This window comes from Triturus cristatus, chromosome 5_2 (assembly GCF_964204655.1).
Source record: "Triturus cristatus chromosome 5_2, aTriCri1.1, whole genome shotgun sequence".
Taxonomy (NCBI): domain Eukaryota; kingdom Metazoa; phylum Chordata; class Amphibia; order Caudata; family Salamandridae; genus Triturus; species Triturus cristatus.
The window spans coordinates 201,578,243-201,866,600 of NC_140588.1; the positions used below are offsets into that span (position 1 = coordinate 201,578,243).

The 288,358-nt window shown below is 45.0% G+C and overlaps 1 long non-coding RNA gene across 1 annotated transcript; it reads left to right on the top strand.

Moving 5' to 3' along the window:
* Positions 1 to 8,688: 8,688 nt before the first annotated feature.
* LOC146822799 (uncharacterized) lies at positions 8,689 to 130,428 on the top strand. The gene is made up of 3 exons (XR_014962078.1): positions 8,689 to 8,801; positions 113,913 to 113,966; positions 129,513 to 130,428. It is a non-coding gene; the product is annotated as an uncharacterized LOC146822799 (long non-coding RNA).
* Positions 130,429 to 288,358: the final 157,930 nt, after the last annotated feature.

Genomic DNA, 288,358 nt, shown 5'->3' on the forward strand with positions numbered 1-288,358 from the left:
AAAATGCTGCCACTGTACCAATACACCAAAGTTTCTCATCTGTGCAACCACTGCACACTTCACGTTCTTATATATTTATGATGAAAGATCCTAAATTGTCTTTTTCTTCTTTCTGTGGCTGGAACACCAAATGTGGCTATAGTTTAACTACTCCTCCAACTCACTGTAATCCTTTTGTGGCTAACATTGTGGCTGGAACACCAGATGCGGCTGTAGCTTAGCTACTCCTCCAACTCACTGTAGTTCTTTAGGTGTTAGTAGTATTCCCAGGCTGTAGTGTCCTTTTGATGACACTTCTCTGTGGGCTGTCCAATGGAAAGGACACTGGTGGGGCTGGCGCTGGCTTTCCTGGGAATTCTTTCTTTGTAGATGTAGTTGCTAGTAGGATCTCTTAGTTTCTCCTTATTTTCCTTTGTAGTTCCTTTGTTTCAGTGGTTCACCAAGAGTCTCTAGGGTCCAAATCCCATCCTCGTCGCCAAAATAAATGTTGTGAACTCTGTAGATAGACACCTGGAGCCAGGAGGTATTCTTAAGCCATCTTTATTCAGTCTCCAGATCAGGTTACATCTGTCTCTACTCCAACCAGCCTAGTGTGGTACCAGCCCCACCAGGAGCAGCCTCCCTAGCTGCTCAGCCCATCTTCAACTGCCAACACTCATCCACTCAGACACCCAGGCATTCCATGCATCACAGGCACACCAACATTCTATGACCATCTCACGCTCTGGCTGAGCAGCTAGTGGCAGCAGGGCTGGACTAAAATGATAATCAATTAAGTAGGATATAACACCCACGCTTTAGGACAATGTAAACATAGGGCCGTATAAGCGCCCACTCTTCAGCTGTCTTTTCTGCGACACCTCTCGGAGCTGAAGTGACAGATGAACCACTTGCATCCAGCCCGTGCCTGCGCCCTGCGGGTCCGTGGTTTCAGCCACAGGATCCGGGGGTCAAGAATAGCAGTCCGGAGTCCGCGCGGCACATTTAAAGCAGCCACAGATGACTTCAAGTGGGACAGATGGGTTTCTGGAGATAATAATAATATTATTAATATTCATTAATAAGGTTGGTGGTAACAAACAATCTGTTTCCACAGCTCTTACTACGACTCGAGTGGAGCTTCGAAGTGCTGTGAGCAGCAGGTGCTCTTGGGGCTGTATTCCCCGGCTCCACACATTTGAGCTCCCCGCCTTCTCTGACTTTTGGCTGTCTTGCGGACGGCGCGCGCTCCCTGTTATTCTGCGCCGTTTTCCCCTCAGGGAGGGGTCGTCTGCGCCGAAGTGCGCAGCTCCGAACCGCGGCATTGACCGGGAAACAGGGTCCGCTCTCCGGGCCCCGGAGGTGACACTCCGGTTCCTACAGCGAGTGACGCAAAACTGGAGTGAGCGAGGCTGGGGGAACCAAGGGAAGCGCAGGCCTCGAGAGGAAGGTGAGAAACGCCGTCTGCGCGGCATGTGTAAGGAAGGAAGGGACACGGGCATTACTGGAGGGGCAGAGAAGCGAAGCAACAGTATTCATAACACGACACCGATAACAAACTCAAAAATAATAATAATAATAATAAGATTTTTCACAAACAGTCATTAGCACATGTACGTAGCAAATAATAATATACGTAAGCAGCCTGACGGTACATTACACGTCCACACAGGCGGACTCTGCCTTGGTTCCTGGTTGCCGCGGGCATCGCAGCGACTCAGCTAATCCCAGGTGTTCTTGGCGTCAGCCTCACGCAGGGGGGCACGAACCAGCGGGGTGGGCACCACGCGAGTCTACAGCGTGTCTTGCTTATGCTGCCTGCACAAGGGGCCAGTAGGCTCTCTGATTGGTTGACAAGGTCCACCAATCACAGTGCTTATTTGGTAGTTGCCAACCAATCAGAGAGCCGACTGGCGCGTGTAGGCAGTGTGAGCAAGACATGCCGTAGACTCGCTGTCTTATGGGCGTGTTTTAAAAAAGAGAAATAATCGAAAAAACACGCCCCGAATCCGAAAAGGACGGGGCTTGTTTGGAGAGACAAACCTCTTCTCCAATGGCTGACCAGTATTCAAGAGGCCAGCCAATGGAGAAGAGGAGAGAAGAGAGGTGGGTTCAAGCCCCTCTCCTCCAAGTCAATAAATCTCGCGAGCGAGACTGCGCAAGCGCAGCCTTCGCTAGCCGAGACCTAAAAATGAGCACTGAAAGATGCCAGGCACAGTCTTCCCTCTGGCTCTACGAAAGGCACAGTAATAACGTACGTCTATTTATAGCAAGAAAAACACGTAAATCAGATAACTTCCTAACTTCACCCTCTGGCTCAGAATTCCATTTTGCACACAAGCTTCCTCAGCTTTAGAATGTCCTTTAGCGAGACTAGACAGACAGAAAGAAAACTGAAAGGGAGAAGGAACGCAGATATCTCACAACCTTACCCGAACGTTGTTCTCTGTGGTTCAGCCAGAAAGGAGTCACGAGTGTTTCGTCTGCGTCCTCTCGGTCCCAGCTGTCTCCCATCTGCTGGTACTGCCAATCCGAGTCACAGCGCCAAATGTTAGAGGGAGATTTATTAAGGGACAAGAGGGCAGGGGGCTGAGCACTGGGGTCAGGGAACCTTCACCGTATGATCGGGGGAGTGAGTTAGGGACAAAAGGGACACCTTAATTTGAGCCCGGGTGTCTGGGAACGCTCGCTCTAAAAATTAAGGAAACAGACATGTGAGCCATGGAAACTGATACTGAGAGTTTTAACAGTTTTATTAAGAAGGTGCAACTTCAAAAAACTGCAAGACAAAGGCATCAAAATACAAGATACAAATATAGTGACCTCGCATGAATCAGAAGGCATTGAACTCGTTTGGAGAGAGACACTTCAGAAAACCTCAAAGACACATTTATAAATGCATTATGAAAAACATAAGTTAAATTAAGGAAAATGTTCTCAGAATGCAAAATACACTTGATCTAAAATACTGAGAATACTCACGTACCTACCTAAAACCTAAAAGAAAGCAGCCTTGCAAACGTAATATAAATATGAAATGCTCAATACGAAAACACCAATTTAGGGACAAAATAGCATAGCAAAATAGCATACATAGCATATACAGCAAATACATTGGCAAGTTAAATTGTATCTTAAAAACAAAAAACAAGAGCTCTTGGGGAGCACCCACACCCGCCTGCCATCTACTTACAGACGGGTGGGGTAGTCCACCGAGGACTGTGTGAGCTCTCTTTTTATACATTTTAAGGCTATGAGAAGCGCCTACAGTAACGTCATCTCACGCCACTTCTACCCACGTCACCTAGTGCATGGTTTGCAAATTTTATCAGACGTGTCGTGTCTATCCTACTAAATGCGGAACGTAGACTAGGTGAAAGGTTATATTCTCAGGCCAAGCGCTTGTTGTAAATTGCATAGGGCAAGCAGAAAATATGTAATGCAATGGAATAAAATATACATATATGGATATGTGTATTGGTTATTCATCACCCCAGCTTGATGCGGCTGCAGTGGGAACTTCTGTATTTCTCATGTACAGACCCAGGATGTGATGTGCCATATGTTGACAGAATAGAGAAACGGTGAACTCTGCGCTAGTGAACTTCGCACACGGGTAGGGTGGGGGCTCTTTAGTTTGGAGCAGGAGGCCTCGCTGAGAGAGGCTGGCAGGGATTTTGGTCAGACAAGCCTAGGGCCTGCTGTTCAGTAAAAATGGGTGCAGAACTCTGGTCAACTTAACAAAAGGCCTACAGATCAGGCTGGCAGGGCGTACGTAGGGGTTCATGCTTTGCTGAGTGACAAGGATGGCTCAGGGTATTTGTTATATAGTAACACAAGACCCTCCGGTCAATTTAACACGGCCTACAAATTAGGCTGGCAGGGCAAGGACAAGGGTCTCATACCTCAGGTGTGGACAGAACGGGCCTGGGGTACCCTCTGATCAAAAATAGACCCTCTCTCAGTCAGTCGATATCTTCCAGGTTATTGAGGGGCTCAAAATAGTTGTTGATCGGGACAGCGTAGCTGTACCGTGATGGCCCTGATATAAAGCCCTGCTCTAAGGGAAATCGCAGGGTTATAGGGGATTGGTAGAAAATGCCTAATGGGACAACACCTACCCCTTTACTCCTAACTGGCCAATTGCCCACCCTATCTAAAATTATTTGAGTTAAGGCTGGAAACCTAAAAGATAGCACAACACAGCCAACGGGCATGGTTTTATTCGATAATCCAACCCACCCAATTCGTCGAACCATCTTGAATTCCGTAAAAAGTTTTGAATTCAGCCCTACTTTTCTCGCTTTAAAAAATGCAAGGCTTTATTTCGCAGGGTAGACCAGTGTTCAGCCTCTCCTTCTGGAAATGGAGGAACATTTACCAATATTACGGAATACGGTGTGGCATCTGGCGGGAGATGCAAGTTTCCTAAACCCTGTGGACTTCCTTGGACGGGCAGTTGGATACCCAGCCTGGCTCGATTGTGAGCCCTTTCTCCTGGCAATGAACCTTCCCTACCTACTGACACCCATTCAGAATCAGATGTACCTTTAACATGCCCTTGGGGTCTGCCCTGAACAGGATTGGGAGCCTTCTGTTGTGTTACCTTCGTTGGCACTGATTTTGAGCCCCAGGGTGCAGATTGTACAGGGTTGCTTGATGTAACATGGTGGATCGACTCATGATGTGATGGTGGGTCGCTAAGTAAGATATTGCCCTGGGGGTGTTCAGTCCCATGATCACCTCTATTAACAGGAGGAGGGGCTATAGAGCTACCTGATTTTTTTTTAAACAGACTTTTATTGAACTTTTCAGAGTAATACAAGCAAACCTCCCGCTCGCTGTCGGGCTACCCCGATGAACCAGGATGTAGGAAATCAGCCAACCCGCCAGTCAGAGCACAACAGCATATCTCTCTTCCCACAAGGCATCTGTGCCATAAGGCAGTCCGTCCATAAGAGTGGTCCATTATCACAATGCAGTACAAGCAACAGACCCCCCTTCCGCTCCCTGGTAAATCTCCCTCAGCAACGCCCCCCACCCCAGCCACCCCCCCAAGCATGCCGCCAGTAGCCAACGTAGTCAAGTGAACCCTGAGGCCTCCCGCCCCGCCTGATGGGTTCCCCTCCCACCGGGCACAGCGAGTAAACCAAGAGATCAGGGGGAAGCGTCCTTTCCCGGGTCCAGAGTCCTCCCCTCGCCCTACACTCCCATGATCATGGAGAAATTCTCACGGGCTATAGAGCTACCTGATGGACCATCACCCCTTACTTCTGGGAAGGAATTAATATGACTTGCCATACTAGCCAGCCTACCCTCTAAGTTTTCTAACAGGGTATATAGAGGCTTTAAGAGGGACAAGAATGTTTACTCCAATTTCTCCCAGAACGCCCCTTGGTCGTAAACCATGGGTCTACTAATTGCACTACTCGAATTAGGGGAACAAGCATGCTCCTGATTTAACTGGATCACATCCACCATGGCTTCATGTCCACAGGTTTTTTGCCTATTGGGACCCTGTCCCTTTCGCTTCTTCGCAGGAGGCGCGACACCCCTGGTTTCGCTATTTCTCTTTTTTTGGCCCTTGGTGTTAACAATAGGTCTAAATGGACCCACATGAGGCAGCTGAGTGTCAGGGGGGTTAAGGTTTTCTCTAATAATTTCTGAAGAGTGGGACGGAGTAGTTGCTTCGGGGTTGGATATTTTGAAATTGTTAACATCCTGTGTGAGTGATAATGAATAAGGCGAGGCTATTAATGGGTCTAAAGAGAGTCTGTGTTCTGTCAGGACAATTTCATGCATTAGGGCGGACTCAGCTCTTGTCAGGAATGCACCCAGCGTGCCCACGACTCCCTTCCTTGCTGGCATCTTGCATTTACTCATGACGTACCCAGAAAATGTCAGAATAAGTTGAAAACTGACCCGTAGACAAACCTAAACCAGATATCAGTAAGATTACAAAAGAACTCAAATGGCAAAAAGGTTTCAATAACCTTGTCCGTGCCCAGTTTTTTCTGACTCTGACGTGCTCAGACGGGCCCGTGTTGGCCCAGTCTTCGCCCCGCTCTGCATCCACGTGCGCGTCCCGCGCAGCGGGTTCCCCCGCGTTAGTTATAGCGCTCCTGCACCCGTGACTCCTTCTCGCTATGACCGGCAGGCAGGGACCAGGTGCAAATCACGAAGGTCTCAAAAACGGGCTCTCGCTTCGCCGGTTCCCCCGCGCTAGTTATAGCGCTCCTGCGCCCGTGACTCCTCCTTGCTGGGAACAGCAGGCAGGGACCAGGTGCAAATCACAAAGTTCTCAAAAAAGGGCTCCCGCTTCGCCAACTCCCCGCGTTAGTTATAGCCCCCCCGCGCTCGTGACTCCTTCTCGCTGGGACTGGCAGGCAGGGACCATGTGCAGATCACAAAGTTCTCAAAAAGGGCTCCCGCTTCGCCGGTTCCCCTGCGTTAGTTATAGCGTTCCTGTGCCCGTGACACCTCCTCGCTGGGACCGGCAGGCAGGGACCAGGTGCAAATCACAAAGTTCTCATGTCTGATGAAGATTCCCTTGTCCAGGTTGCATGGTTTAATTGGAATTGACTAGCAAAAGTTCAAAGTCTCTTTTATCCTAATTACAAGTCAGTGCAGAAATAATAGTCATGTTGTGGAAGAATACGGGTCCAGTTCCATGTAGAGTAGTCAAGTAGTTTTGTTAGATACGATGTTAACAAGAGCCCCACCAAGAGCAGCTTTCCTGATGCTCAGCCCATCTTCCAACTGACTCTCTCACTCTCCAACATTCCACCGCCACCTCACTCACCAACATTCCAGTACAACAGTCACACTGGCTGAGCAGCAGGTATAACACATCTCCTTTCTTTATACAAAACATAATGGAACTCTATAAAGAATGTCATACAAACTAATGCATACAAAAAAATGACATCAGAACTAATGCATGCAAAAGAATAGCATTTAAACAATTGCAAGCACATAAGCAATGTAGCAAAGGACTAATGTGAATGCATGAAACTACAGATGGAAACATTTCACGTACAGGAAAAAATAAAATTAAACAAGCAAATGAAACACAGTGAAAGGTAAAGAGGACACACATATGCCATCTCCCTTTCTAAACAGATGAAATACGCACACTATCACACCACAGAACCACAACCAAACCCAGATACCAAAAACAAGCTGGCTGGCAAGGCCAACAAGAAAGTAGTACATAGGGTACCGACTATGAGGCGCGGTAGGAAACCATTCATTCAACAGCAAGAAATACAAAGAAAAACCCCACACCAACCAAAAAGCATCAACACTGCCCTCCACCCTTCCCCGTAGTAAGGGTGGTAAGTGTGGAATACCACTCCACACCAAACATATGGCATTGAAACTGCCCTACACCCAAACCCGAAGTTAGGGTGGTAAGTGTGTTAAAACGCTCCTCACCAAATATGTAGAACTACAGAAATTCACACCCAATCACGTAGAAAGGTAGAACAGCAAACACTATTGGTAAAAACACTCACTCTTCAAAAATATGGCATGCTCTCTGCCCTTCACCATATCCAGAAGTAAGGATGGAAAGTGTGGAAAAAAACAGTCCACACAAACCAAGAAAGAACTACACAGCTCTACATCCAGTCTCATAGTAAAATTAAAACAGCAATCACCATTGATAAAACACTCACACCACAAAAACCTGGCTCACTCTTTGCCCTTCACCCTAACCCCATAGGCTGGGTGGAAAAACATGGAAATCCTGTGTACTGTGGCTTCACACTACCACACAACACCAACAAAATTTGGCAACTCCATTGCGCTTCACCCTTACCCGTAGGTAGTGTGGAACTATGCGTCAAACACTTAATCTGGCTAAACTGTGCCCATCACCCACACCCCATAGGTGGGATGGAACCCTAAAGAAAGAAATTGCCTCTCCGAACAGTACAACATGGCACTCTCCCAACGCGAACACAGGTGTGCCAGTGAAGAAACCAAAAAGAAATAAGTACCACACCAACCAAATCAATCAGAACACACTATCCATAAACACAAAACAGTGAAAGAGAAAGACTTAAATTAACATTTCCTCGTCAAAAGAGAAAGGTTTGCATGTGACATAATCACACCAGGAAAAATAATAATAACATTTAAAAAAACTTATTTTGCATAGTCATAGTCTTATAGTGTACTAGGACACTATCCCCGTACTGCACTGTTCACCAAATTGCTTTAATTGAAGGTGGAAGACAGTAAACAATAAGAACAGTATCTTTATGGTTCAAAATATCCCCATAGGAATCTATGCTTGTGCCAGGGAGTGAAGCATTGGAGGAATGAATGAACAATTTTCCACTCTGAAAGATCTGCATGTAGTTATAAAGTCCCGCAGTAGCATTTCTGTATATATAGCTTCAAGAAAGAAGAGTTGTCATGCCACCTAACGTGCTCGTAGTAGTAATCAGCGCCAAACCCTTGAAGAAATTGATAACACCCCGTTCTTAAAACAAAATTTACCTTCTCTGATCGTCTTTACGTTTGTACAGTACTTGGCACAAAGCGTGTCTTTGCCCCAAATAGTGTGACAACCGCTACTGAGCTGCACACGTCGTCACCAAAAAAGAACCTTTAGCAGGTCCACACTGCTTCAAAGCTAACGCCACTACTTGCGTGCTGTCACCAAACACAAGATGGTGGCACGCTATTACGATTGCGCCGGGTGGCTTGCAGTGCGTTTGTGCAGCAGGACGTCCCTCAGCAGCCATAGGGTGCGCAACAAGAACAACGTCAGAAAGGATCCCCCGAAGGCACAGCAGGAGTCCAAGATGCAGGTAAGACTGCGTGTGCATAGAATGACACGCACTCTTTTTTCAAATCCATTAAGCTGTGGTTAAACTGCCGCATGTAAAGGGGGCCTGCCGGGGAAAAAACTTTATAAAAACAAAGCATGGCTCTCCTCCAAAAATCCATTATAGTACTTACATATACATCACACATCAAATTGGTCCAATAGTGAACTATGTATTCCTCGTAATCCCAAGACATGCAGGGATTGTTGAAACAAAGCTACCGTTTAGGCACATTGCCAGATTTCCAAAGCTACGAAAATTGTTTCATGTTTGTTCCAGCGTAACAGCAAGTTGGAATAAATTGCTGAGCTTTTAACTTCCTTGTAGGCACTCCTGTAATTACACACCTTAGGTTTGGGGGTGGTTAAGAAGTGGGGGAAAGCGGAGGAAACGTTACTTCGAACGGAGGAAGCCCGGGGACATCGCAAACACCCGATTTCCCTGCCCTGGGCGATGCTAATGGATTCCTTCGCACAAGAAACACTACCGGCGGCAGGCCCGCGAATGGTTGGCTCTCAGGAGACTTCCGCGACTCAGGAGCCCGCTCAGGGCGGTGAACAAGAGGCCCGGACACCCGGTGGGTCCTGAACGTAGACTGTAACTGGTACCCTACTAGGCCCATGCACGGAAAGGGATCCATACTCCCGCCTTCGTCCCCGCCCCCCCCTCCCCCGAACCTTCCCTGTGTCTGCGAACACCTAGCAATGCGACAGGCATGGACACTGCTCTCCGACGTTAGACTCACAATGTTTATAATTCCAGATATGGTGCACTCCCCAGTTTACATATCCCCAGTTCGTTAATAGTAATTACATGGCTGCACTTCAACGACCTATGGGACAACCCACTCAGGGGATATGGATACACATAACAGCCCCCACGTAGTGCGGCATCCACAGCGCGCTTCAGAGGGATGGGCCCAGACACAGGCTTCGATAGCCGGTTTCTAACTCAAAGATAAGGCAAGGACCATGACACTCTAAGCCGGTGAGCTCGGCTGACTATAATAGCAGCATCTGTATACGTTGATTCAAGGGCGCATGTTTACTGTAATTCCGAATGTGAATTTATATGCAATGTGTTTACTACAAATGCCAATAAAAAGAGTTTTCAAAATCAACACACCTTAGGTTCCACACAACAGCACTACAAGTTGTTCCTAGTGTGCAAACAGCATTCCCAGCACACGCAAACAAGCCAGCAGCCCAAATCCTCAAACACACCTGGTAGGAAGGCAGATAGATGAATCCGGGAATGGCACTGTTGCAAAGCACTTGTGAGGGTGGAAAATGCTCCAGCATGCCCTGGCTGTTAGGCTGTCTGGTGTTTTACGACACTGGTGGGGCTAGAGGGCATACTGTAATTCTCAGCACTTAATGTTTCAAGGATCCTTAAAATGTCTCCATTCAGTAGATACTTCAGCTTTGTTTCAAGTCGGTTCAGTTCTGATACTTTCCTGTCTCTGTCCACTTGCACGCGTAAGTCTTTTCAAAATCATCGCCAAAATATGTTGTGGAAGAAAGCCGGTCCAGTTCCATGTAGATTAGTCAAGTAGGTTTATTAGATAAGATGTTAGCAAGAGCCCCAATAGGAACAGCCTTCTTGCTGCTCAGACCATCTTCCAACTAACTCTCTCACTCACCAACATTCCACAGCCAACTCACTCAGCAACATTCCACCACCACAGTCACACTGGCTGAGCAGCAGGTATAACAAGTCACTTACTTGGAGATAAGTTCGATAGTACTCTTCAAATAGCGGCTGAGAAACACTAATCACTGAGAAGACTAGCCACTAAGACTGATGAGAAAACACACTACTCACGGACTCCTACTCATGCGCTAAGTCGAAACAAGATATCATGAGCAACCACTAAAGAGAATTTTCTTTCTTCGATGCGCAACATGAGACACTATCGTCTCTGACTGGAATTACAGTTTCAGTGCGCGGCACTCAGAGAGAGCACACGCGATGATGGCACAGCCAAACAGAAGTCAAAACAACCAGACCGCAGAGATTAGCACCTCAGAATCTCTGCGGCCATATTGCAATTCTTTATTTACATAAGTTCTGCAGTCTTTTCAACACGATGCTTGCTTGAGACTTCCAGAAGGGGCATTGTTTTCTCCATTGAGGATACTAAACAGTTCTCAAATAATTTCTGTGTTTAAGCAGGTTCATGGGCTTGACCAAGGTACAAATCTGCGTTTTCATGACATGCGCTATCTCAAACCAAGACATGCTGTATCTGTTTCTGGGCTTACAGTCGGCCGATAGGCTTCCCATTTGCTGGCACCATCATCTCTCCATTTTATGTTTTACCCGTTTGACAAGGGCATGCATACGTCATGCCTCTTCCGGTGTTTTGCCCTCCCCGAGCGCACGGACAAACTACTGTTAAATATGCACAGCGGACATTGCAAGGCATTGTTTCGGGACATCTTTTGATTTTTAAAACGGGTGACCAGTCCCGCCTCACGTTAGAGGCACTGGGGTTTTCATTACCCACAAACACTGTTTTAAACTAATTTTTAATAATGCCAGGACTACGGCGAGCTGGCATATCTCATTTGCCAGGACTCACTGGGGCATGGTTGGCACAGCTTCCTGCCCCTATAGGATGCCCTGGTTTTTAGGGCTCGCGCCTGCGTTGCAGTGTGCAGCACTGTTCACGCAGCGAGAGCCCTTTTGTATGGGGTTTTGAAAGCTGACCACACGCTCATGCGTGTGATCAGCTCTCGCCGTCAGGCATTGGCTTTTGTGTGTTTTTTTTTTACAAAAAGAGGCACGCGATTGGGCAAAGGGGGGCGCCTGTCCCGCCTTTACTATGCCCATTCCCGACAGTGGCTAGCACGCGCAGCAGCGTGCGTTCGCCTCGCTGTCGCTGCTGCGCTCCCTCCCCCCCTTCTCTGTGGTGCGAGCGCACCACCAGTTGTTGACAAGAGCGATCGCGACGCGATCGCTTTCAATGCCACTTGTTTTCTTTACTTTTGCTATAATCGCGGCACCCGCGCTTTACTTTTAACATTAAAAGTAAAGCGCGGGTGCCGCGATTATACCAAAAGTAAAGAAATAGATTTTTTGTTCTATGTCTTTACTTTTGGTATAATCGCGGCACCCGCGCTTTACTTTTAATGTTATAAGTAAAGCGCAGGTGCCGCGATTATACCAAAAGTAAAGAAATAGAAAAAAATATCTATTTCTTTACTTTTGGTATAATCGCGGCACCCGCGCTTTACTTTTAACATTAAAAGTAAAGCGTCGGTGCCGCGATGCTTGTTGAGTTTGAGGTGAAGACGAGCACTTGACTCCAAATGTGCCTCTGGTTTTCACATAGGCAAAGCACCCTTAGATTTCAGGTCATGGTCGGGTCTGAGGCTTTCCTGCAAAAAACATGTTTCAAGCTGTCAGACAAGAAAATGAAGATTTTTGCCAGGGATATTTTTTTCAGAAGAAAGTTCAGGGAATGTTTTGACTTATGAAAAGTATCAAAACCAGCTGTTTTTTTTAGTTGTGGTGCATTGTCGACACTCTGAGCTGAACTGTGAGGAGGGGCACTGTATAGTGCTGGAGTATATATTGGTCTTAGCAAATTCACACAGTATTACAAAAAAAAAACGAAGAGCTATTTACTTGCATTCTTGACACGTTATCAGTGTTTCAGGAAAAAGTCAAACTGCGCGCCTGTTGGTTTCTCAAACCTTCAAAGTGTATCATTGATTACGCAATCACCTGTACTTTTCACCCCCACTATGTTAAACCACCATCTCCACCCTAAGTACACTCAAAATCTTGCCCCACCGAAACTACACATCAGCTAAACCACCACCCTGCTTCAACATCATCACCTACATCCCACGATGCATATAGACTGCATCACCCCTATGCAACCTGCCCCCTACGCCTGAAAAACTCAACCACTTACACTGTCAAACTTACTATCTACTATACCTTACTCCGTCCACGACATAATGTTATGATAAAACACGAGTCAGGAGGCCTAAAAGCCTAACATGCGTTTAATGCAATAGTATATGACAGAGCAAAAATAACAGGTGACAATTGTAATTTCGACTGACCAGAGCCTTCTTTAAAAAAAAAAAAAAAAACAGATGGAGCATATAATGTTAAAATGCATGCCACTTTTGAGGGTTACTATACATTGTTTTCCCAATACATGTCAATGGAACATAAGCACATGAGAGAAACTGTAACTTCAAAGAAACAAGCTAATGAGAAGGAGGCAAGATCTTCAGATTCCTACAGTGACTCTGTTATGTAACATGTCAGTGTAAATTGTCCTATACATGTGCAAGGAAGCCTTAGTATTAAGGTAACGTGTGTACACAGCTATGTTTTCTCGATAACCACCACATAAACTGCCACATGCACCTTAAACCACCCACACCTACAGCAGGGATGAATCACCCGTCTGTAATAAGCTCTAATCTACAGTCTGCGCGTGTTGCTTTCCTCATTTCACACTCCAGCCGTCACCTAAACTTACACCCACACTAAGACCAATATCTTCACTACATATATTTTACACCATTATTTAGATTCTAGGGGGCAGATTTACAACCGCTTGCGCCACTTTTGCGTCACTTTTGCCATGTTAAAAGTGACGCAAAAGTGGCGCGTAGGCCTTGTAAATATGCCTCTAAACCTTTAACTATGCCCCTAAACACCACATGCAGCTGCATCATCACCTATACCTACGCATTTCCGTACACCTGCTCTTTATTAAAGAGACACGTTTTCATATTTTTTATTAACTGGAGGATGGTTAGAACCATTCTAATGTTGGTAGAGTTACAGATATCAGGTAAATAGAAGGAGAAGGCATGCTTCTGGCCATTTGTTGTTTACGCTTCCTCGTTCTGGAAATGTGATTGCTTCTGCTGTTGCAAGAGGGTGGTCGTTTCTGATGGTCCTAGTACGTGATGTGTCTAATATTGACGATAATGCCACCTTGGAAACATACCCAATGTAGTTTCTTCACTGTTGGAGTGGTGTAGCCGAGCTCTTTAAGCTCTTGATGTGACATGCTACAGCATGTAGGATACTTATCAGGAGGTGACTGGGTGGTGTCGGAGCTGCTGCTGAACAGGACATTTCCCCATCCAGATGGGAGAGGACCACGATTACGCTGCTGCTCTGGTCGGAAAGGTTACAATTTTGTCTGAGGAGTGAGTTGGTACCATGCTGTCTTGCTTTTCTTTGGTGAAGTACTCTTCACATTAAAGGGCTTTATTGTGGATGAATCAGAGTGATTTCACATTGCCTGCCATTTGCCAAATGAAACCTTCTATGTTCATGGTAAAGCCTTCTAGGTTCCTGTTGGAAAGCCAAGCTTGAATCTGTGTTTTTATTGGATCTATAAGAAGATGATTGACCATTAATTGTTTAGTTTGAGGAAGCTTTTTAGTCACTCAGGGTCGAGAGCTCTGGAGATGTTGAGGTAGAGTTGTGTGGCTGTTATATGCATAGTGATGTATCTTGTATCGGTCACACAGGGGTCAAGCCCCTGACATAGCTTGTGGCAGGTGGTGCGTCAACCCGATCAGCGATATTTCTGTCTGAGAGGAGAGGTCCACACAGGTTATGAGAGGGCCTTTGGAACAGGGTCTGCTTTAAAAACACAGCTTCCACACCTAGCATGCGCAGAATACACTATTTAAACAGTGATGTCATCCAAAAATCAAATGACAAAAGACAACCATCTTTTTCTTTTTCTGGGCTTTCCATCTAAGCCCGTTATTCATCTAATGCCAAGGAAGGTTCTTAGCGTTTCTCATCTATATGGCCTCATAGGAATAGTCTGGATGGCTCTTATTTTAAGCAGTGCCGCCGATTGAAATTCAATTTATCTCAATTTGGAAGGGTAAGAAATAGAGCGGCACATATCTATGATGAAAAACAACACAGTAGCACCATGTTTCCTTTCATCCAGCTATAGAAAATTCAATATGGAGTTGACCAGGGTGCAAAATTGACAAATATCCGATGAGAAACAGCACAGTGGCACCATGTTCAAAGGGGGTCTTTAATCACAATAGCTAAATATAATATACTGTTAGTAAACAGGAATGTAATTGGTCTGCAAAGATCAAATTGTCACTATAGTGGGGATGCCTTTTTTGGACAGTCCAGCGGCTGACTCTTTAGGGTTTTATTTGGTCAAAACTACAATGACTTTCTTTTGGTTTTTGACTCATTGTTTTGAAGTGTATTCATATTTTTATGTTCTTTAAAAGCAGTTTTTGTCCTTTATCTTAAAACTTGTTTGATTTGGATGTGGATTATTTAAATACAGACATATAGCTTCCGTGTGCACTGACATCAGTCTTCCAGGGTGTTGTCACAGATTGAGGGCATATCCAGGTAGCGTTCACAATCAAGGCCTGATCTCGGGGAGGGAGAGGCGGGGATGGAAAAGACCCCCACAGGATCAAGGGGAATTCTTGACCAGGAGGAGAACGTATAGACTTTAACTCACCCAGCGTCTACTGCGGCTGAACCTATCCCAATATACACGCTCTCATCTGACATACTTACAGCAATTCAGAAACTTCTTAATAAAGGTCCATCATTTGTACCATGGAGTTTACAAGATCCCGTAGAGACAAACACTGAAGTACTACAATTCTTGTGCAAAATAAGGTCGAAAGCATTTTTCTCCGAAGAAACTGAGAATATGGAAATTAACAGGAGTGGGCTGAAGAATGCATCTTCTTTTTGCCCTGAGACTAGTATTATGCCCCCAGAGTTTATGGTTTTTGAGGAAACACTAATCAGAGAGTTAGACCATCTTAATACGCGTGAGACATTCTTTAGACAAAATTGTAGGGAGAGAAATGGAAGCCATGCATAGTCTGTCTATAAACGAGCCAATAGTCATTAAACTGGCAGACACAGGGAGTGGAATAGTTGTTTGGGACAAGGCAACATATGTTATGTTATACATTTTTAAAGCGCATAGTTGCTCCCAAAGGAGTGTACCCATGCTAGGTTTGCCCCAGTCACCATATGGGTGATTGGAGGAGAAAGGAGAACCAGAGCTTGACCAGCAAGGTAAGGTTAAAAAAGAAACCGATGAGGTTAGTGCCGAAACATCCAAGTTTTTAAGTTTCTTCTTTAGCGTTTTCTCAATGCGTTCTTGTCTCAGGTAGAGAGGTAGAGTGTTCCACTGTTTAGATGCCCAAAAGTCAAAGTAAGAGCCACCCAGACTGGTTTTATTTATGAGGGGCACTGTTGCCAGCGTGGAGTCTGATGATTTGAGTTGTCTACTGGGTTGGTAGGGTTTGAGGAGTGGGGAAAGATAAGGACCTTTGCCATTAAGGATCCTGTGTATAGTAACAATGGGGTGACCCTGTGTCCCGCAGAACCTGGGTATGATACAAGAAAGCTACAATTGGTTCTTTCGGGTACTGAAATTGCTTACGTCATCAAGTATGAATCATAAACATTGTTTAAAGAAGTAACAGCGTTACCAGAGAGGATGCGCTGCAACAAGAGAAGCACACTTTATGCAGGGTTGTAAATGTTTACTATTTCTCTGAATCTTTTCTTTTTTTCATGCGGTTGTCATCATTTCAATAAGAACAAAGTGATAATAATGAAGTGAAGGAAGTGCTCAAGTGACATGGGTGGATAGGTGTCATTTACATATTGGTGTTACACGGACATATACTCTATATACAGTTTATACAAGGAAATGATTTTGCAATGCGGCCAGTATGAAGATGAGTCAGGTGTCTCTGACAAATTGTGAAATTGCTGTGTAGTTAAGAACCAGAGGACCCGGTTAGACTGGACCGATATAGAACGTCGACGTTTCGACCCTGACTCATGCGTAACTTAAAGTTGCGTCATGGCGGGTCTTCTTCAGGACAGGTGAGAAACAAGACAGCCGATTCAATCTAGAATGGATCAATCAAATAGGAGGTGAAACGGTGCAACAAATGTTTGCTGGGACCCTACTGGGCATCTAATTCTCAAGGTGGGTTGGCCGACTCGTGGAGACAACAGATGGGATCCTGTGGCAAAAGCACATAGCCCTAAAGAAGATTCTTTTCTTCAAAGGTAACCAGTGAAGATTGTCCATGGCGGGGCCGACTGGTGCCCACCTCGAGAGTTTCAGCAGAAAGCGTGCTGCTGCATTCTGCACTCTCTGAAGTCTATCCAATCTGCCTGGGTGGCTCCAATGTAAAGTATTTTAAGGACCAAACTGAAGATTGTTTCCTGACCATGAGTGCCTCCATTTAATTAACATTTAACTTAAGGCAGCTCATGTTCATCCATTCTGTGAGGTTCCTCAAACTGGATCTGAAAATGGGTGCAGCCCCCTCCTCCTCCTGGGTGAGAGTGACAATAAACTGTGTGCCATCAGCATAGCAAACCATGGTGACATTATGTTGCTTGATGACATTTGCCAGGGGGCGCATATAGAGATTGAATAATGTAGGGCTCATAATCGAGCCCTGAGGCCCTGAGGTAGAGAAAGAACTTCTGAGGTGAAGTGAGGCTGCAATACTTGAAAGGTGCGATCACGAAGAAAGGAGGCTCGCTACTTTAAAGCTAGGCCCCTGATACCGTAGCTTCCAAGGCGCTCTAGCAGGAGGCCGTAGGATATGGTACCAAATACTGCACTAAGGTCCAGTATGATCAGGGCAGCCCTTGGGCCTCAATCAGTACAGATTTTGAGAGACTCAGAAGCCAACAGTAAGGCTGAGTCTGTGCTATACTGAGCATAAATCCTGCTTGAGAATCGTGAAGTATATTATTTGAATCCACAAAACTAATCAGTTGAGCATTGATATGTTTCTCCGCTACAAATGATGAAAAAAGGTAGGAGCAAAATGAACCTGAGATTTTCAGGTAAAGACGGGTAATTAAGTTTTTTAAGAATCACATGCTTACACTTCGAGGGGGCTTTGCCAGATGTAAAGGAGATATTGAAACATCTCAAAACGCAACATATGCATATCATATCTTTCCACTCACAGCTGACCTTTTTTGCAAGATAGGTAGCAGTGGATTTTGGGCCCTAGCTAAACCGACACCAACGGAAATGCAGCAGACTTGCACATATTTTAAAACTAGATACCTGAGGGAGTCCAAGGTGGGGTGACCTGCATGGCTCTCACCAGGTCTTTTTTTCCCCTGCATTCCTGGCAAACCTCACAGATTGATTAAAAAACACATGTTTTCACATTTCTGTGATGGAAAGTTCTGGAATCTGTGGGGAGCCATAAACTTCCTTCGACCCAGCATTACCCTAAGTCTTCCAATAAAAATGGTACCTCATTTTTGTGGGTAGGACTAGTGCCCACAGCCATGAATGGCCCAAACGCAACATCAATGTATCACATTTTTCCACTCAAAACTGACCCTTTTTTTGCAAATTTGGTTGCTATGGGTTTTGGGCCCTAGCTCAGCCAGCACCTAGGGAAACCTAGCAAACTTGCACATTTTTGAAAACTATACACCTGGGGGAATCCAGGGTGGGGTGTGTTGCATGGCTCTCACCAGGATTTTGTTACCCAGAATCCCTTGCAAACCTCAAACCTTTTCCAAAGATAAATTTTCCTTAAATTTCTGTGATGAAAAGTTCTAGAATGTTTGGGGAGCCACAAACTTCTTTCCACCCAGCGTTCCCCTAAGTCTCCCGATCAAAATGGTCCCACACTTGTGTGGGTAGGCCGAGTGCCTGTGACAGGAAACAACCCAACATGCAACCTAGCTACATCACATTTTTCCACTCAAAACTAACACTTTATTGGCAAAGTGGGTAGCTGTGAATTTTGGGCCCTAGCTCAGGCGCACATAGGGAAACCTAGCAAACCTGCACATTTTTAAAACCTAGACAACTAGGCGAATCCAGGGGTGCAGAACTTGCGTGGCTCTTACTAGGAAACTTTACCTAGAGGCCTTTGCAAACAACAAACTTTAGTAAAAAACACACTTTTCCTCACATTTTTGCATGGGGAGCCACACCTTTCCTACCACTCTGAGTTCCCACATGTCTCCTGATAAGAACAGTACCATATTTGTGTGTGTGGGTCAAGAGACATGGCACAAAAGACCCTAAAGTGATACGTTGATAGATAAGCAATAGGGGTAGCGGTATTATTTGGGGCCGTTCTGTGGCGCCACCTATGCAAATCTATTAACCACAGACATTTTTGAAAACTATATAACCAGGGGATTCCAGGGTGGTATTCCTTGTGTGTATCCCATAAGATTTTCTTACTCAGTGCCCTGCAAACGTCAAACGATGTCTGAAATCCCACATTTTCCCAATATTTCTGTGAAGGAAACTTTCAGAATCCACAGGAATCCACAATACTCCTACCACCCAGTGTTACCCCACTTGGACTGATAAAAATGCTGTGCCACTTGTGTGGCTGGGCCTAGTGATCATGACAGGAACAGATCAAACCAAGGGCAATGGAAGTCCTCTCGCAAGGGCTTACGTTGACCTTGGTTTGATCTGTTCCTGTCGCACGCCATTTTCTTTTGATCCCAAATGCCAAATTCCTGGTGTTAAGTGGACTTTCTACCCTCCCTGGGGCACATATTTAGGGGAACCTCCCCAATTGGTACAAACCTACCTGCTTTCATGCGGGCAGAAATACACTATTGCCCCTTCTAGGGTGGGGTATGACTTAATGCCAGGGAAGGCAGCTCATCCTTTTGTTTATTTTGGCTCCATTTGGAAATCCCTGGTGTTTGGTGGGCTTTCTGCCCCCCTGGGGGAGCAAGTTGGGGGTAAATACATCTATTCAACCCCCGGGGAATGCATAAAGTCTATTGGGCCTTGGAGTAGGGGAGAGCATGGGCCCATACCTATGAGGGGTGTTCCCCCCAAAAAGCACTCTCTGCTCCTGGGTGATGGCAAATTGGGGGTAATTGCCCCCATCCGGGCCCCAGGTAGTAAAAAGACTGTCTGTGCACTTTTATGATGGGGCATACCCATGGTGGGCAGCTCCAGCTCTTTAAATTTTAGTTTACACAATTTCCCTGGTGTCTAGTGGGCCTTTTGCCCCCAGGATGGGACAGTTAGGGGCAGTCACCCCTATTCACCCCCCGGGTCAGGCAGAAAGACTGATGCTGCATTGTTGGGGGTGTGAGCATGGCCATGCCCATGGTTTGCAAACCATATCCCTATGTTTTGTTTTTTTAACTTTTCCCTGGTGTCCAGTGTGCTTGCTGCCTTCCCCAGGGGCAGATTGGGATAATTACCCCAGCCTCTCCCCAGAGGGGGCAGAAAGACTCTTGATGCTATTTTGTGGTGGGGCATGGTGGGCAGCCCCCACCCCTGAATTTTCTTTTTTTTAATTCCATGGTGTTTAGTGAGCTTTTTGCCCCCCGGGGGCGGGGGGAGGGATTTATCACCATCTGCCTCCGGGAGGTAGCAAGACTGTTGCCACCTATTTTGGAATTGGGGCACCAACCCAGTAATTTTTTTTGCAAATTTTCCCTGGTGTCTAGTGAACTTTCTTCCACCCTGGGGTGCAGATTGGGATAATCACCCCCATTAGCCCCCCCAGAGGGGTAGAAAGACAGCTGGCACAGTTTTTTGGGGTGGGAGCATGGCCATGGCCGTGATGGGCAGCCGCACCCAACATTTGTATTTGGTTTTCTCTGGTGTCTAGTGGATTTTCTACCCCCCACAGGGATGGGGCGCAGATTGGGGGTAATCTCCCTTCATGCCCCCAGGGAGGGGACATAAAGACTGAAATATTTGGGGCATGGTGGGAGAAAACACGTCCTTTCCCAAGGAGCTGCTCCTCGATACTTTCCAATGATACTTCTTTTGAAGTAATCAGTGCTCGGGTCAAGATATGCCCTTGAGTTCTGATGCAGTGGAAGAAAAACATTACAGCAAACAAATGATGGACGGAATGCTGACAATGCAAACATTATCCCCCAGTCAAAAGACCTGGGTTAAATCCATCGTTCTTTTGCCCACTACGCCACCCCAGTTTGGACCCAGCCATATGCATATCAGTCTTGACCCTGTGACTCATGGGAACATTCCAGACCGATCTGCCAGGCCAGGTCCTCCCTGGATCGGAAACAAGCATCCTGGGACCGGTTTCGAAAGAAAAACAAGCCCATCGTCTCGTTTTACTTTACTGTACTGAGGTCAGCAAGCCCTGTGTGCTGATCATCATTACAGTAAATAAAATAAGCATTGAAGATGGAATAGGTCTCACATTTGCTATTGGCATTGTAAATACAATGTCTTTTACCCATGTCTTATGGAGTGTATGTATGTGGTGTGTAGTGGAATTATGTGATGGAATTTAATTGTTAGTTGGCCAAATTGTGTGGCGTGGAATTGTGTGGTGTGGATTTGTGTAGTGGAATTATGTGACATGGTGTGGAATTATGTGGGTAGTAATTTTGTGGTATTGAGTGTACTGGAATTATGTGGAGTAGGATTGTGTGTTATGGAGTGTCATTAATTGGAATGTTAGGGAAATGATAAATGGAAGATTATGTTGGAGGAAGTTACTGCCTCATCTCGGACCGAACAACACCCCTTGCATGCACTGCTTTAGAAGCCCGCCTGGGGTGTATTCTCATTGTATACCTCTGAACCAAGGATCTGTCTTGTGAAGAAAGACCAAGATTTTGCTATTTTTCTCCCTGGTGAACTTTGAAAAATTTACTTCGCAGAACCCACTGCCATATACGTCTTTCAAAGTATTTTCTTTTTAGTTTAGTTCTAGTTTTTTCCACATGCACCCACCTTTTATGTGGAATTTACTTTCTAACCAGCTTGTTTCTCCTATTGTAGGAAAATAAATGCCAGGAGTGGCTTGGCTGAAATTGTAGCTTTAGTTGCTGAATGTGTTCTCCCAAATACATCCTCCTACACACCTGGCATTCATGCTTCAAGTGTGAAAATCATAGCGCTCCTCTACACATTTTTACAATTCTGTTGGTTAAAATGTAGTAACTTTTCCTTATTTTTCTTCCCCTGGCTTGTACGTCTTCTCATTACGAGAGTTACTTTTGAACATGTCTAGGAAGGGAAATTGGACAGGGCACAATACCGGAGCTGGATAGAGACAGAGCGAAGTGGATTGGATTGGCATGGAGAGCAAGGAGAAAAGATGCACGAGGTAGGGAAAGCAGTAAATTAATTGGATAAAGGTGAGGTAGTCAGAAGGAATGATATGGAGAGATAGGAAGATATAGGTAGCGAAACAGATATTAATTTAGAGTGTGGTATAGAGATAATGAGAGATAGGGAGAAGGAAATGTAGAGAAGCCAAGGACTACAGTACTGCAAGAGATGAGGTAGGTTTCAGAAAAAGGTGAATTAGAGAGGTAAGAGTAGTGAGGTAGACATAAACAGGCTTGAGGAAAAATAGATGCAAGGTGGAAAACAAAAGGGAGGTATAGAAAACGTAAAGCAAGTAGTGGGAAAGAAAGGGAGGGGTGAAGGGTAGAAAGATTTGTGGTGTGCAAAGAGGAAACATGAAATACAGGAAGGTGATGTTCATAGAGTTTATATAGACATAGAAATATGATAAGGTAGAGAAATCTGAAATCTTTAAAGAAAGAAGTTAAGAAAGATATTTGAGGTGAAAGGGGAGAGTTGAAATCGAGATCTCGAAAGAGAGAAGTGTCTGTGTGAGCGAGGCAGAGGAGTTGATCGAGAAAAAGGGTAGTGGGAGAGAGACGGTGGTTACTAGAAGGGACTAAGATGTTTAGAGAGGTGAAGAAAAGGGGACAGAGATAGAACAAGAGAAATGTCAGGTGAAGAGGAAAGGCAGTGAACTAATGTTTAGGTGAATTGACAGGTTGGGTAGTGAGAGAGGGTGTTGGGGGTATAGTGAGGGAGATACAAGGTAGCGAGGAGATGCAGGTAGAGAGAAATATGATACAGCAGTGAAGGGGAGCGGTGAGAGAAATGGTTTAAAGATGTAGAGAGAAGTAAGAGAGTAGAGACATGGAGATAGGTGAGATAAAAATAGTACTGAGGTTATATGAGAAGTGAAGTAGATGGAGGAAAGTTACAAGAAGATCAGATGGAAAAAGTGCAGTGAGGTACAGAGAGGGTTAGAGTTGAGGTAGAGTGGGTGATTGAGAATGCTAGACACTGTAGCCACTAGAAATGCAAGGTCATGAGAGAGCTGGAGACAAAGTCAAGTGAGGTATAATTGGTATATTGAGAAAGGTGAAGACAGACGGCGTAGAGAGCTGGGAAAGGGTATGGGGGTATACGGAGAAGTATAGATAGATAATATAACAAAATGGCAACTTCACAAGCACCACAATTGTAAGACAAATTAAAAATAAGGATAGCCATGAAAAAGTTTCCAAATAGACACAAAGGGCCGGATGCATCAACAATCCATTTTGCGATTTCCTAATTGCTTATTCTTGCGATTCGCAATTAGAAAATCGTAAAATGGAATGCATGAAAGTGTGTTTAACACTTTCTGTGATTCCTAGGGCATCACAAATGAATTACCTCATGAATATTAATGAGGTAGGTCGCAATTTGCGACCCCCTAGGAATCGCAACAATCCCGGGGATGGTGGCCTGCTGGGGTCAGCAGACAACTATGTCCGTGATTGTTTTTAAATAAAGCAATATTTTTTTTTGTAAAGCAGCCCGTTTTTCGTAAAGGAAAACGGGCTGTTTTACAAAAGAGAAAATGAAAAGTTTTCCTTTAATTTTCTAAGAGCAGGCAGTGGTCTGTGGCACCACTGCCTGCTCTCAGAAAATGCATTTACAGGCATTTACAAAGGGGAAGCGGTCCCTTTGAAATCCCTTCCCATTTGCGAATTGGATACCACCTACTTGAAGTAGGTGGTAAAATGCGAATGTTTTGTGACGTGCATTTCGGTCGCAAAACATTCATGCATACCGATGTGATTCGGTATTAGCAAGGGACGCCCTAAACACGCCCCTTCCAAATAGCGAATCGCAAACCCATTTTGCGATTCGGTAACAGGTTACATAATTGCAAAATAGGGTTTGCTGCATCAGAATGGCATTTTTTTGCGTTCGCAAACGGCCGATTCTGTGAATCGCACATTTCCGAAGGTAAAAGATGCTTGATGCATATGGCCCAAAAGGTGTTAGAAGGTGAGAGAGAATGCAGACTGACAAGTGGAAGACATGCATTGGTAAAGCCAAAGACTGGCATTGGATACTTGCCTTTTTACTCTGACTTTTGTTAACCATTAAGGATTTCATTAAAAATAAAACAGTTATGTTGTTTTGGGTTGGGCTGAGGGCAGGGCCGGACTTGGAACCAAAACCGGCCCTGGCAACCTGCTCAGCAGCCCCCCCCCCCCCCCCCCACCCGGGGGGGGGTGAAGGGGTGTGGCCCAGCTGTTTGCAAAGGCCGGTTTCGGACGATTTTGTTACCGGGGGCTATATTGCAGGACCCTGGTAACAGAAATGGCCCCCCAGGGGCCCAAAACCGGCCCCCACCCTGGCGGCCCACCGGAGAAACGCCCGGTGCCCACTACGGCTAGTCTGGCCCTGGCTGGGAGAGAATCAGCCAGGCAGCCCTCTATTTAAAAATAACATTGGCTAAAAGGAAAAGTATTTCTTCGTTAAATTAGCGCACATTACCATTCTAGTCCCTGGCACTGAAGGAACTACTTTGCATGTGAATGTGCTTCATGTGAAAGGCCAGAATGCCATCTCTGACTGTGAGGATAACCAATGGCTGAAGTGGGCTGGCCCACTGTCCCATACAGCAGTACTAGACGGAAGACTTATGCGAATGGCAGAACAAGCCAAAGGATGAAGAGTGCTGATTCAAAGTCCATAAGTATATCACATAATTTTAATAAAATCTAAAGGTATTGGCTAACGCCAGGCCTAAAGAAACTGTTGTGAAACAAGACAAACAAATTGAGATGTACCTAAACTAAAGAGTAATGAGGGTTATGTTGAGTGAGAATAAATTAGTGACATCGAAACAAAGCTAGAGTACAGAGTAGATGAATGAGGGTAAAAATAAGTGACTGAGCAGACACATGGCAATGAAATGAAAGAGTGGGAGTGACAATGACAGGTGGACAGGCAGGAGTGTCACAGTAAAAGTGCAAGCAGAAGAGGGGCAGAGACAAAAAGAGGAACAGATTGAAATAGACAGCATTGGGCTGACCATGAAATAGCACAGCGGAAAGATACGGAGGAAGTGGGTGGAGTGGCTTAGCGAGCAAGTTGGTGCAATGAAATCGAGCAGACGAAAGACATGGAGAGCAAAGGACTGAATTGAAGAGCACAGAAGTGATGATGAGTGAGATCACTGTGGAAATCCATGAAAGAGCAGAGAGAGGACATTTTCAGCTGAGGGAGTTGAGACTGACAGAGCCGAGAAGTTATAATAAATGAAAGGTTTGGAGGAAGAGAATACAAATGAAAAGGTTTTCTGAAGGGACACGTTTATTGTACGACGTTGGATGCAATGGTCAATATGTCGAGTATACTGCACCGTCCTTCTCAAAAAGGTTGGTGGGATTGCAAACAAGTATATCCCAATATTTTCTCTCAAATGAGGCAGTTCTAATGGCAGGTTATGATAGGACTCTCAAATGGTTTCTATTTAAAGTGTCATTGGCAACAGAAGTTTTAATATTAGGGAAGGGGGTAAGAACTCATGTAAGGAGCAATTGAGTAAAACATGAGGCACGTGCAAAGGAGGATGATGTTAGTGGATGAGGGAGCTCAAAGACAAGTGGGGTTGAAAAAGAGAAAATGGAAGGAAGGTGCATCAAAATACATGATGCACCGAGGCCCTTACCCTTTGGGTTAGTACCCTACTTATGCTTACAATGGCCCAAGATTCATAGCATGTCAGCACCTTCATACAGCACTCAAGGCCCAGTCAGCCGCAAGCATCCTACACTCAACCTCATTTGGAAAATTGATTTTTCTGCGACGATCTGTGCAATCTTTAGGTGCTAGGGTGTCTAGATAATGAAACAAGCAGCTGCAAGGCTCATACAGCCGAGCACACAAGCTGTACTTGCTCCAAAAAGAACCAGAAGCAAGCTCAGCCTAAACAATGCCATAGACGGCCCAATCAAGCAAATATTAGCCTTTCAAACATCACGTCACAACTATTTACAGCAGTTGTGTAACATCTCAGTAAAAAGGCTATTGTGGACAATTTTCATGTTAAACCCAAATAAAACGAGCAGCTGGGAGCAGCGCCGTAAAGCAGTGAGGAGCAGGAGGTGGGGCGATCACAGATAAATGACAACACTGCAAATAAACAACGACGGGCAGGAGGTGGTGTTGAGGGAACAGCACAGTGAGATTAAGCGGCCTGGGAGCAGCGTCGTGGGCCGAATGAACGGTCACCGAAGAGTTGAGCAGCTGGAAGCAGTGCAGTGCGCTAGAGAATTAAAAAAATAGTGGGCCGAAATTCGGCTAAATATACAGGAGGGAACGAGTACATGTGAAAGGGACAGTAGCCATGGGAGGAAACCAAGCACCAAAAGGAGGGACAAATGCAACCAATGCACCAGTGAAAAGCCAGCATTTCTAAATGGCAAACAAAAGAACAAATGAAAATCGATGGGTGGGGGTACGACTCGTACGTACACGGGTGTACATACACGGGTGGGGGTTCGACTCGTACGTAAACGGGTGTACATACACGGGTGGGGGTACGACTCGTACGTACACGGGTGTACATACACGGGTAGGGGTTCGACTCGTACGTACACGGGTGTACATACACGGGTGGGGGTACGACTCGTACGTACATGGGTGTACATACTCGGGTGGGGGTTTGACTCGTACGTACACGGGTGTACATACACGGGTGGGGGTTCGACTCGTACGTACACGGGGGCTGGGGGGGTTCGACTCGTACGTACACGGGGCTGGGGGAGTTCGGCGCGTACTCATGGGGGCGGGGGGTACGGCGCGTACCGGGCCCCCTAATCTGGTCGTTTCGTGGCGTACTTCGCTTTTCCGGCACTTTTTGGGTGCCGTAAAAATATTGCCGTCCGGACTGCTGTCGGTTCGAATCGTACTTCCTGGTTCGTGAAACGCTGCCTGAAAGCGTCCCGACGTCACGTCGGCGCTTTCCCGGATCACATTTGTATGTATATTTTCGTCGGTCGGTGTTTTGTACGACTCGTACGGAAATGGTGTTTCCGTGCGAATCGTACTTGTATGTTTGTAAAGTTTTACAACCGGGTACGAGTCGGACGGAGAAAACGCTCCGACCGACGGTTCGTACCCGGTTTTTCCAGGATCGGAATCGGCACCCAAATTAATAATTAATTAACAATAAATTAGTTATGAATACAAATAAATTAAAATGAATAATTACTTTAATAATATTAAATTACTTCCCACCCTATTCCTCTATAAACTCACACCCGGCTCCTAAAATAAATTAACTCAATTAATATAATAAACAATTAATCAATTAATAAAAAATAATTACCAATTATTAATTAATTAGCAATAAATTAATTATCAATACCAATAAATAAAAATAATAATTACTTAATAATAATAAATTACTTCACACCCTTTTCCCCTATAAACACACAACCCGCTCCTAAACTAAATTAACACAATTAATATATTTATCAATTAATAAGAATTAATTGCCAATTAATAATTAATAAACAATAAATGATCAATACCAAAAATAAAAATAAAAATTAATTTCTTATAATTAATTTACTTCCCACCCTATTCCCCTATAAACCCACAACCTGCTCTGAAATAAATTAGCACAATTAATGTCATTAACAATTAATCAATTAATAACAAATTAATTATCAATTGACAATTAATTAACAATAAATTAATTATCATTATAAAAAAAAATTTAAATTACTTTATTATAATTAAATTACTTCCGACCTTATTCCCCTATAAACCCACAACCCACTACCGAACTAAAATGCAAAATGTAATTCAAAATAATTAATAATTTCTAAAAATTAATTTTTCATTTACTATAATTAAATTACTTCCCACCCTATTCCCCTATAAACCCACAACACGCTACGGTACTAAAACGCAAAAATTACTTTAAAAAAAAAAAAAAAAAGGCTAACTTCTACAAATTTAATACATATACTTAAAAAAAATACAAAACATAACAAAAAATGTGGAGCACATACATATAAAATACATACTAAAATACATAACACTAATATAAACATCGATATTATTAATGATATTTTTGCAAATTATATTACTAACTTCGATATTAACAAAAACAATATTTCTTACCTTCAGGTCGATATTCTGGTCACCGATATTCCTGATGTCGATATTCTGTCCCTCCGATATTTACAACTCGATATTTATGTAGGTCGGAAAAAAAAACCTCAATATTATGTCTGTGCACCCATTGAATTGTATCTGATCTCCAATACCAGGGCTACTGAGCTGCTCACCTTGGCACAGCTTTATAACACTCTTATAGTCTTTTGGGCTGACATCCAGTGCCTAATTGCGTCCATTTAACATAGGACCTCAAAGTTTCAAAGTGATTTGTGAGTATTATCAGTTTGAATTTGTGAAATAGATGAATTTTGTAGCAGACAGTCTTTTTTTGTATGTATATGTGACTTTTAACTTAAGGGTAAGTGGCAATAAGCATGAAATCCTAACAAACTGGCCAAGATGACCAGGTTTGGAGGCGTACATTTGGGCCTATTAGGATGGTGGGCGGAAAACCACACCGACCGCCATGGATCCGAAAAGTCAACCGCCCGCCGGCACTGTGTAAAATCCGGCATCCAAATTAGGAACAACCGCCAAAAAACACCGAACGCGGTGGAACATGGCCAAGAAAAACCACCCGTAGCGGGCGGAGATGGCCAAAACCCGTCCGCGGCGGTTGCATTTGTGGCGGTAAACAATCAAACCGCCTCCAGGACAGCGGAGACACCGCACGTCAAATTAAAATGACCACGATGCCCCCACGGTACGTTCTGCAGTTTCCGACCGCGGCGGTCGCAAACAGTGATGAATGGGAGAGCCGGCGGAAGAGCTGCAGCACAGCCACCGCTGCAGACGCTCCGTGACAAATATGGCGGACGAAAGAAAAACCCCACAACAAGGCCACAAAGTGCACACAGCAAACTAGCCATGCCCCCAAAAACACAGAATACACCCCAATGACACAACCACATGGCAAACACAAAAATACAAATCCAAGGACAACCCACACAACACACCTGACAGAAATAACCCATTTGGACACACCCACATAGCTGAGTATAAAACCAGCCCCTTCCCTGACCACAATCCTTTGCAACATTCCAAGACTGAAGGCCACTAACCCTGACAACAAAGGATAGGCAAAGCAACACACCAGCACTACTCACACCACCACCACCACTTCCACACCTGCACCTCTGACCCCCTGCACATGCCACACCATACACATCACCCCTACCACTCACACCCCTGTACCCATAACCCCTTTGCACATCACACAGCATGGCAACACATAAAATGCCAAAAATCACAGAGAGTGAGTTGAAGGTTATGGTAGATGAGATAGTCAGAGTGGAACCACAACTGTTTGGTAGCCTGGTCCAACAGATACCATTAGCCACAAGAGCACAAATGTGGGCACGGACAGTCGATAAGGTCAATGCAGTAGGGACCACCCCGCGCTCAAAAAATGAAATCATGAAGCGGTGGCATGACCTGAAGAGGGTTGTCAAACAGAAGAGGAGCAAGAACCGTGAGCTGGCTGACAGGACTGGCGGTGGCCCTCCCATCCCACCAAAACCATTCACTGCATGGGAGGAGAAGGTGCTCTCCGTAGTGCATCCAGAGAGTCTCACAGGAGTAGCAGGGGGTGTGGTAAGTACAAACAAATGACTACCACCACACTGCTATGTACTGTCTTGCACAACTACAAAGCTACACCTCCTAGGCACAAGTACATTCATATGCACCACACACTCCCCAACATATGTCTCACAGATCTAACATTCACTCACTCACATCCACCCGAAACGTAGCTAGCAACATCACCATGGGGGCATGTGCACAGGCACAGGCAGCGAGCACAACAACTTCCACCAGGCCCCCTTGTCCCACACCTGAGCAAGATGTAGCACTCCACACCACCCTGAAGCATTTGGAAGCCATTGTCCCACTGCAAACAAACTAACAGGTAGGTAGTCATCTTGCCATAGAGGCTGTGTGGGGGTGGGAGGCCTGCACCACAACTCCCACCATGATCCCTGTCCCACCCCTGAGCAGGATGTAGCTCTCCATACCACCCAGAAGCATTTGGAAGCCATTGTCCCACTACAAACAAACTAACAGGTAGGTAGCCATCTTAACAGTGAGGGGTGTTTGTGGGTTTGAAGACTGTACTACAACTCCCACCATGCCCCCTGTCCCACACCTGAGCAGGACGGAGCACTGCCCCCCACCCAGAGGCATTTGCCAGCCATTGAATGGTGCACACTCACCTAACAGGTAGGTAGCCATCTTGCCTGGGAGGGCTGTTTGGGGGTTGAGGCCTGCACTGCAACTCCCACCATGCCCCCTGTCTCACCCCTGAGAAGGCTGTAGCACTACACAACACCCAGAAGCATTTGGAAGCCATTGTCCCACTACAAACAAACTAACAGGTAGGTAGCCATCTTAACAGTGAGGCGTGTTTGTGGGTGTAAAGACTGTACTACAACTCCCACCATGCCCCCTGTCCCACACCTGAGCAGGACGGAGCACTGCCCCCCACCCAGAGGCATTTGCCAGCCATTGAATGGTGCACACTCACCTAATATGTAGGTAGCCATCTTGCCTGGGAGGGCTGTTTGGGGGGTGGGAGGCCTGCACTATAACTCCCACCATGCCCCCTATCCCACCCCTGAGAAGGGTGTAGCACTACACACCACCCAGAAGCATGTTGCAGACATTGCATTGTTGACCGTCACCCAACAGGTAGGTAGCCATCCTCACAGGGCGGTGGGGGGGCCTGCACTACAACTCCCACCAGGCAGCCCTGTCCCAACACAAGCAGGATGGAGCACTCCACACCCAGAAGTAGTTCCAAACCATTGGCTCGCTAAAAACAAACTAACAGGTAGGCAGACATCTTCCCTGGGAGGGTTGTTTGGGGGAGGGAGGCCTGAACAACAACTCACTCCAGGCCGACTCGTCCCCCAGACCATCACCATGGAGCCTCCCCTCCAACCCAGATACATGTGTCAGCCATTGTATCACTACAAACGAACTAACAGGTAGATAGACCTATCATGCGTGCTTGTCACACCCCTGAGCAGGATGCAAGCCTCCACCACACACACCCACACAGATGTGTCAAGTCAAAGCCAAATGGGAAAACATTACAGGTAAGTAGCCAGTATGTGCACACAACCATTCTCCTCAAAAAGCATGGTGCCGCATGACAACATCAGCCCTCCCATTGAATATATATACACACAGATCCTAGTGCCACTCACAGTGTGCACACAGCTAAGTAAATGAAACTGTCACAGTAACCAAAGTGTGACACACCAATGCACATGTAGAAGAAAGTCTGGGCACAATCATGCACAGCACTGAATTCTATGTTAGCCTACCCAACAACAGGAACGCTGAGGGTTCCACTAACTACGCAGGAAATAGCGTGCTTCCCCAGCTCACCTCCTTTAAAGCAGTAACAAGAGACGAGGTAGAATCCACTTTAACCAAAATGAAAAGCGGATCCCCGTTAGACCCTGCCCCGATCAGATTCCTCAAAACTGTAGCCGCAGTCGTAGTGCCCACAATTACGGAGCTCATAAACACATCACTCTCCCAAGGCTCGGTTCCCCCCAGCTGGAAAAGTGCAATTGTTAAGGCACTCCTAAAGAAACCCCAGCTTGACCCAGCCGACATGGCGAACTACAGACCTATTTCTCTCCTCCCTGGTATCAGCAAGATGGCCGAGAAATTGGTCAATGGCCAATTGTCACGATACTTAGAAGCCAACAACATCTTACGGCAGTCCCAGACGGGTTTCCGTCCAGGTCATGGCACGGACTCCGCCCTCCTCGCCGTCATCGAGGAGGCGAGATGCATCCTGGATTCAGGAGGATCAGTGGCAGTGATCCTCCTGGACTTAAGCGCAGCCTTCGACACAGTCAACCATCGTGTCCTTCTTCATCGGCTAGCTGCTGCAGGGATTGCAAGTTCAGCGCTCAAGTGGATAGAGTCTTTCCTCTCAGGGTGCTCGTTCCAGGTGTGGGATGGCAAATTCCACTCTGCCACCCTCCCCCTCACGAGCGGGGTCCCCCAGGGGTCCTCATTAAGCCCAACTTTAATTAATGCCTACATGGCCCCCCTTGAAGATGTGGTCACCCCCTTCGGGATTAAAATAGTAAGCTACGCCGACGACACCCAACTAGTCGTCTCACTTTCCCAATTGGACAAACACCCGGACAATCTCCAAAACTGCCTTAAAAATATCCACACTTGGATGTGTGAGTCAGCACTCAAATTAAACGGGTCAAAGACCGAGGTCATGTTTCTGGGCAAGCAGTGGTCCACCATCCCTCCTTCGGTCTGGCCAGCCGTTTTCGGGGAAATCCCCACCCCGAAACAGGAAATTAAAACCCTAGGAGTATGGCTAGAGCCCGAGCTGTCAATGAAGACTCAAGCTACCAAGACAGCAGGGACCTGCTTTGGCCTAATGCGCTCCATCAGGAAGATCCTCCCACTTCTCCCGCCCCTATCCAGGAAGCTCCTAGTACAGGGCCTGGTGCTCGCAAGGCTGGACTATTGTAACATGATATACCTCGGAGCACCAGAATCTACCCTGTCCAAACTCCAGCGAACGCAGAACGCAGCCGCCTGGCTACTCTGGAATCTCCCCTCCAGAGCATCAGCCAGGCCAGCAATCCAGGATCTTCACTGGCTTCCAATCCGCCAAAGGGTCGATTTCAAGACCCTCTGCACTGCACATAAGCTGCTTAACGGTTCCGGCCCAAACATCTTAAGAGACCTGGTTACTCCTTACAAAGTCTCCAGGTCCCTCCGCTCGGAGAATGAGAATCTGGCCAATGTCCCTAGACATAAGAAGACACGTTCGGGTGGCCGCCGCTTCTCGATTAATGCATCCACGAGATGGAACGCTCTCCCCCGTACCCTCCGACTGGAATCCAATCACCTGCTGTTCAGGAAGAAATTGAAAACGATATTGTTTCCTAAATAAAAAACCCCCCTTTTTGCCCTCAGGTTCGCCTTCAAGATTATAGCGCGGGGATGCCCTCGGGTCACCAGGCGCTTTACAAATCGCTAAAATAAATAAATAAAATAAATGTGTAAGTGCCATGGGGCCAGAGCAGCAAGGAACTAATGAGAAACAAGAAAGCATGGTTGGTGGTACAAATCCAGATATGCACATGACAAGACCAAGGTATGCAGGAGATGACAATGGCCAGTTCATGCCCAGATGTAACGTCTGACAGGGCATAGTAAGCCTAAAATAGTCATCACCAAGATTTTCAGTTGCGCTAGTCCCTAGATGGCAACATGTCCCCATACTCACAAATTATGCACGTTACACGTGGTAGGTATTGACAACTCACACCACGGACAAGTAATGCATGTACCACAGCATCATGTCAGGAGCACAGTAGTGCACATAGAATAAAATGTGATGATTAGTCAACTGTGTGGTGTACAAACAGTGAATGATATACAGCTAACACAAAGCTTTTCGGGTGCACTATAATGACAATCTCCCATCTGACCCACAGGTGGCCAAGAACTCACTGCAGAGGACAACACCAGCAACCTGCAGAGCCAGTCTCCCCCGGCGGTACATGGACTCTCGGATGTTGACTCCAGGGATTCTCTGGACAATGAGCTCGAAGCCGGCCCATCTGGTGTGCCAGGTCGCAAAAGGTCCCAGGACCCCATCGTCCCCCCACCACATCTGCTGCAATACAAACGTCTCTGCAGACCCCTGCTGTCACGGCCTGTGCGTCCTGCACCACCACCATCACCACCACCAACATCACCACCACCAGTGCTGCCTGCAACACTCCCCCTGTTCCAGAGGATGACCACCTCACCCCACCGACTGAGGAGGGCAGGGAGAGGATGCGGGTGCCTACAGTGGTGAGGCAACAGGTCCGTGGCAGCAGGGAAGGTGGGAGGGGCAGGGTCACTCACAGACACCAAGAGGCTGGGACCCAATCCATGGACCACATTAACAGAGTCCTTGGGGCATATGAATGTGCCCAGGGACGAACGGGCCGTTCGGAAGAAGTGTTCCGCGAGCTCATCCTGCTGATAAGGTCCATCGACACCCGCATGGGACAAATTGTGAACCTCTTGGCCAGCAAGTGGTCGTACTGAGGGACAGGCCTGCGCCACAACCAACACCTCCACCTACCTCTGGTGGGCTGCAGGGTGACAGTTCACCATCCTCCCCTGCGGCCACAGATAGGGGTGAGTCCTCAGACCCCACTGGCCCTACAGCAGGGCCCCCCCCGCCAAGCGATAAAGGGGCCGTCCGAAGAAAACCCTGGGAGTAACTGGAGGCAAAGCACCTGCCAAACGCCAGTCACGGAGCCAGCCATGATGGCAACCCTCTTCACCACTGCATTGACTTTTTGGACTGTCCTTACCCACACTGCCTTGTGAATCGCTTCTGTCTGTTGTACTGGGTCACCACATCAATGTTGTGACTACTTCATTATCTCATTTACCACAACTGTCAACTCACTGCTCCACTAATCATCTCGATGTAAATGTTCACCCCTTCACATGTCACCATTGTAAATAATAAATCCTTACACACATGTTGTTGTGTCTGCTCCGTCTTTATTCCAGGATGTACAGTCTTCAACATGATTACAATGTACCAGGAGTATGGAATGTATGTAGGCAAGGAGAGGTTGAAGGCACCTAGGAAAACACAACAGGACAACATTCACTAGTCTGGGTGTGGCATCACAGACATCACACAACACCTACCATAAAGATAATCCAACATGCACACATCACAATGGCCAACAAGTGCCAACATACACATTCTGTCGATGTACAAAACTGCCCTGCTCCAGAAAGATTGTCAGCCACCACTGAGTCAACAACTGGCTGCAGTCACAAAGCCCACATACACCTTCACAACAACAGCAACATCATCATACAATGGATCCGTTGTACATTGTCACTCACCTTCAAGTGAAGTAGTGGGTGATGAGCTGTTGACGCAGGTCAACACCTTCCTCCTCTCCACTGTCCTCATCACTGGACACGGGTTGGTTTGCAGGCGAGGGCCTTTGCTGCTCATCATCTTCCTGGATCAGGGAGATCTCCTTGCGAATGGCTAGGTTGTGGCGCATGCAGCATGCCACTACAATCTGTACACCTTCCCCGGGCGAGTACATCAGTGCACCTCCGGTCTTGTCCAGGCAGCGGAAACGTGACTTCAGCAGAACAAAGGTACGCTCCACCATACGACGTGTCCTCCCATGGGCATCATTGTAGCGGGCATCAGCTGGTGTCCTGGGATTCCCCAGTGGGTTCAGCAACCAAGGACGGTTGGGATATGCAGGGTCACCTAGGTGTGACAAACACAGATACACATTGCAATGTTGCTGGATCAGAGGACAGCATGTCACACACAGCGCTCTATGTGACTAGGCATACTCACCCACAATCCATGCACGCTCGGGAAGCAGATTAGCCATCAGCTGTGGTACAATGCTGTTCCGCAGGATGTAGGAGTCATGGGCCGAGCCTGGAAATTTGGCACACGTGTGCGAGATGATCATATATGCCTGGCACACCACCTGCACATTTATGGAGTGGAAATGTTTCCGATTCCTGTAGATGTGCTCATGTGCCTGTGGTGGTACAAGCCCAACATGGGTGCAATCAATGGCACCAACAACTTTGGGGATATGTCCAAGGGGATAAAAATATCCCTTCACAGCAGCCAATTCCTGCCCCCTGGGGAAATGGATGCATGTGTCCCTGTAGATCATCATGGCGGACAGGCCATCCCGTAGCACCATGCTGAACATCGGTTGCGACATCCCACCTGTGCTGGACACCGTGTGCTGGAATGATCCAGTGGCAAAAAAATGCAGGGCCGCCATCACCTTAGACGTGGGGGTGAAAGCTGTTGGATATGTTCTGCGAGGCTGCAGGTGGGGCTCCAACTGAGCACAAAGGGTCTGTAGGGTGGCTCTATCCAGATGGAATTTCTGTATGATCTACTCATTCTCCATGTCTGCCAGCACTGTGAAGGGTCGATGCAGATTTGGTCTCCTCCTAGTTGAGATGAAAGTGGACACATGTCAATGCAATACATCATGAGATGGGCAACTCACGTTTTGGCGGGCACAACACCAACAATGACTGTCATCAAAATTGTGTTACAGACCAGCTGACATGTAGGGACTCCTTCAACTCCACTGATCGTACACTTGTCAACTGACACACAGCAAGTGCCTCCAAATAATACTCGCCATATGAGAATGCACATATGGATATGGCCACGTACACCATGGGCACGCCTGGGAGTATATCATCCAGCAATAGTGTGAAAATGCAACACCACTGTCTCACAACTAGCTGCTGCACGTGACACACCTTCAGGCATTAGTCGAACCTCACACACATCAACAACACAATGACTACAGGCTGAGCGTACATGACGAGTGTGTGCATGGTCAAACATGAGCGAACAGGCACATATGGACAATCTTCATCTTGAAAAACATCGCAGTGATTTTCCCTGCACTTTTACACCTTGACATGTGTAAACATTGGGGAGTCCATAACAACACTGTCCTGTGTACAGGCCCATAAATATCACAAATGACATGTGGGGGAGTACATGCCAATCTAAGAAATCACATACACAAACATGGCATGTGTACTCCACAGAGTGGTATATGGCACATTGGCATTGTGTGCACTATGACGTGCCATTAACCATGTGGCCACTGTGCACTGTGGATGACTGGCAGATGGCCATTGACACAGCATTATGTGTCCATTGGTGCTGTCACAGTCACCCGCCACCCATTTCCTGGTCACCCATGTCTCTGTATGCCACCCAACTCGCAGTAGCTATCCCCTGGCCCCTGCGGTGTGTCACCGCCAATGCCTGGGACACAATCGCAGTAGTGATAGGCATATGCAGATGGTGAAATGGCGGTTGACATGCTCCGCCACCCAAATCCCGGTCACCCATGTCTCTGTATGGCACCCAACTCGTGGTAGCTACCGCCTGGCCCCTGCGGTGTGTCACCGCCAATGCCCGGGACACAATTGCGGTAGTGATAGGCATATGCAGATGGTGAAATGGTGGTTGACATGCTCCGCCACCCAAATCCCGCTCACCCATGTCTCTGTATGACACCCAACTCGCGGTAGCTATCGCCTGGCCCCTGCGATGTGTCACTGCTGATGCCCGGGACACAATCGCGGTAGTGATAGGCATATGCAGATGGTGAAATGGCGGTTGACATGTTCTGCCACCCAAATCCCGATCACCCATTTCTCTGTATGGAACCCAACTCGCGATAGCTACCGCCTGGCCCCTGCGGTGTGTCACCACCAATGCCCAGGACACAATCGCGGTAGTGATAGGCATATGCTGAAATGGCGGTTGACATGCTCCGCCAACTAAAAAATCCCGGTCACCCATGTCTCTGTATGGCACCCAACTCGCTGTAGCTACCGCCTGGCCCCTGCCGTGTGTCACCACCATGGACCATGCCCTTACAGCCAATGGGATCCGCTCTCATGGTAGCATGATGCAAGTTTGAAAATCACGCTGGGCGTGCTCCGCCACCGCGGAGCCAGTCATTGGATGCAATTGAAAGATGCACCACCGTGGTAGCGCCCGCCTGGCCACTGCGGTGTGTCACTGCCATGGACCATGCCCTTACAGCCAATGGGATCCGCAATCGCAATAGCATGATTCAAGTTTGAAAACCGCGGTAGGTGTGCTCCGCCACCGCGGAGCCGGTCATTAGATGCATTTGAAAAAGGCTGACCTGGAACACCAATTGCAGCAGCTTAGGACCACTGAAATGACACCAGGGGGCTATATATGTGTGGAAGAGAGCACCACATTTCCACTGCTCACATAGCCTGCTGCCTGAGACCCTCAACTGCTGCTGTCTCCAGGGACTGCTGCCTGAGACCCCTTACCTGCTGCTGCCTCCAGGGACTGCTGCCTGAGACCCCTCACCTGCTACTGCCTCCAGGGACTGCTGCCTGAGACCCCTCACCACCCACTGCTGCCGCTGCGGTCTCATGTCCACAGTGATGGCAAGGACTGAGAATATCCGTGCCAGTCCCTTCACAAGCGAGGAGCTGGAGGTCCTGGTGGACGAGGTGCTCACACAGTATCCAAGGCTATATGGTGCCCCAAATGTCGTGGTAAGTCTTCAACAGTGGGGGTGAGAGTGCAGGGGGGCACACATGTAGTCGGTCTGATGCTGTATGTGCCTGAGTATGGAGCTGTGTCATGCACTGCCTAACATGCTGTTTCCTAGGGTGAAAGGGGGTGTTCCCTACTCCACATGTTTCCCTGCCTGCACATCAAGATTGGAGGGACATGTCTTGTCTTGTCAGCCATACAGTGACGCAGCAAGTTGGTAATGCATGAGTCAGGACAGTGATTGCTAATGTGATTGGCAGTGTGGGTCCCTGTTGTCCATCTCAGTGTGAGCCCACCTGGCCTGCACAGTCACCAACCAATCTGACAAGGACCCATCACTGAATGTACAGAGTGTCACATGTGTTTTTTTGCAGGACTCTCCATCAATGAGCCATGTCAGCCCTGTAGATTGCACATGACTGGCCCTGTGAGAAGGGTGTGGGTTTGTGAGATCATGTCCCTCAATGTGACATACATGACACAGTGAGCCATTCACAGGGCAAGGTCGTTGAGGCCTGCGCAGTGTTGAACACTGTGAGTCTCCCCCAAACACATGTTGATATGTGACATATGTCTTGCTCTACCTGCAAATGGACAGTATATGTGGGCAGAGTACACATGGCTTTCTGTCATGGCATCCTGCTTGTACATGAGATGTGCAGGTACTGTGTCCCCCCTCACACCTGCATGCATTTACGTGTGCTTCTCACATGCAGATGTACCATGTGAGATGCATTCATGTCTCTGCAAGACAAATCTTTGTAATGAATCAGTTTCATGCTACTGTCCTGAGTGATTTTGTTACATGACACTGTGTCACTGATGTTTGCCCCCTCTTGTCTCCCATGCCTGCAGCTCAAAGTACACCAGTGTAAGGCTGTGTGGAGGGTCATTGTGAGCAAGGTGCGGGCTCTGGGCATCTCAAACCGATGGCACACACACTGCCACAAGAGGTGGGACGACATCTCACAGCTGGGAAAGAACATTGCGGAGATGACACTGGGGCTGCTCCCTCGCACTGGCAGGTTGGCATGGCGCAGCATGACACCACTAATGTGCCGCATCTTGGCCGTGACACACCCTGATCTGGATGCACGATTGAAGGAGTATCAGCAGCAAATTAGGTTGAGTATTCTGGGAAGGGTGACTTTGGCTGTGTGTGGCTGCATGTGTACACAGCCTGTGCCAGCGCTGGGCTATGTGATGTTGGTAGTGTGATGCAGTGGCTTGTAAGTGGCCTCTGTGCTGGGTGCAGCTGTCATGCATTTGTCCTACCTGTACTTCCCAAGGGGATTCGAGTTCTGGGCATTTCAATAGCATTCTGGGTGGTGGGCTTCAGGTCTGAGCTATTTGTGCCTCTGTTTGAACAGAGCCACATGCAGGATGTTGTGCTGTGTGGTCATCACATGGCTAACTTAGGCCTGTTTTTCTTGTTTACACGCACAGTTTGAGTAACAAAAGTGTTTGCACAATGTTATTGCAAAGGGTGGTTTGCAACATGTAGATTTAGTCATCTTCATGGTTGCTTTGCTTGCATATGTTTGTTCTGTTGCTGCCACTGAACTGACCCTACATCTCTCTCTCTCATGCAGCATCTCCCGTGGTCATGGAGGGACAGGGGACGGACACCAGTGGTGGGGAAACAAGCACAACAGCTGTACATTGGTGGGCACAGGAAACGGGGACTCTGCATCATCCTCCACCACACAGCGTACAGTGCCCACCCTCCCAGTCACTTCCTCTGGTGCTGCCCGTGTTTGCACCAGTAAGAGGGGAAGAGTGTCCTTCACCCCAGGCACTGCAGCCCCTGCCCCGTCCCCCCTGCTGCCATCAGTGCTGAGTCTGTGGGCCCTTTGCATCAGCTGTGTGCAGGCCAGACAGCTCTCCTCAATGCATTCATAGACCACGACAAAAAATAGGCTCAAGTGGTTGCTTTCATGGAGGGCATACATTCAGACGTGGGTGGGCTGCACAGGACTGTCTAGACTTTGTCCTCCGCAGTGACGGCAGCCCTTCAACTGGCACAATCTCGGAGTCCAACTCCAGTCCCTTTGTCCACCCCTAAGCCAGTGGCCACATCTGACAATAGTGACCACACTCCACAGACCTCAAGGTCACAATACAGCACATGTAGCACACAGCAGCAGCCCAAGCGGTCCAGGCCGCAGACACCATCCCCACAGAAAACCAAAGCCACCTCAGAGTGAAAAGACAAAAGCCCGTCAGGCGACACCAGGGGCCAAAAAGCAAAGAAGCAGACCTCAAGGTCACATGCCTCAGAGCCATCCCCAGCCAAGGACTCTCCTGTCCCAAAAGCATCTCGCAAAGACAAGCAGACAATTTCCGTGCACACTGAGAAGGTGGTGACTGCCAAGGGTACACATAAGAAGGGCTCCAAGGCAGATTCACCCACTACCTTGACTCCTATTCCAAGCCCAGTGAAGCAGGGAAAGGAGAGCACTGTAGGGGGAACACCTGGTAGACAGGGGATGGAGGGGCAAAGGCAAGGCCATGCGAAGCATACCGCTGGATCCAGCATGTCCCCAGAGGGAGGGCCAGATCTACACCTGCTGCAGGCTTGGTGTTGAGTGTGCCTGTTGTGTCCGCCCCACTTCCCATTGATCCAAAGTCAGGCAGGCCATTTAGAATCCCCAAGAAGTGGAAAGGCACCCCTCCACAATTTCCCACCCACACAGTGTCTCACGTCTGCATGACTCCACCTCCACGTGCCACTACACCACCTGGTCCAAGCAGCCCTCCGGTTTGCCAAGCTCTTCCTCAGATGGGCCTCTCTCTCCCCAGTCAAGTGCTCCAACTGTGCCCGACACACAGCCAGCTCCCAGTCTGACTGACAGCCACGTCTGAATCTTGGTCACCCTCACACACCTGTCTCTCCCACAGCGGGGCCTGTGCTGCCCATCGTGACACCCCAGACTGTGTTGCTGACCATGGCAGGGTACAGTTGCACACATTCCCTGTGCAGCTTCTCATGTACCTCATCTGCACCTTGGACTGGCCACTGGCCTTGCTGTTTGCCCCCTGCCTGTGCAGCTTATCATGGACATGCTCGGCACTTCATTTTGACCACTGGCCTTGTTGCTCCTTGCTGTGTTGAACTATTCCCTGTGCAGCTTCTCATGTACCTCATCTGCACCTTGGACTGGCTACTGGCCTTGCTGTGTGCCCCCTGCCTGTGCAGCTTCTCATGGACTCACTCTGCACTTCGTTTTGACCACTGACCTTGTTGCTCCATGCTGTGTTGAACTATTCCCTGTGCAGCTTCTCATGTACCCCATCTGCATCTTGGACTGGCCACTGGCCTTGCTGTTTGCCCCCTGCCTGTGCAGCTTCTCATGGACACGCTCTGCACTTCATTTTGACCACTGGCCTTGTTACTCCTTGCTATGTTGAACTATTCCCTGTGCAGCTTCTCATGTACCTCATCTGCACCTTGGACTGGCCACTGGCCTTGCTGTGTGCCCCCTGCCTGTGCTGCTTGACATGGACTCACTCTGCACTTCGTTTTGACCACTGGACTTGTTGCTCCTTGCTGTGTTGAACTATTCCCTGTGCAGCTTCTCATGTACCCCATCTGCAGCTTGGACTGTCCACTGGCTTTGCTGTTTGCCCCCTGCCTGTGCAGCTTCTCATGGACACGCTCTGCACTTCATTTTGACCACTGGCCTTGTTACTCCTTGCTATGTTGAACTATTCCCTGTGCAGCTTCTCATGTACCTCACCTGCACCTTGGACTGGCCACTGGCCTTGCTGTTTTCCCCCTGCCTATGCAGCTTCTCATGAACTCCCTCTGCACTTCGTTTTGACCACTGGCCTTGTTGCTTCTTGCTGTGTTGAACTATTTCCTGTGCAGCTTCTCATGTACCTCATCTGCACCTTGGACTGGCCACTGGCCTTGCTGTTAGCCCCCTGCCTGTGCAGCTTCTCATGGACAAGCTCTGCATTTTGTGCCTTGCTCTTATCTAATGGTGCCTATCTGTGCAATTTGTGATTAAAGACAGTTTCTCCTGTTGTCTGTTTTGTCAGTGTCCTTACTGAATAAAGTTTTCCCTGTGTATATATGGTTTACTGTGCCACATGCCCTGTGTGCTACTTCAACATTGCCAATGGCTTGTATGACTTGTTCAATTTTGTACTGGGGTGACAAGGACTTCAGTTCGTCCTAACTGTGATACTTGTGGGTGCAATAATGTTGTTTTTAGATGGTACGCCGTTGACATTTTCATTCTTTGTTCATGTTGGCTATGTTGTACATATGTCAGGTTTGGGGGCACTGCCAGCACTGTGTGGGATTCTTTCCACAGGATTGCATGCAGGCTGGCCAGGGTCATCATGTATGTGTGATCTTACTTTCTGTGTGCCCAGCAGTGTAAGTGTATGGTCATGTTGTGATGGGCAGTCATCCTAGTCACATGGGTTACTTTCAATGTGTGCACTTGGGTGGTCAAGAAGTGAGCAGTGTGAAGGGTGTGAGTTTTTCGTGGGTGTTGATGTGTGTGTGCCCATGCAGTGTCAACTACACATGTGTCACCCAGGATTAGAGTGCCTGTTTGTGTGATTGTTCAGGCCTGTGATTGTGTGCACATGTGTGAGTTGTATGTTGTACACTGTGCAGTGTGTTGGTGTGTCCTTGCAGTTCTGGCTGACTCCCTGACTCCTACTTGTTGGTTTTGCCAATTGTGAGTATGCAGAGTGTGTGACTGGCAAGTCAGGGTTTTGTTTTGTTGAACAGCCGTGTGTCTTGATACTGTTTGTACTCACTGTGCATACCTGCTCAACCACACTGACATTGTGGGTGTGATGTTCTCATGCATTGCTGTCACATGGTGCTTTATTGCCTCCAGTGTGGCATGTGGTGTGCGGTGTCATACCATCCCCTATCTGTGCTTCAGATGCCTTGACATTGGGAGTCAGCACTCCCTCTATACGTGTATGGTACACTCCTGCCATGTCCACTATTGAAGTGCACACCACTTCACTTTGATGTCAGCTGTCCCCTTGTGTTGCCTGTGTGTGTGTGCCTCCCTCATTTGTGACACTGTGCTTAGTGGTGCAGATATTTGGCCAGGAGCACTGTGCCACTCATGACATTTCCCCAATTAGTTATCTGTGTTGTTCTTGTACTGTTCAGCAGTCATGGTTGCTCATGTGCAGCCCTTTCCTCTAGTCAAGTGGTTTCCATTTTTGTGTCCCAGACTTGTGCATCTGTGGGTGTTGTGTTAGGTGTATGTGTGTATGCTGGGGTACTGTTTGACTTCCTGAGTGTGATGTTGTCAGTGTGCTGTTTTGATTGTTGTTGTGGGTGTTCATGGTGTGTGACTCATGGCTGTGTGGGACTGTTATGTTTTGTGTGCACACGCTGATTGTTGTGCATGTAGTGCTGTGGGTGTATGTTGCCTTATCCTGGTCTGGTGTGCATCCCCTGATGTCCAGCTGTGTTTGCTATGTGATTTATTATCATGTGCATCTGTTGTGTGTTTGATGTGGCTGTGTTGTTCTGTGATGGTGCACTTCTTGTCTGTGCATTGTTCTTGACTGATGAGGTTGTGCACTCCTGGTGTGGCTGTGCTCCTATTATCTTCCCACAGTTTTGCTGCACAGGTCATGTGTGGTCTTGTTGTGGTTCTGTGCGTGTTTCTGTTAAGTTATGTGTTTGGCAGTTGTTTTTGTGCAGACATTGGTTCTGGCATCCCTTTGTGTGTGATGTTTGTGGATACCCCCAGGGAGTGTGATTGTTTGTCTGTGTATTGACTGGACATTATTGACACCCTTCTGTGTGTCTGACACTGGGGCTGTGTGCTGCAGCCGTGAGGCGGGTATGTGTGAAGAATCCTACTTGTGTTTGACAGTCATGGAGTGTGTCAATGTGCCCTGTGTGCTGTGCTGCTGTCATACTCCTGTGTAGTTGTTGTGTACATATGTGTGGCTGTTTACAGTTTGACTTCAGGGCCTTCCTTTCATCCCTGTGCCTATACATGGGTTGCCTTGCTGTCTCCCTGAGTTGTTGCACTGAGGAGACTGTGGTTTGGGTTCACTCACTGTGCCAGCCATGTGTCCTTTGATGGGGTGAGGGTGTTGTTCTCTGTTCCTTGTCTTGCATGTGATGTACACATGCCTGTTGGTTTTCTCCTTGGCCTCCCATTTGTGTGCACCTCACTTTGGCTTTCCTATATGTTGTCCTCCATTGCTGGTGGCATGTGGTCTGTGTATGTGGCTGTGTGTCAGTGTGTGGCATGTCTGTGTGACTTGGCAGGCTGTGTGTCCAGTAGGATGTTTGTTCATTGTATGTGTGTGTGTTCATTTTGTGCTTGTACTCAGCTTCCTTGCCATGTATGTGGTGTTGTTGTGGTGTGTGGGTTGCCCTGGTCCTGTGCTTCTGTGCTGTGTGTTCCTCTGAAGCCACTCCTGCTGTGGCTGTCTCCCTAGTTGTTTGTTGTGTGGCGAGGGTGCGGATTCACCTAGCTTGGTGTTGGGCATGGGGGTGCACAGGGGGGTGCACATGACTGTCCATTCATGTTGGGGGGACAGTGTGGAGTGGAGAGGTGTGGCCCTGTGTGCTTTATGCCCTGCCCATGCCTGGCGCTGGCCCTGCCTTCTGCATTGTGTGCATGTTTTCCCTTGTCTTCACCGCTGTGGTGACGTGACCGGGACATTGCTTGGAGATCGCAAATATGTGTGACTTGGCTGCAGAGGGGTGACTTGTTGGCAGGTAGGACATGTGTGGGTACACTTGTGGATGTGTTCCTGTCCCCACCAGGGTGTCTGGTGTGGCCAGGGACCCTGTATCAGCTCATGAGTTGTGTGTTGTGGTTGTGTGAGGGATTGTGCAGTTGCGTACCTGCGGCGGCATCCGCAACGGTCCATGAGTTTGCTGGTGATGTATCAGGTACAGCACCGGAAAGACGTGAAGAGCTTGATCCATTGCGGTCTGGACCGGGAATCAGGGTTCGCGCTCTGCTGTCGAGCTTCCGCCGTCTCTGGTTAGGTGGTTTTTCCACTGTGTTGCGACTTGCTTTTTGAGGCATCCTATTTTGTACAGCGGACGGGACGTCATTCCACACGGCGGTGAGTCTCCATTGGCTCCCACCGCCACGGTGGCGGGTTCACTTTGATGGCAGTGTGCGTCGCACCGGGGCGGACGGTAAATTGTCTGTGTTTGGCCGTACTAATATGGCAGGCGTGAGGCCCACTGCTGGCGTGCGGAAAAAGGCATTTAACGCCACCGCAGGCACAGTGGTGGGTCCACTGCCGGCCATCCTAATAGACCCCATAGAGTAGTAAGCTGGATGTAAAAGGAGGAACCTTTAAAAAAGATATGAAATATTTCAACTTTAAGGCAATTCAGTTTTAAGGAGAAAGATGCCATCAATGTTTCCATGTTAGCAGAGATTAGCTTGATGTGATGATTGTTGCCCAGGGAAGACACCTTCAAGAAGACTCAAGTGTCACATTTCTGTTTGTTAATGACCTATCACTGTCTGACAACTCGGACCCAAAAGGATCTGAGGCGATGAGGATCCAAGCTGCTATGAATACTGCCATGATAATTATAAAGAATAAATAAGTGCACCACAAAATACATGTAACATAACCTCCCATCAAGGTTTACTCTGTAGTCTCACATGCTTGATTCTAGAACGTGAAGAACCAGGATTCAATGTCAAACAAAGTCCTAGTAGAGCTACACAAAATATCCTGTGGGACATCCTGAGATTTCTGCTTGTTTTCAACAAGATTAATGATTTTCATGGCTCTGGTTTAAGGTACCATTTGATCAACAGATGCTATGAATCATTGTGCTCTATCACACCATGTGCATGCATTTTTCAAGTCTGTGGGCCCAATCCTGGTATTGGTCTGCTCATATGGAATTTGTGTGTAATGGGGAGTAGTGTTTGGTACTCCTTGGTTGTGCAGGAGGTTTTATTTTGTGATATCCCCAGCGGGGTTTTGCTAATCACCACTCCACTCGGACATCGCCGGCAAACTGTTGAATTGACAGATAGCATTGCATGAAACTCCTGTGACATGCACTATCACTGAGCTTCCAGCTTCAATTTGTCACAATTTACCATAGAATGGTGTACCTTTTGCATGAATTTCACAAAAACTCTCTGATTTATATTACAAATTAAGTGATCAATAATTCCCCTTCTCTCTTTTTTCTTGTTTCTATTTTACTCTTCTCCCTTCTTCCTACCTCTACCCCAAAATTTTTCAACATGTCGTATTTTGAATTTACTTGTTTCTTTATTGGTTTATTGTATTCAGGCAAATATTGTATTGTCATGATGAGGATCCCATATGTATAGCAGATCGAAATGTTGTCGGCTTGACCACTCAGACTCATATGATTATGAAAAATTGAGTATTGAGTGCAGTACTGCTGTTTTTGACAGAAGTGTGACTTTGATCATATGATAAATTTTGTTGTCACAAAACTGTCTTTGCCTGTGCGTTCTTGTGATGCCTGTTTAGGTGTACCCCATAGGAGTACCTACCACTACTACTCAATTTTACTCTTATACAATAATACACTATTTGTATTGATCTGATATTTCCTGGGTATCATTGGTTTTGCACCCAGGTTATTATATAGCCCTATTTAACATCTAGGGACCCTTGTTCCTTACAGCCAGTGGTGTATGCATCACAGGTACTGCAGAAATACTCTGAGTATGTGTCAAGTTTTCCATCGCAAGCACAGTCAGTTCTGCTTCTAATGTGCTTTGTGTTCATTGTTGCACTATCCATCCACTTTAATCGGTGTTCTTTTTTGCATTTGTACCACTTTTTTCAGTGCAATGGAAAAGAGAACGGTCTTAGTCATAATAAAGTGTTTACAATTCATTATAGTAAAATCAGGAAAATAGTATCTTTACATATTCTACAAAAAAGGCTTTGGTAGACCTAGATACCGCATAGACATAGGAATCACAAACCCTAGAGGCGGGGTATATATAGCTGATCCTAACAAAGTCCGTCCAATTACTAATATCATGACTCTGGCCACATTGCTTGAGAAATGCGTTCACACACGGCTCTACAACCACATTGAGAGGTTTCAGCTCCTTGACCTATACCAGCCAGGGTTCAGAGCAGGGCACAGTACTGAAACAGCCCTAACACATATCATTGATGATGCCTTGAGATCTCTTGACCAGAATGTACCCTATCTACTGATCCTTCTTGATCTGTCCCCAGCATTTGACACTCTCAAACATAAAAACCTGATTGTTCTTCTTCAAAAAAGGATGGAGCTATCAGGTTCTGTCTTAAATTGGTTTGCTTCGTTCCTACAAAACAGAACACAAAGAATGAAAGTTAACCACTCCGTTGCAACCAGTACCCCAGTCTCAATTGGAGTGCCTCAAGGCTCCACATTCTTGCCAATGCTTTTTAACCTCTTCATGGAACCACTCGCCGAAATTCTGAACCACTCTAACATTCAATACTATATGTATGCCGATGACACTCAATTGTATTTGAAAATCTCTTCACCAGATGACATACAAACTCGAAATTGTGCGCTGCAAAAAAACAATGATTAACTTATAATCATCTTTTGCTAAATAATCTCAAGACAGAATTCCTCCTGTTTGCCCCCTCAATCACTCTGCACCCACTCAAGACTGGCTCAAACAACTTACAGCTCTCAACTGCACCCCTCATGTTGTTGACTCTGCTAGATCTCTAGGCATAACTCTGGAACAACACCTGAATATGCAAGATCACATCAGTGCAACTACAAGGAGAACAAATCATCAGCTCAACACATTAAGCCATTATTGCCTTCAGAGGACATCTAGTCTGCAGTCCAATCCCTAGTTATCACACGCTTGGAGTATGGACTGGTGACCCTAGCTGGGTTACCCAAAGCTAGATTGCCACCTCTATGAGCCACTCTGAACTCTGCGGCTAGGCTCATCACTGGCTCCAGAAAACATGATCACATCACACAAGACCTTATTCAACTAAACTGGTTGTCTATCGAAGCTAGGATCTGTTTCAAGATAGCCTGCTATTTACTACAACACCCCCGTTTACCTGGCAAAAGAACTTCAACTTCGAATCGGACCCTAAGAAGCTCTAACACCCTACTGTTGAAACCTCCCAAATTCAAAAAGAAAAGAACCTACAATGATGCTTTGTCTGGTCTTGCACCAAGAATATGGAACGCTCTTCCTCCTGAGATCAGATCAAACCCATCTACCACCTCATTCAAAAAACAAGTCAAATGGTTACTTCTGAATGACCATCTACAGCAATAGTCACGAAGCCACCTTAACTAACTTTTATTTCCTGTTGACATTCTTTGATACTTCTGTTTAAAAGTTGTAATTTTGTCTCTCCACGTGCCCCATAAGATTTGTTGCCTTTCTGGTACTTTACATGTCCATCAAGATGGGTTATTACCTCTGTTCAATTTTATAATTTTGTCTTTCCACGTGCTCAAAAGATTTGTTGCTTTTCTGGTACGTCACATGTCCCACAAGATGGGTTGTTGCTCTTTTTTTTTTTATATCTGTGCTTATTAAGGTTCGGTGTGGTGTTGTATTCATGTTTTTACCTCTTTTAGCTTCCGCTCATTTGTGCAGCGCTCTGATATCCCGCGCGGGTCATGTTTCGCGCTTTATAAAACTTTTCAAATAAAATAAAAATATATACTAGGCCTGGGAGGTGAACTCCGCTCCGTTTGTGGAGTTTGTGGAGTTTTTCCCACTCCACACTCCACTGAGCTTGCGGAGTTCGGAAAACGTGGCATGTAGTTTTTTCCCCGCTCGCACTCATCAACTGTTTGTTGGGGAGCGAGGAAAATCCAACGCAAGACCGCTATCCCAGCGAGATTTCTCAAAGCAGGCGGTCATGGATGGTCTCTACCGCTCGCGTTGAGAAACATTCTGTTTGCGTTGAGGAAACTGCCCCTCGAGTAGAAATTCTCCTCAAGCGACAGAAAGCAGTGCCCTATTGCGCTGTGCGTGATGCCATTTGTGTTGATTATACAGCACGGGACAAGCACGCCGTGATAAAAATCAGTGTCAACGTCACGAGATAAGGCATCGCTGCTCGCTGACCTCCGCGTAGTTTGGCGGAGTTTTTTTTGTCACTTACTCCGCGAACTCCGCCTGGGCCTAATATATACTAAAAAGATATTGAAACCTAAAGCCCAGGGCCACATACCAAAAGGTTCTGCCCCGTTCAGTCATTGACAAGGGCATTGTTATCTGGAAGTGCTGTGACAGACAACGAAGTCCATGGTTGGGTTAAGTTCAAGAATCTTCCATCTTCTCTGTTACATGGGCAGTTTTCTGCGAATTTTCAGTCCATTCACGTTGTTTTACTTTTTTATCTAATGCTGGTTTGATGTTCTGAGGGAGCTGTGGGTTTGAGGTTACTGCATCCGGTAAACTGCTCCAAGAGAGTTGCATCACCTGCCTCAAAAGCTTATGAATGCACTATTTTATAATACTAATTTTCATATATGTAATGTAATGTAATGTAAAATCCACTTCTATAGCGCTGCTATCACTCCAGGGAGTATCTTGGCGCTCACCCAACTCAGGTGTACGAGATGGGGGGGGAAGAGGTAGACAACATTTCACACAGGACACTGCATCTTTAAACCATTGCTATGCAAGCTGAATCGGACATAGAGTATACCCAAGTTTTTAGTGCTTTCCTATATTGGGTTTCATCCGACATGGAACGTAAGAAAAGGGGGAGCTTGTTCCAGGCCTTGGCACCCAACACAAAAAGAGATTTACCACCCTTTGTTGTCAGTCTGAATTTAGGGATAACCAACAGATTCTGACCCACAGACCTTAGACAGCGTACTGGATTATATCGTCTAAAGCCCTGGCTTAGATATTTAGGGCCTTGATGGTGAAAAGCCCTAAAGGTAATCAAGAGGACCTTAAAAAGGATCCTCTTTGCAATTGGAAGCCAGTGAAGAGCATCCATTGCCGCGGAAGCTGATGATCTGCGTGGCCAGCCTAATACTAGGCGGGCTGCTGCATGTTGGACCATTTGTAGTCTGTGGAGTACTGATCTATTGGTTCCAGCATATAGACTATTACAGTAGTCTAGCCTGGAAGTAATCAAGGCTACAGCAACAGTTTTCCTGGCTGACAATGGCAGAAGATCGAAAAACTTTCTCATGGTTTTAGTGATATGAAAACATGTGCCAGCTACTGCAACAGCTTGTTGTTTAAAGGACAACTGATTGTCAAATGTAATGCCTAAGTTCCGGACTGATGTGATGGTATTAGGGGGAGTTTCCTCCTCATCAGGCCAACATCCTTTCGGGGAAAACAGATTTTCTTTCCCAACTGGTGAAATTTCCGTCTTACCCGCATTACATTTAAGGTGGTTATTTGTCATCCATTTAAATGTTGCAGCTAGGCACCCTTTGAGATTTTCTTCGGCGCCAGCCTGCTCCCTGTCTAATACTAGAATAAGCTGGGTGTCATCAGCATACGAGATGGTACTGATCTGAAAGGAAGCAATCAAGTCTATCAGGGGAGCCAAATACAGATTGAAAAGTATGGGACTTAAGCTCGAACCCTGGGGAACTCCAGAGCTAAGGGCCTTTGCTTCAGATTGGTACTGGCCCAATACTGTAATTTGGTGTCTGTCCCTAAGAAAGTTTCTCAGCCAGGTCAGGGCTGACCCATCTACCCCTGCGGCAGCTAGACGGTCCACTAGGATGTTATGTGAGACCGTATCAAAGGCTGCCGACAGGTCAAGTAGAATTAGGACAGCCTTTTTTCCTTGGTCGATGGCCATACGGAGAGTCTCAGTTGTAAACAGTAGGGCAGACTCGGTAGAGTGTTTTGACCGAAAACCTGACTGATTATGATGTAAAATGTCGTTTGCTTCCAAAAAACTCGTGAGTTGAATGTTCACGAATTTTTCAGTCAGTTTAGCCATCACCGGGAGCAGGGAGATCGGGCGTAGGTTGGAAAGGGTGGTTGGGTCGGCGAGAGTCTTTTTCTGAAGCGGCTTGGCAGCAGCAAGCTTCCAATCACTAGGGACGTCTGCCGTCGTTAGTGATGAATTTATGATGCTGTTTATAATAGGATTGATAGTTTCTGCTAAGGTTTGTAAAGCCGAAGGAGGGCACTGATCAAAGGGAGATCCGGATTTGCTTGCGAGAATGGCTTTAAGGGAGTCTTCAACAAAGACAGGAGCAAAAGTATCCAACCTAACTGGAGGTTTCACCCTCTCCACTCTTTCATCTGCTTCTGGGATGGAAGAAGCTGGTGGAAAAGTTCTTACAATGTTAGCAATTTTGTTGTCAAAATAATCTGAGATATCATCACATAGGCTTTGAGATGGCGGAATGTCCTGCAGCAAGGCAGAAGGATTCATAAAGTCCTTGACTATTTTGAAGATTTCTCTTTGCTCTTGAGCAGCCGTGTCGATGGCCTGGAGATAGTAAGCTTTTTTGGCTGATTTAATATCAGCATGATACTGTCTTCTTGCCTGTTTATAAGTGTCGCGGGCAATGATGTCATAATGCCTGCGCCACCGGCGTTCTAGTGTTCTTAGTTTTCCCATTTCTATTCTCAAAGATGGTGTAAACCAAGGGGCCTTCTTTTTCTTTTTAATAGAGTTTATAGTGTTGGAAGGACCTAATTGATGGCCTATTTTTGTTAGCCAATCCCGTAAATTTTGGTTATCTACGAAGGTGTTGCCTGTTAGCACCGGGGTACAAATTCCAGGAGCATCCAACACATCCAATCTGCTGGGTAATTGTTTCCAGTTAGGTTTACAACTCAAATTGGAGGCAGTGATGTTATTTATGGTGCTATTCAGCATTTTATGCGTTAATGAGATTTGAAACGGGATAAAGAAATGGTCGGACCAAATCTGAGGACAGGAAGATTGAACTGTCAGCCTGGTGGAATTGGAGCAAATACAGTCTATTGAGTGACCTCCCAAATGTGTCTGTTGATGAGTCAGAAGACTGAGTCCTAAAATGTTGATAATGTCCATGAAACAATCAACTCCAGGGGCTGTTGAAGAGTCAAGGTGCAAATTTAGGTCACCCAGTATGGTGAAGTTCGAAAATCTGAGTACCAGATTACTGAGTGTTTCTCCTACCGTTTCCAGGAATTCCTTAGGGGGGCCTGGAGGACGATAGATGAGTACCCCTGAAAATGTAAATGAGTCATGTATTCCCAAGGAAAATGATAACGCTTCTGCTCCTTTTATATCAACAAGTTCATGGGAGGAGCATTTTAGAGAGCTACGGTGTATAATAGCAAGGCCTCCACCCCGTGTTTCCTTTCTGTCCAAGCGCTGAATAGAAAACTCTTCTGGGAGAGCTATAGCCAGATCAGGATTACACCAGGGCTTAAGCCATGTCTCAGTAGTCAAAAGCCAATCAAGCTTATTTTCAGTGATAAGCTCATGTATATTTTGAGCATTTTTACATAATGAACGGGCATTGATAAGACCGCCTCGCAGTGTTGGACCGATAGGCCGTATTTCCATAATTGCCTTAAACCCTGGCCTCACCCTCTCTTGATTGCATATGATAGGAGCAGAGTGTGCGACCGTATGATAGTCGTGGATTGGACCGGTACGTGCTGGCGCGATAATGGCAGCCATACCTGTAAGGACTGAGGGATGCAGCCTGGGGGGGGGGGGGGACTCCCGCCTCCGATGCGCTGACGGGCGCAGACGGGCAAGACTCTGGCCCGACTCAGGCACGAGTCAGGCACTACCGCTGCGCGTCACCGCTGCGCGGTCCTATGGGAGCTTTAAGTAGTGGCTGCCCTCCCCTCCGCCTGAGCACTGGAGCGCTCAGCGCAATGGCGCCACGAAGGAACTCCAAGATGGCGTCAAGCACCGGGTGAAACAACTGATTTAACCCGCTAAAGAAGCGGTGAGTTTACAATTTTAAGTGCAGGTATGTGGGCGATGGTTGTAAGTTAAAAACAAGGGAACAAATAAACAATTTGCAACCAAAATACAAAATGAGGATCTAACGATTTTTAAAATGCACAGTTCAAGTCCTAATTGCGCTTGTTTAAGCGCTGGCTGAAATAAACAGCGCCGCGGTCAATATGTCCAGCTTTCCCTCCTTTTAATCCATTTAATCATATCCACATTCCCTCATGCTTTCTGCAAAGCCCCACACAGAATAGGACATTTTATGGTTTAAATGTTTTTCTTAAGTTTACAGAGCAAAAGACAAACCTATATACCTACAACTGTCTTCCTATGGAGCACTAATGATACCACTAAGTCCCGAGCCTTTAAAGCACAGCTCCCGCTGTATGCGCCCTATTTTAGGGAGATTTACAAATTTATAGCGTAACACAGCTCACTAAACAAAGCTGCACTGCGCTGTGGTAGGACAGAGGAAGGCAGCACCATATTCACTGAGCTATGGAGCTGCTGCTCTCCTCCCCAGGAATGCCACTCTTTCAGGCTGCCTAGTGCCACACACACAACTTTTGCACCATGGGGGACTCCTACCTCTGCCTTTGACCAGCCAGGACACTTTGCAGTTGCGGGATGAATCGCCGAAGAGGCACAGCAAACGGGACTGCGAGGCCCAGGGTGCACGTCTCCAACCTTCGTGAGCACACCTGGAACCTCTTCCCTGCCCCGCCTTCGCTAAGCCCACGCCTCGCGGCCCCCGCTTCGCGGGAGCCGCTCGGAAGCTTTGACTATTTATTGACTGCTCTTGGAAGAACGTGTGGGGACTCCTACCTCTGCCTTTGACCAGCCAGGACACTTTGCAGTTGCGGGAAGAACCGCCGAAGAGGCACAGCAAACGGGACTGCGAGGCCCAGGGTGCACGTCTCCAACCTTCGTGAGCACACCTGGAACCTCTTCCCTGCCCCGCCTTCGCTAAGCCCACGCCTCGCGGCCCCCGCTTCGCAGGAGCCGCTCGGAGGCTTTGACTATTTATTGACTGCTCTTGGAAGAACGTGTGGGGACTCCTACCTCTGCCTTTGACCAGCCAGGACACTTTGCAGTTGCGGGAAGAATCGCCGAAGAGGCACAGCAAACGGGACTGCGAGGCCCAGGGTGCACGTCTCCAACCTTCGTGAGCACACCTGGAACCTCTTCCCTGCCCCGCCTTCGCTAAGCCCACGCCCCGCGGCCCCCGCTTCGCGGGTGCCGCTCGGAGGCTTTGACTATTTATTGACTGCTCTTGGAAGAACGTGTGGGGACTCCTACCTCTGCCTTTGACCGGCCAGGACACTTTGCAGTTGCGGGAAGAATCGCCGAAGGGGCACAGCAAACGGGACTGCGAGGCCCAGGGTGCACGTCTCCAACCTTCGTGAGCACACCTGGAACCTCTTCCCTGCCCTGCCTTCGCTAAGCCCACGCCTCGCAGCCCCCGCTTCGCGGGAGCCGCTCGGAGGCTTTGACTATTTATTGACTGCTCTTGGAAGAACGTGTGGGGACTCCTACCTCTGCCTTTGACCAGCCAGGACACTTTGCAGTTGCGGGAAGAATCGCCGAAGAGGCACAGCAAACGGGACTGCGAGGCCCAGGGTGCACGTCTCCAACCTTCGTGAGCACACCTGGAACCTCTTCCCTGCCCCGCCTTCGCTAAGCCCACGCCTCGCGGCCCCCGCTTCGCGGGCGCCGCTCGGAGGCTTTGACTATTTATTGACTGCTCTTGGAAGAACGTGTGGGGACTCCTACCTCTGCCTTTGACCAGCCAGGACACTTTGCAGTTGCGGGAAGAATCGCCGAAGAGGCACAGCAAACGGGACTGCGAGGCCCAGGGTGCACGTCTCCAACCTTCGTGAGCACACCTGGAACCTCCTCCCTGCCCCGCCTTCGCTAAGCCCACGCCTCGCGGCCCCCGCTTCGCGGGAGCCGCTCGGAGGCTTTGACTATTTATTGACTGCTCTTGGAAGAACGTGTGGGGACTCCTACCTCTGCCTTTGACCGGCCAGGACACTTTGCAGTTGCGGGAAGAATTGCCGAAGAGGCACAGCAAACGGGACTGCGAGGCCCAGGGTGCACGTCTCCAACCTTCGTGAGCACACCTGGAACCTCTTCCCTGCCCCGCCTTCGCTAAGCCCACGCCTCGCGGCCCCCGCTTCGCGGGAGCCGCTCGGAGGCTTTGACTATTTATTGACTGCTCTTGGAAGAACGTGTGGGGACTCCTACCTCTGCCTTTGACCAGCCAGGACACTTTGCAGTTGCGGGAAGAATCGCCAAAGAGGCACAGCAAACGGGACTGCGAGGCCCAGGGTGCACGTCTCCAACCTTCGTGAGCACACCTGGAACCTCTTCCCTGCCCCGCCTTCGCTAAGCCCACGCCCCGCGGCCCCCGCTTCGTGGGTGCCGCTCGGAGGCTTTGACTATTTATTGACTGCTCTTGGAAGAACGTGTGGGGACTCCTACCTCTGCCTTTGACCAGCCAGGACACTTTGCAGTTGCGGGAAGAATCGCCGAAGAGGCACAGCAAACGGGACTGCGAGGCCCAGGGTGCACGTCTCCAACCTTCGTGAGCACACCTGGAACCTCTTCCCTGCCCCGCCTTCGCTAAGCCCACGCCTCGCGGCCCCCGCTTCGCGGGAGCCGCTCGGAGGCTTTGACTATTTATTGACTGCACTTGGAAGAACGTGTGGGGACTCCTACCTCTGCCTTTGACCAGCCAGGACACTTTGCAGTTGCGGGAAGAATCGCCGAAGAGGCACAGCAAACGGGACTGCGAGGCCCAGGGTGCACGTCTCCAACCTTCGTGAGCACACCTGGAACCTCTTCCCTGCCCCGCCTCCCACACGCCCCCTCTCCTATAGTAAGGACCCAGCCCACACGCGCTAGCGGTACGCGCGCGGTCGCAGCTCGGACGAAGACCGGACAAAGAGCGGGCCGTTTGAGGCCGTTAGAGGACGGGAGAGGTCGGGCCTGGGCCATTCTCCCTGGACCCCCCAGCCTATCATTGGACGTAGAGGATCGCTACTGGCACGTCCCTGCAGGGATGTCGCCAATTGAAACCAGAAGCAAAAGCGCCACGGCCGTCGCACCTACTGCTAAGGGTACACTGGATAAATACTTTGTGAAAGCCGGGTCACTGCTAATAGAGGACATCACGCTCCTGGAAAGACGAATATCCCAAGAGCTGGACTGGGTGCGGAGATCGTCCATGGGCCCCTTGGCCCAGGCAAAATCTCCTGTGGTAAGCTCTGAACTTATTGTGTTGGACACAGGGGTGGATGGTATGAACAATCTCACTGGGTCCCCGGACATATCAAATTGTACTTCACAGTCAAGCAGAAAGGATCCTAGTGATTGTGCTGATTTTAGCATGTTAACTCTCCCGCCTGCTCAACCCCACCCTAAATCCATTAATTTAAGTCCCACGACAGATACGGATAATATCAACTCCAGAGTCGCTAAAGCGAATAAGCGAAAGGGGATTAGGGAAGGAGCTATCCCTAAAAAGAGCGGAGGACCCAAGACCAAGGGTGTGCGCAAATTAACTACCAAAAAACATTGCACAAACCCGTTAACAAGAAGCTCCGATCTGAACGATAGGGAAAAGTTCCAAATGGGTAGAGCTGGGGCTATCTGCTCCAATCTACCAGGGGAAACAAGCAACCAACCTGACCTAAATTTATGTGAGCCTGCTGAGGAGGATATTACCCTTGCTGATATAGGTACCCTCATAAGAAAACTCCTTAGTCCACTGGAGGAAAGGCTAATAAAAATGGAAGCTAGGTTAGTGGTCATTGAAAAATCTACAGTCCAACTAGCTGATAGTCTGAAATCAGCCAGTAAGGGTGGAACAAAGGGTCCCGACAGGGTTACAAAAACAGGTCCCTCACAGCCTAACAATCGGGCTAAAAGCCCCGCACACATAATGCAGCAGGCATTACCCACCTTGCCAATAAATATCAATACAAAACCGAGGGTAGATGCGCAAAAAAACCACACGGACCAGTTTAATCATTTATCTTCCCCTCCAACTAGGGCAGACCAAATTGGGCAAAGTATCCCCGTCCCTACTGACTTATTGAATAATGTGGAGCCAATGGCAGAGGGAGTAAAAGAGAGGCCAAACCCTGGACCAATAAACCTCCTTCCAGAGGCAGCCCCATATACTGTTGTTCTGGTAGGAGTGCCAGAATTGAATGCTTCCTCCAAAGAATCCACTGCCTCCCTTAAAAATAAGGTGATCAATTGGTTATGCACCTATAGACCACTTCCTGAAGGCATATCAAGCCCCGTTCTTATGGTACGAAGGGTCCCGTGGCTGGGCAGTCTAACCAAATCTATTAACGGTGACTGCGTTATAGTTAATTTCAAAGACCCAAGGACAGTCCGTTATATTAGTGGATGGGCTGCAAACGAAGAGGGAACTACCATTCAATCCCCACCCCTCTCCTTCTTCTATCCCCCACGAACACACGACAGGGAAGGTGAGACTTGGGGGACCCAGATGCAAAGATCGGTTGGGTGGGGAGCCCAAAATAAAAGGGGAGTCTTCCATCACCCTAGTAGACAACACCAAGGGCATCCCGACCTCAACACAGTGCACTCATACCCAGAGAGATTGGGCGGGGGTCCACCTAGAGGTTGGAGAGTATCACCCAACCCTCGAAGAGAGGAGTCAGCCCATCATACCCCCAACATGGCTGAAGAGGGCTGGGAAATTTACCATGGGAAAGGAGGCAACTGGGGTGTAGGCGAGTATAATTATCCTTCCTGGAGGCCCCACCAGCAATTCCATCTCCCAACCTGGAATAGCTATAGTATTTTAGACATGGTCGATTGACTGCCCACAGACCTCAGTGGGAAGTCTAAATCTGTAGCACAGGAGATCGAGGATTAAACAAATCAAGAAACAGAGTACCCCACCGACCTAGAACATTGTGTGCCCCTGAGCAATGCCACCAGCAATACATCTCAGAATGCAAAGGGGCAAACAAGTATCCCCCTGTCGCACATAGAGACCACGATTAGCAACAAAGGGAATGCTTGCACCCTCAACACCTCCTGGAGTGATAGGTCCCTGCCACTAAAAATATTATCGTGGAATGTGGCGGGTTTGGGAAATAAGTCCGATTGTAATGAATGGACTGAATACATTGATTCCAAAGACCTTTGTATGTTCCAGGAAACCTGGGAGAGAGAGGAGCATGCGAGGCAGGGCTTCGCAGTATTCTCTATCCCCGCCAAATGGGGGGGAAGGGGGCGCCCATCGGGTGGTCTTGAAACATGGGTCGCAGCCCACTTGGGATGCAAAGCAACACGCTTCCCAGTGGCTTCAGAAGATATATTAGTGGTTTTATTGGAATGGTCCTATCGCTGCAGATTAGCGGTGGTGAATGTCTATTCGAGACCGGTTGCCACCTCGCAGGAATCCCCTACCATCGACAAACTCACAGATCTTTTAGCTGAACTGCCCTCGGGGTTCCCATTTGTAGTGGGTGGAGATTTGAATTCACACTATGAACCCCTACCTGGTCTTTTAGACGGGGCAAGTCTAGAGGAAGAGGCAAGATGGCAAGTACCACCGATTGAATCCATTTCGCCAAAAGCCTGGAGCCCGCTGGCCGTACAGATTACTGCCCTAACCTTGAGACATGGAGTTAGGGCTTGTAATGGGCGAGCCAAGTCTGATATCCCGAGCAAACCTACATTTAATCGGAAGGGCAGGGAATCAAGACTTGATTACATCTTAGTGCAACTCTCTTCATGGTCACATGTCGTTGATTTTAAGGTCACCGACAGAGAAGACAGCGACCATAACGCCCTAGAATTGGACTTTCTCCTCCCCGGTCGGGGTTGTGGGGAAGCAGAACATCACAAGACATACCCTGACCTGGTTGTAGAAAATAACAGGAGAAGAATTAAGTGGGAAAAATTAGTAACATGCGCAGATAAACTGCCCCGGCTTTATAATAGCCTCATTCCCACTTTGGAAAAAATGGCGTTTTTGAGTATTGAACCTAGCACAGGGGCCAACAACAATCAAATATGGCTGCTCCACGAAGAACTTGTAAAGACCCTATCTCCGGAGCTATTCAATAATGGTCCCAAGAGGGGTAGAGGAAGGAATCAGTCCACTTGGTACAATGTGGCGTGCCGTAGGGCAAGGAGAGATCTCTTGTTGAGTATCAAGAACCGCAATAGCAGGTCGGAGATCCAAAACAAGAGACGTGAATACAAGAAACTAATTACTAACGCTAAGATCGACTGGGATCAGAACAAATGGGAAGAACTTGCCAGTGCTCTAGCCTCCATGGACTCGCGGAAGTTCTGGAGAATTGTCAACTCAGGTTCCGAGGAACTTGTCTCGGCAATAGAGCCAAATATTTCTTCTAAGGCCTGGCAGGAGCACTTCCAGTCTCTGTATTCAGAGGTGCCAGGCCACGGTAGCAGCAATACTATCCCGCTGGTCCACAATTGCAAGGAAGGGGATCCATTCACTATAAGGGAACTCCGGCTTGCTATAACAGGGTTGTCAGCGGGAAAGGCACCCGGTTTGGACGGTCTCCCAGGTGACCTTTTCAAGCAGGAGCCAGATATATGGGCCCCCTATTTTATGGTGCTGTTTAATGCGATTCTTAAGGGCATGGAAGTACCTTGTACTTGGTTGGGCGCAGAGGTGGTCCCGATCTTTAAGAAAGGCTCGCCTCTGCTCCCATCCAACTACAGACCCATTAGCTTGATAGATGTGTCGCAAAAACTCTTCGGGAGGGTTATTCTAGACCGTCTGCAGAATTGGATAGAGGAGACCGCTACTATGAGCCCTTATCAGGCTGGGTTTAGAAAGGGGGTATCCACTATCGATCAAATTTTCCGCCTTAGTCTTATTTATTGGAGGATGGCGCTTTTGGAAGGGGGCAGCCTGTACACGGTATTCGTGGATTTACGGGCTGCCTTCGACCTGGTGCCTAGATCAAAACTCTGGAACGTCCTGGGCGATATGGGAGTCCCGCCAGACATCCTAGCAATACTGATTAAACTACACCAGGACAATTTTGCGCAGGTCAGGTGTGGCCGGATGGGGGGCTTAACAGAAAGATTCCCCGTTGATAGGGGGGTGAGGCAGGGATGTGTATTAGCACCTACCCTGTTCTGCTTCTTTGTCAACGGGGTAATCGCCCACTTGTCCAGGTTAAAAGACATCGACGCTCCCAAATTGAGCGGCAGCAGGGTGCCTGCTGTAATGTTTGCAGACGACACCCTGCTGCTCTCCAAATCCCCCATGGGAATCCAAAGGATAGTGGACGGGTTTCTGGAATTTTGTACTGAGAGGGGTTTAGAAATTAATGCCTCTAAGACAAAGTTCATGATTTTGAACCCAACACCTTCAATACGTCCAAACCCTCTCTTAGGCAAGGTGAGATTGGAGAGGGTCTCAACATTTGAATATTTGGGGGTTACCCTGAATGAGAAAATGACATGGGGGACCCATTTGACTAGGGCAAATTTGAAACTATCGCAGAAGACGGGGGGAATCCTAAGAATGGCGGGCAAATCTATATATCGCCCATTGGGCCCTATGATACAGATCTACAAATCTCAAGCTCGGGGCTCAGTCGTATATGGGGCGGAGCTCTGGGGCCATGTATCTGCAGATAATCTAACAACAACTGAGAACAGGTTCCTCAGGCAGTTAGTGGCCCTTCCTTCGAGTACCCCATTGCTTCCCCTGAGATTGGATCTAGGTCTAAGGCCAATCGCCGAGGAGCTAGGGCTGAAGCCCCTGGCCCTTTGGCGAAGAATATGGAGTAGCCAGGATCTTGAAGATTACAGAAGAGAGCTCCAAGAGTTCATGGCTCTACCAAATATTTCTAACATTCCTTGGTTAAAATATATAAGGAGTACATGTGAAAGCCTAGGTCTTTCCGAACTATGGATCGACCCTGTTAACTCATGCAAGAGGACCTCTCGAAAGGCACTTTCACAATCCTATTATCAGTTGAAGCTGACAAATAGTATAGTTAACACACGGATGGGATCTTTAACCCACATATTTATACAATTGAAAGATTCCTACCAAATGGAAAGTGTACTGGATGGAATGGGTCCTGTGCCGGCAAGAAAATTATATTTACAATGGAGATACGGATCTCTCCCCTTGAGGGCCTTTACGAGTTCTTGGTCCAAGCCCTCGGGGGTAGAGCTGTGTCCCGCCTGCACATACCCTCATGAGAATGATTTACATGTGGTTCTCTTTTGCAAAGCTTACCAAAGAGCGAGGAGATACTGGCTTTTACCTATTCTTAAAAAATGGGCTTTAGGAACTATCTGCCGGCGTTCAGAATCCTCAAAACTGATCTGTCACCCCCGATCGTTTTTGCACTATCAAAGTATCTAATGGCTATGTGGTATGTTCGAGCTCGCATTTTAAAAACAGGGGCCTCTGTTTAAAGTTTTAACTCATTGGTGTATTTTTTATGATTCTCTTAATGTTTTTTAAATGCTTTGAATCATGAAATTTTTGAAGGTTATTGAGTGATTGAACTTGCTTAAAACATTGTCAACTTTCAAAGTTTTCTTTTTAAATAATATATTAAATGTAATGTATTTTTATCTTTGATGGTCCACGTGACCGAGAATAAAGATTGAAATTGAATTGAAAATACAAAATGAGGATCTAACGATTTTTAAAATGCACAGTTCAAGTCCTAATTGCGCTTGTTTAAGCGCTGGCTGAAATAAACAGCGCCGCGGTCAATATGTCCAGCTTTCCCTCGGCTAAGCTGTCAAATGCTCGCCTTAAGTAGTGGCTGCCCTCCCCTCTGCCTGAGCACTGGAGCGCTCAGCGCAATGGCGCCACGAAGGAACTCCAAGATGGCGTCAAGCACCGGGTGAAACAACTGATTTAACCCGCTAAAGAAGCGGTGAGTTTACAATTTTAAGTGCAGGTATGTGGGCGATGGTTGTAAGTTAAAAACAAGGGAACAAATAAACAATTTGCAACCAAAATACAAAATGAGGATCTAACGATATTTAAAATGCACAGTTCAAGTCCTAATTGCGCTTGTTTAAGCGCTGGCTGAAATAAACAGCGCCGCGGTCAATATGTCCAGCTTTCCCTCGGCTAAGCTGTCAAATGCTCGCCTTAAGTAGTGGCTGCCCTCCCCTCCGCCTGAGCACTGGAGCGCTCAGCGCAATGGCGCCACGAAGGAACTCCAAGATGGCGTCAAGCACCGGGTGAAACAACTGATTTAACCCGCTAAAGAAGCGGTGAGTTTACAATTTTAAGTGCAGGTATGTGGGCGATGGTTGTAAGTTAAAAACAAGGGAACAAATAAACAATTTGCAACCAAAATACAAAATGAGGATCTAACGATTTTTAAAATGCACAGTTCAAGTCCTAATTGCGCTTGTTTAAGCGCTGGCTGAAATAAACAGCGCCGCGGTCAATATGTCCAGCTTTCCCTCCTTTTAATCCATTTAATCATATCCACATTCCCTCATGCTTTCTGCAAAGCCCCACACAGAATAGGACATTTTATGGTTTAAATGTTTTTCTTAAGTTTACAGAGCAAAAGACAAACCTATATACCTACAACTGTCTTCCTATGGAGCACTAATGATACCACTAAGTCCCGAGCCTTTAAAGCACAGCTCCCGCTGTATGCGCCCTATTTTAGGGAGATTTACAAATTTATAGCGTAACACAGCTCACTAAACAAAGCTGCACTGCGCTGTGGTAGGACAGAGGAAGGCAGCACCGTATTCACTGAGCTATGGAGCTGCTGCTCTCCTCCCCAGGAATGCCACTCTTTCAGGCTGCCTAGTGCCACACACACAACTTTTGCACCATGGTGCAAAAGTGTGTGCGTGGTGCAATGCCAAGCATACTTTTTAGGCTGGAAAGTACTCTTTCAGTACTCAATACTATGATTACTATGATTAGACATACTTTTAAAAATGTTCCCCACATTGTATGAGTGCTGTACAGTGCAGCACACAATATATTAAAAATTAGGAGAAATAAAAATTTTTTTTCCTTGTTAGCATCTGCCTCGAGGTAGCATAGTTTTTCGGCCCAAAGTCCTCTCTATCTTAGATAGGGCAGAAATCATTAGCGGTAACGTGGCAACACCCATGTACCATCCATGGGCTGACCCCTTGACGCAAATTAATGCAAAGTAGTGCCAAGCCCTATTTGTGTTACTTAGGGTCTACTTTAAACAGCGAAAAGGGGTTTTGCGTTGAAAAGTAAATGCTTTGTAAACACTTTGCTCTAGTTTGCGTGACTTTTGTGGCTATGGTGTTGAACAATCTTCCCCTTGATCTTTTTCTGCAAGGTACTCAAAGGAGGTTTCCGAACATTGAAAGTCAAATGTATCTGTTCTTACTTAAGGCTGCAACATCTGTTCTTGAATTACTCCGCGCCATGGACTTTTGAAATTTCCTGAACTGGGCAGGACAGTGAAGTTCATGTTCTGAAACCATTATCCTTCTGAAGATGCGCTTTACACTCTGGTACAGAAGCGTCAGATCAGGTTCCAAAATCCTGAAGGCAAGACATTCCAGCTCCAATCCCTTCCTATGAGACCCGGCATGCTGCCTGCAGCTGTAAAGGGCACATGGGAATGATCTGTACAAATCCCTACTCTAATCCATGTTTTTGTTACAATCACTTATTGCAAGATGCCGAACCTAGCAGTCACATTCTAAAGCATCCACATAGAATTCATTAAAGCAGTGCTTGATTTGTAAAAGAATGAGCGCAATTAAATGTTGTTACGCCGAGAACCAAGGCTGTGCGGTCCTAAATGTACCTCATGACTCTTTATCTCACTACTAGACACTCCCTTCACCTTTATCTCACTCTTGCAGTTCCTGCTTTTCCCCCAAATCACGTCTTTTTCCTTCTTTGTCATCCTAAGTTTTTGCGCTTTGTGTGTTTCCTGTCTCATGCTCTCTGTAAGGGAAACATTCTTTACAACGCAGTTAAAACCACAAAGTGCCTTTACCACGCAGCATGTACCACACACGCTTTTTTTTGGTACTGTTACAACACATACCTTTACCACGCAGTGTAAGTCTAGTTAAGGTAAATATATGTGTGTGTGTGTGTATATTGTAGGGTATTTTTAGCATTTAGGGCTGGATAAGGATATTGGGTGGAAAGGGTATTTTTAGGGTTTAGGGGTGGCTAAGGGTATTGGGTAGAAAGGGTATTTTTAGGGTTTAGGGGCAGGGTATAGCGTGGTACAGTTATTTTTAGGTTTTAGGGCAAGATATAGGTATTGGGTAGTAAGGGTATTGTTTGGGTTTAGGGGTGGATAAAGCTATTGGGGTGTAAGGGTAATTTTAAGATTTAGAGGTGGGTTAGAGCATTGGAAGGTGAGGGTATTTTAGTATTTAAGTGTGGGTAGGGGCACAGGGTGGTAAGGGTATTTCAGGGTTTAGGGGTGAATATGGCATTTGTAGGGTTTATGGCAATGTGAGTGTATTGGGTTTTAATGGTTTGCTTAGCGTTTAGGAGTGACTAAGGGTATTGGGTGGAAAATGGTCTTTCCAAGGTTTAGAGGTGGGTACGTGTATTGAGTTGTAATGGTACTTTACGGTTTAGGGGTGGCTAAGGGCTTTGGGTGGAAAGGGTATTTTTAAGGTTTAGGGGTGGGTAGGGGTATAAGGTGATATGGGTGTTTTTAGGGTTTAGGGCAATGTAAGGGTATTGGTGGTATGGGATTTTTACGATTTGGGTTGGATAAGGGTATTGGGTTGTAAGGGTATTTTTAGGGTGTAGGGGTGGGTAAGGGTATTGGATTGTAATGGTATGTTTAGAGTTTAGGTGGTGACTAAGTGTATTTTTATGGTTTAAGGGAGTTAAGGGTATTGGGTGGAAAAGGTATATTTAAGGTTTAGGGCCGTGGCTAAGGATATTGGGTGACAAGGGTATTTTTGTGTGTTTGGGTGGGTAGGGACATAAGGTGGTAAAGGTAAACAGTAAAGGGGAATTGGAGTTTCCGCCAATAAAAACAAGCATTGACATAGCCAATAGGTCTCGCCTTTGGGACCTTATAAGTGTTTAGCCATGCAACACTTGATGTTGTTGCACCAAGGATATTGTGCTGAATAACTAAACACTTATAAGTACCCAAAGGCGAGACCTATTGGCTATACCAATGCTTGTTGATACATACCACCATCCAGTTTTAAAGTCTTCTTAGAGTTTCTCATTGCTCAAACGGGTTCAATTACTGTTATATATAGATGTTTCCCTCATATTCATTGCTTGAGTTTTGCTCGCAAAAAAGTGTCACTCATAGTTGTTGAAATGTCACTCATAATTACACTTTAAATATGAAAATGTCACACATAGCAATCTGAAACCTTGGCAGCTATGGGTATCACAAACAAACGCTCACAGCACGTACATGAGTCTGGGGTACAAAGGCATGCAGCAAGGTTACAAAGGCATACAGCAGGAGTACACAGCATGTACTAAGCGGCTCTGTTGCGTCTGTGTTGCAAGTCCCTCCAGAACAGCTCATGATAGCACTGGTTCTTCCTAAGCAGTAAGAAGCTGAGCAGTGAGGAACTCAGTGGCTGCAGATCGGGACCCATTGTGCTGCTCTGTCCAGGCCTAGCTCTAAAGAAGACTGGCGTCCATTGTCCGGAGGCGGGCGCTCACTCTTGCATCGGCCGGTAGAAGATTAGTGCCGGTGACGTCACTGAGAGGGCCGTGTATCACAGTGCGGACTGAGCCTGCCCCCCCCCCCCCGGAAGTGGGAGGAGCGAATGAAGTCTAGAAACCGCACGTTGAGAACTGAGGAGCCTCCTCCGATTGAGTTGCTAGTAGAATGGCCTGGTGCGACAGGTGAGAGCGCCAGGGGTTGATAACTGCCTAAAATGGGCGAACATGAGATTCCGCTCATTAACAAAAACCCAGCAGGAGGGATGGATTTGTGTCAACAGAAGAGGCAGCAGCGCATCCAGTGGCAAACTGCTGCGCATACAGAGGGAGGGAGGGTGCACGCAGAGAAATCCGTGGTCGGGTATCAGAGTGGAAAAGGTTAGGGGGAAATGAGGGTGGCGCAGCGGGAGATGAGCGGAAGAGAAGCCGAGCGTAGCCTGGACAGTGAGAGGCAGCATAGAGGTGAGGCGAGTGTAGAGGTTAGGAGGAAAGGCAGGTTTGAAGAGGCACGGGCAATGAGACAGTGCGATGAAACAAAAAACAGACATAATTAAAGAGTGAAAGATGGGAATGAAAGAGCTCAGATGAGGAAAGAGCTCACAGCTAAAAGTGTAATAGCAGCTGGTTTCAGGAGAGAGAGCTGTGCACGAGGGAATGACTAATGCAGCTGTTTTCAAGCACACTCATGCTTGTGGCACCATCCGCCTTGCAGGAGCGAGCAACAGCCAATTAGTATGCGCGCTGCTGGTCGCTCCCGCATGGTGGATGCCGCTACAAGCACGAGTGTGTGCTTGAAAATGAGCAGAGCAACGGCTAAAGGCCCTCCTATGCATCACATGCGCGCTGCGCAGGCGAGACCTAAAAATTAAATAATTTAATTTTTTTAAATATAGGGGGTTTGGGCAGGTCTCCCCAACAAATAAGAACATTTAAAACAGTATATATATATTTTCACTTAACTCATATACTTACCTGCATGGTAAAGGCATGCTGGATAAAAGCATATGCTGTAATATCGTACAACCCTCAGTAAATGTATGATGTGAAAAAATAAGTGCCGGTCCCCAAACAAGAGTGCCAGTAGGCTTCAATGGCAACCACTGGCTCAAATTAAGCAGTGCCTTTGCATGAACTTGAGAGTGACGTGCAAAATTAAAAACAAAATCTGTTTTGGGAAGCTGCCTTCTTTTAACTTTAACCCCTTTAAATACTGAGAGTTCACCACCTCCAAAGATCTGTGCCTTTTTTTCACATTTGATGCAGTTCGCACTCAATCCTTCATAGTTTTTCCCACAAATGAAAGGCCAAACATGCATTCTGATTCTGTCACTTATTGGGGATTGTAAATGCACATACATTTGTGATTCACCCTAGAACAGCCCAACAAACTAGCGGAAACATGGCAATGTTTGTCATTTATTTAGAACGGTGCTGTACAAGAAAGCTATAAAAAGCTGCCAAATCAAAAATTTTAAAAGAAGTGTTTTTATTCTCCTGAAGTAAATGGGTATCTGGCCTGGATGACATTCCAGGAGTCACTGCCATTGTGGTCAACATGTTATGTTGGTGACAGAAGGTACTGCACAAGAAAGCAAAGAGAACCTTCAGACACACACCAACATAAGAAAAGTATAAAACGTTGTAAGTGGAAAGTGATAAGAGGAAGAGCAAACAAAGTAAAAGTAAACAACTAATTATTACCAGTGCTGAATTTTTAAATGAATAAGGGGAGGTGCTAAAATGTTGCCCATAAGCACACGTTGAATAACAGATGACAGGGGTGTCGAATGCCAAGGCTGGGTAGTTCTGACTCCCCCCAGACTCTTTTATCCACCACCAGACATTCCTTGCCTCTTTAACTCACTCTTTCACACTCTTTTTCATCCCAGCTTTCTTTCTTTGTTCCTGTTCTTCCGTCTATCTCTTAATTTTTCCTTCACCTTTTTGTAAATTTCTCTCTCCTTTCTGGGTCAAAGTCTGATGAGGAAATATAAGTGCCGATCCCCAAAAATAGGTGCCTGTGGGCCCCACATGCAGCCACAGACTAAAATTAAGCCTTGATTTTAATACAAAAGTATTTCTTCCAATAATGAAATCAATGAAAGTTCGCTGCACTAAAATCCCTTTGGTTAGCTTTCAGAGCTAAATTGAAAAGAGATGGGAAAAAAAAGAATTTCACTACTGCTACTTAATTTTTTTTTTTTCTATGTATAATTTAAGTGACAATTTGTGCGGATTAATAGTTCTATGGTGAATATAGTCATAACCAATGAATCAATGATGTTACACTTGAAATGAATTGACTTTAGTGTTTAGGATTATGTTTAATAATGTAGTTAGTTATGCTCCATTCTTCGTGCGAGACACCATTTTAATAATATGGATGCATTTTCTGGTGTTCTGTTCCTCTTGCTAATGCTCATTTCCCATTCCAATCAATGTCCCACCTGCAAGCCTTCTCTCCTCTCAGTTTTTGAGGAGCACAGTGCATTGTGACATAGATAGTATTCTCCTTTGAGCATATGTATTGTGAATGAAGCTTTCCATCGTGTTCCCAATATATCATTTTCTGAAGGACACTTCTGCTGGATGTTTCGAAGCAGGCTTACAAACACATTAATGTATCATCCTTGGTTTGAGAATGTTTCATATTCTATTTTACACCTCTGAACTACTGGTGTTGCTGAGGAAGCTAATGGGATCATTTTTCTACTTTAAAATAGGTTAGTGCCAAGTGGTCTTAAGACCACGATCCTGCTTCTGATTTGTCCAATGCGATCTATTGAGGATCATGTCATGTTGAATCTGTAGTTTCGCTAACTGTTTATTCATAAAATATGTCGAAAAACTCCTGTTATTTAGATTTGGGGGTGAATCTCATTTTACTCCAGGGACTGTCCTATTTCCTTGAGACTTTTCTTCTCGTTTAGACTGCTGTTGATACGCTTCATGCGTCTGACATTTAGGTTTATTGAGGGCTCTCCTGTTTAATTAGGGTTTAATAGAATTCTGAATTCTGATTTCGTACTTTGTATCTGGGCCTTTATGGCACTTACTGCATTTGTCTGTATGGCTTATACTAAGATTCTTGTAATTAATTTTTAAACTCATTTTGATCTAGAACTCCATTATTGAGTGGTCTTTGTTCTTATTTGATTTTACTCTGCTAAATTGTTGGGTTTAATGTAATCAAGACAATTCAGAGCTGAATCTTTGATGGTAAATTTCAGGGTGTCCAGATTATTAGGGTTCAGTAAATTATTGGAGTTTGGCTCCCATAATAGTTGATAGCAGAGGATGGTTGTAGAAGAGCACCTCCTTTTTGGTAGGGGTCTCCAAATGATTTCTTGTGATTGTTGAGTTTTAAATCCAAGTCTGAGGGAGAAATTAGTTTTTTTTAACTTAGCCAAGCCTTCTGGCATTGGATTTTCCCATAAAGTGTGCTGGCTGTGCATTCCAGAATGATTTGGAGTGTAAGTATGAATAAGGAGAAATTGATTTTGTGAGTGTGCATTGAAGTATGTTATAAATGTATACAGCGCATAAATACCAACAGCGTCTTGGTGCCAAGCAGTCAAGAAGCGAGCAGCAGCACTATTCAACAAACAACCCAGGGGCATATGTATCAAACGATTTTGTATTCGCAAACGCTGCGATTCGCAAAAAAACAGCGTTTGCAAATAAAAAATCGCAAAACACGATGTATCAGCCATTTTCGCATCGCATTAGTAAGAAATCGCTAATTTTGCGATTCCTTAATTTTGCGTAAGCATTTAAGGAATCGCAAATTGCTATTCCTTAAATGCTATGTAACAAGCACCCAAGTTGTGCGATTTCACCTTAAGAAATCGCAAATTACCACCAACTTCAAGTTGGTGGTAATTTGCGATTTCTTTGAAAAATGCACTTTTTGGCATTTTTTAAAGTGCCATGTGGCGCACATACATGCCCTTATGGCATGTATGTGCGCCATATGCGAACACATGCTCATTTCAGGGGTGCATCAGGGTGTCATCATGACACCCTTGCACCTTTGAAATTATTCTCAATTTGCGATTATCAAATTGCGAATCTCAATTGGAGAATGACTTCCCATTCATTCCAATGGGCCTCCTGGCCCATAGGAATGAATGGGAAGGTATTCCTTAATTTCGATTTCGCAATTTGCTAATTGCAATTAAGGAATATTAAGAATTCGCAAAATATGTGCGACTTTTTAAATACATCCCGTTTTGCAATTCTCAAATAGCGATTCTCAAAAAATCGCTAATTGAGAATCGCAAATACGGTTTTTGATACATATGCCCCCTGGTCTTAATGGCTTTCCTGAAGGATGTCAAGGAGGGAAGGTTTCTGATTGTAATAGAGATGGTATTCCAGAGCTTTGTAGCCCCCACCACAAAACTTCTACCCCCCTAATTGGATTTGAAAAATCTCTGAGAGAGTATCAATTTTGCCCCTTGAGATCGAAGGCAACTATTTGGAGAGTACCAGTGCAGTGATCTCTTCTAGAACTGAGGACCAGAACCGTGTAGTGCCTTATATGTAATGCACAGGGTCTTGAACTTGATACGAATTTTAACTGTCAGCCAATGCAGAGTCTGTAGGTGTTTTCCCACTGACTGAAATTTGGGAATCCCTAGGAGGAGCCTTGCCTATCTAATGAGATTGTGAGATGGATTTCAGTTTCTGTGCTGAGTTGCTTGGGTATGAAGTGATGATTGTGTGTTCAATTGGTAAATGTATTTCTGTTGAGTTGATGCATTATTCATATTTGTAAACACATTTGAGATTTTATTGACTTGTTGAATTGAGTTCATTATTGGATTAATTGAAAATCCAAGATTTGGAGGTATTGATTACTTTTCTGTCATTGTGGTGTGTAGAGCGAGGCACCGCTTACACATTGTTAGGCATTCTGAATGAATGAATTTCCTTTCTAGGTTGGGTTTTTAATTTTGGTTGATGTAACTTACTCTTAAGTGCATGGGAGCAATCACACTGACTAAAGTGGATTGCCACTGGGCGGGAATCTACTTGGTGTGAATAGCAGTTTAAAATGTGGGTTGTCATTGTTTCTTCTTTTAGTCTGAGTTTAATGTTTTGAATATCCCATTTGATGTACTTTACTTTTCCTTCCTTTCTAGGGTAAACAGACAAGAGTTTATTTTAGTTATTTGGTTTGAAAGAGGTTTTGGGATTGTTTCCGATATACGGTTAAGGCATGCTGTGGTTGGTTACACAGCAAGGGATCCACACTTTGATTGGTGATAAGTCACCACAAAGCAGTGCTCTGATTGGTTGGTTGCTGCGGAAGCCGTGCTGGGGTAGTTTGACCTTTGACAGAGCTGCACTGCAATTGGTTGTTGTTTGTCAATTCATTTGTTGTGGTTTTTGGGTTGTTTAAGGTCTTATATGAATTTGTTTTGAGTGTAAACAATGGATAATTTGTTAGCAAAGCCTAAAGTTTTTGAGAAACCTAGAAAGGGCTATAAAATGCCAGCAGAAAGAATTCCACAATATGAATAATGAAAGAGGTCTGGCACTATAGGTGTACCTGGATTTCAGAATGGAACAAATGTACTGCACATGACGAAGCACTACAATTTCCTTTAGAGAATACCTTTAATGTGAGAAAGTCTATTTTTTAACAAACAGTGTACAACATGAGACCAATGTCTCAACCTACACAGTTTGCGGCGCTTAACAAATATGATCTCATTGCTGCAGAGATATAGAGAAAGAGGCTACTAAGTAAGTGATGGGTTCATTTTGACATTGGCATAGAGTAAATTAGGTTGACCGGAGAAAAGCTGAAAGGAAGAAATTATTGAATATGTAAAAACATTTCCTTCTGGGAGCAGGACACAGAAAAACTAAAAGGAATGATGAACAAGTTGATAAGATTGATGAGGACGATAAATTCATAAGTGAGCTTTTGTATTACAGACTTCTTCAATATACTAACAGAGCAGCAGATACAATCCCTACTACTGCAGGGGTTGACACAGGTACCGGGGGGGGGGGGGATAGTGCAGTAGTACTAGCTTCTACTAAAGTGGGATAGAATGCTTCCACAGAGTTGGTCATGATGGCAGCAGTGCTTAGGACGAGTAGAGAGGTACTGCCAAAAGCTCAGACACAGAATGTTCCATCTGTGAGAGTTCCTCTTAACCTATAGAGATTAGTATTGGATCTTCAAAATTTTAATTTTGCAAAATACTACAGGACAATGTGGATTTAAATAGCCTATTGACTTATAATGCTGATGAGGTACCTAACAATGGAAGAGGCTAGGTGTGGGAACGAAGCACATGATCAATTAGAGGAACTAGCTTATGAATTATAAAATGGATTTGACAAGTGATGAAATCAAGGAAATAGGTTTAATTTCTCTAAGAGCTCATATTAAAGACCTAATTGAGAAGAATAGAGATTTGAGTGATAAGAAGAAATATCAAGAAAGGTAGGAGAAAGGACAGCAAATAAAATGCGAATGAAAGGGGTTGAGGTTAAGGCGAGAGCTGTCATAAGTGATTCTGAAGTAGGAACAAGTTTGGTCTTAGGGTTTCCCATGAGAAAGGTTCATGGAGGGTATCTTGGGCATGTTCCATGGACACAGGCAGATTTGTATGCATTTACACAGAATTTCGCACAGTTGTAAGAGGATCTAGTGAACTGGTTCACAAGTTGATGCCAATTTCCCTGATGTTATTGACACATTTGAATTTGCTGTTTGAAATTATGGTTCCTGAAGATTCATGATTGGAATGTAAGGCTGGGGTTGGATTACATTCACAAGAACCAGATAGGATTGGTCCTAATAATGCATCAGCTATATGAAATGGCAGACAAATATAAGGCTGTGATAGAATATTTGAAAAAACAGGTTCCTGTAAAGGATATAAATTGGCATAACAGTTTGAGAACTACACAAGAGCTAAAACAGTCAGTGCATTCCTTTAACGAAAGGCTGATGTATATTTATTAGAAACATAGCAAAGCCAAAAATCCTGGAAAAGGTGGAGTCCTTGCTTTTGTGTCTCCTTTCATTAATGTTTTGACACCAGAGATTAGTAAGCATATTGTTAGACCTGGCACCATTGGCGTGGGTCTCCCTTCCATTTTTTGCTGTTGCTTCTTGTGTTTTTGCTGGTTATAGATGCTTTGGGCACTGTGCCACTGCTGTTCAGTGCCACAGTGCAAGTGCTCCCTATGGTACATTGATGTATGGATTAGTGACTCCATGATTGGCTTGATTGGTTTACTTGTCAGACCCTAGTACAGTGCACTGTGAGTGCCCAGGGCTTGTAGCCAATGCTGCTGGTGGGCTTGCAGCACTGATTGTGCCACCCACTGGAGCAGCTTGTAAAGTGTGTCTCAGGTCTGCCATAGCAGAGCCTGCATGCAGTCTGGTACTGTCATGCTGACTGTGCAAGTGCACCCACTTGCCAGTCCCTAAACCTTCCCTTTTATACATATTAGTCACCCCTATGGTAGGCCCAAGGGAAGGGTGCATTGTAGGTAAAAGGTAGGGTATGCCCTGATGTGTGTGACATGTCCTGATAGTGAATTACAGCCATTTTCGTTTTTCACTATTGCAAGGCTACCTGTTCTCCATAGGCCAGAATGGGCAGTTTGATTATTACATCCAATAATCCTAAATGACTCAGGGAACATGGTAGAAATTCAAATTTAGTATGTCTGAACTCAGAATGATAAAATACATATTTTAGTAAAGTTGGTTTTAAACATTCTGTGTTTGAAAATACCACTTTTAGAAAGTAGGTATTTTCTTGTCTAACCATCCAAACCTGCCTCTGCTATGTTGTGTATTCCTTGTCTGGAGTTTGAGTGACATGGGCTGGGGAATTTCAGGAGTAAGGGTTAGTCAGCACAAGGCTGAATAGAGATATCTGCATCTAGATGGGTGGGGGGAGTTGCACCTGGGACCTGAATAGGGCTGGGCCTTCCCTCCACAATGCTGGCTCCACCTTCTGTGGTGTGTCTGATGTCCCTGCCCTGCACTGTGAAAGGAAAGCAGGAGACATGTCAACAAAGTGCTCCAAGACAGACCAGAACTGGTTTGGACTAGGCAAAGGCCTCTCTGCCTTCAGAGAACAAAGAAAAAAGTAGTATAAATATTGGGACCCAGACCCAAGAACTTTAGATCACTTCTGGGAATCAAGATGAACCTTTGCTGAGGAGAAGAACCAGGAAGCAGACTACCCCTGTGCTGTGTGTTTGAGGGTTGGCCTGCAGTGGTTGCTTCATTACCAAAGAGAGGAGAAAAGGACTGAATGTGCTTTCTATCAACTTAAAGAAGAATCTCCAAGGGCTTGAACTAGAGCTTGCCTCCTGCCTGAAGTCTCAGGGATACAAGACTTCACCAACCAGCTCCCCCCTGAATTCCCTTGCTGGGTATTGAAGTGCCTGCTGTTGTGCTTGGCCTTCTAAGAGGCTGTGTGTCGCTGAGAGCTGGAAGCACGACGCAACAACGAGAAGCGTGTCGCCGCCGCAGCCGCTATCATCGCATCGCTGAGAAAGTGAGTCGCCACTGCTGCTGTCATCGCCGCATTGCCGAAGCGCTGCGCATCGCCAGAGAAGCGGGACGCTGCCACAGAGGTCTTTATCGCATCACCGGAGAAGCGCGTCGCAGGGCCTGTCGCGGCTCCAAAGGTCACCGAGTCGCCGCACGGCTATCGGGCATGCACGCATCACACCAACGTTGTCACATCGCAACCAGGACGCCATTTTGTCACATCGCACCGGAGAAGAGAATCGCATTGAGGTGCCAGCATGTCGCATCACACCAGAAAGCAGTAAGAAACCGACGCATCAACTCCCCACACAGTAAGGAAGCGAGCATCAACTCCCCTGCGCAGCAGTAAGGAACCAATGCATCCACTCCGTTGGGTGCAAGGAACCGACGCATCACCTTTCCTGCGACCCTTTTGTTTTCTTTGCATTATAGCATCTAAGGTACATTGAGAGTAAAGTGTCACATTTACAACTTGAGAGAACTGTGCTATTTTATAACATTTGAGAGACTATTTTTGAGTACAGTATTGTGGATTTTTGTTTGTTTGGTCTTGTGTTAAGTCTATATAAAAATACTTATGTTTATAATACAACATGTGTGGTGTCCATTTGTAGTGTTGTCACTGTATTACTGTATGTGTTCACAAATGCTTTACACACTGCCTCTGAGATAAGCCTGCCTGCTCGTGCCAAGCTACCAAGGGGGTGAGCATGGGTTATTTTAGGAGGGTAGCCCCTTACCCTGACTAGAAGCAAGGGTCCCTATTTTTCACAGGTACCTACCTATTCCAACTAGAGACCCCCAAATCTAACACATATCCAGCAGAGTGAATTGTGTTGGCTGACAAAGGGCATAGATGAGATTCTGATGTTGGTGATAGTACTGACTATTTTGAACGAAAACAGGAAAGGCTTAGGGCATAGCTAATTACTACTCAGCTAAAGCAGTTTAAGAAAGGGTCTGAAAATCAAATGAGTTTGACTATGAATTTTGTGCAAAATGTAATGAGTGGAAGGAACCAAGGACAGATGCAAAACAGTGGAGGTGAGAGTATGAATGTGAATGTTGAAACAGTGAAAAATAATACAGCATGCAACTTTTGTGGGAAAGTTAAACATTGGAAGGAGTGTTGACAGAATCCTAACAGGATTCTATGTGATTTAAGTCCTGTAAATTTACTAGGGATAGATTTACTCTGTAAAATGAATTGCATTATATTTATTGTTCCCCGGATGGCGTTGCAATTGAAAATCACGATTCCATTTTTAAAATGAGTACAGAATATTAAAGAGTTGAGTTGCTCCTCGTATTAACAAAAGAAGATATATCTCTGTATTTAAGATACACTATCAAAAATTATATATGGGATTATACTTGTAAGGAGATTGGACTGATTAAAAGGGCAAAACCAGTTAAGATAAAGATTAAACAAGATGCTGAATTACCTAGGACAAAAAGACAATACATTCTTTCAAAAGAGGCAGAAGAGGGAATGAAGCCAGTGATTGAATAAATGAGTGACCAATGAATTCTCCGTGAAGGGCTTGATAGTACTGCAATTTTCCTATGTTGGAAACTAAAAAGTAGTATGGCAAATGGAGAATCCTACAAGATCTTCAGAAGATTAATAACATTGCTGTTCCATGTTGTCCTTTGGTACTGAATCCAGCAGTGATTTTGTTTTAAATTCTATCAGAGGCAGAATGGTATACAGCATTTCAATTTTGGAAAAAAAATGCTTTGTACGGTGTAGAATCCCACGAGGGTATACTGAAAGTCCTTCAATTCTCCTCGCAAAAGTTAAAAAAAGATTTAGAAAGTCTAAAATTGCCACGTAACTCAGTCTTGGTGCAGTACATTGATGACCTACTGGTCATATTCATGACAAAAGAGGACAGTAAACTTGATGCAAGTGCTTTGTTGAACCATTTAAGTGAGAATAGGCGTAAGGTTTCCCCAACTAAAACACAGTATTGAAAAAAAAGAAGTCATCTATCTCGGACATGATATTGAAAAGTGTGTGAGAAATGTTTATGAAGCATGCGTTTCTGCAGTTCTGAAATTGAGTCAGCCAACCACCTAGAGGAATGTTTGAATGTTTCTCTGAATTGTTGGATACTGTTGCCTGTGGATTCCAAAGTGTGCCTTGTTTGTAAAGCCTTTAGTAAGGTTGGCATGCAGTGATGCCCAAGATCCCATACCTGTTAATGACAAGTGCATTGCTACATTCAAGACATTGAAATGGAGTTCATGCCATGCACCCACACTCGGGATGCCTGATTACAAATATGATAGTTCTCTTATTCTGTCTTATACTGTCATGAGAGAGATGGATGAGCTCTTTCTATTCTCACACAAAAACATGGAGGATTAATGTGCCCGGTAGCATATCTTTCTGCTTGTTCGATCCAGTACCTATAAGTCTTCCATGTTGTTTGAAATCGGTCACAGCTGTTTGTCTGGCAATTGAGAAACTTGAAGGAACTGTGATGGGCTGTACTTTAATTGTTTACATCTCTCATTCAGTTGAGATCCTTTTTGACAAGGACTAGAACCCAGCATATAATAAATAATAGACTGACTTTATATGAGCAGAATGTACTTGCAGTAGGGAATATTTCTATTCCATTCCATTTGTGGTGAATTATAAAACACATGGGCCTGCAAAAGTCTTTTAGATAGACTTTGTGATTAGCCGGACGTATGGATCACAAACTATTGCTCTTTGGATTTTTACAATTTAGAATTTTCTTATTAAAAACGTCATCAATAAATTTTCTAAGGCAAGCAAATGGTTGAGCTAAGCACCCTGTGGAGTTAGAATTGCAATCTTGTTCATGCCACTAACCAAAAGACACACAAATGATGGACAGAATTCAGAACAAATCAAAACATTTACCCTCAGTCAACAAATCTGGGTTCAATCCATTGTTCTTTTGCTTACCATGCCACCCGAGTTTAGACCCAGCCATATGCAAATCAGTCTTGACCCTGTGCCTCATGGGAACAGTCCAGCCCAAACTGCCAAGCCAGGTACTCCCTAGACCGGAAACAAGCATCCTAGGACCGGCTTCAGGGTTTCACCCCTCATCAGCCAGGCTAGCTTGAATCCTGCGGAGTTAGAATAGTTATTTTGGCCCCCAACAGTGACCAGCACCTTCCCTGAGGCAAGCATCCTGCATAGGTCGAATAGGTATTTTGCCCCCCACCACTAACCAGCACCTTCCCTGAGGTAAGCACTCAGTGGAGTAGAATAGTAATTTTGTCCCACAACAGTGACCAGCACCTTCCCTGAGGCAAGCATCCTGCAGAATTACATTAGTTATTTTGCCCCCCACCACTAACCAGCACCTTCCCTGGCTTAAGCATCTTGCGGAGCTAGAATAGTATTTTGGCACTCCACCCATAAAAAGCAAGTTTTCTGTGGCAAGACTGTTTTAAGTTTTCTTTGGGGGGGAGGGGGTCTGTACTACTGACTAGTACGTTTATTGAAGTGAGCAAGTTGCATAGTTTGTATTTTAATTTTAAATATTGAACAGTAAAAATTTGTTTTAAAATTCAATTAAAAAAATTAAATTGTCCTTATAATAACAATTTTCTGTGAAATTTCAAACAATGTTGATTGTTGTTTGAATATGCTCAAAATCTGTTAATGATTTGTAAAAGAAAATTTGACTTGTTATTTTTTAAGTTTACATTCATGGCCATTTGAATTTTCTTTTAAATATAGACTTACTTTTCTTAGAATATATGTTTTGTATTGTTGGATGTATTTTTCGAAATCTGCAAATAAACGAAAAATGTATAAAGATTTTTAGCATTTAAAAAAAATACTTTTTTATCTACATGTGCTTCGTTTAAAAGTTGGACTTATTTTTGTCAATAGATGACAGTGTCTGTAGCCGCAGCTGTCAGTGTTGCCTTACTACTGTAAATGCGTGTGTTTTTTTTTTTTCCAGAGTTTTATATAGCGTGAACTTGACCCGAATCCAATCAGGTATCAGAGCGCTTTACATAGCACCAGTTACGTTACATTAGGACACACATTCATTCTTTGTTAGGCACGGGGAGATTAAGTGATTTGCCCAGAATCACAGGATGTTTAGCGTCACTACTGAGACTCGAACCCAGTTCCCCAGGTCCGAGGTCGAGCGTCCTAGCCGTTAGGCCAACTCCTCTCCTCATGTTAGTGCACCACTGAGCACAAAATGGTGGACGGCTTAACCTATACGCTTGCTTGAGGCAAACGAAAATTAAAACAAAATTGTTTTGAAATGTATTGTTCAGCGTGATTCATAAGCTGACAGAATGTGTAATTTTTACTTTGGGTATAAAATGTTGTTTTTAATGTTTATGTTGAGTTTGGCAGCCATTTTAGGTAGATGGTGTTCGGGGTGGTGTAGTGGAAATGGTGGAGGGACACCATTTTGCTCAATTGTCAATAATGACTAGGATGTTTTGTTGCAATAGTAGAAAGACCTTAAATGTTGTTGTTTTGCAAGTATATGCATGTTTGAGTTATCAATGGACTCCGCTTTTTTATTGTTGTATGTTTTTATTAGCTTTAAAAATATTTTTAAAAGTGTTATTTAAAATGTTGTTGTATATGCATGTTTGAGTAGTTAATGAACACTGTTTTCTTTATTGTTGTAGGTTTTTTTTCGAGCTCCAAAAATGTTAAAAAATGTAGTCAAGTGTTATTGTCGCTTTGTTTAGCTCAATTTTGTATCAATAATGATATGTGTATGTTTTAGACTGGATCATTATTAATTTTTGTATTGATATACAATGTATTGTTGTAATGGTTGGCGTTGTAATGGTTATTTTAATATATTTCAATCAATGTGCATTGTAATGGCTTGCATTGTAAAAATATGCGTTGTAATGGTAGTGTTGTTGTAAAAACTGGATTGTAAAAGCATGCCTTGAAATGGTACGCGTTGTAACGTCATATATTCACTTACAAGGGGCCTTGCCAATGGTAATGTCTGGGGCATTTGAATGGCAGAAATTCCACATGCTGCTCTGTCTCTGATTAAAAGGTCTGGTTACAGAAGATCACGTCTCGGCAGCCAGGCATGTGGCCGGCAGTCACAGAATTGTGGCAAGCATGGGAAATAATTAAATTGTGATCTTTATTAGTCACATTACAGGTTGATTCTACAAATATGGTACTTTTGTGATTGGTGTGTACCCTTTCCTGTGAGTTTACGAGCTTGTAAATGCTGGTTTTGTTATTACATTTTCTTGTGAAAAGTGTTGTATTTTCTAATTGTACGTTCTCATGTAGTCCCTTCTAAAGTTAAATATATGGGCAGTCTTAGCTAATGATAATAATTGTGCTACTGTGTTGTTGTTTGATTTCTTCCTTGCTATTTGTTCCAGCACTTCCTTTCCAGACTCTGTTTTATTCAGAAGTTTCTGCTTTGCAGTAAAAGAAACAACTTTTAATTTGCTCATGCACATATTCAAAGTAACTTAACGGTTTAAAATACAGTATTGACAGTGTTTCTCCATTTTGTGTATTTTAAATAGGGCTTTGAGGCATTTTATTTGTTGATTTTTTTAAGAACTTAATTAATGTGATTGTTTAGTTTTTAATGCTGTAGGATTTGGGGTATTTAATGTAATGGTTTGATGTGCCTCTTAGGGGCTCATTAGGATGGCGTAACGATCGCCACCGCCAGGCCGGCAGTGGCGATTGTTACGCCATCCTATTGTGAAATACCCCCCACCACATTATGATGGAGGTGGGTATCGCGGCGGACGCAAAGTCCGTCCCCCGCTTTTCCGCCGGTTGGCAATTGTTCCGATTGCCGGCCGGACAGAGCTGGGCCAGTAATATAGTGGCGGTGCCTAGCAGGCACCGCAAGCCATATTAGGATGTGGGTGATTTACAGGCCTTTCCATGGCAGCATCGAAAGGCTGGCGGGGATTGGCTTTGGGACCCGCGGTGCACTTGGGGGGGTACCCATGGTACCCCCCTGCAGTTCTCGGCACCAAGTGGCAGGCACCGCGTGGTGCCTGCCTTATGGTGCAGGGAAATGCTGTGCATGCCCTTTTACCATTGCAGGTGGTGCTGCAGCCAGCAGCACCGTCCGCAATGGTAAAAGGCCAGGATGCGCCCGCCAGTATGGTATTCACAGAAAGCATTTAGTAGTAGTAAAGTTAGGAGTCTTAACTTCACTACTACTAAATGCCTTCTGTGAATACCAAAAGTAGTATGTTTAGGACTTTTTCTCAGATTAGTTCTGTGAATCGGCCCCAAAGTTTCTTTGTTAAAGAAATGCACTTTTTTGAATTTTGAAGAGACTTTATAATTTTTTCATTAAATAGCACATAAGCCCATCCTTGGGTGTGGGTGGCCATTCACTAGTGGCACGTGAAGTAACAGTAAATGTTGTAGCACCCAGGATAATGTGCTGCATAGCTAAATACTTAAACGGTACAAAAGGCGAGACCTATTGGCTATGCTATTATATTTTATATGTAGTTACCTGAATGCTAAAGACCCACAAAATAATTACAGAATGTTTTTTCTTTTTAGCCATGCCTTTGTCTCCGACCCCACCTCACTGACCACTGACCACACCCCACAGCACTCAGGATCACAGTTCCAATATAAAACATTTTTGGGCACCTCGACCACTGCTTGTGGATCTTAAGTGTTATGATACAAGAAGACTTTTTTGAGCCTCTACTAACTTCTTTTTTTTTTTTAATAGTTTTTAATATAGCTCAAGCTTGACCCAAAAGTATTAGAGTGCTGTACATGAGCACTAGTTACATTACACAAGGACACATTCATTTTTGTAGGCAAAGGGGGATTAGGGACCTTATTACGAGTAGGCGGTCCATAGGACCGCCATACTCACAGTGGCAGTTCGACCACAGCCACACTGAGGGACCACCTGCAGTATTACGAGTGGGGCGGTCGGACTGCCACAGGACCGCTGCGTCTGCTGTAATATGATGGCGGAGCCGCTGTGGCACCGGGGGGCATATTATGAGTTGGCTATCAACCACCCCTTTTAAGGCGGCGAGCCTGCCATGAAAAGGGAAAAGGGTGACGGAGAGGCAACCTCCTGGGCCTGGGAGTGCCTGCAGGGGTGCACCTGTTGTGCCCCTCTGGATTTGCTCCCTTAGTTCCTGCATGGTGGGGCATACATGCCACACCATGCAAGAATGTGCAGTCCGTGCTCTCATGGCAGCGCTCTGCATGTTAGGCTTTCCCATGAGCCTAACAGTCCACCGCCGCTTTGCATCCGCTGCACCACCCACCCGCCATGGATTACAATCGTAATCCGGCAGGCGCACCGAGGTCTTGGTGGTCCTCCAGCAGATGGCGCAGTGGTGGCACCAACAGAGGACTGCCAAAGTCGTATTAGGGCCCTAAGTGATTTGCCCAGAATCACAGGATGTTGAGCCAGCGCCGAGACTCGAACCTGGTTCCCCTTTTCCAAAGTTGGGAGCTCTGGCGTTTTTGTTGAGTGTAACGGATTTCAATGTAAAACTTTGCAAAACCTGAGTAAAATAATACTCGAAATGGTATACATTTCAGCCAATAATTGTAAAAAAACCAAAACAAACCTGAAGAATAGTGCTGTTAAATCCTAAACTATGCCTGAAAACGGCACCAGGCTTAAATTACACATGGGGTCAGGGCGGCGCTTCAATTTGTCCTGTTTATGACCTCAGCCCTTACATTCGCGTAAAATGTATTCTCGGTCGTTCTCCCCACCTCAGTCAGAATAAACAATATTCGTTTTGAGTTTTATGAGGTGTGCGCTGAGGTAGCTTGGCGCCACGTCCATTAGGGGTCTCCGTGAAGCTAGAGCGCTGGGTGCAATAAGAGCTTTACTGTAATGGCTCCGAGTTACGGTCCTCCCCTGAGACGCCCCATACTTGAGTCGGCGGCGCTCTAACATTTCATCTCCAGCCCTTTGTACATTAGCTGCAAATAATGTGTTTGTAAAGTGTTGTAATTCCAAACGGTGGTTTTCTTTTTACTGGAGTTTATGAAGAGATTTAGTAAGCGATGTTGGCATCTGTCGCGTCAGAATAGAGAGCCGGTTCCCACGTGCTGCGCTCGACCTGTCTTATTGGCACACGTTTCCTTTCCTACACTGCCTGTGGGATATATTTTTGCTTTTTTTTCTAATACTCTCCTTCCGTTTTATCCCTTCGTGTATTTCATTTTCTTTATTTTAGGAGTTTGCTATAACGCAAAGCCTCACCTGCTTGGGCGGACAGCAGAGCGCATAACATTATTATTAAAAAAATATATCTAGGGAGAATTTCAGTGGACCAGCTACAAATGGTTTCTACTGGATCCAGTTCCTCAAATATCGGCTTTTGAACAGCTATTAAGTTATTATCGACCACTGCTGGACTGGGACAGAAGCTGCGCTGGTAAAAATGTTTACATCAGCCTTCTGATCCACTAGATGACAGTGTGTAAGGAGCGAGCCTAGCTTTGTCCAGTGGCTTTGAGGGATGATTCCCACCTTAAAAATATACCTATATTCAGAAACAATGGTCCAAGCTGTGAGTGAATATTACAACACATTTGTTCAGTCATGATGGCTAAGAACACCCACTGCAGGGTCAAGGCAGCCCATTCAGCCCTGAACTCAGCTCACCAGTGAAATGCCAGAATGTTCAAATAGCCAGTCCGGCCCTGCTCAAGGAAACATCATTTGATTCCAGCTGCATCTTGGAACTGGTTGTTGGTTTCAGTTCATAAACCAAAGGAGTCTGGTGGTCTAATCGTTCAAGAGAGACTCAAAAGACATGCAAAAAAGAAAGAGAAGAAAGCCTTAAAGTACTGTTTGACTAAGAAGGATTTCCATCAATAACCAGTGACTGGTCAGTTTCATCATCTGGATGTTCATCAATGGCACCAACAGAAACCAGGTGAAGCACTGTGGCATGTAACACTAGACAAAATAACAGGTCAAAGTGCATCCACATCACAGACACATCATTGTTTCAGAGCAAGCAGTGTTCACAGCTGTATGTACGAAGTCGCGTTCTATGTTTAATTGTTTATGTCATGGCAATCCTCTGTAGGTTAGGGAGTCACCTGATTGTGAAAGTTATTGCCTTTTTTATTATTTTTTTGGTGATGTTGCTCGTACTCAGGGGTATATTCTCAAGAATGCGTGAAAACCATCGCAAAAGTTACTTAACGCAACCCATAACATCGCAGTCCATCGCGTAAATGTACGCATGTTAACCAGGTATTCAAAACACGGCGGTACCATGGGATAGTCACCAGATAACGCGTCAACTGTCGCGATGAAATCAACGCCACGCCGCAAAAATGCAAAACCCAAACATAGAAAAATCTGCGATGAGGTCAATCGCGATACAAAAATCAGCGAAAGCAGCTACAGGCCTGCAATACACATGCGTCAGGCGGAAACAATCACCATAAAAGTAGTAAAAACTGACAAACATATGCCAAACAACAGCCGGAGCAAGTATTTAGGAGAACCAGAACCCCACAAGCCCCCCGGAGGATCTGCCTGTGACCTCCGGGTCAGGGAAGGGCAAGGAGAAGAAGAGTAGGAAGAAGCGCTTCAGTCCGCAGGAAAACAGGATCCTAATAGCGGAGGTGGTCGGACATCATCAACTACTGTTCGTCACCTCCACTGTGTCATTGGCAACAAAAAATGGACTATGGCAGTCCATCGTGGCCAAGGTGAATGCAGTCTGAGTGCTGAAGAGGACAATGGAAGAGGTCAAGAGGGGCTGGAATGACGTCAGCTGCAAAACCAAGCTAAAACTTGCCAACAACTGGAAGGCAGCAATGCAGACTGGCGGTGGGAGTCCTGCGCCACAGGAGGAGCTGGACGACATGGAGGAAATGGTGTCCAAAGTCATCAGTGGGGAGACGGTGGCTGGAGTCGGTGGACCTGACACTGCTCAACAGGACCGGATACAACAGCATCAGGGTGAGTGATGACCAGGGACTGGGGGAACGGGGGGAGATGGGCACAATAGCACACATGCACAAGTAAGCACAGCACATCTGCGGACAAACCATGCCCCAGACCCCAACTCCCACCAAGAGAACAATGTACCCAAGTATGCTACATGTCAGCACTGTAACAAGCACAGAAGTCAAAGGCACACCGCATGAAAGGGATAAGGGACAGCAAAACGGAGGAGCAGGGGCCACCCCCCCAATGCAGCACACACACATAACATGCAGAGCACATCAACACTGACAACAAAGTGGCACAAACCCCAAAATGTCCATAACAGAACACAGGACACAACTGGGGCCGACTGGGTGTAGACACTGGCCAATCACAAGTGGCATTGCAGGGAAATCTGAGTTTGTATTGTACAAGTACAAACACCCATCCGTGATGTTGTCGAAATGTCCACTGTCCCGCTGCAAATGGGCAGCCCCTCTGAAACAGCCACGATGTACACAGTTATGAAGTCTGTATGTAAACATGCGAGAGGTAGCTGGGTTCCACAATGACCTCAAAACCATCCTCAGGGCATGGCTGCCACAAGGCCTGGCGCAGATGCATGCTGCTGCTACCACTACATCCACATCTCCGCCCCCTGAAAACGTCAGTGCCACACAGTGCGGCAGACATTCCACCTCTGGCCCCTGAGGTGTCACTACCACACAGTGCTGGAGAGAGGCCAGAACCACCCACACATGAGGCACATGAAACAGCAGAGGACGAAGATGCGAATGAAACCGCCTTACTGGTACGGAGAAAACTGTAGCATTCATCTACATATGGCCGGTTTCAGCTTGGTTCTGCCCTCTGCATCATCACCTTCCACTGTCCCCCGATACACTCTGCAACACTCACCTTGGACTTCACAATGGACTGCTATATTCTCTTTGATCGCCAATGACACAGCTAACAGACTACAAACTGAACTCTTCCACTTCCTTTGGACTTGTCATTCCCTGAATGACTCTGGCTGGTCCTCCACAGGCCAGCATTTGAAAGTGGGGTTGGCATGGCCCTGTACTGCTCCAGATGCAACACTCCACTGAATGTGCATTAAACATTCCGAATCACACAGATGTGTCGTCTCTATGGTCTTTCAAGTGTGGTACTATGGATGAATGTAGGGTCAGTGAATGCCTCTTACGTCCATGTGGCTCATGTCGTTGGACTTGGGTCGCAGGGTGACACATTGCCGATTGTCGTCCAGGTGGCGCCGATGCAACAACAGCGACACACACATTTGTTACTTCCTTGTCCAGCCCCATACGGAACCACGCCTAGAGCCCCGGGGTCATTGTTCAAACCCTTACACTGGACTGGCATACACCAGGCCAGCCCACTACGCTTACGCTCCGGGGGGGGGGACAACAACGCCACATGAGCCAGGACTCTCCTGTAGTAATCTGCTGCTCACAGGTCTAGTTGTCAGCATGCCACGGCCACTCCCTCATGGCTGATTTACACCCACACGCACCCATCCAGCATCCGCGTCACAGCACATGTGACCCTGGCAATAAATAGGGCTGGGCCGGGCGCATGTGCACAATGCCATTTCCAACCTCTCTTGGGGTGTATCCATGTGGTTTGCATGTAGGCATGGGGGCCCAGGGGCCTGCGACATCACATTCCGCAGGCCCAGAGGTGACATGATGGCATCCGCACCACGATACCCAATCAGAGAGGGTCCATGACAAGTGGGGCACAGACTTGGTGGCACCGGATACACTGCGGCCGGCACAGGCACACCGCCACGGGACGGTGACTTTCGGTGCACTGAGGTAGGGGCTCTTAAGTGCTGAGCGGGTGTGCAGCCTGCGATGATGCCCCGTCCCGGTGGTCTGGACGGCTCAGGTTTTGTGTGCCCTGCTGGACTGCAGTGTAGGCCTGAGCCAGCGGGCAGCGCGGGCCTACCACCACGTGGCGTCACATCCTGGATCACAGAGTTAGTGGCACCTATGAGGCTGAGCGGGTGTGCAGCCTGCGATGATGCCGGGTGCACTGGTATGTTCTCTGCCATGGAGTAATCAAGACCCAGCACCAAATGTGAGACCAGGTAGCCTGCGGAGCGGGCTGCATGATGTGGAGGGTGCCCTGCCTGCGGGCCCTGGGCTTGTGGCTTACAGCAGCACGTGGTGGGCCCTCTTTCCTACACGCCGGTGGCGGTAGGTGAGCCGTGAGGCCTCCATGGGCAGCGGCGGGCATGCACTGCTGGGCGGCTGGAGGGGCTGGGGTGCAGCTGCCTGGGTGCACAGGGGCAGACAGGCAATAATGCGTAATAACGTGCAATTGTATGTACTTTGCCATTCAGGTGTGTGAACTCTGTTTCAGATGACGGGTCTGTGTCAGATTTGGGACCTGGTGAACTGCACTAAAAACCAGCACGTGGTTGGAGACACATCCGTGGCAGTAGGTGAGCAGTGTGGCCTGGGTGCGCAGTGTCGGCTCTCTCTCTCCCTGTCCCTCTCTTCTTTTCTCTATCTCTCTCTCCCCCTCTCTGTCCTTCTATCTCCCTCTCAGTCCGTCTGTCTCTCTCTCTCCCTCTCTGTTCGTCTGTCCCTCTCACCTCCTCTCTGTCCATCTATCCCTCTCTCACCCTCTCTGTCCATCTATCTCTTTCTCACCCTCTCTGTCCGTCTGTCTCTCTCTCTCCCTCTCTGTCCATCTGTGTCTCTCTCCCCCTCTCTGTCCGTCTGTCTCTCTCTCCCTTTCTCTGTCTGTCTATCTGTCTCTCCCCCTCTCTGTCCATCTGTCTCTCTCTCCCCCTCTCTGTCTGTCTATCTCTCTCTTTCCCACTTTGTCCTGAGGGGAGCCGCCATTTGTCTTCATTTCTGTTCTGTGTTTATTTTAATAAATTATCATTTGTTGCTTCGAAGGTGAATGTGTGATGCTCATTTTTGTGATGACACATGCATGTCACCAGATGTGATTGTGCGACATCATGCGGGTTATTTGGTAAATAATTCAATGTAGTTGATGTGGCATGTCTTTGACTGGGGGGGCCAGAGAGGGGGGTCCTGGGGGTGGTGGCGGTGGGTGTTGTGGCCCTCTTGGGTGTTCGGCACTCATGTTGAGTGGCTCCATGGCATCTGTTGTTCTTCAGGTGTGGCTCTGGGCTGGGCTCTCTTTTCTGGTGCAGGTTGTAGTCCGACTTTGCACCAGGTCAGATCAGGTGTTAGTTTCCTGGTGCTAACGCGCCTTATACCCTGTTTTGTGATCTTATCGCAGATCAGGCTGGTCGTTGAGAATGTTGTGGAGTGGTGTTGCCATGGCTTTTTGCACGGGAAAACCCTACTCTGCATCTCATTAGCGATAGTTGCCGGGGTCGTCTGTGGCGATGATTTTTTGTGGCTGCTATTGCCGGAAAACTGGTGATATGGGCTGTTAGAACCAGCTTGTGAATGGGGAGGTAAATTTATCGCGACTTTGGCTGCGTTACAGTGCCGTTAACTCGGCGATAGCTCCTTGAGAATATGGCCCTCAGTAGGGTCCTACCTCACCATCCTTCCAATTCGTTTTTGGAGCTAATGCGTGAGGAGGAACCTCTAGTGGATATTTTGCCAATACCCATGTTCCATGATGGAATTTGTGGAATCCATTTAGTAATGGAAATGTGCCTCTAAACTGATAAGGAAGTATAAACAACATGATGAAGGTGTACCTCCGCTACATTTTTTATTAATATTTTTTTTCCAGTTTTTATTTTGAGTGAACTCGGCCCAAGGGCATTGGTGTGTTGTACATGAGCACCAGGCCAGACTCATTTGTTTTAGGTACAGGGGGATTAAGGGATTTGCCTACCATCACAGGATGTTGAGTCGACGCTGGGACTCAAAACATGGTTCCCCATTTCCCAAGTTGGTAGGTCTAGCCGTTAGGTGACATCTACTCCTCACATGAGTGTGTGCGTACAAACTCTGGGACCATGTCCTCTTTCTTTGCAGATAGCCTCAAGACTGTTGATGCAGTGCCGTGTTTTTTTCAATGCATGTGCTTGCAAAAACCTAAGGTTAGTGAGATTAGTGTATAGCGAGCGACGTCAACATCCCCTGGCACACCCAACAGGATATACTTGGGATCAAGTGGAATGATTTGGCTGATTTACTGACCAAGTTCTCTTACCATCGATGACCAGTAGTTCTGAATTTCCGGGCAACTCCAGAGCGTGTGAATATATGAGCCCCTTGCACCCCCACATTGAAGACAGTCTGGGGAGGCTGCCCTTCCCATATGGTGTAAGCGGCCCATGTCATAATATATCCAATGGAGCATTTTGGGCTGTATCAGGTGCAGGCGAGATTTTATTGCCACCTCTTTCGGGTACATCAGGGCTGCCTCACAGTCTATGTCCTCCAGGTCTCTCACCTCTAGGCACCATCTTTCCCTCAATTCGGCCAGTTTATCCAGAATATGTTTATTAAGTGTTTCATGAATGAGGGAGATAGCTTTAGAATATAACACTTTTAGCAGCTGCCTTCCCTCCAGTGGGTCGAATTCAGGTAAATCCAGTGTCTCTAAGCCCTCCACCTGCCAGGCGTGTGTCAGCTGGGCATATTTTAGGAATTGGTTGCAATGCACGGAGTAAACGTGCTGATGGGACGCAACAAGAACCAGAAAGCTCCTTCCAGGAGATCCCCTACACAGGAGATCCCCAGAAAATCTCAGACTCCAAATCCTTTAAGTTTCCTAATCTCTTTCAACAACGCACTCTCACAAAGAGGCATCACTCGTGTCATCCGATGCCGACAGTGGCCCTCCTCCAGGCCTCCACTGCCACCTGCATAGACGGCAGCAATCGTCGGATGCCCTTCCCCCATGCAAGAAGGGGAGAAATGTGTGACTAACAAATTGTGCGCGTTTCAACCTTTAGGTGGAGTGATCCTTCCGGGACAAATGCCCAGTCATTCATTACCACCAAGTGTGCTCCCCATTAATAGGCCCTGATGTCTGGAAGGGAGATCCCCCCATAATAGGAGTTACACTGAAGCATGGAGAGAGCTATTCTGGGGTGCCCACCAGACCATAGGAGGGAGCACAGGTTGCTCTCCAGTTTAACAAACGTAGCCCCAGGGAGTGGGTAGTAAGTATTCTGCCTGGCATACAATAGTTTTGGGAGCGTAATAATTTTGAAAATGGCTGCCCCCCTTTAGCAGGGTGAGGGACAATGTACCCCACCTCTCCATGACCGACTGAAAAGTCTGTATCACTCCCCTCAGATTTCAGGAACAACACTGCTCCTGGTAAGGCGTCACATATATGCACAGATACTGAAAGCCTTCAGCCACTGCCTGAAGAATCTGAGGAAGACCAGTGGAGTCTAAAGGACTGTAGGGATGACAGAGTGCCACCTTGTTCCTATTGATGTAATAGCCCAAGTGAACCCCATAGGAGTCAAAAGTATGAAGAATCGTAGGGATGCTGGTCTCGGGTTAAGTGACGTAAAGCAAAATGCCATCAGCAAAAAAAGAGATTTTTTTCCTCCTCCCTAGTCATTGCTGAGAGCTTGAATCCCCAAATATCTGGGTGGGAGTGAATCCCAGCCCCCAAGGGTTCGATAGTGAGGGCTAACACCAAGGGGGACAGGAGGCAACCCTGCCTGGTGCCTCCCTCTTTGGAAATGCCGATGAGAGAGCTCCATTCACTTGGATCTTCACCGTGGGGGCCTGATACAGCATGGAGATCCATTGGTTAAAGCAGGGGCCAAAACTTAATTCACTGAGGGTCTGGTGGAGAAAGAGCCAGTGTATGGCATCAAATGCCTTTTCCACGGCAAACGCTGGAAAAACAAGGGGATCCGCTCTTCGAGCAACCTCCAACATCCAATTTTAGAGGAGGCGAATGTTGAGTCTGGTAGACCTGCCTGGCATGAAGCCCGACTGGTCTCTATGAATAAGCAGGACAATCACTGTCAGCAGTCTTGAGGCTGGAATAATGGCCAACACTTTCGTCTCAATTTTTAAGAGAGAGATGGAGCGATAGGAGCTGCAGTTGTTCAATGGCTTGCCGTGCTTAGAAATCACCACAATGGTTGTGCATTGTAGGTACAGCTGTAGCACACCATGGTCTCTTGCCTCCCTAAAGAGGTCAAGCATATAGGGGGCAGGCAAACTTGAGTATCTTTTGAAGAACTTTGGCAGGAGGGCATGTGGCCCCAGCGTCTTTCCCGCTTTCAGTTTTGTAAGGGCCACCTTGTCTTCTTCCAGTTTGATATCATCGTCAAGTGTCATGCGGTCATTCGAAGGCACCATCAGCAGATCCACCGTCACCAGGTACTGAGCTTTATGAGGAGCATCTGCCGATGGGCAGCCTTAGAGAATGAGACATAGTAGCTGGCAAAGGCCTCTGCAATGACCACATAGTCAAGTGGGGGTTTCCCATCTAATCTGTGATGCTGTGTATATAGCAGGACGCCGTCTTCGGTTTACTAAGCCAGGCAAGCAACTTGTCCACCTTGTCTTCTGCATCATAAAGACGATGCAGTGTAGCCAGCAATTGCCTGCAGACTGTTCCAATGGCCAGATCTCGATATTATCTCCAGAGTATCACAAGGGAAAGCAAGGTTTGGGGGTCAGTTCGAGCTCTGACGTTCCAGGCTCTCTATTCCCGCCACCACCCTTCGCTTTTTGTAGGCCAAGAAATACTGTGCCTTATCCCTGAGCACTGTCTTATTGGTCTCCCAGAGACCCCCTGCCGACTCATCCTTCACCTTATTTTCTTGGAAATACGGCTCAGAATCAATCCGGAGTTCATTCGGAACCTCCGCATCCTTCAGTTCCCATGTATTTAGCTGCCAACTGGCTTCCCGAGGATGGCCTCTGCCCTCCATTGTAATCCAAAGGGGATGTTGCAGGGATTCTGATTAGAAACAGAACTATGCCTGGGATCCCAAAATTTCAGTATTTAGGGACTGAGTTACCATACCACATCAATTCCTATGGGCCAGAATCCTGACTAGCTCATAGTGCCTTAATTGCCCTCCTAACCTTCCCAGAGTAGCAAGTAAGCTGGCACCTCAGAACACAACACTCTAGTAACGACAGGGATTCATGGTAACAGGTCATCACCTTTCGTTCTCTCACTCATACATGTCCATAACAAACAACTGAAACACATGAGGTAAGTTTACAAGATTTATTGAAATTATCGTGCTCTGTCCTGAAGCAACTTTGCTGCAATTAGGAAACATATGCAACATAGTAACATGATTAGCATTATCAGTAGACTGTACACAATGAAAAGCCCTACCAGGGCGAATTATATATTTGCCTAAGCCTAACCTCACTACATGAACACAAATTATATATCACAGATCTCTAGGATTAGAGCCGGGCCCCATCCCTGCCATTTGCCGTTCGCTGGTCAGCATCTCAGATTGTGCAAGGCTTGCAAGCTTATTCTAGGATTATTCTTCTACAAGAAATTCTCCTCTCTGTTTTCAAAACAGTAAGTCTCCGCTTATGTGATATGAACAGCTGTTCTAGAAAACAGCAGCTGTGCCTCTTTGGTATACCTATGTGTTAAGTGTGTTATTGACTGACCTCAGAGAAAAACAGAGCACCATGTTGTTCAGCCTTGTACAAAATGTTCAGACTGAATCCCATCAGAAGAGCTCAATAACAAAAAACATGTGCAGCCAATTTTTAAAATAATAATGTGGCACAAAAATAAACATATAACTTTATAACATGTGCAAAGCAAAAGCGGTCTACATCAGACAGTTAGGCTAACATAGGGGAGAACTACAGTGGGACATATAGAGAACTCATGACACAGGGAGTGGCCCGTCAGGTCTCGAGTGAGGCACTCTGCTCGATGGACTGCGGCCACCTCTCCTACAGGCACAAAGAGATAGTCCAGTCGGGAGAAAACCTTATGTACCCCGAAGAAGTTGGAGTAATCCTTACCCCTGGGATGATGTTGTTTCCACAAATCGCAGGGGCCCCAAGAGTGTGCAAATCTCCCTAAGGGTGTGACTCCTGCTGGGGCAACCACCACGCTCGAGGATCCAAAGCTGGGAGCATGACATCATTGAAATCTCCGCCCACTAAATGGACGGCTGAATCAGTCTCCAAGAGTATGACAGCCACCTGTTCTAGGACTGGCTGCTGAAGTGGAGGGGGTGCATAGACACTGATCAATGTAATAGACGTCCTACCCCTTTGTCCATGTACTCCTACATGTGTTCCGCTCTGGTCTATCCACGTTCCGGATGCCTGGAACATGGGGTTTTACTTAACCAATATCACCACTCTAGCTGGAGGTGTACCCGTCATGTGCCAGTACCATGTAGACCCCTCTACCCAGTGAGTGACACTGGGTCCCCCTCAAGTGTGTCTCCTGAAGCAGGAGAATTTCAGGCTGCAGATGTCATCTGTAATGGGAGAGCAGGCCATGTTTCACCTTACTGCCTAACCCATTGACAAAACTAGAGGGATGTGGGGCATCCGGCATATTGTCCTGTGTCATACGGTGTCAGCATATTGGCGCCAATGGCCCCGTCAATCATCCTGGCAGGTGTGGTGTGTCCACATCTACCTCCTCTCCCTGGTGAACTAAAACTAACAGGACCCCCGCATGTGAGCCCAGCTCGCTCCCTACCCACCCCTTCCCACTCCGCTTCCCCCAATGAGTGTGAATATACATGTCAACTGGACAATTACTTGTGTGTGAGGCAAGAGAGGTCTGTCATCCACCCACAAAACCTAGAGCACCCAACCAGTGTCTTAACTGCTGCAGAGCAGAGTAAGCAAAAAGATACTCTCCTCATCCCAAAGACAGACAAGAATAGAATGGAAAAGCAAGAATCAGTCCCAAAGAAGGACAGACAGATGTAGAAAGAAGGTGAGGAGGAGGGGACACAGGGCCTAGACCCCAGTCATCAAACCCTCTCCTCGCCCCCAAAAGCCCCTTACTCAGTTAGAGGACCCAGCATCCCCATAATAATACAGACACATTTACCATTGTAGCAGTTCAGGCAGTCTCAGTGATGTCCATGCCAGTTCACTCCTCCTACCTACTCTAAGCACAGCGGGGTAAGCGGCACATCCAGGACCTCTCCCAGTGGGCCAGACAGATCCAAGCACAAAAGGTGGTGTACAAGCGACCACTCATAAGCTAAACAAAGGAGATTGCTTGTTGTCCATGTCTGGCTCCTCCACCACTTCAGAGCCACTGACCACTGGCATCACTGAAGTAATCGCCTCCACAAGTGCCCTGGCCTCCTCCCTCTCCTGCATCTGGGTCTCTACATCCAAAGTCCCATCCTGCCACACCATCACCTGGGTGTCCGAGGCCAATCTCCATCGGTGCCTGGCCTGTAGAGGTTGTGGTGTCCCATTGTGGCATGTTCTCTGTGACCCAACTGCTGTCATCCTGGATCCCTGACCAGGGGCACGACCCTCCCCATGGACCTCCAGCCAGTCCCACTTGTGCTCCGGGCTGGTAAAGAAGTGCAAATGCACATCGTGCAGCACCTTCAATTTTGCTGGGTAAAGTAGCATGTATATGAGGCTAATGGCTTTCAGTTTCTGTTTGACCCCGGGAAACGTCTGTCTTTGATGCTGGAAAAATTGAGTATAGTCAGGAAAAATAGGAATAATGTGATTTTCAAACTTTGGGTCCCCCTGCCACCTGACCTCACAGAGGGTAGCATTGCTGTACCTGTAATTGAGGAGTTTCACTACTATTGCCTGAGGTGGTCTCTCCACGAGAGGAGGCAGTGCCAGATCGCGATGTGTACTCTCCACCACAAAAACCGATGTCTGGAAAGTCTCTTGGATCTTTTCCTTGAGCCACCATTCCAGGAATAGCTTGGGATTTGTGCCCTCAGCCCCTTCAGGGAAACCCACAAAATGTAGATTACACCTCCTTGATCAATCCCCGCATCTTCAGCATGCATTTCCAGCCTCTGCGTCTGAGTTGTGTGGGCTGTGACTGTGACCTTGAGGGACAACAGTTCCTCCTGCATCTGGAAGACTCGCTGTTCTGTTGCATAGATCTGTCTGCAACATTGCAGATGTCCGGTCTAGTGAGGCTCATGGCTAGGGAGACCGAGTCGATCTTAGCCTGGACATTGGTGCTGGAAGCTTCAATTGCCGCCAGTATTTGTCACCAGTAATGCCCTGGGGTGCCTAGAAGTCACCTTCAGCTTCACTCAACTGTCCCCCAGAATGCCCAGTGGGGAAAATCGGTCTATTTTAGTTTGTTGGGCTCCATGCAGCACCCTGTCTTCTTCCATGTCAGATCCGAGGCACCTGAGCCATGCTGTTCAGATCTCCAAATCACCACTGGGATCATGTAGCACCTTGGTGCACATGCTCCTGGTAATGCTCACCTCTCTCTGCAGGATAGTTTGGGGCCCCTCTGGAAGACTGCTCCTCCAGCCCAGTTGTCATGGGGTCCAACCAGTCACTCCTTAGCCTAATTCAACTAATCCCAGGGTGTGCCTTTTCTGCAAGTCCTCACCTACAGGGGCTCCCAGCCCAGTGCAGACTTGTCCCCTATGCTCAGGATATGCCCCCATGCCCCAGGCACCATGGAGAGACACATTGGTAGCAGTCATACAGATGAAGGGGGCGAAGGGGAAGAGTAAGGTTTCATAGTCACTGCATTGAGATTCCCCCACCTCAAATCAGAGGTGCCCACAACTGTGCAACACTCACTGGGGGGAGTCATATCTTAGCATGGGACATGGCAGGAGGTCCCCCTCCTTTGATGACAACACACTCATGCCCCCTTCATGCCTAGCTCGTGGCGGCTGTCCATATGAAGCCGCAGGACCGCAGCAAGTTCATGGACGCATCGGGCTGTCCCGTGTAGTGCGCTTGACCACACCCAGGTAAAGAGTCTAGCTCCAGGGAAATAGCGAGGTACCCTTGGGTACATTGCAGGCAAGGCAGAGACCAGTACTCATTACTCCCTGGTCCCAACAAGGAAGCTGGCGTACTTCCTCTGGTCAGGCCTCCAGTGACTCCGGGGGAATTACAGGCCAGCCCACAGTTGAACATGCTGCTGTCATGGCACCGCTACACTTTGCAAGTGAAGGCGGGCTGCTGCTGCAGCTGAGCAATCAGACTCGGGGGAGAGCAAGGGGAGCATCACCCCAGCACAATAGGAGAGCCGGTGCACTACAGCATGGTGAGGCCTCTGGCACTATGAGGGGCTGCCTGGGCCAGGCCGCACGGTGAAGTGCCTATGATGCAGGTGAGTTCCACTGCCACAAAGGAAAATTACATTCTACCCTTCTATCAAACAGGGTTTCGAAAGGGTAGACCAGGGATTGATAACATTATAGACTGATCATACTTGTCCCAGCAGGCGAACACCAAAAACAATTTGCCAGTGCTCACCTGCTTTGTAGACTACTCAGCGGCGTTTGATGGTGTCTCCAGAAATAAGCTATAGAAAGTACTGAAGAGCTTGAATATTCCAGATAACCTTCTGAAGGCTTATCTTACTATATAATAACAACTGGGTGAGGATAAACTGACGGGGGCCATAGTCTCCAATAGACTGTACACTGCTTGGGGCCTGAAACATGGCTGCATCCTAGCCCGATGCTTTTTAAACTTTACATGGCAGATCTAGGCAAGACCCTCAAGGAGCTACATTGGTTACCCCAAAAATAAGGACTTATAGACTGCACCTACTCCACTACGCAGATGACTGGTAATCTTTGATCACACCAGAGAAGGTGTACAAAGGTGTCTGGATGCCCTGAACTCATATAATGAGGCCAATGAGTTAGCAGCTAATGCAAGTAAGACCAAAGTGGTAGTCTTTGGGCAACAAGTAAGAAAAACTCATCTCAGATGCAGGCTGGGAAACCAGACCGTAGGAACAGTACGAACCTTTAATTTTCTTGGGGTATGGCTCTGCGAAACAAGGAAAGCAAGAGCACACCAGGACAAAATGAAGGCCAAAACACTAGTGACCAGATACGCACTATGTAAATTACAGGAGAAACTATGCAGCTCCATGATGATACTAATCAGGAGAATAATAAAATCTATGGGGCTGATTACGATGTTGGTTGGAAAGGCTCCAAATGGCATTTGGTTTGTCCGAATCCGATTCGAAACCCGCGTTTCCGACCGACTCGTAAACCTTTCCGATGGACGGATTACGATGTTAGGTAATCGTTCGGTCTTTCCGACTCAGTTCCGACAGGCATTCAGAGAAACCAAGTCGATTGGAGCCGACTCGTATGGCTCTATGGACCACGTTTCCGACAGAGCGATTACGATGTCAGATTCGGACAGCCTTTCCTAATCGGTTTGTCTCACACGGATCAACTGTCGGAATCTGACTTCTGGGGGACTTATCAGGGCCCCCGTCACCCGGAGGCCTCCAGTTGGGTCTGTTGGGGATACCCATGGGTTCCCTCTTTGCAACCATGCACAGTGTGGCAGGCACCATGGGGTGCCCGCCACAGGGTGCAAGCTTTTCTGCAACCACCCCTTTCTTCAATGGGAGCCTGTGTAGTCAGTCAGAACACAGGCTCCCATTGAAGTCAGATTCAGTCGGAAACATTTCCAAAACCGAGTCAGTCGGAATGCTTTCCGACTGCCATCGTAATTGGCCCCTAAGTACACAAGCAACTATTTGATCCAGTTGGAGTTTGGGCTGGTCCAACAAAAGTATGAATGTATGAGTATTTTATTTCCAGATACTCAAACTGCACACAGGATCTCTAAAACAAATACTTTAAGCAATTTTTGAAGGTGGATCGAACCCCTGGAACATTTACATGCAAGTGGCAGTTTCCGCACTGAACTTAGCAATAGCCAATTGGTTGTTGGAAGAAGTGAGTTACTCGCCACTAAAGAAAGCTTTAAATAAACTAGCTTTTCAGCTCTCTAGGGTGGAAGACATAGCAGGATACAAGGAACAGGGAGAATTACCAGGTTTGACTTCCTACTATGAAGCAAACATCTTGCGCTCATATTTGAAAAGTGCACTGGGCAAGAAATGCCGGAAAGACATCCAGTGGGCCAGAATAGTACAACTTTCAATCATGGAATTGAACCCAGGATGTAAATGCCTACAGCAGGTAATTAAATGCTGGTGGTGCAAACACAGAGCAGAGTCCCTGCCACACCTTGTATGTTGCTGCCCTGCTTTATTACAACAGCGTCGGGCTCTCCTAAAGCCAGTGCTCCAACGGCATGAGGTTAGGACCTGTGCAGAGTGAATTACGTGGCTTTTTCACCTGTACAGTGCCCGCGGACCTGGCCAAATTCAGAAGGTATAAGAAAGCAGTTTGAATTGAACTGAATAAGACAACAGGCTCTGAGAGGTGCTAGGAATCAGTAAAGAAATGAAACTCAGAACTTGGTGGTATCACCAAACAAAAAATAATGGGGAACATTGAAAACGTAGGACCATTACACGATAGGCCATCTACAGGTACACCTTCAAAGCTATGGCCAGCGGCAGTGTGAAATTCAGGTATTGGACCTACCATCGGGGCTGCCCTCAGTGGGGAGGGGTAGATTCGCCATGGTAAAGTCAAAGCACTTTCAGCCTCATGCATCAAGCCAAAAATCCGTCGGTAAAATACCGATTCCTTAATAACTCCCGTTAGCGAGTTAAAAATACCCAATCCCAATGCATCAACCCAAAAGCAAAAATCGCTATTTAAGGAATCCTTAAATAGCGATTCTTTAAATAGGGATTCCTTAAATAGCGATTCTTTAAATAGGGATTCCTTAAATAGCGATTCCTTAAATAGCGATTGCATTTAAGGAATCCCAAAGTGAGATTCCTTAAATGCAATGCATCAAAGTTAAAAAATTAGTGATTTCGCTAATAGGGGGAGCAAATTACCATGAAGTTGAACTGCATGGTAATTTGCAAAAACTTAGAAAAAAGCACTTTTGTGCATTTTTCAAAGTTTCATGTTGCGCACACACATGCCCTTAGAGCATGTGTGTGTGCAACATATGTGCACATATCAATTTCAGGGGTGCTATAGGGTGTCATTTTGACACCCTTGCACCCTTGAAATTGCATGAGCAATTTGCGAGAACCTACTGGTACTCGCAATTTGCTCATGCAATCTCCGATTCATTCCTATGGGCCTGGAGGCCCATAGGAATGATTGGGACGGCATTCCTTAATTGCTACTCGCTATTTGCTAGTCGCAATTAAGGAAAGTTAAGGAATCGCTATTTGAATAGCGATTCCTACATGCATAGCCTTTTGCTATTCATTATTAGCGAATCCTTATTTTTCGCTAATAAGGAATCGCAAATGGGATTGTTGATGCATATGCCCCTTTATATGCAATCATATGACTATCCAAATGTACGAGGAGGTCTTATAAGCTAGATTAATTTTTTACTCCTGGGTGGCAGTCGTAAGATAGATAGGAAATAGAGAAATACTGGTGTCCCTCATTACTTCTTTAAATATATTATGTAATCATAGATGCACGTGTTCTTAATACCACCTGTTTTTAATGTGTCTGTACATATCTGTAATTGCAATGATTTCAGGTAAATATGCATATACATTTTTTATTCATTCATTCACTGCCGCAAAGTGGCCTTACCTCTTGCCAGTCGATGCGCTGGGTCCAGACACTGTGTCTATGTCCCTAGACTCTGAGTGTCTGACAAAGGCCCCTCGTCTCGTCTCACACCAGACTGGGGGTGGACCCTTCCACCACGACAGTCACAACCTATCAGGCCACTCTAGATGCACCTGGAGCAGCAGCGTTTGTTTCGACTTGCCCACATCGGAATATCAACCGCCTTCCCATTACACTCTGCCATTAGCCTAAAGGTCCTTTGGGGGTCTCAGGCATCTGTACTCTGAAGGATGCCACAGGATAATTCAGGCAGGCCGGGAGCTCCAAATTAGCACATCTGGTTGGCCATCTTGCCAGCCACGCCCCCCTGCTTTGTTACAATTATTCACCATTGGAGGATCTCCTGTAGTGAAGACAATTTCTTGGTTATGTCTCTGTGCTACTTATGCATTTAAATTATTTATTTCTCCATTTTCCTTTTTAACCTGCTGTAGGAGCACAGAACGTCTGACCTTGTTGAAGAAAGCTGGCTTGCCTCTCTTTATAATACTTGCTATGGAGAGTCTCACTTCTACAGCCTGCTTCTTATTCCATGTAGGCCAGTGTGTATGCGAGTGTTCAGTACTCTCAGTGGTATAAACAAGTATGGTCAGTGCCTTATCTCTGGCCCCTGAGAAACACCTGACACAAACAGAATGACCACCATGCTCGGGACAGTTTAGTCTGCCACTCTCTTCGCATCTACCCAAAGGTTCCAAGTAACTACATGAGGAATCTGCACCTACCTATTCAGCACTCCTTGTCAGCCATGTAGATGTTACTGCTCCAGTTCCTCAGTGCCTCTTTCTGGTGCTTTTTAGTTTGTCTCTGGGCAGTGTTTGCCAGATGCATTCCACCTCTTATGCTATGCTTGTCAATTGACTCGATTGTCCCTCTTGGCTTGCTCATCATATAGACACTGAAAGCTCACTAGCTATTCTGTAGTCCACTGACACAAAGTTTGGACTATCTGGACCATCATTCAATCATTTTGGGCCCGATTACGAGTCTGGCGGTTTACGTACTGCCAGACTCGTGGGGGCGTGGCAGTCTCCCGACTGCCCTATTACGATTTGAGCAGCTGGACTGCCACTGCCCAACTGCAGCCGTCAGGGAACCGTCACTCTCTGGTGGTTTTTCGGTGGTCAGGAGGCCGTAATTTACTTGGTGGGACTGACGCAGTCCAGCCAAGCATATTCCGAGTTTACTATCTGCCCACAGTGTCATGGATGTTCCTCCTCCATGAACACGGTGGCGGAGAGGAAAGAAAGAAGGTTCTCCTGTGCCTCCTCTGCATGTGGATGCACACAGGGGGGCACAACATGTGCCCCCCTTTCTGCTTGCCCACCAGTTCTTGCACAACACCCACTTTTCATGTCTACGGTGTGCAGGAACTGTTTTTGGCGTTCCCATTGCGGTGCCCACTGTTTATTTTAACTAATTTGTTTATTAAACTAAAAATTACATGAGTGCAAATCTGACATATTTGGTATTTTTAAATGTATTTAATGTGTTCATTTGAAATGTATTTAGGATTTTTCATCTATTTACATTTATGAGTCAATTTTAATGTTTGCTTATTTTGAACCACTCTAATGTATGTACTTTCCCCAATGTTTGTCAGGCTTGAGTTAGAATAGTAAATCTGACCTCCATGTCCCCCATCCCCAGTGTTAGCACTCTTCGTAATGTTTATTAGACTGGAGATGGAAACATAAATATGACCGCCCAATGAATGACCTTTCTCCAATTTTTATTATATTGAAGTTACAATAGTAAGTTTGAATTTTCTAATGTACCTCCACCAGTTTTCTTAGAATTGAATTAGAATTTCAAAGTAAGCCACCTCACCTAATGTATGATTTTCCCAAATGTTTGACAGACTAAAGATAGAATAGAAAATCTAACTTCACAAATGAATGCACTTTCTCCAGTGGTTGTTAAACTGGAATTAGAATAGTAAATCCGAACCCCTGGCCTCCAAATTTTGCAGGGCATTAATTAGAATAATGTATTTGAACAGTTGTTTATTTGTTTGTTTTAAATACTTTTGTATTATAGTTACGTTACTACACTATACTATTATTTTATCTGGGATTTTTAAAGATATTTTAATACTATTTAGTTTGAAATTATATATTTATGAATGCCTTAATTTTTTAAATCAAATTATCTATCCTTTTTAAAAAACAATAATTACTGCTTTTTATTTTTTTAGTACGCTGTTTTTTTTATATGTATATATTATTAATAAATACTATTTCTAATGGTTGAATAAATGTAAAACATATTTTATAAAATTATTTTTAATTATATTTTGGTGTGGTGTTTTATTTGTTGACATAGATTCTAATTAATATTTGTTTTTATTTGAGAATTGTTTTATGTGTATAAAATCTATTGTAATTTAATACTTCATATTAAAAATATTATAAATTAGTTATGAATGTTTCTACAAATTTATATTATTTAAAAATGTTAAAGTTGTTATATTAATATATTATTTTTTATATTTTATTTATGTTTTTAATATATTTTAATCTATTAACTTTATAAAATATGATTCAGCTTTCATTTTAAATTGCGTTAATGTTAATTACAATTAAATATTTGTGCTTACTATTATATTGTCGCCATTTTGGGCCACAATATTTTTTGGCTGCAGTACTTTTGTAGTCTACATTGTAAATATGTATAGTTGCTAATTCTGTGGCCAATGCTTTGACTATAGCATTTTTGTTCCATGATATTCCTGTGGTCAATATTTTGTCATGCAAATCTCTTCTCTGCCTCCTATAATATTATGGTAACTTACAAAAAATATGAAGTGCATTCACCTAAGACAATTTAGACTCCTGCCATAGTTTCTGAAGATGCTATCCCATAACTACTTTGGGTGTACATTTGGGGTTATTTTATTTATGCGTTTAAAATTATTATACAGAACACCTGGGCTGCAAAGTATTAAGACATTTTATATATAACTAATTTTAAAAATGAGATCAAGCCATAGAAATCAAGACATTAAGGGGCTGATTACGATTTCGGGCGGAATACTGTCCGCCAGACATCGACTTGGTCCTGGGATCAACCGACACTCGGTCGGCAGTCCCGACCGGTCCATTACAGTGGGACTGAACACTGTTCGGTCAAATGCTCCCTTTTCTTAATGGAAGTTTGTGTTGCGGCCGTAAACTGGCCGTAACATAAGCTCCCATTGAGAAAAGGGAGGTACAGTTGATTCCTGCACCTCATGGCAGGCACCTCAAGGTGCCTACCACAAGGTGCAGGGACCAACAGGGGGGCACCTAAGTTGCCACCTCGACCTCCAACCGGATGCCATACCCTAAAGGGGCCCTGCTGGGGGCCCCCAAACAAGTTTTCCAACGTGGTTTCCATGTTGGACAGGCCAGCATGGAAATCATGTTGGAAACTGTGCATCGTAATCTCTGGTGCCGAAAGTCCCGCCCGCCCGCCCGCCCTTGAGATTACTGGCTGGCTTCCGAGGGGCAGAAGGTCGTGATGAAAGAAAGTAAATCATTTTCCTGCCATAAATTTAAGAGCTCATTGTCGCTGGCCTGGACAAAGGTATGTTTTGCAAAAAAGCTATTTATCACTTCTCTTAATCTCATAAAGTCATGCAATAGGAGATCGTCGTTCTCCATGAGGGGAATTGCCCAGTTTGTGGCATTGTCACCTAGATAAGAAATCACTAATGCAATTCTAGCAGTGTCTGAGGGAAAGGCTCCAGGATTATATAGAAATTGTAGTTGACACTGGCTCCAACACTCATAAAATTTTGTACTGTCCCCAAAAAAGTGCTATTGCGCTGCTAATGAAATGTGGGTAGGGGTTGTCACGTTATGTTGTTCGGGTATTGTTCTGCTTGGGTTTTCGGATCAGATAGAACCCGCTCATCAGAGCCTCACTAACCCAGCCAGAACGTTACCCCCTCCCTAGAACCTATTTACAATCCTACAACCACATATATCTATCACCTAAGGACAGGGGATTCCTACTATGCATACCAAGATCTCATAAGTGGCGGCCTCGCGGTCCCATACGAACCCAGACCTCTCTGCCCATACGACAGTATCACAAGTGGCGGCCTCGCGGTCCCATACGAACCCAGACCTCTCTACCCAGACGGCAGTCTCAGCACAATCGGCGGCCTCGCGATCCCATACGGATCCAGACCTCTCTGCCCATACGACAGTATCACAAGTGGCGGCCTCGCGGTCCCATACGAACCCAGACCTCTCTACCCAGACGGCAGTCTCAGCACAATCGGCGGCCTCGCGATCCCATACGGATCCAGACCTCTCTGCCCATACGACAGTATCACAAGTGGCGGCCTCGCGGTCCCATACGAACCCAGACCTCTCTACCCAGACGGCAGTCTCAGCACAATCGGCGGCCTCGCGATCCCATACGGATCCAGACCTCTCTGCCCATACGACAGTATCACAAGTGGCGGCCTCGCGGTCCCATACGAACCCAGACCTCTCTACCCAGACGGCAGTCTCAGCACAATCGGCGGCCTCGCGATCCCATACGGATCCAGACCTCTCTGCCCATACGACAGTATCACAAGTGGCGGCCTCGCGGTCCCATACGAACCCAGACCTCTCTACCCAGACGGCAGTCTCAGCACAGTTGGCGGCCTCGCGATCCCCTACGAATCCAGACCTCTCTACCTAGACGGCAGTCTCATACGACAGTTCATCCTATGATCACCATAACATACAAAAAGGGAATCAGTCTCACTATTCATCAGATCACACAAGGATTGCTAGTTCGGGCATAGCCTGTTCTCAGGTTTGAGGGGCTCCTCTTTCCCTTATTCAGTTACCACTTACCTGATCAGGGTTAACATCTGTTCGTGTAGCCGCAGCTGACTAGAAGAATAGGCTACCCTCTTATACAAGAACACACAGCATATGTTGGTTCACTACAAACTGGATACTTTATTACTCATTGCACATACAATCACATAACATTACGATATAACACATAACCTGCAAAGAAAAGTGAAAGATTAAGTTGTACACTTTAATAAGAAAGGGTCGACATCACCTTAGTAGTATGTAGCCTGCACTCAGTGGTCATCTAGGCTCCCTTCTCGTCTGTGCCTCGGCTCGCCTGGAATCACCCTTCTCCGAGTCACTGGGACCTCTTCCTTATCGGCTACTCTCTCCTCTCTGGTTATTCTGTTAGGAAAGCATCTGTCTCTCAGTTCTTCTCCGCCTTCAAGATGGCGTCTGTCTTCCCTGGAATAAGTAGTAGCTCTACTGCTAACGGCTAGATGCCGCCTACGGACTGAACATGTAACTGCCTCAAACTTTCACTAATATAGAGGTGCATTTCCTCATGGAAAATTCCGGCCCGTAACCTGCCGCCCACCAAATTCTTGTACCTCCCCGTACCAAGGACACGTTCCCAGCCGGCCGGCCTGATGTAGTGTCTTCGGCATGAAGAAAAATACAATCCTTCGATAAGGGCCGGCCTGAACCGGTTCTCTCCAAGCGAATAACACCTCATAACTAAAACATCGCATTTGACCTAGAAGAATCCCAAGCTGCCGGAGCAGAAAGAAAGATGGAGTCTCTCCCGTTTGAGGCCTACCAGGCCTGCATTCAGCACGGCTCCATGAAATACCCTCACTACAGGACAGGTTATCCCTAATACTAACGAATCTATCCCCTAGGCTATATGTGCAAGCCCTGATCTATGGGGAAGAGCACAGAATCATGTCAAAGTGCCTAGTAAATAGGCTCCATCCACTACTATAACCCTTAGGCTTGAATGGTAAGAGACTGAAGTCACATTCAATCACTTGTTAACACAAGAAGGGGAAAATCGAGCAGAACATTTCACCCTTGACTTCAGTCTATTATACATTCATTAAACAGAACTAACATCTGTGGAAGAATAATATGAAACAAAACTAACTGATCTATGTCTATTACCAGGTGTGCAGAATTGAAGTAGTGAAGGAATACACTGAATAAAGCAACAGATGGAAATCAAAATGCCGATAGTAATCAGCAAAGTTTCCAACGATGCAGGGACAGCAACCAAACAAGTTGCCAAAATGTCGTTTACTGATCTCATCGGTGTCAAGCAGAAATGAGGGGCGCTAGTCACCCGTTTCGCTAGTGAAGTCCAAAAGTTCGATGACGAATCCCACGCAGCAAAGGAACGCGACACTCAGGTTTTCAACTCATCCCGGGTTGATGGGATCCCTCCTCTCTCGTCGCACCAGCCCGAAAACAGTCCAACGCCGACACATCCTGCAGCAACAGTCCAAAGAATGATCTGAAAGAGAATCAAATACAGGCATTATTCATTCTCGTAAGTAACATTTGTCAGCCGGGACTGCTTCCCAGCTATCTTTCCCTGGTCTCATAACTAAAATGGTATTATCTTGACCAGTTGCAATGACCTCTGCTTGTTCAGGGGGATTCTTAGGCGACTGCACCCAAACTCTGGCCCCAGGATTGTCGGTGGAGCCAAAACCTTTCTGGCCTCGTACAGTTAGCAACGTTGGGGCAGTGCCTTTTACCATCTCACCACTGAAGACAGGCATTATTAGCAATTGAGCCACTCGGTCAGTTTTATGTATCAGTAGGTCAACCTCACTGCTATTCAGCAGGAGCACCTTAATCTCTCCCTGATAATCACTATCAATGATTCCTCCAAGCACCTGAATGCCTTTTACAGCCAGCCCCGATCTAGGGGCAATTAATCCGAAATTTCCAGGTGGTATCTGAACACCAACACCTGTCTCAATGATGACTCGATCTTTACTTTTTATAATGGTGTCATCCATGGCATGCAAGTCTAAACCTGCCGACCCTGGGGTCGCTCTGCATGGAGCCAAAGCTCCGGGAGTAATCTCCCAGTACATCACAGTCTCTCTGATCTCGTTAGGTTTAGCATCAACATTCGGAGGAAACAAACGCATAAGTGGGGATTCAGCATTTAGAAAAGGACGGTTATTCAAAATCAATAGCGCTTGAGGCAAAAAATCTCGCCAATTCTTATACTTGTCATCTGTTAATTTGCGAAGTTGGTCTTTTAGCAGGCCATTCAACCTCTCCACAAGACCCGAGGCCTGTGGATAATAAGGTATATGAAATACCCATTCAATATTGTTTTCCACACAGAATTCCTGTACCAATCTTCCACGAAAATGGGATGCATTATCAGATTGAATTTGAAATGGCACACCATAATACATCATAATCAATTCCAATGTTTTAATAGTATTCAATTGGGTAGCTTGCTTACAGGGAAGGGCCACCAACAGGCCACTGTATGTATCAACAATGGTGCAAACATATTGACAATTCCTACTCATAGGAAGTGGACCAATGTAATCAATCTGCCAAATTTGAGCGGGCAATTTCCCGCGATGTAAATGACCTTTAACAATTTGGGGCACTTTGCGCTGCCTGATATGCTGACAAATGGGACAATGTAGAATAACATTTTTAATTAAATCTAGGGGAATATAAATTCCTCGATCAGCAGCCCACCTGCTAGTGGCTTTCTCTCCAAAGTGTCCTGCTTTCTGGTGGGCCCATTTCGCCAATCCCGCAATATCAGAATCTTGCGTGTCCACCACTGCCTCAGCAATTTTAGATTTCTCATCTGCAATATTATGAAAGAATTTGTCAAGAGAGTCTATCGGGGTATGAGCATCCACATGGAAGATTGTAACAGTACTCTGTGGGAGCATTTCCCAAATCTCCTGCCATAATTCTTTTCCCCACAATTCCTTGGAATGGATTTTCCAACTATGGGAATGCCAAGTCGGTAACCAAACTGCCAGTCCATTGGCAGTAGACCAAGAATCAGTAAAAATATGACATGTGCCAGGTAACTCTTGTTTCAGAACTTGATAAACAGCATAGAGTTCAGCAAATTGACTGCTCTTACCCTCACCAGTTGTACTCAGCAATTTTTGTGTGATCGGATTATAGGACACTGCTTTCCAATGCCGTTTCGTCCCTATGAACCTTGCTGAACCATCCGTAAACCAGACATGGTTTCTGTCCTCTGCAGACAAATCATCAAAAGGTTTACCCCACTTAACAGGAGACTCCTGTACTAAGGGTACGGAACATTCACTCTCAGTTTCAGTTGATGGCGCCCGTGCCACCTGCTCATGCAAAGATGCAACTCCTTTTTGTCCCACACGTGCCCTGTCTTGTATATACCATTTCCATTTAATCACACTCGCCTCTTGAGCGTGTCCAATTCGGTGAGTTTTCGGCGAACTCATAACCCACTGCATGATAGGAATTTCAGGTCGCAAAACTATATCATGTCCCAAAGTCAATTGCTCGGTATCCACCAGAGCCCAATAAAATGCAAGTAGCTGTTTCTCAAAAGGTGTATAACGCTCACCAGCATCAGGTAACTTTTTGGTCCAGAAACCTAACGGTACTCTACTCTTACCTTGTTTCTGCCACAAACTCCAATTCGCATAAAGGCCTTGTACAGACACATTCAAATCCACATCACCATCACATACAGGCCACAAATCCAGAGCATGCTGAATTGCTTCTTTTGCCAGACTGAACGCATCTTGCTGTGGTTTACCCCATTCAAATGCATTCTTTTTACGAGTGACCTGGTACAAAGGGGCCAATATTTGACTCAAATGAGGAATATGCTGGCGCCAAAATCCAAACAAACCAATGAAGCTTTGGGCTTCTTTCCTATTTCTCGGAACTGCAAAATCAAGAATTTTCTGTTTAACCTGAGGGATCACTTCTCGGTGCCCTTCATGCCAATTAATACCCAAAAATTTCACAGCCTGGGACGGACCTTGTAATTTATCCGGGTTGATTTCCCAACCTTTCTCACGCAAGCACTCAATGACTCTATCCAATTGGGTCTGAACATCCTCTTGTGATTCACCTTGGATCAAAATATCATCAATATAGTGACATATCTGAATTTGTGGATGAACTGGTACCTCAGCCAGATGCTCTGCCACCAGCCGGTGACATATCGTAGGACTATGCACATAGCCCTGAGGAAGACTTCTAAACGTCATTTGACGCCCGTTCCACGTAAAACTGAATTGTTCCTGACACTCAGGGGCAATCGGAATCGAAAAGAAAGCATTAGCAATATCAATGGACGCATACCATGTACCTGGATGTTTTTGGATTCTTTCAATTAGGGTAATAACATCCGGTACTGCAACAGTCAAAGGGGGTGTGTGTCTATTCAATTCTCGATAATCAACAGTCATGCGCCAAGAATTATCACTCTTACGTACAGGCCAAACAGGATTATTCCAAGCAGAAGTAACTGGGGTTATAACTCCTGCATCCACCAACTCCTGAATAGTGGTACTTATCTCTTCATGACCACCTGGAATACGATACTGCTTCTGACGAACCACTTTTGTCGCCTGAGGAACTTTTATGGGGGGCATTCTTAAACGACCAACCCGTACAGGCCTGGACGATATATAATGTTTAGTTCCAAATTGGTAACATCCATCATCTAAGTGCAAAGTCATTCCTTTCAAAATATCAATTCCAATTATGAACTCTAAGAGTGGCACCACTAATACAGAGTATTCTTTTCTAGGAATTCTACCTATTCTCATTTCAAGTAAGGTTTGAACTGCGGGAGTTTCCTTTCCACCTAATCCGGTAATTGTAAAAGGCTGACCTTTAAACTTCTTTGATTTTCCATGAATAAGAGTGGCCTCCGCTCCTGTATCTACCAATGCTCGGGCCCTTTGGATATTACGATGTCTCCAATAAATATCAATATCTACATAGGGTCTATTATCTCTGTGAGCCCATCTGTGTACTGGAGCTTGACCTATTTCCTAGTCCTTTTTATTGTGTTCTGTGTACCAGGATAAATCAGGATAAAGACTCTCACGGTTCCTAGGTATCGATACCTCCTGTTCATATCCATCTCCATTACGAAATGGATTACTGTTCCCTGCATTGTACTGCGGGTTTCGATCGGCCAATATGTGTCGATCCTCTCTCCTTCTCAACTCAGGGGATTGATCCCTATCATCTCTACGTCTGCTGTTAACATAATCATCTCTCCCCCTCTCTCTTTCCCCCTCTCTCTCCCTGTCTCTCTCACGAGGGGGGGACAAATCACGCGCATAACGTCGATCATCACGACGATCAGATCGCCCACGGCGGTCGTCATCACCGCTACCGTCAGAAAAACCACGATCACACTCAGTTGTCCGAACACGCCGGGCACCCTCCTTTCGATCCAAGCCACGTTTGCGAAACATTTCCCACAAACGAGAAGTAGTCTCACCATCAATGTCCTCCTTACGCACACCATCAGCCAGAAGAGCAAGAAACATATCACGTCTAGTAAATTTATTTTCACCAGGAGTACGAGTGTCAGGCCGGGACTGCCGTTCAGGTTTAAACCACTCACCCAACTCACCGAGTTGGCGTACCGATTCCAGCACCACAGATAACATGTTACCAGTCTGATTAATCAATAAAGTCATCATGACCTGCTTATAAGCAACAGGGGAAGAACGAATAATACGATTCCGCACAGAAGATGTCAAGAAAGCATCAAGCAACCGGTCAGCAGTATTCAGAAAAATTGCCGTTTTCATCACCTCCTCTTTGAGACGTTGCGCAGCATCGTGCAAAGTATACCACGGTTTGTCATTCACAGGCCAGTCAGACTCAGTAGGATATTTTTGATTACAACCCTCAGTCGCCAATTGAAGCAAAGAAATTTGACCACCACCATTAAAGTTACGAAAATGATCCTGTACAGTAGAATCCGAACTCAAGGAACAAAACTTCAAACAATCGCCAGCATCCAACATAATGCCAGCAGCGCCCAGTTCATAAAGGCGCACCATCCATGTGAGCAAGGGCTCACCAACTCGTTGCCGAAATCGCTGCAAAATATCACTAATTTCTTGTTGAGTAAAATCCTCCAAAGAGTCTAAAGCAATACCATTCGGAGCACCGGGAGCCTGCTGCACCTTCCGTCGAAAAACTGGATGCGCCGAGACCGCGGGATGAGCATCACAAGGAGCTCGACCAGTACACGTAGAGGAACAATCAGTGGAAGAAGCGTCGACCCCGCTCGAAGGACGAGCGCAATCACGGGGTGCACCATCAGAGGCGCAAGAAGCAGATTTACAAGCACGGCCGGAGCGAGAGGACTCGCGCTTGGCAGACTCCTCACCCGAGGAAGGAGAATCACTCGAGTTCCAGATATTACCATCCCATTCATCAGGATTCCAATCCAGTCCGGCTTTCGCCACGACCAGACGCACCTTCCGCGTCGAAACCCGACCACGCCGATTCTTGTATTTATAACGAGCAATTCGCACAGACGCTCTCTCGGCAATAGTTTGGTACGTCTCAAGTTTGTCAGCAAGCAACTTATTTTGACACCGTAACAAAGTATGAGCATTCTGAATCTCAACAAAGTTCGCTTCCAAATCCTTATGCAAGTTCTGCAACTTCAACAACCTCTCATGGAGAAGCCTGTACGCAGACAGAACAATCCAACCTCTGCGCCCTAAAACGGGAAGCTCATCACCCTTAGATACCGGCGCCTTCTGTAAGCAAGTAATCACATTAGCCGGCTCCGCCAGCTCCAAAAAAGAATTCCAATTCTCACTCAAACCAGTAGAATCAGCCCACTCACGGGCTAAGGCTTCATAAGGCGTTGAATCCCAACCGGGAATATCAACGGGCAACTTAAAAGTAGATTTCGACTTTCTAGAAAACATTTTTGAAAAGAAAGAAAAAGAGAAAAAGAAAAAGAAGAAAGAGAAAAGAAAACTACACGCAGGTATATACAAATAATATAGAAACAAAACCACGCACGCACCAAAGGCAAACACAATACAACCACAACGCACACAGGTTTCGTAAACGGTTCGTGACGCCAAATGTTCTGCTTGGGTTTTCGGATCAGATAGAACCCGCTCATCAGAGCCTCACTAACCCAGCCAGAACGTTACCCCCTCCCTAGAACCTATTTACAATCCTACAACCACATATATCTATCACCTAAGGACAGGGGATTCCTACTATGCATACCAAGATCTCATAAGTGGCGGCCTCGCGGTCCCATACGAACCCAGACCTCTCTGCCCATACGACAGTATCACAAGTGGCGGCCTCGCGGTCCCATACGAACCCAGACCTCTCTACCCAGACGGCAGTCTCAGCACAATCGGCGGCCTCGCGATCCCATACGGATCCAGACCTCTCTGCCCATACGACAGTATCACAAGTGGCGGCCTCGCGGTCCCATATGAACCCAGACCTCTCTACCCAGACGGCAGTCTCAGCACAATCGGCGGCCTCGCGATCCCATACGGATCCAGACCTCTCTGCCCATACGACAGTATCACAAGTGGCGGCCTCGCGGTCCCATACGAACCCAGACCTCTCTACCCAGATGGCAGTCTCAGCACAATCGGCGGCCTCGCGATCCCATACGGATCCAGACCTCTCTGTCCATACGACAGTATCACAAGTGGCGGCCTCGCGGTCCCATACGAACCCAGACCTCTCTACCCAGACGGCAGTCTCAGCACAATCGGCGGCCTCGCGATCCCATACGGATCCAGACCTCTCTGCCCATACGACAGTATCACAAGTGGCGGCCTCGCGGTCCCATACGAACCCAGACCTCTCTACCCAGACGGCAGTCTCAGCACAGTTGGCGGCCTCGCGATCCCCTACGAATCCAGACCTCTCTACCTAGACGGCAGTCTCATACGACAGTTCATCCTATGATCACCATAACATACAAAAAGGGAATCAGTCTCACTATTCATCAGATCACACAAGGATTGCTAGTTCGGGCATAGCCTGTTCTCAGGTTTGAGGGGCTCCTCTTTCCCTTATTCAGTTACCACTTACCTGATCAGGGTTAACATCTGTTCGTGTAGCCGCAGCTGACTAGAAGAATAGGCTACCCTCTTATACAAGAACACACAGCATATGTTGGTTCACTACAAACTGGATACTTTATTACTCATTGCACATACAATCACATAACATTACGATATAACACATAACCTGCAAAGAAAAGTGAAAGATTAAGTTGTACACTTTAATAAGAAAGGGTCGACATCACCTTAGTAGTATGTAGCCTGCACTCAGTGGTCATCTAGGCTCCCTTCTCGTCTGTGCCTCGGCTCGCCTGGAATCACCCTTCTCCGAGTCACTGGGACCTCTTCCTTATCGGCTACTCTCTCCTCTCTGGTTATTCTGTTAGGAAAGCATCTGTCTCTCAGTTCTTCTCCGCCTTCAAGATGGCGTCTGTCTTCCCTGGAATAAGTAGTAGCTCTACTGCTAACGGCTAGATGCCGCCTACGGACTGAACATGTAACTGCCTCAAACTTTCACTAATATAGAGGTGCATTTCCTCATGGAAAATTCCGGCCCGTAACCTGCCGCCCACCAAATTCTTGTACCTCCCCGTACCAAGGACACGTTCCCAGCCGGCCGGCCTGATGTAGTGTCTTCGGCATGAAGAAAAATACAATCCTTCGATAAGGGCCGGCCTGAACCGGTTCTCTCCAAGCGAATAACACCTCATAACTAAAACATCGCATTTGACCTAGAAGAATCCCAAGCTGCCGGAGCAGAAAGAAAGATGGAGTCTCTCCCGTTTGAGGCCTACCAGGCCTGCATTCAGCACGGCTCCATGAAATACCCTCACTACAGGAAAGGTTATCCCTAATACTAACGAATCTATCCCCTAGGCTATATGTGCAAGCCCTGATCTATGGGGAAGAGCACAGAATCATGTCAAAGTGCCTAGTAAATAGGCTCCATCCACTACTCTAACCCTTAGGCTTGAATGGTAAGAGACTGAAGTCACATTCAATCACTTGTTAACACAAGAAGGGGAAAATCGAGCAGAACAGGTATGTACCACCATGTACAGGGACTGTCTTTTGTTCTGATTCACTAAAATGTTAGGGTCAGAGAATTGGGCACTTGTCCTTGGGTATGGCCCCAAATCCGGTAACCAAGTTGATTGACGAGGATGATATCTCAGTAGCTCATCCATAAGTGATTAGTTTGCCTGGTGCAAGGACTGTACCTCATGTCGCATATAGGCTAGAGCCCTAGCCAAATCTAACAGACTATACGTTTCCTCAGTTGTATCTGTTAAAGCTTGAGCCAGGTCTTGGGCATTTATTAAGTTGTGATGGTCCATATCGTCCGAGCGGAGAAGGAGTGCAGTGGCTTGGCTTTGTGTCACGCCATACACCTTGACTACTTGTCCACAGAGATGATGCTGGACTTCCACTCACTCCTGGTGCAGCATCCGATCAGGGAAATTGGAAACTAGAATAAAGCATTGTCTCAGAAGGGAAGGGGGGTTGGGATAAAATAAAGAAAGAGACTTGGGTAGTCACGATCTGCCAAATTGGTCTTCTGATAAATTCGGTCTAGTCTGCTCAATAGTTCTCCACATAGTGTATAGCCTCTTCTGTTTGAGAAAGTGTGAAAATCTACACTAGACTAGCAACAAACATGTATCAGTGAATAGGCATTAACATAATTTTACATTCTGCACATACAAGTCATTAACATAACAACACCCACAGTGTACTCTATTACATCATAGATTATTTGTAGATGAGTTTTCTAGAAGTGATGTACTAGGATTTATCTTGTTACACAACAGACTTTTACAGAAGTGCATAACAGGACTGTTGCAGTATCCAAAATTATGCAAGCTCTGAAGCATTCAATGGTGGAGTAAACCTTGGGGTTGTCTTTGCATGCACATTCTCTTCAACCGTCTAAAATGCATGTGTCTTGCTTGTCCAAAGTATTGTTAGTTTGCTAGAGGAGAATTATAAATAAGGCATTGTCTTTAGTCGCTACTAGATAGTGCACTAACCTTAATAACATGGTCTGTTATCTCTAACCTCTTGTTCATTTTTGTTTTTGTAGGAGCAGATTCAGCGGATGCAAAAGGAGGAGATTGCCGGTGCCGAGATGTCAACAGTTAAGCGGGCATGCTGTGGGTGGTTGTCTGGTTTTTAAATAGTAGGCTTCTTGATTGCTCATGTAGGCCTCCAGGAGAGCACAAGGAAGAGAGAGATCCTTCTCTCTCGATGGAATTGAGTACAAGCAGTTCCATATTGCTCCCAAACCCAGGATGGCTGCAGTACATGTCCTCTGAAATCTCAGGAGATCTCGGGAGGCATGAGGCAGACACAGTGATCTGAGTACCTGGGCCCCGGGGCAAGCACATGGAAGACACATGGATATTAACAATGCACATTAAAAAATAACAATCAGAAAAGGCCATGACATATATTGCAAACAGTAGGAGAATGGCCCTAAGGGATTTAATAGTAAGATGTTAATATTGATTACAGCTTAAGAGCACCAACCGACCTTTGGGCCCCTGGACATACAAATGAGACCATAGGAACATCTTAGGGTGTAAGAGAAAATGGGCCATGAGGGACAAAAAAATTGTTCCTTTAACTTTGGCCCAATATACATATGAATCAGTAAGCCCATCCGACCTAGCAAACTAGAGGCCTATATCAAATAAGCCATTCTCAAGAAAGATATTTTAAACAGCAATATTCACTCAAATATAAAATTTACAGATTAAAACTACTTAATGTCAGACCAACAGTCCGGCTCCAGATTAAGCAGAGGCACTGAGTCAGCTATAATATCCAATTGGGATGACTTAAACTCACTGTGAACAAGAACGTAGTGGCTGGCATTTTGCCCATTGTTAGAAATGGGGGTCTCTAGTTGGCAGAGGTAGGTACCTTTGTCCACGTAGGGACCCTTCCTTCTAGTCAGGATACGGGAGTTACACTCCTACAATAACCCCTACTCATCCCCTTGGTAGCTTGGTAAGAGCAGTCAGGCTTATCTTAGAGGCAGTGTGCAAAGCATTTGCATATAACCAACAATTATACAGTGAAGACACTACAAAAGGACACCACCCCAGTTTAGAAAAATATCCAATATTTTTATATATCCAGAACAAGACCAAAAACAATAAAAAGTCACCACACAGTTCCCAGAAATCTTCAGTAAACAAAATAGATTTGAAATACAGTTTCTTGAAGTCGATAGCTCCGTTTGGGGCTATCACGGAGTCGTGTACAAAAATCCAAACAGTTTTGGCTGACGCAGTGTCGTGGTCCAGATACGGTGTCGGGAAGACCCGCAAAACAGTACCTTTAGAAATGTAGGGCGTTGGTAGCCTCTCGAAGAGCCCTGAAGGGCTGGCGTCCACAGGCATCAGTTCTAGAGGTCGGTGCGGGAGTCGTCGGGCCTTGAAGTCACAGGCGTTGCAGATCGAACTCCTCACGGTTGAAGTTAGGAGCGCCGGCGGGCCTAGGGGCTGCGGTGCGAAGTGCAGTGGTGCGGTGCCCTAAGATTGTGGTGCAGGCAGAGGCTAAGTGACAGTTGTCCAGTGGCGTCAGTGAGACCAGGGCTGTGGTGTGAAGTGATGCGGTGCTCGTCACGGTGCTGGCAGCTTACGGTGCAAGCAGTGGTGTCGTTGTTGCTGAAGCACTGTCGTCGGCTGAAGAACTGGAGTTGATGGTGCCGGCATCGGTGGGCCAAGGCTGAGGTGCAGGATGAGGACGGTGCGTCGTGTAATTTACGAGCAGTGCCCTTGAACCACAAGCAGCGGCGTCGATGTCGGTGTTGAGCATCGTCATTGGGGATACCAAGGCAGGATTGTGAAGAGAGACGGTGCAAAGTGCAGTGCCCATGTCACGGTGCAAGCAGCGGCTCGGTGGCGGCATCAGGTGGCATCGTCGGGGAGACCAGGGTTGCGGTGCGATGTGTGGCAGTGCCTTCAGGCCAGCCCTGACTCATCAGACTCTCTGGAGCCACTGCACATCCCCAGCCCCTGTCACCCCAAAGCCAGACAGTCACTACACATCCTAACAGAGGCACAATGGATGGCTAAGCAAAAAAACCCTACTTTCTATAAGTGGTATTTTCAAACACAGAACCTAAAAATCACCTTTACTAAAAGATGCATCTTTAGATTCTGAGTTCAGGCATACTAAATTTAATTTCCTATCTGGTCCTAATGGGAAGTTATACTTATAAGATGTTATAAATTAACTCCCGTGCTTTCCTATGGGCCAGATAGCCTTTAAATAGTGAAAAACGAACTTGGCAGTATTTCACTATCAGTGCATGCCAAACACATCAGGGCATATCTTACCTTTCACATACACTACTACCTGGCCACAGGGGTACCTTGGGCCTACCTTGGGGGTGACTACTCACATGTAAGAAAAAGGAAGGGTAGGGCCTGGCAAGAGGGCGCACTTGCCAAGTCAACATGGCAGTACTAAACTGCCAACAGACACTGCAGTGGCAGGTCTGAGCTGCCTTTGAAGGGCTGCTTGTGTGGGTGGCACAACCAGTGCTGCAAGCCCACTAGCAGCATTTGATTTACAGGCCCTGTGCACACACAGTGCGCTGTACCAGGTACTGACTAGTAAATCAAATAACCAATCATGGAATCACCGATCCATAACAACAGTTTACAACAGGAGCACTTGCACTTCAACACTGAACAGCAGTGAGAAAGTGCGCAGAGACACTAAACCAGCAAAAACAGAGTCAAAACCGGGAGGTCAGAAAGCAAAAAGACAGGGGAAACATGCCAAAAGATGCCAAGTATAACACTTATAGAATTATCAGCTGCATTGTCACTGTACGCCACCATGTGCTACTACAAAGACACCAACATCTCCGAATATGTGAAAATACTCTAAAATGGATTGCTTCAAACATCAGAGACTGACAAATTATCGTTTACCTTCCACCTTTCACTTCAGCTCCTCACATACAACACTGTGGGTTCAACACAGGGGTCCACCATATGCCGTTTGTTATTGAACATCTTTCTAGCCACTTTACCAAATTCGATGAAATCATTCAAGCTCATCTGTTACAAATATGCAAATAACACCCAAATCAGTCTAAAAATGGATGGCAGGAAGACCACCACAACTCAAAACTTGATGAATGCTTTCATGCCATAACAGATGAATGACGAATATCCTCCTAAAGCTCAACACTGCAAAGACAGTGATCATGACCTAGGGACAGTGGCAAAAATACTAACCTGCTGCCATATACCCCAAGGAATTCGAGGCTCTTCCAACAACATCAAGAGAAGTGAAAAACCTAGGGGTAACCATGGATTTCGACCAGTCCTTGATACCTCATGTCAAAAACATCACAAAGAGTGCCTTCTACACAATGAAAAAACTGTGTTGCATCATCCGATACCATAGATAACAACAAAAATGGCAAGCCATCATTACACTCATAAACTCCAAACTTGATTATGCCTACTATGTATATTTTGGCTCACCCATATTCAATATATGTACAATACAATTAATCCAAAATGCTGTCAAAAAACGCCTTTCCCATCTTCACCCAAGGAATGCATGATTCCAGACCTGTAATCACTCCATTGGCTACCTATAGATAAAAGAGCAATGCTCAAGGCACTCTGCATTGTCCACAGAGCCTCCCATGGAAAAAGACCACTATACCTACAAGTTAAATTCAAGTATCACAACCAAAACTGGATGAAGCATTCCAGACTCGAACCACTAACCATCATACCACTGTACCATAAACATTCCATATGAGGTACTGCTTTTTCAGACTTGGAACCCTTTACCAGCCACGATTCAAAGCATACAGAAGCATAAAAACTTCAGAAGACAGTTGAAAACATGGCTACTTCGAAGATAACTACATAATCCCACAACCCTTGGTCAGAACCCCGATAATTACAATTTCAAGTTCAATCTACACTTTGCAGCCCACAAATATGAAACACTCCAACCAGCACACTACTGACTATATCCAGGTACAATAGGAAGGGCTGCCCTATGGTTAGTCGGGCTTTTAGATCGTAATGTCACTTCATATATAACCCTTAGCACCCACACGAATACTAATACCATAACTCTCAGCGAGCAGCAGCCATCTATAGCTTAATCATCTTATACTCACATAAGACACATTTGCTATGAGTCTTGTCCCTCACCCAGTACTGTACAAGTCAATAAAGCAGCCATCATCAACTGAACATGCATGGAATAACTGACGAGACCTGTAACATACTTCGGACTGATCGGAGGATTCTAATCTAGTCCACAACTACAGGTCCCAACTAGCTATACACTATGATCACTTCTGTATATCTCACAATGTCATTCAGATATGGAAGGATAGTAAAAAATTCCATCTCAACACATCTCCCATATATTCTTCTGTCCAACCATGCCTGCTCAGGACCAAAATGTATAAACCAAATATCAAGTTGGACAAGCCAGTTCAGTAAGCATCTAAGTAGACTATCATCATAAAAACATGCCGCAAAGGGACCTACAGAGCTGCTCAAAGCTGCCTAATTCCTGAAAACCATAAACTATGCATCTGTCTCTCACACTTTTTCATCCACCACACAGTTAAGTGATGCGTCCCATAATGGGATAACTGCACCTTAGTGATCATCAGGGGCAACATAGAAACACTTCCTACATGGGATCAAAAACAAAGATAATAGTCTTTCAACCATGTGCCCTACATGATGTAGCTTGCTGTCCATGTAGGTAAGCACTTCAGTGCCATACTTAGGGGTAGTAAACAATATATAAATGCATCAATACAATACAATGCAACATTTTGCACTCTTTGCAATTGTTTTAATAGCCCACTACAGACACTCAAATAAAGAAGATTGGTTTCATTTTGATAAAATATTGGCTGCTACTACTTGGACGTGAAATTTAGTTTGAAAGTAGGGAAGTACCTTCCTTCAAATAGTTAGATAATAAATAGCAGGAAGTGACCATGCTTTTACTTGGGGTTCCATGGATAAGTGATTATCCAAAAAGATGCTCAATGGCTTTACCTTAGATGCAGACGCTGGTAGATCTTCAAGGAAATAGAATAAAATGATTCGATCCATCTTTTGGTATTTTTACCCAATAACAAAATCTTAGTTTTGTTTGCATTATGCTACAAACAGTGATGCACTATCATATTTTGCACTGGAAGGAGACAGTTGGATACCCCACTGGCATTGATTGCTTTATATTTGTCTAGCCGGTAAATTAGCTGTGTGTCATCTACATACAAAAATACACAGCAGCCAAAAGACCTTTCAAATAGATGAGGTGAGTGATGTATTACATTAATTAAATAAGATAGAGGAGAGTGTTGAGCCCTGGGGTAATCCGAAATGTATCTGTGGGGCTGCCTTATATGAGTCCAGTATAACTGTGAATGTTCTGTAAGAAAAAAATAAAAAACAAGCCTAGACTGATCCATCCATCACAAGCTTTTTAAGGGAACCAGGAAAGCTATTCTGGTCCACAATGTCAATAGCAACTGATAGGTCTAGCAATAGAATGTTAGGTCAAATGGGGCAATATTTTTAAAGTGATATTTAGAGCCCGATATTTATGTCAGATGACATTAAGTCAATCATATTCTGGGATCATACCCAGGCAGCAGAGTTTGAACTGTGTCTTAGCCATGATTATAACATACTTCTCCTATTTAACCATCATATCCTATTCTTTCCTTTGATATATATTATGCCTTGTGTTTATTTTTTGCATACTTTTTCTTACATGCTACTATTTATTGTAATATCCTATAACTAACCAACAATGCACTTGCCTTAGAATTGATGCACCTTGTACCTGTTGTGCCGTTGAACAACAACGAGCCCTAAGATAACCCTGGCCCCTAACAGACAAAGGGTATGATGGAGCTCTTTATCGCGCTCAAGGGAATCGATTGCTGAAGTCTACAAAGTGGTGACTGACGCGATTGGGGAGTTATTGCTATTACTAAATATGCCTATGGACTATGCTGCAGTCCTGCCAAGCTTTAATCATTTCCACACCCAAATGTTTTTGAAACTGAGGCAACACCTCAGTATCTGCTTAGATGCGTCACCTTGTAAATATGGCGCTACATGGCGCATTATTTACGCCACCACTGCATCACAAAAAGTGACGCAAGGGTGGCGTAAAAGTGTTGCAGGCCTTCATAAACAAGGCCCTTTAACTTTCATATTCCAGATTTGTTAACCTGCTATGCATTGCTGTTATTGCTTTGAGGTTTGAAACGTTGAAACTGAGAAGTTGAAAACTAACTACTAAATTAATCGGCTTTGCCTGTGCATGCGCGTTTTACCTTACTTTTAACATCCCCTTGTTCATGATTCTCAGAAGAGGGGGCCGTCCATGAGCCCAACAAGTGTAGCAGCAGCGCTCCAACAGAAGATGTAGATACATGGAGACAGATCCAGATAGAAGGGAGACATCTGGCGCAGGCTCAAGACGTGATACTTTCCACCCTGAAACAAGGAGCAGCCGACAATGTATGGGTTATTGTTTAAATAGCTGACACAACTGACTACACCCAAGACGGCCTACAATCTTGTGAGATCTGGTCGTCTTCCACAACTTTACAGATGGACTCAATCTTTTGAGATCTGCAGGCAAAGGCAAGTCTCACGCTTGTATAGCAGTAATCATAGAAGGTGGATTTGAGCTGCAGGGACAGGAGAAGCACAGCCCTGCACAGCACAGTTGGGATCAACAGATAACCAGTGAACAACTGAGAATCAAGAACATTGAATTTGGAAACATGACTAGTGGTTTCATATAAAAGTTGGCCAATCCTGCTTGACAGGTGGTATTGGGAGTGGTAGTGATGGAGCAAGGACTCGTAGAAAATAGACTTGTCCGGAAGTAATCCTCTCATTTAACTCACTAACATGTTAATAATTATCTATTGTGTAAAACTAACATGCACCACATAAACACATGAATTAGTGAAGCTGGCATTTGTGTTTGCTAATGCTAACCAACTCGTCCGAAGTACTAAAATCGCTTTAACAGGGAAATCTTTACTGCGCATGTGTCAACTGCATCTACGTAATATGACGTATTAAATCTTGGAGGGAAATTCTTGCGCATGAGTGTTAGACCTGGCACCTTGGAGTGGGTCTCCCTTCCATTTTTTGCTGTTGCCTCATGTGTTTTTGCTGGTGTTAGATGCTTTGGGCACTGTGCTACTGCTGTCAAGTGCCACAGTGCAAGTGCTCCCTATTGTAAATTGATGTATGAATTAGTGATTCCATGATTGGCTGGTTTGGTTTACCTGTCAGACCCTAGTACAGTGCACCAGGAGTTCCCAGGGCTGGTAATCCAAATACTGCTGGTGGGCTTGCAGCCCTGGTTGTGCCACCCACAGAAGCAGCCTGTAAAAGTGTGTCTAAGGTCTGCCATTGCAGAGCCTGCGTGCAGTCTGGTACTGCCATGCTGACTGGGCAAGTGCACCCACTTGCCAGTCCCTAAACCTTCCCTTTTCTTCATATCAGACACCCCTATGGTAGGCCCAAGGGCAGGGTGCATTATAGGTATAAGGTAGGACAAGCCCTGATGTGTGTGGCATGTTCTAATAGTGAATTACAGCCATTTTCGTTTTTCACTATTGCAAGGCTACCTGTTCTCCATAGGCCAGAATGGGCAGTTTGCTTATTACATCTTATAATCCTAACTGACTCAGGGAACATGGTAGAAATTCGAGTTTAGTATGCCTGAACTCAGAATGATAAAATACATCTTTTAGTGAAGTTGGTTTTAACATTCTGTTTTTGAAAATACCACTTTTAGAAAGTAGGTATTTTCTTGTCTAACCATTCAAATCTGCCTCTGCTAGGTTGTGTATTCTTTGTCTGGAGTTTGAGTGACAGGGCTGGGGGATTCCAGGAGACAGGGTGAGTCAGCCTAGTGGTGAATAGAGAGATCTGCATCTAGATGGGAGGGAGGAGTTGCACCTGGGATCTGAATAGGGCTGTGCCTTCCCTCCAAAATGCTGGCTCCACCTCCTGTGGTGCGTCTGATGTCTCTGCCCTGCTCTCTGAAAGGAAAGAAGGAGTCATGTAAACAAAGTGCTCCAGGACTGACCAGAACTGGTTTGGACTAGGCAAAGGCCTCTCTGACTTCAGAGAACAAAGAGAAACTTGGTATAAATATTGGGACCCAAACCCATGAACGTTAGATCACTTTGGAAACAAGAAGAAACCTTTGCTGAGGAGTGGAACCAGAGAGATTGAGGAGAGACTATCCCTGTACCTGGGGGATTGGCCTGCAGTGGTTGCCTGACTGCCAAAGAAAGGAGAAAGGACTTTGTGTGCATTTTCATTCAACTTGTGAAGGATCTCCAAGGGCTTGGAAAAGAGCGTGCCTCCTGCTGAAGTCTCAGGGACAACAAACTTCAACCCCCAGCTCCCCAAGAGTTCTTTAGAAGTGCCTGTAGCTGTATTTGGGCCTTCTGAGGGACTACGTGTCGCAAGGAGCTGGAAGCGTGACTCAAGAAGAAGAAGCATGTCGCCGTCACAGCCGCTGCCGTCGCATCACTGAACGAGGGTGTCACTGCTGTAGCTGTCGCATTGCACCGCATCACGAGAAGCGTCTTGCAACGAAGAAGATGCGTGTCGCCATTGCATCCGCTGCCGTCGCATCACGGATGTCGCCGCTGTAGCTGTCGCATTGCACTGCATCACGAGAAGTGTCTCATGACGAAGAAGAAGCGTGTCGCCGTCGCAGCCGCTACAGTTGCATCACGGAACAAGAGTGTCGCTGCTGTAGCTGTTGCATTGCACCGCAGAAGCACCTCGCATCCACGGAGAAGCGTGCCGCTGTCGGAGCCACTGTTGTCGCATCACTGAACAAGGGTGTCGCTGCTGCAGCTGACGCATCGAGTCGAGACTTCTCGCAACATTGAAGAAGCGTGCCGCATCAAGAGGAAGATGACATCTTTATTTCTTTGCACCAAAATGTCCTCTTATCATGGCGTTGCCCCCCCGCATCGCCCCGGAAGCGCAGTAAGGAATCCACGCATCACCATCGTTGCAACACTTGTGTTGCCCTGCGTGTCGCATCTAAAGGTACATTGACTCAAAGTGTCGCATTTTAAGATCTAAAGAGAACTAAGCCAATCCTACCATTTTTAAGTAATAGTATTGTGGATTTTTGTCGTTTATGGTCTTGTGTTAAATCTATATAAAGAATACTTATTTTTGATATAAAACTTGTGTGGTGTCCATCTGTAGTATCTCAAGGCGGGAGTTATTCCATCTGGCCTACGATTCCGCAACACTCCAACACTATTTGTGGAGCTACGGAAATTTCTAGAGAGATGGTCCCATATAAGCAATAGATGTTCAAGAGATTGGATGATTTTAATCATCGAGACAGCGAAGGAGTTAGTGGCAGCCCTAAACATACAAATTCAAGAATTAGAAGACAAACTCAAGAACAATACAGCTCTAGATGAGGCTAAGTTAAAACTAGATAGTATTAATGCCGACTTACATGACTTTGAGGAATATATCTTAAAAAAGAAAACGGAAAAACTTATATTAAATGGTTCACGCAAGAGAAGGCATACCCGTACCTCAGAGCCAACTACTATCAAGAGTGGCAAAATGAAAGCAACCCTCATGCATATGTACAGAACAACAAGAGAAAAGTGGTTACTTTCTCAGACACAAACTCTTCGGAATCGGAAGGTGATGCCCCTAACAACTATGAGGACACTCCCCAAGGCCAACGATCCTATAGAGGAAGAGGAGGCGAATATCAATCATACTATCAAGCCCCCCCACCTTTTTTAGGGAGAGGTCGGGGTCGGAACAGATTCCGTTACACGAAATCGGACAGGAGAGGATACCAGTCAATGGACCCTCAACCTCCTCAGATGTACATAAGGACCAGAAACCAGCAGTACTGGAGGAATTGATGGTCAAATCCAGAACAGATACTATACCTATCTTCAATATTTCAACACATATGTTAAAGGCAGAAGAAACAGCCGTCCTAAGTAGAGGATTATCCTTCGTACCCAACACGCATTGCAATAGGTTCAAACTTATGCAAGATATCTTTGCCTTCTTCAGGAAAATTCGCCTGAAGAAGTTCTTCTTGGGTAGAGAAGAAGGTGAGCCAGATGGTAACCTTTCAGGGTGTAAATTGAAATCTACCTTCACACCCACCCTGGAAATGGTGGGTGCTGAAGTATCTATCTTTGAGAAATCTGTCCTAAATGACATGAATAAATTATTGAAATACAACTACCATAGCAAATCCAATTTGACAGCTGGAGTGAGCAAGGCGCTCCTGGAACTGCAAAATACACCGGAGCTTACCATAAAGCCCTGTGATAAAGGAGGAGGCATAGTCCTTATGGACACTAAGAAATACGAGGAAAAAGTCTACCAAATGCTAAATGTAGTTGAACACTACAAACCCATAAAATCAGGAGCTATTACAAAACTGAAAGAAACTATTGATCACACAACTAGCAAGGCCTATGAGGAAGAAGTCATATGCGAGAAAGAATATTATTTTTGAATAAAATGAATGCAGTAATTCCAGCATTATATGGTGTGCCAAAAACACACAAGGATATTCAAGACCCACCACTACGTCCAATAGTTTCTTCAATCAATTCCTCGACTGAACCACTATCTAAGTATGTGGACAGGTTTCTATGCCCACTTACCACCCAATACAAATCTTATATCAAAGACACAGGGGATATTATCAAAAAATTGGAGAATATACCCTATGACCCCAAGAATGAAATCCTGGTCACCCTAGATATCGAAGCGCTATATACAAATATACCGCAACAAGAGGCAATAGAAGCGGTTAAAACACTTCTAGAAAGATCGCCAGGAGAAAGACCTAACAATTTTATAATTGAATGTTTGGAAATAGTGCTTAAAAACAACTATTTTGAGTTTAGAGGGGACCTATATCAACAAACTAAAGGTACCAGTATGGGGGCATCATGTGCCCCTAGTGTGGCTAACATATATATGGGGGAATACGAATTAAAACATATCTTCAACGAAATTGCTCCCTTCTATGAGAATGTCAGTCAATGGCACAGATTCATCGATGATATTTTTTTTATCTGGCGTGGAGACAAAGAAACTCTAGACACTTTCATCAACTGGCTGAATGCCAGTGATAAAAAATTGAAATTCACTAGCAATACCAGTATTACATCAGTTGAGTTTCTAGACATCACTATACAGGCAGAGGAAGGCAGGATTTCAGTCGGTTTCTTCAGAAAACCCACCTCCAAAAATACCATACTATCACACACTAGTTACCATCCAAACTGTCAAAAGGATTCTATCCCGTTTGGAGAGTTTTTACGCATTAGGCGGAATTGTTCAAACATCAAAGACTTTGACAAACATGGAGAAGATCTGAAACAGAGACTACTCACACGAGGTTATCCCAAACGGTTGATTAGAACAGCATACAAAAGGGCACGCTATTATAATCGGGATGCCCTATTAGCAGGTAACTCTCGCCCCAAGAATGACAAGTTGGTGTGTGTCGTGAATCATTCGACCTTAAACTTTAAAATAAAAAAGGTCTTGAATAAAAATTGGCACATTTTAAATACCGGAGAAGGACCTGAGATTATTCAGAAACCCATCCTTGCATTTCGCAGGAATCGGAACCTGAGGGATAGTCTTGTGCACACTAGGCCCAGACGACAACAGTCAAACTCACAAACAACCTTAGTAGGACCCCAGATCCTAGGTAATCACAAATGTGGCACATGTGTTGCATGTGACAGTGCTATCGTCACTGAATTTTGGCAATACCAAGGTAAGGGAGGTAAATTACGGGATTTCACCAACTGCAAAAGCCAAAATCTTGTATACCTTATACTATGTCCCTGTGCCTTAGGCTATGTAGGCGAGACAGGCCGGGAATTTAGAACACGATATAGTGAGCATAGATCCGCCATCAGAACAAAAAAATTACTAAGTCCCATGGTACAGCATTGCATTGACTTCCAACATAGTGAGAAAGAACTAAGATGGTTGATCTTAGAAAAAGTCAAACACATCGCAGGAAAAGATATACAAGAAGTCAGAAAAACACGTGAGACCTACTGGATCTACACCTTAGATACAGTCAAAACGGGTCTCAACGAAGAAATATTATGGTACACAAGATAAGGGATGCACAGACCATTTTCCCTCCCCCCAACCATTGGATAACAGAATGTATGAAATCACTATAGATAGGATAGATTACAACCTAATTTATACTATAGTAAATCTGACCATACCACACATAGTGTTTCTATGAGTTTGTGGTAAAAGTAACAATTTGCTAAATCCCCTTCTGGAAACCATGTAAAATAACATATATGGTAGTAACATTGATGCAATTCCGTGGAGCTTTTGCTTTGAATATGCAGACACAAAAATAATTTTCTATCAATTTTTATTCTTTTTTTGGGGCAACATGCCATCCTGTACCTGGCATTAGACTGTTTATACACATTAAAGCATATGATCACATATGGCTGATACACACTAAGGAAACATTAGGTTGGACAACTAGATCGTACTTGTCCTAAAAATGTTGACTACGTTTTGCGTAGTAACTAGTATGCCTAAACACGCCCGATAAATGCTCAGCAGGTAACATACTGAATAGCTGGATATGACCCGTACCAAAATGGCGGCGGATTATCTCGTACTATGGATGTCCACCAATATATCTCGACGTTTGTTAAATAGTAGAACAGATATAGGACATAAACTTGACAAACAGTGCCTCGGGGAAATGGTGATAAAAGCGATAATCAGTAATTATAAAACCAAAAAATGACCGATAAATATCGAGTAGGTAAACTGCTGAATAGCTGGATACGACCCGTTCCAAAATGGCGGCGGAGTCTTTCGGACAATGTATGTCCATCAATATATTTTTATATTTGTTAAGAATTGGAATATATATAGGACATAAATTTGACAACAATCCCCCGGTGTAATCGTAGTAAAAACGACAACTTTAATCACAAAACGGCTCTAGCAAATGAATTGCCTCATGGAGGTCAATTACACCACCACCATTTCAAAATGGAACCGACAGCAACATAGGCGCACATAGCGAGACGTATACCAGCATGCAGTGGAACACGTGATTCAACATCGCAGGTGTTCGTAATTAGTAAGTTTGTATCGTATAAAGAGGGAATGGTTTCACGGCTACTATATCGGAGCCGGAGTCTGTTTACCACGTTGTCGAAGGAAAATACGAAACCATCGATAGGTAAGATACCGCGTCAAGATAATGGACACTCTAGAACCTTTCTTAGGCTGTTTGACTTAATTTAATCCTTCTCGTCTTAGTGCCTCAACAAATTAGGAAGTCTGTATGTAGTGATACCACTAATATATAAAAAAGTTTTTCTCTGGGGGGAGAGAAATAGTAACTGGAGGTAACAATCAGAGTACACAGGACTTGTAACTCTATATGGTTAGTTTCTAGTAAAAATACGACGATTACAGACATTAGTGAGAAACGAACTCTAGTGAGATTCTTTGGTAATACTATAAGAATAACTATAAGAAGTCGCCTCATAATGCGTCCTATTTTTTTACTATTCTAATCTTTATTACCTACTAGAGCACACAACAAGAAGGGAACCAGCCATCCCCTTACGGAACAACGCGACTACATGATGAAATAAGAAACAAGGTCGCACTGGGAAGAATTAATACCCCTCGCTTTATACAAAAAAGACTATGTAGGTAATCACACACTAACTAAAATACGCTGTATGGGTAACAACAAGACCTAGAAATACTAATTATTTTAAACCTCTCATTAGATTATACAGCACCGGGAAGTCCATTTGAGGGCTGGTTAGCCATGTGCTCTGTGAGAAAGGCTTGAAAAAAGGAATAAATAATTTTACGACGATCTGTGATACTGATTCTTAGGATCGCAATCCGGACTGACCAAGGTACATACAATATAGATACAAAGCAGATACGTAGAAGAGGTAGTGTATCCACAGAAAAAGTATAATGTGTAACAATAATATGAAATCTCCTTGCAGCACTGGCCATATCAGGAAATAAGAAGAGTGACATATGAAATACCAACTGAGAAGAAGACCTTTATTACCTGAACAACAGCATAGAACAGGTAGCTCTAGGCTCTCTTCTGTATGTTCACGAATAAGCAGTAATAAAATGGAGTAATTTCAGCGAGACCCCAAAAACAGAGAATATTAGCCAATAGGACATAGGCCCGTAGAGAAATAAGATCCTTATGAAAAAAGTAAGATTACTTGAAGTATATATCTCTCTCATTTATCCTATCCTTTCTACTCTCTGAGTAATCACCATTTTTTTCCAAACTCTTAGAGAGCTATGTAGTGACAGGCACGTTTGTAATCTTGACAGAAGTGTAAATTCTTGGTTTTTTAATTGTATATATTGGAGAATAATGAAGTATTCTCCTGTGGGACACATAAATAATATATGGTGTGAAACTATGTTCTAATATTATTTAATTGATTTACAGAATAACAATCCCCTCATCTTTGCCCGCGATAAAAAATTCGTAAACAACAGGTCCTGAAGAAGGTGGCAAGAAAAGAAGCTAGACCCACCGAAATGTGCGTCAACCAGACAGAGTGACACACCCCAGTATCTTGCATCATAATCAAAGGGTCGAGCATTTGGCCCAGTCCTGGCTAGTCCAGTAACATCTTTGGTGCTTATCTGGGGTGTAGTGTGAATGTGTCGTATGATAGTGATATGCATGTAGTATGAGTAGAGGAGTGATTGCTGTGGGGATTTCTCTCAAATCATTGGAGAGACGCTTTGCAGAATGACTAATAGTCTATACCTTTATGTACTGTGTTGATAAAGTTGAGTAAGCGCAGAGTAATTAAGAATATTTCTGTATAGGTTGTTTTTAGTAACAAGAAAAGAATCCGATGTATATCTGAGAAAAATGTATATAAATAAGCAAAAATATTTAAAAAACAATTTATAAAAATAAATTCAGTAGTTGAAATGTAAACATACAATTGGTGGTCTTTTCTTTATGTGAACCCACAATAAGTTATTTGTTAAGTAAAAGAAATATAGGTCCAGAGGGATACTTATTAGCTTTGTTTGTAGTATCTTGTTCCCCCTGATCCCTGACCTAAAACAAAACTTCCTAGGGGGTTACCTTTTTCTAATTGGTCCATCTGTAGTGTTGTCACTTGATTACTGTATGTGTTCACAAATGCTTTACACACTGCCTCTGAGATAATCCTGTCTGCTCGTGCAAAGCTACCAAGGGGGTGAGCAGGGGTATTTTAGGAATGTACCCCCTTACCCTGACTAGAGGCAAGGGTCCCTATTTGTCACAAGTGCCTACCTGTGCCAACTAGAGACCCCCAAATCTAACAATGAGTAAAAGACACTAAATTGGAGTCTTAAAGACTCGCGTGCATGGCACCTGCTTAGCTGAAAACAAAATCGAGCTATTTTACTAATGCTAGTGCGGAAAGAGTATTAACAAGTTAAGAGGGTTAGAGTAGAGACGGGTGGTATACAGTGAAACCATTTATTTTTTAAAGTAACATCTGTCTTTCTGACTTTATTATTAGTGCACATTTGGGCCTCTCGAGAATGACAGATATAAGCAGAATCATGTGATTGAACCGTTCATCTGCGCATGCCTATTGAAAGTCAACCCGGAAGAATGACGTGTGGTTCAGGAAGAGGACAAGGTCGAAATGTGCCAGAGCCTGAGAACCAGCAGTGAAATAATCAAAATGAATGAAACGACATGTCCAATTGTAAACATTTGTCGCAAATGAAATGTAAATGCGGGTGGGAAAATAAAAACATGAATAAAAATTAAGGGGATGGGTTTGTTAAGAATGGGCTAACTGAAAAAGTGATATGTAAGCATGGTGTGATGATCTTCCCCCCTTGTCTGTCCAAATAGATTTCGTATTTTTGTGATATTGAAACTTTAGTGGGTGGTACATGAAGAGCAAAAGGTATAAGTGAGCTAGTTTTTTAGTTAGTTAGTGATGAATTTTGCCGAATGCTGCAGAGCTCGGGATGCTTTCGGAGTAGCAAGAGATGCTGATGAATAATCGAATGCAGAACCATCTATCCTAATTTAATTAGGGTTAGACAGAAGATCGCGGAAGAATCTTGAGGAGGAAGAGAGTGTCAGAGAGGGGTGGAAGGCAAGCGTCGATGCTAGAGAGGTCATTTATCTTGTCCTGAATCCTGTCCTGAAACCTTTGTCTCCTGAACTATCCCGGGGGACCCTTACCAGCCCTTCGGCCAGGGGGTTGGCCTTCACACCATTCTCTGTAACTATATTTCGTGCATTTGCAGATGTTCTTTTCTCTCTGTCCTCTCCTTTCTGAGCATAAGTCATTGCAAAGCCTTTGAAGGATGGTTGATGATTTATTAACTGAACTTTCTTCCTATGAGTGAAGGTGACTGTACTGTATTTTTGAAGTGGTTAGCCTGCAATTAACTTAGATAAAGACTTGAAACTTACCTGAGTCTGTGGTTATTTACTTCAAGGTATAGAGAAATTTTAGAATTATGTTCATTATCACCATCAATTAGTTCAACTAATGGTCCATCGACCAGAGGAAAGAACTTTTTGATCGGTGAAAGGTTAGTTAGGAATGGTTAATAACTAATCTTGATTTTGTGATCACCCCCACAAACTTTGATTCCAGTGCTTTACTCAATTGTGTGTATTTATGGGCCCAGGTGAGTATATGGCAGTAGAGTATCTGTTGTTGGTACGCCGCTGGATCAGTAATATTAGGGGTATTGGAGGTGGTATTGAATGTGGTGCTGGTTATATTGAAGGCAGCATTGTTGACAAATGATATTAGTGGTGGTGGTGCTATTGGTGGTAGCATTGGTGGTCATTGAATTAGTGGAGGTGGTATGGGTGGTGGTATTGGTGGTGGTGGTACTGATGGTGGTATTGTGGGTAAGGTATAAGTAAGCTTTGCTGTTTTCAGTTTCTATTTTTGGTAAATTCTGGTGTTTTTTCCCCCAGTGTTTTCAAGTGATATCTACACCTTAAAAAAACAGTTGTTATCAGTGGTTATACATTTTCGCGCTACTAGAAACAACAGAAAAAGTGTTTTTCCTGTGTTTAAGGAACGTTTTGCTTTTATTACTGCTTGCTTTCTGCACTGATAGAACATGGTATATAGACAGTGTACGTAAAGTGTATATGAGGTCCAAATAGATTTTTGCAAATTAAACTTATTGTGGTACACAATACAATACTTCTTCAGTGAGTCTTTGGTCATGTGCGCTTGCTCTTTCCTTCCCATGTAAACTTCTGTGAAAAGGCACTCTCAACATTGGGGGGCGCTAGGTGGCGCTGGACCGTCATGGCCGCGCTTTCGTGAGGCTCTCGCCAGCCGGGCGTCCATAAACCCTGCAAAGACATCCTACAGGCCAGTAACCCGCACTTAATCGACGCCGATGGACAGCTGAAGGTCCCCGGTCCACTCGGCGCAAGTTTCGAGCCGGTGGGTGCACTGACGGCGACGATACTGCCCAGCATTGACGAGACGGCGAGTGGGGCGGTCCCTCGGAGCAGAGGCGTCTCACAACGCGAGACCGGGGATTAATCGGGCCCTGCGGGCCGCGAGGAACTTCTGCACTCAGGCCGGCACAAACGACACTCTACCAGGGTGCCAGGCGTCCACTTCGCTTCCTCACGATTGCCGATGCTCATCTGCGGTACCGGACGTGTTCCTGCTGCATCGAGGCTACTGCTCCCACGTATGCAGGTACTCTGCTTCTACTACCGTACCGCGCTGCAGCGGAGGAGCGCGATCCTTGCCCTGTGTGCTGTGGAGGTGTCGTGGCATTGAGTGGGGGGTCGCCGTCGGCGCACCTTCACTGGAGTTGAGGAGCAGCATCGGCCCGTGTCCCTCGGACGTCTCTCATCGTCTGCCCGCGGGGCGGAGGCACGCGACCCTATACCTGCGTGGGATTGCGGGGGTGCTGTGGCGGCACGAAGCGCCTTGAATCCAGTCTGACCTGCGAGTCCCCGATATCTGGAGGGGTCCGCTCCTCTGGCGAGCTGGTGCTGGCACTGCGGAGTGTGGTGGGCGCCTCGACTCGGAGCTCCTGGGAGCGCCTACTATATAAGACCTACCTGGCGGCCTGTCTATCCTGATCCTCGTTCACCGCGGCCATGGGCAAAGCGGACGCAAAACAGGCGACTCTACAATTTAACCCCCCCAAAAAGAAAACGCGTGCCCCGCCTGCGGAGAGTGGCGAGTTGGGGCCCAGCGAGGAGGAGGAGGTGGATTGGAAGGCTATCCTTCTCGGCCTGCAGACGAGCCTAACGACCATTGACACCAAAATTGACAATATGAACGCCCGTCTGGAAGCCGTGGTACATCGACTGGACCAACATGGGGAGCGCCTGAAAGAGGCGGAGGGGCGAATATCGGAGTTGGAGGATGGCGCGGTGGCTGGCGCTGCCAAGCTGACGCAGATGGACAGGCTACTCAAGGTCATTGCCGACAAAAATGAGGATTTGGAGGCCCGCTCCCGCCGGAACAACGTTCGCCTGATTGGCCTTGCGGAATCCAGCGGTGGGGGTCGCATGGAAGACTTCATTGAGCGGCTGCTGATCGATAAATTTGGACGGGAATCCTTCTCGCCACAGCTGGTGGTGGAGCGTGCCCACCGCTCCTTGGGGCCTCGCCCAGTTCCTGGGGCCCCGCCACGTCCGGTTATCATCAAATTTCTAAATTACAGAGACCGTGACACCGTACTGCGTCTAGCCAGGGAGAAACAACCGATCCTACATGAAAACGTCACCATCTCATTCTACCCGGATTTTACGCAAGCAGTGCAAGATGCCCGTCGGAAATTTACAGGAGTAAAAAAGAAACTACAGCAAAGAGACATTCCTTATTCCATGCAATATCCGGCCAAACTCAAGGTCACACATCATGGCAAGCCCTTCTTCTTTGGTAATCCGCAACAGGTGGAGGACTTTTTGAAGGAACAATCTTCGGCGGCCCCTCGACGGCGCGGTTCTGGAACGGGATCGGGATCCAGCTCTCCGACTACTGCTCCTGACTGATGAGTACCGCTGTTATGATTCATGTTTACTCTCTTTACCCCTTCGTGTCTCTCTCCTTCTTCGCTGGCGTTGGCTGCTCCCACATTGCTCTTGACTCCACTCTTTAGGTAACCTGTACTCTGACTCTGGACTTTGGGAGGATTATGCTTCTTGGGAGGGACCGTGTCCATCGCCCATTGTGGGACTACATTAGCCCTTCGCCCTCTCGATAAAATGTACGGGATGAACAATCAGTCCGGGTTGGGGCCCTGTATATGCTGTCGCCTATTGCTTACAAGGTACTGGTCTGGCCTTTGGCTCCTGGATTTCGCCCTGGCACTCCCTCCCTGTCCCACCCGAACTCCTCCCCCTATGGGGTGATGGTATGGTGGGTGAAATAAAGGGTTGGGACGGACAGGTCCGGCGCACTGGCGAGTCCCCTATAGGGCATACCCCATTTTTTTGCAGTTATGTTTGTTGCAGGGATTGGGAGGGGGTCTGCATTCCGGCAGGATTGGGCTGCAGTGGTGGGAGGGGGTGGGCTGGGGCTTGGGGATGATCGACATAATTGGGATGTTGAAGTTGGTAAGGGGGGGGGGGTTCTGGGGATTGTTTTAAGATTGTTGTTCGTTTTCAGCATGAACGCTCTGCATACATTTGTGGAAATAGCACACTGTGCCACCCTTTTTCGGCCATTACACTTGTGGCCCTGCTGCCAGTTGCACTTCTTCACCTATGAGTCCTCTCTCGACACGTATGACCCGCAACACGTGCACTGAGTTAGGAGGGGAGGCCCTGCTCACTGTTGTCACCTGGAATGTTCGGGGCCTGGGGGATCCCAGGAAACGCAGGCAAATCCTGGGTGCCTTAGACAGACTACATGCTCAAGTGGTATTCCTTCAGGAGACTCACATGGACCCTCTTCGCAATGTCACCTTTGCTGCCAGATGGGCTACACATTCTCTTCATGCCCCTTACTCGTCATATGCACGAGGTGTTACTATCCTGATTAAGAGGGGAGTTCCCTACGTTCCCATGGGCACCGCCACCGATCGCGAGGGTCGTTACTGCATAACATGGGGTAGGATAGGGGTCGAGACAATCACCCTTGCATGCTCTTACGGCCCCAACTGCGATAATCCGAGCAGTTTCATTGCCCTCTGGAACAAGGTCAGGGAGGTGGGATCCACCCACCTTATATGGGGGGGAGATTTTAATGCTGTTTTAAACCCCGCGATGGATAGATCCAACCCCTCCATGCACCACTACACTACCACACACAGATATCTGAGGGACATATGCGACACCCATGGGATCGTGGATACCTGGCGACACTTACACCCGACTTCTATGGAAGGCACACACTGGAATCATGCACATGCGACTTGGGCCAGGCTAGATTACATTATGGTTGGTCAGACCCTAGCCCCCTCCTTGGTGGGGGTGCGACATTTGAGTCGCACATACTCCGATCACTCTCCAGTTTTGGCCGAGTTCCGGCTACCTGACATCATGGGCAGACCTCAGACTTGGAGACTACAACCCACCATCTTACTAGACGAACTGTTTAGAATAGAACTGGGTCAAGAATTAGAAGACTTCCTATCCCGTAACAAGGGGACGGTGGATCGGATGGCCACTCTCTGGGAGGCGCTAAAGGTAACGATACGGGGCTTCTGCATTTCAAAGAGCTCCGGGGTACTCCGGACCTTGAGAGGTACACTACGCAAATTAGAAACTACACTCCACACTCTAGAACATAGCCCGGACTATACCACCAATGCGGATGCGCAGGCAAAGTACCGCGAAACACTATCGGACTACATGTCCACTGCCGAACGGGAGGTGAAATTCCGAGGCCAATACTTCAAAGCTCGCACGTACGGGGAGGGGGAACGACCCGGTAAATCTTTAGCGGGAGCGATCCGACCACCACGGGGCTCTAACTTTGTGCTGGAGCTGGAGGGGGAGGAGGGGACTCCGTTGCGGGACACGCGCTCGATTCTGGCGGCCTTTACTACTCATTACTCAACATTATATTCCACAACCAGGATCGGTGCGCTGGACATTGACGACTACCTTCGGGAGCTCACACTGGGATGGCTCTCTGACCGTCACCGGGAGTTCCTGGCGGAGCCAGTGGGCCTGGAGGAGGTTACAGATGCGATCAAACAGATGGCTCCGGGAAAGGCCCCCGGCCTGGACGGGCTACCTATGGACTTCTACAAGGCGTATATGGACATCCTTGCTCCAGTGCTTCGTGAGGTGTTCATGGAGGCTCATGAGTCTGGCGCACTTCCTCCGTCAATGCAAGAGGCACTGATTACCTCCTTGTTGAAACCTGGGAAGCCGCCTCAATACTGCGACTCGTATCGCCCGCTCTCGCTCATTAACTGTGACGCCAAAATCCTGACAAAAATACTGGCTAACCGTCTGCAGTTGTTACTGGGAGGCCTGGTGTTATCTGACCAGGCGGGCTTCGTCCCGGGTAGGGCCACCTCCAATAATCTCCGGACGCTCTTCTCCATCATGCATAATGTAGCTCCGGATTTGCCTTTGGTGGCTGTCTTTCTAGACGCCACCAAAGCCTTCGACTCCCTGGAGTGGGACTATCTCCACTGTATCCTGCGTAATATGGGCATGCCGCTGGGGTTCACGCGCTGGATCGAGCTCTTGTATGACCGACCGGTCGCTAGGGTGGGGCTGAATGGGCGCACTTCGGACGCCTTTGCGGTGTCGCGCGGTACCCGACAGGGTTGCCCACTGTCTCCGCTGCTGTTCGCGATAGCGATGGAACCTCTGGCGGCTCGGCTCCGCCAACATCACCGGGACAAGGCTCTGCGCTGTCTTCAGCGAGAGGTCCTCATCTCCCTCTACGCGGATGACATCACACTCTACATACGTGACCCCGCTGCCAACCTCAACCCTGTTCTCCGAGAGTTTATTCGCTTTGCGGGGCTATCTGGTGTCCATATCAATTGGGGGAAGTCCACTATATTTCCACTGACTGCGTCCGCCCAGCCCTTTCCTCTGGACTACCCTCTACGGTGGGAAATGGAGGAAGTCCGTTACCTGGGCATACTCCTCTCCCATGACCGAGAAGAGCTAATGCGGATGAACTATGGCCGCACGTTTGAGTGTATCCAGGCATATGTGTCTAGATGGATCACACTGCCCCTCTCCTTTGCGGGCCGCGCCTCCTTAATCAAAATGGTTATTCTGCCAAAACTCCTGTACTTGTTCATGAACATCCCATATTACCCTGGCAAGTCCTTCTTCCGTCTTTTGAGGTCTGAACTCATTCGATTGGTCTGGGGGGGGAGGAAGCCGCGTCTTCGCTGGGAGGTGTTGACTCGTCCATTTGTGCACGGAGGGCTAGACCTACCGGACTTCGAGCTGTATTATCACAGCGCGCAGGCCCACTACATTCATCACTGGATTCGCCCCACTCCCTTCCTGCCGCAGACGGCTGTAGAACATTGGCTGGCTGCGCCTATTCCACTTGAGGGGGCGATACTCAGTACACCAGAGACACGTACAGCGTACCGCACCACGATCTCAAGCTCCATTCTAGCGTGGCGCTACCTTGCTAAGGCGGCAGGCGCACCGCTCATCTATTCTCCACTGCTTCCTCTGGCATACCATCCCCGATTGCCCCTTTTACAGGAACAACTGTTTAAAAAGTTTATGGCCAAATTCCACATTACAACATGGGGGGACCTCTATCATGATGGACAATTCCGCTCCCAATCTCAGATGTTCACTCACTCTACACCCACTTTCATGGACACTTTCCTCTACACCAGGCTTCGTAGCGGTATTCGTGCACTGACGGGGGATTTTCCTTGTGAGCCACCCATGCTAGAACCCCTACAACGCTTACTTAAGGCTACCACTCCGGCTCATGCTGTTTCTACTCTATACCATTCGCTACGCACCACTCTAAACTTCTCTCCCTGCACGGCACGTACAAAGTGGGAGGAAGACCTAGGACTGCCCATAGATGACGACCTCTGGAGCTACTGTTGTTTACAAACCGAACAGATCTCCTCCAGTAGTAGGTTTAGGGTGATTCATTACCGGTTCTTACATAGGCTCTACTGTACTCCAGCACACATGCATAGGATAGGCCTTCGAGAAGATGATCTATGCCGGCGCTGTCGCGCTCCGGGGGCAGACTTCCTGCACCTGGCGTGGGGCTGCCGGGAGATTGCCGAATATTGGCAACAAGTTTTTTCTGGCCTTTCCGAAATGATCGATGTCTCACTAACACCCTCTCCATTACAGGCACTCCTGGGCTACACCAGTACTATACGAAAACCTGTCCGTAGATTCGCCACTATCGCCTTTCTCATGGCGAAACGCCTGATAGCCTGTAGGTGGGGGCGGGGCAGAACTCCCAGGTTTAAGGACTGGATCGCTGATATGGTACACTGCCAGGATACTTTACTCCGTTATGCTGAACTCCTGCCTTCCGCTTCGCGGCCGGCTGACATCTGGGGTCCCCTGCAGGCATATCTGTTATCACACCCACAGACATAGTGGACCTTCTTCCCGCTCTCCCCTTAACCTTCCTAGACAACGCTCCGGCGAGGGTGGCTCGGCTCCTGCCCCTTAGCCACGCGGCAACCGAGGATCGGAGTTGAGACGATCACGGGTCGCAGTGGACAGGCGCCTCTATACCACCACAACACGTTAATATGGGTCGACGATTTCCATGTCACAGTTTTTGGGGGAGATGATTCCTCGCACTGGCACGCTATTTATCTTGCTTCTTATGCCGCGGCCGGCCCCTGGAGGGTTGTAGGCAGACCGCTGTGTTTACTCTTCTCTCTCCTTCTTGTACCACGCTGCCGGCCACATGTTGGTTGTAGGCATGGGGCTGTGTATTTCTTGTTCATGCTGAATAAAGGTTTTGGAAAATTAAAAAAAAAAAAAAAAAAAAAAAAAAGGCACTCTCAACATTGGCACTTGAGACAGGCAACGCCAAAACAGCCAGTACACAATTTGTTAACTCTGGCCACTGACATAGCTTTCCATGCCAATACTGGTGCACTTGAAGATTGCAATTCTCAGGGCAGGTTCTGCAACATTTGCATTGTGCTGGGCACTTAAGCCTTCAGAGCTATTGAAGCGGTCAAAAATTAAACAGCACTTTTGAAACTACGGAGGAAATTCCCCTTTACTGAAGGGATCTAGAACTTGTACAGAGTACCACAGTGAGAATTCATTGAATTCGAATGCCAGTGGTGGTGAAGGGACATTTCTATGCACCATTGCAAGCCATTTCTCATACATCACTATACCTTGCATTGAATGTTTAAAGCATGAGGTATTGGCAATTCACCTACTATCAATACGCACCCACTAGAAACTGTGGGCTGATGTATTAAGCATTTGTATCCATTCTCTGTGGGTAAATGTGATGACACATATTAGGAAAGATTCTTATGAAACCAGCCATTTTACCTATCAGTGAAAGAATCAAATGCAGGCAAAATATCAAATATGATTTTGATATTTCCTAATTCTCTACAGTTTATAAAATAATTAAACAAGACTTCTAAACCCTGTATCTTTAGACCAAAGACCACAAAACTAAAAAAAAAGCAAAAGGAAGAAGAAACAATATTTTAGTGGCATCCCTAAACAACAAAACTCAAGCAGAATAATGTTAGCCCAGTCTTTCTTACTGCTAGCTTGTATAACAAAGTTACATTGTATTGGCCCCTTCAGGGTGAAAAAAATGCCCCTTTTACTCTCTTTTTCCTTTCTTTGAATGGCATTTAGTTTGTGGTTGTGCAGGTGTTTTTTCAATGTTTATATGTTTTCACTGCTGATGGCTATTTCTCTTTCAGTAGGGTTTTATCAGTTATTATAGGTTTAAAACTAAAACCCCACAGCCTAGGTATAAGTGTAGTGGCGTTGGTGGTGGTGGAATCAGCAGTGCTAATTGTAGTGATTGTGTGATATTGCTATTGTGGTGGTGGAATTAATGGTGGAATTGGAGGTGATGTTAGTGGTATTGTGGGTATTGTGATATTGGTAATGGTGTGGGTGGAGTTGTATTGGTGGTGGTATCAGCATTGAGGCTGGTATTGTTGGTGTGGTGTTGGGGATGTAGGTATTGGTGTTGTTGTGTGGTGTAGGTGTAGGTGTGGTACTGGTGGTAGTAGCATTGTTGGTCGTAGGATTATTGGTATTATGGTGGAGGTATTTGTGGTAATATTGATAATGATAGTGGTAGCTGAATTTGTGGTAGTGTTGGTGGTAGTAGTACTGGTGATAATATTGATTGTGAATGGTGTTAGTCCTAGTGCTATTGTTGGTTGTGTTAGTGATGGTGTGTTAGAAATTGGTTTACTGGTTGACTGGGGTATGAGCGCTGGTCAAGCAGCAACCACAATCCTAGTCAGGTTAAGAGGCATACAAACTCTAACTTGACCTGTGCTCACCCTCTGGTAGCTTACACAGAGCAATCAGGCTTAACTTAGAGTTAGTGTGTAAAGTATTTGTGCAACACTTCCAACAGTGAAACAGTGAAAACACGACACAAAAATATTCTACACCAGGTGAGAAAAATAGCTCTGATTCTAATAAATAAAACAAAACCAAAATGACAAGCAACCACTTAGTAGAACCAGAGGTATTGTTTTTTTTAATTTATAGTGAAAAATAGCACCAAAATGCACAAAGCGCTATTGGGGATATCTGGTTGTGCCGGAATCGGACAAAGTCACAAGTTCCGGCCGACCATGATGGAGCGTGGGCTGGCTACAGAGACCCAGTAAGCCAGCTGAGCAAAGTACCTTAAATACTGGTTGCGGAGCATTGTGTGGAGCCGCATAGAAGATTTGTTGCGCAGCAGAGGCGATGAGTTGGTTCCGAGATGCGGCGAAGCTGCGGTGAAAGGTCCTATTGTGTTAACATTGAGGATCCTGTCAACAGGGGTTGTGATGCGAAGTCTGTTGTTCAGGATGTGAGGTGCAGTACAGGTGATGCGTCAATTCCAATAAGCGGTGAAGGTGCAATGCGGAGTTTTCGTCATTGTAGAGGCTGTCATTGACAAGGGATGCGTGGTGCCTGCACTGGAAAAATCATTGTACATCGGCCAAAGGCAATGCGTCGGTCCCAAGATGCGTCTTTTGCGATGGGTCCAATCCAGCAGCAGCGAGGTGTCAGTTTTGCTCAGGGATGGGCTGCTTACCCAGGGAGATGCGTTGTTTCTGCTCAGGGATGCATCGTTCAGCAGAGAAGATGCTTCAGTTCTGCTGACAAGCCCCTTACACCCACTTCCAAGGGTCCAGGACTGGGGCGGCACCACTTGGCAGGGTACACTCATAGATGGCAGAGTCTACATGCAGGGGTTGGAAGCCTGTTATGTCCCTGAGGCTTCAGATCAGGAGGCCAGCCAGCTAGCACTTAAAGTCCTTCTGGGGTCAAGTGATGCCTGTCCAGTCCTTCTCATCCAAGCAATAGGGCAGCAGGCAGAAGATCAGGAAAGCAAAGCAGGAGTCCAGCAGAGTGGCAGTCTTTCAGCAGCCAGCAGTCCTTCTTCCTGGCAGAGTATACACAAGTCCAGAAGTGTACTGAAGTGGTGGTGTCTGAGGTCCAGTACGTATGCCCAGTGGTGCCTTTGAAGAGGGGTAGACTTAAAAGTCATGCCTTTGAAGTGAACATATGTCCTCCCTTCCTGTGGTGGCTCCAGATACACTACAGCAAGGTATGCAGCCCTTTGTGTGTGGACAGGACACAGCCTATTCAAGTGTAAGAAAGTCTTTGCCCAGCTCCTCACCCTCCCATCCTACCAGAGATGGCCCACTGAGACACACCTAAGCTCCCATTGTGTGTGTCAATCTAGGAGCAATACACAAAGCCGAACTGCCAACTACACCCAGACATGTGACCAGAGACAGACTACAGGCCCCAAATGGCTAAAGCAAGAAAATATACACAAAAATATATTTAAACAGAGGGTCCTAGGGAAAATTATTTAAAGACCAAACGGTTTTCAATCCCCTGACTGAACCATAAACAACACCTAGAAAAACCATGGGTCTATAAAAGTGAGCACATACAGAACAGAAAAACTCTTCTTGATTTTAGAAGAGTCCTCTGAAAGAGGACGGAATCCCATCACCCACCAAGGTGGCATGCTTCATCATTTGGGATCTCCTCTTAGTTGCAAACCCTAGTGCAACTAAGGTCTGCAACCTTCCTAAAAGAGGAAGGGAGCTTACAGATGTTTTTTTAGAGATCGTATATATGAAATCTACTATGATCCCGTCAGTGTGAAGCAATAAGTGTTTTTAATGGTGATGGTTGCCGTGCATGTGAGTTGATGTGTGTGAATTAAAATTGGCTACCAGGACACAAAACAATTTTAATTGGCAATGTCTTGGTGTCAAATTTAAAAACAGTGCAAATACAGTTTTAAATAATAACTGCTTTAGTCCAAAAGGATGACAGGTCTACATTTTTCAGCCACTTGATCCATACTGATCCAGGCTTTCATCAGGACCAAAAAATATTACTACTGCATGAATAGTGTATTTATATGACAAAGCAAATAAAGTCTCAATCACAGTAGTTGGAACGATACCACCTGCATTCACATGTGAGTCCAAATTTTGAAGCAACTGTCACAGTAGTGTTGGACTCTATCCTGAAAAAGAAAATAATTCTTACCAAGTGCTTCTAACAACAATTGTTCAACTGTTCATAAGTGCTCAATATGTACTTGAAATATTTATTTCAATACCCTGTAGCAAAACTGTGTACAACAATACTTTCAGAATTTTTAGCTTACCCGTCTTTATGCTGTAGCTGTCCTCAACTCACCTGGCATCCGCTCAGGAAATGAGGCCCCGCTCTGTGTTGGGGTAAATCATTTTTGTTCAAATTCCTCTTCTGTAGTCAAAGTTACTTCAGAAAGGTTTACCCTTTCATAATGTTTTCTCACCTGTTACTGCGTCATCTCGGCTGAGTGTGGAATATCAGCGACCCGCAAACCTGGTCTGGGCGGTGTTATTTGACCAGTGATCAACGTTATGTATCAGTTTCTTATCTGACCAATCAGCACAATGAGAGTAAACAAGCTGATTAAAGCTCATTTCTAATTTTGTGTGGTGAACTCATCGCGATATGGACTGGGTATTACCATCTTTTCTCAGTTTATTATTCAAAACTTATATGAGATAGTCCAACACACAATTCCTGTCAAAAAGCGTGAGACAAGTCTATGGTGACCATCTGATATTGAGAAGAAGATATAAAAGAAGTTGGAAAACACTCCCAAAGGGACTGTATAAAAGCATGCGCTTGGACTAGCATGAACCTTTTTCAATTAACGTTCGGCTTCCATATTTTAGCGTCTCACATAAACAGTGATACTATAAACATGAGGCCAATCTGTGTCGATTAGATCGTATTACAAAGGACAATGATAATCTTTAGTCATCGTTAAACCAAGCGTCGAACCTTGCACCATAATAGCACAGACATTACCCTGTATATCTTTGGCGTTGAGCGTTTTTGATACTTCTCCAATGTACCGCAAAGCGGTCTTCGCAGAAATATCTACAGAACTTGAAAACAAGAATACTGCATTGTACGGACATGACAATTTAGTAGTGAAACTTAGTTCACAAACTCTAACTATAGATGAGCAAAAAGTTCTCAATAGAGGACTAGGCTTTGTTCCAACGAACTTGGGTGACCCATTCCAGATAAGATGCGAATTAGCAAACTTTTGTAGGAAAATTCGCTTGCATTTCTTTTTCAAGAACAGAGAAGTCAACACTGGTGAATTGATGCAGGATACTCCATCTACCAACACTGATTTGAAACCACCTTCAAACTTCAATCCACCTATCCACTTGGTACCTGACCAAGTGTTGACTTTTGAAATGGCAGTCAAAGTCAAAAAACTTTATTCGACAATTAAGTCATAAAAGTGGCATATGACAACCATTTACATCAAAACAAATTAAAACAAAACATAATTAGCAATACAAAATTATACTTATATGCATAGAACAGCATTATACCTCGTTTTAGTGAGAATATGCTAATGCCTATGCAACCAGAAAAAATGGGGACGTTTCACAAATATACAGCAAAAAACAGTCCGCCCCTAAATCAATCTAAACAACAAATTTCCCTAATCTAAACGTTTTTATATATAAAAAGGTGCCTATTCGCAAGACGCTTTAATGTTAATCTGTCTGGATCGAATTGCCCAAGCCCACTTTATATATTTTGCCATTGCTATGGCAATTGTCGGGATTGGGTCTGAGGACAAAATTCTCATGGCCTCCTCGTACCTTCGGATTCCAATTAGCCGACAAACGGGTAATACCCATTTTTTACGTGGGATAATATAGAGGGGACAAAAAAGCACAAAGTGACTCAAATATTCATTCTTATCGCAACACTTTGGGCATTTGTCTTGAGACCCAACGATCCACTTAGATGTAAATGATCGGATCGGGAGAGTACCTATCCTAAACTGGAAATAGAGCTTGCGATCACACGGTACTTCAATCAAGCCCCAATACAGTTCCTGTCTGGGATAGGCCTTAAAGTCCAGAAATCTACCTGTTAGGTGGGATGAACACCCCCTAGTAAATAATTCCAGACCAATCATTTCCCAATACTTAGCTTTCACTATTTCTTTTGAGGGGAAGACCGCATTTTGGGGATCATCCCAGAGGTCTCTCAATCCCAAACGATAAAGTAGCAATTTTATAGACCTCAACCAGTCTATCTTATGAAAGGAATCTTTTTCAATAATTTCCTTTAGACCCAAAGCATAGTGATTAAGCTCCTCGGTTGACCATACCCTACACCAATACAGCAATGGACGCAGATAGGCTGTATCTTGTAGAGATTTCAAACCGAGGTCCCAGAAAAGGGGTAACAAGGGAGTGCTTTGCGGGACACCAACGACTTTCCGAATAAACTCGTTCTCCATGGCGTTCAGGCGTTGTGGATTTTTGCCATACCCCCATAGCTCAGACCCATATAGAGATGAGCTACGGATCTTCATCGAGTAAATCTCGAGGAGTGGCCCAATTGGTTGGGTCTGTGAGGTTTTAAATCGTTTCAAAAGGAAGCCTGTCTGGTGTTGGAACTTCAATAATGACAAATCTATTTGGCTTTTCCAATGCATATTTTTCTGTAGCGTTACTCCCAAATATGTTAATGCGTCAACCTGTTCTAAAGGAGAACCATTCACAAGGACTACACCTTTAAAAGATCTATAAAATTTGCTAGGTTTAGGGCCATTAAGCACCATAAACTTGGTCTTGCCAGTCCACGCAATAGGCAAAACTCTTCAAAGCGCCGCAGGGTAAGCTGGAGGCCACTCGGGGTTTTTGAAATCAGCAGAGTGTCGTCCGCGAACATGAGGACTGGAACACGAGTACCAGCCATGGCCGGGGCATCCGAAGGGACCCGGGAGAGGAACTCGGCCACCCCGTCTACGAAGAGCAAGAACAGGGTCGGTGCCAAAACGCAACCCTGCCGCACTCCCCGCTCTACGTGGAAAGTATCCGTAACCTCTCCCTGCCGTCCCCACCGAACCCGGGCAAAGTTGTCCTCATGCAAGCGAACGACCAATGCCAACAACTCCGGTGCCATCCCCAGCCCCTGCAGCACTCGCCACAACCTGCCACGCGGAACTAGATCGAAAGCCGCCCGCAAGTCGACAAACACTGAATACAAGACCCCTTTTTCTAAGACCACTGTCCTCCAATAGAGGACCAAAAACCTAAAAACCTGGTCTATAGTACTGGTTTTAGGGCGAAACCCGGCCTGGAGAGGACTCAGGATATTACTGGCCTCCATCCAGGACTGGATTTTACCCAAGACCAGCCGGCCCATAATTTTTTGTATAGCATCAATCAAGCTAATGGGCCTATAATTGCTAGCCAATGATTTATCACCTTTTTTATATATCGGGACAATTTCTGCGCCTTTCCAAGATTGGGGAATGGCCATGCCTTGGGCAATAGCATTAGCTAAGTGGGTGATATATAAGCGCCATCTTTGTCTGTCATACACAAATACATCAGCAGGGACGCAATCCATTCCAGGTGCGCGACCCTGAGTTACCATATCAAGCTCCCTGTCGACCTCCTCAATGCTAAAGGCAGGTTTATTATAAAAAACCCGTTCCTGATGAGACAGGCTAATATCCTCAGCGTCTTTTGCATATTGAGACTTAAAAAACTCTATCCAGGAGTTCTGGGGAACATAATTGTGCGGACTATCAGTTATTTCTCCCCTTTTCCATTTAAAAATATCCCAAAACTTTTTCTGATTTTTGTCAGTACATGCTGCCTTGAGATCTTGCCACTCACTCTCTTCCCATTCCTTTTTGGCTTTCCATTGGGCCTTCCTGTAAGTATTACGGGCTATCTTGGTCTTATTCAAGTCTTTGGATTTAAGTGCGAATCCTAACTCTTCCCGAGCTTGCTTACAGGAGGCATTGAGCCAACTCTCCTGTTTTCTTCTAGAAACTTGTTTTGCTAAAAATGGTCTGCAAAAGTAGATTTTAAGTTTAGCAAAAAGTTTGTCATGTATATTCTCGACTACTGTATGAGGCTGACTTTTGGTGCAACCTACCATCATTAGTGTCAGCGCCTCATCGAGATTAGACTTTATGCTATCTATAAGGTCAGGATGCTCTACTACTTTATTCCACTTAAGGTGGCATTCATCATTTGATAAAGCAGCAGTCGGGCCTTTCATAACAAATGCCCCATCCATTTTATCTTCCAGACCCAATTTAAAAAGAGCTACTAATGGATTGTGATCGCTTTCTATCCGAGGTTTTATCACCATATCCACAAGAGTATGCCACATCCTTAAGTGGACCAGAAGGTAATCTATGATACTAGCCCTGGTACCGTTATCATATGTTTTGCTCCGCGTCCTGTCTGACAAGGTTCTGCCATTAGCTGCCCTCAGTTGGTTGCCCAAGCAAAACCCTTTCAAGTACAGGGCCGCCTCTGTCCATTTACTGACTGGCGTTGTCTCGAGCTGTGGGACACTCCATCTAAGGTCCTCCTCCTCCGTTAGGGACAAGTCATGGTACCCTAATGGCTCAAAAGTCGTATTGAAATCACCCGCTATCAACAGGAGCACATCAGTGGGTCTGGATTCAACAAGGGAGTTTAATGTTGATACCACCTCCGATTTTTTTCCACCTGGTAGACCCCTAGCATAAACATTATATATATCAATATGCAAGTTTGATGGGAAATTTAATCTAATTCCCAAAATGTCAATGTTCTGAGTTGGGATAAGTTGGATGTTACACTTTAAACATTGTTTGATCCAGATGACAAGGCCTCCTACTGGCCGACCCTTAGGCATTTTCTCTGCTGGGACAAAGAAATTCAGATAACCTAACCTGAATACAGGCTCTATTGACCATGTCTCCTGAAAAAGACAGATGTCATGCTCGCCAATAAAATCTGACCATAGGGATGATGCTAGTTTGGATCCCACACCCGCCACATTCCAAGATAAAAACGTTGTGTGGCCTGCAGTATTAAACACCCCTTCGACAGTCCCTGTATTTAATGTAGGAGGAGTAACAATACCATGCGGGGAAAGTGAATTACCATCATTACTTAGTATTTTTTGTCCGAACTCGGGACGAAGGCCCTGCTCCACTACCCTAGTAATGTTTGTTAGGGCGGACAGCGCATTACCATCACTGTTGCTATCTGTTACGGACAGCTCTCCCTGCTTTTTATCCTCCTCTAACTCAAGAACTACGTGTGCTTTTTCGGGACTGGGATAATCACCTCTGTCTTTCTGTCAATCGCAGTCCATTAACCCAGATAACACATCGAATCGATTGATAGACCTTATGTCCCCAATAAGGCGACCTTTAGTCAGAAATCCCCCACGTGTTATCCCACACAGAGGCAAGGGTGCGGGAGCATAAAAATAAGACAATGGCATAGTACAAATTAAAGATGAGGGATCATCGTCATGGGGCCAACCGCAGATATGTTCCACACAGCATCTGTCCCTAAAATTAATGATAATACAGTCCCCCTTTATTGTCTTAGGTTTTCTGCCCACCCAATTTACTCTCCTGGCATACAAAATTTCAGCACACATATTGGCCGGCAAGGGACGCTTAGCATTGAGCCAAAATATACACTTGTTCTTAAGATCCCAATACGTTTCCCTAGTCCCAATCGCCAAGGGTGGAACCCCAGTTAGGACCACCACGTAGGGGGCAGCCTCTGGGGGAAGATGTATATCAATAAGACCTGACGAAGCCTGCGCTAAAAACGGTGCAGATATAGGCTGCTTGTCACTTCTAACTGTACCAGACCCAGCACTATGGGATCCGTCATGGGCTGGGTGATGTTCTTCTCTTGACTGATTGTCAATCGCCGGGGTAACCTGTGGCTCCTGGGAAACTGGCAGGTTAATATTTGCAGCAGCACTAATTTGGTCATTAGTAGTGGATTTGGTCTTGCTACGTTGGCCTATCTCACTAGAGCGTTCCCTGTGTGAGCCGGATCCCCGTCTACCACCCCGTGGCTGGGCCGAGGCGAGTGAAAGTTCCATACACACAAACCTGCTTTCTATAGAACCCAGCCTTTCGTAGATAGGATCACATACGTTTTTAAGATACACTCCAATTTTTTCCAAAACGCTGGGTCTGTATCTTCCATATAGCCGTTCCCCGCAGATGGTGATGGATTTACCCTCTCTTCGGTTGTTACGAATTGGGGACATGAAACTATATCCTTCCTTGGGGCAGGAGCAGGACCAGACTTAGCATTTTTCCCTACCACAGTCTGTTGATTTCCCTGCGTTTTGTTTTCAGAGTTAGACCTGAATGCTGTTGAGCAGGACCCGCTTTGATGTTGCTAGCAGACCGGGTCTTAATACTTGATAAAGGCTTAGGTTTTGGGACCGAATTGCTAGCAGTCGAGATATCGGCAATTACACCCGGCATTTCAGACAGAGATGAAATACATGTTATTGTCTCACCGTTGCGCACCTCTACCAAGGAAGATACTGAGCCTGAAGAATCCAGCATAACAGTCTGTTGACACGGTGGTGATCTTACATTAGCCATATTTCCCAGGGAAGACCTCTTATCACAAAGAATGTCAAGTGATAATCTTTTTTCGGTTAGTTCTATATCCTTGGCTAGTGCTGATTGGACTCGCACAAGGAAATTATCTAAAGTTCCCATTAGGGCGCCCCAGAAGATTGCATAGTTGTCCCATCCCTTTTTGCAGGCTTATCCATTGATAAGTATATACTTGCAAGCTCAAGGAACAAATGACCCTATTTCTTACAACTTACGACCACGCCTTAATTATCCATAAGCTAACCTCAGTCGTCAGATGTTAGGAGAAGGTCCCGTTCCATTCTCTGGCATTCTCGGACGGGCTCAGACGGGCCCGCCCTTGGCCCGGGCTTTGCCCGGCGCACGCCCGCGCGCGTCCTGCGAAGCGGGGGCGGTGAGGAGCTTTATGGCGTCTGGGCGGGAGTACGGGAAGAGGACACAGCTGATTGCAGTTGCGGGGCTGCTGGTCCTCGCAGTCCCGTGCTTGGTTCCTTCCCACCGGCAACTTGCAAAGTTCTCCCGTGGCAAATAGATAAGCAACTCCAATGGCAGGTCTCAGGATAATTCAAAGTTTAAAATGTTAAAAGCGCTCTGGCTCTCCTGTCACGAACGGCACCCGCGAAGCGGGGGCGGTGAGGAGCTTTATGGCGTCTGGGCGGGAGTACGGGAAGAGGACACAGCTGATTGCAGTTGCGGGGCTGCTGGTCCTCGCAGTCCCGTGCTTGGTTCCTTCCCACCGGCAACTTGCAAAGTTCTCCCGTGGCAAATAGATAAGCAACTCCAATGGCAGGTCTCAGGATAATTCAAAGTTTAAAATGTTAAAAGCGCTCTGGCTCTCCTGTCACGAATGGCAGTCACACAAGACATTGTAAATCTCTGTGCCACTAAAAACAAGTTCTATCAGAATATACCTACAGCCGAGAAAATAGCCCTAAGAGCTCTGGCCAATGAGGCCGCTATAACAATCAAACCCGTTGATAAGGGTGGTGCCACTGTAATCCTGGATACATATATGTACCGTGAAGAATGTCTGAGACAACTCAATGACACTCGATCATATCGCCCTCTTGCGACAGATCCGACTGCGAGACTCACCAAGGAGATCAGTGACTTGGTGGAAGAAGCCAAAACAGAAGGCTGGATTACACCACAGGAGGCAGATTTCTTATTCGCAAAACATCCGGTGATGCCTTACTTTTATGTTTTGCCAAAAATCCATAAGGTCGAGAGGCCACCTCCTGGACGTCCCATTATGTTGGGGATAGGTTCTTTGTTAGAACCCTTGGCGACTTTTGTCGACCATTTCTTAAGACCACTTGTTAAAGAAATGTCGACCTATTTACAGGACACCAAGGAAGTCCTGCGACTGTTTTGCCGGTCACTGATATTCCACACTCAGCCGGGATGACACAGTAATATATGAGAAAACATTATGATAGGGTAAACCTTTCTGAAGTATCTTTGACTACAGAAGAGGAATTTGAACACTTTTTTTTACCCCAATACAGAGCGGGGCCTCATTTCCTGAGCGGATGCCAGGTGAGGTGAGGAGAGCTCCTGCATAAAGATGGGTTAGCAAAAAATTCTGAAAGTATTGTTGTACACAGTTTTGGTACAGGATATTGAAATAAATATTTCAAGTACATATTGAGCACTTATTAACAGTTGAACAATTGTTGTTAGAAGCACTTGGTAAGAATTATTTTCTTTTTCAGGATAGAGTCCAACACTCCTGTGACAGTTGCTTCAAAATTTGGACTCACAGGTGAATGCAAGTGGTATTGTTCCAACTACTGTGATTTAGACTTTATTTGCTTTTTCGTATTAATACACTATTCATGCAGTAGCAATATTTTTTGGTCCTGATGAAAGCCTGGATCTGTATGGATCAAGTGGCTGAAACATGTAGACCTGTCATCCTTTTGGACTAAAGCAGTTATTACTTAAAACTGTATTTGCACTGTTTTTTAAATTTGACACCGAGACATCGCCTATTAAAATTGTTTTGTGTCCCGGTAGCCAATTTTAATTCACACACATCAACTCACATGCACTGCAACCATCACCATTAAAAACAGTTATTGCTTCACACTGATGGGATCGTAGTAGATTCCATCCACACGATCTCTCAAAAAACATCTGTGAGCTGCCTTCCCGTTTTAGGAAGGTTGCAGCCCTTAGTTGCACTAGGGTTTGCAACTAAGAGGAGATCCCAAATGATGAAGCATGCCACCTCAGTGGGTGATGGGATCCCGCCCTCTTTAAGAGGACCCTTCTAAAATCGAGAAGAGTTTTTCTGTTCTGTATGTGCTCACTTTTATAGACCCGCGGTTTTTCTAGGTGTTGTTTATGGTTCAGTCAGGCGATTGAAAACCGTTTAGTCTTTAAATAATTTACCCTAGGACCCTCTGTTTAAATATATTTTTGTGTATAGTTTTGAGCAGCCTTGGGTGTGGGTCCATTCTGTACCTCTTCAATGTGGGAGTGATATTGTTTGCTCTGTTTATCATATAGGCTGCTTTTCATCATGGCTGACTTCACCGGTTTATCGTTTGGCGATGAGGTTCTGTTGTTTATAAAGCAAGAAAATGCCAACTTTCTAAAAGTGCTGCATCATCAATTGATGGACAGAATGCTGAATGAATCAACCATTCACCTCCAGTCAAATAGTCTGGGTTAAATCCATCGGCCTTTTTCTCACCACCCCACCCCAGTTTGGACCCAGCCATATGCAAATCAGTCTTCACCCTGCTCCTCATGGAAACAGTCCAGCCCGAACTGCCAAGCTGGGTCCTCCCTAGACAGGAAACAAGCATCCTGGGACAAGTTTCGGTGTATCACCCCATATCAGCCAGGCTAGCTTGAATCCAGAGGCCCAGCGAGCAAAGGACCCATGTCTGGGCATACCCATCTCACTTAGGGCAAAATATGTTGCAGCAGCAAATGATGGACAGAATGCTGAATAAATCACACATTTCCCCACAGTCAAGAGATCTAGGTTAAATCCATTGTTCTTTTGATCACTATGCCACCCGAGTTTGGACCCTGCCATATTCAAATCCCTCTTGAACCTGTTCCTCATGGGCACAGTCCAGCCTGAACTGCCAAGCCAGATCCCCCTGGACTGGATACACGCATCCTGGGCCCGGTTTCTGTGTAACACCCCTCCTCAGTCAGGCTAACTTGAATCCACTGGCACAGCGAGCAAGGGACCAACGTCTGGGAATACCCATCCCACTTAGGGTGAAAAGGGCTGCGTCAACATTTGATGGACGGAATGCTGAATGAATCAAACATTCACCCACAGTCAAGAGATCTGGGTTAAATCCACTGTTCTTTTGCTCACCATGCTACCCCTGTTTTGGCATTGGTGGCTGCCTTGGTATTGATGGTTGTGTAGGTGGTAATGGTGATGTGTATTTCTGGTGGTGTTAGCGGTGGTCCTGTGCTATTGGAGCTATTGGTGTTGATTTTGGTGATGGTATTGGTATTGTGGTAGTAGTATTACTACTGATGGTATTAGTAGTTGTGGCTGTGTAGTATTGGTGGTGGTGTTGCAGAGGGGGTTTTAGCAGTGTTGGTAGTGCTTGCACTGATTGTAATATTAATAGTATTGCTGATGGTATTGGAGAAGGTTCTTGCCAGAATGGGGTTATCGATTTGGGAAGGGTTTACCCTTACTAACTCAATAAACCCACTCTGGTTAGATAAAACACAATTCTGAGAGCATCTCCGCAGTACCCCTGGTAACTATTTCACTAGCAGCTGGAAATTGCTAGAGAAGTGCATGGTAAATTCAAGCACCATCAACAACTTTAAAGTAAAGAAGACAACCCCATAAAATCCCCAAACCGTTTTAGAAATATAGAGAAGAATGTTATGAGCAAAAGATACCAAGAGAAACAAAATAGGTTGAAGAGAACTAGAGATATGAATTGTTGCAGTTTTAGGGGAAAAAGGGCCAAGAAAAAGTTAAGCACCAACCAAAAGTCACTGGTCGTGGTAAACTGTAACCTAGATGCAATTTCAGGTTGACTGCATTGGAGGTACCATTATAGATGAGCCTCATCATTCGTCTCCTGTAAAATATGATTCCAAATAGCATGCTTGTCTACTTATTTGATGCTCAATGTCATGTGTGACACCTACACCCAGTACTGGCTTTTTATCACAAAGCATGCTGCATTCTGACAAGTGTAGGCTTGCTTTTATCATTGTGGATATGTGCTCAAAAATCGAAGCTTGCAAAATATTTTTGGATACAAAGCAAGGACTGAAAGTGTCACATGCGACATGAACTAAGTTGGGAGTAGGCCTGGGTGAAGTTTGCATAATTTAAGGAATTTCACATTATGCTTCTTATTTGAAATACCTGAAATTACTCCATTATGCCACTTTGCATAATTACATGTCATTTCAGGTAAAAATGTAATTCTAACGTAAACAACAGAATGCAGATTGCTGTTGTTCGCAGTGCTTTTGCTTCCGTGAGTCTAAAATTGATGCAACGATACATTGCACTCGAATATATCCCACAATATGGCATAAAACGATGTATTTGCATTTTAAATGTAATTCTAACGGAAACAACAGAATGCAGATTGCTGTTGTTCGCAGTGCTTTTGCTTCCGTGAGTCTAAAATTGATGCAACGATACATTGCACTCGAATATATCCCACAATATGGCATAAAACGATGTATTTGCATTTTGCATAAATACATGTAATTTATATTAGGGTTCATTAAATAGGTCCTGATGAATGCCACTGACCCATAGTGGCTACTAGGCAAGAAACATGTCGATGGTTGTTAATAATTCCAACATACTTATGGGATGATTAAGTCCTGCAAATCTACTTTTTTTCTCTATTTAACCTTATGATAAATATAAGAATTCATTAATACAAATCATTGTCTATTCATAGGTAATTGTAACTTCACATAATCTTCAACCAATCTAATAAAATAGCCTTATAGCCCGCCGTAGCGGGCTATACCGGCTATTAAAGGCCCTCTGCAGCATTAAAGGCCCGAGCCGAAGGCGAGGGACTTTAACAAGTCAGCGAGACTTTAGAACTATTTGAACATTCTGCCACTAGAGGGCCGAATGTTCTAACAAATGAAACAAAGGCTTCAGGGAGCGCGAGGGGATTGAAATCCCCTCAGGCTCACTGAAGCCTTTGTTCACAGCCACAAAGTAGCCTTGAAATGTTGGAACTCCAGGCTTATACCAGCCATTATAAGCCCGGAGCACTCCATTGTTTTCAATGGAGCTCCCAACGTTCCGATGTTCTAATAATACTCCAAACATTTTTAAAGGTGTAAAAGAGTAGTGGTATTTTGACCACTGTATTCAAAAGGATGTTCATCAAAGCTCTCCTTACAGAGCCTATTGCACACCCCACCCATCATGGGGCTCATCTCAATGGTTAAGCATGCCACCTTGGTCAGTGAATCCGGACAAGGATAATTCCTGGACCTAAAATATAGCCTCAGAGGCCTGAGTAGCAGGTTATTTTTTTATTTATTTTTTTTAAACTTTATTTTTGAACTTTTTGAGCGAACATACAGCCTCAGTCAGAAAAAGATACAAAAAGGTACGACAGTGAGCGCACACATCCAGCATATATAGGACACTATAAGCATGGAGAGAAAAATAGCAAGATCAAATTGGCGGTGTTGAGGTGGACATGAACAGTGCAATACATCAAGCAGTATGTAATCAATAGGGTCTACAGTAGTCAAGCCGTACCTCAAAGGGCCCATCCCCGCACCCTGCAGATACCTGCAACAGAGCAGCACCGTAAATCCCAGCCGCGTGTAAGGATCCCTAGTGCAAGTCGACTATTCAATAATACCCAGTGGGAATGGCAGCAGGTACCCCCCGCTCAACAGGTCTCAAGGGCACTCGTAGAGGGTCGCTATGGGGTCTCCCCGGCATCCGCGTGAGTCTCCCCTGCCAGGAGGTAACACCGTAACGGAGCCCAGATATCCGCAGGTCGCGAGGCCAGTGGCAAAAGTTCGGAATATACGCTTATTTGGTCTTGGCAGTAGGTGAGATCTCGCATCCATTCCTTGAATTTCGGGGCCCTGCCCCTGCCCCAACGACAAGCAACTCTTCTCTTAGCGAGCAGACAAGCGAGCGCAACGAATTTGCGGTGTGCAGCCTGTAGTGGTTCCACATAACCCAGCAGAGCGATGAGAGGGGAGGGCTCAACCACCGCATTAATCATTTTGGAGAGTGCTTCAAACACCTGGCACCAAAAACGGTAAACCGCTTCGCACCCCCACGCTAGGTGAAGAAAATCGGCCCCAGGGGCCCGGCACCTGTCGCGCCTGTCATTCTCACGGAGCCGGTACCTGCACAGTCGGGCAGGGGTATAATACAACCTGTGGATGAACTTATAGTGTATTATTCTAAATCGACTACTGGAGGAGATGCGTTCCGTTTGTAACAGGCAGAACTCCCACTGCTTATCTGTCAGCGGGGCCTGCAGTTCCAGATCCCACCGCGCCCTGGCCGCCAGCTGCGACGAGGCAGATAGTGAATGCACCGCCTTGTATATTTTAGAGACCAACCGGGCCCGGGTATCGTCTTGGAGGATGCGCTGCAGCGGTGCCATTTGCGGGGGCTCCCGCGGAAAGTCGGGAGTAAGCGCCCTCATCCCCTGTCGAAGCCTAAGGTAGTAAAAGACATCTAGGGGAGAAGGCTGCAATCCCACATATAGGTGGTCCATGGAACGAAACACGCCATTATGATACTAGTCCCCCCACGTTGAAACATGGATAGCCTGAAGTAGTTTCCGAAAACCTGCTTCCTGCAGTAGTGGCATACTAGGGTGGTAAGCAAGGGGCAAGAGCGGTGCATACAGGAGGTCAAACCCCAGCGAGACCATCAGTTGGTTCCATGCAGTCACCGTGCTAATCACCGTCGTGGGTGTTTTATCTCTTCTTTGCACCGGAATATACAGTGCGCCCTCTATAGGAATCGGGTGAGCCAGCCAATGCTCGGCCGCCAGTTGGGGCATGTATCTGGGTTGCCGTATCCAGAAGTAGGCGTAATGCGCTTGGGCTGCCCGATAGTACAGCTCAAAATCAGGGATGCCAAATCCGCCCTGACTGTACGGCCTGATAAGGATCTCCCATTTGAGCCGGGACGACCTACCGCCCCACACTAGCCGAATGAGCTCCGCGCGAAGCTGACGAAAAAAGGAGGTGCCCGGGTAGAAGGGAATGTTTAGAAAGAGATACAGCAACTGTGGCAATATCACCATTTTGACCAGCGATGCTCTGCCAGCCATGGACAGAGGCAGAGTGATCCAGCGGGCCACGCAGTCCGAGATACGGGTCATCGCCGTGCCATAATTGGCCCGCATGAGCTCATCCCTGTCTTTTTCAACGCGGATGCCCAAGAATTTAAAGTCCCCTTCACACCAGGCGAGGGGGTAGTCCATCCCAAACCGACCAGTGGAGGATGTTAGGGGGAACAAACAGGATTTGCTCCAGTTGATCTGCACCCCGGAAATCACGCCAAAACGGATAAACTCCCTGAGAATCGGGTTGAGATTCTCGCTGGGGTCCCGGATATAGAGTGTAATGTCATCAGCGTACGTAGATATTAATATCTGCCTTTGAAAGCACCTCAGCGCTTTCTCTTTGTGGTGCTGCCACAGCTTCGCGGCCAGGGGTTCCATGGCTATGGCAAACAGCAAGGGCGACAGGGGGCAACCCTGCCTGGTGCCCCTGGTAATGGGAAACGCAGCCGAAAGCCGGCCATTGATCAATACTTTGGCGCTAGGAGCGGTGTATAATAGCTTGATCCACAGATAAATATGCCCGGGAATCCCATGCGCGCCAGCACTTGGAATACATAATCCCACTCAAGGGAGTCGAAGGCCTTCGTGGCATCGAGAAAAACGGCAGCCATTGGTTGGTCATCGTGCACCGAATTTAGAATCGAAAAGAACGTGCGCAGGTTATGGGACGTTGCCCTTCCGGGCACAAACCCAGCTTGGTCGGGTAATATTAAGTTGGGGAGAAGTAAATTGATACGAGTAGCTATCAATTTAGCCAGGATCTTCACGTCGCAGTTGAGCAACGAAAGGGGGCGATAGGAATCACATTTGTCCGCCGCTTTCCCAGGTTTAAGGAGCGACGTGATGAGAGCCATGTGCATCGAAGGGGGGAGATGCCCCACCTCAAGAGCGTCCTCGTACACCTCCCTCAGGACCGGCGCCATAAAATCAATGTGGGTCTTGTAAAATTCGATCGGAATACCATCGAGCCCGGCGGCTTTACCCGACCGCATGTGCATAATAGCCTCCCGTACCTCGACTAATTCAAAGGGGGAGCTCAGAAATTCTCTTTGCGCATCGCTGAGCCATCCCAGGGAAACATCCTCCAGGTAGTCATGCAGTTGCAGCTCCCCTACCCTAGACGACGTATACAATTCTTGATAGTGCGTCACGAACGCATTGAGAATTTGCGCGGTATCCCTATATAGCAGCCCGCCCACAACGTCAAGTTCCACGATAGTATTCGCAGGACGTATCAACCTCATCGTTGCAGCCAGGGCTTTCCCCGGCCGCTCGCCTTCGCCATACCGGCGGGCGCTCCAGTATTTGCCTCTGAATTTCGACTCCCGAGCGGCTTCGTGTGTATACTCGGTGACCTTGTCACGGATGCGCGCCCGTGTAGCGTCGTCCGGGGCGTCAGCCAGTGACGTCTCAAGCGTTGTAAGGTCAGTTTCCAGAGTGCGTAGCCGCGCAAGTATGCTCTTCAGCACACCTGCCCCCTTGGCTATGCAGACGCCCCGCAAGGTCACTTTAAAAGCATCCCAGATAGTCTCGACCTCCCTCACAGAGTCTTTGTTACGCTGAAAGAAATCTAAGCACTTGTCTCGCAGCTCCTCCTGAAAAGCAGCATCTAGCAGCATCGAGGGCTGCAGGCGCCAGGCAGTCAGGGGGGGGCCCAGGTCGGCCGCCCTCAAGGTAACGCGGACCGGCGAATGATCAGAAAAAGTCCTCGGGAGATGGTGGGCCTGAGCGAGCGCCGCGTGAAAACGTGGGGCTAGCAAGACATAATCCAGCCTTGCCCAGGAGCGTGCATGCGCCGTAAAGTGTGTACCTTCCCGCGTTACAGCATGTAGGTGTCTCCATGCGTCAATCAGGCGATGTTCCTCTAGTATCTCTAAGAGCGCCCTCCGAGATTTGGTATAGTGGTGCGGGGCCGGGTGGGACCTATCCATTGGCGGATCGAGCGTGGTGTTGAAATCACCACCCCATATGAGATGTTGTGGGCCTACACCTATTATGAGTGCACCAAGGTCCGTGAAGAAGCGCGGGTCGTCTATGTTGGGGCCATAACAGCAAACCAGGGCAACCGCCAAGTGCCCAAGTCTACCCCACATCAAGCAATACCGGCCCTGGGTGTCGCTTTTACTGCCAGCCATAACGAAGGGGGTCCCCTTTTTTACCAGTATTGCAACTCCTCTAGAGTACGAGGAAAATGAGGAAAAAGCAGTGTATTGAGCCCACCTGCCGGCAAAGGTAGGACTCGACCGCGTCTGAAAGTGTGTCTCCTGGAGAAAGGCTATGTGTATAGCATGGCGGTCCAGATAAGAGAGAACCTGTCTACGTTTTCTAGGGTCCCCCAGGCCTCTAACGTTCCACGTAAGGGTGTTTAAGGCAGCGTCCCCCATAGCCAGGCGGGTGTCAAGAACAACATGCAGTGCACTAGCGAAGGGCCCATGAACTCGCCACACCAAAGGGCCGCGCGTGACGCCCACCACACCCCCACCATGCAGAGGTGATGCATTCTGTGCCCCACTACACTATCCAGGCGAAAACCTCCGAGTTCACCAGTGAACGTGTGCACCGCGGGCCCCGCAGGGGAACCCCCACGCAACCCTACAATATCGCACCATGGCAGTTCTATGAATAGTATCCCCATGACGTCAGCTGTGCCCAACATTATACCAACATGTACAAATAACGCTATCCCCCCGCCCCCCCCCCCCCGCAAGCACCCCCCAAAAGCCTCGCATAACATTTGTAATCACAATGCCATCTGAAATTGCAACATCAACACCCCCCCAAATTGTGGAAAAAGGAAGTCGACACAGCCAAGAATACCCAATGCCCAGGCATGATCTCCCCAACCCAGTGCATGGGGTCATATCCTGGGTGGAAGCGAAGCGCCTAGTGTGTACATTCCTCATTGCGAAACCAGAAGAGGTCAGTGCTCCACCCCCACCCAGGCCACGCATCCCCCCGCCACATCTATCAAACACAACCAAGACAGCAAAAGGCCCCAGCATAAGACGTGGAAGAACCACTGCCACCCCCTCCTGCGGGCAACCAAGACCAACAAGGCTAAGAAGAACTACACCTGGGCCCAAGCCTGAGCCACAATCCGAGCAGCCCTCCCCAACCCCAGATAGAATCCCGCAAAAAAAAAAAACCCACAGCAGACATCCCAGGTATATCACTACGTTAGGCATGGGCAACAAAATAACAGTAACATGAAAGGAAATGGAGGATACCAGAGGCGTCTCAGAACCCCACACCCCACCCCCAACCCACTGAAGCAGCCCCAACTTGCCAGAAATCACCTCCCACCCCCCTCCCAGAATAGCAACCCAACAGCTCAACAGGAGCAACATAGTCAGTGTAGTCATTGGGGTACACCCTATGGGGGTCATCCAGGGGTCACACACAGCCATCCCCCACACCCCTCTCCCCATCACAGACAAGGGAAGGGGCGGGAGAGTGGTGCCTGGAATACGTTACCAGCCACTGTCCAGTACCCGACCAGGGCACGCATGTTCAGCCTCGGTGCCGTCCCTCAAGTGGGCACGTGCGGTGGACTACCAGAATAACGACAGCAACACCACCACCACACCCAGAGGCCCAGCGATAGCATTCAGCAGAATAGCAGTCAATGTGCATCTTCATTTTCGTCTCTATCACCCACTCGGTGCTCAGCCCGCGCAGTCTTTAGCGTCTTCAAAAAATCGTCCACTTGTTGCGGGTTCATAAAGAAGTGTTGCTTAGCTGATGAGTGACTCTCAACTTCGCCGGATACAGCATCGCATAGTCAATTTGAAGGGCCCTGAGTTTTTTCTCAACGTCAAGGAATTTACGCCTCTGATCTTGGACGACAGGCGTAAAGTCCGGGTAAACGGTAAAGCTTACACCATCACATGTTAGTTGTTGGTTGGTGCGTGCGGCCCGCAACGCAGCGTCGCGATCACGGTAGTTGAGGAGCCTTGCAATGATGGGCCGGGGCGGAGCGACGGGTCTAGGTCGCGGCTCCAATGAGCGGTGTGCCCTCTCGACAATAAACTGTTTAGAAAACTTTTCCGCTCCAATGGAGTCCAGGAGAATCTTCTCCACATATTCTTCCATGCGACCAGTGTTGGTGGACTCCGGCACACCTACCACTCGAATGTTATTGCGCCGGCTGCGGGCCTCTAACTCCTCGTTCTTGGCCGCGATAACTCTAAGGACATTGTCCATTCTCGACAGTTGCGTAGCGTGAGAGGCTACAGTGTCATCAGTATCAGAGATCCGTCTCTCCGCCTCCGTGATACATTCTTCGTGCACATCTATTTTCTGCACGATAGCATCCATGCGTGAGGAAAGGCGATCCACCTTGTCCACTATGGTTGCGAAGCCCTGCCGCATCTCCTGCATCAGCTGTTGTAGGTCTGGTGGCGGAAAGCCCAAGTGCACGGCAGCTGCCGGCTGGCTCTGCGAGTCCCCCGCATCCGGCACGCTCCGTAGCCCCTTCTTAGTCGCAGGGGCATCAAAGGAAAGCTTAGGCTGCCGACTGTCCTGCTTCCCCATCGTGGACCGATCGTGAGGGATACCGGTTAGCTATGAGGAGGGGGAGAACGCGGTCCACGCAGGCAGCGCCAGACCCAACGTGCCTCAGTGCAGCACAGCACAACCGCACACGGCCAAGGACCGTACACAGGCCGGCTTAAGCCACTATAAGAGCGGAGGGCTCGGCCAGCAGGGAGACATCCGTCCTCAACAGCCACAGAACAGCGCAGGTCTCCACAGCCTCAGCCACTGCCGCGGCAACCCCTCCGAACAAGTGCGGCCGTGAAGTCAATGCCCGCCAGCGCACTCCAGTACGATAGGAGCGCCTGCGGGGGGGGGACAGATGATCAAGCAGGAGTAGGAGCGCGTATCTCCCGCCTAGAAGCGTGGACAGCCGGTCTCATTCCAGCCCAGTAGACCAGGGCCCAACCATCACCCCACCGCGGCAGAAGAAGCAGAGTCAGGGTACAGTCACAGGGAGCGGGCGGCCCTCCCGGGAGCAGCGAGGCGGCGAATCGCACCAGGACGCCGCGCAGGGCTAACAGTCAGCCTCCAAGTGTGCCCCCACTCCTAGATCCGCACTCCCACGCCGCGCTCCCGTCACGGAGGTACCGGCGTCTCACCGCCACAGCCAGGCCGCCACACCTCACCTTAGTGCTCTCAGCGCGGAGGGGCGGGGACCCAGCGCATCCCACCCGTGAACGGGGATCCAGAGGTCCAGGTCCGGGCCGTTCCCAACACCCCTCCGTCCAGATACCAGACCGGCGAAATCGTCAGCGTGCAGCTCAGCAGTCGGGCTCCAGGCATCCAGCAGCTGTGCGAGTCAGCCTCGCGATCAGAGTGGGGGGGAGGGGGCGGGCACCGCATCAACTTCCCAGCATCCAGATGCCCCCCAGGCCTCGGGTGTCATGCGGTGGGGGGGGGGGCGGGGGGGGGCAGGAACCCCACCACGATACCGCCTCTCACCTTGGTCTTCAGATCCCTCCGACCTCCGCAAGCAGCACACTCGCCCAAACGGGGGGGGGGGCAGCCGGCCCAGACCGCCACAGAAAGCCGCTGCAGTCTCCGTCGCACGCAACTGTCCCGCAGCACACGCCGCGCTATGTGCGTCTCTTCAGCGGCTCGCTGGCCAGGGCCCACATGCCTCGTGGTGCGCCCCGGTGTCGCGTAGCTTCGGGGCCCGGTCACACGCTCCGCCTCGTCCCAGTCCCAGGTGCGGCAAGTCTTACGCCACCTTCAGCTCCGCAGCGGTCAGGCGTTCCTCATCCAAACTTTCACCAAAGTTAGAAAGGCAGGTTAAGCAGCAGCCGGAGTTGCTTTTCGTCGGGAGGACAAGCCGGTCAAGAGGATAAATGCAGGATTTTCATTCCAGGCAGCAGGAGCCTCACATGAGTGCGGCCATACTGCTTGTGCGCCCTCTAGCGCCCCCCCTGAGTAGCAGGTTATCCCAGTCATTAAAGGCCCTCTCCAGTGTTAAAGGCCCGGGCTGAAGGCAAGGGCCTTTAACAATGGAGCGGAAAACCCACTATGGGGTGCTCTTAGGCTATCAGAACATTCTGTCCCTAGAGAGCAGAATGTTCTACTTTTTAAAACAAAGGCCTCACGAAGCAGGGGTCCAAAAAATGTTTGTTTACTGCAACAGCTGTGAACAAACATTGGAATTTTGGAGCTCCGGGCTTCTACCCACCATTAGAAGCCCAGAGCCCTCCATTGTTTTCAGCGGACCTCCAAACATTCCAATGTTCTGATATGAGTTAGTATTGGGGTAAATCTACTGTGAGAAGTTGGCCTGGCATATGCTGGTCACTAGTTATAGTGGCCACCTTGCACCAGTCCAATTCGACTCTTATGGTAGATAGGTTTAAGACAACCTTTTAAAGAAAGCTATCCTAGTGGTAGCTGTGGAGAGCAGCCTTCAGGATAAGTCTCTGAGGAATGTAAAGCAGCTTGTTTTACCTTATAATCTCTTGAATTACCAAATGAAAAGACACCACACAGGTATATATATCAAATATATATGTATTTATTTCTAGACACACTCTACTAATCACTTTATGAGATTAGAAGTCAGGAACACATTCAAATATCAACGTTTCACAATAAGTGAAGCACAAATATGTCTGGGGCCCTAGGGGCGTACCAGACGATATACTAAAAAAGAGGTTTAGGAAAGTCGACTTTCAAGGGGACAAGGCCTAGGGCCTGTAGAATCGCTGGGGCCTCACTAATCCACCCAAGGCAGGTAAGTAAAAGACCCACGGGAGACGCGTGCAGTGTGAGAACACAGCCCGGGTTCCCTATTGATTTCAATGGAGCAAGTCGCGGTTGGATTTTTAAAGTTTTAGGGTACTTCGAGGAAGTCTACAAGCAAGCCACTTACAAGGTAAGTAATTCGAGGGCCAACACACACTAGGGCACCGGAGTGCCGAGTTACCTCACCCAGGGAAGCCGGGTGCATAGGTGTCTTTTGGTGTCGGGTCGTATCGCTGTTTTCTATGGAAGCCAAAGAAGATTTGCTGCTTGCGAAGACTGAAAAAGTGTCCGGTGGAATCCTAGGCTGGATTCAGGATGAAGATGACCTGAAAGCAGAAGGGACAGTGTTCACAGTCACTTGCCAGTGACCCGGGGCCAGGAAGATGGATGCCCATGGATGTCGGGTGATTTCAGGTGATCAAGGGTGTTTTGACTCTGCGCTCACGGGGACCATGAGGCATCGACGATGATCAGCAGCTGGATTCTGAGTATCCCACAACGTCTGCAGCTTACTGAGGTGTTGGCAACCGTATTAGAGCCAACAAGCCTTGGCAACAACAAGTCTTGTGAAAAGTAAATTAAGTCAATGGTGCAGACCAGCAAGGTCTGAGAGACTCACCCAGAGAGGGTAAGTGAGGGCAGGCCTGGATCAAGCAGCAGAGCCCTTTGGTTTGATCAGAAAGTCTTCAGGGGACCCACAAGCCAACGGGCAAGGGATCACAAAGATGCCTTGTGAGGAAATGCTTTACAGAAGCCCACGGTCACTCGGGAAAGGGTAGGCCTCGGATTTTTGGTGCACAACTTGCCGGAGGCTTGGGCCACAAATGGTCCAAAGCATAAGTTTGTAGATCATCGTGAAGGGGTTGCACTTGACAATAGTGCATGGTACCCGGGTAGTGCTGTTCCTCGTCACTCGTGGGGTCCACTCACCTCAGCTCTGCTGGGGACTCACAATGGCTGTCGAGAAGTCAGGAGATCCACTTCTGGGGCTGCAGGGACTTCGGGCTCCAGCGGGAGCGGGAAAGTTTGTGACTGTTGATTCAAAGTTTTGGTGCCTGCCAAGCAGGGGAGTCACTCCTTGACTCCAAGGGAGATTCTTCCGTCTTCCAAAGGTAGTGGAACGTCGAAGGACCAGGATTCTTCTTGTAAAGCGTCGTCCAGGGATATCTAGTTTGCAATGGCAAGGGTTCCCTATGTTATACTAAAAGAAAGGGAGGGACTAGCTTTATGACCACTCCTCTGGGAGGGTCAGGGTATTGGGTGGTTACACCCACTTCCCTTTGTCCAGTTTTGCGCCAGAGCAGGGACAGGTAGCCCCGGAACCGGTTTGAGCTGGCATATGCACAGAGGAGCCTACTGCTCCCCCAGTGCAGGACTTCAAAGCACTCTAGGAGTGCACCCACCCAGCCCCAATACACTAATTCGTGTCTGGAAGGTGGTGACACCACCCTGTGACAGGATGCCTATTGTTGGGCCTCCTCCACTGCAAGTTTCAGTCAGCAGCAGGAGGGGAGCCCAGTGTCTGTGCTTGTGGCATCCATTTTGTGATGCCAGGGCTCTTTCAGATTTCTACCGTGTTTCCACAGTGGGTACATGTTGTCCCCTCTAGAAGGGTGGGATCATACTCCCACACCAGTTACTGGTGTGGGGGTATGATTCCAAGTTGTTTGACACCAAACACAACATGTTTTGATGCAGTCATTCCAAAGTTAGCATTTACCGGGAGGTTATAATTCACTTAAGAGTATATGGTTTAACCGCATCCACAAACAGCCACAGGGAATAGACCCTGCCAGCTGCAGAGGGGCCCTGCTCAGGCAGTGGCACCCCCTCAAATTGTAAACCAAGCACCCTGCCCTCAGGATTGATAGGGCCTGCCTTAGGGGTGACTGATAGGTTTATATGTGTGTGTATGGTGAGATATAGGAACCTATACCTCAGTGAGGAGTGCTAACACTACCTCACCCAGGCTGCAGTAGCAGGCCTGTGGTGTCAGATTTAGTCTGCTTCCCAGGGGTGGCATAATACATGCTTCATCCCCTGGTAGGCCTGTGAAGTACTTATGCCCTTGGAACCTAGGCTACCATATACTAGGGGCTCATAAGGTACCACAGTATTCAATCATTAGTGCATCTAATATGCACTCCAAGTTGTTTAGAGAGAACAAAGAGACTGGGGCCCTGATTAGCAGGGACCCAGCCAGAAAACAACATCAGAAAAAAGTGGGGGCAACATAAGTGCAGATCCTACTCTCCTACATCTACCATTACAAACTTTTATTTTTAGAATGCGACACCGTTGATCAAGTCAAGCCACCAGGGAGCCAGGGGTCCTGCAGTTTATCTGGTGAGGATCAAACTGGTCTTATTAGCAGATGGTTGAGGATTTGCAGAGATCGATCCAGACTTGCATGATTGCCTCCTCATCCAGTGGCGTGTAGACCCCACTGCCAGGAAATAGCAAAAGAAAGGAAAAAATAAAATGATTATAAGGTAATGTTATTATCATTGTATTTTGTCCTCCTGCTGCGGCAGGGTGCGTGAGGGGCGGGGCTGCAGGGGAGCAGTGGTAGAACACTCCTGTGTGCAATGACTGGTCGGCGTTCCCGTGCCTCCCAAAACAGTTGTATGCACTTCCCTGTTCTCCATGCAGGTTTAATATACCCTCCCCTCCAGACCCTGGCTGAGCACCGTGTCACGGCGCTCAGACCAAACACCATACTGCATTGCAGCGTTGTGATTGGCTGCAAGGAGCGTTGGAGACCTGGTGCTTCCTGCTTCCTGTTTCTCACAAGAAGCCAGGAAGAAAACGCGACAGGACACAGGAGAGGTGGCGGCAGCTGGCCAGTAGGCTGGCCGGGAGGTAAGTGATTTTTTTTTACCCGATTCCCCCCACCCCTTCGTCCCCATCCCCACACTGCTGCTTCTAGGCAGCAGCCCCGACTGGCCTCATTCTATACCAACCTTGACTTCAGGAGAACCTTTATCTGTTGCTTCTCATCCAGAGAGGGATAGTAAGGTTTTCCTTTACATCGTATAGCTGGTGCAGCTCTGGAGATATTGCTGTTTAATGTTGTGGTTTGACGTTTGTCTGTGATAGTAGCTGATCGGATGGGTGCCGTGGGTGCCACGGTCCTGAGTGCTCGCCAACCAACTAAAAGTCCCAGTCAACCCTTGGCATTTTCGAGATACAAGCTTGTGAACAAGTTTGGTATCCCTTCAGACATACTTTGGGTGGTAGCCCAACACAGCAATAATAGTGCACCAGCATTTATCATTGACTAGTGAGCCATTCTAAACATTTGGAAATGTTGCTATCAATGAGAAGTTTGTTGTAACACCTAATTATTTTGTCTTTGCCTGTAAATGTATCTACAGACCCATGGAGTAATGATGGGTTTTCATTTGCGCCTTCCCCGGCAAACTAAAGATTTTTATTTATTTATGGGTTTTTATATAACGCATACTTTACCCGAAGGTGTCAGAGCGCTTTACAATAGAACCAGTTACATTACATAAGGACTTCAGAGTACATGGATTACATATAAAATACGAAACAGATACATGCGTCTAAACACAAGAGGAAAACGTTACAATGGTGTTTATGAAAGATGTGCAATTTATACTAAGAGTGTAGACATATTCAGCCAGTATTGGCAAGAAGTAATTGCAAAGAATATAGACATAACATAATTATATTATATAGCATAACCAAATATGACTTCATGTAACATGTGACTATTTGGCTTAGATTTATTTATTATATGTTTATGGTATGGAGAAGAAGTGAACAATAGATAGAATTTGGATAGAATTTTTGTATAGCAATTCCAATAATATATGGCTCAGGATAACTAAAAGGAAAGAAAGTCTTCATTTCCTACGATCAAAAGTAGTAGAGAATGGTAACTGAACTTGAAAATACATAGAAAAGGGTTACTATTCTATCTTACAGGATACATAATGCCACCCAAATAAATTAATCATAAGCATCCCTTATGTAGCATACTTGAGAGTTAAAAGAAATTGCAGAACTCAGCATAACTTTGTTAACGAAGCGCAGATCAATACCAGGGAATTTATTAAACAAGCCACAATAATGTCTTGAAAAGTGAACAGGTGAAAAAGCTAAAATGAGAAAGTCTATTATTTACTGTACAAAAGAGAAATAAAAGAAAATGAAAGCTACGTCTGCTTTTAGAGTATACTACAAACCACGGAGGAATCAGACGCACAATTAGCAAACACTGGCATCATAAGACACGGGACAGGAATCTGGATATAGAAACCTTTAATAATTTGAAATATGCTCAATTTTGAAATTATGTAGCAGTTATTTTAAAGTACGGAGGGGCATATCTACAAGGCGGCGATATAAAATTATCGCTGCTTTTGCGGCCGTATAGCGGCGATAATTTTATCGCTATATTAGCAAGGTCACACTATCGCGTGAAACCTTGCCTTGGCGCCTGAATTCCTAAAGCCAATCTTTGCATCTCTAATGAGATGCAAAGTGGGCGTTCCTCCCCAGGATAACGGGAGAAATGTCGCTAAGCGACATTTCTCCTATTATCAAGCCTCACGCAAAGCAGCTTAGCGAGAGGGAAAGTAGCGATAACCTCTGTTATCGCTACTTTCCTTACGCCTGCTTTGAAACTGACTTAGCCATGATATCCTATGGAAGGTGGATATCATGGCTAAGTATGTGAGGCCCTATCACAAGCTATCGCCAAACTTCGTGGGATTATCGCTGGGTTTCCAGCGATAATCTCACGTTTGACAGTTAGCGCTAGGATTTTTATCACTTTTCAGATAAGCATTGCTAATAGCACGCTATCTCAGCGATAAAAATCCACGCTAGCCGGCGATAATTATCCTAGTGCTAAGTGCGCTTAGCGATAATTATCGCCGGTTGTTGCTGAAATGCCACTTTGTAATTTAAAAAGTGTGCGGCAAAAACTTTCACAAACACAATTAAGAAGTTTGATATATGTTCTATTTTAAATTATTTTACTACGTATATAATCCGTGTACTGAATGTAATCGGAGCAAAATTATTTAGGGGAACGAAAACATCTTTGAAAACACGTAAAATAGAGCACTATTTATGCACTATTCATGGAATACAAAGAGACGATATGGGGTACCCAGCACCGGTACATTTCGAAGAAAAATACAATTGAAATATTACGGGATTGCTAGACCAGCACCAAATATTAGAAAGGAAAACCGTGATCGACAATTTACACAAAAAGAAGCCAAATGGATATACTGGCTAGGAGCGAGACTGAAAAACTAACTGAATGGAGCAAGTCTGGGTTTTATGTTTTTGCATAAAAATGATAGTGGATTGATCGAAAGTGCATTAAGAAGGCAACTGGAAGGAACACGTTCCCTTGAAATGGGAAGAAAAAACGATTCTACGCGGAATAACTAAATGATGATAATTGTAATGTCTAAAAAGACCATAAGGTGGTGCTATAAGATTTTATACAGATGTAAAACAGCAAATGTTTTGATGCAATTGTAGCAAATACGAGGATGTTGCTTTTTTGAAACTGAGTCAATCGGATCAATAAGAAGGCCAGCTACATTTTAATTTTGGATCCGACACTCTCCCTCGGTTAAGAACATAATGATGCGCATAAGAAATTAAGGGGCATATCAACCGGCGATAATTATCGCTAAGCGCACTTAGCGTGAGGATAATTATCGCCAGGTAACGTGAATTTTTATCGCTGGGATAGCGTGCTATTAGCAACGCTTATCTCCTCAGCGATAAAAATCTTCACGCTAACTGCCTAACGTGAGGTTATCGCTGGAAACCCAGCGATAATCTCACAAAATGTGGCGTTAGCTTGTTGATAGAGCCTCACAAACTTAGCCATGATATCCACCTTCCATAGGATATCATGGCTAAGTCAGTCCTGAAGCAGGCGTAAGGAAATTAGCGATAACAGGGGTTATCGCTACAATTCCTGCCGCTATGCTTCATAACCTGGGGCTTGATGATAGGAGAAATGTCGCTTAGCGACATTTCTCCTATCATGTCAGGTCAGGAACGCCCACTTTGCATCTCATTAGAGATGCAAAGCTGAGCGTTAGGAATCCCGACGCTAAAGCAAGGTTTCACGCGTTAGCGTGACCTTGCTAATTAGGCGATAAAATTATCACCGCTTTTCGGCTGAAAACGGCCGCAAAAGCGGTGATAATTTATTATCGCCTCCTTGTAAATATGCCCCTAAGGGCCATATTTACCACTTTAGTAGCGCAGGGCAGGTCAGGAAATCACCTTGTTGCGCTAACCTGGGTCATAGGGAAAGGACAGGAATGCGCCATGCTTAACTAATAGGGCTCATTCCTGCCCTTTTCCATTGCGCTTGCGTAGTTTTGGCAGCCTAGAGCCAATGCAGGCATCCTTGCAATATAGTGCAAGGATGCCTATGTTGTAGGCAGGACTGTTTTTGTGCAGCAAGGCACACCTTCCTGCACAAAAACAGTCCTGAGAAGCTTTTTCCTCATTCTAAGTGTCCTGCAGAATTTTGCAAAAATAGTGGGCAATTGGTTCATTTTCAGGCATATTTGAGAATGAACAGAATTAGGATAATGAAAGACAGGGAAAAAACTCAGGGGATAAAATTATCGCCGCTTTAGCGGCAGAAGACTGCCGCTTAAACGGCAATAATGGGCTTGATAATATGCTCTATGGAATTCCAATTGAAGCTCAGGTTAGATGTCCTTCACATCTCACATGGGCTTCAATTGGAATTCCATAGAGCATATTATCAAGCCCATTATCGCCGTTTTAGCGGCAGTTTTCTGCCGCTAAAGCGGCGATAATTTTAATGCCTGTCTTGATAATATGCCCCTCATAACTTTATAACCTAGATTACGATTTTAATTTATGAACTTCACAGTAACTAAAGGGTCTCTGTGGCAAAAGTGCTAAACCAAAGTGCTAAGCACATAAAATTACTGTTTGGTGAGCTGCACTGTAAATGCTCTTTGCAGCAGGCATATTAACCCTTGCGCTACCTTAGATGAGTCGAAACTGCCACTAGAAAGAAACTCCAATCTCTCTCCAGCAGGTACATTAATCACCAGAGTTATACTGGCACTTTTATTTCTACGCCCCCCCCCCCCCCTTCCCAGCTAAGTAGCTCATCCAGTGACAGAAGCAAACTTGCCCCAAGGCACATGCTATATGCCTAGTGCCGGCCACTGGGCTCCCCATTTACTTGGCCTCTTGGCGCTCCTGTCAGGCTGGCTGTCGTCTGCCGCCTCAGCTTCTTGACACCTTGTCAGATGCGAGCAGCAGCAAGTGGCACAGTGACACTGGCAGATAGAGGTGCCAGGAAATGTAAGGAAGGGAACGGCGCTTGGCTTGACTCTGGTGAGGGCTGAAATAGAAGGGAATATACTGAAAACAAAGAGGGGCATGATGTGTTCTGTAGAGAGCTACCTGGACTCTCTTGAACAATGTTGCGATCTGACACGCATCCCTACACCCCTCGGGGCGGTCTCGTCCCGAGGGGATAAATAAAGGTGGGTGGGACCGCACGTGGTCTTCTAGCCCAGAGCGAGATACTGTAGTCGTGTGTCCTTTACTGTATATGATTCCAGTAACTGAAGCCCAGTTTGTGCCGCACTACACTGGCGACGAGGCCGGTCGCGACCTCGTGTGCACGGAGGAACGGCCCAGCTCGTGCGAAGCGTGCGGAGCCCACCCGCGACGCTACTGCCCCTGGCGCTCACCTGTTTGCTGGCCGGAGATCGCGGAGCCCACCCGCATGCTGCCGTTTGGTGTGCTGCCGCCATCAGGGCTGTGCGCTGCATCTGGGGTGAGTGGCTGCCTGGACGCCCTTCCTCGCGTCTTTGCTCCGTTTGCTGCCCCGGCGCTGTGATCCACGTGGGTGTCTCCCCTCGCGCTGGCTCCCGGCTGGCTCAGCCGATCTCTATGAGGGGCCTTGGCAGGGCTGTCCTTCCCCCTGCCTGCCTGAATGATCACTCGGATCGAGTATAGCTGAATTTGAGGCCACATAACGACGGCATCCGGCCCACAAGTGAGGGGTGAAGTGTGAACAATAAAGCTACAACAACAAATAAAAAAAAAGAAGAAGGAAAAGAAAGACAAGCATTGGCAAAGCCAGGCAGTGGTGAACAATAAGGGGCGAAGCAGAGACAAATAAGCACTGGCAAGGCCACCCAACCAGGGAGGGGAAAGCTTCCCTGAACTGATCACGTGGTATGAGAGCCACAGCAACGCCCAGTACCCCCGCAAGATGTCCACACAGTCTGCGACAGGTGCAGGCGCACCTCAAGCGGCCGGGTCCAATCAAGGCACCGGCAATAATCCACCGCCGCCACCAATGGTCGCCCACACCGCAGTGGCACCGTTACCACCGTTTAGTGAAACCTCGGATCCGGCTACTGCTGCGCCACGGTGGAAAGCATGGGTAGGGCGTTTAAACCACTACTTCAAAGGAACTCGAGAAACCGATGGGACAGTTAAGCGGTCGCTGCTTATTTACTATGGAGGGGCTGAAATATATGATTTATTCGACATGCTTCCCAACACAGGGAACGACGATGATTACGACGCAGCGGTTGCTGCGCTCGATGCACATTTTGACCCGCAGCTCAACCCTGATTTCGAGAAGTTTAAATTCCGGAGGGCGTGGCAGACCGACACGGAATCCGTTGACATGTTCTACGCGCTGCTGCGCCGGCTGGCCAGCACCTGCCCATTTGCGGACCAAAGAGTGGAAATAAGGGATCAGATCATCCTGGGCTGTCGTTCCAAGCTCCTGCACAAGTTCATCCTCCGGCAGCCATCTCGCTGGACGAGATCCTCGTACTTGCCCGTTCTCATGAGTTGTCCGATGCCCGGGCGGAAGAAATGGAGGCGGCCCTGCACGCACCCATGGCTACGGGGTCAGGGTTCAAGAGCACACCCATCAAGGAAGAAAAGGTGGAGGCGATCCAGCGACGTCCCGCCGCCCCGCGCCAAATGCCGAAACCCGCACCAGGAGGGTCGTGTGGGTACTGCGGAGACGACCATCCAGCAACGGCCATCTGCAGGGTAAAAGGGAAGGCGTGCTCCCGCTGCGGGAGGATGAATCACTATGCCCGAGTGTGCCGGGGCAGGCGATTCCGACAGCCATCGTCAAGACGCAGGTTTGGGCCACAGCAAGTGCGCCAGATCTCGCAGGAAGATCCGCTGCCGAACCAGGACCGCCAGCCACAGCCGCGGCCCCCGATATATGAAGACGAAGACGACGAAGTGTTCGTGGTCTCGTACGTCAGCCGGACAGGCTCCCGGCGCAGGCCGCCACCCATGTGCTCAGTCTCGGTGGGAGACACGAAGATACAAGCCCTCATTGACACCGGGGCATCGGTCAATGTGATGGACTCTGATCAATATGACCGATTGTCACCGCAACCCCCCCTGAGGCCATCCAGGGCTCGCATATACACATACGGAGGGACGGACCCTCTTCCCCTCCGTGGTGTCATCAGCGCTACCATCACCAGCGGGGGATACTCAACTCTGACACAGTTTCATGTAACAGAAGGCAAGAAAGGGACTCTACTTAGCTGTCACACGGCGGAGGACCTAGGTCTTGTGTTCTTTGCAAACCAAATTCATGACTCCCATGCTGAAGACATACTCAAGGAGTTCCCTACACTCTTCACTGGCTTGGGGAAACTCAAGGGCAAGAGGTTCAAGCTGCACATAGACCAGTCCGTACGGCCGGTAGCCCTCAGGCATAGGAGGGTGCCGTTCAACCTACGCCCTCAAGTGGAAGAGGAGCTGCGAAAGCTCGAGGAGCTAGACGTCATTGAAAAGGTGTCCGGCCCTACCCCATGGGTGTCCCCGCTGGTCGTGGCACCCAAGCCCAAACAAGCAGGAGCCATCCGACTCTGTGTGGATATGCGGCTGCCCAACACAGCAGTGAAGAGGGAGCGGCATATCACCCCTACGATGGACGACATCGTGGCAGATCTCAATGAGGCGAAATGGTTCTCAAAGCTAGATCTGAATGCCGGCTATCATCAGCTGGAGCTAGACCCAGCGAGCCGGTACATAACGACATTCTCAAAACACGTCGGCCTCAGGAGGTATAAGAGGCTCAGCTTCGGAGTTTCCTCAGCAGCTGAGGTTTTCCAAAACGCGATCCGCGAGACCCTGTCCGGACTGCAAGGGGTGATTAACCTCAGCGACGATATCCTGGTCTTCTCTAGCATGCTAGAGGAACATCACTCACACCTCAGGGCCACGCTCAAGAGACTGGCAGAATGTGGTCTGACACTACATAAAGTGAAGTGCTCTTTCTACCAGGACAGCGTAGACTTCTTTGGATACACCTTCACCCGGGAAGGGCTTCTGGTAGACCCGAAGAAGGCTGAGGCCATCAGAGCTGCCCACACGCCTCGCAACCCTACCGAAGTGAGATGTTTCCTGGGGATGGCTACATATTGCGGGCGCTTCATACCCAACCTGGCTGCTATGTCAGAGCCTCTCCGTGCTCTTACGCGCCACGATCACCCTTGGGAATGGACACCGGAGGCCAACAAAGCTTTTCGGGATATCAAAGAGGGGCTCCTTGACAAGACGATCATGGCGTACTTTCACCCTCGGAGGAAGACGGAGTTGGTTGTAGATGCCAGCCCGGTAGGCCTCGGGGCTGTCCTCCTGCAGGAGCAGGGTCACGAAGTGTGGAAGCCAGTCGCATATGCCAGCAAGGCCCTCACCGACACAGAAACGAGGTATGCCCAGATCGAAAGGGGAGCGCTGGCTATCAAATGGGCATGCCAACACTTCCATCTATATCTGTGCGGGCAAGACTTCACCGTCGTAACGGATCACAAGCCCCTGCTCCCGCTGTTCGCTGGGCTGTCGAGACTAGCACCCCCAAGGATTGAACGGTGGGCCGTACAGCTTCAAGCATACAATTTCAAGGTAGCTTATCGGCCAGGGGCTCACAATCCGGTGGACTATCTGTCTCGTCACCCGGGGCCAACCCCAGCAGCAGCCAAACCGGAGGACATGTGCGGCACCGAGGCATTCGTCAGAATGATCACGCAGAATGCCTGCCCCAAGGCCATGACGCTGGAGGAGATTGGTCAAGCCACGCAGGAAGACCCCACCCTTGCGCGTGTCCGCAGGGCGCTAGATAGCGATGGATGGGCCCGCTTTATGGACGGGGCTGAGCCCTGCGACAAGAGGTCAGCCATGCTCGCCAACAACTGTGGCATGTCCGGAGTGAGCTGAGCGTGGGGGAAGAAGGAGTCATCCTGAGGGGACGCCTCATCGTGATCCCCGAAAGCCTCCAAGACAGAGTTCTTGCGTTGGCGCACGTGGGTCACCAGGGAATGGCCAAGACCAAGGCCCGGCTACGCGACAAGGTCTGGTTCCCGGCGATGGACTCAAAAGCAGATGAGATGGTTCGGCAATGCCATGCCTGCACTATCACCGGAGGGGACCCGGCCCCTGCCCCCGTGATCACCGAAGAAGCGTGTGAGACACCGTGGGCTCACCTTAGCGTGGACTTTGGAAGTTTCCCGGATGGCCGACACATTATGGTCATTGTCGACACCTTCTCGAAGTTTCCGGTGGTCGAGGTAATAGCGTCAACTGCGTTTCCTCATGTCAAAAGGGTCCTCGACCGAGTGTTTGCGACTATGGGGCTACCTGAAGAGGTCAGGTCAGACAACGGGCCCCCCTTCCAGGGGCGGGAGTTCCAGGAATACCTTGCAAATCTAGCGATCCGACACCGGAAGGTCACTCCCCTTTGGCCCCAGGCGAATGGGGAGGGGGAGCGACTGATGAGAACGCTCAATCGAGCGCTGCAGATTGCCGTGGACAATAGAGAAGACCCGGAGGCAGCCCTGGACCAGTTTCTAGGAGTGTATCGCCAGACACCCCACAGCACTACGAAGTGTGCTCCGGCTCACATCCTGTTCAAGCGGGCCCTGCGAGACGTTATCCCGTGCGACCCTGGGTGGGTCCCGGCTGAGAGAGACGGAGCGGCCATTCAAGCGAGAAGAGAAGGGACGAATCGGAAAGCAAGTGAGTCGCGAAGAGCCCAAGAGCCCCAGATGAGAGTTGAAGACCGAGTGGTCATCAAGGATCGGCACCCGGGATGGAAATTTTGGACTCCTTATGAGCCTGAGGTGTGGACAGTAACGGCGGTTTGAGGGACTATGGTGACCGCCAGGCGAGGCCAACAGATCATTACCCGGAACGTATCAAGCTTCAAGTCGATTGTAGAAGGGGTCCCCGACGGGGAAGAACCCCAAGCTCCAAGCCCTCCATCGGATGGTGAGGCCCAGGCATCTCCTGGCGGAGTGCTGTCACCCCTGGCGTCCAGTCAGCTGTCACCCCAGGGCAGCGAAGGTTGTCAAAGACCGCCTGGTCTGGATCCGGGTAGTGAGGCATCACCGGCTACTCCGCCGCGCAGTCCCCCGGCACCATACACCCGGAGTCAGAGGCAGGGACTACGTCCTAACCCGATCCCCAGTCAGCGACTGGCAGACTTTGTATATCCTTCCCCATGATGGGGCGAACTTATAATTTTGAACTAAAAGAAAGGAGGGATGTAGAGAGCCACCCGGACTCTCTTGAACAATGTTGCGATCTGACACGCATCCCTACACCGCTCGGGGCGGGCTCGTCCCGAGGGGATAAATAAAGGTGGGCGGGACCGTACGTGGTCTTTTAGCCCAGAGCGAGATACTGTAGTCGTGTGTCCTTTACTGTATATGATTCCAGTAATTGAGGCCCAGTTTGTGCCGCGCTACATGTTCGAGAGCTGTTTCAGCAGTATCCCAGTTTACTTCAGTGTGGCTTTCTTTGTATGACTTATGAGCTGACAAGTGTTGTCAACGTTTTACAAAACTGCAGATGTGGCAACACCTGCTCACCCCTCTTTCGCCACCCAGTGTCTCACTTTCTTTCCCTTTTCTTACCGCTTCTTAGCTCTCCCTCGTCAGTTACCTTCCTTACCTCACGTACACCTTCCCTCCATTTTCCGCATCTTCGCACGGGGCCAGCACAATCATTACCATGTTTGAGACAGGCTGAGGGGGGAGTGGGGTGCAAAGGATGGAAAGGGTTGGGGGCAGCAGCAGCCTGACCCATTGGTGGATAGTGGCTACAGACATTTTGTAACAGGCTGAAGGGGTTAGGTACGGGGGTGGGGGGTTCAGTGGCTGGGGGGGCTGGAGGGAAGGGTAGGGAGCAGGAGAGGTGCAAGGACTGGGGGGATGGAGGGATGGGAATAATGAAAGCCAGCTTTTTGTCCAGTTTTTCTATGCCTACCCATGCAGAATCTTCTGAACAATTTCTTCTTTCATGTCATGAAATGGTGCAAAAGTCACAATTTGTACCCAAATGTGGTAAGAATGGTTAACATTTTGAAATGTTAATTTCTTTCGCCACACCCTTCACATGCAGCTGAAACTGTTCTGGAAAATTTGTGTCTGAATGTGTGTGTTCATGTGTGCTGTGTTTGTGTGAATGTGTAGGTGAATGTGTGTGTGGTTTCTATTTGTGTGTGTCTGTGCATTTGTACCTATGTGGTTTGTCAGTAAGTCGGCATGGTGTTTCTGGATTTGTGTGTGTGTGTTTGGAGGTGTGATATCTAAGGTGTGTGCTGTTTTCTCTTAGGTTGTTCTATTAAAGGTGAACTGTTAAATATATCAGTGTGTCTTCTGATGATAAAAACCAACTGAGGTATCGCCAAGAAGCTCATTCTGGATCATTTATTGAATGCTTGTGTTTATTCTGAGCATGTTTTCAGGGTTTCTGAATGTCATCTGCACCCAGGAGGGTTCAAAGAGCTGAGGGTTGAGGTTGGAAATGATCAGACTGTAATCAGATAACTTAGCTCTACTGCCTGCAGCGAAGCTTCGATTGTATGGACCAAATTCGAGATAAGATCTTGTCATGTAATAAAAGCCAAAAGGCCCTTCCTCGTTTTAGTCATTCTTTTTTAAAAGGGGCCTTGTTTCCAGTTTGTTTCAAAATACAAGAGCAGTAGCTCACCCCAGGGCTTGTTTTGATAGGATTTCAAAACTATTTTCAGGAGAGCGAATCGGAAAGAAAGTAGTTTGTAATTTACTGGGTTTTTTTCGGGGGAGTTTTATATAGTGCAAACTTGACCCAAAGGTATCAGAGCAATTGACATGAACACCAGTTGTGCTACAGATGGACACATTCATTTTGATAGGCACAGGGAGAGTAAGAGGCATTTTATCAAGCATGGAGTTAAAATTATCGCCGCTTTAGCGGCAGAAAACTGCCACTAAAGCGGCGATAATGGGCTTGATAATATGCACTTGAGAATTTCAATAGAAGCCCATATTGTCACCAAAACATGGGCTCTATGGGAATTCTCAAGGGCATATTATCAAGCCCATTATTGCCGCTTTAGCTGCAGTTTTCTTCTGCTAAAGTGGCGATAATTTTAACTCTGTTTCTTGATAATATGCCCCTAAGTGATTAGCCCAGAATCACAGGATGTTGAGCGTCTCTGCCGAGCAGTGGCGTAGCTAGCCCTATAGGCGCCTGCTGCGGTGTCTGCGTTTGCCGCCCTGCGGGTGCCGCAGTGAAGGGGGGGTAGCGAGCATTTATCTCCATTTGTCGCCCCTGGAAAACGCATTAAGGGGTGGTGGGGGCTTGCTGTTACCGCCCGACACGGAAGGTGAATACGGGGGAAGGCTGCCGACCCAAACATTCATACCACCCGGGGCGGACCCCCCCTCCCCTGCCCCCCCCCCCAGCTACACCACTCCTGCCGAGACTGAAACCTGGGTCCCCAGCTTCCAGGTCGACTGTTCTAGCCGTAAGGCCACATAATTTCTTCTCTGTTTGTTAAAAGGTCTCTTCATCGTAAACCTAATTTGCATTTCACTTTAAAATAATTTCCAGTGTGACTTTGCAATAATTGCAATATATGGGATCTGTCCATTAGAGGGCTGTACATATAAGGAGGCAAAGTTATGTTTTCTGCTTCCTCATAGCCAAATAATGAATTGCAGTAACGAATTGCTATACTTAAACAAGCATTTGCAATGCAATAGGTCTCGCATTTGCGAGACTTTGAGCTACTGGCATTGTAAATGACAAACCTTTTATCTATGTGTTGGTTTTAAAAACAGATAAATAAAAGGCATTGTCATTTAGAATGCCAATAGCTTAAAATTTCGCAAATGCGAGACCTATTGAATTGCAAATGCTTGTTACACTCGGGATGAAAACAAAACAACCTCAACTCTGCAATAATACAACCCGTCACTGCCTTTGATATAAGTTCAAAGTGACTCATTTTTCAGTTTTATATAGCGCAAACTTAGAGCGCTTTACATGAGCACCAGTTCCATTACACAGGGCGGGGCATATTCATTTGTGAATCACAGGATGTTGAGCAGTGAGGCTTGAACCATTTTTCTCAGCTCGAAAGTCAGCTCCTCTAATCTTACCACAACCTCACCCACAAGAGCCAGTCGCATTTTCAGTATTATATACAGCAAAGTCATAGTTGCCCTTCCTGCACATAAACAATCCTAAAATGCCATTCTGTCACTTTCATGTGTGCTGCTTCATGCAGCACACATGAAAGTCACAAAATGCCATTTTTTTAGAAGTTTGTTTATGTACAGGAATGGACACCTTCCTGTACATAAACAAACCATGGCATTTTGCTTTTTCCACGTGTGCTGCACAAGGCAGGCAGCACACATGGAAAAAGCAAAAACAAGAAGAAATAATGCATTTCTCCTCGTTCTCCCAACTTGAGACCAGGGTTTTCCTGGTCTTAATTTTAGCGCTGCCTCCTATGTACGCCACCCTTGTACATAGGAGGCAGCCTCAAATACAATGGGTGTTGCTGAGGAACACCCACCACAACAACCACTGCCCAACCCTTTCACGCTAACTATAGCGTGAAAGGGGGCCTTATGGACAAGGCAGCGTTATGCCACATTAAGTGGCTGAACGCTGCCTTGTACATAAGGCATAGCCACTATCGCCACCACAACCTTGGTAAAAGTGATGTTGTGGTGGCGATAGGGGCTTGTACATATGCCCCTCTGTTTTGAGATGATGATCTCAAACAACCCGTGGTTGAACACTTGCATAGGCCCAGTTGAGGTGACAGAAGTGCCCCACTCATAGGTGTTCTGACTGTCTGCCCCCTCAGTAACAATGGAAAGACCCAGGTTCAGAGTGGACACCTCCTACACTTCCCAGTTCCCACACACAGGCACGGTCCGGATTCACTAAGGGAGTGCACTAGTGCAATATATATATATCATGCTGTCCACACAGCATGAGAGCAGCACCAGGATTGGCCTAGGCAGGCCAACTTACCGCTCATTTGGAGACTGGGGGAAATGAGGCTTTGATCCCCGGGTTCCACTAATTATGTTAGGGAGACTCCTTGAGAGTGCGCATGTCGGGCTGAAGAGTGAAAGGCACAAGTCCAACCTGACATGCGTACCTCATTGTGGACTGGTTATATCTACTGCAGTGCCAATCATATTCTGAAACCCCAGCCCCTGGCCTGCCCCATGCACTGAGGCATGGAAGGATTATGAACTGGCCCGTGGCTAACAGCTGACTGCCGCGGTCTATATAAACATTTGTAGTCATATCGAATTAAACTAATTTAGGCGTGGGAGGCAAAAATATGAAGAGGGACACCCCCATTCCCTCAGGAAGGAACTGCCCCTGATTCCCAGGTTAACAAGATCTTGTAAATCTGGGAATGCATCAAAAACCATTGGAGTTGCATGGGAACACCCTGGCAACACCAATGGAACACCTACGAAGGGCAGAGTAATGCTAAGCAACAATTTGCGCTGCGTTGCATTTCTCCATATTTTTGAGTCAATCAAAGCCACACAAAGTGGCTTTGCGTGGCTTCAGAAATGTGACTTAAGGTTTGCATCACTCTCTCACCACATTGCGTGGCACAAGAGCAACGCAAACTTGGTCATAAATATTGCCCTAAGTCTTATCAGTTACCCGAAAGGGAAACTGAAGGGTTTGAAAAGTACTGCTGCAATTCCGCGAGAGAGGCAATGGTAAGGCTTAACACGTCGGTGTCGGCAGGGAATGGCATTTAAACAACTAAATGCTTAAAATGCTGTCTGTAACTATTGTTCATCAATTTTTAAGAAATACAAAATATACAATGAACTATTGCATTTTTGATAACTTTGAACTTGTGGAGCATATTTTTTTCGTGCAGCGTCTGCACTGAAAGTCTAGAAAACTATTTAGTGTGAAGGAAGAAAAATATAATATTTGACTTGAGTGGAACACCTGTGTTCCACTGTGTAGTGAGTTTTGCATGTCTTAATTTCTCTGAGCATTTATGCAGCTTCAGGGCAACCTGAGTTCAGACCAATTCATTGGTCGACGTATCACAGAAGACTGCATGCATTGTAACGTCCTGACTGACCTCTTTGTCTCCATTGACTGAAATGTGTCAACCTAGCTCATAGGTAAGACTAAAGGCGTGAGAACTCAGGAAGGTAGTTGTAAAAGGAATAGTTTACTCCATAGGATAACATTGGACACAAGGCCCATGTTATTTTTATTATAGTGACTAACCATATAAAGCACTTTGATTGTGGTTGGGGTTTGTATCTAAGCCCAAGGAGGTATTATAGCCTTCTGTGATTTTTTTGTGTTGTCCCTAATTTAACTTGCTGTACTTTCCTATAGATAAATAGGCTCATTTTATGTGTCTTGCTCTAATTGGGTGGTCTTCTAGTTTTCAATACAATTTTCTTTTTGCATGTTGTGGCCAATGGCTGCAGGCGAAACAAAAGTACTAGGGCCACTACATGTAAAATGCACAGGACTAGGCATACCTGGTTGACCGCAAAGTGTGGCAAGGCGCTCTGACCTGTACCATTGAAGAAATAATCAAAAGTTGTGCTAAACACCTTGCGACAGTCATTTATAGATCACTGTTGCCTGTTTTTCTTTAGCATGATAGCGGTGAATTAAAATGGACAAACAAACCGATGCAATGAGGTCACCTGCTCCACCATCACATCATGGTCAAGACCTTACATTTATCTCTTTGCATGCCTTACAATTGTAGGATATAGCTTTTAATTCATATTATTGAGGCAAAATCTGTTGTTCTACATATGTATCACAGAAAAAATATCAAGCACAAAAATATCGACTTTGCATATGTAGGGCCTCATTTATGAATACTGTCACATCACTACGACGAAACAGTGATGCAACAGTTTTCTCTGCGCCCTCCTTGCGACACAATGGATGCGCTGTATTTAATGTATGGCTCTCCATGTCGCAAGGAAAGACAGATACGTCTGGAATCCTGACTTATCTGTGGGCGCAAAAGTCACACATTGCTCGAGTTGTTTTGCAAGCATGACACAGCTCCAGCAATACATGAGATAGGCCTGTGCCGATGACGGTAAGATTTTGATGCATTGGCATTCTAGAAGTGTCGCAGTGAAATCTCATAGATTTTACTGGAACACTTCTACATGGCTTTCTTGTGGGTGAATGCCCACCCTGCATACATTATAACTGATGCATGTACTATGTGGCGCAGGGCTTTACAAGGTGACGCTTCTGCCTAGATGCATCACTTTGTAAATATGGCGCAATGTAGTGCATTGTTTACTCCGCCGCTGCGTCATGAAAAGTGACACAACGGCGGCGCAAATGTGTCGCAAGGCCTTCATAAATAAGGCCCTTACTATGTAAAGTACAAGAATGCCAACTACAAGAATATAGGGGACAAAACATTGACATCCCATAGGTAAATACATCTATTTAAAAGTATCTAACACTATAAAAAGTATAACAATAAATTGTTATGTTTTTAAACAAATTCCTTGAGAATCAGTGGAGTAACGCAAAATGATGGGGCTCTCCTGCAGAATGTGATGAGGCACCCCAGAGTCTCCTATGTCTCACAGATATTCATTAGCCTTGGGCTGAATGGGGCTTCTCTTTAATGGTGGAGGACCCCTGGAGGGTGGGCCCCCCTTACAATGCAGGGGCTACAGGGACCTGTGTTAATCCTCTGTTTAACATTAAAAAATAGAAAGACGTCGGCACTCCAGCACTTTAGGCAACACCTGTGTTTATTCAAAGCCCTCTAGTAAACATGGGTGTTGCCTGAAGTACTAGAGTGTTGACATCTTTCTTTCTTGAATGTTAAACGAAATTGTTTCGGAAATCTATCTATCTCTCTCTCTCTCTCTCTCTCTCTCTCTCTCTCTCTCTCTCGCACTCTCTCTCTCTAGCTATCTTATCTATATATCATATATAAATAAATGTAATAATAAAAAAAATGACGCAACTTTAAAATATCTATCTATCTATCTATCTATCTATCTATCTATCTATCTATCTATCTATCTATCTATCTATCTATCTATCTATCTATCGCATAATATAAAAATAAATGCAATAATTAAAAAAAGAATGTATGTAACTTTAAAATAAATATGAACAAAAAATGAAAATGTACTAAAATGAATATATAAACAAATAAAATGATTACATCTTAAACGCAAATATAATAATGAAATAAAAATTTACACAATTTGAATGATATGAAGATGCAATATATATAATATGCAGCAATTTTTTAAATGATTAAAATTAAATATAAAAATACATTACGAACACTAATATTTTTCAAAAAACAAAACACAAAATGTAAAAATGCAAAATAACATTTTAATGTATATAAACATTAACATATAATTACATTAATATATCTAAAATACTAAAATGAATACCAAAGAATTATAAAAAACACAAACATCATAGAAAATACAATTTAATATTCCCAATCCAGTCGGAGCAATTGTAGGGAAAGTCTGTATTTTGGAGGGGTGAAAATTACTTTTCCCGCTCCAAACTGAGCAACCGTAGGGAGTGTTGAACTTCGGAAGGTTCAAGTTTGCTAATTCCACTCAAAATTTAACAAATTCGGGGAAAGTTTTTTACATTTGAAGAATCAGATTTACTATTCCCTATCCAACCTGAATACCAGTAGAGCAAATATTGGACTTTTGATTGGTGAAATTTACTTTTCCCACTGAGCAATAGTACGAAGCGTATTGCACTTTGTAGGTCTCCCCGAAAAGGTGGAGGGTCAGTACATTATTCGCTACTTAGAGGTCTGGTTTGGGACAACAGTACCCCCCCCCCCCACAAGGCTTGTCAAAAAATGTTGCCCTGGAGAGGGCGCACCTTGTCCTAGCTTGGCCTCCACCCCCGGCAGGCCTGCCGCACCCAGTGGTGGCACACCCGCTGCACTTTTGTGAGCGAGATCTCATCTTTCAATGTTCTCGTGAGGTAAGTAGAATTCAGGTGGATAATGTCCCGGTGGATATTTACCTGGTTTTCACCGTGGATGTGCAACTGCTTAGAGCCTCCTTCACCGAAGTGAAAAAGGCACTTAGAGAGGTAAATATTCTCTACTTTCTACTGCTCCTCTCCCAGCTCAAACTCAGGGTGGATGGGGGCACCCTTTTCTTTGACAGCCCTGCGTCTGCCTGGAAGTGGCTGGAGAAGCATAAGGCAGGTATGGACAGCACTCTCTGGCATACACCCCCGCAACCAAAGGGGAAGAGGTGCAGATGTCGTAGTTGACCGTGGATGGTCAGGCCCTCGGAGGCTTATGCCACATGGGGCCACTTGAAACTGCCAACGTCTTTGCTGCACTGATACAATCTAACACCAGCAGAGACACAGCTGGGTGGAGCCTGATTGTCACAGACTCTGAGAGTGAGTGAGATGTTGACACAACTCCTCTGATTATCACCCCACTCATGGGGGATAACTTCTAGAATGCTGCATACCGGGGCGAGCACATGAGAGCACACACATATGATGCACTGGCACACTAAGAGATGCTCCCAGCCTGCACCCAGGAACAACAAATTGACGGACAGTGGTAAGCACCTTAGAGAGAATCGTGGACTGTCTGTTGCTGTATTTTGCTGCTGATTCAGCAAGCATTTATGTTAATTTGTAATATGGTGGGAGCGAGGCAGCAGGCGGGGGATTGCCAACAGATTGAAGCAACCAGCCACCCCATAACAACTCCTCCTTGAAGGTGGATTTTATTGTGCAAGCTTGCATTGTTGACAACTGCTTTCTGGTTAGTTTTTTGGTTGTGGATGGGTGGCTGTTGACACACTGTCCTGGGGATTGGGAGTTGGAAATGTTTGACTTAGATGGCAGGGGACGAAATTTGAAACACTTGACTGGCCATCCATCGGGCAACATTCATGCTGTTCTTGGGGGTTATGTAAGGGACGTTGGAGAAGTTCTGATGCATCCTATGTCACAAAGTACACCTTACGCTCTTGTTAGCTGGAATGCATGTGGTATGGGTTCTGCTGCAAAGCGGTGCAAAATCCCCTCATATCTGCGGCACTGAAAGGTGGATATGGCTCTTCTGCAGGAGATCCACCTAACCGGTGGGGTGGTTGATGCACTGCAATGGACATGGAGGAGTCGGTGTACCCCACAACCTTTTTGGCGTATGGCTGTGGCACATTGGTGTGGATTAGGCTGGTGACATCCTTGAACATCATGTCTTTCATACTGATAGGGTAGGGAGGGACGTCTTCCTTAGGGGATGCTTAAACAGAGTCAAGATGTTGTTGGCCAGTACAAACATGTCGAACATTAATCAAACCCAGTTCTTTGATTCCTGGCCCCAATTCTTGCACTCGCACCAGACATACTGGTGCTGCTGGGGGAAGACTATAACAATATTGCAGCCTGGCTCTGGACCATTCTACCTCACCCCTTCAGGACTCTCTGACCATTAGAATGGTGGCTAAATTCTGAGGTTGGTGCTCCCACTGTGGGTTATTGGACAATTGGCGAATGTGGGCTGCACCCAACAGAGGAAGTACACATACTATTTCCCAATCTATGATTTGCAAGTCCATCTGGATATTTTATTGCATACCCCAGCCATCCATAGGGTTGCCGCCAGGGTAGAACATTTAGACCACATGCTTTCTGAGCCCAACCCAGTGCTTATTGGCTTGGCATGGGGGAAGACGTATTTCAGCAATGCCCACATGGTGGCTGACTGACTTGTACCTCCTAGAACCCACCTTCAGAGAACCCTTATCGACACTTATCAGTAACTATTTTGATGATTGTTAGACCTGGCATCTTTTGGAGTGTTTCCTCTGCCTTTTTGCTTTCTGACCTCCTAGTTTTGATTCTGTGTTTGCTGGTTTAGTTTTTTTTTTTTTGTCCTCATCTGCCACTTTTTCACCCTTTCATTCTTTGTAGCACCCTAGGGTGTATTCATCTCATTTATGAAGAAAAATTCTTGCTTACTAGAAGGCAAAGGGATAAAGGTTGTGGCAGCATAGCCCCTTCCAAAAGCAAATTTTCTCCAAGAGATTCAAAGCAGCTTAATCATAGGACCTTTGCTTAACATCCTAACGAGAAAAATTATTCCCTGTTATAAATAACTTATATCCCTACCCATCACCCATAGTGCCTCAAAAATAAAGTCCAAAATCCATGCTTCTTTTTATAAAGTCCTGCCATGTCCAATTTGCCTATAGCTCTCATAGCTCTAATCCAAGACAGATCAGTCGGAGGATCAGGAGAAACCCAAAGTTTACAAATTTCCCTACGGGCCAACAAAATAGCATAAAAAACCAACTTCGTAGCATCATCCAGGCCCTTAACTTGTAAGTCCAGTCTTCCTGTAATAATCGCTTCAGGGCTTACCTTAATACTTCGCTTTAGTACCACTGACAAGCAATTACCTACTGCATCCCAGAAGACCTTGATAGCCGGGCAGGTAACAAACATATGAATATCATCCTCATTTAGGCTGTTGCATTTAGGACATCTTACATTTCCGCCGTCTTTGAATTTAGCCAGCCTCTTTGGAGACCAGTAAGCCCTGTGGAGAGTGAACAATTGATTCCTTCTTAAAATAGCAGACTTAACCACCTTATATAGAATCAACATAGTTACTTGCCATTGTTCTTCTGTCGCGATCCTCGGCAAGCACTCTCCCCACAGGGTCTCTGGCAGTTGAAAAAGGCCATCCTCCATCTCAATGATAGCCCAGTACCACAACGCCACCTCTTTCTTCATATTGACGTCTAATGCCAATTTTTCCTCGAAGTCATTGTGACGCCCAATCAGATGTTCTTTCCCAACTGCCCAGCTTTGAATCTGAAGATATTTAAATTTAGAAAACATTGCACCCCAATCTGACTCGCAGACAGGCCACGGAAGTAGACTTCCATCTACAAATAGCTCGCCCCATTTCTGAGGGCCTACCGATTTTAATGCCTTTGCCAGTGCGTCTTCAGTCCAACTTGTGGCGCCCGGAGTTTCCCATATTGGTGCTCCAGCACTGAAATATGGAATTTTTGTGGCTCTCCTGACCCGATACCAAACCGTAGCCAAATCTCTTAAGACCTTCAATCTTACTTTTTTAAAGTATTTTGGGTCCGCAAATTTATACATAAAGCCCGCCTGTTTGATCTTCTCAGTTCTCAACAAGGCCGAGAATAATTCCCCAATAGCCGAATTCCCTGGAGTACCTAAAAGCATTCTACAATTTTTAAGCAAAAAAGACCAAGAATAAATCTGAAAATCCGGGGCTGCAAGACGTCCCTTAATACATTTTCTCCTAATTTTTTTCCAAGATAATCGTGAACCCTTGGATGCCCAAATGAATGAGCCTATCTCACTCTGCAGCTTTGCCAGCCCATCCTTGTCAAACATAAGAGGGATAGAGTCAAATAAAAAAGTTAACTTCGGCAACACCATCATCTTTACCAAGTTAACACGGCCAAAAATAGTTAAAGGAAGATGGCTTCAACCTCTCATTAACTTAGAGATGTCTTTCCTAATTTTGACAAAGTTAGTTGAGGCGAGTTCCTTTATATCTTGAGTAATTTGGACCCCCAAATATCTGATCTGTTTTTTGAGAGTTGCAACCTCTGTTGTCAAATTCCAGGACATAATTTCAGTTTTATCCGTATTTAAACAATACCCTGAAACTTCGCCAAAACTTTTGGTAATAGTATCTATCGCAACCAGTGTTTGATCTAAGGCCGATGAAAAAATAACTATATCATCTGCATAGAGGCCTATCTTTCTGATCCATCCCTGAAATCGAAAAGGAGGAATTGTGTCCGCCTGCCTAATCTTGCAGGCCAATGGTTCGATATAGAGATCGAATAAAAGCGGGGATAAAGGGTATCCCTGCCTAGTACCCCTCATTATATTTATGTAATTGGTTAATACTCCGTTGACTAATACTCGAGAGGTGGGAGACTGATAAAGTGATATTAAAGCTTGACAGTATTTTCTTCCCAATTGCAAATGCATTATTAAAGCTTTCAAAAAGATCCAATTTACACGATCAAAAGCCTTGGCGGCATCAAGAGCAACCACTGCGAGAGGCAATTTCTGATCTACTGCAATCAGGGAAAGCGTTAATTCCTTTAGATGCCTGCCTTTAATAAACCCCTTTTGGTCCTCATGGATAATACAAGGGATCACCTTAGCCAGCCTGTCTGCCATGATCTTTGCAAACAATTTATAGTCACTATTTAAAAGTGAAATAGGCCTATACGACTCCAAATATTTAGGTGATTTCCCAGATTTTGGGATAACAATTATATTCGCCTGATTCCAAGATGTAGGAAGTCCAATGGTGCCAAAAAGAACTCCGTTAAACACCTTAACTAATAATGGTGACAGGCTCTCAGACAAAGTTTTATACACTTCTACAGGAAGGCCATCTGGGCCTGGAGCCTTGCCTGTCTTGACTTGTCTAATAGTTTCCTCTATTTCTCCCTGTGTGATCTCTTGGTCGAGAAAATTCTGGCGGTCTTCGGTTAAAGGCTTTAAAACCTTTAGCCAATCTTCAACCCGCTGCATATTCGGGACCAAGTCCTCCCTGTATACCTCCTCGAAGTATCTATAGAAAGCCTCCACAATATCTTTAGTTTCTGTCACGGTATTTCCTGTGTCACCTGCCTTCACTTCTTTAATCATGTTCCTTATCCGATCCTTTCTAGCTTTCCAAGCTAATAGTTTACTTGTGCCCTCCCCATATTTAAAATGGGCCAGTTTACTGGCCTGCCATTTTTCTTTTACCCATTTATCAACTACATTAGCTAATTTCTCCTTCAATTCCACCAATTTTTGAACAGTCTCATCCTTCGGGGCACTCGCTCTATTTACAATATCTGCTTCACCCTTCCTGATTTCAATTTCTAGGCATTTTACTTCAGAAAAATAATCCCTTCTTCTGCTTGCCCCGATCGCGCGGCTAATCTACCCCGGAGGAAAGCCTTTGCCGTCTCCCATACAATATCTATCCTAGCCGAACCCACATTATGCTCGATAAATGCTATAAGTTCCTGCTGTAAAGGCTGCATTGTCTCATGATCATACAAAATCGTGCGATCCAATCGCCATACTGAGTCCATATCTGGTTTAGTGTCTCTGCGCACTTTCTCACTGCTGTTCAGAGTTAAAGTGCAAGTGCTCCTATTGTAAATTGTGTTATGGATTGGTGTTTCTATGATTAGCATGTTTGATTTACTGGTAAGCCCTTGGTAAAGTGCACTGAGAGTGCCAGGGCTTGTAAATCAAATGCTGCTAGTGGGCCTGCAGCACTGATTTTACCACTCACATGAGCAACCTATCAAAGGGTTCCCAGATCTGCCACTGTAGTGTCTGCGTACAGTTTTTACTACCATGTCGACTTGCCAAGCCCTAGCCTTCCCTTTTATTTAATGCAAGTCACCCCTATGGGCAGGGTGCAGTGTATGTGGAAGATAGGACATGTACTGGTATGGGTGACATGTCCTGATAGTGAAATACAGTGTATTTCATTTTTCACTATTGAAAGGCTATCTGTTCCATTGGATAGAATGGGAGTTTACTTATAACATCTTATGCATATATCTTCCCATTGGGACAAGATGGAGAAATTGAGTTTAGTATGCCTGAACTCAGAATGTAGAAAGCATTGTGTAGTAAAGATGATTTTTATGCTCGAAACCTGCCATGAAGAAGAGCTGGAAAAGCTGTGAGGAGGAATTACCACTAGGCCTGGGCTAAAATTCCGTTCCGGTCGCGGAAATTGCGATAATTTGACATTTTCGCGTTCCGCGGAGAGCGCGAGAATGTCAAAATTTCCGCATTCTGCATTTTACCGGAAATTGTTTGCTTGCTCGCGCTGTAAAATAATACATTCTCGCGTGCGCGCGATCGCCTTACCTGAATCCCCGCGTTCGCCGAAAAGTTTTCCCGATCCGGTCGCGTTCTCCATGAGATGTTGGATTGTTGGTAGCCATTTGCGCTGTCTCACGACAGTTCGCGCCCGCAGTGACGTCATTCATCGCACGATCACGTCTTTCTTCTCGCGATCATGCACCGCGAGACAAGTGAAAACAAGATGGCCGCGCCCACGAGCAACCACATGGGTAAGTTGGCGAGCCGAGACCATGCAGAAAATACCGCGAACGGTCGGGAAAAAAACTTCTGCATCTTCGCGATATTTCTGCGTGTTTGCGGAGATTTTTAAAATTTTTGCGATAATTTGCGAAAGTGAATTTCGCAAATTCCGCCCACCCCTAATTACCACTTTGCTGTGTTGGCCTGTCTTGGGCAGAGAAAGGACTGGACTGAAATGTCTGCAACTTCTTTGTTTGAGTTTCTCCAAGGACTTTAGGTAGAGCTTGCCCCCTGTTCACGAAGTCTCAGGAACAGCATAGACTTCAAGTTCATCTGCTACCAGCACTGGAAACTGTGTGTTTTGTGCTGCAACAGAAAAAAAATCAACCTGACGCTGAAGCCGCTTCCGGCTCTGAGTCTTGAAGGCACCTCAGAGAGCACCGCCGCACTTTACACCACAACCCTGATCTCACTGACTACACCGTTCGATGCTGCCACTGAGCAGCTGCTTGTACCTCGACCAGTGGGCCCTGCACTTCACACTGCTTCACTTCACGATGCTGCCTTGGTATCCCCGACGATGCCGCTCCACACCGACATTGACGCCACTGCCTGCACCGTGGTTTGAGGACACATCTCATAAGTTACACAATGCATCGCCATCATCCCGCACCGCAGCCTTGGCCTACCGACGCCGACGCCATCAACTCCGATTCATCAGCTGATGACAGCGCTTCCCCAATGGCATCAACGCTTCTTTCACTGTGACCTACCAGCACCGTGACGAGCTCCGCATCACTTCGCACCACAGCCCTGGTCTCTCCAACGCTGCTGGATGACTGCTACCGAGCCGCTGCCTGCCTCATGACCTGATGGCACCGCACGCTGCACCGCAGCCTCGATGCCGGTGCTCCTGACTTCAACCACGAGGAGTTTGACTGCAATGCATGTGACCTCAAGGGTCTGACTACTCCTGCACTGCCATCCGGAACCAATGCCTGCAGATGCCGGCTCTCCGGAGCTAAACAAGAGGTTGCCGATGCCCTGCTTTTCTAAAGGTACTGTTTTGCGAGTCTCCCCGATGCAGTAGCTGGGACGCGACGCCACGGTCAGCCAGAACTGTTTGGATCACGACACCGTGATAGCCGCGGACAGAGATATCAACTTCACGGAACTGTACTTTTAAGTATTGTTTTGATTATAGATATTTCTGAGAACTGTATGGTGTATTTTTATTGTTTTGGGTCTTGTTTGCACGTATAAAATATTGGTTATTTTTCTAAAATTGGTGTGGTGTCTTTTTGTAGTGTTTTCTCTGTATAACTGCTAGTTATTTGCAAATGCGTTACACACTGCCTCTGAGCTAAGCCTGACTGCTCGTGCCAAGCTACCTAGGGGGTGAGCAGGGGTTATTTCAGTAGTGTATCCTCCTTATCCTGACTAGGAAGAAAGGTCCCTACTTGGACAGGGTAACAACCTGCCAACTAGATACCCCCATTTCTAACAATGATAATGCAGGGTAAATGGAGGAAGCGGCTACTGAATGGGAGGTGTTTATGGTGGTGGTCTGGAGATTCTGCATTGGGCAGTCAGTGGGACTGTGTAGATTGCTGACTGACCGCACTGGAAATGGTCTGTCAGGCATTGAGCACTGCCTTCCCACTGATATGGCAGCACGCTATAGACTGCTGAAGCATAGGGAAGGGTTGTGATAGTCACTGAGCATCTGCGCTCTCTTAATTGGAGGGACTATTTGGACAACTTCTACACGGAGGGAGGGCGGGTGGTTTAGGCTGCTGGCCTGGCTGATCTGAGAGGACAAGAGCGGTCATGCCACCACCCACATTAGACATCGCAAGGGCCACCTCGTGTACTTGCAGAAGGATATATTAGATATCTTCAGATCTTACTTTGAGTATTTATATGGTACTCAACTGGAACCCTCAGCTGCGGTCCTGGATAGGTTCCTGGGTAGAGCATAGCTCCCACGCCTGGAGGCCGAAGCACAGGAGGCCCTGGAGCGTTCCTGTCCTAGAGAAAGACATCATAGCGGACCTAGAAGGGGGAACACCCTGGGTACTGATGGTCTACCCTCTGAGTTCCATCTGACTTTTGGTGGGGACTTGACCCCTAGACTTGCTGCACTCTATGCTCACTCATTGGAAGTGGGACTCCTGCAGGCTACCACTCGGGAGGCGCTTATTGTTTTGGTGCCCAAGGCCAGGGAGGATCTCTCAGATGTGGGGATGTATTGACCATAATCAATGTTAAACTGATTACAAGATACTAAGCAAAATATTGGTGGGCTGGCTACATGACTATTTGACCACTCTTGTCCATTGTGACCAGAATGGTTTCATTTCGCCACACAACATCACATACGACATCCATAGATTGTTTTGCCTTTTGGATGAGACACCGAAGGAATATGCCCAAGGAGCCCTGACCCTCTCTATAGACTTGCACAAAGCTTTTGAAATGCTGGGCGGATCTTACTTGCAAGAGGTGATGAGGAGAATGAACCTGGGACCTTGGTGATGCCAGTGTGTTGCCCTTTTGCATAAGGATGCGCTGCCCCTTATGAAGGTGGGGGAGGAATTTATTAATCCTTTGGGGTGTTTTGGGCACTACGACAGGGTTGCCCCCTTTTCATAATGCTCTTTGTGTTGGCTTTGTAACACTTTGTCAGTATAATGAGGACTGAGGGCATCCCCTGGGGGATACCATTATGAGATGATCTGCATATAGTATCCCTGTATGCGGACGATATGTTAACCTATCTGCAACTTACTGACTTGGGTGTTCTGTGGTGTATATACGTGCTGGAGGATTTGAGTGACACCTCAGGTCTTACAATTAATTGGGAAAAACATGTGCCTTTACCCTGTTCCTGGGTTGGATTGACATGCTCCATTCCATGTTGGACCGGCACATACAATGGGAACTAATTCAACTGAAGTATTTGGAGGTGTGTGTGTGTTTCATGGTCAGGAGGAACCGTGAGAAGCTAATTTGGGGGAAGTGCTGTGGGCAGTCAGGGGCCACTTTTGCATTTTCACAATCACTTAGGCTTCCCATTTTGGCGAGTGTTGCTCTTACCAAAATGGTGGTTCTTCCACTGGTCCTGTATTACTTCACTAATCTTCCATTTTAGATACCCTGCAGCTGGTGTAAGGCCCTTGATGCCGTGCTCTGGGATGTAGTTTGGGAAAGAGGGTGAAATTAGTGTGTCCCTTGCCACCTTGCACAGGCCTACCAGAAGCAGTGGCATAGGTGTCCCTGACATGGATTGTACCTCCTCTTGGTGCAGTTGAGGTGACTGGCCAGATGGCTAGCAGGTAGACATGCTGAGGATCTTGGGGAGTATGCTGAACCCCAGTACAGGGGCGCTCTTGTGGCTTGGATGCTGGTGTAAGCCATGCGGGGCACCCCACCATCAAAACTCTTGCCCAGCGCGATGATGTGTTGGAGGGCCCTGGCAGCAAAATTCCCCCCCCTGGTGCTTATTGTCCCTGCAATTCCTCTGGTGGGACTGCCTATCTGCAGGTTAAGATACTTCACTGAATGAACATTGGAGCAGGGGCTTGAAGTTGGCATAGAGACTGTAGGGGATTGCTACATGGCGGACACTTTGTGTACACTGTATTCCATGATGGAGGAGAGTGGTCTCCCTGATCTTCAGTTCCTCACGTATGGCGCAATGTATGCATCCATGCAAACCCTGTGGGCTGGGGGCCAGACAGTGCCCTGTACTCATGACTTGCTGCAGGTCTGTTTAACTTTTGGGCACAGGTGTAATTTGGTCTCTTGGCTATACAAATCAGCACTAGACATGGTCATGGATGAGCTCCCTCATAGACTTGAGTGGTTGGAAGCAGCTCTGGAGTGGAGGCTCCAAGATAGGGGATGGAAGCAGGCTCTGGAACAAGTCCACAAGGTTATGTGTAACACTCGCTTTAAATATACACAATTTAGCAATATTCATACCACTTATCTGCACCTCCCTCTCAGAATAAATGTTAATCAGCAGATGGACTACATGCTATGTCCTTGATGTACCCTGAGAGACGCTGGGTTTCTACAAATGGTATGAGAATGCCCTGTGGTTAGGCACTTCTGGAGCGTTATGACGAATGAATGTGTTCTGGACAAAAGGGATATTGGATCCATAGCCCTTTGTTCGTTGGGAATTTACCCACAGAAAAGACAGTGTAGAGTGGGTGACAGATTCCTTGACCTAGCTATGTTCTTGGCAAAACAGGAAATCACCCTGCCATGGAGTTCATGGGAGGGCCCTCACACACATGATGGCATTCCTCTCTGGAGTTATTTGCAAGGGCAACAGCTGCTGCTCTACACAGTGAGGCAATATGGGCAGAGACAGCCTATTGCAGGGCTCTGGATAGAAGTGTTGGAGGCATTTCTTGCTCCTGACAAGGAGGAGATTCCAGCTCCTGACCACGACAGCACATGAGGGCCGAAGCGGGGCTTGCAAAAGAGTAACATGCCTAAGCTTTACCCTGCACTGCCAGGACAATTATGCTGCAGGTGCATCCATTAGATGGCACTTACCTACCTCCCACCCTGCCTATTTGAGAGGTATTCCTACCTATGTTCGCCCTCTCTGCTAAGTCCAGTGCTCAAAGGGTTATGGTGAATTGCTTATGCCTGTCACAATATGAGTCTTGGTTTTTCATTTATTTGTTGTTTCTTTGTGTGTTTCCTTCTGTGCAGGGTTGGGCTGAGACATTGACAACCATCAGGGGTGGAGTAGGGGTAATTCCTGTTGTTTGGATGCTATGAATGACTGCCTTCACTGTTCAGCTATTTGTAAGATTTGATGGGAGTGGGTAGTGTCACACGTCTATATCACAGCTGTTATTTTCTATATGCCTATGATAGGGCGCGTCAGCCCTGAACTACCACTGTAATTGAACAAATGCCAATAAAGACATATTTAACCAAAAAAGTAAAAATGGCACTTAATTAAAAAAAAATGTATAAGTGTAAAATTGTAAACAAATAATACAAAATTATAAACTCCATATAAAATAATTAATAAATACAATTCACAAAATCAATAAATGATCGTGGTCGGGGCAGGGAGAGAGGATGAGGAGAAAGAAACAGAGGCAAACTAAATCAAGAAAAAATAACATCATCAAAAAAAACAAGAGAGGTCGATGGAGCGAAAGCATCAGGAATCCCGGTGGGAATGGAAACAAGGGGTTGCCTGTATGGATGAGTGAGGGGGTGTGTAAGTGGTGTATAGAAGAGTGAGTGGGTATGTGAGAGACGGTGTACATGAGTGATTGGGTGTGTGAATTTTTGTATAGGTGAGCGAGTGGGTGTGTCAGTGGGTATATGAGTGAGTGAATGGCTGTATAATTATCTGTATGTGTGAGTGAGTTGGAGTGTAAGTGGCTGTAATGGTGAATTAGAGGATGAATGAGTGGCAGTATAAGTGAGGGTGTGGGTGTGTCATTGGCTGTAAATGGTGAATGAAAGAGTACCTGTGTGGCTGAATGGGTGACTGAGCAGGTACACAAGTGTCTGTATGAGTGAGTGACAGGGTACATGAGTGACTATATGGGTGCATGCATGTGTGTAAGTGGGTGTATGGGTGAATGAGTGGGTATGTGAGTAGGTGTATGGGTGTTTGAGTGGCTGTAACAGTGAGTTAGTGAGTGTGAGAGAAGTTGTATGGGAGAGACTTATCTCAGTGACTGTATAGGTGAGAGAGTACATGTGTTAGTATATCTATGAGTAAGGGAGTGGATGTATGAGTGACTGTATGGGGGAGTGAGTGGGTATGTGAGTATTTGTATGGGTTACTGATTCAGTATGAGAATGGCTTTATGGTTGTATGAGTGGGTGTTTAAGTGTCTGTATGACTGGATGTGTGAGTGGCTGTATTGGTTAGTGAGTAGGTACATGAGAGGCAGTATATGTGAGTAAGTGGTTGCGTTAGTAGCTATAAGGGTGAGTCGATGTGTTAGTGGCTCTATGAATCAGTGAGTAGTTGTCTGAGTATTTGTATGGGTCTGCGAATGGGCATGCCATTGGTTGTGTGGAGTGGATGTATGATGTGTTGTATGGAGGTGTAAGTGGGTTTGTGAGTCATTCTGTGGATGATGTAATCAGTAATGTCATTTTTGAGATGTCATCAGTGATGTCACTGACCATATCATGAATGATGTCATATGTGAGGTCATAAGCAGTGCATTGCGAGGCATGACATAAGTTATAGTAAGCTCATCTATCTATCTATCTATCTATCTATCTATCTATCTATCTATCTATCTATCTATCTATCTATCTATCTATCTATCTATCTATCTATCTATCTATCTATCTATCTATCTATCTATCTATCTATCTATCTATCTATCTATCTATCTATCTATCTATCTATCTATCTATCTATCTATCTATCTATCTGTCTGTCTGTCTGTCTATCTATCTATCTATCTATCTATCTATCTATCTATCTATCTATCTATCTATCTATCTATCTATCTATCCATCTATCTATCTATCTATCTATCTATCTATCTATCTATCTACCTCTCTATCTCTCTCTCTCTCTCTCTCTCTCTCTCTCTCTATATATATATATATATATATATATATATATATATATATATAATTTAAATCACTTTCAACACTACTTCCATATGAATCTAAAAACTTACAAAAAAAACCAAAGTAATATTTTTTGATAAACTATGATTTAGGATAAATAAAATGCACACAAATATTAAGTTAAAAATACTAATGAATAAAAAAAGTACAATAAATTCATTAAAAGCAAATACACAAGCATTTGTATATAAAACTTAACTAGCATAATTAATAAACTAATTAACTGAATAACTGAATACAATTAAAAGGTTAGTTAACCTTTTATTAATTGTTAAAATATATATATTTAATATATCACCACTTCAGGAACAACCTCAAGACCTGGCTCTACGACTGACCCCAACGTAGATGCTCACACATATCCCTCAGCACCTTGAGACACTATCGGTGAGTAATGCGCTCTACAAAGCCTTGATTGACAAACCCTGCGTGAATATATTTCCTACACTACTCCCCTTTCACTCAGCAGCCTTCTAACAAAAAAATTAATTAATTAATATATTATTCCTTAAATATATTATCAAACCAAAAAACCCTACCAACAATAATTAAAAAAGAATACCAATATAATAATAATGTATAATACTAAAACTAATAAAACATTTTATAATACCCCCAATTAGTTATTACATACAGCAATCCTAAATAAATAAAGATTAAATACTTCAATTGTTTTAGCAAAGAAACAAATGTGATATTCTTGCGTGCAATATTATGTTCCATATTATTCTGGACATCACGATAGACCAATGATATTTTTAAAGGATATTCAGGTAAAACACCTAGAATATATACCACCAAAGGGTATGAGGGGTACTTACTGCTGCACTAGCACAGTCTAATCCTTATCTTAATTGGGTAGGCACCCTGTTTGACTGAAAGACCAGGTAGCAACTGTAGAGTGATAAAGCTTTTGCAATGCCTTGTGTACTTACTTTGGAATGGTGATGATTACTTTCCAGCCAGTGTGTTGGTGGCTCTGCATCTGGCTGCATGTTACAAGGGCTTACTGAATACACCTATTTTTTCCTATTAAGGGGCCGGTTTTGATGTCGGACGGACCTGAGTCTGTCCGACATCGATCTGGATTTGGAACTGACCGACCTCCTATTGGTGGTCCCAAACCAGCAATTAGGATGCGACCGAACACTGTTCGGTCGCAATCATATTCTTTACAACGGGATCATGCATTCCGACTGGAATGCATGCTCTCATTGTAAAGAGCTGAGGTGCAGTTCATCCCTGCACCCATTGGCAAGCACCTCAAGGGGCCTGTCAACAGGTGCAGGGATCAACAGGGGGCACCATAGAGGCTTCCTCGGCTGCCATCCGGAGGCCTTGAAGCCATGGGAGCCCTGCTGGGGGCCCCCGAAGTTGGATTCCCACAGCCTTTCTGTGTAGGTAAGGCTGGCACAGAAAGGCTGTAGGAATCTGCCATCGTAATCTCTTGGACATAAAGAGCTGCCCTTGGGTTTACAGGCCCCTTTCCGAATGGCAGACAGGCTCTCTGAGCCCATCGTAAGGCATTCGGAAATCCTGTTTGGATTAATTTCCGACCGACTCCCTCAAAATGGGTCCCTCAAAATGGGTCGTTCAGAAATTAATCCAAACAGGAGATTACGATGCCGTAGGAATTACTCCGACTGAGGGTCGGAGCCGTTTCCTACGGCATTGTAATCGGCCCCTAGGTTGTAGACTTACATGTTTAGTTTTGGGTTTGACAGTGCAGCTGTTACATGGACCTATTTTTTACAATACATAGTTTTGGCTTTTACAATATACATAGTGTATTATAGGTCTCCGTCATTTCAACCATTGACTTTGTTCAACCAACCTGATTTAGCCATTGACTTGAGACTTTTTAAAATTACATCTTGGCTCAGCCCATAGAAGTATTTATCTCTCACCTAATGCTATTGGCTGTATGGGTGCATCCCTCTGCTTCCATTTGAGTGCTTACATTTAATTGCATTAGGCCTACTTTACAGCTAAAGCCCTCATTAATTTAAATGAAAAAAAATCGAACAATATCAAAGGCAACTCAATGCAGTCTTCAATACAGTCTGCCTTTTGTTTCTTGTTTGGCTTTAAAGTATAATGTTGGTTTTCGCTTCTTCTTTTCTTTAATCTGCACATGTTACATTCATTATTACATTACACCCAGACCTATTGACTTTACCAATCCTTGTTACCTTTGTGACAATGAGAGTTAAACCTTTCAGATCCCTGCACTTCTGAAAGCTTAATGTCATTTCATGCATTCCTAAGGGGAGATGGTACTTGGCTCTCTAATGCTGAAACCTGTAAAGTTTTATTCAAAAGAGGCGAGAAGCAGAATAGTTCCTATTTCTAATGGAGTATAGCTGTCTAGCTTTTGCAACACTTCTTAGTCCAACTGTGTGTGCTAGTGTTGCTGCCTTCTTACTTGTACATACCCTTTCACATACGCCCCCTCCTTGAAGGTAAAGAGAGGGATAGGACCCTGATGTATGAAAGTGTATAACCTATTCTGTGTCGAGGGTAAAAAGAGTTCATACATGAGGGCCTAGTGAAGAAAACCCCAGAAACAGAGCTGCCTGCTTCTTACGCCTAAGAGTAAGACATTAGGGTTAGATATCAGCAGGCTCCGCTTGAGATGCCATGGTTGAAGGATTTTTCTTGAGAACAAAGATAATTTTCATTACACAATGGAATTAACAGTAAATTAAATGAAAGCCCTACACTAATATTGTCTTTGCTACATGTAGCCCAAACCTCTGATAAGTCACTGAATGACCAAGTAGAAGTCTTTCAACTGGAGTCCTCTCATTTTAGCTCACATGTAGGGCACGTGCCTCTCAGAGTGCTAGGGCATGACTTGTCACCTGAGCCTGATGTGTGTGCTGGACAAACAGCTAAGGGGTGCGCTTTGTGAAAAATGGTGAGGGCAGGAGCTGTGGGGGTCGCATCAGTGAAACAATCCAGGACCTCATTTATGAGGCCCCTTGTGGCACTTTTGCACTGCCAGAGCGTCACTTTTTTGACACTCCAGTGGCGCAATCTGCCGCAGATTATTTACAAGGTCACGCAAAGCTACTTTAAGTGGCTTTGTGTGGCCTTGTAAATATGTGCTCCTTTCACGCAGAACACTGTGTGAAAGGGGCGTTCCATGGGTGTTGCTGTGGGTGTTCCATGAGGAATTGTAAACCTGGGAATGCATCAAATTCTAACGCCACCTCAGGGGGGGCGTTAGGAAGGCGCAACAATGAGAAAAGTTTTTATTTCTCCTCCTTTGATGTGTTCTGCATTGTGCAGCACACTTAGAAAGAGGAAATCGCCTTAATTGATTGATTTTGTGCAGAAATGTGCCCCTTCCTGCACAAAATCATTCAGCTCCGCAATGCAGGCACCCTTGCACCATGACGCAAGGGTGCCTGTATTGGCGCACGGCAGCCCATTGTGCGCCAGCGCTAGGGAAAAGGACAGGAACGCGCCGGATCTCATAGATACGTTGCATTCCTGCACTTTTCTTTTGACGCAGAGCAACGCAGCAAGATTCTTTTGCGGCGCTGCCCTGAGCCAAAACCTCTTAAATGAGGCCCGAGTGCGTCACAGACCTAGGCTTTATGAAGAACAGATGGTAAGTTGATTTGAGAAGTCGAAGCATTAATAACCCTGCCCTTAGGGTACTGGAGTAGTAAACATTTTGGTGTTTCAGGTGAACTACAGACATAGTCAAGTATGCGGCTGAAGTGGCAGGTCAATGCACATCAAGATCCACAGTGACTGCTTTCAAGGAAAAGAAGGAGTGTCAGTTTTATTAATTTATTGAAGTAGATCCATCTGCTTTTCTTCACTGTACATTGCATTTAGAACCATCTTTTTTCCACAACAAAATAAACAGTGTTCCAAGAGTCATTTATATTAAATCTATACCTAAATGGTCATCTGATAGTGGAAATGGTCTATATGAACAGTAGCGGCCCGTGGTGGGAGTGCTGCCGGATGCTGACGTGGGGTGGGGGAGGGCAGGGTAGGGGGTAGTAAACTACGGGTTTGCAGCGCACGCAACAAAATTCGTTTTTATTTATTTATATGTTTACTTACCTCTAATCGGCCGTAATCCGTAGTTTACTACCCCCCAATCTGCCCCTCCCCGCCCCACATCAGCGCCCGCCAGCACTCCCACCACGGGCCGCTACTGTATATGAATTATATGCTACTATTACGACTTGGCAAACAATCCTGAGAAGGATATAGGCACAAATGAATTGGTTTATTTCTATTTGGTTTTTTTTCAGGGTCTTTGACTTTTTAAAGAACAACTGGGGTTGGACATTATAGTATCAAAAGAAAGAGTATGCAATTCCTCAGAGAAAAGGGGGAGTGAAAGTGTGGAGAAGAGACCGTTAGAAAGAGGAATTCCTCTATTCGGAACTAGGGTCCTCACACACCCAGCAAGCTAGGTGTCATGCTTCATTATATGGACCTGCTCCTCGTCGGGCCGGCGCTGCAATGCCTGACGGGCACCCTTAAAAGGGGCTCTTTAGCGGAGATCTTTAGTTCCTGGCCGTATGGTGCAGTGTGTGTGAGAGGGACCTAGTGGTGTAGATGTGAATGCATGTGTGTGGTTTAAAACAAGTTGGAGAGTCCAAAAATCGGATTTTATTAGGAGTGGCTCTCCACTTGATTAAAACGAAAACAGAGTGGCAGCTGGCTGATATTATGATTCAGCTTGGCTATGCTCTTCTGTGGTGGTCAACATGTTTCTTGCTCGGTGGTCCTAATGATCCGTGGCAATTCTTCAGGACTTACTGAACTGTCAATTATCTACACAACGTGGTGAGTACAATTGTTACCTGCCACACGTTATATGGAAAACGATCTCGCCATATGTCTAAGGGGACCTATGAAAAAAAGAAGATTTTAAGGAAGGCAACCCAAGCATAGGCAGTGATTAAAATTAGTACTGTACAGGTAGATCTCACACAGCAGTGATTACTCCCTCGACCGAAAGACACAAGAATGCGTCCATTGTCACCAAGTGTCAAACTATCCTACACAGTTAATCGATATTTTCCTCAAAAAGTGAATATAAAAACAAGCAACATTAAAACAGAAGACTGGAAGTGTTGTGTTCCCTATGAGGAAGTAATTACAAAATAACAACAAGTTTCTTCATTGAGGAGTTACAGGGCACTCACCTATTGTGGTGTGTATCCCTGCTCCTGTCCGTGGCCGTGGCGCCACCGGGACACCAAGATTCTGGTGTCCTAATGAGAGACAAAATGTTAAATGGAAAACAAAGTAAAACATGGAGGGCAACTGGCCCGACATGTAGTGTCAGCACACGTAAAACAATATCGCCCGTGTGCGATCCCGTCATATGAGCTGAAGTAATGCGAGCCATGAAACAGACGGGATTATAGAATAATAAAGAAGCACCACGAGGGAAACTTATTTGGAGTCACACCAGGGGCGCATGGATCGTGAATGCCAGCCCAGACAAGGTATCTGCCAGCCAGAGATGCGTAGCCACGGAGTCAAGGCACCGCAACGCAGTCGCCAACACCACAGGTGGAGTCTAGGGCAGGCCCGGTCTGCCGTCACGGTGGAGAGGAACCGGCGAGAACCCCGGGGTGCCCCCAGACCCCACGGAGTGCCAAGCAAAGTGCGCCAAAGAACCGTTTGATAAACAGCTGGTGCAATACACTGACAGCGTATAGTGTCAAAACCTATATACAGGGGAGCACTGACAACACATTCCGGTAACAACCTTCAAGTAAGTGTAACGGCGATACTGCAATGTTCCCGGTTGATAGTGATGGGTCATGAGAGTGGTTTGAATGCGTGTCCGTGACTCATGGGGCGATGGTTAAGAGTGGATGGAATCCCGCAGCTGAACTTGGGAGTAAGACGCGGTGTTGTCAGTGCTCCCCTGTATATAGGTTTTGACACTATACGCTGTCAGTGTATTGCACCAGCTGTGTAGATAATTGACAGTTCAGTAGGTCCTGAAGAATTGCCACGGATCATTAGGACCACCGGGCAAGAAACATGTTGACCACCACAGAAGAGCATAGCCAAGCTGAATCATAATATCAGCCAGCTGCCACTCTGTTTTCGTTTTAATCAAGTGGAGAGCCACTCCTAATAAAATCCGATTTTTGGACTCTCCAACTTGTTTTAAACCACACACATGCATTCACATCTACACCACTAGGTCCCTCTCACACACACTGCACCATACGGCCAGGAACTAAAGATCTCCGCTAAAGAGCCCCTTTTAAGGGTGCCCGTCGGGCATTGCAGCGCCGGCCCGATGAGGAGCAGGTCCATATGATGAAGCATGACACCTAGCTTGCTGGGTGTGTGAGGACCCTAGTTCCGAATAGAGGAATTCCTCTTTCTAACGGTCTCTTCTCCACACTTTCACTCCCCCTTTTCTCTGAGGAACTGCATACTCTTTCTTTTGATATGATTAACTGGGCACGTATGCTGGACCTCCTGTAAACAAAAACCCGCCAGTCCCCCCTTTTTGATAACATAGTTGGACATTATAGTAACATTGCTGATATTGGTTGTTTCTCTGTGTTAGATTGTGCAGCCCAGTGCAGCAAAAATATATAAATTTAATCCAAAGCTTTGATTTCCACTGTTATCCTTGGAACGAATTGTAAACTGGGAGAACTGGAAGTATGCATTATATATGTTCTGGCTCGCCAAAAGTGTAAGCAGGTATCCGGATGGTCATAAGGAAACCATTTTGCCCAATGGCATTTGGGACAAAAGGGCTCAGGTTTCTCACATTTGCTTTAGTTAGAGTGTGACAGTGAAGTGGAGGGGGCAGCGTGGTGCATGTGAGACTGGCATGTTAAAGTTAGAGAAGCACTTTGACAAGAAAGCTAGTAAAAAAGCAAGTTTAGTCTGATATGTAAAATTAAATATTTGCACTACGCAAAATCTGTGACATGTATGTCAATATTTTGCAAGAAATCAAGTAACACAGGGCGCCATTGGTCAATACTATCCCAAGGAATCTAATGATACTTTGGGAACATTGAATGGATTTTGTCAAAAGGTTAGTTTGATAGACTCAGCTGAGCGGGCAGTGCATAAGTACAGAATATGCCTGTGCAAGAAACGTTGAAAGCAGATTTGGGTAGGCTTTGTAAATTGGATGTTATTGAAGAGTAACCGGCATCAAAGTGTTTGGCACCAATTTTGTTGGCATGTAACACATGTGGTAGGATCTGTATATGAATGAATTTAAGTTATTGGTTCAATATCCCATGAGTGAACAGAAATACCCTACATACCATCATAAATATACTAAGCCCCATTAATTGTGCAATTATTTTTGGCTACTGATGCCTCCCAAGCCCAGTACTTAATTTTGAAGCAGGGGTGAAAAAGAACCTGCAATAGTAAAATAAAGGGATAGGGAGTGCATGGTGGTGGAAGCAAAAGGCACGAGGTGGAGTCAGAACTACACATCCTTGGTAGCATCTCATCATCTTACTTCATTTGTTATGCCTTTTTTAGCATGCTGGTTCTAACACAAGCCTTTTGGATTAGCGTCAGGATCCGCTGTGTGCCTAAAGGCCAAGCTAAAATTATCGTGTGGAACTCTGGCTGTACTATTTTTTAAGATTGAAATCGTGGTGTGGTATGGATAACCAGGAACATAGCTCTAGGCTACAGTAGCTAGTGGATGTACTGGCTAGGGGTTGATTGACTAATAGGAAGGATACATTCCACATGTGAAATGTATCACACATCTTGGCTGTCTGGGCTGTACCACTTTATTAGATGCTGTTGTGGATAGTTTGGTGCCAAATCAAAAAGGGTGAAATGAGATCATGCCTAGGTCTAGTGGGTTTTGGGGTGCACCTGAAATATTAAGAACACTGAATTAGGAGATAGGTCATATGTGAGCAGAAGAGTGTCACTTCAATTCCCAGTTTCATATAGCACAATCTGGACCGAAGGTATCAGAAGCTTTACATGAGCACCAGTTGCGTTACAGATGGGCACATTCATTTTGGTAGACATGGGGAAATTAAGTGATTTGCTCAGAATCACAGGATGTTGAGCGTCCTTGCCGAGACTCCCTCCGACATCCGCTTTTGCCGAGACTTGAACCAGATTCCCCAGCATCGAGGTTGCCTGCTCTAGCCATTAGGCCACATCCTCTCCCCTTGATTCCTTTAATTGTCATTTCATAAATGCACTACTATTAGGTAGTTTTATAGCTGAGATTATAAGAAAATGTTTGGTGAAATGTGTGAAAGAGCTAGTTGGTGGAAATGGGGTTTTATAGAGAAGTGGCCTTCTGTTACTAATGAGTTCACTGTGAAGTAAGTCTGCTGTTTCAATTCATGTGCACCATCAAGGCAGGAATCCGACCACACTGAAAGTCAGAATGTTTTATTGGTGGTCAGCTATGGATGTGAAGTGGAGTTGGCTGGCTTTGATTGTTAAGTGTTTACTAGGAGAGATACATGCTTGAAGACTAAGATACCACCTCTTTGTCCTTTGAGGTATGGGTAGAATTGTATGAAAAAGTGGTGTTGAATGTACTGTGACATTTTAAGGTGCTTTGATGAAATAGGAGGTTTCTAGATGTTGTAGTAGATTCTTATGTATCATTCTATAAGTAGATGTTTGTGAGTGGAGTTACTACTATGATTGTTATAATGTTCATTGAAAAGACTTTCAGGACAAACATTTACATAATCAAATTGTCTCCATTAATGAGGTGCAATTGTGTTCTCAGGAAATGGATCAGTTTCTGAAGATGATTGACATTTTTCATGCATTATTAAGTGTGGCTATTCAGATGGTGTCTCTGTGGTTGGTTATGGTGCAGACTCAGGTTGTCAGTGATTAAGGATGAGGGAATATATCCATGAAAAACAGACCTCGATGTGCAGCAATTATGATAAACAGATAATGGTGAGCATGTGACAGAGTGTAACACTTGCAATGTTCTGAAGGATCTGCCTGTTTCTGAGGGACATTTGCCTGTCATGAAGGTGGGTATGAGCTATGTTGTATTAAAGAATGGTATAATTTGGAATTAAGTTACTTTATGTAGGCCACTTAATTAACAAATGGATGGGTGTGGTTGTAATGTCTAGGGATTAAATTAGTTAATTTTATTGAGAGTTTACGTTTAAATGGTGCTGGTCACAGTTTAGTATTCTTCCTATAAAGCTGTGACCTTTATAGGAACAAAAATCAACACTAAGGGCCTGATCTAAAACTTGGAGGATCGCGTTCCGTTGTTGGTTTTTCAGAGGTCACCGCACCCACAGGCTTGGCGGCCCACACTTCCCATTTAAATGTTAGTGGGTCCCTAGACAAAAGACCGCTGCGGTCCCACCATCACCACCAGGAAATCTCAACTGCGTAGACGGTGCGATAGGCAAAAGCGGATTATTGTGTGCAGATTTAGATTCTGTTTATAGGTATCCCGATTTATGTCCTTATATAGGTACAATTCACATAGCCCTTATTTGGACATAGAAATCCGGCCCTTATTTAGACATTGTCCATACAAACCAAATACAGGCATGGCCACCTACATCCGTCCATCCACGTCACAACGATTTCTTGGAAAACCAGACCCTTAAGCCTTAAGGAATTTCCCCCAGCTTGAATATTGATTTCTCCAAGAACTCATTAAGTATGCATGAACATCTATTCCTTAGGGATTCATTCATGACATTCCTCTGCCCGACTTTTACGTCAATACTGGCATTCCTAGACACCTTCAAGGTATAAATATACCAGCACTTGCCTTGGCAAATTGCGGTTCCCGGAGGATTCGACTCAACCCAGACTACGCGGTTTGCCACGGCAAGTTCGAAAGGAGATCGAGTTACAGCCTGATGTACTGACCTGACGCTGTCATCCTCCTTGCAGAGAATCCAGCTCCAGTGCTCTCTGACTTCCTTTGCGGGGGGTTAGACTATGGAGTCCAGAAAAAAAGAGATTCCAACCTCTCTCATTCTCAGGTATGGAGCTGACTAGAACTTAGAGAAACGTTTGGCAACTCTTGGCTAAACTAAAATATAGCTAGCTATACTTTAGAAACAGCACCTACTTCAAACCTCGTACTGCACTTAGGTTAGGTATACTGGGGTAGAACAATTTAGAAGCATCAGATGAGTATCACAGTTTAGCATTATGTTATTTATGTATGTATTTTGATTAATATATGTCATAGCTACAAACCATGCTATTGCAGTATTATTTTATCTTACTGCTAACCTCATACATATTGTACTTCGCAGTCTGTCTTACGATTGTAGCAATTCATATCTCTTGCATGAGAAATAAGACTGTTCAATAAACCCTTTTTATTGAAAATGCCGTCTCTCTATTTCTGTGCAACTCTGTAGAAACGAAGCATGCACGATTGACTGAGTGAAACTGTTATCTATTGTTTCCACGATTCTGAGACTGTTCCGATTCTAAAGGGAAACAAAGTTGTCATGCTTATGCGGTTGTCAGAGACTAATCCCTTCTTGTATATTCGAGAAGTTTCTAGTGACCTCTGAGTTAGCTGGCACACACAAGTAATTAAGTTTAATACACTCGATAGAGACATACTAACCTTAGCCCTATGTCAAATCTATAGTGTATGTTATTCCAATGCGCAGAGCCTATCAGGGATATAGGAACTACACTACAGGATGTCGGAGGGAGGATCGCCAGTTTCCCAGCCAGGTCAATCACAATGTGCCTTCCCACCGACGTGCATGTGGCGATAAAACCTCCACACCTGAGTTAGCGAATGAAAAGGATATAAGGCAGAAACTCACATTTTCTCACTTACACACTTCCTGTTCCACCATGGATCCGATATTCCAAGTCCTACAGCTGCTGTTTGATGACAAACAAAACCAACACCGTCGTGGACGCAATCAACGGTTAGCTACACTATTATCTGTTACCTATTGACTTGTCTGTTAACATATGCACAGGACTTGTGCATTTTTAAATCTCTTTTACAAGCAATAGCATATCAATGTGCAATGCATATTTCTGGAATGTTGACATTGAAGACATCTAAAGAAACACACCTGTATGATCATATTGTATGTTTTAATTGGTGTAAGCTGCCTTCAAAAATATGGACACTTGCACAAAAAAGGATACCCGAATACAAATGAAATGAAAAAGTCATCATACAGATGTGTTTATGAAACTCCTAAAATCCCCACATTAAAAACATATGTAACACATATCATAGGGAAAAGTGCAATGTAACATGATGTAGAAATTGCACTAGACAAGGTGTAACCTTTACCTTAGAAATTAACTGTAAAATCAATGTCAGTCACAAAGTAGAAGTATTCAACATATACATCCATGTAACAATTCCCCTTGTATTGTATCCAATTTTAATATTCACAAAATACTTGATACTGATCAGTAATCAAGGTGAAACAAACACACCTGTAATGACACATCCAAATAAAATTTGTAACATCAATTATTTGGTACAAGTGGCCATTACTATGATGAATGTCTGCACCTAATTTCAAATAACCATCATGTTCAATGTTAACCAGGGTATGCACTTAACAAAGTAGACATTACAAAAATCAGATTTATTACCTGCCATCAGGGTAAAAAAAAATAAGTATGTCACATTTTACTCTGAAGAATTGCTAGGAATCAAATAATTGCCACGGAAAATGAATGCCAGGACTAATTTGATCAAATCAAATGTATGTATCTATTTAACAAATGAGATAAGGCTCTCCCAAAAATAACTAAGCCAAATGGCAGTTCATAAAGCGAAACAACTGAACTGTTGTGCAGTGGCACCAAGCTTGCCTCCAAATACACTGCCAGGGCAACCTCCTTAGGAAGGGGCATCTAGTGAGCAGACCTGGCACCTCCAAGATCTTACATTGGGGGTTGGGTTTGGGAGGGGTACTCTTGGGTTTGGGAGAGGGGTGGTTTTGGGAGGTGTGATTTTGCGTTTGGCAGGGGTGAATTTGTATGTGGAAGGGGTGGATTAGCTTCTTGTAGGGATGGCTTTGGATGTGAAAGGGATGGATTTGCATTTGGAAGGGGTAGCTTGGTATGTGGAAGGGGTTGGTTGGGGTGAAGAAGGGGTGGATTGGAATTTGGTAGGGGTGGGTTGAGATGGTGAAGGGGTGTGTTGGTGTGTGGAAGGGATAGATTGGCATTTGCTAGGGGTGGGTTGCATTTTGACAAAGGTTAGGGCAGAGGTAAAAAGGACATCTTCAATGGGAAAATGGGTAGAGTGTTCAGAAGGGAGCTGAGTTTGGGAGGTGGAGTGAGCAGCAGTGTCTGATGTGAATGTGTCTGTTGAGGGTGCAGGTGAATGTGGGTCTGGTGTATGTCGTGCATGTTTGGGTGTGTCTTGCGTCATAGGAGTCTGTTGTTTGGATGAGTGTGGGTATTTGAGTTTTGTGGCTGTGAATTCTTTTTTTTTTAAACTTTTTATTGCATTTTAACACCAACCAAAGACCGTTACATACAAAGTAAAGTCACTGTAAGAAGTACCCCCTCCAATACATACAGTATCATAGTGCCGTTCACCCCGTGATGAAATGGGGATCCACGCAGAGCAATATGCTTATACAATTCCCCAGCAGAAATAAGAAACCAGGGTATCCATAAAGTACAAACAGATAGCAACAGACAGCTGGGACTGGAGAGAACAAGAATGCCACACCTAAGGGGGAGAAGCCAGCAACTGGGCCATCAGTGTTCATCTTTCTCTACGAAGCTCCATGGCTGTGAATTCTTATTTGTGTGTGTGGGTGTGGGTGTGGATGGGTGTGCTATGGAGGTGCTGGTTGTGGTTATGGTGCATGTGGGTGTGGTGGTGGCTGCGGTGTCTGTGGAGGTGCTGGGTGTGGTAGTGGTGGCTGTGGTGTCTGTGGAGGTGCTGGTGTCTGTGAGTGGTGCATGTGGATGTGGTGGTGAATGAATTGTCTGTGGAGGTGCTGGGTGTGGTGCATGTGGCTGAGGGGGCAGTTGCGGTGTCTGTGGGTGTGCTGGTGGTGGGGTGGTGTATATATGTGTGGTGGTGGCTGCAGTGTCTGTGGTGGAGGTGCTATCTCTCTGAGTGGGTGCATGCAGAGGTATGACTGCGCTTCGGACTTTTCTGGGATTAGGGTATTTGGATGGGGACAGAGCAGGAGGTGAGGCACAAGGTTTGGATGGTTGGGAGGCTGCGGTCAGTGAGGAGAAGAAACCTTGAAAGTACCTCTGAAGGCCAGACATAGCACTTCAAATGCCTTTCATGTTAGGCTACCATTTGTTGCAATTAGCAGCTAAGCCCCTAGATTGCATTCAGTAGTTTGGCCTACAGAGATGTTCTGGAGGAGGTCAATTGCCTTCTCACTCGGCATAGCTGGGTGGACAGGTGCAGGAGCTGAGGTGCCTGGAGCGAAGGAGACCGCACCCCTTTTTAGGGGCGCAGGTATGGCTAACTTGGGGGAGCAAGAGGGAGGCTGGAAATGGTACTCTGGGTGGCAAACAAGGGTGCAGTTGTAACAGGAGCAGTAGGGTCTGCCACCACAAGGGAGTGATTGCTTGAGGAGGCCCCTGAAGAAGATGTTGAGTCACTGGCTGCCTCCGTTGCACTCCCCTCATCCTCTGTGCCACTGGGTCCCTCAGTGTCAGTGATGTCTGCATCCAAAACACAGTGGCCAGCAGCTTCACTGCCTATGTGGGCAACTTCTACTACATCTGCCCCAGATTATGCTGAAATTACATATACAATAGTGTTATTGAAAAACAGAACTGATCATGAACTCTGATCACAAAACAGTTACCAAGTTTTCAGATTTCACCTGCTTCAAGGGCTCTCAAACTTTGTGTCTACATTAGCATAAGCTCATATACGTAGACAGCATTTTCAGAAAACATTTGGTAACAGTTATTTCATTCCCCATGATAGCTGCTATATCATGTATGATCTTGTCTCTTATTCATTAATATGTCTCTCCAGTAACTGTTTCACACCTCTGAAGGGTTGGCCTTTGTTGTTTGGAATAGTTAACTGATGTCACCAAAAAAGGATATACACCAAAAACGCATTTGTACATTGTGCTCACTAGGCCCTATATCTACATACTTTTTAAACGCAATAAGTAAAATATGAATCAGCGTGTGTCACCAAATACTTCTATGTTGCACCAATATTCACATAAACTGATAGCAGGTTAACTTTGTTTTGGGCATTTCACAATCATAACACTTACTTCAAGTCACTAAAACTTATGTAAATTGTCAAAAATTATAAATCAATTCTGTACTGAAGTAACTTATCAATGTATCACATACAATGTAAATACCTATGCTGTTGAAGACAGTCAGAAACAAATATTTGGGTGGATTGACAAATGACTTTTACAGCATAAGTAAATACAAAGCACTTGAAACATTTCTAACATACTTCAGCACAGAGCAAAAATATGTTCATTGAAGTTTGTTGTATCTTTGTGAAACTGTTTCACAAAATATGCTGGCTTTTACTGTGGTCAAAATGTTGTAGAACATCCCAGTAATCATTACATACAACAAATCATATTTAATGATTACTTCAAAGATCCAAATGTACATCACAATATGCAACATATTGCACTTTGATACATTTCATCATTTTTCTAATGAGTCATGAGTTTGGCCAGATTCTGAGTTTTCCTGATGGGATACTCCTACATATATCTGACGGAACATTCTATCTTCCAACATCCCTTTAAGGTTCCCATTTTACTCCATTATTGAGTTTTTCATCTGGACATGACAAACCACATTGAGAAATGGTTTTCGGTATGTGTTACTCTGTCACCAATGTGTACACATTCTTGTCTGTGTTTCATAAAAAATTGTATATTGTGGAACTATTTTGATTCCATATTGTAGCCATCAATTTGGATGCCACTAGTCATTTTGGATCACATGCTCACTCTTGTTTGTGTAGAATCCCAACTGACAAATGCACATTTGGTACAGCCACTGCATCATAAGTGCCAAGTATGCTGTGTCACATGTAATAGGGCTACTATTACTTCATCCACAACAGTGAAGGAGCATCACACCTGACACAATAAAGACTATTGGCCTGTTTGGTACAACTGTCCCTCATGACATCAAAGAACATGATGCATATGTAGAGTTAAGGCAGCCATGTGTCTGCTCAGAACAGTCCTTTGGTTGTGAATAGGAATCAGGTGGGATACTTTCCAACAAACTAATAGACAAAGAACATCATCATACACATTGTGCTAAACTTACATCTTCAAGAACTCTACTTGTTCGTTGGACATGGGTCATCCTCAATGTTTATGGGAAAAATCTCAGCTGTATCAAAAAATAAGTCATGTAACATGTGAAAATATGATAAGAACTAACCCCCTTGTTGCTGCTGTTGGGCCCTCAACTGCCCATCAAGGCACCTCAAGAATGCATGACATTAGGGGGGTTCAGGGTGCGGGAAATGTGCTTCCCACTTTTGGAGGACTGCCCGAGCTGGAATTCCACTGACTTTCTGGTCCAGCATCAGAGGTCCTCCCACCTCTTGTAGCGCAGATGCTGTGCTGCTTGTGGACCCACAGGGTCCACAACCTCCTGGTGATGGCCTTCTAAATGTCCCACTTCTGATGGGCGTTGACCTGTATGGATACAAGAAATGAAAAAAAACATTGTTTTTTTTAACTTTTTGTTTTCTGTATCGACGTATCAAAATGTTTCTACATCTCTCACCAGCAACACTCATAAGTTAGTATACAACATATTGACCAAAACATATCTTAACCCCTTCGGTGCTCATGACGGAACGGTTCCGTCATGAGCCACGGTTGAGCTGTGCTCATGACGGAACCGTTCCGTCATGACCACGCCCGCGCAAGATTCCGTCAGCACAGCGGCGGAATCTGCGCAGCATGGAAGGGGTTAATACACACGTTTGTTGTGACCTGTTGACTAACCTTATCCCACGTCATGGCCTAAACTCACCAATCCAAGTCTGTGACAACATCTAGGCCAGGGAACTCTACATACTCTGTGATGTGAACTACTTCTGATCCAGTGGCGGCTGGTGACATTTGAAAGTGGTAAGGCGTAAAATTTCTGGATGAGGGAACTGTGGTGAGCGAGTGTAGCGAGCGAGCCCATCTGTCATAAGGGGGTTTTCCCCTGAGGAAATTGTGAAAAAAGAGTGGGGAAATTGTGCATTTTCAAGCAAATTTGAGAGAGCAAGACGGTAGTTGTGAAAGTATAGTTATGACATTAACAAAGAGATTTTATATGATAATAATATAGGTAGCTGCTTATTCAGTGTAACCAGAAAACTTCATAACAGACTTTGAGATAAGAATGCTGAGCAACTTTTGCTCAGATCCCATTATGTTTGTTGCTGCCTGCTGGGCCCTTTCACATGGTGCAATTTGAAAACAGATCCTGACAACCAATGCTGCACACGTTCATCTTTGGCGCACTATTTTCTGACACTGTAGTCTCAGGGCCGGGCCGTATAAGTGTCCAGTAGTGAGTGGTGATTGGCACTCGGCTACTTTGGGTTACACGCGCTGGACCTGGGCTGATTTACTGCGCAACGGGATAATGAGGGGACAATAAAATGTTGCTCAATTATCATTAACTCCATAGAAAAAAAGACGTCTACCAGTGCTATCCTTTGTCTGCGTTTTCTGTCCCGCTGTAAAGAGATGGAAGACGTGCAGACTGTTCCAGGCCGCCTGTAACCATCACGATACCCGGCCACCTCATTCCACCCAGAACCACCCACACTCCACTTACTGCATTCTCAGGCTAATGTATATGCAGCTAATATTATGCTCACGAGTGACAGAAAGTGAAATAGTCAAAACATAACATTGTGTTAAATTCTTCTGAAACCAAGATATAACAAGACCGCCACGCAGGATAATGTTATTGCTGCCTTCAGTTCCCAGAGGGAGACAAACATAAGCATCACTACTGCAATATATTAGCAGAGGCAAAAAGAAGACAGCTGCTGCCAATCTCAATGTGTCCAGACTTGTGACTATGTGCTTTTAACCATAGCATTGCAACGTTGTGAAGTGCACTCTGCACAGGAAATACCCACATTATTCAGAGTGATGATGAGGAGAGCTGTGTGTATAGTACTTTATGGAGAGCCTCCTGGAGTCCTTGGGTACTGACAGATTAATGAATCTGCCTCTGTGCAATGGAAGGTGCTTTGTGTACCACTAGGACTGTGCTCAGCTGCAACCTGGCCTTTTTGTACATATTACCCTGCTGGCTGCTTGTGCGCCATGTGTTCCTACGCCGGTTGTTTTACTGCCTATCAGTGATGCAAATAGTGCAATTAGATAAGCAAGGAACCTACCTGTGAAGAAGGATGAGACACCAAGTCAGTCAATCAGGATTTTAAACTGATGATGTTAAAATACATGCAGTTGTAAACATGTCTCCAATTAGTGCTATGACCCACTGTGATGTCTTGGCTGGCCTACTTCACGCCTGTCTTACAAGGTCCGTCAGTTCCTCGTTCACATTCCCATTCCACAATCTTCTGCAAAGGGGTGGATAGACCATGAGATAGAGGGAGGGAAGGCAAGCGAGAGAGAGAGGGAGAAGGAGAGGGAGAACCGGAGGGAAAGAGGGCGAGAGTGAGAGAGAGAGACTACCGACATCCTAACACAATCAAGTCCATTTCAGTTCCCTACTTTCACAAATAACCACACATAACATCATTTTACTGTCCTCATTGTAGTAACTTCGACAGAGGAATGTCAAATAAGTTTTAGGAAAACTGGTCGCACAACGGCAATGAACGGAAGCCAAAACATAAACGAAAGTACAAAGCAATGTCTCCTGTGAGGAAGTTATTAAACGGGTTCACGCCATGCATCCTTGTTGTCCCAGCAGGCTACCGTTTCTTCACACAATACGGGTTAAAGAATCAAATCCACAATCGGGTTACTTACACACAGACACGCACCTGGAAGTTACTTTTTTTATGAAGTTAACCTTCCCAAGTCCTGTTGTCCACTCGCTCTCCTCTCAATTTCGGAGTCATAGCGGCATGCCAGCAGCCGTCCTGCTGGCTCGCGGAGAAGGGAACAGTTGCGGGTCACGGGTGGGGGGGGGGGGTCCCGCGGGATTGGGGGCCGGGGGGGGGGGGTTTAAATAAAATTTAAATAATCTTACCTGGTCCACGCCGCCTCGGGTCCGTTGGCGCCTTCAACACCTGCATCACTGCGCAGTGCTGGCAAGTGAGTGGCAACCCCTCTCAGCCAATCCTGGCACTGGAGCAGCGCCAGGATTGACTTAGGGCACACAAACTCTCCACCCGCCAGCCCATTAGGAGACCGAGAACCTCGCTCTCCTAATGGGCATGCGCCAGCCTGAGCAGACACCAGTGCGCATGACTGGGCACGGGCAAAAAATGTGCAGACCTTCCCCACTCATGTGCACTTGTGCTGCTATCTGCCCCTGACAATGCCTGTCAGTCAACATGATGCCGGACCACCCACCCCTTCAGACTCTGAAGGGGGTGGGCGGTCCGACGTCATGCTGACTGACATGCATTGTCAGTTCTCCCTCGGCGCCTCTGAACATAAGTAAACTGAGAGTTTACTTAAGTTCAGAGGCGCCGAGGGAGCTGCGGGTGCAGGTGGCTAGTGAGGCAACGCCCCAGCACCCTAATGGATGCACCGCCCCTGTTCTGATCATTCCAAAAGATTCTGAACTACTGAAGGCTAAACATATACTTATGGCACAGTGAATACTGGCCACCGTGAGTAAGCGCCTGCAGTTTGGACATGACATACTTTGAAATTGGAGTAAAATATAATGAAAGGTTAGCTCAAGAAGTTAGGTAACTCTCCCTTTCAACTGCTGTCCATTTAAAAGCATTCAGGGGCAAATTTATATACACACCTCAAAATGTGACTTAGTAAGGATATATGTATATGACAGATATACCTTAGTGCTTCAGTTGTTTGTCCCTGTGACTCAGCCCCAGCCTGGCCCATGATTGTGACTGGGGTCTGCTCATTGTCATGCCTTGTTATCTGCAGCCTTATGATCATGATATCACATGAACATAGACTTTTACATGAAAAAATAACCATGTGCCCATTTAATTAATTACCTCAAGGCTGTGTGGATCTGTGAAGGGGTCTATGAACTACTGGAAGCTCCCATACAACTGTTTGGAAATCCCTGCTTTAGGCAGTGTTATGTGTGTGACAATGCATATAGCTAACATCATGTTCATTTGCTTTGTACAGCAAATATTTTTATGTACGGTTGCAGAGAGTATATAATGTGCTGTCTAATTTCCATTATGTGAGTTTTCAACTTAGTACATGTAATTCAAACTCATACATAAATATATCTCTACATACACATCAATTTGAATCCAGGGCTTTAAACATATGACAACTACTAATGTTGTATTTTCTCACATTGGAAAGTGCTTAGAGAGGCCCAACATAATTGTCCTCTGTAAAGAACAAAATTATATGACACTTCACTTCACTAACTGCACTTCACTCCGGAACTCAAAGGGACATTGAAGACTGTGTTAATGGAAAAATACCAGTTAGACAGATTCCCATACATATTTCAGACATGTACCTGTTCCTCTGGTTAGCCATAGAGTTGGCCATACAGGGAGAGGACCTCCTGTGCCAGCAAATCCAGCTCCTCTGGCGAGAAGGCAAGGGTCCTCTCACTGTTTCAACCAGCCATGTTTGCTCCCAGAGGTAAGTAACAGCAGCAAAAGTGAAGGAAGTCTTGATGGCAGCAGTATTAGGAGGCTAGTGAGCTCTTTTTCCAACCACCGCGTATATGTACACGATGGACACCATCGTCATCAGAGACGGACGCTGTAATTGGCTTTCGTAAGATACTTTCACTAACGTTCGACTACGGCTCTCTCCGTCATGGAGTTTACCACCACTATGCGGTCAACTTCCGCCGTGGGCATCTGATTCCAAATGTACTAACGGCAAGGTCAGGCACCCGCCATTTTAGAAGTTCAAAATAGTGTGTTTGTGACTGTTAAGTGCATCACCACCACTCAAAATGGGGGTTAGATTGTTTACGTGTTCAAACTTCGATCAACACTCATTCATGTGTAAATAAATATTTATACGTAGTGCGTTACTGTGTTGAAAATCAATATTAGGGCGGTATTGTTTACACCTCCGCTGACAATATTTTTAGAGGAAAAAATATAAAAATAAAATAATGTGTAAATAAGACATTTGAAATGTATTATTTAAATTTTTTATTTCAATTTATTTTAGCCTATTGATGTAGTTTATGAAGAATGAATGACAAAAAGCAAATGTTTGATTACAATATGTGGTTAAACCATATACATGAATTTAGTGTTAAGTATTAAATATGTTGCTGTGGAAAATGTGATAAATGTTCAAATGTTTTTCCAATGCATACATATGAACACTGGGAGAGTGAGGAAACAGCCTCAGGTGTACATCCCATTTCCAGACTTGCCACCATGGGAGAAAGGCATATAATCAAGAAGTTCAGGTTGGATAGGCAAACTATACTGGATTGATGTCATCAGCTGGGGCCAGATCTTCAGCCTCACAACAGAAATCCTACATCTATTACACCATTTGTCAATACTTCATTTTGTGGCCACAGGATCCTTCCAATACACTGTGGCAGTATCTTGTGGAATGTGACAACCAACTTTCAGTGGAGTGCTACAAGAAGTTATATCTTCAATGATGACACACATCAACTGCTTCATCCAATATTCTCGCCAACAGGATTTAGCCAATGTGAAGGGGTACTTTTATGGTGATGCAGCGTGTGTAATGTAATTAATTTTGTTTATTTATTTATGTACTTACCTCTTTTCTGCCGTATTCTGTGGTTTACTACCCCCCACCCTGCCCCTCCCCGCCGCCCCGCAGCACTCCCACCAGGAGCCGCTACTGGTTCTACTAGCATCCATCCAATGGCCACAGTTATGGTGCATTGTTGAGCACATACCACAACGGACTTCCTCCGTCACAGAACCCCCGCTAGGAGACCACCAGCACAACTGTGAAATCTAAACGAACTTGGCATGAACCCACCACCCTGACAGCGATGGAGTACTATTCGCCAGCATTGGAGACTGCCGCATCAGCAGTGGTGTGCCACGACCGCGGCAGGAAACACCATGTGGACGCGTACGGCAAGTTAGCCTGCATGCATCTAAATACAGTGGGCCAAAGACCATCGATTTGGCAGAGTACTTGGGACGGCTGCTGCGGCACTACAGCAGTAGGACCATCAAGTTCTAAATCAGGCCCTAAGTGTTGCATACTCAACAAGCACTGAATTGCCCATGAAAGAAAATATATTAATTGCCATGACATGAAATAGCAAAATGCCAAAACATTTAAAAAATGTGTTCATTTAAATGAGTGAGTTTTAAAAAATGTATTCAAATGGTAAGAAACACATCGAAAATAAAAAATTTAACAAATGTAGAATAAATGCAATACTTGATTTTAAAATATCTGCTACTATTGTAAAAAAACAAAAACATATGTTACCAAAATAATGTCTTGTGATGTAAAATAGAATTCAATTACATATTTATTATTCCCATTCCAACCTAAGCCATGCTGCCGAAAGGGTTGGACTTTGAGCAGTGAAGATTTACTATTCCCAGATCAATATAAGCAACATTAGGGAAAGCAGCCGCGGTCAGTAGTAGGAGTAACTGCAGGGCGGTGACGTGGGGAGGGGGAGGGGCAGGGTGGGGGGTAGTAAACTATGGATTACGGAGGTTTACAGGTAAATTAACATATAAATTAGTAAAACGAATTTCGTTGCGTGCACTGCATCGCATTTGGGGATGCAGTGCACGCAACGAAATTCGTTTTACTAATTTATATGTTAACTTACCTGTAAACCTCCGTAATCCATAGTTTACTACCCCCCACCCTGCCCCTCCCCCTCCCCACGTCACCGCCATGCAGTTACTCCTACTACCGACCGCTGCTGAGGGAAAGTGTTGGACTTTGAGGGGATACATTTACTATTTCCACTCCACTCTAAGCTACATTGGGGAATGGATTGGTTTTAGAGTGGGTAGGTTTACTATTCCCATTCCAATCTAAGCAACAATTGCGAAAATGATAGACTTTGATGAGCATGCACTTACTATTCCCACTTCAGTCTTAGCCACATTAGGGAAAGTATTGGACTTTGAGGGGGTAGAATTACTATTCCCACTCCAATCTAAATTACATTTGGGAAAGTGTTGGACTGTGAGGGCAGTACATTTAATATTCCTACACCAGTCTAATCAACACTGGGGGAAAGGATGGAGTTTGAGGGATGTTTATAAAACTGTATTGCAAATATACTTTAAATGATAAAAACAGTAGAAAAACATAACCAAAAATATTTCATAAATCAAAAAAAGTTTAAAATGTTAACAATATATCAAAAAATAAATATAAAGCAATACATATTTTATAACAAATTTATAACTAGTAAAATGCAATATTTTTTTAATATGGAAATTATTTTTATTCCAAATATATGAATTACATCTAAATTATTCAAAATAAAATTACATTAACATTGTTTGTAAAAAAGTATTTATTCATTAAAATAACAATACAAACTCGAATAAACATTTGGCCCTTCATGATTCACGTGCTCATACATTTCAGACCCCGAACCATATTTTTCTCGCTTTGCATGCAAAAAAGTACATTTCTTTCTTCAAACCCTTTAAAGTATAATGTTTGATGCTTTACTGTCGAAAATTGAGCCACTGTGTTTATGTGAGTGTGAAATAATCTTCATCCCAAAATAGTTAACCACCAGATTATACCTGTTATTTTCCTGCCCCAGGTTCCCGGTAATTCCGGTGGCAGTAAAATAATGGAGGTTACAAGATTTTGGGGAATAATGTGGGTTTGGGGTTTCGGTTGTAATTCCAGTGGACCTTGTAACAGCTCTTACCGGGATGGTCAGAAGGATTGGGCCACATATTTTCAAGGTATATATTTCATTACTGAAAAGAATGCCACGGTAATGTGATGTGGTCGAAATCAAGTGCTGTGAGTCTGCCATCATGACAGTGGCAATGCAGGGCCCGTAATAGAAAGGAGCCAGCGCCATTTTAATGCTGCCCAAAGATAGTGGGATGAGCCTCTGGTGTTTATGTATTTCACCAGGGAGCTAGCATTGGCACGTCAGCGAATGGACTGTTAAGCCGAACATAGAAAAACAATCTGTGTACGCCTCGGGACATAAACATCTGTAACATTTATAGATGTATTTCTCAGTGATTTCTTGCAGCATCCAAGCTAAAATATGTTATCGCGGTCAGACATTCCGCATTCTCTTCTAGGCTGCGAATCTTATAATCAACTTCATGATAATACTACATTTATTTTTTAACGCATCACAGTTTTTAAGCTTTACATTTTTTTGAACAGCACCTGCAACTTTTCGTTGCGTTAATGGGATCTGCTACAACCAGTTAACGGTACATATCTTAGAATAACGTGTATGCATGCATGTACAAAACACACATTACCATAGCAGAGTTCTAAAAAACCACTAGGTGGCATATTTTACCCATCAGTCATAATAAGAGTCTCTCCAAGGTAGAGAGAATAGAAAAAGTATTGCCTTTTCTTTAATTGACGTTATTGTTACCAACCTTACTAAAGGAAAAACAGGGAATGCTTTCAATGATGAGATACATGCCTAAGGGCAAATGTTTCTTAGTGAAAAGGCAACTCCTTCTTTTTAGTAATGAGGCAGATTTATCAATGTTTCACGCAACGCAATGCAGGACTGCGCCATATTTAACATTATAACATCTTCTTGCACTGTCACGCTTTTGGCTAGCTAGCGCCAACGCAGGCACCCTTGAGTCATGCTGCAAGGCAGGATTGTTTTTGTGCAGGAAGGGACGCCATCCTACGCAAAAACACTCTACTGAGGCTTTTTCCTCTTTCTTGTACAAAGAGGAAAAAATTAGGAGAAATGAAAGATATTTCTCCTTGTTACGCCTGCTATGGGAAATTGTAGCATTTTGAGTTATTCTCAAGTCCACAACTCATGGAAAATCTGGTAATGTGCCAAAATCACCCAGCTTCACCCATGGAATGCCTCCATGGGGCAGAGGAATGTGGCCTAGCATGGCTGGGTGAATCTGACTTTAGTGTTGCGTTTTCCTTTGCGTTACCTTGCATGACATAAGGCCAACGCAACACTTCGATAAATCAGGCTTGATGCTTTTTAGACACCATATTCCCTTTGGCCCATATTTACCATTTTTTCATGCAGGGCAATGCAGCTAGCCACCTTGCTGCACTGTGTGAATGGGAAAGGGCAAGAATGCCCTATATTCAACATTATACAGTGCATTTCTGTCTTTTCCTAGCGTTAGCACAGTTTTGGCTGCCTAGTGCCAACGCAGGCACCCTTGCGTCATTGTACAAGGGTGACTGCATTGTCGGCAGGATTGTTTTTGTGTAGAAAGGGACACCTTCCTGCACAAATACAATTACGAGAGGCATTCTCCTTTTTAGGTCTCGCCTGAGCTATCGCGTAAGCGATGCTCTGCGAGACTTATTGTTATTGAGTGGGCTCCAAAAAGTGCTGCCAGGCCAGCCTAACGATACAGTGCATGTGCGCGGGCGCGCGCGCGCTTGACGCGTTTACTTTCACTTTGGTGGCCACACGGCCGCTTTGAAGATTGATCGCGATCGCGATCACTTTCGCGGACGCACGGCCGCGTGTTTCAGTTAGCGCCCCTGTCACTGTGTCCTGCACTCTCTCCTACTACTTTTCCACATGCTTTGCCCCTGTCACTGTGTCCTGCACTCTCTCCTACCACTTTTCCACATGCTTTTCACTCCCCATGGCTGTTACTCTGGTTTGCTTTCAGGGCCGTTTAAGCCGCTCATGTACCGCGCACATATGCATGCCATCCTCTTAAGCTCAATAAAATGAGCACTACTACGCAAGGCAATAATAACGTTTATCGTTTAAGCCGCTCATGTACCGCACACATATGCATGCCATCCTCTTAAGCTCAATAAAATGAGCACTACTACGCAAGGCAATAATAACGTTTATTTTGGGGGGGCCAGTATTATACAGCGCAAACTCGACCCGAAGGTATTACACAAGGACACTTTTTTTTCCTAAAATTTGTTAGGCAGGAAGGAGATTACGTGATTTGCCTAGATTCACAGTATGGACGCAAACACTCGAATCTGGTTCTCCAGTTCAAAAGTCGCAAGCTCTGGCCATAACACATACATACACCACATCCCCTCTTCCGTCAATTGTTTGCATAGCCAATAAACCGAAATACTTTTATCACAATCATCATGTAGGCACAAGTGGTTTACTTTTAAACTGGTAAATATTGTGTTTGCTGAGAAGCATGCGATGAATAACAGCATTCACACTAAAGCGTCCTGGAAAAGAATGTTTAGATTCAGTGATGCGTGCACTACTCTGTGCCCATTTATTCACAGCTAGCGATTACAAACGTATTCTATTTAGAAAGAACGGTTCGCCCACACACCACGGAACAGCTGTAAAGTCTGCCCTCAAGTTAGTTTCCTTTGTCAGCTGCTGGGCTCCTCCTTAGCTTTCAGAAACTTCCCGTGTTTTCCTAGACCTAGAGGCCGCATTTCCATTAAAAGCAAAAAACAAAAAATAACTGGCCTTCGTCTGTCGTCATGTGACTTCGATTGCCCAATGGTAGGCTCGCCGGCTGTCACTCACCCGCCTCTTGGTTTCCGAGGCAACCCCAAGCTAACAACTCCAGCATGGCGACCAAGAGCAGGAGCAGGAGCAGTATTCAGGTACTGGCCAGCATATGTGGAACTCTAATAGAAGTTCTGCTTTGTTGAAAATTCGCCGTATCATTTGTGTTCGAGTAACAGCTCATTTTTACCAGCCGTTAGTGAGGAAGGATATTGCAACCGCTTTGCTTTCTGTCTGACATTTCCTGTTGTAGCTTGCCGTAAAGTCGCCAGTTCAGTGTCGTTTCGTTCCACATCTCGTACCATTTAAAAAAAGTAATTTGTGCATCTTTTATATAGCGCGAACTCGACCCGAAGGTATTGGGGCGCTGTACACGAGCACCGTATTTACATTACATATTCAGGCACGGGGAGATTAAGTGATTTGCCCACAATCACAGGATGTGGACGCGACCCCGAGGCTCGAACCCTGGTTTCCTGTCCCAGGAACAGAGCCAGACGGGATGTTCGATGTTTACTAACATTCTGTTATAGAGCAAGTGGGATGTACATTATGCTTATGCGGACTGTCATTTCTTAAGCCAGCGATTAACAAAACAAGCATTTGCAATGCAATAGGTCTCGCATTATAAAAGTGTGAGCAGCTGGCATTGCTAATAATAATGCAACACTAGCTATTGGCTTTGTAAATGATAAATAAATGCCATTATGTGTTTGTTTTATAAAATAGCTTAAAAAAGACATTGTCATGAACAATGCCAATAGCTTAAACTTTTGCAAATACGAGACCTATTGCATTGCAAATGCTTGTTCTATGTGTGCTGTAGAATGTAGCACACGTAGAAAGAGGAAAAAACTATGAGAAATAAAGATATTTTTCCTTGTTACTCCTCACCTGGAAAGGCGTAGCATTTTGACGCAATCCCAGGTTTACCGCAAATGGTAAACTTGGTTATGCACCAAAATTGATGGATGGATGAGTGGGTACACCCACGGTTCACCCATGGAATGCCTCCCTGCCGCAGAGTAACACAACAATTTATGCTGCCTTGCATTACTCTAGATTTTTCAAGCCATGCAGGGCCACGGAAGTTGGCCTAGCGTGGCAAGATAATTTTCACTTAGGTTTTGCGTTGCCCTTGCGTGCATATGCATGGTGCAAAGCTTTTATAAATGTGGGCACTAGTCGCTACTAATATCATGTCATAACGATGTAGGGCATCTATGAAAAAGGGGTCCCGGCCATTAAACTCTATGTTCAAGGGCTTTCCACCCCGGATTTAGCACCTTTATTGGGAGTGGCACTAGTCTAGCCAACTGAATGTTTTTTAGATCCTTTCTCCCCAATGCTTGGTGGAGGTAAGGCTGAGATTTGTGCTCCGTGTAAGTTACCATCAGTCCAGATCGACTGCTTCCACTCGCAAAATTTGCTAGATCACTTTTTCTTGACACTTGATAGCACTGTTTGTTGATTGCTTTCTTGATGCCCAGGTAGGTTATATTCTCTTGCCCCCAATTCTCTGTTGCCAAGTCTAAAACTTCTACTGCTTCCTGCATGTAGACCTGCCATGGGTTAGGAGGTCCACTAAAGATGGGTTTTAGCATGCTCTTCATGGTCCCATCCCGAGCTTTGAGTACATGATAATAATATTTTGCATGCACTCCCAAGCATTCTTTGCTCTGTTGCACCAGACCGAATTCCAGACGGATGCCGCTCTTGCGGGTGTATTTAGGTAAATTAAAAATTTGTTTGTACGCCCAACATTGTGCTTTTTCCATCATTGTGTTCATTTTGCCTGGGAACTCCTGCTGCGCATAACCCGCGATTGCCCTTATTTTAGATTGTAGCACCTTTCTAATTGGGATAGTGGTTGGACTCTGCATTTTCTCATGTAGTTTGCACAAAGCATAAATTGTAGACTCTACTTTAGATTTCATTTTGTGCAAATGTAGAGTAGCTTTGCCCGAGTCGCTTGGTTGTTATTTTCCTCTTTTTCTTTCCCACAATTTCTTGTTAATTCTTCATCTATTCCTTGCTTTCTTTTCTATTTTCATCTGCTTGTCTCCTCTTTTAAAATCTTGCCATTACCCTGCTTTCTTATTTAGTTTCTTTTTCTTTCCATCTTACTGTCTTTGCATTCTCCTCTATCTTTAGACATCCCCTCTCCCTTTTTTAGGTCGAGCAGTCGAGACCTCTTGTATATACTTTGGTATATACTTATATATGTAAGTACTTTGTGGGCTCTGGAGATCAGACCTAGGACTTGTCTGCTTCTGCTTAGGGACTTTATTTCTGATTCAACTGCCTCTATTTAACTGTCTTGATAGAAAACGACCAGTGGAGGTCAGTAAAATACCAGAATTGCTTTCTGCTTGTTTAACTGACTCTATTTAACTGTCTTGATAGAAAACGACCAGTAGAGGTCAGTAAAATACCTGATTTGCTTTCTGCTGAGAGACTTTCTTTTTTAAATTTTTCTGGCAATTGCCTCTATTTAACTTTCTTGATAGAAACGACCAGCAGAGGTTATTAAAATACCAGAATCACTTTAGCATTCTCTAGATTACAGTCCATAGAAATTATCTTCCACGAGCACCTGTAGACAATAATATTTTTTCAAATCTTGCATTTTCAGTGATATGACCACCGAAGGCCCTGATTTTATATTAAAAACAGAGCTTTGGACTATACCATTTCCCGCTGAAATACAATATTTCTCTCCATGTGTTCCCATACCTGGCGTGTCACTCAGTTTGGTGCTTACTTTCCCTCTGTGTTAAAGAACAGTAGATATTTTAGCATCCAGGCTAATTTGCTGATTAGCTAAATACATATAAGATCCCAAAGGCAAGACAGATTGCATTGCAAATGCTTTTTTAACTTATTACACTACCTTTCTTTTTTCTTATTTCTTCCCCTTTTTCTTTCTACTCCTTTTTCAATTTTTTTTTACTTGCTGGTATGAATTTTTTATTGTTTCTTTTTCTCTATTTTCCTCCCCTTTAATAAATAACATTCTGACCTGGTATGCAGTACTTGCATCAGGTCAATTGCGTGCATTTCCATAGAAACCTGCAAGGCTCAGGTCACAGTAGATTTGGCTTTTAATTTTTTTAAAACATTTTAGCATGAAGCAGAACTGCAATTCTGGGAGGGACTGAGCCCTCCCAATACTCCAATGAGCTCCTCATAAGCCATGTATCCGAGAAGTATGTTTTTATGCTTCTCTTCATTCGTTTGGTGAGTCACCTTCATTCTTTCATGAATAAAGGCTCCTTATTTCACACCACAATCTTGATTTCAATATATTGGTTTGGAGATAACACTCTTCCCTTACTCTAGGACAGAATCATGGGGATTTTCTAAACATTGTAAGTTATTGATTGTACCTCATTCTTTTGATGTGCTACACAGATGGGAGGGACTGTGGTCATGCTGACGCGAGCATGGGGGATAGCGCCATTGGGTTCTTCCTGTTCCCAGAAAATGTGTTCTGCTTCAGGGAATCTTGTTTCTTTCTGGGCCTCCTTGGACAGACCTGCATCCTATACCAGCCACATTCTTTAGTGTATAACTGAGTGGCCTATTGTACTGTCCTATACACTCTGCCATCTACAGAGTGTGGGAGGGCTAGTATTTAGTTGCTTCTCTGACCTTTGCATTGAGAGCAGGTTCCTTCTGCATGGCCCCACGTTGTTCGAGTTTTAGCCCAAAACGTTGCGGTAGGGGAATATGGGGGCATATTATCAAGAAACGGCGTTAAAATTATCACCGCTTTAGCGGCAGAAAGCGGCCGCTAAAGCGGCGATAATGGCCTTGATAATATGCCCTTGTGAATTCCCATAGAAGCCCATGTTCTGGTGTCAGCATGGGCTTCTATGGGAATTCTCTGCGGCATATTATCTAGCCCATTATCGCCACTTTAGCGGCAGTTTACTGCCGCTAAAGCGGCGATAATTTTAACGCAGTGCTTGATAATATGCCCCATGTTTCGTTATCGCTCTCACTCATGCTTATTTTAATTCATGATTTTTATGTCTCTGAATGTCTCTTTTTGCAGCGAGCACTCAAGGATTGGAATTACTTCATGAAGGTATTTGCACAGATCCCATATGTGATGCATCATATGGCCTTTTAATCTAGAACGCTATTCACAATGTGGGTATTTTATACCACCCTGTCACACGTAGCTCACATCTGAGATGTTTGCTCTTATAATATCCCTGTGCCTCAGGCACTTGGGGTAAGACACTTTCGGGCATTTTAAATGCATGCACGTTGCTGCCACTTCTGGTTTCTTCGGTGAGCCTCCATGAGCTAATCTTACCAGCAGGCACCCAAGCCTTTAAAAACACAGAAGCTGGGATTGTTTGCACACCCCGTATGTCTGGTGTGACATACCTATACACTTTTATGGTATCTGATTTTGCATGATATACACTCACTTTGAGATGGTCAAACACGAGAAAATTGCTTATCCGCTTATTGTAATGATTGAATTGTCCTTTTCATTCAGTCTTATTTCGGAGTGGGATGAAAAAATACTGTTGACGGATTCGTGCCACACTTGTTTTTTGTAATTTATGCTTTAGGTCATGAGTACTCACAAACTTTCTCTCGGGCCACATTTTACAGTGTGGTTTGTTGCCAAGTGCCGCACCGGTCGGGCCAGGGTCAGTGGGGGAGGCGGGGCTAGAGCAAAAAAACAAAAAAAACGGTGACCATGAGGTTGAACACAGGCCCCTGCAGCGGACGCATTAGTCCACTGAGCCACCAGACTCTATCTATCTATCTATCTATCTATCTATCTATCTATCTATCTATCTATCTATCTATCTATCTATCTATCTATCTATCTATCTATCTATCTATCTATCTATCTATCTATCTATCTATCTATCTATCTATCTATCTATCTATCTATCTATCTATCTATCTACTATCTATCTACCTATCTATCTACCTATCTATCTATCTATCTATCTATCTATCTATCTATCTATCTATCTATCTATCTATCTATCTATCTATCTATCTATCTATCTATCTATCTATCTATCTATCTATCTATCTATCTATCTATCTATCTATCTATCTATCTATCTATCTATCTATCTATCTATCTCTATCTCTCTATCTCTATCTATCTCTCCCTCTCTAGCTCTCTCTATCTATCTCTCTGTCTATCTCTCTATCTCTCTCTCTATCTCTCGCGCTCTTTCTCTATCTCTCTCTATCTCTCTCTATCTCTCTCCCTCCCTCTCTCCCTCTCTCTCTCTCTACCTCTCACTCTATCTCTCTCTTTATCTCTATCTATCTATCTATCTATCTATCTATCTATCTATCTATCTATCTATCTATCTATCTATCTATCTATCTATCTATCTATCTATCTATCTATCTATCTATCTATCTATCTATCTATCTATCTATCTATCTATCTATCCGTCTGTCTGTCTCTCTCTCTCTCTCTCTCTCTCTCTCTCTCTATCTCTCTCTCTCTCTCTATATATATATATATATATATATCTTTGTCTCTCTCTCTCTCTCTCTCTCTCTCTCTCTCTCTCTCTCTCTCTCTCTCTCTCTCTCTCTCTATCTGTCTCTGTCTGTCTCAGTCTCTGTCTCGGTCTCTATCTGTCTCAGTCTCTATCTGTCTCGGGCTCTATCTGTCTGTTTCAATCTCTGTCTCTTTCTCTGTCTCTATCTGTGTTTGTCTCTATATGTCTCTGTCTCTATCTGTCTCTGTCTCTCCCTGTCTCTCTCTGTCTCTATCTCTGTCTGTCTGTCTCTCTCTGTCTGTCTCTCGCTCTGTCTGTCTCTGTCTGTCTCTATCTCTATCTGTCTCTATCTGCCTCTTTCTCTATCTGTATCTATCTGTCTCCGTCTGTCTGTATCTCTGTCTCTATCTGTCTCTGACTGTCTCTGTCTGTCTGTCTCTCTCTGTCTCTGTCTGTCTCTATCTCTATCTGTCTCCATCACTATCTGTCTCTATCTGTTTCTGTCTCTAGCTGTCTCTTTCTCTATCTGTCTCTGTCTGTATCCCTGTCTCTATCTGTCTCTGCCTCTGTCTGTCTCTGTCCAAACAGGAAGCTTCCCAAAAGGCCCTTTAAAAGTCAGCTGTGAAAGCTCTTTCAGCTGACTTTTAAAGGGACTTTTGGAAAGCTTTCCAACAGTGCCATGACGTCACAGACGCCGGCAGTAAACACAGAAGATGGCCGCAGGAGCATACCTAGTGAATACGTCTTTAATCCGTATTTACTTTGTATGCTGCTCCTACGGTCATCTTCTGTGTTTACTGCTAGCCTCACTGGAAATGTAGAAACAGCAAGGCAAGGTCCGTGGGCCACCAATGAAGGCCTGCCGGGCCGCTGGCGGCCTGCTTGCCGTACTATGAGCACCACCGCTTTAGGTCATGTAGTCCAGGTTTTAGGATGTGATCTAACAACACCAGAATTCCTTTGCTCTGGTGAGCATAGGTTAGTTTAGGTTTGGATCAACTTTTGACACACCACATGGATTGTGGTTCATGACAGCTTTAATATATTTTATGTTGGTTGCTACCTGTCTGTTCTGTCCTGAGGAAGACTCCATTCAAATCACTTGGAGGGGTCAAAACATCTACTGTTTTGTCTTAACCAGCACACATAATGTTGGCTAATTTGCAAACCTAAACCTCCATTTTGTCTGGTTTCTTTTTACTTGCTACCTCTATGGTTGGGATCATTTAAGTGTTGTACATATCGTCCGCACACCTTGTCATTTATTTGTTTGGTCCCTTGTCCTTCTCCTACACTGTGTTGTCACCAGGATCACCTTGCATTATTTTGAACAGTCTATATTTTCATGTATTAATGATATATTGATATAAAAAAATCACTACTTTGATATTTATGCTCTCATCACATTTATTATGTCTTTAAAGTGGGGTTACCATACAATGTAGTTCCTTGCTAATGCTCTAAATATTGTTTGAATAATTATTGGGGAGCATTCTTTTTTTGTACATTAACACTGTATGACAGAAGTCATTGAGCTGCAGATTTCAAGGAAATTGCTCCCAAAAGTGTCACCACCAAAAACATGGAACATAAGGACGGAATCTATGGCCCATTGTCTTTGGCTCCATCCCTTATGGGAGAGTAAGCCAGAGCAATGAGACTAATACATGATTCTGACTGCTCAAAATCTGCAGCAGTTGAGGGAAGACCTTAACTTTTCCAGACCACTTTTCCAGACCTTCTGCAATCTCAGAGGGGGAAGAGCTTTTACTTCATATCCAGTGCCTGATGGGTTTCTTTTCTGATGGGCAGCCTGAAATGCCCTATTAAGCACAGAATAGGATGGAATGACAGGTCTTTCATCACTTCTCGGGGAGCTCCTGAATGGATTTGACAAAGGATATCCACTTGTGGTTGAAATAGATTTCCTGAAGACATGTCTCTCACCTCCAGGTGCAATTACTTCTAAATTTAATATGACATGAAGTGATTTGACTTCTACTACCTATGGCTATAGGTGTATTGTTTCCTTTAACAGCTTTAATACTTGGGAGCTGCACCCATCCTGACATTTGAGACGTATTTCCACATTTGAATGTATTTTAGTAAGCTGGCCCTCTACTGAAGAATAGTTTGCTGAAACTTCCATTTACTGGATCTAAGTTGTTTGGGGGCACAGCTCAATAACCTGATTTGAAAATTGATGTTTTTTTGTTAAAACACTCATCACAAAGGATGTTTATTTTCTTCCTGGGAGATACTTTGGGCCCTACAGTCTCAGAGGCTCTTCCATGTATGGGGCTGTGGCTGGCCGGTCGCCACGCCAAATAGTAATGTGTCTTCTCCACCAGCTCCTCCCATTGCATTACAAAGAAGTTAAGAGTCAGTCTCATACTTTTCTCAAAATGAAAAGCATCCATTCATGACCTATGGATCTTCGATAGCATATAGAAAAATTACCTTCTGGAATTCCACTCATTTCCCTCAACCAGTTTAGTCCACTCCAGCACTTCAGGGGCTAGTTATTTTCTATTTCTTTCTTATGTGGTCCAGGCCTTGCCGGACTAAAATATGATGGTTCTTGTTCTTGTTCCAAGAGAACAATTCAAATGTCTCCTACTCCATCATCATTCTTACAAATCAACCATCCATGGACTTTAGTCCTATTCTATAATTCAAGATAAGAAATCACATGATGCCAGTAAGACAGTGCACTGGTTGGCTATCATCCGGATAGTTCTTCAAGGTGACTATCATGTACCCCTACACACAACAGCACACAATACTCCTAAGTAAAGCGAAGCACAACCGGGCAGCTGGACCACAACACCCCTCAACAACAAAGCCCTGAGGCCTAAAAGAACAACCCCCATAATGTCACTGAGCGAGGCGGCAGAGCTAGCCAAATCCTACAGCCCGGCATATAATAGGCACAACCCCTTATCAAAAATCCAGGTTATCAAGGGACTAGAAGGAAACACCACACCAACGTCAACGACCAGACCACCAGCGCACCACGTCAACATCCCACTGATCGCCTCCCCCAAAATCTGACTAACCTCAGAGAGACCAAACACATGCTCATAAATTGCAGATTACCACCAGACATGCAACAGAAATAGCAGAAACAATCTTACATCACGACAAATCAACCACGATATCTATCGCATTCATTACATAAACATGGCTAAATGATTCCTCCCACCTGATCATATACATGCTCATTCTACAAGGATTCTCGATCATCAGGAAAGACAGGAAGGATCACAACAGTGGAGGCATGACCATTATCCATATAAACAATGTCAACGTGAGTGAAACAGACACCTTCTCCTACAATACATTTGAACATTTCAGCTTCACCACAAGGATGAAAGGCAACATAACAATGAACTGTCACCTCCTCTACCAACCACCGCGTAACACACTATCCTTTGGTGAACACCTAGCAGATTTGATTGCACACTGCTCACAGCATCATCCTAGGTGACCTAAACCTTCAGTGGAACGATAAAAGCAACACCCTAATCCAGTCCTTCAATGACCTATTACTCAGTACCAACCTCTTCCAGCATTGCAATGGTAGCACCCACATTAAAGGCGCAACCCTGGACGTCATCAAAGTATTGACAACATCCTCCCTGTCGACTGATCGGATTATTACCTCATCTTATTTCACATTGACAAGGCATCTCTCCTCCCAACCCAAACGCAAAAAATCATCCAATGGAAGAGAAACATCAGACAGGTTCCACAACATTAACTTGAAGAAAAAGTGGCATCTCTACTGACCCCCTCATCAGAAAACCTCTCAACAACTGAACTCACTACCCACTGCATTTCAACAATGTCCTCCATTCTGGACCAAGTAGCACCTCTCAAACTGAAACCGGCGAGAAACACGCCCTTGAGATCCTGGTTCAACAAAGACCTCAACAATGAAAGAAGACATCTCAGAGCAGCCGAAAGACTCTGGTGAACGAGTCCATACACTGCCCACCTGGACCAGCTCAGGAGGAAACTCAGAAACTACATAAAAACACATAATGAATGAAAAAGCCTCCTTCTTCCGCAACGCTCTAGATAAGGCCAAAAAGTGCCCAAAAGAACTCTTTAACATCATCCATCAACAAACCTCCGAGCCATCCATAAAAAACCCTCAGATAATCAAAGAACAATGTGAAAGATTTTCTACCTTCTTCAATTATAAAATCACAAAGATAGAGCTCTCCCTCAATCAAAACCAGCCCTCAAGTGTAAGGACAACAACTCCCCCTTCTCAATCCACACCCTCCTCAGCAAGGATCACCCCTCATGACAACATTGATCGCATCCAAACCCCAGGGTCCCACATAAACCAGGGAAGCTGGAAGATTTTCAACCCACTCACAGAGGAAGACATATCTTCTCTGCTGGCTAAATCCAAACCGTCCTCCCACTTTGAGGACCCACTCCCAGCCTCCCTGCAAAAAAACTCAACCATGCCCTAACACCCCTCTGGACTAAGATAATAAACAGCTCCCTGAAGACTGGAGTGATGCCAGACTGTCTCAAACTTGGTCAAGTCACACCAAGAATCAAAAAACCGGTAGCATGTTAGTTTTCAATCTACCCTTCCTAGCGAAAACTTTAGAGAGTTGCGTTCTTGCACAGCTTGGCTAACACATCGAAAACAACAATCTCCTGGATCTTCAGAAAAGGATGGAGCATGGACACAGCCTTCCGAATATAACAGATGACTTGCACAAGTCCCTGGAACAGACAAATGCTGCCTACTCATTCTCCTAGACCTATCGGTGGCCTTCGACAAAGTCAACCACAAGCTCTTCTTGGATCCCCCTATAAAGAGAATTGTTGCAAATTGTGTGGTTCTACAGTGGTTTGCATCCCTTCTACATAACCACGCTCAAAAAATAAAAATAGGCAATAAGGCCTCTGATTCAACAGCATTAACCCGGAGTGTCCCCAAGGCTCTGTCCTCTCACCTACACTATTTAATATGTACATTGAACCTCTCATCACCATCCTCAACCAAGCTAAAATCCCCTTCAATTTATATGCGGATGACATCCAGCTCTACACGAAAATATCCTCACTTAAAGACATTCACCAATTAAATGCCACCCTCAAAGAAGTCCAACACAGGCTATCTTGCAACCACCTAAAGCTCAACCAAGACACGACAGAAAGTCCACTCTTATTAAATACAAAGCAGCTTACCCAGATGCTAGAATGGATAAACTCCAATGACACTCTCAACTGTTCTCTCTTACTAGTCAACTCTGTCGAATCTTTAGGGATCACTCTGGACTTCAAACTGACCATGAAAGATCATATTAAGAACAATGCGAAGGGTGACTTCTAGAACCTGAGACTTCTGAACAAAATCAAACCCTGCCTACCGCAGGAAGATCTCAAATCTGCCACACAATCGCTGGTGCTGTCGAGGTTAGACTACGGGAATGCCACCTCACAGGTTCTGCCAAATTCCTCGTTGCACCCATCAGACCCACTCTTAACTCATCAGCCAGAATGGCCACAGGTATCCAAAAATGTGATCACATCTCCCCAGTTCTGAAAGATCTGAGATGGCTACCGATTGAAGCTCGCTACAGCTTAAAAACAGCCTGTCTTACCCACAAATCTCTACACACCAGAAAACCAACCTACCTTGCCTCGAATCTCAAAAGGGCAGGACAGACAAGAAACCTCAGAAGCTCAAATACCATGCTCCTTATCCCGCCCAAAGCCGACAAACAAAAAACTCTGGCATGCTCCTTTTCAAGCAATGTCCCTAAAATCTGGAACTCCATACCAACACATATCAGGCCCAACCCCTCCATCCCATACTTTAAGAGAGAGTTAAAAAATCTCCAAATCAACTAGCATCTCAACTAGTGGATCATCAACCATCCAACGAGACTACATCTCCACCCTCAGCTCTCCTTTAACCTCCCCCGCAACTTCTACTCTCCTGTACTCAACCACGTATGTGACTTGATCTGACCTACCTGAGTTGATTTAGCTTGTTACCTTGATGTTAAACATTCAGTGAGTTGTTATATCTCGTTACCTTGATGTAAACATTTGCTGATGCGCTCTGATACCCTCGGGTCCTGCTAGCATTATATACAACTCTTAAAATAAAAAATAAAAAAAATTCCTAGGCGGATGCCTTGACATTGTAAATGTAAATTGAAACTTGTATAGCGCACTACTCACCCACAAGGGTCTCAAGGCGCTTGTACGAATACCGCTGTGGAACCCATCCTGGCTTTCCCTGTGAGGTGTCCACTCCTGGGCACCCCCAAGGTGGAGGCCAGGCATCCTTAGCATTGTGGGGTTGTTGTGGAGATTAAGCAAGCTATTGCCCAGAGTTGCAGAGTGGGACTCCATGATTGGAATAGGCACCGAGGCGAGAATTGTCAGGTCCGTGGAATTTTGAGCCCAAGACCCGCCGAGGCAGGGAATTGAACCCTGGTCCCAGGCCAGACCTCTGCATCAGGGTCTGCCGCTCTAACCATTGAGCCACACTTCTTCACATTGATGCAGCACATCAGCAACTTTCTGCTTACATTTGGCAGGCCAGCATTTCCTAATGACACTCCTGGTGTTGGGTGTCCCCCCCTCACTATATAATCACTAAGTATCACCATGTATTCGGTGGGTCTTCTACAAAAGTCGGGTATTCAGTTATTCCCTTATATGGATCACAGGGTTATCTGACAGAATATCAACTCCTAAAATATCCCCTTACCAAAATATTGTGTCATAAATATAGCTGTCAAAAATATCGGCATTCTATATTTATAATCGTAAGTACAAAAATATTGGAAAAAAAATATCGATGTCATTAATATAGTTGTACAAAATATCTTTTTTAGATATATATAAAATAAAATAATAAATATTAAATATATTAAATAGTAACATTAATTAAAAAGAATACATTCGATTTTATATTCATCTTAACAAATAAAAGTAATTTTAAAAAGTTATACACACATATATAATAATTTATATATATATATACATATATATATACATACATATATTTACTTTAAAACAGTTATTAAACTAATCATTTTGAGGTATTTTATCATTTTAAAATGAAATACAAATATAACAAATAAATGTATATATGTATACAAATACAAATACATAACATCTATAAAAAAAAGCATTTTAATTAAATTAAAATATTAAACAATTTAAAAAATGTTAAATTCATTGAAAAAATATTTTTCAAATACAAATATTATTAATTATATTATGATTTAAAATAAACAAAACATAATCATGTAGATTATAACAAAAAATAAATTATAACATTTAATACACATGCTATTCCCACTACAGTTGAAACAAAACTACACAAACAATTAAAGTAAATATATAAAAGATTTACTAATAAATTATAACATTTAATACACATACTATTCCTACTACAATTTGAACAAAACTATGCAAACCAATAAAGTAAATATATGAAAAATGTACTACTCCCACTTAGCGCAACACATAAATATTTAAATTTGATAAAAATACAATTTACAAATCTCCCTCCAATAAATGCAACAGTAATAAAGGTGATAGATTGCACATAGGTAATATTTAATGCTCCCATTCGAGCCGATACAACACCAGGGAACCTGTTAAAGAGCAGAGGGGTAAAACTCACTATTCCCCCTCCACTGAGTGTAACAGTAGAGAAAGTGATGAATTGCGGAGGGATAAAATTAACTGTTCCCACTCCAGTCTGTACAACAGTAGGGAATGTGTTGGATTGTGGAGGGGTAAAAATTACCATCCCCACTCCAGTGAGTGCAACAGTAGATAAAGTGTTGGATAGCAGAGGGGTAAAAATTACTATTCCCTCTCCAGTGAGTGCAACAGTAGGGAAAGTGTTAGATAGTGGAGGGATAAAATGTAGTATACCCACTACAGCTCATAAAATAGTATGGAAAGTGTTTGATTGCGGAGGGGTCAAAATTACTATTCACACTCCAGTGAGTGCAACAGTAGGGAAAGTGTTGGATAGCAGTGGAATAAAATTTACTATTCCCAGTCCAGTCAGTGAAACAGTAGGGAAAGTGTTGGATTGGGGAGGAGTAAAAATTACTATTCCCACTTAAATTAGTGCAACAGTAGGGAAAGTGTTGGATAGCAGAGGGGTACAAATTACTATTCCCACTCAAGTGAGTGCATCAGTAGGGAAAGTGTTGGATAGTGGAGGGGTATAAATTACTATTCCTACTCCATTGAGTGCAATAGTAGGGAAAATGTTAGATTGCGGAGGGGTAAAAATCACTTATCCCAATCCAGCCAGTTCAAAATTAAAAACAAACAAAATATCATCAACAAAATAAAAAACAATTAAAAACAAAGTAAATAAAAAAAATATAAATATGTTGAAAACGTAAAAAAATTATATTGAATATAAAAAAAAATTTAAAAAATAAAAACATATTATATTGTTAAATACATATCACAAATACCTACAAATATTATATTAAATAAAATAAAACATTTTCATACAAATAAATAGTTTTATTTAGAAATATTTATAAAAAAACATTACTTCTGTTTAAAAAAAAGACAAAATAATTATTACATATATTTAGCGCCTCATTACGATGTCAGATGGAAACTTTGCACCTTTCTACATCTCTCAACCGGAACTGACATGGTCTAGGGGAATCTGACTATGAGGAGGATCATGAGGAGGATCGTGATGAGGCCCTTAGTTTATTTACTTCCTACCCTATGACAACACAAAACTCACAACCCACATCTAAAATCTAAAAAAAAACAATTAACATAATTAATTATCAATTGAACAAATACTAATAATTACAAAACACAAATTAAAATTCATGAATACTAACTAACTTCCCACCCTTTACCCTTATAAACCCCAAACCCTCACACAAAAAAGTAATTAAACAATTAAAATAATTAATGATCAATTAATTAATATTAATATTAATGTTAAATGATTTATTAATCAATTAATTTAAAATAAAAAACTTTCCTACCTTTAACCCCTATAAACACAAAACCCACACCCAAACATTTTTTATGAAACAATTAACATAATCATTATTAATTAATTAATATTAATGATCAACTAATTATGAATTAATTAAAAAATAATTATTTCCCACCTTTTACCCCTATAAACCCATAACCCACATCACAGAAAATGTAATTAAACAATTAACATTAATTATCTAATATTATTATTATTATTATTAATAATTATCAACTAATTATTAATTCATTCCAAATAAATCACTTCCCACCCTTATCCCCTATAAACCCCACAACCTGCACCTATAAAAATTACACAATTACCATAATTAATTATCAATTAATTAATTAATATTGATTCACAACTAATCATTAATTTAATATAATTAAATTACTTCCCACCCTATTCCCCTATAAACCCATAACCCACTATGGAACTAAATAACGCAAAATTTAATTAAAATAAAGTTTCTTGAAATGTGTACAAACGAAAATACAGAAAGTGGGACACAAGCCTGCATCCTACTACAAAAACAGAAAAAAACAGTGAGTAAACATTTAAGGGGGCTCAGGCAACGCTAACGGTTTGTTACAGAAAAAATACTCAATAGAATAAACAAATCGCAAGGAACACCCTTACATAGTCAATGATAGTATTTCAGGTGGTGTATAAGGTGTTTTATGGTGTCAACGGCGTTGCGATCCATGTGAACAATGCGTGGATCATCATCAGGACATTTAATTAAGCATGCCTGTATATTATTGCCTTAGATAACTGTAATAATTTACAATTGGGAGAAGGAAAGGGGAGAAAAATTCAGAAACATGGGGTTAGAGGAGGTATATAAACACAACGAAAATGACAAGCTGGTCAGAGCAAACATTTGGCGCACCTTGCAGACAACATGTACTTCGGTTTTGTACGTGTAAAATTAATCAAAGTGGCATAATAGTGCGGACAACTTTCGGCGCAGTGACATGGTGGTCACGAGAGATAGATACAACATTCTACAGTAAGGACTTCTGAAGATAACATACTGGTCGAAGTCTTCAGAAGTCCTTACTGTAGAATGTTGTATCTATCTCTATCCGCCCACCATCCTAATAGACCCCTTAATGTCTAAGATGTATTTGCATTTTACAACCATGAGTTTCCAGCAGGCGCTATCACACGAGGCTCTCAGCCTGCAACATGTCTGAAGCGTGACTGCAGGGCCGGATTTCAACCTGCTCACTACTTCTCCAGAGTGCAGCCAAGTCCCTCCCTCCAGCGTGTGTGTAGCACTGCACCACCCATCTGCACCAGCTCTACCATCACCGCCCGAGAGGCTGCCTGGGAGTGCATGCATTTTGCATTTATTCAAAAATATTTTTTCAAATGTATTGCCTTTTTTGTTGTGAAAAATGCAACTGTCTGATGCTTTGCCATTGTACTTTGACCCACACCACCCATCTAAATATGGCTGCCGCATTCCATTTCTTTTCCCACAAGCCTACAGGAGAAATAGCATGATTAATTCTAGAGGAGACAGTCAAATAGTCTCTATGGTTAAACTTTAAAGAACTCTCACGATATTCTGCAGTTCTTTTTGATGTAAGCAGCTGCATAAACAGTGTCTGCGACATTTCTAAAGGCGAAATTGCTAGGACGGCTGTACCGTGCCAAACACTGCACAGCAATGGAGTAGTAACCACTGTGTAATTGGAAATACAGATTCACCCTTGTCCTTGTTATATTGTTGTTTGCAAGGAGATATTGCCAGTCTTTTGTGCGATTGGAAACAGATTCGAAATGGATGGAAGGATAGTTCAACATCAAGCTAGCTAATAGTGAGCTAAAGGCGAGACAAAGGTTACCTTTATGAACAGGCAGCTGTGCAGAGTGTGCTGACGAGACTGTACAAGGAACACATCTCTCAACACAGATCTTGGCATGATGTACACACATGGATCATCACCACTTCCTTGAAGAAGCAGATAGTGGCCGAAGTTTGTGACACACCGATCCAGCTTGAATGCTAGTCCACCAGTGTCTGCCATGTGTTGTGCCACTTAGAGGTGGGAAAGTGAGAGAATTCATGGGAAGGGCCAAGCTAGAGCTAAGCCAGGATCCAACTAGGCTTTAAGAGTCAAAACATTGGCCCGAGCCAGCATAAAAGCATCAGGGGGCTTCTCTCTCTCTTTGTTTCCTTCTCCACCTCACTAGTGGCTAACCTCCTCATCTTTTTCTTTCTTCTTTTTCCTGTATCTTACTCTGTCTATTTTTCCCTCTGCCTGACTTTCTCTTCTCTCTTCTATCTGCGTGGAAACTTATGGATGCTGGCGCTTTTGCTGCTATTTTCATGGTGCGCTCATATCAACTTTTGGGCAGAACGCTGACCAGTACTGCACGTTGCGTCTCACAAGGGCCCACGCAAGCACATGGTAAATCTGAGCTTCTGCTGGTTCTGTTATCACAAACCCTGATGCAACCTTAGGAGAGCCACAACCACCCCTGTGAGTGTTCTGTGCACTTATGTGATAACATAGTGGGTATTTTAAAGCTTTTACAATTGTTCTTTTCTTCATTGTAGCCTCCAGGCTGGTTTGTCTCCTGCTTATAAAACTGGTTTTACTTTTCAAAACTAGTGGTCACGGGGCCTCACAGGGAGCCTGCAAATTTTGGACCTACATTCTAGTTGAATGGACTACTCCAAGGACTTAGCAATATTAGTCACGGTTCGTTTTAAGGTTTAGGGGCCATATAATCAAGGAACAGCGATAATATAGTCGCCGCTTTAGCGGCAGGAAACTGCGGCTAAAGCGGCGATAATGGGCTTGATAATATGCCCTTGTGAATTCCAATAGAAGCCCAGGTTCTGGTGTGAACATATTATCAAGCCCATTATCGCCGCTTTAGCTGCAGTTTCCTGCCGCTAAAGCGGCGATAATGTTGTCGCTGTTCCTTGATAATATGGCCCTAAATTGCTTCAATAAATTATGAACTGAAGTGCAGACTACGGTAATTTTGGACAAATGAATGGAGGCTGTTCATTTCTAGGGGGAAACCCAGAGCGGTCAGTCACCAGGGACAGCGTGGTTGCCAACCCACTCTATCTTCAGTTCATTCACCACTTCACACACAAACTACCTATCCCTCTCTATCTTACTCTTTATCTATTTTATACAGCTCTCACCCTTATCTACTCACCATACAACATAATTCCACTACACAAATACACTACACACCACACAATTCCAAAACTAACAATTCCAATTCAAAACACATAATTCCAATACAAACAACATACATCCACTCCGCTACAAACCAAACAAGCATTGGCATAGCCAATAGGTCTCGCATTTGGGACCTTATAAGTGTTTAACCATGCAACAGTTGCATATCTAAACACTTATAAGGTCCCACAAGCAAGACCTATTGGCTATGCCAATGCTTGTTTTAACTGCTGCAATCTATTGAAGCCTCACGGAGAACATCAAAGCGGCCGTGCGGCTGCGAAAGTGATCGCGATCAAACATCAAAGCGTGAAAGTGAAAGTAATCGCGGTAATGCGCGACGCTCGCGCCCACGCACATGCACTGTAGCTCTAGGCGGCCTGGTAGCACTTTTTGGAGCCCTGACAAAATGTCTCGCCAGACCAGCGCATGCGCTGGGTCAGGCGAGACCTAAAAACATAAGTATATAACAATATCATTTACAACACCAATTGCGTCAACTTTCACAAATGTGAGACCGATTGCATTGCAAATGCTTGTCATTAGGGCAGCAGAGGGACAAGAGTAACAGTTCCAGTACTAACTCTAGCTTACGCAGGTATTAATTCCCACTGTGAGAGAGCGGACGTACACTAGCAAGGGTTTTCTTTCTGTTTGACATGTTCAAGGTGTGAAATTGTGCATAGTGATTTATTTTCTCTGGAAGCAATGTTTGAAATGAAGAACTTTGATCGATAAATGCAGAATAATTGCAACATATGGAGTTAGTCTGAAAATCTACAATACTTTTATTTGAAGAAATCAATTGAGCCATCTTATAGGTTTGAGTGAATAAAACTCTGATGACTTTAAACCACGGAATATTGGTAATTTATTTATATCTTCATAACTCGTATAAGAAAGGATAGTGTTTCAATTTAAGTGATACCGGAGTCAGCAGGTGGAGATCCGCCTCTGACACATTGCTTCCAGTGTCTATGCCACTGCAATTCTAGACTTTGCACTACCTGTGGGACGCACGCAGAAGAAAACGTGTAAAAAACCTAAAACAGACAGGAGTGCACTGCGGTAACACAGTATTGATTTATTTTCACTGCCATGGCCTGACTATGTTTATGCCAATGGGATTAAAACAAAATTAGGCACAATAACACATGTTATTTAAAGCAGTTACACCAATAAAACACATTCACACACTTATTACTAGAGTGCAAAGGCCATATTCAAGTATATTACCACAGTACATCTAAAGTGTCATGAGAAAAATACTTCTCACTGCCTTAAAAATGTCATGTAGCATTGTGCCGATATCCCATAGCCCACCACACACATACTGCCTTGATTGAAGTGAATATACTCATAGAACGAAGACCATAAGAAAAAAAGATAATAACACACCAGTTAGTGTTGGAGAGAACTCTGCTGCAGGTTTATTGTTGCATATGTCGGCAAGACAACAATGGGTTAATTTAAGGGGAATCCAAGGGCAGTCAGTGAAGATGTAACCTATGCTGACTGCCCACTTGATTAGCCAGCGAGCACCTGGACTACATATTATCAGGCACTATACCTTTTGGGGGTTCTCTAGACTGTGGACCCCATATTCCAGGAAACAGAACTCACGTGCAGTGGCAGAGCGGTACAAGGCAAGCCTCCACTTGCTCAGGTTTACAGCTGCCTGTGGGACTAATGGGGTGCTATCGCTTTCATCCTGGTGACTTGCCACAAACTCCCTGGGAGTTGACAAGGAGCTCCCCCTTTAAGATACCTCTGTGGTTGCTTTTTGCACCAAAATCCTTTGGATAGTCCTATAACTCCGTCTGCAACACAAAACAATGGAAATCAACTTTGCAAGTTATACAGACAGTAATGTTCGTTAATTGCATCCAAAGTTGAGGGTAGGGTGGGTTTTGCATAGAATGCCCACCAAAAGAAGATGGAGCCAGGTGGTAACAGTTATTTAAACTCCATTTTCCCTCCCACAAGTGCCCACCACACCACAGAAGTGATGACTGCAGCCCAGAGGGGTGGGAGTGGTAGACTTTGGATCTCTTTCCACAATGTATTCACCCCACACCCTGATGGTCATGGGGGGAGGGGTGTGCAGTAGGGCAGAGGGATGCAGCGTTAAGCCCACGCCAGCCAAAACTGTCACACTGACCACGACACAGGCAGCTCCAATTACTTTTTACAGGGGAAAAAACTTTCCTAGTAGTCATCTTATCTCTTGAGTGTGATTTTTTTACTCAATTGTACAAATGTAATGCCTTGCATCCTAGTTTTCATTAGATACGTGTGTTAAAAGATATACAGATGAACACATGCTATGGTATAAACCAGTGGTTCTTAGCCTATGGTCCTGGGACCCCTTGTAGTCCACAAAGCCTACTCAGGGGGACTGTGACTGTTTACAAAATTAAAGACTATTAGAGTAATATAAAGTGTATATAAAAAAGAAGGAACATTAATTTTTTTTAAAAATGTTCTGTAAATGTGAAAGAATTTGAAATTGCAGTATAAACATTAAGTTAGTATCCTCAGATTGATTTGTAGGACAGTGCAGTTGCATCAAACAAAATACATTTCCCCGATGATAAATTGCTGGTATTGAATTCAGAAAAGCTCCAATCTTCCCATTACAATTATAATTGTGATTTTCTTCTATATTTGATTGAGAAATAAATAAAGCACATTTCATCATTTGTGTATTGTTTTGTGCATCTAATCATTGAAATTGCTTAGGCTGGGGTTCCCAGCTTCCAGTAATGACTCAGTGGAGGTCCCTGGATTCAGTGGCGTAGCTAGGGGGGGGCGAGGGGGGCGGACCGCCCCAGGCGGCACTGTTTTGGAGGCGGCGGCCTTTATAATTTATTTGGGGACTGGGGACACTCACTGGCTAACACTTTGTCAGTCAGTGTCCCCAGTCCCCAAATAAATTATAAAGGCCGCCGCAACAGGCCGCCTGTGCCTCGCGGCCCTGTTTGAAGTGCAAGCAAGCGCACGCACGCTGCACGCACTGCATAGTGGTGGTGGTGTGGTGCGTGCGCGCGCGCGCGAGAGTCACGACCGGGCCGGGAATTGCTCTGCGCTTTCGCACTAGAGCGGGAAACCCTCGATCCCTGTGGCGCCGTGCCTGGAAGTAGCGGTGACGGCTCGGGCCCCACACGGCCCACCTGGTGCATCAAGGGTGCGGCGGGGTTGCTTATTCGGCTGAAGGCCTGCTTCCTGTTGCTGGGGCTACACCACGGAGGGCGCGTCCTGGGGACCCCGCTGAGCACGGCCTAGGCACCGTTGAACACCTGACTGCGGCCTGCTGTGACCCCCCTGAGGAGGACATTGTTTGTTGCCCGCTGGAGGACTGCAGAGGGGGTACACGTCTGGAGCGCCGTGGATGATGTGGTGAGTGGCGGCGGCCCCAGGGAGTGGCCCATATAATGTCATCATGCATGCCAACATTTCAGAAGAGCAAAGTGGGAGATTTTTGAAAAAAAATCGGGAGAATGGGGCCTTGAATCGGGCTTCTGTCATGTATGGGCTTTGGAAGTGTGCTGCTGTTGGACTGGACATTTGAAACGCAAATGCACGTTTTTTTATTATCTTTCAGAAGCATGGAGACCAATGGCAGGCAGAGAGAGGGTGATGCAAGTGTTGTGCACTGGCCTGCTGGCAGGTTAAACACCCCAAACCCCCCCCCCCCCCGTGTGTGGCAGCCCGGGTTGAAACAGCTTCCCGAGCCGCCTCCGAGTACTTCACATGTCTTTAAAAGACCATTCGCTTGTTAATTGGGCTTTATTGGTTTTTCACCTCTTCTAGAGCCCCTGCATCGCCACTCTGACTATTGCTGGAAGAATTAGCAGTTACATAATACCAGGCCCTGTCAGCTGAAACCCGGAGGAATCGGGATTTTGCTTGCAGGAATCGGGAGGCGGGAGACTAGCCTTGAAATCGGTAGTCTCCCGCCTGAATCGGGAGGGTTGGCATGTCTGTGTCATGGCGATGGGGAGGGTGACCACCGCATGAGCCTGGGGCTGAGGTGTACTCTCTGAAGTCTCCTGCTGCGGACGATCGCATTGAGCTGCCCATGTGTACTGATTGAGGGCGGGGTGTGGCACACTGAGCTACCCCATTGAAACAGCGCACGCCGGCATCTGGCGGAGGCCCAACGTAGGTGAAACCACAAGGCCTGTGGAGCGGCTCCCACAGGAGTGCAGAGGAGCGCTTTGGGCCAATAAGCACGCTGGCACTGACCAGAATTGGGCCCGCACAAGGATCGATTGCGTGATTATCCCCTGCCTGGGGAGGCGACAAGGGTGCCTGGCCTTTCCCTCCTCTGAGCTGCTCCGATAACGCCTGGGGTAATTTCTACGTTTTTATTTCTTTATTTGAAATTTTATACCACACGCAGACGATGTTAAAGTACTCTACAGTTTTTTATTTTTACAAAAAAATGTGAAAAATGATTCCAAATAATAAACATACATATTTACAAAGAAATGTTCAGGATGATGTCAGAGCATTTTGCAATTTGTAGATACATATTTTGAGAAATGCATCCAAGTCATATAAATCCATGTTAGCAAAGACGTGTTGTCTTATAGTGAACGTTAAGTAGTCAGTTTGTTCGTCACGCTACAATATTTGATTTAAGAATGACACTGCATATGTGGTGGTGCAGGTGCTGGAGAGAGCTGCAATTAAATGTCACAAACGTAAGTGTTAGGTGTTATGAGGCATGAATATGGAGTTTTATTGGATAAATAGAAAATCCATATTCTGGGTGCTGTTATTGAGATGGAGTAAGGGCCTACTTTGGAGTTTGGCGATGGGATGCTCAGACACAAATGTATTACAGGTGCATTGTAGCCTATAGCCTTTGTATACAGAGCACAGGATATGTGCCACTGTGTGGCAGAATATTCCATTCACCAATCTCTAAATAAGGCCATACGATTTTTTTATGTTGAATTTCAGAGCTACAAGCATCAGTGCTTCTTTGTTTCTGGGGTTTCTGTTTTGCCCAGTGACGTGTAATTGCTGATGCTAGGTAGGTTGGTGAAGGGCTTTGAAGGTTATGCACACTGTCCTGAGTATGCAGTGTTTCTCTACTGGGAGCGAGCTCAGACATTCTCTAACTGATGAGCTGCGGTCTGCCCTTTTCCATGTTTGCAGTAAGCCTTGCTGCTGAGATTAATAATAATGTTGGGGAAGCCAGGCTCGATAGGCCAGTGAGTAGGGCAGTTTCACATACCTACCTGGTGACATCTAGAGAATGGACTAAAGTTTGCAGATCTTGTTTTTAACATAAGGCACCACAGCATGCACACATCTTGCACTGAAACAAGATCTGCTATTCTCGAGTTAGGGCACGAGATAGGGGTTGCCTTAAAGCTGGTATTAGTGTTTGAGTTGGAGTGACAGTCAATATTAGTGTTAGAAAGAATTAGGTTACAACTAGGATGAGGGTGATGGTTAGATGAATGGGATGGGGTGGAACGAGGACTGGAGTTATTAGCATCGCTTGGATTAACAATAGGTTTAGAGATACATGTATGATTATGCTTAGATTGCGGGTTAGTTTTAAGGTTTGGATGAACACAAGTGTTTCGATTGGGTCTTACCGCAGGTTTGTGGTTAGGGTTTGTGTTCTAGGTTTAGAGTTACAGTTAAAGTAATTGAGCCAACAATTGTGCAAGGAGGAATCCAGACTGCTTAACACCCAGCCTTAGCACAAAGGCCAGCAATTTACAAATAAACATAGAATTGTCAGAGACTGTAACAAGCTCTGAAAACTATAAAGGGCCTACCACAGCAGGCTTCTCTTTTAGGTCACTCTGGTGAGACACTAAAAACATACACAACATGCGCCCTTCTTTAAAAATGCAAATAAGTAAAATATCTGGTTACCACATTATCGGGCCAATACCTGCCTTAATAATGTCCAGAGGGCTTGTGCCACAGTCATATGGGAGGGGGACTAGAATTTCGTTGAGTCAGAGAAGGTAATAACCAAGAAAAACAGAATTGGGAACACCCAGTGGTGCTCGAACAATTTTCAGAGTGGCGTCGCTGCCATCAGTGCTTCATCACTGAACTCACAATGTTGAACATATATCATTAAAGCATGGTGTGTTCGCGCAGTGTCATTTATAGGCAGCACAATCTCCATTGAAGTGGTCACTTAACTTGCAAAGACATACAATTTTACAGATAAAACTAATGTAGCGCACAAACGATGTGTGGGAATCGGGTGTCAATCAATCAAACAAACAGGATTTGCATAGCGCTACTTTTCACCTGTGAGGATATCTAGGTGCTGGAGGGTGGGGGCGGTGCTGCTGATTAGGGACGTTAATCGAATAACCATGTTTTTAGGCCCTTCCTGAAATCCTGCAGGGTGGCACTCTGTGTGTTCTCCTTTGTACTGCCGGTCACCGGTGTATTTAACTGTGTAGCCTTGGACGGTGTCATGTATGTGCATGTAACTTGCATGATCGAGGTAACTATTAGCGGCGATACTATGTGTCTCTCGGTCCTTTTTCCCCAGCACCCCTCAGCCCTCTCTCCAGGGGCGGCAATCTGAGGGATAGCCCCGGGCGCCACAAGCTCTAGCTACGCCTCTGCACAGTTTTTAAGCTTTACATTTTTTTAACAGCACCTGCAGCTTTTCGTTACGTTAATGGGATCTGCTGCAACCAGTTAACGGTACATATCTTAGAATAACGTGTATACATGCATGTACAAAACACACATTACCATAGCAGAGTTCTAAAAAACCACTAGGTGGCATATTTTACCCATCGTTCATAATAAGAGTCTCTCCAAGGTAGAGAGAATAGAAAAAGTATTGCCTTTTCATAAATTGACGTTATTATTATCAACCTTACTAAAGGAAAAACAGGAAATGCTTTCAATTATGAGCTACATGCCTACGGGCAAATGTTTCTTAGTGAAAAGGCAACTCCCTCTTTTTAGTAATGAGGCAGATTTATCAATGTTTCACGCAACGCAATGCAGGACTGCGCCATATTTAACATTATATGGCGCATTACTGTCCTCTGCTTGCAATGGCACGCTTTTGGCTGGCTAGTGCCAACACAGGCACCCTTGAGTCATGGTGCAAGGCAGGATTGTTTTTGTGCAGGAAGGGACGCCATCATAGGCAAAAACACTCTACTGAGGCTTTTTTCTCTTTCTTGTACAAAGAGGAAAAAATGAGGAGAAATGAAAGATATTTCTCCTTGTTACGCCTGCTATGGGAAAGTGTAGCATTTTGAGTTATTCTCAGGTCCACAACTCATGGTAAATCTGGTAATGTGCCAAAATCACCCAGCTTCACCCATGGAATGCCTCCATGGGGCAGAGGAATGTGGCCGAGCATGGCTGGGCGAATCTGACTTTAGTGTTGCGTTTCCCTTGCGTTACCTTGCATGACGTAAGGCCAACGCAACACTTCGATAAATCAGGCTTGATGCTTTTTAGACACCATATACCCTTTGGCCCATATTTACAATTTTTTCATGCAGGGCAATGCAGCTAGCCACCTTGCTGCACTGTGTGAATGGGAAAGGGCAAGAATGCCCTATATTCAACATTATACAGTGCATTTCTGTCTTTTCCTAGCGCTAGCACAGTTTTGGCTGTCTAGTGCCAACGCAGGCACCCTTGCATCATGGTACAAGGGTGCCTGCCTTGTTGGCAGGATTGTTTTTGTGTAGAAAGGGACACCTTCCTGCACAAATACGATCCTGAGAGGCATTTTCCTTTTTCTATGGGTGCTGTAGAATGTAGCACAAGTAGAAAGAGGAAAAAACTGTGAGAAATAAATATATTTTTCCTTGTTACTACTCACCTGGGAAGGCGTAGCATTTTGACGCCATCCCAGGTCTACCGCAAATGGTAAACTTGGGAATGCACCAAAATTGATAGATGGATGAGTGGGTACACCCACGGTTCACCCATGGAATGCCTCCCTGCCGCAGAGTAACACAACAATTTATGCTGCCTTGCATTACTCTAGATTTTTCAAGCCATGCAGGGCCAAGGAAGTTGGCCTAGCGTGGCAAGATAAATCTCACTTAGGTTTTGCTTTGCCCTTGCGTGCATATGCATGGAGCAAAGCTTTTATAAATTTGGGCACTAGTCGCTACTAAAATCATGTCATAACGATGTAGGGCATCTATGAAAAACGGGTCCCGGCCATTAAACTCACTGTTTCCAGCTCCATTTAGAGGAGGATGATGCACCACATTTCTCATGGTGAAGCCTCAGTTGCCTTCACTGTTTGGAATCTTTGACTTCCAGCACGTCTGCTGCAAGGCTTTCAGTCAATGCAGGTCAGAAGGTATGTATTACTTTAGGCAGGCACATCCGGCAGAGGTAAGAGTGGTGGGGCGGGGCAGGGCAGGATGGAGGGTGTCGACAGATGACGGGATAGGTAAAATTAAATTAAAAAAAAATGTTCTCGCCGCATCGCCCCAGGAAGTTTTTATGTTTAGTTGTCTGAATGTGTTTGTGTGCTGGGGAGTGCATATGTATGTCTGTGTGGCTATTTTTTGTGTGCATGCCTGCAACTCTGTGTGTGTGTGTGTGTGTGTGTTAGTGTATATGTATGTATGTTTGCTTGCATGCCAAAGTGTGTGTTTAAGTTTATGTGTGTGCAATCTGAAAGCCTATGAAGGTATTCAGCCCGGGGGTAGGCAAATCATTACGGCCGGTGCTGGAGAGTGTTGTGTTTTGAGGCATTTGTGCTGGATGACCAGACTCACTAGATCCAAAATCCACCAGCCACCACTCATGGCAATGGTGAAACAAGTAAAGCCAGCAAGAAAAAACTGGTGGTGAAAAAGAAACAACTCAACATATTTTGAATATAGAATGGTGCTACAGAGATACATTTTAAGATTCTTCTGGAATGCCAGCTTGTCGAACTGGAGTCAAAGATCAACAGAAGGCGATTCCTCAGATTGGTTCTTGTTGGACTAGGCCCTTTTTGGCAGGCTCACCCCTAAACATTTTACATTTTCTCTGACCTGGTGTTGGCAGTTTTAGGTCTCTGGGCACTTTAGCACTGTGGTCCAGTGTAAAGTGCGTGCACTCTCTGTGTACACTTGGTAAAGTTGGCCTGCCCTCCCATAGGAATGCATTGGGGATTCCCTGATAAAGTGTGTCAGTGATAATTCCTGTGATGAGAGGAGAAGTGTGGTCGAGTTTAGTATGTATGAAATTGTAAGAATAAATGCTGCGCAATGGTGTGCGCAGATTTATGAGGACTGGTTGAGAAATGCCACTTTTAGAAGTTGGCATTTCTGTGTGCTATGTGTCTGCCTGCCTGATGTGAATTGCATGTCTGGCTTTTGAGTGACAGGGGCTGAGAGGTGTGTGTGGCTCCAGGAGGGGCAGGGTGAGTCAGCACTAGGCTGAATGGGACATCTGCGTTGGGAGTAGTGGGAAGAGTAATCCCCTGACTCTGAATAGGACTGTGCCAAGCCTGTACAATGATGGCTCCGCACCCTGCGGTGTGTCTGATCACCTAGACCCCACCTAACCAAGTGGAAGAGGAACTTGGAAAACAAAGGGCTCCAAATCCCCCCAGAACCAGTTGCATCTGGTTCCCCCAAACCCTGTACTACAGACAAAGGATTGTGTGGTATAAATATAGGGGCTATGACCCAATGATTTTGGTTCAGTTCTGTGCTGGTGTGCTGGTGTTCTGTTCCTGACTTGCTGGGGGCTTGCTGCTGCTGGGGCCCAGGAGGAACCGTCATGGGGGCTTACCTCCCTCCTGGAGGGTCATGTATGTTAGCCTCCCTGGGCCCAGCTATGCCCCAGGGATCTGAAGGAACTTTTGCTTGGGCTCATGCTTTTTGGATGCAGGACTTTGGGGACTCCTAGCGCCTTGGGAGTGCTGTGCTCTATTTCTTTATTTTCTCCAAGACAGAAAAGGAGCGTGGGCTGCGCAACGCTGAGCTGCAGCCCTTTGAAAGGGAATCCCCATCGTGGGGATTCCCCCGTGATACCTTGGGAGCGGGTGCCCACCCTGCTTTATGTTTATTTTGGCCACAGAAGGGCAGTGAGTGCCCTGCCTTCACCCCAGCGTGAGAGAAGTCCTGGATCCCAGGAGGGGGTCCGGGTGAAGCAAGGAGAGGCCTGGATCGTCGGCGGGGCTCCCATGTCTGGAGAGAGCCCTGCATACTTAGAGAAGAGGCCCCAAGAGCAGGGCCGATCCCCGCACACTGCCGGTGCCCGTTCCAGTCCCAGCAGAGAGACCGGTGAGTGGAGATGGCTGGGGGGGGAGGTGAGACCGAGGCACAAGTGCCGGTGCCTATCTTCTGAGCGGCCCTGCCTGACAGTGGGCTGCTCCAATGTGGGCCACATTGTTTTAGGGCCCCTGTGGGGACCCTAAGGGCCCAGGGGTGCCCGTGACCTTTGTTGGGCTATGTTTTCACAGTTGCCCCGCTTGACAGTGGGCAACTGCACCGATGAGGGCAGTGTTTGATTCAGAGAGCCCCAGTGGGGCCCCGAGGGCCCATTATACGTTCATCACAGCTGCACGGCAAATAGCGTCTGCTGCAAAGTTTAGGCTGACATTTCTTTGGGGACATTTTAGCGAGACAGGAGTGAGATGCACTCCTTTGCCCTAGCGCAATTGCACGCTTTTGGATTCTGCTGCATTGTCAGCTGCCCTGACATTTTGGACGTAGGGCATTTGAGCCCTCTGAAAAGGCCAGCTTGCCAGGGGGACTGTTAGGTTGTGATTTATGTGGTGCTAGGAAATGTGATTCATGTACTGTGTATTATGCACCATGATTTATGCCTCTAAATATGGTTTATGTATGAGGTTATTTGCATACTGTGGTTTATGCTTGTGAGGTTGTCCTCTACTGTGGTTTATGCCCCTAATGTGAGTTATACTCAGGAGGTTATGGTCTAATATGTTTAGGCTTATGAGGGTGGCGCATAATGTATTTTACACCTGAGGTGATACTGTGCATTATATGGTTTATGTTGCAGGATGATGCTGAGTACAGTGTTTGCCAGTAATTACTGGTTATGGTCTATGTTTATTATATGTTCTTCATTTACTATGTTCACTTTGTGATGATTCTGACAGTGGTCCAAGTGGCCCTGTCATGTGTATATAATCCCCTGTAAATATTGCCTAGTGCCAGGTGTCACAGTGTATTGTGTGATTACTATTCTAATGTGTTTTGTGATAATACACAGGCTATGTTTGATATAACCTTGTGTGGAGTTCCTTTTGTGGTGTGCCTAGTATGTTGTTGCTGTGTGTGTTGCGCAAACGCTTTAAACATTGCCTTCGGGATAAGACTGACTGCTCATGCCAAGCTACCAAGGGGGTGAGCACGAGTTATCTTTGGCGTGTAACTCCCTTGCCCTGACTAGAGTGGAGGTTTCTGCCTGGCTTTGGTGCAAGCCTTAACCAACCAGAAATCCCATTTCTAACAGTTTTCATGTAAAAACAGGTCTACCACTCAACCTGGCAAGGCAGATTGTTGGAATTCTTAGGACTTCATTACAAGTTGACCGGAGTAACCCTCATTATTTTCCCACTAACTGAATTACCATTATTAGGAATCCTGGTATCTCTGTGAGCAGAGAAATAAAAAGGGATTACTAGTTTTTGGGGCATAGAATGCAGGAATCTTCCTTTACACATAGACTTTACCGATGCTTGTTTCTTAGTCTCTTTTTTCATCTAATTATTTTCTAGTCCCTGTTGAGTTCTCTCTTCCTTTTTTGTCTGCATACTTCCGCATGTTTGCTTTTTCTTCTACATCACTCTTTCTTTGTTCCTTCTCGGTTGTTGGGTGAGTGGTTTATTTAATTGCACAGTTACTTAAAACCATTTGCAATGTAACAAAATTATTTAAAAGCAGAACATTAAGAAAAATTATTTTACAATTATAAACAATTTCATTACATGAGCAGTACAAGTACAATTTAGGAGATTTAAAAAAGAAAACAATCCAATTAGTAGATTAAGTAATATTTGAAGCATTATGAGGGAAGTGAGTCTCTATCGTTCCTATGCTAGGCTGTTTTCTCACATTTGGCGTGGTCTTATTCCTTAACAAGTCTGGCACGCACTTCCTCCATGTATCTCCCAAGCCTGGCCAGGTCAGTCGGTAAAGTGCAGGCAAATAAAGCCAAAACAGCGTCTTTTACTGTCCGAACACCTTTGTGGAGCCATATTGGCTTTAGTAGCTTCAGACGTGATTGTAACAGACCCGGACAGCAACACATCAGATGTAGTAGTGATTCTGTTTTGAAATCGCAGATTCTGCAGCTGATTCTCTGTTCAAGGGCTTTCCACCCCGGATTTAGCTCTTTTATTGGGAGTGGCACTAGTCTAGCCCACTGAATGTTTTTAGAGCCTTTCTCCCCAACACTTGGTGGAGGTTAGGCCGAGATTTGTGCTCCGTGTAAGTTACCATCAGTCCAGATCGACCGCTTATACTTATAAGTGTAAGTACTTTGTGGGCTCTGGAGATCAGCCCTAGGACTTGTCTGCTTCTGCTTAGGGACTTTATTTCTGATTCAACTGCCTCTATTTAACAGTCTTGATAGAAAACGACCAGTAGAGGTCAGTAAAATACCAGAATTGCTTTCTGATTCTTTAACTGACTCTATTTAACTGTCTTGATAGAAAACGACCAGTGAAGGACAGTAAAATACCTGAATTGCTTTCTGCTGAGAGACTTTCTCTTTTTAATTTTTCTGGCAACTGCCTCTATTTAACTTTCTTGATAGAAATGACCAGCAGAGGTTATTAAAATACCCAAATCACTTTAGCATTCTCTAGATTACAGTCCATAGAAATTATCTTCCACGAGCACCTGCAGACAATAATTTTTTTTTAAATCTTGCATTTTCAGTGATATGACCAACGAAGGCCCTGATTTTATATTAAAAACAGAACTTTGGACTATACCATTTCCCGCTGAAATGCAATATTTCTCTCCATGTGTTCCCATACCTTGTGTGCCACTCAGTTTGGTGCTTACTTTCCCTCCGTGTTAAAGAACAGTAGATAGTTCAGCATCCAGGCTAATTTACTGATTAGCTAAATACATATAAGGTCCCAAAGGCGAGACAGATTGCATTGCAAATGCTTTTTTTACTTATTACACTACCTTTCTTTTTTCTTATTTCTTCCCCTTTTTCTTTCTACTCCTTTTTAAAAAAAGTTTTTACTCGCTGGTATGAATTTTATATTGTTTCTTTTTCTCTATTTTCCTCCCCTTTAATAAACAACATTCTGACCTGGTATGCAGTACTTGCATCAGGTCAATCACGTGCATTTCCATAGAAACCTGTAAGGCTCAGGTCACAGTAGATGTGGCTTTTAATTTAAAAAAACAAAAACATTTTAGCATGAAGCAGAACTGCAGTTCTGGGAGGGACTGAGCACTCCCAATACTCCAATGAGCTCCTCATAAGCCATTTATCTGATAAGTATGTTTTCATGCTTCTTTTCATTCGTTTGGTGAGTCACTTTCATTCTTTCATGAATAAAGGCTCCTTATTTCTCACCACAATCTTGATTTCTATATTGTTTGGAGATAACACTCTTTCCTTACTCTAGGACAGAATCATGGGGATTTTCTATACATTGTAAGTTATTGATTGTACCTCTTTCTATTGATGTGCTACACAGATGGGAGGGACTGTGGTCATGCTGACGCGAACATGGGGGATAGCGCCATTGGGTTCTTCCTGATCCCAGAAAATGTGTTCTGCTTCAGTGAATCTTGTGTCTTCCTGGGCCTCCTTGGACAGACCTGCATCCTATACCAGCCACATTCTTTAGTGTATAACTGAGTGGCCTATTGTACTGTCCTATACACTCTGCCATCTACAGAGTGTGGGCGGGCTAGTATTTCGTTGCTTCTCGGACCTTTGCATTGAGAGCAGGTTCCTTCTGCATGGCCCCACGTTGTTCGAGTTTTAGCCCAAAACGTTGCGGTAGGGGAATATGGGGGCATATTATCAAGAAACGGCGTTAAAATTATCACCGCTTTAGCGGCAGAAAGCGGCCGCTAAAGCGGCGATAATGGCCTTGATAATATGCCCTTGTGAATTCCCATAGAAGCCCATGTTCTGGTGTCAGCATGGGCTTCTATGGGAATTCTCTGCGGCATATTATCTAGCCCATTATCGCCACTTTAGCGGCAGTTTACTGCCGCTAAAGCGGCGATAATTTTAACGCAGTGCTTGATAATATGCCCCATGTTTCGTTATCGCTCTCACTCATGCTTATTTTAATTCATGATTTTTATGTCTCTGAATGTCTCTTTTTGCAGCGAGCACTCAAGGATTGGAATTACTTCATGAAGGTATTTGCACAGATCCCATATGTGATGCATCATATGGCCTTTTAATCTAGAACGCTATTCACAATGTGGGTATTTTATACCAACCTGTCGCACGTAGCTCACATCTGAGATGTTTGCTCTTATAATATCCCTGTGCCTCAGGCACTTGGGGTAAGACACTTTCGGGCATTTTAAATGCATGCACGTTGCTGCCACTTCTGGTTTCTTCGGTGAGCCTCCATGAGCTAATCTTACCAGCAGGCACCCAAGCCTTTAAAAACACAGAAGCTGGGATTGTTTGCACATCCCGTATGTCTGGTGTGACATACCTATACACTTTTATGGTATCTGATTTTGCATGATATACACTCACTTTGAGATGGTCAAACACGAGAAAATTGCTTATCCGCTTATTGTAATGATTGAATTGTCCTTTTCATTCAGTCTTATTTCGGAGTGGGATGAAAAAATATTGTTGACGGATTCGTGCCACACTTGTTTTTTGTAATTTATGCTTTAGGTCATGAGTACTCACAAACTTTCTCTCGGGGCCACATTTTACAGTGTGGTTTGTTGCCAAGTGCCGCACCGGTGGGGCCAGGGTCAGTGGGGGAGGCGGGGCTAGAGCAAAAAAACAAAAAAAACGGTGACCATGAGGTTGAACACAGGCCCCTGCAGCGGACGCATTAGTCCACTGAGCCACCAGACTCTATCTATCTATCTATCTATCTATCTATCTATCTATCTATCTATCTATCTATCTATCTATCTATCTATCTATCTATCTATCTATCTATCTATCTATCTATCTATCTATCTATCTATCTATCTATCTATCTATCTATCTATCTATCTATCTATCTATCTATCTATCTATCTATCTATCTATCTATCTATCTATCTATCTATCTATCTACCTACCTACCTACCTACCTACCTATCTATCTATCTATCTATCTATCTATCTATCTATCTATCTATCTATCTATCTATCTATCTATCTATCTATCTATCTATCTATCTATCTATCTATCTATCTATCTATCTATCTATCTCTATCTCTCTATCTATCTCTATCTATCTCTCCCTCTCTAGCTCTCTCTATCTATCTCTCTGTCTATCTCTCTATCTCTCTCTCTCTCTCTCTCTATCTCTCGCGCTCTTTCTCTCTCTCTCTATCTCTCTCTATCTCTCTCCCTCCCTCTCTCCCTCTCTCTCTCTCTCTACCTCTCTCTCTACCTCTCACTCTATCTCTCTCTTTATCTCTCTCTTTATCTATCTATCTATCTATCTATCTATCTATCTATCTATCTATCTATCTATCTATCTATCTATCTATCTATCTATCTATCTATCTATCTATCTATCTATCTATCTATCTATCTATCTATCTATCTATCTATCTATCTATCTATCCATCTATCTATCCGTCTGTCTGTCTCTCTCTCTCTCTCTATCTCTCTCTCTCTATATATATATATATATATATCTTTGTCTCTCTCTCTCTCTCTCTCTCTCTCTCTCTATCTCTATCTGTCTCTGTCTGTCTCAGTCTCTGTCTCGGTCTCTATCTGTCTCAGTCTCTATCTGTTTCGGGCTCTATCTGTCTGTTTCAATCTCTGTCTCTTTCTCTGTCTCTATCTGTGTTTGTCTTGTGGTAAATAATTTAATTACCGGGACTTAATTTGATGCGGAAAATCTATAATAATAGCTCAGTAAAATAAGAGGCAGAATCCGTGGTATTAGAGTTTCGGAACGGGCTTTATTCCAAGATCAATTCGAATTGAGGAGCTCCATATTCCATCACCACGAAGGTTCAGGAAGTGAAGGACCATAATTTATTGACAAGTAATCATTTTTATACAATAGGCATTACAGTGAAGCAAATGCAGGAGGCGTAACAATTGATAGCAAAGATAAAACATACATGCGTAGCTAAAGTGGGTGTAACTTGGCGTAACTAAAGAACGTCATCAGGTATGATGTCATAATAGGGTGGGTCCATGAAAGAATTTCGCAATGTCAGCAGAAATACTTGGCAGGGATGCGCGCGCAGCAGCATGACATGTGATTGACGTGCAACTAGGGGGTGAAGGGGACTTGACATTTAGCTCTACGTGTGGAGACAGAAGTCTGGGGGGTCAAGTCAACCTAATCCCAAATCATATCTAACATCCTATGTTTAAAGAACTATGTTATCCAAAAGGAAAGGTCTTTCGAACAAAATCTATTCTATACTGACTGTGAGTGCGTGTACAAGCGTCTAAGTGTCTACACTAGATGCGAGGGCAGAAATCTTCCATAGTAACAAGGCTATGTATTACTTGCATAAAGACAGAGAAGCCGGGCCCTTTGCTCGGTAGCTGGAAGAATGTTTACTTAAACTACTAGACAGGAATGCATTGGATAGGGAGCGGAGCAGATAATTTCGAAGGTGAAATACAGTTTTTGGCAAGCAGACAGGTTGAGTCAGGCACTGTTAGCCGCGCAGGGAGTAGGACAAAGTTCATGGATACAGATGCGAGCTCAGACTGGAGCTTTCAAAGGCAGAAGGCAGGAAAAGGCTTGATGGCAGACTCAGGGCCTACTCGCCTGGACTGTAAAATGGGATAAATGAGCCATATAAAGTCGGTGGCCTTTCATACTTAAGAATGGAATATCCGGCCCATTCATGGCGGATCTGAAAGAGGACATGTTGACGGTGGACGCACATGTGTTTGCGTCTTCATAACTGGAACTGGAGGGATCATACATGTACTTATGATTTATACATGAAACCGTTGGGGTCCAAGATAGGGGACATAACTGATCAAAAAAATCCATATTTCCACATTCCCTCCTTGTCCCCTACTTGCCCTTAAGAGATATCAATCTTCATCAATCCGTTGATCTGTTCATATAGCATCATTTGTTCTTCTTTCTTCTTCCGTGATGAATGAAATTTTGGTGGTGGAATACACGATGTGGCACACAGACCACAAATCGCTGGTCCACATTGTAGGCATAAGCAGCAACTGAATAATATGAGAAAGCCAATACCTAGGAAGGATAGGACCCTCCATCCAAAGGTAGACAATACACTCCAAAACCAACCGGACCAAGTCCAGGTGCCTGGATTCTGGTGTATCTGGCTTACAATCTTATGAAGGCGAGTTATGGCTTTATATACAGATGGCGAATTTTCTGGTATGAAAATGCAACAGCTTGATCCGATGACCCTACAAGTTCCGCCCCTATCGGCCAGGATGACGTCAAGGACAAGACGATTTTGAAGCACAACAATCCGCATAGCAGACTGCTCTTCTGTTAAATTGCCTAAGGCGGAAATAGTTTCGTTCACTACTGCTTCAAGAGTTCTGGTTAATCTACGTATCAGCTTACTATTGGTAACTGTACCTATATAGGGAAAGAGACCTTTATTGAAATCTGTGTATTTTTCCCATGCTGTCTCAGTGTAATCGACTATTGGGAGATCTCTCCGTTCTCTATTGTGTACTAAATGAGTATTTCTGTGATAATCAGGAGGAGCTAGAAAAACAGGTGGCAAAAGGAATCCGATGTAGCAGGTACCATCCCAATCTAGAGGCAAACGTATATATGCCGTCTGACCACATATGAAGTAGGAATGGCGGGAAGCTCTAAATGTAGACTTGCCTTGATCACTGAATTCTATTACAGTGGTGCATCTACTATGGCCCATATGTATGGAACCATTCTTTCTTACACATAATTCACCTTTAACTGGAAATACTGACATGGCGGGCAAAATTGGTGTAGCTTCGGATTCGACATTCAGGATCATGAGATTAAGCGTAAAATTACCTAATCCATATACTTCATTTTCTAGATCAGTTCCTGTTCTTTTGGGAAGTCCCTCCTTGTTAGGGTAGCAGACTTTGAGTAAAACTAAGTTCAGATTTCCCCATACCCCGTTATTCTGGTAAACTGCAGAATTCGAATCTAGAGAATTAATTAAACTAAACCATGCTCCACAGGAGCCATTGTGTGTGAACGGGTATGGAAAGAGAGGCAGAATTCTTTTATAGTTCTGATAGGGAGGGAGTCGGCCACATATCCAACAATTTGTAGCATTGCTAACCTGATGGGAATGATGTAACATACTAATAAAAGTGTTATTGCGCAGCGCAAATCTATAGGACAACTCATGCGGAGGTAATTCACTAAAAGAATGTTCAGCAGTAACATTGTAAACATGTCTAGAAATAGGATAATATATGTGCAACAATATACTTGCAGTAATTATTAAAAGACTTAAAAAAAACAAAATTAATAACGTCACTGTGCAATGACTACGCAGTGATTTACAGTACGCATGTTGTTTCAACTTCATCCTTCGGTTTCTTTCTCTATTCAGGTCTAAGGGATACATGTCAGAGACAAATTCGACCGATTCACCTTGGAGAGGACTTAAACAATCAAATTGCCTGACTTGTGAGACCGTAGTTTTAGTCTATATTGTTCTTTGTTATTCAGTTCAACCAAAGGAAGCTTTGAGTCAATCGGTGAAGACACGCGAGGTGTGTCGGTTACGTCGGAAGGTAGTCCATGAAATTTCTTGATATGACTTGAATGTATCCAGCCTTTTCGACCTTCGATCTTCACGGCTGTCCTCGTTGTTAACAGTACGATTTGAGGCGATCTCCACCTAGGATCCAGCTGAGACTTCCGATCAAAGTTCCTCACTAACACCAAATCCCCAGGAATTACGTCATGGGGTTTCACCTCGGTGTTGTCGGGAAAGGCTGCAGCTACCTGTGAACGACAAGATTGTAGTGCAGACATCAAGGAAGCCAGGTAATCTGTCAGCATATTACAGTCAATATCAGTTATTTTGCGTGGTATAGGCGTCCCCCACATATTTGGTGGTCTACCAAAGATCACTTCATAAGGGGATAGCCCTGTTCGAGAGTGTGCTACCATTCTCATGTAAAAGAGTGCAACTGGTAACGCTACTACCCAGTCGACACCTTTCTCTCTACATATTTTGGACAATCTAATTTTCAGGGTCTGATTATGTCTTTCCACGAGACCTGCTGCCTCGGGGTGTCGGACACAGTGAAATTTCCACTGATAGCCTAACAAAAGTGAAACGTGTTTCATTAGTTCGGATGAGAACGGCTGGCCGTTATCTGAGTAGACAACACGTGGTAAGCCGTACCGTGGGAAGAATTCTCGAACCAACTGTTTGGCAGTAGTCGGGGCAGTGTAATCTGAAACCGGGTATGCCTCTGTCCAACGGGAAAGAGCACAAACAACTACGAGAACATATTTGAATCCTCGACATCGCTCCATCTGGATATAATCCATCTGGAGGACTTCAAAAGGGTGATCAGGAGGCTGAAATCCACCCTGTTCTACGGGAATGCTTTTACCTGGGTTAAACTGACAACAGATCATACAGGTACGAACTTTTTGTTTAGCTGCTGCTCGTAAATGTTTGTTAAACCAAATGTGTTGAATGCTGTCTAGCATAGCTTTTTCTCCTAGATGCGCTGGACTATGTACAGTGTTAATAACGACTTGGACCATTGAATCAGGAAGGAACCACACAGATTTTTCCTTCGTCATCCATCCTTGATCCGTTTGGATCCCTCCTAACTCAGTCCATTTCTTTATTTCGTCTGGTGTAGCATGTGTCTGTATGTCAATTACGTCAAGAGCGGGATCCTTAACCGTCATGCAATATGTTGGTGTCGGGACTATTGTCTTTGTCATGTCGGATGTTTGAGTTTGAGCAGTCTGTTTAGCTGTTCTGTCAGCTAGATCATTGCCTTGAGAAATGATATCAGTAACTTTCGTATGAGCTTTACATTTCATAATTGATATTGCAGTGGGTAGATGTATTGCATCTAATAAGGCATGAATGAGGGGTCCGTGCTGGATGTGGGCACCGTGAGAAGTTAAATAACCTCTCTCTCGCCACAGCACGCCGAAGTCATGTACAACTCCGAATGCATAACGTGAATCAGTGTATATGTTGACTTTTTTATTTGTGGCTTGAATACAGGCTTGTGTCAGAGCGATGAGTTCTGCCGCTTGAGCGGACAAGGTATTTATGCGGTTTGTTTCAATGACTTCAGTGTCTGTTGTGACTGCGTAAGCGGCCACTAGCTCTCCTGTATTTGTTCTCATACATGAACCATCTACATACAACGTCAGGTCTGGGTCTGACAATGGGACGTCTGTCAAGTCTTGTCTGGGTTTCGTCGTGATAGTGATAACTTCAATACAATCATGTGCAAGTGGGTCTGTTCCATTTACAGGTAACAGTGTGGCAGGATTAAATGTACTACAGCGTCTGATTTCTATATGTGGCTGAAACAATGTTAATTCGTAACCAGTGAATCGTGCTATAGTCAAGTGTTGTGTTTGTGTGCGGTTCAAGAGAACCTCTACTGCATGTGGTACTTGTACTGTCAATTGGTGTCCTAGTACTATGGCATCGCTTTGTCTGATTGCTAAAGCTGTTGCTGCCACTGATTTCAGGCACGCAGGCAGAGCCTGAGCTACGGGATCTAATGTACTAGAAAAATAAGCACACGGTTTGTGTGATCCTGCTTGTTCCTGTGTGAGTACTGACAAGGCAGTACCTTCGCGTTCTGTAACAAAGAGTGTAAACTGTTTATTATAACATGGTGTTGCTAAAACAGGTGCTTGACATAAAGCTTTCTTTAGGCTTTCAAAAGCTTGTGTATGTTCCTGAGTCCAAGGGAGAACAGTCGATGTGGCTGCCTCCTGTGTTGTCAATTGAATGAGTGGTTTTGCTAGAAATGCATACTGAGGGATCCATTGCCTACAATATGAAGTGAGGCCTATGAAAGCCCGTACCTCCTTTTGTGTTTTGGGCATTGGCATATTAGCAATTAACTGGATGCGATCTGATGTAAGCTGCCTTCCCTCCTTGGACAGCGAGTGACCAAGGTAAACAACTCGCTGGACACAGAATTGCAGCTTAGAAGGGGACACCTTGTGCCCCTTTTCGGCCAAAAATTGTAAAACCGTCAGTGAGGCTTTCTCACATTCAGGTTCACTTCTAGCGGTGATCAGTAGATCATCGACATATTGAAGCAGGGCAGTGTTGACTGGCATGTGGATACTGTCGAGTTCTCGTTTCAGTGCTTGGCTATAGATGCTGGGGCTTTCTGTGAATCCTTGAGGTGCGCGTGTGAATTTAAAGCTTCGTCCATTTAAACTAAATCCGAACAAGTATTGGCTTTCCGGATCTATTGGGACACTGAAGAAGGCATTCTTGAGATCAATTACAGTAAAGAATGTTGCTTCGGAATCAATGGCTGTCAGTAATGAAGAAATGTCTGGGACTACGGGGTATTGTGGTACAATACATTTATTTAATTCGCGCAGATCAATAACCAATCGATATACTGGCGGGGCTGTTGGATCAGTTCGTTTAAGAATCGGAATTATCGGTGAATTACATACATTGGAGTCGGTTTCCACAACCACTCCTTGGGTAATAAGCTCGTCAATGATTTGCAGTAAAGCCACTACAGCATCTGGGGGTAACTTGTATTGTCGCATTCGTGGTAGTACCACTCCTGCCTTTAGTGTGACTCGATATGGTGTAATGTTCATGCAACCAACATCTGTAGGGCCTTGTGCCCATAAATGTGTGGGTAAAGTCTGCAGTCGGTGATCCATGTCTCGGGACACGTAGTGCCCTTTGAAATCACGTAGAAACAATCTTACTCCTTCCGGAGAACAACATATTATAGCTCCTAGAGCTTTCAAAGTTTTTATGCCTAACAGGTTTTCTGGACATGATTTAGTAAGTAATAAATCTGTAGTTCGTGTCAAGGGACCAATCGTAAGTGGAAGAGGCTGTGATACTTCGTTAATGATAGGTTTTCCTGAAAAGCCAAGGGAAATATTCTGTGTGCCTGAGAGGGGTGCCCCTGGAACTTCACTACGTTTTATTGTTGTTCGGCTTGCCCCTGTATCAAGTAAAAATTTTCTATCTTGGCCTAATAGTTCACTGTGTACATAAGGTCCTTCTTGATCTACAGGGACCTCAATAAGGGGTAAGCCAACTTCCCTCTCTAGGGTGTTTCATGAGTATCGTTGATAATCAGGGTAGTCATACTGTGCGGTCTGATACATCTGTCGGGTCGTTGTTTGTGTGGCAACAATAGGCTGCGGTGGTGGAGCTGGCATAGACTGTTGCGGAGCTGGCATGGACTGTGCATGCTGCGGAGCTCCTTGTTGATTCTGATCCTGTTTAAGTTGTCTTGGTCTTTCTTTTGTGTTACCTATGGCGATATTATGTTTTAAAACGGGACAATCGTGTACATAATGACCTGGCTGTTTACAATAGTTGCACGTCCCTTTTACAGGACCTGCTGAAACACTGGACTGTGTCATACCCTTTTTATGACCGTCAGCTGGAACTGTCTGGGAGACCAGCATTTTCATTTTCGTGTCTTTCATGCGTCTATGTTCATGTTCTTGTTCTTCTCTAATTCTATTGTGATGGTACTGTAGCATTTGTAACATTTGTGACGGAGTGTTACCTTGCCAGGTACTCTCGAATTTCAATACTCTATTCTTAACTTGGGGCAAGGCATTTTCAACCGATTTTGTCACAAACAGATGTGGATACGACTCGCTACTTGCTTTTATTCCACTATTTATACCAAAACATTTTTCAAATCGGGAATAGAAATCACTAGTGTCTTCATCTGGTTTTTGTTTACAGGCTGATATTGCACCCCAATCTTCCTTTTTCGTAGTTAATAAACGTGGCAGTACCTGTACTAGTAAACCTGGTAGTGTTTTGGTCTTTTCCCCAAGCCCTGAACCTGGACCTCGAGCTTTTTCTTCGTTTTCTAATGCTGTCCAATCTATCTTCTGATCTCCCACCTCCCAATCCTTTTCCTTGAGTTTTTCGTAAATGCCCGCAGGCATTAATACCTTCAATATTGTCATAATGTCGGGGTAGGTATATTCTCCCATGAGTAACATATCTTTAATTTCACGGTGGAAACCCGCTGGGTCTTTATCATGACTGGGTACCACTTTCTTCATTTCTAATAGTTCTATTTTAGATATGGGTGTGTACACAAACACACGTTTAAACTGATTGTCCTCACCTTTTATCGGGTGCACTTCGCGTAAGGGATTCTGTCTATCCATGTAATACGTCGTTCTTTCCTTGATGGGCAGTGAGACATGTTCTGGGCATACAAAAAGAATGTACTGCTTTCTGGATTCTAGTATTACTCTAATTAACTCAGTACTTGAACCTCTCCATTTGTTCATGAGTAATTCAGTCAATATATCAGGTAAGGGACCAGGATCGGAGTGTTGGCTTTTATATAGTATAAGGAGTTGTTGAATCATATAGATACCAGCTAAACGCTGTTCATCTGGGGCGAGGTTCAAAAACGTGTGCATTAGTATATCATCACCATATTTTCCAGGACTATCAACCCAGTGTACGGCTGACCTGGCTAATTCTTGTTCATCCATAGAATCGAGTATATGATAACCCCTTCGTTCTCGGAGTAATTTATCAGCGGCTTGGAATGAATGTTCGGGGGACCTTAAATTTATTATAGGAGTTTGGAATTTTCTGCTATTATCTGGACGTATCGGACGTATCGGATCAGTAAAACATCTAGTATTATTGCAAGATCTTCCTCTACCTACATAGGCCACTGTTTCTAACTGTCCTGTGGGCAGTTCTAATTCTTCCTCGTCCTCGCTTTGTTCAGGTTCGTCTACTGCTAATCTTTCTTCGTGTATTCGTTCTATTTCTTTGCGGATCTTTCGGCACATAGCTACTATACATGATCGTTTATCATGTCTCCCCTCTGATATATTCTTACTCCACGTGGTAAGAATTTGCATTTCTTCCAGATTTACCCCTGGTCGGTCTTGATTTCTGATCACACAGTTTATGAGGAAACGTAACAGTTCCCCCTGTATTTCCACTTTTTGGTACTCCATGGCTCTGTTAATACTCTCAGGGTCTCGCCCTGACTGAACAAAGTGATATATATTTTCTAAATGTGCAGTCATTCCTGGTATTTTCCCTAAATATATTGCAGCTCGTCGGATACGTAATGATGCCAGCACCATTTCGTCCCCTTTTCCGGGCACAGGGTCATATCTACAATCTATTAGAAGTTCCTTGAGCGTGTTGGGAGTTACTAGTTTGGGCGTACGTTGGTGGACTGATTCTTGAAAAGAAAGTTTATTTGCTCTGGGTGGCGTGGAAAAAATGCTTGATGTACCTCCAGTAGCACCACCTGGGGTGCTGGATGTGAAAGGATTCGTTGAACGTGATATAGCAACCATAGGTGTGGATACAGATGTAGAAACAGATGTGCTTGCCGGAACTTGTGTCGGAGTTTGCTGTTGCAGAGGTACAGACGGAGGAGGGTCTTGGCGTTGAACCCCCTTAGCAGGCGGTCTATGTGGCGCAGCATTAGCATACTCGGGAGCTGCGTCGTCTAAATAAGAGGAAAGAAAAACATCTTCTGCGGTTCTGGGATGCCCTTTGGGATGTACTTTTATCGGGAACAATGGGGTTGGCAAGTCTTTTGGTATCTCCGGAATAGCCTTAGGTAATCCTTCGGCCAGGAGAGGATACATACCATTCACAAGGGCATTTCTTTGTCTGTCTGTTTGTTCTGACTTTACTCGAGTACCTTCTTCAATTAATACATTTTCTCGAACTTTATTTGAATTCTCCTTACTTTTCTCTTCCTGTCTGAGCGCTTTTTCTGTACGTCTATATGATTCTTTACGCCATAATTCAATGGCATCTTTCTGTGACTGTCTAGCCTTCTTTTTCCATAATTCTTCCTCTACTTTCATGATGCAATCTGCATCCCAGGTCCCCGCTGCGGGCCACCTCTGATTTTCTGGTAATTCCTTGGTGTAGTCCACCCATAAATCAAGAAATAATATGGCGTCTAGGCCATGTTTATGATACATGAAGTACCCTGGAGTGTCCCTAGGAGGAATGGGAACAGCTTCTTCGAGCACCCCTTTTCTAGTTTTGATCTGTCTTAATTTCGAAAAGAGCGGCATATTGAGAACTGATCTGATACCTAGTTTTGAACACGTTTAATACAGCAAAACACAATAATGAACAGTCATTCACACCACAGTATGCAGAACGTATTTAAAACATTTAACATTTAACGTTTAATGAACAACAATGATGGCCATTTAGGGAACTAGTCACTAAGCATAATACTCGATACTAACTAGGTAATTCTGAATTATATACTAGACATACTTGATATACTGCTAAACAGTACAGATACACTGCTGAAACAGTGCAGACCGGATTTGTGTACCCAAACCCGTCTTGACCGGCACAAACTATGTGCACGTCAGAACGCCTCCCCGACAATGGTACTCACCGGGTAGCTCGGAACGGAAGGCCTCGGAACTGAACTGAACTTGAACCGGACTGGACTTGACTCGAAACTTCGGAAACTTCGGAAACTGGTGGGCCTCTGTATACCTCGGATCTTGCTCTCTCAGCTAGGCTCTGGTCGGGATACTTCGCACTTCTCACCGCCTCGTCTGGGTGTTGATCGCAGCCTCAGTTACCCCCGCTCGGCAGGAGGGAGATACAGGAAATCCTGTGGGTACGCGTTGTTGTCCGTCCAGCTGTGACAGGAGACCGGGCCTGCAACGCACCGCCGGCGCGTGAGATGAGAAAGTGTCCCTGTTCGGGCGCCATTTATGTGGTAAATAATTTAATTACCGGGACTTAATTTGATGCGGAAAATCTATAATAATAGCTCAGTAAAATAAGAGGCAGAATCCGTGGTATTAGAGTTTCGGAACGGGCTTTATTCCAAGATCAATTCGAATTGAGGAGCTCCATATTCCATCACCACGAAGGTTCAGGAAGTGAAGGACCATAATTTATTGACAAGTAATCATTTTTATACAATAGGCATTACAGTGAAGCAAATGCAGGAGGCGTAACAATTGATAGCAAAGATAAAACATACATGCGTAGCTAAAGTGGGTGTAACTGGGCGTAACTAAAGAACGTCATCAGGTATGATGTCATAATAGGGTGGGTCCATGAAAGAATTTCGCAATGTCAGCAGAAATACTTGGCAGGGATGCGCGCGCAGCAGCATGACATGTGATTGACGTGCAACTAGGGGGTGAAGGGGACTTGACATTTAGCTCTACGTGTGGAGACAGAAGTCTGGGGGGTCAAGTCAACCTAATCCCAAATCATATCTAACATCCTATGTTTAAAGAACTATGTTATCCAAAAGGAAAGGTCTTTCGAACAAAATCTATTCTATACTGACTGTGAGTGCGTGTACAAGCGTCTAAGTGTCTACACTAGATGCGAGGGCAGAAATCTTCCATAGTAACAAGGCTATGAATTACTTGCATAAAGACAGAGAAGCCGGGCCCTTTGCTCGGTAGCTGGAAGAATGTTTACTTAAACTACTAGACAGGAATGCATTGGATAGGGAGCGGAGCAGATAATTTCGAAGGTGAAATACAGTTTTTGGCAAGCAGACAGGTTGAGTCAGGCACTGTTAGCCGCGCAGGGAGTAGGACAAAGTTCATGGATACAGATGCGAGCTCAGACTGGAGCTTTCAAAGGCAGAAGGCAGGAAAAGGCTTGATGGCAGACTCAGGGCCTACTCGCCTGGACTGTAAAATGGGATAAATGAGCCATATAAAGTCGGTGGCCTTTCATACTTAAGAATGGAATATCCGGCCCATTCATGGCGGATCTGAAAGAGGACATGTTGACGGTGGACGCACATGTGTTTGCGTCTTCATAACTGGAACTGGAGGGATCATACATGTACTTATGATTTATACATGAAACCGTTGGGGTCCAAGATAGGGGACATAACTGATCAAAAAAATCCATATTTCCACAGTCTCTATATGTCTCTGTCTCTATCTGTCTCTGTCTCTCCCTGTCTCTCTCTGTCTCTATCTCTGTCTGTCTGTCTCTCTCTGTCTGTCTCTCGCTCTGTCTGTCTCTGTCTGTCTCTATCTCTATCTGTCTCTATCTGCCTCTGTCTCTATCTGTATCTATCTGTCTCCGTCTGTCTGTATCTCTGTCTCTATCTGTCTCTGTCTCTATCTGTCTCTGACTGTCTCTGTCTGTCTGTCTCTCTCTTTCTCTGTCTGTCTCTATCTCTATCTGTCTCTATCACTATCTGTCTCTATCTGTTTCTGTCTCTAGCTGTCTCTTTCTCTATCTGTCTCTGTCTGTATCCCTGTCTCTATCTGTCTCTTCCTCTGTCTGTCTCTGTCCAAACAGGAAGCTTCCCAAAAGGCCCTTTAAAAGTCAGCTGTGAAAGCTCTTTCAGCTGACTTTTAAAGGGACTTTTGGGAAGCTTTCCAACAGTGCCATGACGTCACAGACGCCGGCAGTAAACACAGAAGATGGCCGCAGGAGCATACCTAGTGAATACGTCTTTAATCCGTATTTACTATGTATGCTGCTCCTACGGTCATCTTCTGTGTTTACTGCTAGCCTCACTGGAAATGTAGAAACAGCAAGGCAAGGTCCGTGGGCCACCAATGAAGGCCTGCCGGGCCGCTGGCGGCCTGCTTGCCGTACTATGAGCACCACCGCTTTAGGTCATGTAGTCCAGGTTTTAGGATGTGATCTAACAACACCAGAATTCCTTTGCTCTGGTGAGCATAGGTTAGTTTAGGTTTGGATCAACTTTTGACACACCACATGGATTGTGGTTCATGACAGCTTTAATATATTTTATGTTGGTTGCTACCTGTCTGTTCTGTCCTGAGGAAGACTCCATTCAAATCACTTGGAGGGGTCAAAACATCTACTGTTTTGTCTTAACCAGCACACATAATGTTGGCTAATTTGCAAACCTAAACCTCCATTTTGTCTGGTTTCTTTTTACTTGCTACCTCTATGGTTGGGATCATTTAAGTGTTGTACATATCGTCCGCACACCTTGTCATTTATTTGTTTGGTCCCTTGTCCTTCTCCTACACTGTGTTGTCACCAGGATCACCTTGCATTATTTTGAACAGTCTATATTTTCATGTATTAATGATATATTGATATAAAAAAATCACTACTTTGATATTTATGCTCTCATCACATTTATTATGTCTTTAAAGTGGGGTTACCATACAATGTAGTTCCTTGCTAATGCTCTAAATATTGTTTGAATAATTATTGGGGAGCATTCTTTTTTTGTACATTAACACTGTATGACAGAAGTCATTGAGGGGCAGATTTCAAGGAAATTGCTCCCAAAAGTGTCACCACCAAAAACATGGAACATAAGGACGGAATCTATGGCCCATTGTCTTTGGCTCCATCCCTTATGGGAGAGTAAGCCAGAGCAATGAGACTAATACATGATTCTGACTGCTCAAAATCTGCAGCAGTTGAGGAAAGACCTTAACTTTTCCAGACCACTTTTCCAGACCTTCTGCAATCTCAGAGGGGGAAGAGCTTTTACTTCATATCCAGTGCCTGATGGGTTTCTTTTCTGATGGGCAGCCTGCAATGCCCTATTAAGCACAGAATAGGATGGAATGACAGGTCTTTCATCACTTCCCGATGAGCTCCTGGATGGATTTGACAAAGGATATCCACTTGTGGTTGAAATAGATTTCCTGAAGACATGTCTCTCACCTCCAGGTGCAATTACTTCTAAATTTAATATGACATGAAGTGATTTGACTTCTACTACCTATGGCTATAGGTGTAATGTTTCCTTTAACAGCTTTAATACTTGGGAGCTGCACCCATCCTGACATTTGAGACGTATTTCCACATTTGAATGTATTTTAGTAAGCTGGCCCTCTACTGAAGAATAGTTTGCTGAAACTTCCATTTACTGGATCTAAGTTGTTTGGGGGCACAGCTCAATAACCTGATTTGAAAATTGATGTTTTTTTGTTAAAACACTCATCACAAAGGATGTTTATTTTCTTCCTGGGAGATACTTTGGGCCCTACAGTCTCAGAGGCTCTTCCATGTATGGGGCTGTGGCTGGCCGGTCGCCACGCCAAATAGTAATGTGTCTTCTCCACCAGCTCCTCCCATTGCATTACAAAGAAGTTAAGAGTCATTCTCATACTTTTCTCAAAATGAAAAGCATCCATTCATGACCTATGGATCTTCGATAGCATATAGAAAAATTACCTTCTGGAATTCCACTCATTTCCCTCAACCAGTTTAGTCCACTCCAGCACTTCAGGGGCTAGTTATTTTCTATTTCTTTCTTATGTGGTCCAGGCCTTGCCGGACTAAAATATGATGGTTCTTGTTCTTGTTCCAAGAGAACAATTCAAATGTCTCCTACTCCATCATCATTCTTACAAATCAACCATCCATGGACTTTAGTCCTATTCTATAATTCAAGATAAGAAATCACATGATGCCAGTAAGACAGTGCACTGGTTGGCTATCATCCGGATAGTTCTTCAAGGTGACTATCATGTACCCCTACACACAACAGCACACAATACTCCTAAGTAAAGCGAAGCACAACCGGGCAGCTGGACCACAACACCCCTCAACAACAAAGCCCTGAGGCCTAAAAGAACAACCCCCATAATGTCACTGAGCGAGGCGGCAGAGCTAGCCAAATCCTACAGCCCGTCATATAATAGGCACAACCCCTTATCAAAAATCCAGGTTATCAAGGGACTAGAAGGAAACACCACACCAACGTCAACGACCAGACCACCAGCGCACCACGTCAACATCCCACTGATCGCCTCCCCCAAAATCTGACTAACCTCAGAGAGACCAAACACATGCTCATAAATTGCAGATTACCACCAGACATGCAACAGAAATAGCAGAAACAATCTTAAATCACGACAAATCAACCACGATATCTATCGCATTCATTACATAAACATGGCTAAATGATTCCTCCCACCTGATCATATACATGCTCATTCTACAAGGATTCTCGATCATCAGGAAAGACAGGAAGGATCACAACAGTGGAGGCATGACCATTATCCATATAAACAATGTCAACGTGAGTGAAACAGACACCTTCTCCTACAATACATTTGAACATTTCAGCTTCACCACAAGGATGAAAGGCAACATAACAATGAACTGTCACCTCCTCTACCAACCACCGCGTAACACACTATCCTTTGGTGAACACCTAGCAGATTTGATTGCACACTGCTCACAGCATCATCCTAGGTGACCTAAACCTTCAGTGGAACGATAAAAGCAACACCCTAATCCAGTCCTTCAATGACCTATTACTCAGTACCAACCTCTTCCAGCATTGCAATGGTAGCACCCACATTAAAGGCGCAACCCTGGACGTCATCAAAGTATTGACAACATCCTCCCTGTCGACTGATCGGATTATTACCTCATCTTATTTCACATTGACAAGGCATCTCTCCTCCCAACCCGAACGCAAAAAATCATCCAATGGAAGAGAAACATCAGACAGGTTCCACAACATTAACTTGAAGAAAAAGTGGCATCTCTACTGACCCCCTCATCAGAAAACCTCTCAACAACTGAACTCACTACCCACTGCATTTCAACAATGTCTTCCATTCTGGACCAAGTAGCACCTCTCAAACTGAAACCCGCCCTTGAGATCCTGGTTCAACAAAGACCTCAACAATGAAAGAAGACATCTCAGAGCAGCCGAAAGACTCTGGTGAACGAGTCCATACACTGCCCACCTGGACCAGCTCAGGAGGAAACTCAGAAACTACATAAAAACACATAATGAATGAAAAAGCCTCCTTCTTCCGCAACGCTCTAGATAAGGCCAAAAAGTGCCCAAAAGAACTCTTTAACATCATCCATCAACAAACCTCCGAGCCATCCATAAAAAACCCTCAGATAATCAAAGAACAATGTGAAAGATTTTCTACCTTCTTCAATTATAAAATCACAAAGATAGAGCTCTCCCTCAATCAAAACCAACCCTCAAGTGTAAGGACAACAACTCCCCCTTCTCAATCCACACCCTCCTCAGCAAGGATCACCCCTCATGACAACATTGATCGCATCCAAACCCCAGGGTCCCACATAAACCAGGGAAGCTGGAAGATTTTCAACCCACTCACAGAGGAAGACATATCTTCTCTGCTGGCTAAATCCAAACCGTCCTCCCACTTTGAGGACCCACTCCCAGCCTCCCTGCAAAAAAACTCAACCATGCCCTAACACCCCTCTGGACTAAGATAATAAACAGCTCCCTGAAGAGTGGAGTGATGCCAGACTGTCTCAAACTTGGTCAAGTCACACCAAGAATCAAAAAACCGGTAGCATGTTAGTTTTCAATCTACCCTTCCTAGCGAAAACTTTAGAGAGTTGCGTTCTTGCACAGCTTGGCTAACACATCGAAAACAACAATCTCCTGGATCTTCAGAAAAGGATGGAGCATGGACACAGCCTTCCGAATATAACAGATGACTTGCACAAGTCCCTGGAACAGACAAATGCTGCCTACTCATTCTCCTAGACCTATCGGTGGCCTTCGACAAAGTCAACCACAAGCTCTTCTTGGATCCCCCTATAAAGAGAATTGTTGCAAATTGTGTGGTTCTACAGTGGTTTGCATCCCTTCTACATAACCACGCTCAAAAAATAAAAATAGGCAATAAGGCCTCTGATTCAACAGCATTAACCCGGAGTGTCCCCAAGGCTCTGTCCTCTCACCTACACTATTTAATATGTACATTGAACCTCTCATCACCATCCTCAACCAAGCTAAAATCCCCTTCAATTTATATGCGGATGACATCCAGCTCTACACGAAAATATCCTCACTTAAAGACATTCACCAATTAAATGCCACCCTCAAAGAAGTCCAACACAGGCTATCTTGCAACCACCTAAAGCTCAACCAAGACACGACAGAAAGTCCACTCTTATTAAATACAAAGCAGCTTACCCAGATGCTAGAATGGATAAACTCCAATGACACTCTCAACTGTTCTCTCTTACTAGTCAACTCTGTCGAATCTTTAGGGATCACTCTGGACTCCAAACTGACCATGAAAGATCATATTAAGAACAATGCGAAGGGTGACTTCTAGAACCTGAGACTTCTGAACAAAATCAAACCCTGCCTACCGCAGGAAGATCTCAAATCTGCCACACAATCGCTGGTGCTGTCGAGGTTAGACTACGGGAATGCCACCTCACAGGTTCTGCCAAATTCCTCGTCGCACCCATCAGACCCACTCTTAACTCATCAGCCAGAATGGCCACAGGTATCCAAAAATGTGATCGCATCTCCCCAGTTCTGAAAGATCTGAGATGGCTACCGATTGAAGCTCGCTACAGCTTAAAAACAGCCTGTCTTACCCACAAATCTCTACACACCAGAAAACCAACCTACCTTGCCTCGAATCTCAAAAGGGCAAGACAGACAAGAAACCTCAGAAGCTCAAATACCATGCTCCTTATCCCGCCCAAAGCCGACAAACAAAAAACTCTGGCATGCTCCTTTTCAAGCAATGTCCCTAAAATCTGGAACTCCATACCAACACATATCAGGCCCAACCCCTCCATCCCATACTTTAAGAGAGAGTTAAAAAATCTCCAAATCAACTAGCATCTCAACTAGTGGATCATCAACCATCCAACGAGACTACATCTCCACCCTCAGCTCTCCTTTAACCTCCCCCGCAACTTCTACTCTCCTGTACTCAACCACGTATGTGACTTGATCTGACCTACCTGAGTTGATTTAGCTTGTTACCTTGATGTTAAACATTCAGTGAGTTGTTATATCTCGTTACCTTGATGTAAACATTTGCTGATGCGCTCTGATACCCTCGGGTCCTGCTAGCATTATATACAACTCTTAAAATAAAAAATAAAAAAAATTCCTAGGCGGATGCCTTGACATTGTAAATGTAAATTGAAACTTGTATAGCGCACTACTCACCCACAAGGGTCTCAAGGCGCTTGTACGAATACCGCTGTGGAACCCATCCTGGCTTTCCCTGTGAGGTGTCCACTCCTGGGCACCCCCAAGGTGGAGGCCAGGCATCCTTAGCATTGTGGGGCTGTTGTGGAGATTAAGCAAGCTATTGCCCAGAGTTGCAGAGTGGGACTCCATGATTGGAATAGGCACCGAGGCGAGAATTGTCAGGTCCGTGGAATTTTGAGCCCAAGACCCGCCGAGGCAGGGAATTGAACCCTGGTCCCAGGCCAGACCTCTGCATCAGGGTCTGCCGCTCTAACCATTGAGCCACACTTCTTCACATTGATGCAGCACATCAGCAACTTTCGGCTTACATTTGGCAGGCCAGCATTTCCTAATGACACTCCTGGTGTTGGGTGTCCCCCCCTCACTATATAATCACTAAGTATCACCATGTATTCGGTGGGTCTTCTACAAAAGTCGGGTATTCAGTTATTCCCTTATATGGATCACAGGGTTATCTGACAGAATATCAACTCCTAAAATATCCCCTTACCAAAATATTGTGTCATAAATATAGCTGTCAAAAATATCGGCATTCTATATTTATAATCGTAAGTACAAAAATATTGGAAAAAAAATATCGATGTCATTAATATAGTTGTACAAAATATCTTTTTTAGATATATATAAAATAAAATAATAAATATTAAATATATTAAATAGTAACATTAATTAAAAAGAATACATTCGATTTTATATTCATCTTAACAAATAAAAGTAATTTAAAAAAGTTATACACACATATATAATAATTTATATATATATATACATATATATATACATACATATATTTACTTTAAAACAGTTATTAAACTAATCATTTTGAGGTATTTTATCATTTTAAAATGAAATACAAATATAACAAATAAATGTATATATGTATACAAATACAAATACATAACATCTATAAAAAAAGCATTTTAATTAAATTAAAATATTAAACAATTTAAAAAATGTTAAATTCATTGAAAAAATATTTTTCAAATACAAATATTATTAATTATATTATGATTTAAAATAAACAAAACATAATCATGTAGATTATAACAAAAAATAAATTATAACATTTAATACACATGCTATTCCCACTACAGTTGAAACAAAACTACACAAACAATTAAAGTAAATATATAAAAGATTTACTAATAAATTATAACATTTAATACACATACTATTCCTACTACAATTTGAACAAAACTATGCAAACCAATAAAGTAAATATATGAAAAATGTACTACTCCCACTTAGCGCAACACATAAATATTTAAATTTGATAAAAATACAATTTACAAATCTCCCTCCAATAAATGCAACAGTAATAAAGGTGATAGATTGCACATAGGTAATATTTAATGCTCCCATTCGAGCCGATACAACACCAGGGAACCTGTTAAAGAGCAGAGGGGTAAAACTCACTATTCCCCCTCCACTGAGTGTAACAGTAGAGAAAGTGATGAATTGCGGAGGGATAAAATTAACTGTTCCCACTCCAGTCTGTACAACAGTAGGGAATGTGTTGGATTGTGGAGGGGTAAAAATTACCATCCCCACTCCAGTGAGTGCAACAGTAGATAAAGTGTTGGATAGCAGAGGGGTAACAATTACTATTCCCTCTCCAGTGAGTGCAACAGTAGGGAAAGTGTTAGATAGTGGAGGGATAAAATTTAGTATACCCACTACAGCTCATAAAATAGTATGGAAAGTGTTTGATTGCGGAGGGGTCAAAATTACTATTCACACTCCAGTGAGTGCAACAGTAGGGAAAGTGTTGGATAGCAGTGGAATAAAATGTACTATTCCCAGTCCAGTCAGTGAAACAGTAGGGAAAGTGTTGGATTGGGGAGGAGTAAAAATTACTATTCCCACTTAAATTAGTGCAACAGTAGGGAAAGTGTTGGATAGCAGAGGGGTACAAATTACTATTCCCACTCAAGTGAGTGCATCAGTAGGGAAAGTGTTGGATAGTGGAGGGGTATAAATTACTATTCCTACTCCATTGAGTGCAATAGTAGGGAAAATGTTAGATTGCGGAGGGGTAAAAATCACTTATCCCAATCCAGCCAGTTCAAAATTAAAAACAAACAAAATATCATCAACAAAATAAAAAACAATTAAAAACAAAGTAAATAAAAAAAATATAAATATGTTGAAAATGTAAATAAAATTATATTGAATATAAAAAAAAATAAAAACATATTATATTGTTAAATACATATCACAAATACCTACAAATATTATATTAAATAAAATAAAACATTTTCATACAAATAAATAGTTTTATTTAGAAATATTTATAAAAAAACATTACTTCTGTTTAAAAAAAAGACAAAATAATTATTACATATATTTAGCGCCTCATTACGATGTCAGATGGAAACTTTGCACCTTTCTACATCTCTCAACCGGAACTGACGACTTGCGGTCGGCGGTTTTGCCCAACCAATTATGATGCGTCTGAACACTGTTTGGTCGGCGTCCCATTGACATCTATGGGAGCATGGGTTCCGACCGACAACACAGTCTCCTCAAGGGGAAATGGGGTTTGTGTGAAAAATCCTGCTCTCTGTCGCAGGCACCCCATTGTGCCTGCCACACAGTGTAGGGTTTTACAGGGCGGTCTCTTAGGTACCCCCTGAGCCCCAAACCGGAGGCCACAGGATGAAGGGGGCCCTGCTAGGGGTCCCCAAACTCAGTTTCCGACAGCCTTTTCATGTCGGACAGGGCAACTCGGAAAGGCTGTTGTAAACAGGCATTGTAATCGCTCAGTCGGAAACGCTGTCCATAGAGCTGTAAGATGAGGTACACAAATTCTGTGAGAGCCGTTCGGATCCAATTCTAAAAGACCATGCAGTTTACAATCCGACCGTGAACATCGTAATCGGTTGGATAGATTGTAAACTGAGTCAGTCAGAAGGGTTCCAACATGGTCTAGGGGAATCTGACTATGAGGAGGATCATGAGGAAGATCGTGATGAGGCCCTTAGTTTATTTACTTCCTACCCTATGACAACACAAAACTCACAACCCACATCTAAAATCTAAAAAAAAACAATTAACATAATTAATTATCAATTGAACAAATACTAATAATTAAAAAACACAAATTAAAATTCATGAATACTAACTAACTTCCCACCCTTTACCCTTATAAACCCCAAACCCTCACACAAAAAAGTAATTAAACAATCAAAATAATTAATGATCAATTAATTAATATTAATATTAATGTTAAATGATTTATTAATCAATTAATTTAAAATAAAAAACTTTCCTACCTTTAACCCCTATAAACACAAAACCCACACCCAAACATTTTTTATGAAACAATTAACATAATCATTATTAATTAATTAATATTAATGATCAACTAATTATGAATTAATTAAAAAATAATTATTTCCCACCTTTTACCCCTATAAACCCATAACCCACATCACAGAAAATGTAATTAAACAATTAACATTAATTATCTATTATTATTATTATTATTATTAATAATTATCAACTAATTATTAATTCATTCCAAATAAATCACTTCCCGCCCTTATCCCCTATAAACCCCACAACCTGCACCTATAAAAATTACACAATTACCATAATTAATTATCAATTAATTAATTAATATTGATTCACAACTAATCATTAATTTAATATAATTAAATTACTTCCCACCCTATTCCCCTATAAACCCATAACCCACTATGGAACTAAATAACGCAAAATTTAATTAAAATAAAGTTTCTTGAAATGTGTACAAACGAAAATACAGAAAGTGGGACACAAGCCTGCATCCTACTACAAAAACAGAAAAAAACAGTGAGTAAACATTTAAGGGGGCTCAGGCAACGCTAACGGTTTGTTACAGAAAAAATACTCAATAAAATAAACAAATCGCAAGGAACACCCTTACATAGTCAATGATAGTATTTCAGGTGGTGTATAAGGTGTTTTATGGTGTCAACGGCGTTGCGATCCATGTGAACAATGCGTGGATCATCATCAGGACATTTAATTAAGCATGCCTGTATATTATTGCCTTAGATAACTGTAATAATTTACAATTGGGAGAAGGAAAGGGGAGAAAAATTCAGAAACATGGGGTTAGAGGAGGTATATAAACACAACAAAAATGACAAGCTGGTCAGAGCAAACATTTGGCGCACCTTGCAGACAACATGTACTTCGGTTTTGTACGTGTAAAATTAATCAAAGTGGCATAATAGTGCGGACAACTTTCGGCGCAGTGACATGGTGGTCACGAGAGATAGATACAACATTCTACAGTAAGGACTTCTGAAGATAACATACTGGTCGAAGTCTTCAGAAGTCCTTACTGTAGAATGTTGTATCTATCTCTATCCGCCCACCATCCTAATAGACCCCTTAATGTCTAAGATGTATTTGCATTTTACAACCATGAGTTTCCAGCAGGCGCTATCACACGAGGCTCTCAGCCTGCAACATGTCTGAAGCGTGACTGCAGGGCCGGATTTCAACCTGCTCACTACTTCTCCAGAGTGCAGCCAAGTCCCTCCCTCCAGCGTGTGTGTAGCACTGCACCACCCATCTGCACCAGCTCTACCATCACCGCCCGAGAGGCTGCCTGGGAGTGCATGCATTTTGCATTTCTTCAAAAATATTTTTTCAAATGTATTGCCTTTTTTGTTGTGAAAAATGCAACTGTCTGATGCTTTGCCATTGTACTTTGACCCACACCCCCCATCTAAATATGGCTGCCGCATTCCATTTCTTTTCCCACAAGCCTACAGGAGAAATAGCATGATTAATTCTAGAGGAGACAGTCAAATAGTCTCTATGGTTAAACTTTAAAGAACTCTCACGATATTCTGCAGTTCTTTTTGATGTAAGCAGCTGCATAAACAGTGTCTGCGACATTTCTAAAGGCGAAATTGCTAGGACGGCTGTACCGTGCCAAACACTGCACAGCAATGGAGTAGTAACCACTGTGTAATTGGAAATACAGATTCACCCTTGTCCTTGTTATATTGTTGTTTGCAAGGAGATATTGCCAGTCTTTTGTGCGATTGGAAACAGATTCGAAATGGATGGAAGGATAGTTCAACATCAAGCTAGCTAATAGTGCGCTAAAGGCGAGACAAAGGTTACCTTTATGAACAGGCAGCTGCGCAGAGTGTGCTGACGAGACTGTACAAGGAACACATCTCTCAACACAGATCTTGGCATGATGTACACACATGGATCATCACCACTTCCTTGAAGAAGCAGATAGTGGCCGAAGTTTGTGACACACCGATCCAGCTTGAATGCTAGTCCACCAGTGTCTGCCATGTGTTGTGCCACTTAGAGGTGGGAAAGTGAGAGAATTCATGGGAAGGGCCAAGCTAGAGCTAAGCCAGGATCCAACTAGGCTTTAAGAGTCAAAACATTGGCCCGAGCCAGCATAAAAGCATCAGGGGGCTTCTCTCTCTCTTTGTTTCCTTCTCCACCTCACTAGTGGCTAACCTCCTCATCTTTTTCTTTCTTCTTTTTCCTGTATCTTACTCTGTCTATTTTTCCCTCTGCCTGACTTTCTCTTCTCTCTTCTATCTGCGTGGAAACTTATGGATGCTGGCGCTTTTGCTGCTATTTTCATGGTGCGCTCATATCAACTTTTGGGCAGAACGCTGACCAGTACTGCACGTTGCGTCTCACAAGGGCCCACGCAAGCACATGGTAAATCTGAGCTTCTGCTGGTTCTGTTATCACAAACCCTGATGCAACCTTAGGAGAGCCACAACCACCCCTGTGAGTGTTCTGTGCACTTATGTGATAACATAGTGGGTATTTTAAAGCTTTTACAATTGTTCTTTTCTTCATTGTAGCCTCCAGGCTGGTTTGTCTCCTGCTTATAAAACTGGTTTTACTTTTCAAAACTAGTGGTCACGGGGCCTCACAGGGAGCCTGCAAATTTTGGACCTACATTCTAGTTGAATGGACTACTCCAAGGACTTAGCAATATTAGTCACGGTTCGTTTTAAGGTTTAGGGGCCATATAATCAAGGAACAGCGATAATATAGTCGCCGCTTTAGCGGCAGGAAACTGCGGCTAAAGCGGCGATAATGGGCTTGATAATATGCCCTTGTAAATTCCAATAGAAGCCCAGGTTCTGGTGTGAACATATTATCAAGCCCATTATCGCCGCTTTAGCTGCAGTTTCCTGCCGCTAAAGCGGCGATAATGTTGTCGCTGTTCCTTGATAATATGGCCCTAAATTGCTTCAATAAATTATGAACTGAAGTGCAGACTACGGTAATTTTGGACAAATGAATGGAGGCTGTTCATTTCTAGGGGGAAACCCAGAGCGGTCAGTCACCAGGGACAGCGTGGTTGCCAACCCACTCTATCTTCAGTTCATTCACCACTTCACACACAAACTACCTATCCCTCTCTATCTTACTCTTTATCTATTTTATACAGCTCTCACCCTTATCTACTCACCATACAACATAATTCCACTACACAAATACACTACACACCACACAATTCCAAAACTAACAATTCCAATTCAAAACACATAATTCCAATACAAACAACATACATCCACTCCGCTACAAACCAAACAAGCATTGGCATAGCCAATAGGTCTCGCATTTGGGACCTTATAAGTGTTTAACCATGCAACAGTTGCATATCTAAACACTTATAAGGTCCCACAAGCAAGACCTATTGGCTATGCCAATGCTTGTTTTAACTGCTGCAATCTATTGAAGCCTCACGGAGAACATCAAAGCGGCCGTGCGGCTGCGAAAGTGATCGCGATCAAACATCAAAGCGTGAAAGTGAAAGTAATCGCGGTAATGCGCGACGCTCGCGCCCACGCACATGCACTGTAGCTCTAGGCTGGCCTGGTAGCACTTTTTGGAGCCCTGACAAAATGTCTCGCCAGACCAGCGCATGCGCTGGGTCAGGCGAGACCTAAAAACATAAGTATATAACAATATCATTTACAACACCAATTGCGTCAACTTTCACAAATGTGAGACCGATTGCATTGCAAATGCTTGTCATTAGGGCAGCAGAGGGACAAGAGTAACAGTTCCAGTACTAACTCTAGCTTACACAGGTATTAATTCCCACTGTGAGAGAGCGGACGTACACTAGCAAGGGTTTTCTTTCTGTTTGACATGTTCAAGGTGTGAAATTGTGCATAGTGATTTATTTTCTCTGGAAGCAATGTTTGAAATGAAGAACTTTGATCGATAAATGCAGAATAATTGCAACATATGGAGTTAGTCTGAAAATCTACAATACTTTCATTTGAAGAAATCAATTGAGCCATCTTATAGGTTTGAGTGAATAAAACTCTGATGACTTTAAACCACGGAATATTGGTAATTTATTTATATCTTCATAACTCGTATAAGAAAGGATAGTGTTTCAATTTAAGTGATACCGGAGTCAGCAGGTGGAGATCCGCCTCTGACACATTGCTTCCAGTGTCTATGCCACTGCAATTCTAGACTTTGCACTACCTGTGGGACGCACGCAGAAGAAAACGTGTAAAAAACCTAAAACAGACAGGAGTGCACTGCGGTAACACAGTATTGATTTATTTTCACTGCCATGGCCTGACTATGTTTATGCCAATGGGATTAAAACAAAATTAGGCACAATAACACATGTTATTTAAAGCAGTTACACCAATAAAACACATTCACACACTTATTACTAGAGTGCAAAGGCCATATTCAAGTATATTACCACAGTACATCTAAAGTGTCATGAGAAAAATACTTCTCACTGCCTTAAAAATGTCATGTAGCATTGTGCCGATATCCCATAGCCCACCACACACATACTGCCTTGATTGAAGTGAATATACTCATAGAACGAAGACCATAAGAAAAAAAGATAATACCACACCAGTTAGTGTTGGAGAGAACTCTGCTGCAGGTTTATTGTTGCATATGTCGGCAAGACAACAATGGGTTAATTTAAGGGGAATCCAAGGGCAGTCAGTGAAGATGTAACCTATGCTGACTGCCCACTTGATTAGCCAGCGAGCACCTGGACTACATATTATCAGGCACTATACCTTTTGGGGGTTCTCTAGACTGTGGACCCCATATTCCAGGAAACAGAACTCACGTGCAGTGGCAGAGCGGTACAAGGCAAGCCTCCACTTGCTCAGGTTTACAGCTGCCTGTGGGACTAATGGGGTGCTATCGCTTTCATCCTGGTGACTTGCCACAAACTCCCTGGGAGTTGGCAAGGAGCTCCCCCTTTAAGATACCTCTGTGGTTGCTTTTTGCTCCAAAATCCTTTGGATAGTCCTATAACTCCGTCTGCAACACAAAACAATGGAAATCAACTTTGCAAGTTATACAGACAGTAATGTTCGTTAATTGCATCCAAAGTTGAGGGTAGGGTGGGTTTTGCATAGAATGCCCACCAAAAGAAGATGGAGCCAGGTGGTAACAGTTATTTAAACTCCATTTTCCCTCCCACAAGTGCCCACCACACCACAGAAGTGATGACTGCAGCCCAGAGGGGTGGGAGTGGTAGACTTTGGATCTCTTTCCACAATGTATTCACCCCACACCCTGATGGTCATGGGGGAGGGGTGTGCAGTAGGGCAGAGGGATGCAGCGTTAAGCCCACGCCAGCCAAAACTGTCACACTGACCACGACACAGGCAGCTCCAATTACTTTTTACAGGGGAAAAAACTTTCCTAGTAGTCATCTTATCTCTTGAGTGTGATTTTTTTACTCAATTGTACAAATGTAATGCCTTGCATCCTAGTTTTCATTAGATACGTGTGTTAAAAGATATACAGATGAACACATGCTATGGTATAAACCAGTGGTTCTTAGCCTATGGTCCTGGGACCCCTTGTAGTCCACAAAGCCTACTCAGGGGGACTGTGACTGTTTACAAAATTAAAGACTATTAGAGTAATATAAAGTGTATATAAAAAAGAAGGAACATTAATTTTTTTTAAAAATGTTCTGTAAATGTGAAAGAATTTGAAATTGCAGTATAAACATTAAGTTAGTATCCTCAGATTGATTTGTGGGACAGTGCAGTTGCATCAAACAAAATACATTTCCGAATGATAAATTGCTGGTATGAAATTCAGAAAAGCTCCAATCTTCCCATTACAATTGTGATTTTCTTTTATATTTGATTGAGAAATAAATAAAGCACATTTCATCATTTGTGTATTGTTTTGTGCATCTAATCATTGAAATTGCTTAGGCTGGGGTTCCCAGCTTCCAGTGATGACTCAGTGGAGGTCCCTGGATTACAATAACAGTCGATGGGGGTTGCTGGATTCCTGTAATAATTAAGCGAACATTACTAGAACGGGCTAAAACAAATGCACTGCGCGGGATACCACCACATTCAACAAACACGGGCAATTAGCTTCTTTGAAGCAGACATGATCACTACAGCTGTTCCTCCACGTGACGCATTTGACCTCTAAACAGACGTGAGGTCAGGGCGGACACGGATGCTCCAACTGCTGTGAAACTAAACACAAAAGAGTGACGTGATAATTACAAGGGAGCAAACCCCCTGGCGACTGTTAACTCCTGTTGCTCTCAAACTTTAATTATCCATGACATGCCGTGCAAAGAGCGAGCTAACTTAAACACGGAGCGCAGTTATTGTCACTCATGTTTGCCGCTGGTCTTTTCACACAGTAATACGGTACTGGATTCTTTTAAGATACCGCTAAGGAAAGAAGTTGAGAGGGGTTCGCTTTATCTTGTGTGAAGACGGCATTAGGGTCCTCTTTAAACAACATGCTTTTTCTTCTCACATCAGGTCATTAATAGTAAATGAGAAGTGAATCTACAAGTCCCAGCATGCTGCTATGGGTAGGTTTGTCTTACTTCTGGAAATTCAAGAGTAAGGAGTAAGACGCAGTTAGTGTGCGAAAAAGCTTTGGAAAGCATGTTTTACGTTCACAGAACAGCAGGTTTCCTGACAGATCCATGTAACAGAAATGAAACGCTTGAAAGTGGGGCACATTGATTTGCACCATGTTTGCTGCTTGTGCAGTAGGTAATGTAACAAACGCTTTGGTAAATATCTATTTCACAATCTAAGGGGCATATTTACAAGGGCATTATCGCCGCTTTAGCGGCACACTTCATCGCCCTATTAGCAAGGCGGCGCTTACATGCATTAGCGCATGTTAGCTGCCGTTTTTGTAACGCCACGCATCTTAGCGATATACATCGCTTATGAGATGCACAGTAGGCGTACCTTACCGTAACACCATGAAAAAAGGTTGCGAAAAGGACATCACGTTATTTACAACGTGGTTCCGGAACCACGAAGCGATGATGAAAGCCGCGCTAACCGCAGTTTACGCCGGATCCTTACGCCTGGTCAAAACTTGACTTAGGCATGTTTTGAATGGGAGGTGGATTCTTTGGTTACGTCCACACTCCCCTATTATCAAGCTTTTCATTAGCGTGTGAAATCATCGCTTGATTTCACACGCTAATGATGAATATCGCCGTCTATCGCAGGTTTGTACATCGCCGGTGAGCAAGGCATTGTAAATATGCCGCTAACACGGCGATGTAAACCAGAGATAGGCGGCGATATTCCAAATCGCGCTAAGCGTGATTTGCGATGTGTAACGTGAAGCGTTGTTAATATACCCCATATTTCTCTATGTTTGCCCTGTTGCAAAATCTCTCTGGAATATGGACCTGACCAATTTTAACATTTTACTATCATGACGGAAAAACGTAGGGGGAGATTTTCAAACCTTTTGCGCTGGTTTAGCCTCACAAAAGTGATGCTAATCAGCGCAATTTTTTTTCCCGCTCTTTTCTTTCCTGCGCAAAACTTATTTTCCCATGCTTGCGTTCCCATGCAACCACCCATGCTTTTTGACGCAAAACCCTATTTACAAAGATTTGTAAACATGGTTTAGCGCCAAAAGTTAACGCCCCTTCAAAGGAGGCGCTAATAAGCGGTCTGAACGATGCTAAAAAACGGAGAGAGCTGAAAGAATACTTTAGGGCAATACACGCCGATATTGTATGTGTACAGGAGACACATATTGAGATATCTAAAAAATTCCTGCTAGAGCAACTAGGGTATCAACTCCTAATATGTACAACGCAAGGGTCTAGGACACGGGGGTGGCTGTATTAGCACGGGGCGGCATGGTGACAGTAAAAAAAAAGAAGGCAGATCCCCATGGTCGATGGGTCATAATAGAATGCAAGGTGCAAGAGTTTGTCTTTACACTATGCTCCATCTATGCTCCAACAGTCGATGATCCAGAGGCCTTAGATCATATTAACGCACAATTGACAAACTGGCCTATGCCGATTATAGTCTGTGGAGACTTGAATATTAACGGCTTACATGGTCTGTGGAAAAATGATCCAACTCGATTTACAGGTCGAAAAAAGAAAAGTCATAGGGCACTAATACAGATGATGCAGGATAACGGGCTGATGGATATATGGGAACAGCAAAATATTGGGGGAGGGGGAAGCACCTATTATTCTGCGCCACACAAATCTTTAGCTAGATTGGACTATTTTCTGGTGTCACCAGTATTGACGACGATCTCTAAGGTTAGAAAATTGCCACGGGTGGTATCAGACCATAGTCCTCTGATATTAGATATTGCTATCTCAAATCAACAAAAAGAGAGATCTAGCTGGACCTTCGAGAGAGCTCTGCTGCTTGATTCTAAGTATGTTACCCAGATGGATAGCTGGCTAAAAGAATATTTAAAGGTAAACAGAGGATCTGCTTCCCCCAGAATAGTTTGGGATGCTATGAAGGCTGGCATAAGGGGGGAGACTATCAGCTTTACATTAAAACGAAATAAACTAGAGAAAGAAGAAATGGAGGGCAAACAGAGATCAGTCGCTGCTGTTGAAGAAGAATTAATTAAAGCAATTGAGGCCAGGCAAGGGGTCGCTGGAATACTACAAAGGGTGGCAATAGCAAACGCAGCAGTGGGCCAGTTGCTCGCAGTCAAAGCGGCTGGAAAATATTTGGCGTGGAAAACAGGACCAATACGAGTTTAGCGAACAGATAGGGCGTATTTTAGCTATTAGGACACGACAGGCGGCCACTAAAGGAGAAATTTTACAGGTCAATTCCGTGGCAGGGATAGCAGCGACAACACCAAGGGGGATATGCTCTATTTTCCAAGAGTTTTATCAGAATTTATATAATCCTGAAAGTGGCGCTGCAGGTGGTGAAATAGAGAATTACTTAGAAAGTGCGCTAATAGAGAAATTGACAATGGAGGATAGAGCAGAGTTGGAAATCAATTTCTCGATAGAAGAGGTACGGGCAGCAATTAAAGATTTACCTGCTGGAAAAGCTGTGGGTCCTGATCTTATACCGCTTGAATTTTATAAAAAATTCCTCCCTAATATAGAAGAGGATCTCTATCAATTAATGGTAGCTACACAAAGAGGGGAGACACCTCCGGAGTCATGAGGGGAAGCAACTATGGTGGTATTCCTAAAAAAGAACAAAATTTCAACCGATCCCGGGTCATATAGACCTATAAGTCTGATGAACAGCGACACTAAGGTTTACTCTAAGATATTAGCTAATCGCCTTAGTGCAGTCATAGGCAAGATTATCTCTCCCCGACAGCATGGGTTTATCCCAGGCAGGGGTACAGCGGACCATATTAGAAGAGTGTGTGCATTGTTTGACGGGACGGCAACCTCACGAGACCCTATGGCTTTAATTTTGTTAGATGCTGAAAAAGCGTTTGATAGGGTCTCGTGGGGCTTCCTCTGGGCGGCTTTGGGGAAGGCAAACATAGGAGATGTCTGTATTGGGGCTCTGAGAGCTCTATATAAGAACCCCACGATAAGATTAAGGATTATGAGAGAGCAGAGCGAGACAATAAAGATTGGACGGGGTACCAGGCAAGGGTGCCCCTGCTCCCCGTTACTCTTTGCCTTTTATATAGACGCTTTCATAAGAAAGATAGAGTTAAATGAAAATATTAAGCCTGTTGTTTTGAATGGATTTGAAACAAAAATTTTAGGGTATGCCGACGACCTAGCCATAACATCTACGGATCCAGCAGTAGCCCTGTTAGAAATAGAAAGGGAAGCAATGGCTTACGGGGCGCTCTCGGGGTATAAATTAAACCACAGCAAAACTCAAATAGTAATCAATAAAAAGGTAACGATGGTGGATCAAAGAATTACAGACTCAGCTACCTATTTAGGGATAACAATAACTTCAGATCTCTCAAAGGTAGTGGAAATGAATTTGGGGCCGGTAATAAAAAAGGCTAAAGGGGATTTAGATAGACTAAATAATCTACATTTAACAACAATTGGCAGATGCAACTTAATAAAAATGATTTTTTTGCCTAAAGTACTATATCTGTTCCGCACCATTCCACTAAAATTTAATAATAAGTGGTTTTGTGAAATAGAAGGACTCACAAATCGCTTTATTTGGGCTAAAGGCAAAACGCGGCGAGCATTGAAATTTCTGTCGTTACCGAGAGAGCGAGGGGGCCTGGCGGCACCTGACTATAGGGTTTATTATTGGGCGACTGTCCTGCAATATATCAGAGGGTTAGTGGGTGGAAGTATGGAGGATCGGTGGAGAGTAGGAGAGAGCGTCCCTGATATATATGAGTTATTGATTAAGGACTCTAATAAGTGGCTTCTTTCGTTTAATGAAGGTAGCTATTACAAAAAAGTCAAGTTCAAGACTCTAGGTGCGGCAATGGCAGTATGGTCAACTGTCAAGAAGAAAATGAAAATGGGGAGGATGAATTATTACACCCCGTTATTTAATAATCAGCTGTTGCCAGAGGTTTTTCATGATCCAGTTATGAAGAGGTGGGATATGATGGGGGTAAAAATGATTGGTGACCTTATGGGTATAACAGGTTTCTTAACATTTGATCAAGCACAGCAGTTGTATAGCTTAGATCGCAGGGACTTTTTTAAATACCTTCAAATAAGATCAGCCTTGTTAAAAAAACAGGGAGGGGATATTAACTATCGGAGAGTAGAAATCATGGAAATCCTAAGAGATAAGAAGGGTTGCTCAATATCCCAGGTATACGGGGAATTGACCAGGCATAAGGATGACGATTGTGCAAAGGTTATAGAAAAATGGAACATTAAATTGAATTTATCTGGGAACGAGGTTGAAAAAGCGTTCAAGCTATTAAATTCAGTGTTAAGAGTAGCCACCTTACAAGTCCAGCAATATAAGACCATGTTTGAGCTCTATTACACCCCACATAGAATTGCTCAATGGGGTGGAACGACGGGAGTGGTTTGCCCAAGATGCCAGGCAACACAGGCAGATACTATACATATGTTTGCTGCATGCCCCGCCTTGGATCTATTTAAGAACTCAATAGAGCAATTTTTGGATAGAGCACTAGGGATTAAAATTACTATAACTAACGAAGTTATGGTTCTGGGGGTAACTAGGGATGGTGTAGAAATACCCCAATTTGAGTTTATATATATTGCGATGACTTTGAGCCGACTTTGTGTCGCAACAATGTGGAAAGATCCAAATCCGCCAACATTTCAACAATGGCTATCACGATTATTAGCTGTATATGCATTAGAAAAAGCCTTGTACGATAAAAAAGGATGGAAGACAAGGCAAATGGGGAATCGGATATGGGCCCCTATCGCTTATTGGAAAGAGAGGCTTGAAAAAGATTAAAATAATGACACTCTCCGTTTTGATTGGGGGCAATCGGCTAGTTTTCCATTAATTTTTGGCCTAATCATGTCTTGTTTTTCTTATTTTTAATTCTTTGTTTTCTTTTTTTTCTTTCTTTTTGATGAAACTGCATAATGAAATGTATCATTAAATGTAATTCTTGATGATGATGAATAAAAAAAAAATAAAAAAAAAAAAAACAAAGGAGGTGCTAACAGGAGAAATACTTTCATTTCTCTGTGCTTTTTCGACTTTCCAAGCGTGCTGCACTGTGCAGCACGTATGCAAAGTGGGAAAAGCTTTGCATCATGCCTAACATAAAATTTTGTACAGGAAGAGTACGCTTCGCGGGCGGCTGCGCTAGGTTGCGTGACTGTTTTGAAAATCTCCCCCTTCATATTTAGGTTTTGCCTAGGCAGCGCATGCGCTGTACGGCAAGAGATGCTGTATACAGTGTAGCGGGGGGAGGCTCCACCTACTTTCCAGCCATAAATTTGATTGGCTGCAATGAAAAATCCTGCATTTTGATTGGTTTATGGCGTCTTAGTCCTGCCTCCTGACTGCCATGGCGTAATTTTTCCTCTTCCGAGGCTATCAGCCCCTTTACTACTAAAACAGTATTGTTTCCCTGTGTCTCCTCGTTCCCTCCCGCAATCTGTAATTTTTTGTACCACAACTACCCCCCCCACCCCCTCCCGTTTGTGACTTCTTTCATGCCGGCACTTCCGTTGAAAATGCAATAGGACTATTACATTTTCAATGCTTGTTTGTCCTGTGATTGGTTGGTGACTTTGCACCATATTTTGCCAGGCCTGTCCTAATGACATGCGCTGCTCTCTTACGCTACCTTATATTCCACGCATGCGCCAAAAGTTAGCGCGCTCATGGATTTCCTGGCTCACCCGGAAGCTGCATCTCTAAACGCTCTACCTGTCGGCGACAGTCTTTATTTTTTTTGTATTTATCAGTGTGCCAATTGCGCTGTTGGCGATGTGGTTTTACATAATTTAGGAGTCACAAGGTAAGATCTGAAATCTGTATTGCTTCTTTGTTTTAAGATGTACGTGTGCGACGTTTTCTTTCCAAACCTATGAGTAACCGTTAAATAGTATAGACCCCCTTTAATAAATGAACATTACGGTGTGGCAGCCAAGAAAATCCATAGGAGGTTGGTTTTGAGTTATTGTGATAACAGAGTTTTACCCACTGGTCGCCATTAGCCTTTACTCTCTATCTCTCTCCCTCCAGTGAAACCCCAACTGTTCGGGAGCTTTGGTGGCGCCCTGGCTGGATGAAAACTTTTGCAGGGCCTGTCTTAAGTTTAGTAACCAAGAAACCACTTGAAATTAATAAGACGTACATTACGGGAAATGTAAACTAGGTGTTGTTTGTCAGTGTTTTATTTACACCCCATTTTAATGGACAAAACTCTTAAGCGGTAGGTGCTGTTTATGGAACCAGTTCAAATCCAAATTCCAGGCTATCGTTTTTAACAGGTGTTAAAAATAGCAGACAC